Source organism: Equus caballus, chromosome 6, assembly GCF_041296265.1.
Source record: "Equus caballus isolate H_3958 breed thoroughbred chromosome 6, TB-T2T, whole genome shotgun sequence".
Classification (NCBI taxonomy): domain Eukaryota; kingdom Metazoa; phylum Chordata; class Mammalia; order Perissodactyla; family Equidae; genus Equus; species Equus caballus.
In genome coordinates, this window is record NC_091689.1 from 77470243 (window position 1) to 77757747 (window position 287505).

Below are 287505 nucleotides of genomic sequence, written 5' to 3' on the forward strand. Positions count from 1 at the left end.
TGATTTCCTTTCTGTCCCTAAAACACGCTAAGTTATTCCCTTTTCAGGACTCCGCACTTGCTGTTTCTTCCACCTAGACATCTCCTTGCCTATATCTTTGTGTGGCTGCCTTCATTTAGGTCTCAGCTCAAATATCACCTCCTCAAAAAAAAATTTTCCTTGACCATCTCAGCAAAAGTTGCCACTTGCATGTAATCTCCATTTCCTCATTGTCTTATTTAATGTTTTATTGCATTTTTTCATGGTATGAAAACATATTATTTAATCATTTGTTTATTCGCTTATGATCTCCCCACCCCTTACCACATCTTCCCTCCCAAACCCCTTTCTGGAATGTTAACTCCATGAGGGAAAATCTTTTGTTTTGCTCACCATTGAATCTTCAGTGCCTAGAACAGTGCCCAAGACATAGAAGGAGTTTGTTGGGGAGGGGAAAATTCTTCCCTTCTACGCTTCTTGTGTTCTTATGGCTGGACTACTAAAAAAATTGACACAAGACCAGATTAATAGGAGAAAACCCAATTTAATCTATATGTATTGGAGATCATAGAGAAATGGTGCTCAGAGAGTGAACAAAGCAGGCAGTATATATCTCTCTTACACCAAAAAACAATAAATTGGTGAGGAATGAAACTTAGGTTTGAGGTATGTAATAAGAGAGGAAGATAAACAGAGTTTAGGCTTGAGGCAGTAAATTAGGAAGGTTTGTTTATGCAGGATTCTTGGCCCTGAATCCTCCAGCTCTGGGGATAAGGATGCCAGGAGAGCACGTTTCACATGGTAGAGTTATTTCCTGCTTTCAGGGGGGACAGAGACAGGAGTGTCAAAATTTTGGTCTTTTTTGCATTGGCTTCTTCTCAAGTAACTTTAATTCAAAATAATCAATATGCCATTGTGGGATATTTTGGGGTGGCCTGCCCTGGGCCCCAACAAGTTCACTAAGTGTTAGTTGAATTAGTACATTTAACTTTATCCCTCCGTGCCTAGCACGTAATAAACTGACTAAGCGTCTGTTGCAATGGCTTGATGGTGGAAAAGGACAGGTTTTTCTTGAGCCCAGTCTTCCATAAGCCACAAGCATGAGAACTGATTTCAAGACTTGCTTTCTAATGGCTTCCTTTCACCTAATTAATATGCCCATTTGCTATATACACAGCCTGACATTCTTGTCCACACAGTGTTATTCAAAATTCAAGTATGGACATTGGCATTATGGAGAAAAAGTGAAATTCTTCCCACTGCCTCCCGCCCATCTCCCTTCAAACCACACCCTTCCCTTTATTCCAATGACTTCCATGTTTTCTTAGTATTAATCTTTTCCAGGTTCCTCAACAAATGCCTCTTTATAGTCTTTTTTTTTCCTTCTTATCATTTTGTACATTTTATTCTTGGGATTATGTTTAATATGTGTTCAACAAATGAAGGGTTGTATTTATATTTGTAAGACAGCTCCCAAAGCCCAAAGCCATAGTATTAACTTCGTCAGCACACTGGTGCCATTAGTATGTTTTTCTGGTGTTGAGGTATACTCTGTTAGGTAGCAATTGCTGTGTAACAAATTATTCCAAAATGTAGCGACTGAAACTCTCAAAGTTTCTATGAATCAATAATTCAAGAGCTGTTCAGTTGTGTGTTTTGGCTTGGAGTCTCTTAAGAGGTTGTCGTCAGCAGACAGCTAGGTCTGTAGTTATCTGATGGCCTGACTGCAGCTGGAAGATCTGTTTCCAAGGTCACTCACTCACATGCTGGCAAGTTGGTGCTGGCTAGTTGGTTCCTCTCCAAGAAAGCTTCTTCACAAGCCTGATTGAGTGTCCTCATGACATGGCAGCTGGTTTAGCCCAGAGCAAGTGATCCAAGAAAGATCAAGGCAGAAGCTGTAATGCCTTTATAAACTAGCCTTGGAAATCACACTTTATATTTCCACCATATTCTTAGTCACAAAGGCAAGCCCTGAGTCAGCGTAGGAGTGGACTATACAAAGATGTAAATACCAGGAAGTGGGGGTCATTAGGGGCCATTCTGGAGGCTGGCTATCATAGCAAAGTTGTCAGCAGAAGAAAACTTTTTATTGCAAGAAACACAATATGCAATTAATAATAAGCACATTTTCTAGCTCATATAATGGGAAATCTACAGATAGGGCAGTCCTAGGGTTAATTCTTGGCCTTGAAAATCTCCTCAAAGATTGAGAGCTCACCATCTTTTCACTCTGACATCTTTGGCATGCTGGAGATGTCTCCTGTCACAGTCACACATTGGCTGCTGTGGTTTCAGGACTCACGTGCAGACAGGAACACATCCACTGAAAACGAAAGGGGTGTCAATTCTGTGAGTCCATTTTATTATGAGAGAGAATATTTCCTGGAAATACTGCTGTAGAGGTCTCAGATCCTATTGTCCTGAAGTAGGTAACACAGTCATGCATAAAAAACACATTGTATTAGAATCCATACGTTGGCAAGCATTCATGTTTTGTAAGTGCACACCTCATTTCTCAGCTAGAAAAAGAAAATTATGGTGCCCACAGAAACTCAACTTTAAAAAAAACTTTAGAAATATTTAGATAGTTTTACAGACATTTTAATATAAATTTATTCAAATCTATCAGGATTGTAGAACTTCCGAGAGTGTCAGTAGTTTGTTTTTCTCATCTCCTCCCCCAAAAAAGGGGGAAGGAATGGCTTAACTAGTGAACTTTTTGTAGTATTTATCCACTGGTCTTTTCATGTGACCTGGGAATGGTCCATTTTTCTAGGTGTGGTATAATACTAACGAATGTGAATGAAAACAGCGTCAGAAAGATGAAGGATTTATTGACCATGATTCTTTCACTGAGTAAATTGACACCTGCTAATTAGCAATAAGTGGCTTGGAAAGTGAAATGCGAAAGCAAAATCATAGATGTGAGCTCTCACACACATGCTTATGGTTTATTCGGAATGTGCCAAGGTTACACTAAGGATCAAGAATTAACCTAGAAAACAAGATGTATATATACTTAGAGAAAAGATTGATACGTTTTATCGAATAGTAAACTATGCTCCGTTCTTTTGAAAAATTAACATTTTCAGGCTTTTACAATTTTCGAAAATACGGTGATTTAAAAATACCTTTATTTTTACACTTCTTAATAGTTAGTGGTCTGTTTTTTTGTCCAAAGGGAAATGACAGGGACTGAATGATGTGTTTCATTCAAAACCCTCCTGGTCCACAGTGGACTTTCATTCCTGGCCTTCAGTCCGTTTCTGGATCGTTGTTTGCCCAGGGCTAAGATACTGAAATAGGGATTTATTAAAATATACCTGCCATTCTGGTTCTTAGATGGAAAGCATTTTAATATCTGGGCTTGGTTCTGGGATCTTTACTCAGGTAAAACTCCCACTGTTTTGCCTGGAATCTTTGGCACCTTGTGTCTGATGAAGACGCCAGCATCCAGTTCCAAGCAATCTCATTTTAGGGCACTTGGCGCTAATACCACTTCTCCACCCTCTCTGCTTTCAGTGACACCCGCCCAAAGGGACAGTCTAGAACCAGCCAGGCTCTGAAACTGTTAAATATGCTTGTTTTCTTGAGGTGAACCACGTGCATAACACACCCCTTTTGAATGAAATAATGTCATTGTGTAGCCATTTGTCACCCCTGGGTGGATGAGGTCAACAAACTCCCCAGAGTTGCTGTTTCAGGAATAAATTTTATTCGTGGTTGGAAAAACTAAGTGGGGAATGTTATGGGACAGGGTAAATAACTCGTTTATTTTCCTGGTGGTGAAGTGGGGTTAAGTAAAACACAATGGGGCCGTGTAAATGCTTTGTGTGAACGACGACACAGTGCGTTAAACGAGTAGAAGACAGGCGCCCATCAGAACTGTCCTGTCCCTTTGTCTTCCACTCCACCAGGGAGGCGGCGCGGCCCGGTGTCATGCGGAGCTGAGGTGGCGGGCCTGAGGGGGCTGCGGCGCCCCAGAGGAGAAGGCGGAGGCGCCAGGACGCCGCTCCTCGCCCCTCAGGATGCCAGCCAGGCACGCAAGGTCGGGGGCAAGGCCGCGCGGCGGCGCGGCGCTTCCAGACGCGGCGCGAAGGAAACGAGGGCAGCCAGCCTGCGGGCTCGCGGCGCGGGCGGCGCCAGCCTGGAGGGCTGCAGCGGGCGGGGCGCGCGCGGCTCGGCGCCGGGGGAGGAAGGCACCTCCGCAGGGGCGGGGCCGGGCCTCGGCCGGAAGGCGGGGCGGGGGCGCGGACGGGAGGGGGGCGACGGGGCGGGGAGGCGGGGCCTCGGGTGCGCAGCCGCAGTAGGTCTCAGGAAATTTTCCACTCAGTTTCGGAGCGCCGGGGCTGCCGAGGCGCCACCCGCCTCTGCGCGCCCGGGGCCCACGTGACCGTGAGTCACAGGCGCCGCCTCCGGAGCCCCGGGGCGGGGAAGCGGAGGGGAGAGGAGGGAGTCAGAAGCGAAGGAGGAGGGGGAGGAGGGGATTGGAGGGAAACCGGAGGAGAGGAAGAGGAAGGGGGAGGGGTGGAAGGAGAGGAGAGAAGTGATAAGTGATGGGGTGGGGGGATGGAGGTGATGGGGGGGCCCGAGAGGAGAGGTGGAGGAGAGAGGATCCTGGAGGTGCGGAGGCACTGGCCTTTCTCAGCCCCGCCAACGCCTCCTCCCGCCGAGGTGGGCCAGCTGGGAGGCTGCCAAGTGCGCGCCCGCCGGCGACGTGGAAAACCTCGAGAGTCTTAAGACGTCAGGGCGAATCGCGGGGTGCTTTGGGGAACGCCGCACGGGGGCCTCGGGGTCCCGCGGAGTTTTTGCGGACGCACCAGGCCGCGTCGGGATGCCCCGCTCGGGAGGCCGCAGCCTGGGGGACGCTCACACTCTGTTGGCATCTGTCCGCGCCTGTGTACGTGGCTCTTGACGTGGAGAGCTGTGCCTGTGGACAGCGTGCACCGGAGGGAGGGACGAAAGGATGAGGCCTTGGCCCAACCTCTGTGCCCTGGGAGTCCCAAAGCCACTGCTATTTGTCAGATTAACCCCCCAGACCCACGAGGAAATCCTTGAGGCTTCTGGGAACGTGGGATTTGTAGTGCCGCTGGTTCCAGATGGTTCCTCCTTCAGACTTTGGCAAATCGGCATCCCAAAGATTTCCTCTTATCCTTCTGCTGTGTTGAGCAGACATTACCCAGACACGGCGCCCGGATCTCTGCTCTTGTAAGGAAACATTTATTACAGAAGTCTTCCAACTATTTCATCTCTCGTGTCCTTTTGGGTTCTTTCTAGTAATTGTGACCTTTTCCTTTTCCTCGAGTCATTCCATCAAAGCCTGCGAAGTGAATTAAAAAAAAAAAAACTAGCCTGAATTAGAACGTTAAGGTCTTTGTTTACCAACTGCGTTGTGTGGGAAGAAGCGTTGTGGCTTTGCCCTTGAGGTTTCCTCAAACCTCTTCCGGGGGGCGCTCTCTCCCCCCAACCTGGAGGCCAAACTACAGACTAGAGGAAGCCGGCGAACCTGCTGATGTCCCTTATTTTCCACACTGGTTTAAACTTTTTCACTAGAACTGTGTGTATCGTTTTCTCCTAGGTTTCTGCAATTAGAATTATTGTAATTACTAAGAATAGCTAATATTCATGTAGTGCTTAGGGCAGGCACTATTTTAAGTTCTTTATAAACATGTGAATATTGAATTTTGTCATCCACTCTGTGAGGTAGGGGCTATTATTGTGTCTTTTTCCATCTTCGTTCATTCCGTTCATAAGGAAACTGAGGCAAGGATAAGTTAGATAACTTCCCCAGGGCCATCCAGCCTGCAAGTAGAGGAACTGGAATCCAACCCAGGCTGTGGGAGGTAAATCCCATGCTGTGGTCACTATGCTATAGAAATTCCCTATTAACAAACATAATTGTATTGAAATGTTAAATTTACATTTTGGTAGGTTTGTTCCCTTTTATTTATTTAGCCTTCCTGAAGTTTATTTTGGAGAGATGTCTAAATTTAGTTTGGATAGAAAAACCACACACAACTTAGAAAAGAAACTCTTATGAAGAAATCATGCATCCAAGGCAGCATTACATTTTTCTGACGTGGAAGATTATTGAAATATTTGACCTAGGAACTCATTTTAATCAGGAGAAAGGTCTGTCTTCATATACCTTTAGCCCTGGTATATGGTAAACTCTCTAGGAAAATGACGATGAGGCTTTTTTTTTTTAAAATTAAGATTATGATAGTTAACAACCTTGTGAAATTACAGTTGTACATCATTATTAGTCATGTTGTAGGTACACCACTTCACCCCTAGTGCCCTCCTCCCACCCCCCCTTTCCCCTGGTAACCACCGATCAGTTCTCTTTGTCCATATGTTAACTACCACCTATGAGTGGAGTCATACAGAGTTCGTCTTTCTCTGTCTGGCTTATTTCACTCAACATAATACCCTGACGATGAGGCTTTTAATCATCAGTGTTCGATAAATATAAATTGATTCAAATGTACTCAAGAAGTGATCAAGAAGTCTACCTTGAAGTGGTCGATGACATAATGTCAAATGAAAGGAAATTTCCAAAAGAAACATAAACATAGGATCAATTCAATAGGAAGATGCTACAAGGCTTTTTTTTCTGCCCTTCTGGAACGTTCTTTTCTGTTCTTGAAATCTTCCCCGACACACCAAGACTGGGTTAGAAGCCTTCTGTGTTCTTTTGTGGCTCTCAGAGTCTGCACCTGTGGTGACACTTACCACATTGTCTTCTCATTGGTGGTTCACGTGGCTCTGCCTCCCAGGAGATTCTTAAGTTTCCTGAAGGGTGGCCCTGCTGTCCTGCTCAACAGTGTGTCCCCAGAGCTCAGCACAGTTGTTTATGCTGAAATAGGAATTCAGCAATACTGGTTAAAAGGATGAGTTTACTTGTCAGCCTTATCTTGTTAGGATGTACTGAATTGGGATTTAACAGAAACAGTGAGACCAGTGTAACCTTGGAAACACAGTCTCTGTCCACTCTTGGTCCATACTGAGCTCCCTCCCCTTCCCTCCTTTCTTACATTTCCTTGCATTCTTTTTACATACCTGTCTGTCTCTACCACTAGATATAAACTGCCCAAGGCCAGGGATGTACATTTTCTTTGAGTGTGTATATATCCCATTGCCCCAATTGTTATTTTGCACAAAGTAGTTTTTTGATGTTTATTAAGTAAGAACAAAAACCACCTCTGAAAAATTCTGTGTCCTGTTAGCTAACTTGATTTCAGCACCCAATGAATGGTGAGAGGTTTAATAACCAAGGCCTTAATCCTGATCTTACAATTTGGGTTTTTTAGAATGAGAGTCAGGACTTGTTTTTTTATTGCTGAAGGAGACCTTCTAATTGCTCTGTCCAATACACAGCCACTAGCCACACAAGGCTATTTAAATTAAAATTAAAGGAAATTAACAATTAAGTTCCTCAGTAGCATTAGCTAAATTTCAAGTGCTCAATAGCCATGTGTGACTAGTCTATTGTACAGCACTGATATAGATATTTCCATTATTGCAGGAAGTTTTATTGGACAGAGCTGAGAAGTTACAAAAAATTAGATAAAAGAGCAGTTTTATTAGCTTAACTGTATCATTTTTTTTTAAGATTTTATTTTTTTCCTTTTTCTCCCCAAAGCCCCCTGGTACATAGTTGTATATTCTTTGCTGTGGGTCCTTCTAGTTGTGGCATGTGGGACGCTGCCTCAGCATGGTTTGATGAACAGTGCCATGTCCGCGCCCAGGATTTGAACCAATGAAACACTGGGCTGTGTGCAGTGGAACGCGTGAATTTAACCACTTGGCCACGGGGCCAGCCCCTGTATCATTATTATTAAAAAATATTTCATATTCCTTAGCATAAGATTGTTCTTTTATGTACAAAGAACATCATTTTCATATTTCACTTTGTTATTTCATATATGAGGAAATTTTCTTACTTAACAGTTGTGTTTAAGTTAATAGACATTTAAACATATTCAGAAGTACTGATGGTTCAAAAGGATTCCTCTTGTATTTCCCTAAAAGTGACTGTTTATCCCAGTTGATCCTTTGTGAATTTTAATTTTTTTCTGTTTAAAAACACTCTAATCTTTGAGTCACTTCTCAACTTTGACATTCATTAGATTCGGCTGTATGTTTTAAGCTCCCACGATTGGGAAACTAGAACACTCAGTAATGTTGGTAAAGGACAAATGCCAGATAGTTTTGGACTGACCAAATATATATTTAATGACATCACACATGTAATACAGACAGTTCTCCATTTATAAACACTCTATTCAGAAGTGGCCCAAATGTAAAACATCCTGGTGTACCTTCTTTAAACTCCTCCTTAGAACAATATCAAGGTAGCTGTTGTACAAACAAATAAATAAATAAATAAATAAATTGTGGAATTCTCGGAGGATGTATAGCTTGAGTTGTGGAGGCGATAAAGAAGCTGTGAAAACCCTGGGGAGTTAGTCGAGGTTATTTCCACAGTCGTGCAAATTTGCTTAAGCGGTAACCCCCTGACAAAAATAGTCCAGTTCCATCTCTCCCCACCAGGCCCCGCCCCTCCTTGCTGAACATCTCTCCCACTCTCCTCGTCTTTTAAAATTCTCCAGTTTCATTTGTACTCCAGGTCCAGTTCTGTCCATTCAAACTTTTGTGGCCTTGGGCAGGCTTGCTAGCTTCTCTGAGCCTCAGTTTCCTAAACTGTAAAATAGGAATAATAACATGCCGATTGTCAAGAATTAAAGGAAAATTTATGTGAAAATACTTTATAGGTTTGAAAACTAATATGAAAACAAAAGATTATGATTATTTATAGTAATAAAACTCAAAGACATCCTACAAATCAAATGGCCATCAGTCACATGCCCTTAATGGGAATCAGGTTCGTCAGAATAGTTAAGCCAGTTGATGGTTTGAAGGTTCCTTGCTGGGGTGGAGGGTGGGTGTTGTGGGAGGTGGAAGAAAAATTTGAAAAAGGAGATGGAAGGCTGTGAAAAAATAGTTCAAATTTGGAAGCAGGTTGGGTAAATACCACCTTTTCCTTTAAGGAATGAATGTAAGTCCTTGCGTTTTCTCTCTACTTCCTTTTTGTGATTCATTGATTATTCCTAAGGCTAAAGTTTCTACTTTACATTCTAATTCGTCTGACATGGCATGTTTTTAAAAACTTAGTGTTGCTTGCTCTGATTTTCCAGTTGTCTTTTGCTGATGGAGCTTCTGTGAAGGGCAAATTCGAAATACAGTTGGCTGCCCCAGCACAGGGGTAGGGAAGTGGTGGTTGTGGTCGTGGGAGGACCTAGGTTTTAGCTGTCAGAGAAGCAGTGCCAGTCCTAGCCATTAGCTGACCTAAGGCAGAGGCAGCAGTAGTTAGATCAGACCAAATCAAACCAAACCAAGCACAAACAAACAAACAAGAGGGAGCGGGGAGAGAAAGAGAGAGAGAGAAGAGGGGAGTGGAGGTGGGTGAAGAGGCAGGGAAGGCACCAGGGAAGGATGGATAACATCAGGAGTTCTAAGCACAGAACATGTATCAACCCCTTTAAGCCTCCTGGCAATCATGGCAATGTAGTAAGCACTATTATTATTATTATTATCTCTATCTGATAGATGAGGAAATTGAGACGTGGAGATGTTGAGCAACTATTCACAATGTCACAACTCCTAAGTGGTAGAAGTGGGACTTGAACTCAGCCAGTCTGACCCTGGAGTTTGTGATCTTAACCACTACACTAGCAGTTCTCAAACTTCTTGGTCTTAGGAGCCCCCCTGCCCCTGCTTGCGGGTTATATCTATTTATGTGGGTATAATTGAGGACCACAAAGAGTTTTGTTTGGGTGGGTTATATCTATTGATAGTTACCATATTAGAAATTGAGTCATATTTAATTCATTTAAAAATAATGAACTCATATTATGCTAACACAGATAACATTTTAAAGTGAGAATAGCTGTATTTCTCAAAATGAAAAAAATTTAGGCAGAAGAATGCCATCGTTTTTACAGTTTTGCAGATTTCTGCACTGTACCATGTGTCTTTTGGTGTGACAGTGGTTAAGAAGAGGGAAGAAATGAGAGAGACTGATGGGTGTAGATGATGGGAACTCCAAGCCTGTCGCAGTGAGCACCCTGTGAGGCCTGTGTGAGGAAGAAATGATAACTAAAGAACTGTCTCTGAATATCGTGGAGCAGCATCTGGATCTTCATGCCTGCTTCAATCCTCAATAGGTGGCTTGGATTATCTCTCTCTCACCCTTTCTCTCCATGTGCACATACACTTATACACACACACGCACACACACACCTATATATATTTGAGGTTCAGTGAGAGACTTTGAGTCTAGGATAGTTTCTGAATTGGCAGGGATTTTAGAGATTGTTTGACTAATCTTATTTTATGGAGGGAAGCAGCTGGGGCCAGGCAGGAACATGACTTTCCGCTGGTTGAACTATTGGTTAGTGGCAAGACTAGTGGTAGAACCCAGGTTTCTTGCCTCCTCATTCCATTTCAGAGTGTCACGTTATAGGAATTAATAAATCTAATTATTCAACCATTAGATAAATCTGTTTCTACTAGAACACTTGTGAGTTGACAACCATAAAATCTATAGTAAATCCGTGCTTCATCAATGCCATTGTGAAAAATCGCCCTTCTCCTTCCCAGATTGCCTCTCCCTAAAATGTCTTGGTCTGTTTGGTATTTTGTTCAGACTCGTTACAACCTCTTGCTTATTGCCTTTTGTTTCTCGAGTAGTGCTGAAGAGAAGATGGACTTGATATGGGGAAGAGGGGAAGAATATGAGAACCAGCGGTTCTGAGATATCTGAGAACAGATTGGCTGGTCCCTGTTATCTGCAGGATGTGCTTTTCTTGAGGATGAGCATATTTTGGTTTACAGGTTTCCAAAACAAGCACATTCCTGCCAACATGATCCCTGGCAAGCTGTTTTGGAATTTGACCTTGCTACCGAAAAGGGGTTAAGTCCAGGACACACACACTCATTTCGGTGGGGGGTGAGCCGTAGTTGGCTATGTTAGCACCTCATTATACAACAGTTCCAGGATAAAGTGATTCCAGATGTGCTCTCAGCAAGGACCTAGTACTTATGGTTTTAACCCATTAGGCTGAAATTCACTCTCTGAATTTTGGAGAAGCCAGAAGTTAGTTAATTAACTAGTCATTCCTGGTTACTTTATAAAGTTGTTTCTAAATTGGCTTTAATTTGCAGTATGCTTCAAGTTAGCTAATGATAACTATATAAAACATTTATATTTACACATACACACATGTATTCACACATGCATGTATCTTTCACAATGATTAGAAGTTCATTTTGAGTACTGGTTTAATGATCATTAAGTTCCTTTGTCCTGGAAATTTCATTTAGAAGAATTATGAGAATCTGTATCTAAGAAGTAGTATTCTAGGTTCCTTCTTCTGACCGATCAAGCTGCGTGTGATTCTGAAGAGTAAACTTCATGGGGAGTGCTGGTTAAAGACCCCCCTCCCTTGCCTTTTTAAACACGAAATTTCTTACTTCTAAGTTTTGTAACCTGAATTTACAAAGAAGAATTGAAGAGAAAAGGTGCTGAATGCCTTCTCTAATGACTCAGATTATTATTAAGAGTATGGGATTTTTGTATCACTGGGCCCTGGAAGGTGGTGAGCTGAGGGTGGGCATTTCATTTTGCTTTAAAATATTTCAGATTTGTCTGCAGAAATTATATTTTCTGTTGAATATAAAGGAAACTTTCTTAGCGGGTGTTTGCTTACTTTAGTTGAGAACATTCCATCCTAATACACTCTTTTGATATATTAAAAAATATTTTTAAAAATTTAAGTATTATATCTGGCTTCAAGGACCACAGCATTTATTCGCCAAAGACTTTAACCTAGGGCATTAATCACTGGGAAGAAATAGTGGAAAACATAATCTTCATAGGTTCCTGTTTTGTTGCAATGAGGGTGGCAACTTCAGTCAAGCAATCTAGGTAGCAGCAGGGACTCTGGGTCCAGACTGCCTAGCTTGATTCCTGGCTCTGCTTTTTACCAGCCACGTGATTCAGTTTTCATAAATGTTAGAGGATGAGTAATAACTGGTGAGGATTTGATGAGTCTGTACTTGTAAAGAAAGCACTTACAACCTTGCTCAGCACATAGTAAGCACTGTGCAAGTATAAGCTAAAACAAATTAAAAAATCTCAAAATGCGTCCTTGCTATGTCAGAAATGCTAATATCAAGTGGCAGCTTAAGCAACATATCACTAGTTAAAGTTAAAGGAAACATGATTCTTGGGATTAATCCTCTCTTGTGAAACATCTTCAGGGTGCTGAACTGGGGCTAATCCAAATGGGGTTAAAGTTGGAGGGCAAGAAGGTGAGGAAAGTGGAGCAGGGGGATGCCATTACTTAAAGCCTCAGGCTGGGGTCTCGCTAGATAATGATTTGTTTACATTATTTCCTGTTGGAGATAAAGACTCTTGGTGTTACCCATCAAGGGGAGATGGACTATAGTCAGCGTGTGGATTGTCAAGCGTTTGTAGTTTAATAATGTCAAGGGCTTCCTCTGGAGGAAATGCAGAAGTTGTGATTTTCCCTAAGTCAGTTAGGGCATCACTACTGAGTCAGCCAGGTAGGGCCCGCTGGTCCATTATTAATGACAATTAGCCTTGTGCTATTGCAGCTCTTCAGACTCCTGGGGCCTGCCGCTTGGAGAAGGCTCCTCTTTCTCCTGGCTGGCGCCGTCCCATCCCAGGGTGCAGGGCTTGACAAGTGGAGTACAGGTGGGATTTCAGCCACCCCCCCCCCCACCCCAGCTCCTCCACCCAGGATTTGGTGCAGTTCACAAACTGCACATTGAATGTGTTAGCCCTGAAGGCAGGGTTTTGAAATATTACTTCCTATGCTTCAGCTTGGGAGAAGTGTTCATTCTGTTCAGTCAGTCTACCGAAGTAGTTGAAGTTGGGGAAGAGATGGGTCAGTGTTTTTTGTCATTGAATCCAATGGGCAATTGCTAATTGCTATGTAAGATAATCCACAAGCATCTTGCTGACGGTCCAAGACTGTTTTCTATTAGAGGTTTTATTAAGGCACTTAATTTAGGATTAAGGTCCTGCTGAACCTTATATGAGTCTAAAAACGAGAAAGGCACCAGAATATTAGAACCTTTTAGCCATAAACCATATTTCTGCAATGCCACTGCTCCTTATTTTCTAATGTACTTATGATTTAAGATGATGCATTTTCCTTTATTTCCAATGGTTTGCAAGCTGTAACTGAAAGACCCAAGTGCTTGGAAAAGGCCCTGGCTAAAAACCAGTCAGTCTATTGACATGGAATCATGTCAGGAATGGCCTCATCAGATTTGTGGGTTTTGGCCTCTCTTGTTTCTCATCCAATATTTTCAGTATTATCCACAGTTAAAATTACTCATTGGACGTGCAATAGATTAAAATCACATTAAAGTTTGGACTTCAACCAAACACAGCAGAAAGTCTTGATTCTTTGACATTACCTCCCAGACTCTTCTATTACAGTTTCCGTGGTTCTGAACTTTGGAAGATGTGGCTCAGGTAAAAGCTCTCCTATCCCCCACAGAGTGCCACCTGTAGAAAGGCACTTTGAAGTTTTATTGTTTCAAATATATTTACTCTCATTCTCAGGGAAACTTGAAATAGCTTCTATTGTTCTATTCTTATCCCTCCTCATTTAGAAACCTTTCAATTCCATTCCCATCCCCTGTCCTTGGTTTTTTCCATTTTGAAATGAGTAGGAACTCTGCTTGTTAGCTCTCTTATAGTGTAAGCATAGCTCTAGAAATAGTTGTTTTGCTTATCAAACTTCTGTCTAATAATAACTAACATGCACTCAGCACATTACAATTTCTCAGGTACTCGCCAAATGCATTATCACATTTAATCCACCTGAGCTTTTGAGATGGCTATTATGATTTTCTCCATTTTTACACACTGGAAAACTGAAGTTCAGAGATCCACATACTGTTCTACCTAAAAGATATAGAAAGAGAACCAGGCTGTTCACCTTTTATTGATTAAAAAGAGAGGTTTGGCCCCATATTTTCTATGAGATTAGCCAGCACTACAATTTTGAAACATCTTTTTGCTTGCTTAATTATGTGTAGCATGGCTCATGTGGTAGGAAATATCTACACTGGTAGCTAGCCTGTGAATTTGTCCCAACTTATTTACAGAATCTTTTGGAATGATTTAAAGTGCTTAGGGTTTTCAACTTAGACTAGACAAAAGGACAGTAAATAACTCTTGGGCAAAATTTACAGTAGTTAGCATATCTGCAGCCTTTCAAAGGAATCAGTCAGAGAACCTTGAATATCTGTTTTGTTTTGTTTATCATGTGCCCCAGCTAATCTGACATTTTCACTTTTTCTAACTTTTTTCCACGGTATGTTGACACTTAGGTTAATTTTGAGCTGCTTGAAGAATATCCCATGCCTAGCATTTAATACATTTCAAATAAATGGTTGAGTTGTTCACCATGTGGGCAAATGGCAATTTGTAAATAAGTATCCGTAAGTGCAAATAGTCACATTATGTTTATTGTTTTAAACCAGAAGGTTTCGACATAGACTGAAGTGGTATAGGAAGGAGCAAGGACTTCGGAACCTGAAAACATCTGGGTTCGAATCTTCACCCTAGCACTTCCTGCTCGTTACTCCGCCTTCCTTAGGCAGTCACTTCTCTGATCTTCAGTCTCCTCACCTACGAGTTCGAGGTTATGTTATCTACCTTGCATGATTGCTGTAAGGATCATCTGAAATAATGTATACAAAGCATCCAACACTATGCTTGATGCATAAAATATGCTCAAAGTTCATGCCCAGCATTTGTTGAAGACAGAGATAGCGATTGTGGCTCTGAGTTACTGTAATTTTAAAAAGATACTTCTGAGTGCCGTTATGTAGAAACATACGAGAGGAATGTGAACATACGTATAGCATTATCCTAGCTCTGCAAGATTCCTGCATTTGGTATTGAGGCAGTGACAAGTCCAGAGTTTCTGAAGATGTGCAAAGACTAATTTAAATCCCATCTGAGAAGTGCAATTAATGTTGAGGACTCTGAGGGGCAGGCAGCATGCAGGTGCTAGGGAGCAGTGTAGATGAGGTGGGACAGTTTTCAAACTCACCTTGCACATGGGCCAGTGAGCCAGTGGTGGCACTTCCTCCTGTGTCTTCAGGAAATGTGGAAGCTACTACCAGCTCCTGACACTGACCAGGAGAGGAAAGAATTATTAGCCACTGATTGCTGATGATAGCCTTATACAAAGAAGTGTGAGATGGCCAAGTCTCCTACTCAAAGTCTGTCAATATTCATAATCAACCAAAGTCATACAGCAATCATTTTTCATATGATTTGGGATTATGGCATTTTCAGAATTTGTGTATATAACTTAGTCAGCAGTCCAGTTCCCAGTGATTAGATTGTATATTATCTGACTAACCTTTGTATGTAAAAATCAGCTGCATAATCCATCACATAAAATACTTATGATGATGATAGCAACTCAACAAACTATCCTAAATTTTACATAGAATAGCAAAGGGCCAAGCATAGGTAAGATAATTTTGAAAAAGAACAAGGTGCAGAATTTTTCTTTGATAGATATCAAGACTTATGAAGCTGTGGTAATCAAGGCAGGATAGTAATGGCTAAGGCTTAGATATACATGCTGATGAGACAGAATGGAAAGTTTAGAAACAGATCTACACATACGTGAACATTTGCTATATATAAGAGGTCTTACTAGGGAAAAGTTTGATGGCTCATGATGGATTTTTTTATAACAGGAAAAAAAGTAAAATTAGATTCCTATATCATACCATACACAAAAATCAGTTATAGATAAAGACAGAAATGTGAAAAGCACAATTTTTAAACATCTAAAAGAAAATATTTTATGAACTTGGGTTAGGTAGTGATTTCTTACAAAATGTAATAAAAAATTTAAAAACATGGATAAATAAACTTGACTATATTAGAATTAGAAACTTCTGTAGTTAAAAAACATATAAGTGAAAGAGAAGTGAGCAAGAGATTTAAACATAAAAGAAATTCATGCACAGACTATATAAAGAATCCCCATAAATCAGTAAAGAAAAGACAACCTAATAGAAAAATGGGTGAAGGATATGAACAGGCAGTGCACAGAAAAGAAACCCAAATGGCCAGTAATCGTGAGAACATCAGGGCGATGCAAAATTAAAACCATGAGAAGATGGGATTTTACATTCACCAGAGACCAAGTGTTGGTGAGGATATAGAACAAAGAGCAATCTTATGCACTGCTCATGGGAGAATTTCACTGACCCTAGCACTTTGGAAAACAATTTGACAAAATCTAGTAGAGCTGAAAATGAGGCTGTCATACTACCTGCACCTCCACTGCTGGTTAATTCCCTAGGGAAACTCGCATAGCACCTGCCACAGTCCTGGTACAGAGTAGGAGATCAGTACGTTGCTCTTAAAAGAAGGGAAGGAGGGAGAATATTTGTGCCATTGGCTTCTTTTTGCTTTGCTCTGGGTGTTGTGGGACTGCTTCTTCCTTGCCACGGTGGTCCCAAACCACCCTACAGGTCTGACAATTCCAGTACACCTTTGGGGATCTCAGAAGACTAGCTTCTGATTGCTGAGATTCTCCTGTGAATGGAAATAATGATTTTCATAACTGATGACTTGAATACATTCTATAAATGTATTTCCTTATACAGAATTCACAGTGGTATAAATACTAAGCTCTCGCTGTGTATTTTAAATGAATCTATCTAATATATAAAATGAGATGTGCCAGTACATTATGGGTAGCATAAAATATTACTTATTACTGGATCCTTACAATTCTATTGCCAAAGAAAGATAAGACCTGATGGCCTGAAAAGATAAAATGCTTTTTTTCAGGCATATGAATAATCAAAAAATATTCCACTGGTTTAGGAAGAAATGGGTATTCTTTTTAAATAGCAAGTAATCATACGCACTAAGCCATTCCTTTTATAACATGTATTCCTAAGAGCATAGAAAACATGGCAGCTCTTCCCATAGCTAGAAGAATGTGTGGTTACCCTGGCAACAGCATCTTGGTTCCTGATTCCAAGTACCACCTGGTGATTTCACATCTAACAGCTGTGCAGCATCTACATTTCCATTGAGGAAATAAAATGCATTCATGCATCATCTCATGGAGCATTTCAGAAGAAACGAGCTTGCAAATTTGGGGAAGGAGGGAAGGTAATAGCACTACATGCTCACAGAGCCAATTGAAGTTTAAAAGCCCTAACTGCAGTCTTGGAAACATGCCCGCAGCAGCCAAGGCCACCACATTAGGGGTGTAGAATTGTGAGGCAGATTTTCCATTAGAACTCTAATATTCACATAGGCCCGGTAGCCTAGGAACATTTTCTTATCCCTTACTCGAAATGTGTACTTTTAGGTGGAATTGGCACTCTCCATCCTAACAGGCATTTAAACAAAATGGCTGTGCACACATCACCATGAGAGGTAGAGGAATATGAAGAAAGAGTGTCCTAAGTTTCCTGCTTGTTTCTCAGCGCTCCTAATTTCACCCAGAGTATTGGGACCTTCCTGGGATCCAGTTGTATGAAAAAAGCCAAATCCTTTGGTAATTTCCAATAGAATGAATTTTATGGGAACTGCAGAATTAGGTAGTTGAGTGCTAGAGGGAAAGACTAGCACTGCTGGACTGCAGGGGCACAGCAGGTTAGGGAGTAATTTCCTGTCCTCTCAAAAAAAGGAGTATGAACAAACAATTTAAGATGTATATTCAAAATTTTTCCTTTCCCTTTTTTCCATAATTGTTATGATTCTACACATATGGAAAGTTTACAAACAGCAAAAAGTTTATAGGAGCAAGAAAAAAATCACTGAAGATACTAATGTTAATATTATTGGAAAATTTCTTTTAATCTTATTTATGCATTTTTTCACCTTTGTGCTGCATTTTAGAAGAGCTACTCACGTTATCCATCCACACTGCAAACGATTTTCTGCAGTACCAATTATGATCATATTGCTTCAAAGGAATACTTTAATTTTGATATGGCATTTTGAGTTTCTGTGCAATTTTTTTTCTTCCAGTGGCTTCATACTCTTTTCTCCTTTCATCTTAGTCTATTCATTCTTGAATTTCCTCTTATTTCCTAGAGATCGTGTTTTCATACATCTCTGTTTAGGACACCAAACAAGACATCAAAATTTTCTTTGGTGTTGTGGAATCTTTTCAAAGGCGCCATGTTGCTTTTGCCCTGCCTCATCCTCAGATGGGGAGAGATCTATGCAGCTCATTATAAATAGTGTGTACAGAACGTCCCTCGCACTGTCCACTTGTAGTCTGACAACTTCTCTCTGAACTAAACACTGAAGGCTGGTTATGTGCACAGCTTCTGTCCAGTTTCCAGGGCTTAGGATTCCATCACTCAATCACCCCATAAACACTTGAATCCCTACTAGGTGCAGACACTGTTGTAGGTGCTGGGATAGGGCAGTGAACAAAACAAGCTTATATAAAATAAGTTACCCTGTGGTTGTATAATGTAGAGGATAATATTCATCTTCTGGTAAGGGAGTTAGGAGGTCAGAGAGCCAGTTCTTTTACCCAGGGATCTAGGGAAAGACCTCCAGACTGGTCAGGTAATATTTGAGCTGATGGAATTGAGGGCAGGAGTTCTATGGTTATCTGGAAGAAGAGCATTTCCAGAAGAGGAATCAAAGCAGGCCTTTTAAACCGTTATAAGGCTTTTGGCTTTTATTCCAAGTGGGATAGGATGCCATTCTAGGGTTCTGAGCAGAATGAAGTCCCTGAAGCTGAGTGAATCAAGTGTTTGAAGACAGAGGGAGTGGCCAAGCATGTCAAGTGTGGCTGACGGGGTGAGTGAGAGGAGGACTGAGAGCTGACTGTTAGGTGCGGCACCATGGAGGTCACTCGTGACTTCGACAGGAACTGTTGTGGTGAAGTCATGACGGTGAAAGCTGTTTGGGATGGATTCCAGAAAGAATGGGAGGAGCTGGACAGGAGGCAGACTATAGGCAACTCTTCAGAGGAGTTTTACTCTTAAAAGGAAGAAAATGGGGCGGGAGCTGGAGGAGGATGTGGGACCAGGAAAGTTTTTTTATTGTTAAATGGGAAGAATTATTACAGCACATTTGTATGCTGGGAATGATCTGGGAGAGAATAACAACTCAAAGATTCAAGAGCGAGTGGACAATTCCTGGGGGAGCAATGTCTAGGAGTAGGTGAGAGCGGATGGGCTCCAGTGCACAATGGCAAGAACACGAACCCTTACGTTGTGGCTACAGGAGGGAGGCTGGGGTGTGGGCACAGAGGGACCTATGTGGGTGGGAGCACAGACATCCACTCAGTGTGGCTCAGCTGGCCTCTCGCCAGCAGTTGGTATATTTGACAGACTTAGGTTCCATCTGCTGTGCTTTGTACCATGTGCGCTACAGCACTCCATGAAAGGCCAGCCGTCTGCCTCTCCCCTCATAGGCGCACGCATATAGGTGTGTTCTTGTCCTCACCCCTTCGTTTTGGTAAAGTAAATACTACATTTTTGTCCATTTTGCAGTTTAAAAAAACTTGGGCTTAGACTGGTTTAGCCACTAACAGAAGGTCACGCACAGATAAATGATAGAACAGAGAATTGAATCAGCATTTTGACTGGTTCTGGCTTCTTCCCCACCGTTTTCAGGTTGGATGGAAGAAACAGGGAAGGGATGTATTACTTCCCCAAACTCCAGTTTGGTGTCTTTCTCCTGCTCTTGTGTGTGAAGATTCTGTGAATGCACAGCCCCTTTAGGCGCACAGGGTCCTCCCCAGGTGGAGGGGATCTCCAGTAGCGTGCTGCGCACAGATGGCCTTGTTACACTATTCATTCAGTGGAGGGATAGGGTACCCGGGAGCCTGCTCCTCCCACCACAGCCTAGGAGGGGCTGCACGTGAACAGCACCTTCGTGCCTGTTCAGCCTCTAACCCCCTTTTGGTGAACACTCCACTTGTTCCTTTCTCTCTTTAGATCTGGGAGAAGCAGGTTTTTGTACTCATTGAGTTGCCCCTAACCAGAGGATAGTAGAATTTTGAAGTTGGAAGGAACCATTCCAGGACCTCTAGTTTAACCCTCTCTATATGTACGCTGCTTTCTTCACCTGCTGTGCTAGCATCTCAGGCACCGCCTAACATTTACTTCGAGAATTTCTACCCTCAATGCAGGAAACCCGCACACACATGTACACATCTACTTTGCTCCCTTTTGGAAGAAGCTCTAAGAGAAAAGATGTGAGGTTTAGGCTGAAAACAACTCTGCCTGCTGTTCCAAGGGCTGTCGTTGCAATCATTGTGAGTGGCCACTGGAGGTAGGCATTCGCATCCATCTGGCAGTTACCCAATTATGATGCATTCTCCTGAAAATGTGCTACTTTGTATTAGATGAGCTATACATTCCGAGTGTCAGGTGTTTTCTATTACACACACATGATGTGTGTTAGGTCTTTATAAACTATTGTGTCACACCATGGCTAATCAGTTCAAATTCTGAATTATAATGAAGTGTTATTAAAATGGTTCAGAGATATAGATGAATGAACAGGGTGTTTCAAGGACTAAAGTAGGACACCTGTAACCAAGGAGTATATTTAGATGATACTTAAACATGCCTTAAAAGTTAATGTTTAGGTTAAAAAGTATTTAGGAAAAAATCAAGTTTGGAGGGTATATATATGTATGTACATGTGGATATGTATATGCATATATATACATATACACATGTAATATACCATATATGCATACATATATATACATAAAATTATATATATGTAAGTAAAATGTTTTCAGAGCCAAACCACTGATGCTCCTATGGCTCAGAAGCACTCCCACTAGAAAACATTATGGAATGAAAGATGTTGAATTCTATCCCCTCACAAAAAGTTTTGCGGGGGTTCTCACTTTGACTGGCTGCCCTTTGCACCCTCCTGCCCTGAAGGTCTCCTTCCTTTGTGGAAAAGTTCCGGCATGGGGATGAGGTGAATCAGTCATTTTGAAGAGAATGAGGTGACGGCTTTACTAACATTTCCATATATGTTGGTCGTGTGTGAGGAGGGTGGGGGTGGAGGATTAGGCAAAAGCTAGAATTCGTCATATGAATTATGTGCTTGTTTGGCCACTCGGCCGGTCCTGCCCCAGTCAGTGCCAGTACATCCCGCAGACAGCTTCCACACCACACTCTATTTCTCTCCCACTCACATAAAATTCCATGCCAAGGTACAAACCACAATCCTCCGTTTCTTGGTTTTTCATGCAAAAACTATTTTAGAATAAATTTAAATGTCAAACCTTCCAGAACTTTGAACAGAGGAGACTTCAGCTCACTCAGTGGACAACATGGCTAAAAAATTTAAAAAAAAATTCTGATGATGACAGTACTAAAATTTTACAGGTCTATATTTTCCACTGAATTTAAGTTCCAGAGAGAAACAAATTTGCTTTGTTGGAGGAATAGGATAAAAGAAGAAACACTGAGAAAAACATAAATCAGCAGCAGCTCTTGCGTGCCCAGGAGAGGCCCCAGGCCCCATGTGTGAACAACATTGCAATGGCTGCTTTATGCAGCATGTAAATAAACACAGTCCCCACACCGTTTAAAATAGTCAACATTGACCTAAACGGGGATAGACATCAAATGCCAGTCCAGGCAGACATTTATGAATATACACACAGAACACATGGCAAGAAGGACTTGGTGCTTTTTCTTCCAAATATTTTATCATGCACACATTTGAAATTAAATACACGTTCAGTGTTCATAGTCTGAGCAATAGAAAGTACGTTTTTAATCAGTCCTAGACAGCAGGAAAAACTTCCTGCCAGAGTTCAAGGAGGTTTATTCTTCCTTTAACAGATGTTTATTGATAATGGAAGGCAGGAAGTTATATGACATGTCTCTAGCTTCAAAGAGTTTAAAATGTGGTAGAGCTCTTTAGGGAGTCTGGTCATCAGGGAATTTAAGAGAACCTTTGTATAGCTATGTGAGAAAGGTGTAAAAGCATAGAGGAAAGAGAAGCTCAGAGTTTTGATTTCAAAATTATAAACTAAAAAAGAATGTCTAGGCAATCTGGAAAAGTCCTGAGGTAGAAACAATTGAACCAAGCACAATACTATGCATTATTTAACACAATGTTTCCTAAATTATGGAATGTTTTCCACTGGACTGCTCTGAGAATCTGATGAAAGTTGTGGGCTCAGAAATAGCCATCTACCCTCAAACTTTTACACAAAATGTTACGGATTTGGACTCTGAGTCCATGGGCTTTATAGTTTAAATCTAATACAGTTACATTTACCATGGTTAATGTGTTATAACTATTTGCTTACATACTGTCTTTTCTACTAGAATATAAGCATTTCTAGGACAGGATTGCGTTATCGTTCATCTTTTATTCAGACCCTCTCTGTTTAGCAGTGTGGTGTTGTATAGAAGGCACTAAAAATGTTGACTGCCTGCTGCCTGTCTCAATATTTAGGTGTTAGGTTAATGCAGCATCTTCCAAATGTCAGTCATTTGAGTAGCTTCCCCACAATTTTTGCCATAGCTGTTTACCACTTATATTACTAATTACTATCTAGGGCTGCAAGATAATGATTTTTGGTGACAGAGCACTAAATAATATCTTGTTTCAGAATGAGCATGTTATTTTCATTCCATTTTCTTTCAGTCCAGCTTACACCAAGGAGAGTGTTCCAGTTTACTTCTGACGTATCTTTAATGCCCCTGACATTTGGAGGAACTAATATAGAGGCTTCTCTAGGCATCTGGATAGAAGTGAATACCATTGCTTTGTTTTTCTTTCATTGTGTTTAGTTTTGTAAAAAGTGACACTAATTTTCTATTTATGGAAGTGAGAAAAAAATTTCTTTTAACATATATTTAAGTGAAAACAAAGAGTTTATTTTTTAAAAAAGCAGTGCATCAGTTATCTATTGCTGTGTAACAAACTACCCCAAAACATAGTGGCTTAGAAAACAATGACTTATGAAGATTCTGTGGGTTGGCTGGGCTTGGGTGGGCGACTCTTCTCCATGTGATGTCTCCTGGGGTTATTCATGTGACTTGAGAACGTGGCTGGGGCTGGAAGGTCCAAGATGGCTTCACTCCTATGTCTGGCAGCCCAGCTGGAGTGGCTAGAACAGCTGCAGCTGGCTGAGCCTCTCTCTCCGTGTGATCTGTCATCATTTAGTAGTCTGGGCTTTTTCATATTGGATGGATCCCAAGAGAGTGAAGAAGAAAGCTGCAAAGTCTCTTAAGGCTTAGACCTGGCAGTCACAAAACATCACTCCTGCCCCATTCTGTTGGTCAAAGCAAGTGAGAGGACAAGTCTAGATTCAAGGTGAGGAGAAATACACTTCACATCTTTTGGGGAGGTTAATGGCACATGTGTTTTGAGGTGGAAGGAAACTTTGGCAATAATTTTGCAAACAATCTACCACAAATGGTAAGTAATAATAAGATAAATTGTAGCAGATATATCAAAAATTGTGAAGATGTTACTCAAGGTTGATAGTTGGAAGATGTTGTATTAGTCTATTGCACTAGACAGTCTGTTGGTATTTCTCAGTACCTTGTACATACTAAGCACAGTGCTACGCACAAAGGAATTAAAGGAAAAAAGATAAAACATGATGCAAACTTGTCCTAGAACTGCTTACAATCTAGTGAGGGAGACAGGTGTATAAATAAACAGTTATAACAAAATAACCATGACGCATGTTACAGTAAAGGGTTTAAATGTTTTATGTAAAGGTTTGAATGCGTATAGATTTTCTTGGACCCATGCCTTTTATCAGGTTCTTGAGAAAGTGTGAGACCCTGAAAGGACCTAAAAAGCACTGAATGAATCAAGACACACAATGGTGCGATGCGCAGAGATGACAGCTGCTAACTTTGGTGGTAAGGAAAAGACTTCAGAGAAGTAGTAATACTTACACATGGGAAGGGGGAATGACTGAGGAGGAGGAATTGGCTTGAGTTGGAAGCCAATTAGATGTGGTGAGGGGGTTCTGGGGGTGAGATGGGCACAGGGGAATGAGGAGGAATTGGTGAAAGAAGATAGAAATGTGGGGAATTGGAGAAAGGAGAAGAAAGAGAAGATACTTCCAGGATGACTGAATTTTCTAGCTGGCGAGAATGGTAGAAAGGAGGAAGAGTAGGTTTTCTGGAAACATCTTTCTAGTATTGAGTTTTTTTCCAAGTTGTCATTGAGGTGCCCATGTGATAAAACCAATAAAGAATTAGAAATGAAGATCTGGAACTTATTACCTTGTGCCAGGCACCTTCATAGGAATTGGGTATAAAGCAGTGAATATCCTAAGAGAGGTGATGCCTGTGTACCCATGGAACTTACATTCTAGTGGGGTTGGGGACGGGGGAAGACCGAGAGAGAGACAATTACAATGTAAAAAAGTTTGTGTAAGTTTTAGCTAATATTAAATGCCAAGAATAAAATAAATCTAATTAGTGAGATAGGGAGGGTTTGGGCAGCTACTTTATCTAGGGTAGTATGGTAACTGAAGGCAGCTTTCTGAAATAGAACTCAAAGCTTGTAAGGAGATTACCCTCTTTTAGCTTAATAAGGTAGGAAAATTATACTAGCAGGAAATTAACCTTTGCAGTGTAAGGTGGTCTCATCCAGAGACGAGATCATTGTGAGGGACTCTCCCCCTGCCCCCGACCTGCCTTCCACTCACAGACATCTGAATCTTCCCCATCTAGCGGCAGAACCATGTGGAATAGATGATGAGTATAATCGAAAACCCACCTTGATGGCCAGGACACCAGCGGAGAAGAAGCTTCAGGGAGATAATGTATGGAAGAATGGCAAGGGGGAGTCACTCACTGACCACTGATGGGGTGGCCATATGGGGCTCCCAAAAGTAAGGGATTGAGCCTCTCTCCCATAGTTTGTACTAGGAATGAGTTAACTAGTCTAGGGATGCCACTCTCAATTCCCCACCTCACTTTGAGTGTTGTGCAGATGGATTACATCACGGTATGAGATGGATTACCTCACTTGGACTTGAGTGAAGAACCAATTGCACAGTCTTCTGGGTTTTGGGTGGGTCTGTTTGAGGTAATAGTAGGACATGATCCTCCCTCACCATCCACAGGGAGTTTCCTGGATCCCTCCAGTGGGGATGATGGATTGAGAACAGAGTTGCCTCGGGGTCAGTCTCCCACCAGCGAGACTTTCTCTTCTGACCGTTCTACTCCATCCACGCCAAGGTAAGGATATACTTAATTTTTGAGAAAATTGTATATTGTAATATTATTCTCATTTTTCAGTCACTCATTTCTGAACACATCTCCTCCCCTCCCGTGAAGAATGTGTACAATGTTAAGTAAATCAGTTTGTGTTAGTGATTCTAACCACATCTACTTTGGCTGGTGCTGGGATGTTCCTCTAGATTTCTGGTAAACAAGGATAAATTAGTTTATGACGTGTTGAAATTACAGGATCCCATAAAGTAAAACCATCAGTGATTGGAACATACCATCATTTTAGAGCTTATGAAGATTTCAACTATTGGATGGGCAAAAAAGAATTTAGATGATTGCCTCTATTATCTTTTTTTTAAAACCTTAGGTAAAATATCATTTCAAAACTACAGCCTTTGAGTGTTACTAGATACTGTGGGCAGAAGAAGCGAGCAGTGTGCCAGTCTACTTGCCACAGCTCTGGACCTCATTCTGAGAGAAGAGGTTTAGGTTTGGGAATTTTTTTAGGCCATCATTTTTCAGCCATTTGCTCTTATCGCCCTGATTCAATCCATTAACTGGGATGTTATTCAAAATACAACATGTTGCCGGGGAGGAATTAATCCGTCAAACCCAGGCGCTACATATAGGACTCTAAAATCCTGAAAAGTACACTTACAGAAAAGTTGGAGAAAATCTGGCTTGGCATCATGGAGCTGCCGACTTCCTTTATCCCATTGTTTGTGACCTTGACTATTTCAATCATGACGTAAACCCATGGAATCAAATCACTGACATGTTTATGATTCTCTAGTCACATTTGGTAGTTATTAATACTATAGAGGTGACAAGGACACTTTCAATACAGTGCCTCCTGTCAAGAGAAGATGAAAACCTTCCGGTAAAGTCCCCGGGGCAGAGGCAGTAGAGTTTGTCCTAAGCCTTTCCGTCCCCTAGCACAGACTCCTAACATGGGGATCTGAACTATTCACCCCAGACTTAATATAAGGGAGGGAAAGATAACAGTGTTGGGATCCCTTGTGTTGGTGACAGGGAATACTACTCGCCCTACTACTACCAGTAATAATAATACAAACAATAGCAATGACCTGGTACTTACTATGTTCTAGGGACTGTTTTAAGCACCTTCCATTCATTAACCAATTTAATCTGCACAACAGCAATCGATATCATTACTACCCTCCTTTTACAGATGAGGAAACTGAGGCTCAGAGAGCTCGCACACTGAGAAGTTCAGGAGCTGGGATAGAGTTAGTGCTGATAGGTGAATGATAGTAGTAGTAACAGTGAGGAAAAAAAGAAGTGAGGAAGATAAGATTTTTCTGTAAAGTGAAAAAAGGCACTTAGGAAAAAGCTGCTCCGTCTTTGAAGCCACCGCTAACCCTGAGGAGAGAGAGTGATGTCGCCTGCCCAGCTCCAGGGCTTTGCAGCTGCTCAGGCTCTGCCCCACCACGACAAGGGCCAAGGACCTGGTCAGGGGCTGTATGGGGCCACCACTGAGATTCTCCTCGTCTGTGGCCGTACATCCCAGAATCATAAAATGTTTGATCTGGAGGGATGGCTGGAGGACAGTAGACTCCCCCAGTCTACTGAGAGGGCCCTGAAGTGCCACATAGACCTACTGTTGGGTTACGGGGTCATCTTTTCTTTGGTCCTAGGAAAGCGGACTTTTCCAGGGAGGCAGTTAACTGAGCGGGCATCTGGAGCCCAGTTTATTTGTATCTTTCTTCACCTCCTGTTCCTGACAGACAGATATGACAAGGACAAAAGTTAGTACAAAAGGGAGGCGATCCGACCAGATTTTATGGAGAAACGTGAACAGGAAGGAGACCTTCAGGCGGGACTTATTTATAGCTGTGTGGAGTGTATGGATTTGTGTTTACGGGTGTGAGCACTCAGGAACTGGAAAGTTTAAATTCCTTTAATGTTCTCGTCGGTGCCTGGGAGGATTCATTATTTTAGTTTTCATACTGACGCTATTAGGAAAAGTCAGAAAATTCAGCTATCTCAAGTCCTCACAGAAATTCCTGCTGGCATCTCTTCATGAGTGCCACTAACCTGGCATTCTTCGGTGCTCCACGTTTAGACGTGGGGTCGTCACTATAACCTGGACCCTTTTGTGTGGACCGAGGTTCCCCTCAGGCATATTGGAGAGAAGGCAGCTTCCATTGCTGCCGTGTTTTACCCCAGCCCTCGCATCACCGTGCCCAGGAAATCATTCCCTTTTCCACCTCCTAAGTACGCCTCTGGGTACTTTATGGTAAGGGTGACATTTTTCTCTTGACAAGCAGTATTATAGTGTAGAACTGTCCTTGTCACTCTTTATTGCTTTTAATAACTATGAAATCTCTTACAAGATGTCTAGAGCTTCATAAACATATGTTGATGGCACTATTTTATCAGTCCAGAAACAGTCAAGGTCACAGACAATGTGCCAGAGGAAGGAAGACAGTGAACACACCATTATAAATAGATGTGTAGCTTGAAAATGACCCGTTCAGACATGGGGACATTAGTTGGCAATGGGAAGGAAGTGATGAAATGCAATAATAATTTTATTTTACTCAGGAAAATCTCCAGGTGTATGTCAAATGCTTACTGTGTTTAATCTGGTTGGCATCTTAGCATGTCAGAGATTTAAACACTGACCATAGTTATTTCATGACAATGAAAAGTGAATTAGAAAATAAGAGTGGAGCAAAAGTGCAGTTTGAATAGTCAAAAGTTAGCACGTGATACCTAATTTTAACTTAGGGAATCTAAGTGAAACATGTAAGAACAACGTACCTTATAGTTTGTTATTCTGAACTTTTAAAACATAAGCTTTGGGGATCATTTTAGGTAGCAAGTTGAAATACTGCTACTGAATCCCATTTCCTTATCTCTTGATCTCTCATTGATCCTCAGCAGCTATATTTTAACAATGAAACATCTAAGAGGTCTACTAGTTTTGGTATTTGGTGCTCAAACATGTCCCCAAAGCATGGGTTCTGACTTGCCAGTGTACAGGCTGATGATTTGTGCTTAATAGACCTCAGAACTCCCAGCATCTGGGAAGAGAGAAAAGCAACAAAAACAACAGCACCAAAAATAATGACAATAGCATTAATTAGTGTCCAGATCTATTAATGTTAACCCTTTCAATACCCCATTCAGACAGATATTATTACAATAGTATAAGGGGTCAAGAGTTCAGACAGTGAGGTTAGACCATGGGTAACTCTTCTAGGAATTACAATTTCTTCATCTGTAAAAGAGGAAGTATTATTACTTATAATAATAATTATTATTAATACTGCCTTGAAGTTTTCTTCTGAAGATTAAATGAAGAATGCATGTAAAGGGGCAGCCCCAGTGGCCTAGTGGTTAAGTTTGGCACGCTCCACTTTGGTGCCCTGGGTTCAGATCCTGGGAATGAACCTACACCACTCTTAGCAGCCATGCTACGCTGGCGGCCCACACAGTAAAAAAGAAAAAAAGGAAAAAAAATAGAGGAAGATTGGCATGGATGTAACGCAGGGAAAATCTTCCTTAGCAAAAAAAATGGAATACATGTAAGGCCCTTAGCACAGGGCCTATTTTATGACTGGTAGTTATTAGCATCATCGTCATTGTCCCTATTTTTCAGATGAAGAAGTGAGGGCTCAAAGATCCAAAAAGCTGGGAAATAGAAGATAGAAGGCAGGAATCAAACAAAGAGGCCCCTGACTTTAAACCCCTCTGGGCATGGACAGCCCGCTCCTCTGCTGCATTCAGGGTTGCTTTGTGGGAAAGGAGGGTGTGGATTCAGGTTTAGCCTTTGGCCAGGAATCTAACTCTAACTTTGAGAGGAGGTGACAGGGACGTGGGGATAAGCAGTTATTTATAGTCGGGGCCTCAGATGCTGCCTCTAATTGGCTCTCTTCTCCCTACTGCATTCCTGCCTTCTCCCAATGGGGTTGCCCTTTCCATGGGTCATGGCTGCCCAACTCTAGAAAAATGTTCAGTTAGGTCACTCGCCGATATCCAGTTTCTGTGAACTCAATTCCCTGGATAACTAAAAGAGGGGAAGGGGGATAACCTGCCAGTCAGATATCCCTGCCTCTTGCTCCTTTCATGTTGTATAGACCTGGATGCTTAGCTTGTCTGCACAACCCTAGTCAGTTGACGCAGCTTCATTTGTAGCATCTTGTGGGAGAGGCAAAATAAGTGCTATTCTTGAGTGTGAGTCACCAACGGCAGAAACTTAACACTTACAAGCCGTTTCTCTGGTCTTCCATCTATTCAGCTCCTTTTCTGCTAAAGAATAAGCAATTGTGCTGTGCAACTCCCCACCCCTTGCAAAAATTTGGGAGCAGAGATGCTGTTTGAAGTTGAATGTTTCTTTGCGTGACATCCAATAAATCTTGATGTTGCATTCTTGACTTTTTAAGTGTTTTTAGAAAAAAGTTTCTCTGCAGTATGACCTGGTAGGGATTAGTGAAATCACCATTCATGGTATTTAATCTCTTTTGCTTCCGTGTTTCCATCTCTGTGATTCCCCCTTACATTAGATTTAGTTGTTTGCATGTTTGTTTTCCTCTGTTGGAGCAGAGGCTTCTTGCAGGCAAGGACAAGGCTTCCTTTTCCTCCCTTCTGCACCCAGGACAGAGCACTGCTCAGTAAACATGTAGAGCTGGTGGAGCACTGTGTATTAATTTGGGCTAAACCTCTTGCTGGCCACTAATGTGACAAATGAATGAAAAGGAGAAGAAAGCTCATAGTCTTGACTCCAGGAGACAGAAATAATGTTGGCAAGTTGAGCACCTTTGGCAGTCACTAGTTGACACCAATATAGGGTGCAGAAGGGATCAAAAGAGAGAGAACAAGAGGCAGAGGGCAGAAAGATGCAGAAGAAAGGACCTGAAGATAAAAAAGAGGGGGCTAAGATAGGAAATGTCCTTTGCATCATCAGTTATTTCTCCCAGTGCCCAACCCTGTCTCGGGCCCGTGTGCTCTGTCATTACCCCAGCTACAGACATTTTCATTTAATTTTTTTTTAACACTTAATCAAGAGAATGGATTTTACGGGGCTCTCAAATCAGAAAGAGGTGGAGACTGAAACTATTAGGCAGTGAAAAGTGTGTCACTATTTTTCTTCCTTTAGTCAGGTCAAGAGTTTCGGTACTAGAGGAAGCTGGAGATGGTACATCTGTATATCTGATCTCTCAGACACAGAACAGCTGATAGTGGTGGTTGGGAGAGGCTTGCAGGAGAGAGGGGAATGAGGGGTCATTATGCAACAGGTCCTACTTCAGTTTGGAGGGATTTCCATATTTTATCCAGAGCAGGCTGGGGTAGACCTACTGCACAGCTAAATATAATCTCCCAGTGATTTCAACAAGATGGGCTCTCGCCTGGGCTCCACTTTGTAAGAAATGGCTTTGCATTTTCTGTTTTCATAAACCTTTCTTCTTTCATTTTACTCTGATGTCTTCCTGAACTAGTAGAAAGAAAGAAGGAGAACAAGAAATAAAGGAATACTTGGTTGTGAAAAGAATAACCATTTCCTAAAGGCAGGCAACATAGTGTTAATTCTAAGTTCTTTCATTCTAGAAAGAAAAAGTCGAGACCAACTTTTGCCATTCATGATACTTTTAACAATGCTTTTATTTAAATTTAATTTGTTTTTACTAATCACTGTAACTTTAGTAAAGGGACCACATTGGTTCTCCTAAACCTTACTGTAAATAGGATAACTTTATTTCAGAGAGTTCTTCAGAATTGAAGTGTCAGCTGGTTGAGGGCCACCTGTTTCCTTTCTAGAGACATCTCTAAAGAGAAAAGAAGGTACAGGAAAAGAGAGAAGGAAAAATAATTGGCAATGAGTAGAGTTAAGAGGAAACACTTTTTAGAAAGTGAAACACTGATTGCAATGGATAGATTTGATTTTTGTTGTAAAGGAGAGTACAAGAGCTGCTCCTTAGTCCCAAAGATAAGTACAATTCAGTTGGCTTGTTCTGCGTACACATGGTAATAGTCAGCCTGGGTCTACTGCCAGCGTTTCAGAGTCACCTCCTTTCCTGGACTGTGGGGCCGATGAGCAATGAAGCATCCCCTCCGCTTCCCAGTGTGTTCCATCTGTAGCACTTTCTCTCATTTAGTTCCCAATTTACTTGAAATAGTTTTATTTACTCTAAAGGAAGATGGTGCTATGTTGCCAGTGACAGGCTCTGCATCATCACCGAAAATGCTGTCAGCATAGTATTAGAGAATAAAAAGCAAACAGGTGGAAGTCGGATGAAGCCAGCATAATGCACAGATGGCAGTGCAAAAACCTTAACTTTTTTCTTCTTGGGGCATGCTTTGTATTTCCATACTCTTGCTAATGTGGCACAAAGCTACTATAAGCAAGGCTCTTTTTATCCATCTTGTGGGAGAGGCAACCCTGGAATTTCATTTTAGTGATTTGGTTTCAGCGTTTTTTCCATCCTCTTGTGTAATCTGTTACCTGCTTTGCTAAAGAGTAACACAATAGGTAGTAAAGATCAGTGAACTGGTCCAAAGGCTCAGTTCAGTTCATTTTTATGGCCTGCCTTTATTGTCTTTCAACTCTGGGGTTATAAAGATGATAAAAGCACAATTGCTGACCTCTCCAAGCTCACATGTTGGCCAAGAGAGAGAGAGGCAAAGGAAACATGGGCTCAGGCTGAGACACTGTCTATGCTGCATAATATTTTTGGAAGAAACGAATCAAGTGCTAGATTTCTTGAACAATACTAACAATCCATTTCTGCAAGAAAGATGGCGAGGGAAAGCCAAATGGGTAAGTAGGAGGGAGGGGGAAATTTGGTGGGGGTGCTATGTTAGAATTATAGGAGAGTGAAGAAAATTTTTCCCCTTCAATTTTTTATACTGAAAAATTTGAGACTTAGAGAAAAGTTGGAAAATTGTACAATGAGTACCCATATCCCCTTTACATAGACTTACCAATTGTTAACATTTTGTCACATTCGTTTGCACTGTGTGTGTATTTTTTTGAACTATAAAAGTTGCAGACCTCATGACATTTTACCCTCAGTCATTTCACTGGCATGATCACACCCTTAAAATAAACAATAATTCCATAATATCATCTCATATAGAATCTATATTCAAATTCCTTAGATGTCCTACATATGCCTTTTATAGATTTTTTCTCCCCAATTCATAATTTGATCAAGATTCCAGTGTTGCATTTAGTTGTTGTGTCTCTTAGTCTCTTTGGATTTATGTTTTTGTTTTGCTTTGTTTCATGACATTGAATTTTTGAAGAGTTTAGGTTGTTTATATTGAAGAATTACCCGTATGTTGGATTTATTTGATTATATCTTCGTGAATAGAGTCAGGTTAAACATCTTGGCAAGAATCCCACAACCAGATGTTGTAGTATAACAGCTTAAAATCTAGGGTTCATGATCTTCATGGGTTTATGTGTGTGTGTGTGTGTCTGTATTCTACTGGGGGGGGAGGCTTTTTAGTTTTTATCAAATTGCCAAAGATTCTGTGAGCCCCAAACATTAAGAATTGAGGTAGAGAAGGGGGAAGTCATTAGAGCAGGTTAATAGGTATTTGGTCTACTCTTAAGGTCTTCTTAAACCATTAAATATTTTGTGCATTTTTAAATATAGTACTTTCACTTGTAGGTTTTTTTTTTTTAAGTAGCACATATACATGGTAAAACATTCAAATAATACAAAAATATTACAGGACAAAAAGCGTCCTTCTGACTCTACTTCTCCAGGTCCCCTGTCCTTGGCAAAAGTAACCTGCATTCCCAGTTTCTTGAGTATGTCTCCAGATAGTCTAGGTACTGGTAAGTATATATGTGCGTATGTGTAGTTTTATTGAATTGGTTTACACAAGTAGGAGAGTTTTGCAGAGGAAGTCTGCCATAAGTGAATTAGACTTAAATCAACTGCAAGTACCCGAAATGATAAAAAAGAAAATCAACTACATATACCGGCAAAACAAAAATAGCAAAAAGACAAAACAAAAGAAACCAAAAGCAAAAGAGAATCAGTGCTGGTGGTCACTGCGCGAGCAAGGAGATGGGCACACCAACCCCCTGTTCCTTCACTGGGACCTGCTCTCAGCGTGTGGGTCGAGGGTAAGCCTGGCTTTTTCTTTTTATTTTATTGTGGTAAGAACAATTAACATGAGGTCTACTGTCTCCACAGACTTCAGAGTGTACAGTTCAATATTGTTAACCATAGCCACAGTGTTGAACAGCAGATCTCCAGAACTTACTCATCCTGTATAACTGAAATTTTAACCTATTGATTAGCAACTCCCCCTTGCCCTGTCCTGCCGGCCGCTCTGGCAACCACCTTTCTATTCTTTGCTTCTAGGAATTTGGCTATTTTAGATACCTCATATAAGTGGAATCATGCAGTATTTGTTCCTCTGTGACTGGCTTCTTTCACTTAGTATAATGTCCTCAAGGTTCATCCATGTTGTCACATGTGGCAGGATTTCCTTTTCTTTTATGGCTGAAGAGAGGCTAGCTTTTAAAGACTATGTATCATACAACATGGCCTCCAAATGGAAGCCAGCTTCATCTGATGTGCAACTCAAGAACTAGAAATGCCTTCAGTGGCAGAGGAAACGCTGGCACTGTGCAGGATTTGCCGAGAGAGGGTTTGTGAGCCTCCATGCCGGCATTGCTCCAAGGCATCTACGAGGGCCATTGGGCTGGGTGCAGCTCCAGCCTCACACACTGACTTGAGAACCTCATGGAAGGTGGGCTCCACTGCTCCTCGTTCTGTTCCATGCTTTTAAAAAAGTTAACAAGATATCTTGGTTGTTCTACACCAACATAGAGACATCAGCTTTATTCTTTTAAATAGCTACATAGTATTTCATTACATAAGTGGACTAGAGTTCGTTCAAAACCAGTCCTCTATGAGAAAGAGTTAGATTGTTTTCAGATTGCTACCACTGTTATAATGCTGCAAGGAATGATGTGTCTTTTTATAATAATACATTTTGGGGACCTTGCATGACCAAGTGGCCGTAAGGAGAACAATGAGAATACTTTCGCTGTATTTATGAAAAATATGGTTTTGTTTTCTTTTCTGGTTACTTTTGTAATGAAACCATTTCAGTCCCAATTCCTATAATTTTAACCTTTCAAAATTGAGTTTAAAAAATAATTTCAATTACCCTTTAAAAAAATCCCAATTAGCATAGTTTTAAAATCCATTTAATGGCATTAGGATCTGAAAAGATAACTTGCCAAATATCTCTAGTAGTTAGTGTTTACTCAACAAATATTTCTGGAGTTCCTCTATGTGCCAGGGATAATATTAGGAGTTTTAGTAGATTTTATGCCTCCTCGTATCATTGAAATTCTGCTGAAATTTAATACTAGGAACTATTCATTAGATAATTGCTCATTTATTACATTAAAGTTATAACAAGGCATTTGTATAAAGTGAGATGGAGAGCAGGGGAAAGATAATAAATATGTTTGTATTAAAACTGTATTTAGGGGCCGGCCTGGTGGCGCACTGGTTAAGTTCACATGTTCCGCTTCTCAGCGGCCTGGGGTTCACCGGTTTGGATCCCAGGTATGGACATGGCACCTCTTGGCAAAAGCCATGCTGTGGTAGGCGTCCCACATATAAAGTAGAGGAAGATGGGCAGGGATGTTAGCTCAGGGCCAGTCTTCCTCAGCAAAAAGAGGATTGGCAGTAGTTAGCTCAGGGCTAATCTTCCACAAAACAAAACAAAAAACTGTATTTAAATATATTTCCTAGGTAGCAGTTATAGAAACTGGTTCCTTTCCTTTTCTTTCTTCTTCTTCTTCTTCTTCTTTTTAATGACTGGACTGAATGTTATGGCTTAATGTTAAATGGTTTTGGAAGCCTTGACTGTCCTACATTCTAGGATGAGGTTTTCAAAATATACCACAGTAGAAGCTATTTGCTATCACAGGGGTATCACGAACCCCTGGTTGAGACTGTAAGCCGGCGCACAGAAATGGGTACTCACATTCAGATGCAGTTGGTATGCTTCCCTGAGTTTCATAGAGCAGAAAATAATTACACTCTTCATTTATCCAATTAATGTCTATATGTTAAAATTATTTTATTTATTTTTGAATAGATTATACACACATGTGATATCAAATTTTTAAATGGTACAAAAGGCGTCTAATTCTGTTCCACAGAGCTGACCAATACAGCCAGTTTCTTCTGAGATGTTCAGCGCAGACACAAGCAATTAGATAGGTTTACATTTCCTCTCTCCCTCCTTCCCTCCCTTCTCTCCCTCCAGTTTTAGTAGTTGGTATAGTCAGTCCTTCTTCATTCTTCTTTTTGTTTTTCCCGAAATGCTTTTTCCTGGATCTTATTGCTTCTTTAATTTTATATGAAAACTTTAAAATTAACTTGTCTAGTTTGAAAAAAAAAATCCTATAATAAGTTTGTGAGTGGGATACCCAATATTTATAAATTAACTTTGAAAGAATTGATATCTCAAGATGCTGAGTCTTTTAAACCAAAAACATAATACACCTTTCCATTTGTTTTTGTCTTTTTTTTTTTTTTTTTTTGAGGAAGATTAGCCCTGAGCTAACTACTGCTAATCCTCCTCTTTTTGCTGAGGAAGACTGGCCCTGAGCTAACATCCATGCCCATCTTCCTCTACTTTATACGCGGGACGCCTACCACAGCATGGCATGCCAAGCAGCACCATGTCCGCACCTGGGATCCAAACTGGTGAACCCCGGGCCGCTGAGAAGCAGAACATGCACACTTAACCGCTGCGCCACCAGGCTGGCCCCCATTTTGGTCTTTTTAAAAATAACTGTTATGTGTATCTCAAGGAATTTTTATCTTTTTGTTTTTGGTAAATAGAGTGATTCCTTCTGTTATATCTTCTGGTTATTTTGTTTATGCATGAAGACTATTGATTTTTCCATATTATGTTTTGTTCCATACGGGATTCTTTCACTCTTCATAGTACTTTTTCAACAGATTCTCTTGAGTTCTCCAACTAAGGAATCATTTTATCTGCATAAAACTCCAGAACGATATTAAATTATGGTGATGCCGAGTTGTATGGCTAGGTTAACATTTATGTACACATTTTCAAACAAAGCCTCTCTGGCTAACTGCTTAATTGAAAGCAATATAAGCTGTTAAATATAAACCCAAAAAACAATCCAAACCCACAGACACCATAAAAACAAAACAAAGCAAGCAACCAACAAAAACCGTTCTCATACGCAATTGCTTGTGAATCAGGCTTATCTCAATTTAGTGGAAACAAAACAATAAAATGAAATGTGTGGATACTGAGGTTAAGATGTTTATCACAATCATGAATAACCTTCAATTTCAAATTTTTTGTGTTCCTTAAAATTCATTGTTCTCATTTATTAATCTTATAATAAATACATGTAACAAATTTGAACCAATAAAATATTCTAATAAAATATTGCTTTTATTATCCGTTTTTCATGTTGTAGATCCACATAAGATTTCATTTGAAAACTGAGTTTAGGTGACAAAAAAAATTGAAAACACTGGATTTCCTCCTCTTGCCTCTCACTTTGCTGGCACGGAACTTGTCTTTGTAGACCCAGTGTCAGTAGGTCAATGGCCCAACAGTCCCCATGTTTTGTGCTGGAAATATCTACAGAGAGGGAATCTTAGACTCTTTAAGTGAAATTCTTAACAATACCGTGTACTGTTTGCTTACCCGCAATGTATGGATTGTTGAGATAAGGCCGGGTGGGAACCTGAACTGCCCAGGCATATCTTTTATCTGAATATGAAGGAAATGATTCATGGACACCCAACCCGAAAGACCTTGCCTGGAAACACAGCTCAGTATTACATAATCAAGCATTTGAAAACAAAGTGTCCCCAGAAAGCAGGTTGGAAATCAACTCCCATCACTTTCCATTATTAGTTTAACTGTTTCTGTTGATAGTAGTAACTGCCAATGTGTTTTGTTCTGCAGTTTATGAAGTGGATTCGAGGTAACCTTGCGAGGTGGTGAGGCAGGTTTCATTACTCTCATTTCACAAGAAAGGAAAGTGAGGCTCATATAGGTTCAGTGACTCACCCAGGGTTGTGTAGGCAGAAAGTGGTAGAGCCAGGAGTTACTAAAGCTAGGTCTGCCGAGGAAGTGGGAGGGCATGGATTATATAACTTCATCTTTAGAAACTCAGTTTTCTGATCTGTAAAATGAGCATAATATTCATTTTGCAGTATTGTTATAAAAATGAAATGAGATAATGTAAGTAAAATGTCTAGGTCACTATTTAACATATGCCTGGAGTTCAATACATATTTATTTCATTGACTTTTTAGCTGTTTCCTCTAAGGCCATGTTTATATTTCTATAGCTGTAGCCTTAATCAGTATTTTAAAACTCCCACTGCCTAATTCCTTATGTGTAATCCTAGGAAATTAGGGTATTACTATATCGAATCCTCAATATACCAAAAGTTTCTTTTGGTATTTTAGTTACTAATCCTTTCTCTCACTTTTGGGCAAAGGGCCACGAGTATTTTGAGGTGATTAAGATGAACCTACTATTTATGGAATCATACTATTAAATAGAGTTAGAGTGAAGTTATAATACATTTACATGGTGACATATCTAAGGGGGAAATAAGCAGCGGGTGTAAGCAAAATCATAAAAATCCACTTATCTGCCAACACATTTATGTAAGAGATTACACTACTGGTCAGGAATTTCCTGCCATATGTCATTTTTTTCTATGGAACTTTTCAGTAGCTTGTAATGGGCTGTGGCGCTTCCTCTTCAGGCTTGGCTGTTATCAGTTCCATCCAGATATTCCTTCCTATTCAGTTTGGAGTGTTTTGTGACACTTATGAATGAGTGCATCTATTTTTTCATGATTAGAATGTTTACATCATAGGAGACTCATCATTTCTGCTTCCCCCACACAGGCCTGTTGGAAGAATTTTCTCTTTTCAAACATACATCAATTATTTGAACCTCCAGGAAAAGGGTGCCATAAAATCAAAAGCCATATGTGAATTTCATAAGAAATAATTTCCTACTAAAATAATATGCAAAGGTAACAATTGAGGAAATTTTCTGGGTGGGTAAGAAAACATATTTGAGTGTTTCTAATTACATAGATAATGCCAAGTGAAAGGGGTACCACTGTGGAAAGAATATTTGATGTGTAGTGGAAAACCAGAGTTTGAGCCTGGACTCCGAGACCTACTATGTGAACCTGGGCTAGACACTTAGGGCTGCCAAGTCTCATTTTCTTCAGCTGTAGAAGTAGGCACTGTAACATTGCTCTGAATCTCTGTCTTATTTTATTAGGACAAATGTAACTCCCCAGAAAATCTTAGTTTATAGGTGTGGTGTAAAACTTTGCTCACGCAGCCTTATTTCAATGTGGCTGGATATGCAGATTAAATCTTTAGTGATTTCAATGTTTGTGCAAGTAATTGGTAAATAGAAAGTAATATAAAAGAAACCAGTAGATTTCATGTTTTCTAACTTTTAGTGGAGAAACTTGGTTTTATGTTTTATTTAAAAGAAATAATTAGATTCAGCAGTAGCTGATTCAATGAATTACTTAGCCTCCTAAACACAAACCAGCTTTTTTTCTTTGTATCAATTTTACATCAACAATCGGCCAGCAAAGAGAAAAAAAATTATTTTCTCAAAATAGCTTTTGCATACATTGCATACAACTGATGTCAATTGTATCATATCAGATATTTTGATTCACCTAAATTAAAATTTCTGGTATATTATACAGGGCTAAAGATGAAAAATTTTTTTTCATGACTTTTCCCCTTGACTATAGAAATGGAATTAATTTCCAGAAATTCAAAAGTGGGTAAATACAGCGAGTCTGTTGGAAAAGTTCATTGTGCTGATGGATCAAAGGAGAAAATGAACTAGGGATGTATACCTTTGGAAAGGAGATGGCAAAATTACCACTCTTTGCAGGTGATATGGTTGTCTATTCGGTAAAACCAAAAAATCAATTGCAATACTTTTGGAAACAATAAGAGAATTTAGTAAGAAGACAGGTTAAAAGTAAATACACAAAACTCAATAGCTTTCTTATCTACCAAAACTTACCAGTTAAAAAATGTGAGGGGAAAAAAGAATTCCGTTCTCACTAGAACATATAATCCACGAGGGCAGAGACCGTTTTTGTTCATTGCTGCATCCCCAGCTTTTAGAACAGTGCCTGGCACATAGTAGACAACTATAGGTATTTATTGAATAACTGACTGAATAGTAATAAAAGCATCACAAATTGACTAGGAACAATCATAATATGAAATCCATAGGGCCTTTAGGAAGAAAACCATTAAATTATACTGAGGGGTGTAAAAGAAGACTTGAAAAAATTGAAAAATAACTGGTATTTAGAAGTATTTGATGCTGTAAAGTTTTCAATTCTTCCTAAAATAATCTGTTTATTCAACATTAGTCCTGTCAAAATCCCATGGATTGCTTTTGAATCAGTCAAATTAATTCTGTATGTCATGGGAGAATGGTTGTGTAAGAGAGCTGCTGAATTCTTGAAATAGGGTAGTGATTATATGTAGGAAATTTTTCTCTCCCAGATAGTCATTCCTTCTACAAATATTTTAGAGGATCTGTTCTTTACTTGGCTGTGTTCTCGGCACTGGGGATACAAAGGAGAATAAAATAGACCAAAATCCCTGTTCTCATGGAACTTAGTTTAGAGATATAGACAATATGCATATAAATAAGTAAAACACATAGGATATCAGATGCTGACATGTGTTAAGGAGAAGAACAAAGCAAAGAAGGGCCTAGATAGTGGCAGGGGCAAGGGTGGGGGGTGATCAAAATGGCAGTTGTAAATAGCGTGCTCAGGAAAATCTCACAGAGAAGGTGATATCTGAGTAAAGATCAGCAGGAGGTGAGTCATGAGGTTATCTGGGATAGTAAAAGCGGCAGTAATTAAAACTGTGTCATCTTAGCTTCAAAGAGCCACAGAAAAATGGAACAAAACATTAAGTTCAGAGATTGGCCCAAATATACATGATTTAGCGTGTGATAAAGTGGCCCAAAAGATGGACTGTTTATAAATGATGCTGGAACAACTTGCTAGCCATTTTGGAAAAAAAATAAGTTGGGATTCTACCTTATATAGACAAAAATTACAAATGGATAAAAGATTTTAATGTGATAAAACACATTAAACTGCTAGATGAATATTTAAGTAAATATTTTTTTACTCATACTCTGTCTAGAGCAGGCCTGCATGATAACAGAGCCAGAAAACACAAATGAAATGGTCCACAAATTTGACCATATAAAAGTTTACTGTGGCAAAGACAAAACAAAATAAACAAAATGTCAAAATCGCCAGCCACAAAAATTTGTTTTTGAAAAACAGCACACATCACAGAAACACTGTATTTGCTTATTCTAACTTTTTCACCCTTTCTGAAGTTAGTGTACACATTTTATGTGGTACTGTCTCTTTCCCCTTTGCTCTTAAGAACATTTAAATTGACAGTACATATTCTAATAAGCCGACTGATAGATAAGATATATAGACAGATAGGTAAGGTATATAAAGAGTTTTAGAAAGCAAAAAATTTCTCTTGTATACTCTAATAGCAAAAGTAAAAAGAATAGAAACATAGTTCACAAAGAAAGAAATACAAATAGCCAACAAAAGTGAAAAGATGTTTAAACTCTTGAATAACCAAAGAAAGGTAAACTGAAACAACCTTGAGAGGCACTTTTTTATCTATTGCATCCGTGAGGTTGAGGAGGACTGATTTGGGGAGGCCAAAGGAATTCAGCATCCTCATTCACTACTAATGGAGTGTCAATTTGTCTAGCCTTTCGTCACAAATAAATATGTTCACGCCTTTTAAACTTTTTCAGATTTTTTCCGTATATAATTGCACAAGAGATCAAAGATGTATGTATGAAAATGTTTATCTCAGCATTGTTTTCAATAGCAAAAAACTGGAAATGACCTTGATGCCCATGAATAGAGGAATGGTTAAGCTACAGCAAATACAGACTATGGAATGCTATGTTTATTTATATGGAAAGATGTCGACAATCAATTGATAATTAAAAAGCAGGCTACAACAGTCATTTTGGAAGACAGTCTTCCAAACTTTGGAAGGCAGTTTCTTTCAAAGCCAGACATAATCTTACCGTGTGATCGGGCAGTCACACTTCCAGGAATTTATTCAAAGGAGATGAAAACTTATGTCCACACAGAAACCTGCACATGAACATTTATAGTAGGTGTATTCATAATTGCCAAAAATTGGAAGCAAACAATTCTTCAGTAGGTGAATGGATAAGTAAACTGTGGTACATCCAGGCAATGGAATATTAGTCAGTGATAAAAAGAAATGAGCTTTCACACTGCGATATGACAGAAAAGATGTGGAGGAAGCTTAAATGTATATTAAGTGAAAGAAGCTAGTCTGAAAGGCTACATACTGTATGAGTCCAACTATATGACATTCTGGAAAAGGTAAAACTATGGAGACTGTAAAAAGATGAGTGGTGGCGGGGGGTAGGGGATGGATGGGGAAGGGATGGATGCACAGGTGTAGCACAGGGGACTTTTAGGACAGTGGAGCTATTCTGTATGATACTCTGATGGTGGATACGTGATATTATGCATTTGGCAAAACCCATAGAAGAGTGAATCCGAATGTAAACTTTAGTTAATAATAATATATCAATATTGGTTCATCGGTTATAACAAATGTACCACACTAATGCAAGATGTTAATTATAGGGGGAATGGGTGGCAGAGGAATGAGTGTATGTGAACTCTCTGTTCAATGTTTCTGTAAAACTACTCTAAGAAATAAAGTCTATTAATTAAAAAAAACAGACTATGAAGAACATGTATGTATGATTCTCTTTTTGTAGTGTATGTGTGGGTGTGGACGCACACGGGGGTGTGTGTGTGTGTAGGGTGACATGTGTAGAAATAAACTCAGAAGGATTGCATCAAAATGTTAACAGTGGTATCTTCCAGTGTTGGGACTGTGAGTGATTTTTGCTTTTTAATTGGTTTCTTTCTGTACTATCCAAATATTTTGCAGTCATATTTATAATCAGAAATAAAAAACTATTTTCATTTCAAAAAAATAAGACAATGACAACTAAAAAAGAGAAAACCAACAACAAAAAGAGAATAAAACTAAACAAAAGTAAGATAAAAAATAATCCATAATCTCACCATCTAGAGATAGCAACTAATAATGTTTTGGCATGCATCCTTTTAGGCTCATTATAATAAAATATGTAATATGTGAAATACATATATACAGATACACACATTACATGTAATTTTGCAACATAGTTATACTTTATATATAATTTTTTCCCTTTGTATTAAGCTTACTTTACTACCATTAACATTTACCATGTTGTTAAAATCCTTTGAAAGCATCATTTTAAAATATGTTGCATGGTGTTCCATCCTTGGATATACTATCACTTACTGAATATTTAGGTCCTTTTTTTCCCCAGATATTTTGATGTTATAAACAGCACTGTGGTGAACATCACTATATAAAGAGTTTGTATTATGTCCTTATTAATTCAGGACCAAGGACATTTCAAGGTGATTCACAGGGTCGTGTCAAATAAGCGACAAACAAGGGAACGAAGTCCTCAAGATGGGAAGGGATATTAAGGAACCATTTAATACCAACAGTTTACAGTCAAGTTTTCCTTTTAACCTTAAAATTTTCCAAATGTACATGATGCCTTTATGAAAAAAGTCCCCAAATAGAAATCTGAACTTATATACATTAGAAGTGGATATTCAATTTACAGAAGTGTATGATACACGGTTCAATCAAGATACCAAAATTTTCAGAATGATTGCACTTAACTTTTTTGGGAGAGGGTGAGGAGGAAGAGAGGAACCAAAGATCCTTTGGAGAATCTCATGAAAACTATGGCCCCTCCACTCAGAAAATGTCCATGTGCGGATGCGCTCATATTTCTGCATCCTGTGTTGGGCATGATGGTGGTCCATCAGTGACTCTCCGGTTGAGGCCCCTACTGCAGCATCTGAAAATGACTCAGGACTTTGGTTCACTCAAGAATTTCAAACAAAATCACCTCCTTTTTGTGTAAGATTTTACAAAATCCTTTCGTATACAAGGTTTCATTTAACCAACCTCCTGAAATAAAGGATGTAATGTTAATTTCAGTTTTAATAGCTGAGAAAATAAAGGGCTCAGAGAGAAGTTTAAGGGTTTGTTCAAGTACTGTCTGTCACAGAGGGTTTGCACCAGGCCTCCCGTCCCACTCTTTTGACTTTAAATCTGATTTTCTTTCTCGTCCATTCTGATGGATTACTCTGCTCTATGGGCTTTGAATTGTCTAGAGTTTAGTAAAATAGTATTTAGCTGGGCCTTTGTGGTCTCAGATTTTGGTATCACTGTAACACAATATTTTAGTCTGTACAGAGTAGGTACTCAATCAATGTCTGTTGATAATATTTAAACTTCATTTAGCATAGAATTCTGGTGGTGTTAAACACTATCATTACTTTACTTACACAACTCCACACAAAGCCAAGATTTTGGTAATTATCTGGTTACTTTGATTAAGGCAGGTATCTGGTAATTGATGCTTTAAGGCATCAGTTTCTCTCCCTGAATTATCAGATAGTGAAATCATGGAAAATTAAACAGCAAACGTAAATGTGCATGTTTGAGGCTAGTTTTTTTTTAATAGCTTTCCAACTGAGGTATTTTTTCCTTGTCAAATATTATTTGTGAAGAATGTTGAGGGCAACTGGAGAGGAAAGACATCACAGAGAACAATCCCCTTGGGTTGAGTCTAGGAAGTTCATGTTGTTTATAAGGTGCCTCTTATCAGCAAGTTATCAGTGATGCCATTTCTCCTTCAGTAAAGCAAAGCAAGGATTCTTTTTATACATTTGACCTCTTTGAGTTCCTTACTGATATCAGAGAGGGTATCGCTGAGGTATCTTTATTTATGTCTTTTCAAAGTACATCAAGTTCTCTGTTCCTGAAGGAATTGTTGCATAGAAACCCAAGGATTGAGGGTATTTCTTTTAATGATTATTTTATTGACCACTGTGTATTGAGGATTAACCGGGTCTAAACTGAGAGATTAATTTGGAGGAGGGGATGCAGGGAATAGAATATGGATCGGGTGGAGGTAAGAGGAGGGACTGTTGGGCTGTTGGGAATTGGAGCATTAGAGCCACTGGAAGGTGGGAATGCTGCTCCTGAGGCTTCTGGTGCTTTCCAGGCTCTGTGCTAAGTGCTCCACATCTATCTTCTCATTATTCTCCTTACCAAGACCACAAGGTAGCAAATACTATTATCCATAATTAAAAAATGAGGAGGGGGAAAGGGGTGGGTGAAAGGGGTGACTGGGGACATATGTACCGTGATGGATGCTAATTAGTCTTTGGGTGGTGAACATAATGGAATCTACACAGAAATTGAAATATAACGATGGACACCTGAAATTTATAAAATGTTATAAACCAATCTTATCCCAATAAAAAAATGAGGAAATTGGCTCAGAGAGGTTTAAATGAATAACCCAAGTCCTCACAGATTGTTAATAGCAGAGTCGGGATTCGAACTCAGGAATGCTTGTACCCCAAGCCTATGCGCTCTAACAGTGATGCATACGCCTATCTAAGCAATGCTGACGTTACAGTAATTTCTCCCAATTTGTTTTTTGGTTAGCTGCCCAGAATTTGTTTTAACACAAGTGGCACATGCTCCAGTTTATTTTTATTCTAAGATAAGAGTATATGTAGAGAGATGTAGGTCCTTTTATGGCTTGTTGAAGTTTATTCCGTATTTAGTTCTTGTTGTGCATCAGAACGACCTTATTAGTTGAAGATAGACTCCTTAATTCCTGTGCAAGATCAGAAAAATGTACTCTAAATTTCTGATGTTTCCTGTTCCCGGAGTCTGGTAATTTGCCTTTGTCTCTATTCCTGTTCTTTTGGCAGTAGCTAGAGCCTTCAGGTAGAAACGTCAGTGAACTGCTGCATGTGATTTTCTGTATTATATGGGAGAAGAAAAGTGAATCTGGGGGACAGATGTCCTTGCTGTGAGGTCCCAGCTGGAGTCTCATGTCCCTCTGGGGAAAACGCAACAGTATGTGTACAGGATGGCCCTCTGCTGCTGTTAGTTTACTTGGCAATATCTGGCAAAGAGCACAGGAGGAACATTATAGCAGGACTGAATGTTTCTTTTTTTTCTGCAAGAGAAAAACTTCGCAAAATTGGAAATTTTATGAAAATACCCCCATGTCTGATCATTATTTATTCATCAAATATTTGTTGGGTAGTAAATGCTGGAAATACAATGATGAATTACCCATTGTTCCTGCTTTCAAGGAACCCACAGACCAGAAGGGAAGACAATATATAAATAAATTCCAGTACAGGGTATCAAGGACCATAATTATAGGGCCTTAGGAGAGCACCTAGGATTGATGCCAGCTTTACCAAAAGGGGTCAGAGATACTGTTCTGGCGGAGGGAACATCTATTCTGAGTAGCACTGGCTACATAATTTGCAGAGTCCAGTGCAAAACGAAAATGCGATCTCTTGTTCAAAACTATTACGAATTTGAACATGGCGACAGCAGAGGATTAAATCCAGCACCGGCACCTCGAACTGAATTCCATCCACTTAGACTGTAACAGCCAGAATGGGAGAATTCCAAACCATTGTTTAACAAAATGAACCCAGTCTGGGCACTTGTGCCATTTGTTTCTTTTGAAGTATTATTATTATTACACAACTAACATGTGTGGATCTAAGATAATATATTTAAATCAGTTTGGTATGGCCATAAGAAATTTTGGAAGAACCATAGGATGTTAGAATGGGACATGAATATTTATTATTTACTGAATTTCCCCCCAAAAAGGACAGGGAACTTTCTGGGAATTTCAGGGAATATTTAAATACTTTCTCCAGCAGCCTGTGTGTCTGACAGAAATAATTTACGGAAATGATAAAAAAACAAGTGTTAGTATGTTTGTTGGAGCTAAAAGAGAAATCCTACCTGTTGATTACAAAAAGCAGAAAACGTGGTACCTGTGGAATATTGCATTATTGTCAACAATCACTGCACCTTTTAACAGCTTCACACGTGCCTGTCGTTAGCCATAGGATTTATGCGCCCTCTCTGTGGGAGGAGTCCACCTCCCGGTCGGTCCCAAGGTGTCAGGGTTGGCCACGTGGTTTGCTTCCGCCAATGGAGTGAGAAGAAGCCACGTGTGCCGCGTCTGAGCGGAAGTTCACGGCGAACCCTAACAGCCTCCGCAGTTTGGCATTCTCTCTCTTTGGTGCTGCCACGGTCCAGGGTGAACGCTACAAGGGCTCCTCGCTCAGCGTGGATCCTGAATGAAGAAGCCACATGGAGCAGAGCCACAGCCAACATAGGAAACGTGCATGAGAAGCCTTTGTTATTGAAAAACCGCTGAGATTGGGGGTTGTTAATGACATAACCTAGTGAAAGCTGGCTAATACAGTATCTTATTTAAAGTAGGGCAAGGATTCACAAATACGTTATTGCCATTCAGCAATCCCACTCCTCTGGGGAGTGGCACTGCTCCGATAATGATGATTGCATAGGTTCTTCCAGAGGCCAATACACTGGGGATTCTGCGTATGGTAATGCGATCTGCTGGGACATCGGTCTGAATCCTAGAGGCGGGAGCACGAGCTGATGTCCAACAACCCCGCCCCCACTTCCCCACTTCCCCACTTGGCCCAGCTGCTTGCTACTTCCTACTTGACTTGAACACGTTGTTTAGCATCCGTTTCCCGATCTGTAAACTCAGACTAGAACTATTTCCTTCATGAAGTTGTTAGGGCAGGGTCACTTTCTGCCTATTTCTGTCATATCAGTGCCTCTTTTTTTTTTTTAATTATTATTTATTTATTTTTTTAAAGATTTTATTTTTTCCTTTTTCTCCCCAAAGCCCCCCGGTACATAGTTGTGTATTCTTCGTTGTGGGTTCTTCTAGTTGTGGCATGTGGGACGCTGCCTCAGCGTGGTCTGATGAGCAGTGCCATGTCCGCGCCCAGGATTCGAACTAATGAAACACTGGGCCGCCTGCAGCGGAGCGCGCGAACTTAACCACTCGGCCACGGCCACGGGGCCAGCCCCTCAGTGCCTCTTTTGTCCCCTTCAGTTTTCCCGCCTCTGATTCAATTAGATTTTTATTTTTTTGACTTTGTCTATCTTTGTTAATATAAAAGAAACAGAACATTTGCAGATTAACGTGGGGCTTCTCTTTGTTCCTCTCGAAGCACCTATTGTTTTCCTCTCTCTCCAATGGCAAACACTATCTCATGTTTGGTGTATCTTTATTTTGATATCTAATATGGCTTATCACACATATAATATGTTACATATATTTTGTATGTATATATACATATATACTTAGTCTACATTATTATATTATATATAATATAGGATATATTATAGTATTATAATGTATGTAACTTAGTATACACATAACTATATTAGCATACATTGTAATGGATATATATATATATATACACTAATATACATATAACCATATTCTTTGCATAGGACAAATTTAAGATAAAAGAATTAGTAAAATATTACCTTTACTTAAGAAAATGGTGAGGTAAAGCAGTTTCACTTCTCCCTATGAAGTCTTTAATTCTTTTATGTCATTTGCCAATTTTTTCTAATTGTCACTGTGGGTCAGTCCCTGTACTAGGATCTGGGGGCAAAGAAAGGAACAGGACAGAAATGGACTTGTCTTCTTTGAGCTTACCTCTTAGTGAGAGGAGGCAGAAAATAAAGAATTAAGCAAATAAATAAACACAATAATAGGCCAAAAATATTAAGTAAGGGTCCTTGGGAGGACTCTTGAATAAGCGGATGAGAATGATGGTCAACTTCTAGCTGTTTCAAGGAAGGGAAGTAACATTTTATGAGCATGTAAGTTTCAGCTAGTTTATCTGTATTATTTCATTTAAATTTTATAGTAACCCTGTGAGTAGGTCCATTTTATAGATTAAAAAAATTGAAGTTCACAGCAGTTAACTAACTTTCCTAAGATTATCCAGCTGATAAATTGAAGCATGAACTTTTAATTCATACCTCCTACTTCTTCCTTATGCCTAATGATCTCTTTTTAAGTAGGAAAACCATGTAACTTTCTGTCTACCCTCCTCCCTATACATCCTCTGCTATACCATTTTTTAGATGATAAATTATTTTATCTTAGAATAAAGCTACATTTCAGCTTTCCCTTCCCCTTAAGGGCGGTACTCTTATTTATTTATTGCTGAGGAAGATTCGCCCTGAGCTAACAATCTTTCTCTTTTGATATGTGAGCCACCACCACAGCACGGCCTCTGACAGACAAGCAGTGTAGGTCCGCACTTGGGAACCAAATACAGGCCACCGAAGCAGAGCAGGCTGAACTTAACCACTAGCGCACTGGGGCTGGCCTGAGAGGAGTACTCTTTAATAAACAGAATACTAGATTTAAATTCTGGAGAACTATCTTCAAGCCAAAGTTTTGCTACTTGATAGCTGTGTGATTTCTGGTGAGTCACTTAACCTCTCTGAGCCTCTGTTTCCTCTCCATAAAAGGAGAGAGTGACAGTTTTAAGGTTTTATGATATCAAATTATGAATGAGTGGAGGCTGGCTTAGTGAATTTTACTATACTTTGCACACTGATATGGATTCTCTCTGATGATGTGCGCGTTTGTACAGCTCGGGTCATTTCCTCAGGGCGGTGCCTCAGAGACCTGGGAGAGCTACAGACCTGAATCCCTGAGTCTGTGGCAGGTTTTCCCTTTCCTCTTCATCTGACCCTCAATATTTTTTCTGGCTGGAGAAAAGCTTGCCTCGCTCTTTACCCTCTGCCCTTGAGGGTAAAGGGGACTCAGGGTGACTTTAAAGGGTCCTCAATGAAAATGGAAGCCCCAGGGAATTATCATTTTCTTCAGCCGCCTGGATAAGTGTAGCTGTAACTGAGTACAGGTCAGGAGGGCAAAAACCACTTTGGAAGAAGCCTTGAAAGTGACTCATTTTCAAGTCACAAGATCAATTATGCAAGGTTCTAGAACTACCGACACTAAATATTATAGCAGGTCCGTGGCACAGGTTCAGAAGGTGACTCAGGATGTCTCTTTCCTTGGACATGAAAGCTCATTACCTGAAAATTACTCAGCCCTGGCCCTTAGGGAGATCTTAAGTGCCCATCCCAAATGGCATAATCCTATTTGAAATAGCGAGATCTCACGATAATGAAAAATGTAGAAAGAGAAAGGGCACTTGTCTGGGTTAGACCTCATCAATTTGATGATTTCCAACCAAGAGGACACATCTCTAGAGAGCTATGTCTGTCATACGAGAGGTCTATGGACTTTTGGCTGTGTGCTTGGAGTAAATGATCTCAAGAAAACTAGGCAGCAGGTAGAAAAAGGGGAATCAATTGTCACTTTTTAATGGCCCTGCCTGTAAACAATCTCAGACAGAATGAACTTCATTTGATGATAACTTCTATTCTTGCCTGCAAATTGGGAATATTAAATCCTGCCTCATAGGCATGTGATGCAGCAACGTGAGCTAATGGAACTAAAGGCCTCACATGGTGTTGGGCACAGCTGCAGGTGTGGACTGGCTGTCAATTCTCTCACACTTTACTCATCATACGCCTATCTGATGTCCGAGGCGCCAGGCTCTGTGCCTCACGAACTGCAGAGGGAGATGTGCAAACTTGCCCTCAACAAGCATGTGGTCTAGGAAAGAAGATGAGAGACATAAATAGACAACTACTAGTAGGGTTTGAGGGAGCCCAAGAAATAGCACCCCTTTTCCTGCCCGAGTAGGGAACTAGGAGATTGAGAGAGCAACCCAGGTGTCGGGTGGATTCTGAAGAATGTGGAATGGATCTGTTAGCCCAGGGCACCTGCTGGTCCTTCAGTCAGGCTCTGGGTGGATGTCCCCAGCTGCAGCCCCCAGCTGCAGCCACTGGCAACCTAAAGAACCACAGGCCTCCTGTGAGAGAGCAGAATGGTGCAGGAGGCCAAGCCACAGAGCGTGGCTGGGGGACTGCATGAGGCCAGCTCAGAGGGAGAGTATTGGTGCCCTGGCACCTCCTCCACATGGAACCATGAGACAGGAGAAAGGTATGCCTAAAAAACCCTGATAAAGCTTGTTTTTAATTTAAATTGAAGGATGAAGAAGAACTGACATTAATACGGATACCTCATTACTGGTTGATTTATTTGGTTCCCAAATCCTGGCTCTGTGTCAGACTCACCTGTGGAGATTTAAAAAGGTAAAAATCCCTGGCTGTACCTGAGGGATATTAGATTGGAGGATTTGGGATGGGGCCCATACATCTGCATTTTAAAAACCCTCCCCTGGTCGTTCCAACAGGCATCCAGGGTTTTGATCCACACTGTTGAGCAATGGTGGGCTTGGTTAATCTTTAAAAAGAATCCTAATAGAAGAGGACCAACAATAATTGCATTATGCTTCCGTGTGAATAACTTCTTCAGATTTGTTTGACAGAACAGATTAGAGGAGCTCAAGGGAGCAGACAGAGAAAAAGGTCAGTCCTTCCTCTTCTGTATAGTTTTTTTGTAGAAATGACGCTGCAGATATGTTTTTGTTTATCTTTGTTCTACCCTTTGTATGCTCAAGGCCAACATTTCAAAAGGTGGTCTTGCCTAGAAACAGGAATAGGAACATATGAGATTCAGTTTCAGATTTACCTAGCTTTTGCGAGTGCCCACTGTGTGCTGGGAACTGTGCTAGGCAACCTCGGGTATGTTTTCTGAGGTGAGAGAGTCAGGCGATCAATGTAGGAGGATTAATGTTGGACTGTGAGAGCGTTTAGGGACCATGACTTAATGGAAGTTTACCTGCACATAATCCCCAATGCTGCCGAAGACGTGATGATGCTGTGGCATGTATAGATTGCTGGAGACACCGAGAACTGGTACAAGTTCTTGCACACACATTTGGTTATGTATCTTAAGAACTAGATCTATGTAAATCTTCTTACCATCTCACTCATTAACCTAATTTCTGGGAATTATCTTAAGGAAATGCTTTTTTTTTTTAAGTAAGAAGAGAATAATTACTATATTTTTTAATTATAGCGACATCTGGAAATTGCCTCAATATTAATCATTACAGAAATAAGTAAATTATGGCCTAGTGACTAATGTCTTAATTAAATGTTATACAGACCCTTAAAACTGATCATTATAAAGTCTATGTAGCAACAGGTAAAACACTTATAACAAATTGTCAAATGAAACAATATGTGCCAGGATACTATATAAAAGTTATTGACTAGCACTGGAAGGGAATGTGAAGATGGAAAGTGGTTTGTGTGTTGGAGTATCAGGATTTGGAGCATTCTTTTTTTTGGGTAGATATAGTGGACAGATACTGTTCAAGTTTCCCAGCATCCTTTCCCATCCTACATGGACCCAGGAGGGAAAAGAAACTTTCCACCTTTGGCCAATGAACTGAGATGATATGTGCCTGGAGTTGTTGGTGGCTGTGTCCTTTCTTTCTCTGTCAAATGGAGAAAACTTGCCTGCGGTAAGAGACGATCAAAAACTAGAGAGAGAGAGATCAGGGGTCAGAGAGATGGATGTATGATATATAGATAAAAAGGTGAATAGATTGATGACAAGTTATAAGTCCCTGAGACAAACCCCTACATTTGTCATTTATGTGATTACACAAAATTCCTTTCTGATACTAGTTAACCTGGTGTTAGTCATTTGCAATTGAAAGAATTCTGACAATAGAACTGATTTAATTTTTAAAAGTTTTTATTCTGTGTTAGATATTTGCCAAGCTTGTTCTTTGTTTGTTTTTGAATAAACCTCTTTGACTTTCCGAATCCACTGGAACATTTTGTACTTGTGTGTAAATACTACATTTCTGAATCATTTCCCATTAAATTACTGATAGACTTTTGGTCCCTATTGAACTGTAATTTCCTCCCATGTCTCCCTCTCAGCTTTTCCTGCAACATCAGCCACATTAACCGTTTCCCCACATCCTGCTTCTGACAATAGCCGCCCTGAGAATGCTTTCAAGAGGGTGGTCTGAACCACGATGTAAATCCAAATATGTACAAGTCAGGAATGTATGGGGAAGTTTGAAATAAATCAACAAACATTAATTGAATACCTACTATGGTCCAGGCACTGGGCTACAACAATGGAAATAAAAGTAGACAGAGCCCCTGTCCTTATGGGGCTTCCCCTGTGGTGCCTGTGTGTATTCGCCAGAGGTCCAGGGGAGGTCCAGTCTGGGAGTTCTTGTAGTTCTTGTGACTGATCTGCTTAATATCTCGGCACAAGGGCAGCAGAATAATAACCCACATTTGTTAAACTTTTACTTTGTGCCACACCTAGATGCATTAGTTATTTTCCCCATTTACCAGGTGAGGAAACTGAGGTTCAATGAGGATATTTAATGTGCCTGGGTGCCCAGTGGATTTAACCTGAGGCAGTCTGGTTCTTTATCACTGGACAATGCTGCTTACACAATATTGTCAGAAGTCCCCTCAGAACAGCTGAATCTGTTCCTTAAATCAATTTTAAAAAGTGAAAAAAAAAATTATTGGTTAAATCTTAGTGGTGAGGTAGCCAGATGTCTGTCCAGGATGAGATGAGGGAGAGTCCATAGAGAACAAGGATCTGCAAAATGAATCCATCTGTACGTTCATCTGTTCAGAAGGTGTTTATTGACTATCTGCTACCGAGCAAATTTTGGAGAAAGCCCTCAGTTTGGTAAGGGTAGATGATAAATAAGCAAATCCTTAAAATACACCATAGCGTGGGAAGTCCTATAAAAAAGGGAACACAAAGGTGCAGTGAGAGCATTGTGGGGCGGGAGGAAATGTCAGGAAATGGTTGACAAGTAAATTGAGCACTGAAAAATGAGCAGGCATTCTTCAGTGGACATGGCGGTGTGGTGCTGGAAGAAAGGCCTTCTGTGGGGGGATCTGCTCTAAGCTCACTCAAGAGTGTCTCGGACTTGCAAATGCCTCTAATTGCAGGACTAGAAAGATAGGTGCAAGCTGTGCAAACTAAGGAAGAGCATTTCCTTATCTTTGACGTCGTGGGGGGGGGGGGGATACATAAACTTTTTCAGCTGCGTACACTTAACAGTAAAAGTAACGAGCATGCATTCTTCAAATATGTAGTTATTTAATAACTTATATGGATATTTATTTATTTATATCCATGTACTATCATACTCGAATATTCTATATTTTCAAAATACAGAGATAAGATTATACAGACAATATTTGAAGATCTTTATTTTTGCTCCCACAAAAATATTATTAAATATTAGAATGAGCAGTGTGTTCAAAAATGTTATATATTTCTGAAAAGTTTGGTTTAATACTTTGTGATAGGATAATTTAAAGGACTGGTTCTAAGTTCAGCTTATTTTGATTTCTAGTTTAATCAAAACAAGATACTTTACGAAGAGACAGAATGTCAGTTGGAGATGTATTTCTTGGCAGGATTAACCAAATTGTGATGCGATCTTTTTCAATCTCAATCACTATGGCTCAGGTTTTTCTTGGCATTTAACTAATAACTTTCCATCTTCCCTGTTAATCAGTCGTTCTAGCAAACTCTTTGGGAGGTGTTGCGTTTTTGTATTTTTAGCAATTAGTTCAAACCCACGGATAATCTTTATCGGGGATATTTTAAAATAGGCTAAGAAATTCTGTTTCTAATATTTTTGTAATGTGCAGACGGGAGGGTTTTTTTTTCTTTAATGAAACACATTCACATTATTTTCAGTCATCAACTCATTAATGTTGAGGGAAGATTTCCCCAATAATATGAGTTATCTCTTGCTATGTAACAAAATGTCTCCAAAATTCATGGCTTAAAACAACAGACATTTATTATCTCATAGTTTCTGTGGGTCAGGAATCCAGGAGTGGCTTAGCTGTGTTCTTTTGTCTCAGGGCTGCGATCGAGGTGTTGGCCAGTCCTCCAGGCAGCTCAAGGCTGGACTGGGGGAGAACTGTTTCCAAGTTTACTCCCACGTCTGTTGGCAAGCCTCAGGTCCTCCCTGGCTATCAGCCAGAAACAGTAGCTCCTTGCCAGTGGGCTTCGCCACAGAGAGCGTGAAGGAGGGCGAATAAGGTGGAAATCACAGTCTTTTTGTAACATACTGTCAGAGGTAACGTTTGCTATATTCTCTTTGTTAGAAGTGAGTCCGTAGGTCCAGCCACACTTAAGAGGAGGGAATTACACAAGAGCATGATATCAGGAAGAGGGGATGGGATGGAGGGGTGGGAGGGGTGGCAATCCCAGAGGTTGCCTACCACACCCATTTTCAAAATAGCAAATTAATGTAGAAAAGCAGGTATTTTCTCATTCACCATTAAAATGTCATGTTTACCTTGAAGAGACGTATTAAGCATATTTATTTTTTTGAAAATATCTGCATAATCCTGGCAGCCATTGGTCGTTACAGGAAAGGTCAGACAATCTGGGAGCCTTGTCTTTTGCAAATGAAAAATGTGCAAGTCATCTCATAGTTGGACAACTCTTTTAAGTATTCTGACACAAAATAACTAGCAACCTGGTATGGATATAAATTCTTTTGTCTAACTTAGAAGAATTGCAAAGAATCTGCTTTTTGAAGGACTTAGTTCTATAAAATTAACCATTGATAGCATCCTATAGCATGTAGAATGCGATTCATTCCAGTGTCCTGAAGGTGAAGAACTGAATGAAGATGCCCTCATCGCCCTCATCTGTGGGACTCCCTTTCTTCCTTTAGAGAAACTTAGGTGTGTTAGGGCAAAGACAGACAGGGCGAGGACGCCAGTGTAATTCCATACATTCTATTTTAGTACATTTAAATTACTTTCTAATTAAATTATTTTTAGTTTTGCTAAAGATTAAGAATACATAAAAACAGAAGTGCTAACATTGTCTTTTGGTCCCAGCATGGATGACCCCTGTGGTGCCTGCACACCCCTTTGGGGTCTTCTGCTCTAGACCAAAGATTCTTAACTCAGGATTTCACTTTCAAGGAGTGAAAAAAAAGTGCCCAAAGGGGGCCGGCCCTGTGGCCCAGTGGTTAAGTTTGGTACGCTCTGCTTCAGGGGCCTGGGTTTGGTTCCCAGGCCAGGTGCAGACCTACACCATTTGGCAGCAGCCATGCTGTGGTGGTGACCCACACACAAAATAGAGGAAGATTGGCATGGATATTAGCTCAGGGCAAATCTTCCTCAGCCAAAAAAAAAAAAAAAAAAAAAAAGAGCAAAGCTCTAATCAGCTGTCCAAAAAACATTAAGAACCTCTGCTCTAGGTAATGGGTAAGAAGGATGACATGAAGAAATGTAAAATTTAGAATGCTACCTAGGTAGCAGACTGGAGGGTGGCTTGGAGAGAGTGAGCCTGGAGGCAGCGAGAATGGAAGCTGCTAGCTCCCTCAGCGAGGCAAAAAGTAACAAGGGACTGAACCAAAGCAATGGGAGTGGAGCAGAAAGGGGAGGCCTGTGGGTCATGAAAATCAGCATGTTCCATCATGAAGGCTGTCATCTGGCCACTACTGAGCATGTGTTCATAAAGACAGTTTAGATAGAAATCACATCCTCAAAAGGGAATTCTGCTCACAATTCAGATCTAAAGACGTGTCGGGTCCTCTGCCTTTTTTTTTTTTTTTTAATTGTCCTCTCCTTTATATTTTATTTTATTATTATCATTATTTTTCCTGGAAACTCAAGCTGGGAGAGAAGGAGAGATTCAGAAAGATGAGTTATCAATATTTAAAAAAATCTAGTAATACAGTAATAGAAGAAGGGTATTTGGAAAGAGGGGCTGTAGAATGATGCTGGAGCCCCACGTAAATTTGCAGTCTGATAAACATTTTTCTGGGTTGAAAAATATAATTGGTTTGAATTTCACAGCTGTGCCTTCATTCAGAAGGGCGAGGTGGTTTTTTTCTTTTTTTTTTCCTTTCTCTTAGATTTTTAATTTCTTTCTGTTGTGATCAGCATTACTTTGGTTTTGTCTAGGTCGAGCTGTATCTCCTGGCCAGTCTCTCATCTGTCTCAAGTAAGAAAGTCCCATTTCTGTAATGCTTCATACCTTCCCCGGCCCCTTCACGTACAGTTTCTTATTTAACTAGTTCTTTGGGCTTTGCTTGGAGTGTCCAGTTCAGCTGAAAATGTCATCTCCAGGGCGTTGTTGTCACAGTGGATTCTCAAGGTGGTGGTTGTCCTTTTCCCGAGTTCAGATGGCATGTGTGGGGGCAGCAGCCATGAGCGTCACAGTGCAAACCGTGCAGGGAAAGAAGAGAGGCAGCTCGCTTTCAACAAGGGCCTCTTTCAGTCCTGGCACCGCCTCGTGTTTCCCGAGGCCCAGACTTGCTAACTGATCCAGAAACAACAGTTTGAACACCCCTGCCTCTCCCCGCTGCCTCTGTAGAGGCTGATGTTATTCCTGCGCCCGGGCCAGCGCAGCCTCCCGGGGAGCGCGGAGCCAGTGGGCTGCGGGAGTCCAGGCCGCTGTTGAAGTTGGCGGTTCCTCCCCACCCACAGGCACTTCCCACTGCAGGCAGACCGGCCCGAGGGAGGGCAGGGAGGTGGCTGCGCAGGATCCATCTTTCTGAGCGGCAACTATTTGCGGGACGTTGTGGATTGTTCCCTATGAGATGAACTTGTCTAGTAACATTTATTTTGGCTGTCAGTGGCAATAAAGCGAGACCTCAGACTGCGATTATTTCCAACCTGGCTGGCGGTAGACCTCGACAGCAGAGCTCCTGGCACGTGGGGGGAGGCGTTTGGGGAGCCCGGAGAAATGTGACCTCTTTTCCATGGCTGCTGCTTGGGAAAAGGGCTCTTAGTTGGCTTGAGTCTGGTTTCAGTCTTGTGTGGCGACTGTTGGGGCTTATTTACTGGGCATTTAATTTAATTTTCTATTTGAAAAACTATTTAAAGGTCTACAAAGATAGGTTTTCTTTTTTTTTTAATTTAAGGTATAGGGTTATGAGATTGTTCATGTAATGTCTTTTTTTTTTTTTTTTTTTTTTTTGAGGAAGATTAGCCCTGAGCTAACTGCTGCCAGTCCTTCTCTTTGTGCTGAGGGAGACTGGCCCTGAGCTAACATCCATGCCTATCTTCCTCTACTTTATACATGGGACGTCTACCACAAGCGGTGCCATGTTGGCACCCGGGATCCTAACCGGTGAACCCCAGGTCGCCAAAGCAGAATGTGCACGTTTAACCGAGGCGCCACTGGGCTGGCCCCGTCTGATTCTTGAGTAAGACCCCCACAGCCGCAGTGTGCGGCAAGACAGAGTTGGACTGTAGTCTCCTTCAGGGACTTATTAATTCTGTAACTTGGGGACATTGCTTCTCCTGCACGCCTCCGTTTTCTCACCTGTAAAGACATCTGCTATATCACAGGGTGGGACTCTTCATCACCAAGGACTGGAAATGATGAGTGAACCACCAGCATGGTGCTTGTCACATCGAATGTGCTCGTTAAAGGAGAATTCTTATTTTACTGTATAAATTGTCCCCCACGTGGCCCACAGGGCCTTTGGGGAGGATTGAATCAACATTTCTCCAAAGGAATGTGTGTGTGGGTCCTATGACCTGAGTAAGGAGCATGAGCAGCTTAGTCAACAAGTATTTATGTCTCCACTGACAGCACCGTGCTGCTGTGTTAGATAGTGCTGTTCAAAAAGCAAAAAGATAAATTTTCTAGTCATTAAAAATGAATGTGGTGAGACATGTTAACAAAATCACTTACAAAATTTAATCTTTTAAACTATAGGTAGTTCTGTAGTAAAAAAAACTTCTACCCTTACCACCAGATGTGTCTACCTTTCAGCAGTCCCTATGAAGCTAATTATTCACTTCTGGGGTTTTGAAGTTGTTTGTTTGACTTTGGATTTGGGGCATTCACGTTCCCACCCGTGATAAATGCGAGTAGAAAGCTGAGTCATCACCTGACTAACACAGGTGAACATATGGGGGGGGAGAGTGTGCAACTTAAGGTACGTCTGCCTTCTAATCGGATTTACTCAGCTCTCTGGTTCTCTTTGACTACGTGGGTATCAAGGTGTACTAAAGAAGTCTGTGAACTCCCTTACTTTGCTCTCTGCTCCCAAGGGGTCACTTTTTCTGTTATCTCCTGTCATCTCTGCTTTCTCTCGTGTCCACTCTGAAGTCTCCTATCACCCCACTGCCCTTCAGAACTCTTTTCCTTGAAGCCTTTCCAAACAGATGCTATCTTGCCTCACTCTTGAGGCTCGTTCTGCTAATCCTCTCTTATAGATGTTCTCTCTCCTGAGCACTGACGTGCCTGTCTTTATATAGCCCGAACTGCCTTTGTGTTTCCGTGTCTGTCCGTCCGTGTTTATCAGCGTTTATCCTGTCTCCTCCAGGAGAGTTCATGAGGATAGAGATCCCACATTGCTTTTCATGTCATGGCCCACAGTATTATGGATTAAGTGAATTATAGAGACAATGGACAAAAGGTGTATTGGGGGAAGCTCACAATATACTTTTTGGTTTTTGGTTTAGCACTTCTCATCTTAGTCTGATATCTCACTAGTAACTGAAAACTTATTAGGCAAAGTTCTGAATTTTTTCTGGCAGGAATGTGTACAAGTTTGGACTGGTGGATGACTCATAGACTCGAAGGAATTTAAGGCCATGGTTACTGAGAATGTCAGCGTCAGAGACAGAGAAAAAAAAGTTAGGAATTTTTGCAGATAGAACCCACTAAGTGAGGGCTTGCAAGGCCCCTTTTGTAACTTAGCAATAACTCTCCCCGTTGATGTGGTACAGATGGAAGGAGGTGAGGGCTCTCAGGCCCATTGGTGCAAGAATGAAGAAAAATGAGCTATAAGTACTTCTCCCGCTCCCACCCAGTTTGGTCAGCCCTAGGGTCACTGCTGCCACTTATTGAGCCCCTTACTATGTCCAGACACTATGTGATTTTTAAAAAGAACACTATGTCATTTAATCTTCACAGACCGCCTCTGAGGAATTTTCATAATTTTACAGAAGAGGACACAGAAGTCAAGGGCACACAGCTAGTAAAGGGTAGAGTCAGCTATGCACCCAGGTCTGTCTAATCTGAAAGCCTGTGCTGAGGTTTGTCCTTACTGATCTACCTGTTCATTTTGACTTTTGATCTTTTCTTTTCCTCTGGAAGGGAGGAGGGAGCCTAATTTTTTTTAACGGATGAGAATTTCCCTTATACCTGGGCCTTAGCATGTGAGTAGTTTCTCAGTACGTTTTTGCTGAATGAATATGTCCATTGCAGTTGCTCTGGGATGAAACGTGGAACTGAGCAGTGCAGTAACTGGGCAAGGGCCATGTGGATGAGGCAGGAAGAGGCCTCTCTTACTAGCTATGTGATCTTGGGCAAGTCACTTCAACTCTGTGGTCTCCGAGTGTTACCTGTAAAACATAAGAGGGCTGAGGGACAAACAGTGGGACCTCTCCCATGCTAGCCTGGTGAGGCATGGGGAAAAGGCTGCTAGATCCTTTGAGGGTGTGTCACAGAAAAAGAGGGGAGATGGAGTCATCCATCCATGCCTGGGGTTCAGGAATTCTGCTCTCTCTCTCTTTTTCTTTTTTTTTTAAATCTCTGAAGCCTATGTTTGTGATTTATGGTAAACTCATCCATTTTCCTGTGCCATTGATGCCGTTTGACAAGGAGATATAGCAAGAAATGCATCCTTCCTTGCTTAACGTATTTGTTATGATCCTCAAAGTTTCATAGAAGATGAAAATTTAGTAATGATATGATGAGGCATAATGATTGTAAAAAAATCCATAAATATCATCTAATGAAAACCCAGCCATAACATCTTCCTCAACCAGGGAAATGCTGAGTTGTGATGGCATTTAATGCTCTGGTTTAACTACAGATGTTTTAATATTGTGACAATATCAGTGCTTGTAACAGTTGAAGAAAGGCATCAAGAAATATCACAGTTTATTCAGACATGATACACAGTTACCCCAAGTCTATATTATCATTGAATTCACTGATAATTCCTAAATTGAAATAATCTTTAATCACAAAATTATTCTTGTTCTATATAGTAAATTCTTTAATGAGAGACTAGATTTCAGAGAGAGAGATGAATATTATTTATATCACGTAAGCACTTGTAAGGGCTGACTTTGCCCATCTCATGGTCTTTTTCTGGGATTCTGATGATCAGAATATACACAGTACAGAAAGAAAGCATCCTTAGGGAGCGACATGAGACCTTTAGTGTGAATGACCAGGTACAGGAGGAAGAAAGACTGAATGTCGAGAGCCGGATTCCTCGTTATTTAGAACACATCAAGAGGAAGACATTAGCAGGTTTTACAGGAAGAAAGCAGGCAGAGAGCAGTTGAGTTACTAACACAAGGCCACACAGATAGCAAGTGTCTAAAGTGAAATAAAACCCCAGATCTTTTCAGCTTCTATTTAAGTACTTGTTTACCACACTCTGACATTGTTCCCTGTTTCTGTGCGCGCTGACAACCATTTCTTGGATTTGCAAGATTAAGAGAGAGAAGAACTTATAGAACTCTCTCCATTACGTAAATGGTTATTAAATAATCACTTCATCTGCTCATGAGATGGCTGGAAAGAGGCAATGCTTCAGAGAAGTTGAGTAGGGTGAAAACCTGTGCTGGGAGAAACCTGTTCCCAGCATTAAATTCAGGAATATCGCCACTAACTTACAAAGCCGGCGACGATGGGTTTGCATGGAGGGCAAGGATGAGGGGTTTAGGGGAAGAGTATTTCAAGATGGCAAAGAAGGATTTTATCTCTTCTCTTCTCTCAAAGGTGCCTCATTTCCTTCTAGAGAATTCTGGCGTTAGGAAGACTTGCGATAGATCTTGTCTCCAGGCGTCTACTTTAGAGATCTATGTCGTTTGTTCTTTCTCTTTCCTAGCTTTAATGTGTTCAGAAGGTCTTGAATGTATCTTTCCTGCATTCTTTCTGCTGTAACTTAAGCTTACTCCCTCTCTTGCTACTGTTGAAACTGGTTCCTCACCCAACCCTGGTTAACCCCAAGAAAGAGCTTTAGACAAGGTACCTATTGGAACACTCTCATTTGGCCTAATTGTCTTCATAATCCCTTTTGTAGGGGACAGATTATCTCGGTTTCTCCCAACATTGGTTTAGAAGCCTGCTCAGCTGCCCCTGTCGCTCAGCTCTCAAGGGTCACTTCTGTCATCCACCAAATATTGAAACAGGTGGAACCTGCCACCAGTAATGTGACCCATAGTGGAAAGAAAGTGACTCAGTCCTGGCAGCTTAAGTCAGGTTTGAAAGAGGTGAAGGGCCTTTGAATGGCTTCATTCCTAAAGAATGTGCCATTCCAATGTCATAAATGTGACCAGTCCAGTACAATTGGGCATACCCCTCTGCAGTCTCCTCACACAAAGCCACTTGCCCCGAGTCAGCTGCTGGAGAACCCGGTCTCCCAGCTCCTGCAAGAACAACACCAACAACACCCGGGAGAGCTGATTGGGGATCGACACTAAGGTGCAGACACAAAACTCAGGGCCAGGGTGGGAGTTTCACGTGAAACCAATGAAGAAAGAAGTTTGTTATAAAGCCCTCCTGTTTCTCGCCTTTTCTTTTGCAACTTCATTTTGCTGATCTGTTGACAGTAATTTACATGTTGCTCTCTGAATGTCACAAAAATACGTATAGTTCTCTCGGCCTTGCTCCTCTTTCTCCCCACTGTTAACCCAACCTCAAAAGAGCTTGCAATTTGCTCAGGTGGTCAGTCTTTCCTGCCCAGCTGCCCACTGTGACTGGTTAAATTTATGTACAGGAAGAATAATCTAGTGGGATAACACCCTACTGTATTAAAAGAAGACTTGAATTCTAATCCAAGTTTCATAAGTTAATAGGTATGTGACTCTGTCTCCTTTGGGCAAGTCGCTTCATCTCCTGGTACCTTCAGTTTTAGTTTTGTATCATAAAGATAAGATGCTAGTCACATGCCTACGTACAGGGATGCAGTGAAAATGAATAAACCAATGCGTACCAATCTGAGAATTCCTTTGAAGTAAATCCTACGTAAAGTCAGTAAATTAAGGTTATTGTTCTCATGATGTAAGTGGATGTAAATGCTCACCAAGTCTTAACTACATAAACATAGGGAAGTGGAAGAGATGTGTTTTTGTGCTAAAAAGAACAAATGGCCAACACCTACCCCACTTTTTTTCTTATTTTCAGGGTGTGTGTGCATTAACATTTTTTAATTGCCCAATTCCTTCTTGTGAACCTTTTGCTAAAACTAGTAAGTTTAGACTATCTGGTGAAAGACCATATCCTCTTGTTATTGATGTTTTAAGACATTTAAGTATTTTGACCTAAATGCTAAAGAACAAAGTCAATTGTTTAACTAAAAAGGCAGAATGTAAACATTTAGCTGAGGTATTCAGAGTTCTGTTTTCACACTACTTCCTTGCAAATGTTTAAGAAGGAGTTATAATATGGCTCTTTGAAAAGCGTGGGAAATTAAGGATGAAATGAAAACCTAACCGTAGACTTCCTCCCTCAATTTTGAGTGAGATCTCAGTAAGGTTCTTTTATAATTGGATGTGGACTTTATTAGCTTTTTATGTGACTTCGTATTACTTATTTTTGGAAAATATTAATTGCATTTTAATAGAGATGTGGCTTACAGTGAACTAAGTGAAATACAATTCTTGGAAAATAAACAAAAATATGCTTTCCATTTTCTTTCTCTTTGGATTCATTTACTCCCAGGTTCTTCAGATCAATTTAAACTTCACAATTTTGTTTGCTAGTCATTCCCTTTCTTGTCTGAGCTTTTGATCATTTATTCCTTTATTAGGCTGCCTATTCATTTATTTATACATTTATCATCAAATATTCAATGAGCTAATAATATGTGCCAGTCACTGTTCTAGGTGCATTTATGTGTTATAAGGGCATGGATTTTCATTTAGGCGTATTTCTTTTATGTGTGGCAAACCAATTTGTTTTAAAGCACATCTTGAACACTGGAGAGACTATGAATATGCCTTAGTTTGTTAATCAGTGAATGTCTACAACTCAGGTTCTTGTCCACGCTGGGGAAGGCAGGTCACGGGTAATACCAACAGTGATAATAGCTGACACCAGTAGAACCTTACTATGGGCACTTGTCTCTAATTATAAGTGTTTTCCATGAATAAACTAGTTTTTTTCTTTTTTTTGGTGAGGAAGGTTGGCCCAGAGCTAACATCTGTTGCTAATCTTCCTCTTTTTTTTTCCCTCCCCAAAGCTCCAGTACATAGTTGTATATCCTAGTTGTAGATCCTTCTAGTTCTTCTATGTGGGATACTGCCACAGCATGGCTTGATGAACGGTGCCATGTCTATGCCAGGATTTGAATCGGTGAACCCTTGGCCCCTGAAGCAGAACATGTGAACTTAACCACTATGCCACTGGGCCGGCCCCTGAATAAACTAGTTTAATCCTAACAATATCTATTTATGTTCTCATTTCAGAGAGGAGGAAACTGAGGCAGAAAGCCACACTTTAAGAAATGTCCTAAAAGTTACAAAGCCCATTAAATGCTGGATCCAGAGGAACAATATAACAAATCTCTAAGTGTTTTTTGTGTAATTAAAGTAGAAAAGTCATATAAGGTGATTACATCTCAATAACTGTTAAAAAAAAAGACTACAGAGTATTTGTGTAATTGCACCAAATTAATTTAAAATATGCTCTCTAGGGTTCATTTGAATCTGCCACCTACTAGCTGTGTGACCTTGGGTGAGTTATCCACTTCTTTGTGCCTCATTTCCTCATCTGAGGAAATTGAGGAGTGTGACTATGAGGACTAAATGAAATAATAAATATCATGTGACTGGCACATGATAAGCACTTAGTAAATATTAGCTTTTATTATTATCATTATTTTATTATCACTGTATTTCCAATCTTCCCCATGAGTGAGCAGAAGGCTGGTAAAACAGCAAACTAAATGAAGATAAAAATCTTTGATTAATGCAAAGTCAGCAACTTGAACCTCATGCAACTGAAACATCACATTTTATGAAATTGGCAAATTTCATAAATTTATGAAATTGACAAAGTTGTAATCATACAAATTATTGTAGGGCCCAAATTATAGAATGCCAAGAAGCAATTTATCATGGAAGAATAGACCCAGTCAGAGACTACCTAATTCTTTGCAATTCGATTTGTATTTAGCGAACATCTTCTGAGTGTTGAGCATAGTGCCTGGCATTGCCAAGGGTAAGGCAGGTGGCTCACAAAAGGGAACCCATGTGTGGTTCTTCCACCCAAAAGCATACATCTTATGGGTAAGACAAGTCAAATAGAGAAGAAGGATTAAACAGCAAAACCTGAAAGAACATGGAAGGTGATGTAATCATTATTCTAGACTGAAAAGGAGAGGCAGTGTGTGCGGAGTCTTCAGGAAAGCTCCATGTTGATGTTGGGACCACTTTCAGCTGCGAAGAAGTGAGCAGTGTCTCAGAAGAGGCAAATGAAACCATGGTAACTAAGAGTCAAGGAAGTTTAGGAGAGAAGTTTGATGGAGCGAGTCAAGAAAGTTGAAATCATTTCAATTCTTGAAGATCTTTGAGCTCAGAATTTACTTTTTGAGATACATGTGGCCTAGAAAAAACCACAGGCTCTGGTTTCCAGTCTCAGTCCTACTCTTATTAGTTGCGTGACCATATTAGTATAATTAACCTTCCTGAGCCTCAGTTTCGTCATGTGTGAAGTGAGCATAATTCTTGCTCGACCTAAATAGGTAATGATGAGGCTCCAGAGAGATAAGGAACTCAACAGTCCTCAAGGTCACACAGAATTCTGTGGGTCTAGGGATTTTGTGGCAGTGTCTGTTTTTAAAGATCCTACCCTACCTGCTAGGACCCCTCACTTGAAAAACACGTGTAGCCTAAATGGTATACAGAAAAAGCTTTTCCTGTGTAGGGATTTTTTCCATTAAATACTTCTCGGTTCTTGGTAGTTCTGTTGTAAACCACTTCCTTTTGTTGAAATCTTGAACTACTCTTGATGTAGAAATTAGCCGTTGGGGTGATGGTGAATGAGCCAGTTTGTTAAAATTGTCACCTGATCTTTGGACAATGGTGGTCTCTGCTGATTCTTTGTCATAGAATGCACCTCCCTCCCAATCATAGAAATGCGTCCTTAAGTACTTTTAATTGACTGCATCTTGCTGTTCTGTAATTCTAGCTTGCAAAACAAGCTCTCCTAAATATATCATCTTATGACTACTCCAGCTTGTTATGCTTTCAATTTCTCACATCTTGGGTTATTTGAAGACGTTTATATTTACCTAATCCCCAAGCAGCCCCGGGGCGGGGAGAGCAGGCGGTTATCATGCTCCAGGCACGCATGCTGTCTGCACTCATTGGCTGGGAGGGACAAGATTCACTTCCCTTTGTTTTTTACACAAGTCACTACATTTTTGACTCAGCCACACATCCCTTCCTTTGTTATGTTCTTATTTGAATCATTGCTATTACTGGTACCCAAGTACTGGATTAGTTTCATTTGCCTCTTCGTTCTCTTCTTTTTTCCCCTCATTGGAGAGTCTAATGCCTGCCCCCTTTCTGTCCCCAACAATCAGTAAAAATGAGTATAAACTGATCTCAGGTTCTGTGACTGTGGATGTTTAGCACAGTTGTTATCATTCCACATGGCTGAGAGATTGGAGGAGGAAGCAAAGAAGCTGTTATTATAAAATTGTAGCATATGTTTAAAAACAAAGTTATAATTGTCATCTTTTCCCTATTCTTTGAAGCAATGTATTTGCACTGCAGGGAGAAGTTCTACTTTCCTCTCCTGAAATCTTGCATATAAACTCTTGCTCCATAGTTCTCTTTTTCAGGACACTTTGCAGCCAAGGCAGAGGTTGGACTGACCAGCGTAGGTTAGGCAACCTTTGCTGTTGGAGGAAGATCTTGATGGAAGGATTAAAGGTTTAATTGTGCTAGGATACTTGATCCATCCCTCTTCTTTCCCTCGCCTCCCTTCCCCTCTCTTTCTTCTTCTTTTTCCTCCTTCTGATTTGCAATGCTCTTCAAACACCTTCTCTGGCCAAGTGGGATCTAGAAATCCAACATGGCACTCTTCTACCTCACGGTCCTGTCAGCCTCAGATGGAGTAGTCTGAAGCTAGAGGTCTCTCTAAGCAGTCAGGCTACTGTGAACATGATGTTTTGGTGTTTCTGTACCAGCTTCCTGTTGCAGAATTGGGAAGCGATTCTCATCGCTGCCTGAACAAAAACACTCCCCTTGCTCTCCACCTCAAAGAGAAGTTACCTGAAGTGGATTCCAACTTTTAGGAGGAAGGACACTGCACTGTGTTTGAAGGAGGCCACAGTGAATAGGGAAAGAACTCTGTCTTCACCAGCTAGACCTGGTTACCCAACTTATGTTAGCCTCCCTTTCCTCTTACATCAGATGAGGAGATGCTGTCTCCCTTGTATGGCTCTTAGTGGGGGCACTCAATAAGTGGTAGCCATTTCTCTTACGGAGAATATATTCTGTTCTGTGTACATGTTGTGGACTATGGCTCCTGGAGCTTGTTTTTTGAGTTGTGGTCATGTGATTCCTATTTCTAGTATAGCCCCTGTTCTCTGGGTGGGTGTCCACGTCCACCTTCCCCAGTACAATGAAAACTCTGGGAGGAAAGAGAGGCTTGGTGTACTCATTGTCGTTCTAGGGTAGTGAGGCATAGAGGGAGGGGCCTCAGAGCTCAGGCTGGAGCTGTGCTGTCTGAGTTCAAATGCTGCTCCTCAGTTACTGGCTGTGTGACCTTGGGCAAGTTACTCACCCTCCCTGGGCTTCAGTTTCCTCATCTGTAGAATAGGGATAATAGTATATAGTACCTCAAGAAAGGTTGCAAGAGTTAAAAGAAAAAAATTCATGAATATATGTAAAAGGCTTACGACAGCACTGGCTCAGGGTTTGCTATTACTGTTTAACACACATACCAGACTGCCCACTGCCTGGTGAGAACTCCCCAAATGCAAGCCTGGAGATGAGCGGACAGTAGAGACTCCCTCTGTCCGCCTCCTCTCCCCACAGGGACCCCAAATAAAAATGCCAACCACATATGCTGATGAGCGATAAAGAGTGTTGAGTAGAATTCGGTTCCTGTGGATGGGAGAGCAGTCCTGGGGATGGGACAGTGACTGGGGAATCTGCAGGCAGAGGCTAGCTCAGCTCAGTGTGCCTCAGAACATTTACTATCAACATAATTAAATTTTAGCAAAGACTGTCACCAGCAAATGGGCATTCGGGTCATGCTGAAAGCTTGTGTCAGCTCCTTGGGGCTCGGCTGGGCCTCCGCGGTCTCCTCTGCCAGAGATGTTCTGTTTCTCCTCTTCTCCCCCTCCCCACCCATTGCTCCCCTCCCCCCTACACTTGGAGAATTCCTCCTTGCCCTTCAAGTCTCAGCCTGGATGAAACTTCTTCTAGAAAGCCTTCACTGGCCCCCTGAAGAGCTTCCACAGGACCCTTTCTTTCTCTCCCATTTGGGACCCCAGGGTTCCTGGCCATATTCATTTTTGGCAGTCAGTTCTGTGGGGACAGGACGATGTCCAACATGTTTAATGCTGTATCTGTAACTCTTGGCCTCTGGCATAAGAGAATCTAAAAATATGTTTCACAAATGATACATGGAACACTAGAAAGTGCTATGGGACATGAGCGGTTTCCAAGAGATGTTATCCTTGGCCCTCAGTAAGGTCACCATGGTGCAGGGGGGCGGTGCGTGGGGAGAGGCTAGATGAGAACACAGCTTTAATGGGAACATCCTTGTACATTTACAGCTGCAGAAAAAAAACAAATAGGCAGGCTAGCTTAGAATGCCTGATTTAGACAATTGTCCTATTATATATCGTGTTAACCCAAAACCTCAGGGTTCAGTTTAGGGTAGAATTTGGGGCTGAATGTTGAATGGGAGATTCAGCACAGAAAAACCACACAATAAGGACTGATTAAATATTGTACATTTTTCTCAAAGTTATCTTCTAATAGCTGTTTCTCGTCTGTTGATTGATGGTCTAGCATCTAAAGGAAACAAGCTCGGAAAGGCCATCCCATCGTATTTTTAGAAGTACTCACATGAACTCTAAACAACACCTTGAGAGTCATGGCAATGCCCCGGACGTTTTGTATCTTCGCTGGGTGTGTGATATCTTCCTGCCTGCTGGCCCAGTGTCTGTTAAGGAATTCTGCAGATCCAGTGCCAGGCCGTGACAGGAGACTTGCTCTAAAACAATCATCAGCCAGGTGGAAACAACATCAAAAATAATTCTGTTTGCTAAGAGCGTTGTTCACAGCACCTCACTCCAGAGCTCTTTTCCTCTGCATCTTGGAGTTGTTTTCACAGAGCCCACTTGCTCACCTTATACCCGACACCTCACAGGGCATCATGTCAGGTTGAGTGGTCTACCTGTAAGCCTTTCTATGTTAGCAAGAACATTTTAAAAAAAAACAAAAAAATCCCTTTATTGGTCTTTGATTCTGTGCTCACCAAGTCTTTTATCCCTCGAAGAATTTACGTCTTGTAGATCAAATGTGAAGTGCAGGACAAAGGAAGACGTGTATATCAAGTAAGGAAACATGCTGGACTCAGGTGCCACAGTGAGACCTTATACAGCTGTATATACTTTTACCATTTTCACAAATCACAGGAAATTTTATCCTTATAAATGGAACTCCCAAGTCTTGTTTTTCTTTCACAACTGGAGGAAACTAGAAAAAGAAGGACTATTTTTGCTTTGAGATTGGATTTATTTTTGGCTTATTTGTTGATTTTGGGGCATGTTACAAGCCCCTGTGGGGAGAGGAAAGTCCTGGAGTCAGCAGGACCAGGCTTTCCATCCTGCCTCCGGCACCAACCAGGCGTGCACGGGGCGCCGCTTGACTTTCTGATGGGCAGTTTCCTCATCTGAAAAGCAGGGAGGATATCTACCTCCCATGCTTGATGTCTGCGTCCAGCACATCCTGGGCAACAAGAAGCTTTAAATCTGAATTTAGGTTGCCTTTTTACATACGTACCTGTAGGAAGAAAACGGACCCTGAGCCACTACACCAGATTTTGTTTCTGCTGCTTCTTAGTTTTGAACAAGTTAACTCAGAAACAAAACCTTAGACCCAAAAGGATTTTGAGGGATTGTCCAGTCCAGCCCCCTTGACCTACAGATGACAAACTGTGGTCCACAAAAACGAAGGGTTTTGTCTAAGACCATGCAGCAAACATTGACCATAAACCAGGAGTCATGGGGTGGCTGGGCCCAGGGTTTTCCAGCTTTACAGTCCTGCCTTTGGGAAAGGAACACAGCTTCAATGGGAAGATGTGTATGGATGTAGATGTGTTAGGATATAATCATTTTTTGAGTGTTTACCTAATTTGATATTCTGAGTGTCAGAAAAAGCTGGTTTAGATCAAAAGAGGAAAACAGCAACTGTGACTATTTCACCAGGAGAGAATTACAAAGCAGAGAGCTTAGAGTTCAGATAGAGCTCGGAAAACGGGGGCTTGGAGAAGAATCTCAGCCTGTACTTACCCTGGACACACAGTGCTGGAGCTCCTGACTCCCCATTTCTTCTCTCCGCATCTTAGCTGCCTCACCTTGATGGGAAACGGAAAGGCGCACATACTATATGTTGTTGGAAAACTTCACAGTGGCCGGTACAGTGCTTAGTACCCCATAAGGCTCTCTAGATGCCTTCTAAATTATACGCCCAGTGAAAAACTGCTGCCCGAATGTTCAGTACAGAGTGGGATTTCCACACTGAACACACCTGTGTGATCAGCACCCTGATGCAGAAACAGAACATTGGCAGCATTCCAGGGCATCCTGCCTGCCCTGCAGGGAGGATTACCTCTAGCCTCACTCCCACAGCATAGATTAGCTTTCTTCTGGTTTTCTACTTTAGGTCCACATGGAATGAAACAGTACATACTCATTTGTGTCTGGCTTCTTTCGGGGGAATATTTTGATGTCAGCTTAGAGTCACAAGAAAAAGGATCCCAAATTGAGGGGCCCTCGGTGGAGGAAAAAAAAAGTCTTTTGTGTATGGCAGTTTCATTTTCATGATGGGAAGCTGGTATCAATTTAGCCATTGATTAGTAAGAGTGTGTGGGTGTAATTGAGTTGAAACTGGTCCTTATGGCCAAGAATTTTGTACCTTAAATGATTAATTTTACACTAAATTATAATTTTTAGTTAGGTTAATTGAAGTAAGTAATAGACAATTGAGGAAAGTGAAAAATAAAACTCTTTGTCTTCTGTGTTTCCCTTGAGTTGATTATTTTTAAGAAAATTTTTTGTTGTCTGGTATATTCAGAAGAGAATCATGAATTTTCTAAATAAATAATCTAAATAAATAGAAATTCTCGAATAAAAATTCCAGATGACTCTGTCTTTGTGTTTCTACTGCTAACTAAATGTCTGGCACACGGTAGATATTCTATAAATGACGGCTGCTAGAATAAATGAATAAATGCATGATTAAGTAAGTTAAAACAAGATGAGAGAAAAAGCATCGCGACTTTCTTTTTCTGGAGAATATGTACCATCAGAGTCGAGAGTAGCAATAAGAGCCTTAAGATTCTTTATAGATACCGGGAGACAGTTTTGGAAGTAGTTGTGCCGTTGGGATCCGGACTGAGGCAGCTGTAATCCTGCAGTCCTCCAGCTGATGATCTCCTAGGGTCCCTTTTCCTCTGCTGCTTCTGGTAACAGGATTCCTGAGTATGAGCAAAGCACACAGCTACTCAGCCAGAGACAATATTTCACAGCATCCTTTGTAGCTACAAAACTAAGTTCTTGCCAATGGGAAGTCACCAGAAGTGGTGTAGCACCTTCTGGATATTTCTTTTAAAAAGCAATTTCTGCTGGCTGGGAAATGATAACACTAGAAAAGCTAAGGGGCTGGAGTCCAGAGATGGAAGTCATATATGGATAGCAGAGTCTCTCTCCTTGCCTCAGCACTGTTAGGGGGAAAGAGAAACAAACTTCTTTGTTATGAAGACATTGTATTTTGGGGGATCTTTTTTTTTTTTGAGGAAGATTAGCCCTGAGTTAACATCTGCTGCCAATCCTCCTCTTTTTGCTGAGGAAGACTGGCCATGAGCTAACATCTGTGCCCATCTTCCTCTACTTTGTATGTGGGACGCCTACCACAGCATGGCTTGCCAAGAGGAGCTGTGTCCGCACCTGGGATCTGAACCGGTGAGCCCCGGGCTGCCAAAGTGGAACCTGAGAACTTAACCACTGCGCCACCAGGCCGACCCCCAAGGGATCTTTTTTTTTTTTAAAGACCTTAGCATGTACCCTAATTAGTGCAAAAATCGGTACCAGAAGTGGGGTTTTACCATAACAGAAAGCTAAATTTTGTGGCATTGGATAGCAACGGGCAGAGGGTGACATGGGCACAGTATTCGAGCTAGAAACATTGGTAACACGTGCTATTCTGTGGCATATCATTTGCTAAAACAGTTACCTACCGTAAGTTGGAAGACAGGCCATGTGCCTACTGACATTAACTCAAGGAGAGCAACTCAGAATGTAGGTATGTGTTGGCTAGTCCTCATACTGTTAATACTGCATTATAAGAGGAAAGGGAAGTTTAAATTATTAGCCAGAAAGCAGAGATAGGAAGGAAAATAGCTTCAATAAGGGGGCTTTTCTCACTTATGGTTTGTAATCTAACACGACTCAGAGCTTAAAAGTTTGGGCCATGCAGGGTTGGAAAGTCTGTTTGTATCCCCAAACAGCAGTAGATAAATTTGATGGTGGAGGTTTTTCTCCTGAGCCTGCCGTTAAGTGTTCTCCTTGGCCAGACAATGGAAGTCAACAGAGATTGGATTAGAGACGTTGTCTTCTCAACTGTCTCAGATGGCTACCACTAAAGGTACTCAATATTAAATTGAAGGAGAGGGAAGGGCTGAGCATAGAGGCCAGTAAGTGAAAAAGGAGATTTGGTTCAAGAGCTGTGACCAGAGAGATCTTTGGCTATTGTTTCTTTCACATGGAAACCAATAGATTAGAATCCTACTTAAGGATAGGGGTGAGCGTGGTCTATTTGCGGGAAGAAGGGTGTGCATGGATATGGGGCAGAGGGAGAGACATGGCAGAGACCAATAATTTCCCCTCTACCTTTCTTTCTTTTTATAATAAAATATCCAGCACCTCCCCGCCCCCCCCCCACCCCCAATATTAGCAGGGCACATGGTTGCCTACTTAGTGACTATATTCCCTCAGCCTCCTTTGTGAGTAGGTGTTGCTATGTGACTTATTTCTAGCCAGTGGTATGTGAAAGGGAGTTTTGTATGTGTTTGAAAATCATTGGGCATTTACTCTCTCTCCACCTACCACTCTTCCCACTGGCTGAGAAATAGCCCAAAACTGGAGCTTCCTTCAGCCAAAGAGAAAAGCTGCATAGTGATGACAATAGACCCACTCCATCTGTGTGCTATCACTCTCTTCTGGACTGCCACATGGAAGAAAAATAAACTTCAGTCTAATTTAAGCCACTCTATTTTTTTGGGTGTCTTTGTTTCAGCAGCTTCAGCTGTAGTCTAATGAATACATGCTTTTGCACACTGTCAGATTCAATACAAGGAAAAGGAAACAAATTTAAGTATTTTAAACAGGAAGGGATTTAACACGGGGGATTAGGCACTTACAAAAAGTATTAGAAGAGTTGAAGAAGCAGGTTCTAGGTTGTCCCAAAGTCATCCAGGAAACCACAAAACTTTACAAAATTGGCTCACTGAGCTCCTACCTTTGAGGTCAGCAGCAGAACTCTGCCAGGACCAAGAACTTGCTGCTGCTGCTATTGCTGCCACAGTCTCTGGACACTGAGGTGTGTATAGAATGGACCGTGGAACATGGTACCAAGGAGCCTTAACTTGCTTGCTAGCAGAAATAGTCAAGAAGGGATGGGAAAATGGTCTCTGCCTCACTTCTGCCTTATATATCTCCATGTCTCACTTGTATGTATTCACCTTTTGGGAGCCAATTTGCTTCCAGAAGCTAGCTGCAAAGCAATCTGGGAAATGTAGTTTTTGTCTTTGCGACCTCTCCAATGACAATGAATGGAAATCGAGTGAGCAAATCCAATCCCAGCACTCAGTTATCTCATTTCTGGAACGGTGATGGTCTGTTACCTACCTCAAAGGGCTAGTGGGAGAGTTAGATGAGATTTAACATATAGGAAGCACATGGATATGTCTGGCACATATTAAAGACTCAAAAATTTTACTGTTATATTTTAAAATCATCTAGTTGCTTAAAATATCATGTCTGTTTGCCACATTCATATCCCTTTCACCAAAATGATTGATTGGTTAGAGATTGATAAGCTTGATAAAGATGGCTTTTTCCTTATAAAAATATAAAAGTAGCCATCTCTCTATAATTACAAATGCTAGCTGCTACCCGAATGTAAATTTTCATTTGTGAATGCTCCAGAAAGTGAGAACCCACCATGGTTTGATCATAGGGTGAGACATAAGGCGGGAGAAGGCAGGAGGGGACCAATTATTTTTAGACCATCTTCAAGAGTCAGCAGTCTATTTTAGAGCAAAGGGAATCTATTGAAGGATTTTAAGTTGGGGAGAGGCAGTATCAGACAAGTGTTTCAGGAAGTGCTCTCTGGTGGAACGCAGAAGGCATTATAGGAGGGTGAGATGAGGGTCAGTTACTGGGCAGTGGCAATAATTTGGTGAGCAATGATAACAGTTTGGACCGCGAGTGTAGTGGCACTGGGGAGGCAGACAAGCAGTTGGGAAGTGTCCTCAGCAGGACTTAGCGAATGTTACCCCAGAATACTGTCAGGGGAATTTTAAGATAATAGAATAAATGTATGTTTTTTTTTAGTTAATATATGCAAAATGTCTGTAAGTGTCTTTGGATGCTTATTATCTGGTATGAATTAAAAGCCTGATTCTGATTCATATAATTAAATAAGAGGAAAGGAAAATGATGTCATCTACTGTTGGTTTACAATTATGAAGGAAGCAAGTATTATATAAGATTTTCTCTGAACTGGGTCCAAAGTTATCCAACAGTTATTTAATGGCTGAGTGTGAAAGACTTTCAACGCATAATTATGCTGCACTGTTACCCATTAATGACCAAAATGTTCGTAAATTGCTTTATGTTACGTGACCAGACATTTGAATGATTTAGACGTTTTACTCAGGCTACCCTAATAAGAAACCACGCCCAGGGACGCCTTGCGTCGATGCTCAGAGAATGGTCTAGCCATATACCCTAGGGATCATCTTGCTAGACTGCCATTTCATCAGTCTGTTGGGATCTTCACTCAAGGATAACAAAACTATGATAGCATTCTTAAGATTTCTATTAGAAGGAGTATATTATAAATATGAAGTGTGCTGTGTCCTGTTTTAGAATCAGCGATGTCTGTAGTAGTGATAGGATGTCGTAAAACAGCAGGGAGAGACATGAAAAGAAGCCATTCAGTTGTCTAGCAAAGAGTTCCCGTCAGCTCCTTTCCCATGTCACTGGTGGCAAATGTCAGCGTTGCCGATATCATTACAGGTAAAAGGTCAGCCACATTCCAACTTCCTTAGTCTTGAGTGTTTCCTGTGTAGTCTAAAAATACACTGGGAGAAAGTAGGCTGAGTTCCTGGGATAGGAGCAATCTATTTCACTCTGAGGAGAGGCTGGATTTTGTTCATTCAGCATCTAACTGCGGAATATTAAAAGAAATTAAGTCATACAAACAACTCCCAAACTGGTTGATTCAATTAAAAAGGTAGTTACTGGATTTGGTGCCTTTCGAGATGTTCCTGGTTCTTTTTCTTCCACTATGAAAGTCTAAGAGTTAGTTTCCATCTTCCCGATCTTTAAATCCAGTGAAAAAAGAACAATTCAGAATAAGTGTGGCTTTCTGAATTAGTATCTTTGAACTGCTATGATTTTTAGAAGTTTGATTCCTAAAGGCGTCACATGCCTGTGATTTTGGTTGATAATTTTACCAGTTTAATTTACTTACTGAATATTTATTGAATGCCTATTCTGTGTAGGGCTCTTTTGAGCAGAGGAAACTTTTCAAGTACATACATACTACTGAGGACAAATTTTCCTGAATCTTCACAGTCCCCATGTTACAGATATGGAAACTGATAGCTGCCCAGCCAGGAAAAATGAGTTACCCCATGGAAAAATGAGTTATCCCATGGTGACAGAGAGGGTCACCTGATGGGAGTTCCATGGATGAACCAGATGAATTGTTACCAACCTACCCCTCCGCATTAGTCATTTTCATGTCATGCTTACATGACTTGGAATAATGTGAACTAGCAACAAGACCTAAAATATCATGTTAAACAGGTCTTCTAAAAAACATGGCAATAGTCATGTTTTACAGATTCTCTAAAAAGATACAAGTTTAGATTAGATTTAGTTTAGTTTAGATTTGAAGGGATATACAAAGGAACAATGAAAATAATAAGGCAAGCTAATTTATAAGAATTTCCAACTTTTGTTTATTAATAATTAAAAGCTTAGTAAAATTCTTGAGGAATCTCTTTCCAGCTTTAAAATCACACAAAGAAGATAAAAGGGAAAAACAAGTAGGAAAATTTAGGAGTCACAATGAGAGTTACTTAAACAGTATGCTGAGAAGCTGGCAACATTTTTTTCCCCCTTAGCCTTGATATCTACAACAAATATCCTTAAATTTCAGCTTTCTGGTTCAGTTTATTTTTCCATATTTATACTTTATTTTTCTTCCAGTTGCAAAGGAATATGTGTCCACTCTCGTAAAATAAAAAACTCATAATATAAAGTATACAGAATAAGGAACACTGGAATTATCGTCCCTCCTCTCATACACACCTCTTCCCATCAATTCCACCTGGGAAGTAATCACTATTCATAGTTTGGTGGGTAGCTTTCTCTGAATTTGAAAGTAATTCTATTTCTAAAATACTACTGCATTTTGAAAAGAGAGTATTGCATATCCCCATCCCGTTTTAGTGAGAAAGACCCTACAGATGCAAGAAAGAGTAAAGTAAATTCATACTGATGAAAGTAAAAGTAATTCATATTGGATTAAATCAAATCTCAGAACACTTGTTTCTGAGACCAGCTTTAGAGTTTTCTCGTAGTCTGCGTCGGACTGAGTTGTGTGCCCCTCCCTTCTGCCCTACCCCCAATTCATATATTGAAGCCCTAACTCTCAGTGACACTGTATTTGGAGATAGGGCCTATAAGAGGTACTTCAGGCTAAAAGACTTCATAAGAGTGGGGCCCTGATATGATAGGATTAGTGTCCTTAAGAAGAGACACCAGAGCTCGCTCTCTCTCTCTTTTTTGCTCTCTCTCTTCCTGCACAAGCATAAAGAATAGATCCTGTGTGCACACAGCAAGATGGCAGCTGCTGACGAGCCCCGAAGAGAAGTCTCACCAGAAACTGACCGTGCTGGTACCCTGATCCTGGACTTCCAGCCTCCAGAACTGTGAGAAATAAGTGTCTGTTGTTTCAGCCCCCCAGTCTATGGTATTTTGTTACGACAGCCTGAACTGACTAAGACATAGTCCAATATTGTTTCTCCCTGATGGCAATGTGTTAGGCCAGAGCCTCCACGATCCCTGATTTTCCTTCATGAGCAGGTAGGGTAGGAAAGCGATACACAGGAGCTGAGTGTAGTTCTGAGAGAAGTTCAGACCAGCGTGTGAAAGGAGGAAGGTGAGCACTGGTCCAAAATGGAGTACACCAAGATTGAGAGGCAAGTACAGGAGAAATAGACACTGTTAGGAAAAAGGGAGTCTGAATGTTTCCACCAAGGAGACCTCCGACTTTCTGAAGGACTGTTTCCAAGATGACCAGAATCTTCTTTCTTCTCCACTTGTTATGGCAAAGACAGTGCATAATGCCAGAATGAAATGACCCCAGTCATCTCTAACAATATCTTAACATGTTACGAACAAAAAATATCTGTACCAAGTCCTCTGCTCGCTCAATACTGAGAGTCCTATTCTCCACTGGAAAAGAGGCTGGACATCCCCCAGACCAGCCAGGAAGAGCTTTCTATGGAGCCCCCACCCCAGCAAGGATGCAGTGGGTGGAGCAGGACCAGGCACATCCAGACAGCTTAATTGAAACAGGGTATCAGAAAAATAGGACCCTCTTATATTTTGCTATACTTTTGACATTTTTCCCATTAAAAAATGTTTTTAAAAAGGTATTTCTGTAGACAATTACAATTTCATTCCCCAGTTTAAAAAGTAGTGGTATGGAACAAAAATGACAACACATCATGATATCTTGTTTAGGTATGCAGGAACTCCAATAATTTCCAGGAGAAACAAGTTTGTTTCTATGTTCTTTTTAAGAAAAAAATGATCATTTTAATAAAGTTTATAAGTAAATTAATATACTTACTTTTGATATTGACTTTTATTCAAAAATCTTTTATATTTTATTGAATTCTCATTTTATATGTAAAGCATGTTTTGTTTGTCATTAATTTACAGGTATTTTCATATTTTTAGCTTATTAAAAAGTTGAGTTCTATCTGTTCTAGAATTTTAGTGTTTTCCAATGTGTTTATTTCGGTTTTTGTTAATGTTATTTCGCTTTTGTTTTCTTTTGGATGATTCTTTTGTTATTTCCTGCAAGTGAAATTCGGTGGAGGTTTAATTTAATTCTTGTTTCATTTTCATTTCTAATAGAAATGAAACTATATTTCCAAAAAAAAATCTAATAGAAATAAAATGTCTCATTAGGATAATGTTTGAACTCTTCTAAGTGCTTTCCGATCTTCTCATTTGATCCTCAAATTAACCCTGAAGTTGGAGTTTATAATTATTATTATTATCATTATTATTATTGTTGTTGTTTTAAAGATTGGCATCAGAACTAACATCTGTTGCCAATCTTCTTCTTTTTCCTTTGTTTTTGTTTTTCTTCTTTTCCCCAAATCCCCCCAGTACATCGTTGTATATTTTAGTTGTGGGTCCTTGTAGTTGTGGCCTAGGGGACACCACCTCAGCATGGCCTGATGAGCAGTGCCGTGTCCGCGCCCAGGATCCGAACTGGCAAAACCCGGGCTGCAGAAGCAGAGTGCATGAACCTAACCACTCCGCCATGGGGCCGGCCCCTATAATTATTATTAATCTCCACATGTTGGATGAAGAAACCAAGAGCACAATAAGTTAGTTAAATGACTTGTTTAAGGTAGAATAGCTAATTTTGTTGTTGAGTGGATTCTGACTGCCAGCGCCCCTGCGTACAGCAGAATGGATCCCTGCCCGGTCTTTTTGCGCCATCCTCTCACCTTCCGGCGCCCTATCGGACAGTGCTCTGCAGCTATTCATGGAGTTTCCACAGCCAATTTTTTCAGAAGTGGGTGGCCAAGTCCTTCTTCCTAGTCTGTCTGGTTTGGAAGCTCTGCTGAAGATTGTCAACCATGGGTGACTCTACTGGTAAATGAAGTACTGGTGGCAGAGCTTTCAGCATCACAGCAACATGCAACCACCACAGCATGACAACTGACAGAGGGATGGTGTGGTTCCCTGTCTGGGAAACGGCCCCAAGCTGTGGTGGTGAGAGTGCCAAATCTTAACCAATAGGCCACCGGAGCTGGCTGGAATAGCTAATTAGTGACAAAGTGAGTCTCATGACAAATTTCAAATTTAAAATGCTGTAGAAATAATGGCGAAAGTCTACTTTGGGAAGGCTGGCCAAAATTATAATGGATATACTTTTTGATCTAAAGGTGTTCTCACGCAGTTGTAAGCCTTCACCATCCGGATGCTAACAACTCCCAGGTTTCTATTTCTTCCCTGACCTCTCCCTTGAGCCTTAGGCTCATATCCAAGTGCTTACTTGAAGCTCCTCTTAGATGCCTCACGGGCATCGTAAATGGAACAGAACCAAACTGTGAGTCCCATCCCCACCCCAACATGTTGGGTAACTCCTGCAGAGTTACCCACGACAGTAAATGGCAACTTGGTTCTTCCAGTTGCTTAAGATAAAAAAATCTTGCTGTTTTCTTTGCCCTTCCTCTTTCTCACACACCTACATCAAATCCGTCAGCAATTCTTGTTGGCTCTGCCTTCAACACATATCTAGATGAATTCTATTGTAGGTTGGGATCCTGGGAAGCCAACCCAGAAAATCATTAGGGTATAGGAAGTTATTAGGGAGTGCTCTTGAGATTGCCCATCTGTGCATGGGAAGGGGCAGAAGCAGGACTGGGCAGAGGGGGAAGTTGGGCTGCAACTTAGGGAAGATCTCAGCCAGTTCCACAGCGAGATCTGAGACTGGGATGACTTTTCAGAGACATCCTCAACGCGGAGGGTGGGCTCTCCTTTGTACTGTTGCATGGAACCAACAGTGCATACAGACTGATCCCAGGAAGGAGGCATAACTTTGAGTGAGGCAGCTCTCTCCAGCCAAGCACTGTCAAAGGAATGATTACTGCTGTGGAAGAAATAATCCAGGTGCTATGATAGCTGGGATGGGGAAGCTACTTTAGAAAGCATGGTCAAGAAACGCTTCTTTGGGGGTGCTGACAGCGAGTTGAAACCTGGAAAAATGAATGATGGGCAGGATCCAGTCCCTCTGAGAGCCTGTGAACGAGTAGGGTGGGAATGAGCTTGGTGTATTGAAGGCTCAGGATGAAAGCTGAAGCGGCTGGAGGGTACCGAGGGAGGAGGACGGTGATGAGGGATGGAGTTGGAGACACAGACCTGGGCTTGATTGTGAGAGCCAGGCTAAGGAATCTGGATTTCTCCTAAGTACGCAGGAAAGCCATGGAAAGTTCAAATTATGTAACGATCCTCCTGGCTACTGCTGGAGGAAGGGAAGAGGAAAAGTGAATTTTGGCAGCCATTGCAGTTGTCCATGAGAGAGAAGATTTTGGCTTAGACTAGGGTAGTGGCCAGGGAACTGGGTAGAAGTAGAAAACTATAGGATACATTTTGTTAGAGCCAATGGTGGATTGGATGTGGGATTGAGGGAAAGCAAGGAACCCAGGAGAATATTAATTTTTGGGTTTCAGCAACAGGGTGAAGTGTGATTTGATGGAAGGATTAGAGACCATGTAAGTAAATGTATGTTAATAGAGGATATTATAGCTAATACTTAATAACAATAATAATTAGTGTATATTTTTGCAGTTCCAGATATTGATGTCTCTTACTGAACTTTAAAAAATTGGTGGACATTAGTTTACATTAGATATAGTTCTCCAGAGGCAGAGGCCAGTGAGAATAGAATCTGTCTAACTGTTTACGTTTAGATGTTGCATGTAGTAACTGCTTGACTTCCTTGCTTTGTCTCGGATCAAGTTCACACTTCTATGTTAACTGAACAACTCCATGGAAAATTTGTCTAAACAACCAGGATTAGCACTATTAAACATTTCACACGTATTTACATTCCAAGCTTTGCACTTCTTACTAAGTGCCCCATAAGGGAGTGAATACACACCCGTTTATGTTTCCATTAGGTTCTGAGAATAGTGTGGTTCATCGTGCACCTGGAAAGAAGGAGTTAGCTCTGTTGGCTATTTTATATGAGGGATCTCAGGAACAGGGGCTGAAATTGACACATGTTGCTGAAAGAACCTCAGAAAGGGCTGTGGAAGAGTCCCCTTCCAATGGGGGTTTCACTGACTCTTCTCGCCCCAACCCTGGACACGGTCACCACGGCTCACAGACGTGGGAAGGTTGTAATATGGAAGTGTGGTTCTGAGGGACTCTGGATTACGTCCGAAGCTTGTCCAAAGATCTGACTTAATAATGCCATGGTGATTAATGTTTATTGCAATATTTGTGTCAGGAGATTTGCCTGACAACCACGAAGACCAAAGTCTTCTCTGTGGAGAGCTTGCATGACAGCATTGGAAGTGTTCTCAAGAACAGTTGAATGTGTGTGCTCTGTATTGATTTTCCAGGGATTTGAGGGCCCATCATTAGCCATGCTCTTTTGATCTATGGCTCTTTTTTGCTGTATTCTTAATTATATTTGTAATATATATTAACAGCACCGGAAGAGTGACCTGAATGGGAGGGCTATTGTACATGGATTCGTGTTGCCAAGGTAGGCAGCACAATTCATTTTCCTGATGGTTTTGGCACAACCTTTCCTGGCACCTCAGAGATGGGCAATACAGTGTGATGTCTGCTCTTGTGCCTGGTTATAAATCATGGTGACTTGAGTGGACACAAAGTAAAACATGGAGAGGGACCACTAACACACTGTGGGGGAGATGGGGTGGCAAATCGTATCGCCACTTCCCACCCATAGAGAGTCACCAAAGGAAATATTTTGGTCCTATAAGCAAACTAATCAAATTTCAGTCTCATGAAGATTTCCATCCATTGTAAAATGTTTATTAATTTCTTGCCAGATGTTCCAAATGACAAAGCACCTTTATTATTCTTGTGTCATTATTCAAATAGAACACCATATAATACATTTGGTTTCATCACTTGATCCAATTTCTGTGAAAATTTGACAAAATATAATCAAATAAAACTGAATGTAGAAAACTTCTATGAGCTGGCACATGGTATTTATTTAGGTTTGGGTATGATCTTTGTAGAACTCTATTTACCTATTTTGAAGGGAGCCATTATTTCCTCTTCATATTTTTCTATACACAATGTCCAGTTTCAGAGTCTCTTCGGTCTTTGAATTGAGACAGACTCTGGTTCTGGCTGTCTGGCTCCTCTGCAGCCCACATTCATCTCTGACATTCTTATTCCCATCTATTCAGTAAAGACAATGTCTTACTAAGAGTCACAAAACAGTCAGGGGCAAAGATAGAAATTTCTCCCTTTCCAAAACCAGTTAGTCAGTCAACAAACAATACCAAGTGCTTGCCAAGCATTTAGCTAGACCCTGGAGAATCAGAGGCAAAAACACTCATGACTGTAAATAGCATTTGCTGTTTACATGAGATTATTTGGATGGTGGCAAGGGAGACAGAATGAAAGGAAACAGAATTTGCACATAATTGATATTTTCAGTTAGATTTTTGGAAAAGTACATTTGAGGTTTGGGATTCAGCATCTCAAATCTAGACTAAAGGACCAGGCAGGACTCTGCCAGCTTTATTAAGATTATAAAGAGACAGTTCACATGGGGTCCTGTGGGAGAAGGGTGACTGTTGTGGGTAGGAAAGGATGAACAGCAGGAGGGGAAGCCACACAGAAAAGGAAAAGAGAAAAAATATGTCCCCAAAGCATCTATATGATTGCATTTTTGCATTTTTATGAAATTGTCTATATACACAGAGCAAGTATGTTTACAAAAAGATTAATGATTGTTGGAGCTGGAAAGAACTTTCGAGATCATTGGATTTAGAGGTTCTCTTAAGTTCGGTGTGCTTCAGAATCTCTTGGGGGGTTTGTAAAAAATATACGGATGCGGAGACCCTACGCCAGCAGCCAAGACACCTGCTCCCCACGTGGTTCCGAAACACACCACGGTTTGAGAAGCCCTTATTTGTCCAGTTTTCTTTTATGGAGGAGGAAACTGGCATCCTGAGGGGTTAACTGCTTGCCCAAGGTCGTATCACTTCCCTCCCCAGTTTAATCTTTATTGGCTGCACGCCCAGGCTAGAAAAAATGCGTCCACTTTGGGAAGTATCCAGAGATAATTTTTTTTTTCTGTTTTCTGTTAGAAAAGAATAGAAATGCTCCAGCCAATTAAGGAAAAATATTAATACATATGTATTTGGGAGTATAGTTGCATAGATGTCTTTTATAGCTATAGAACTTTGTGATAGATGAAACTATAGATTTTCTACTTTCTCATTTTTGCCTACAATTTTTAAAAGATGTTTCTTTTATGAGCTCCTCCCACCAGAGCTTATCTGGTGTTAGGTAAACTGAATTTCACCACAAGCCTGCTATAGGTAGGTCAGGCTTATCTTTTTAGATGAGGAAACAGAGAGCTCTGTCCTATCTAGCACAGTAAAGTAAATTATTAGGATTATAATGGAAATGGAAAGCTCCTGACGCTCACATGTGTGCTGGGTGCTGGCCCATAGCCTCATTGTTCACACAAAGCCTAGAGTTCAAGGTACCAAATTTTATCAAAGTGAGTCTGGATTGAAGTTCATCAACCTGCCTGTATTGTACTCAGGCCTTTCTGGCAATGATTACTCCACTGTTTAATGCATGGGCTAAAGTGTGGTTCTTTAAACTCTCTTATCAAATAGAAGTTTCGTTTTTGTATTGAGCCAGCTTTCCAGGTGTTTGTAGCATAAGGAATTGCTTCAGTGGTGGAGACACGGAGCCCAGCGGCCGGGGTGAACAGCCTCTGTGTAATGTAACCGCTCCGAAACGCTGGAGGAGAAAATGTAAGAAAAGAAATTGTTCCCCCGTCTTATAAGCAGTCAGTAGTGGACCAGTGCTCCAAAGCACTCATCAACTTGAGGGACTGTGGTTGAATTTTGCCGTGAGGTTTACTTGGGAATCACATTAATCCTTCTCTTCTCCGTAATGTGCCAGATTTCTTTGATGACAAGCAGTCCACAGAGAGGCCTAAGTCTAGTCATGGGAGCAAGTTTTAATCAGACTCAAATTTAACTTGGAGGCCATTTTGGCTTCTTCTTGAGTGAGGCCAGAGGAATGCTCCCCTAGATTGACTCAGGACAATTTCGGCACATTTTCTTTGATTATTTTAACTTTTGTGATTATATCAATACAATTTATTTAAAAATAACCTTTCAGTTGAGATTGGAACTAAGCCAGAGTCACATAGTGGTGGCTAGCGAGGAAGCTTCCTTGGCTCACACATCAGCTGCTTGAGTTGTTCTGTTCTGCTCACCAGGAGCAGTGGGGCTCCTGGCAGCTACATGTGTGTTTTCTGTGCCCAAAGTATGTCAAGCTGTAATGTTCGGTCAGGATTCACGTTTAGAGAAGAACTTCAGTATTCCATATTTTGGGCTCTAATCTTTCAACTGATCACTGATCACACTTTCTGTAGTTTTACACAGTGTAAACTGAGCTTTATGTTTATATGAGTTAGTGGTACCCTTGTTTGGCTCATCGGACACTGATATTTTTAACTGGTTAGTGTCCGTTAAAAATTTTAATGTCCACATAGAGCAGGTTGAATAGCAAATCTTCCTTTTCTTATCTTCTAGCCATCTAATTCCTCTCCCAATCACTGTTATTGGTTTGGTTTTTTAAAAATTGAGGTATAATTGACATATAACCTTGTATTAGTTTCAGGTATACAGCATAATGATTCGATATTTTGTATTGTGAAATGATCACCACGATGTTACCAATTTCTTTTATATATATATAAACATATACGTATTATACGCTGTTCTAAACCATACTATTTTCCCCTTATTTGTATCTTGGAGATCTACCAATCTCAATACATAATAACATAGTCTCAATCTTCCACGGAAGGCCATTTAGGTTATTTCCAATCTTTTGCCATTACAAAGATGCATTTTTCACCTGTGGGAGTATATTTGTAGGATAAATAGCCGTGAGTCAACTGCTGGTTCAAACAACATGTATGCTTTCAATTTTAGTGATTATTGTCAAATTGCCTTCCAAGAGATTATGCTAATTTATACTCCCACCGGCAATGCAGGAATGTGCCTGTTTCTATAAATACTTGCCAACATCGTATTCTGAAATATTTTGATCTTTGCCAACCTGATCGTTGAATCTGGTCTCTTATTATAACCTAAATTTACATCTCTTTTACTATGAATGATACAGTACATCTTTTCATAATCTAAACCATTTGTCTTTCCTTTTCCATGAGCTGTCTGTTCTTATACTTTGCCCTTTAAAATTTTTCTTCTAATTGATTTGTAATAGCTCTTTATTCATAGAAGAAATTAGTTCACAGTTTGTGATGTAAACTAAAATTTCTTTTGATTTTGCCCATGGTATTTTGAGATATACAGAAATTTTCAAATTTTATGTGGTTGAATTCATCAATTATTACTTTTGTGGCTTCTGGGTTTTACGGCAAAGTTTAGAAAAGTCTTCTTCACTTTGAGGTTATTAAAATATTCTCCCATTTTTTCCCTCCTAGTTCTTTTATGGCTTCATTTTTCTCATTTAAATCTTGACGTCTCTGGAATTTTTTGTGGGTATGTGGCGTGAAGTAGGGATCCAACTTCCCCCAGGTAGTTGTGAGGGCCTTTTGCATACTTACTGAGCTCTATGTTTTGGGCAGCCCTGGGCTAGGCAGGATGTGGCTGTAGCACCGAAGAAGATGAGACCCTGCCTTGTGCAGCTACACTGGGTTCTGAGGGCACAAGGCGATGTGCCCTTCAGTTGTTGGTGTGTTTGTAATAAAGACACGGGAGGGCTCTGCGGAGAGAATGTTAGGAGTCTTATGAGAACAGGAGACTACGGACTTACTAGGAGAGAGAGAGTTGGGGTGGGAGGCTGTGAGGGTGGTGGTCTAAGTGGAGCAGACAAACATCTGAGATTGAGGGAAACAGCAAGGGCTGCTTTTATCCTTGGGAATGGAATTCATTTCAATATTTTGTATTCCTAGCACATCACTACGCAGTGATGGAGGAAGTTTTTAAAATTTGTTTTAGGACAACTCTGAGCAGATTTTTGGGGGTGTGAGATAATAGAAATATATATATATATATAGATATACATATATATATCTATATATATATAAGTCTCTGCCCCTAGTTCCTGGCACAAATCGAAATCCCCTGATTTCCTAAGTGATAAGAGCACTAGGAGAATCTCTCCTTCTCATATTTGTCTTTGACTCTGTCTCTGACACAGGGATCCTAAAACCCTTGTAAATTCCTAAGTGATAAGAGCACTAGGAGCATCTTTTGTTCTAATGAGGTGACTCTGGGTGGACTCCTGGATGGGTGGCTCCTGGATGGTGTCTGGTCGCTAGAAAGACCTCAGGATGATTAGAAACTTGGAATTTTCAACCTTCCCCCAATCCTCCTCCAGAGAGGGGAGTGGAGCTGGAAATGGAGTTAATGATTGATCATGGCTTTGTGACGAAGCCTCCATAAAACCCCAAGAGGAGACGGTTCAGAGAGCTTCTGGGCTGCTGAACAGGTGGAGCTGTGGGGAGGGTGGCACGCCCGGAGGCAGCGTGGAAGCTTCACGCCCCTTTCCGCATACCCTGCCTTATGTATCTCTTCCATCTGGATATTCATTGTATCCTTTATCATATCCTTTTATAGTAAGCTAGTAAACATAAGCAAACTGTTTTCCTGAGTTCTGTGAGTCACTCCAGCAAATTAATCAAACATGAGGAGAGGGTTGTGGGAACCTCGGATTTAGAGCCAATTGGTCAGAAGCACAGGTGACAACCTGGACTTGTGATTGGCATATAAAGTGGAGGACAGTCTCTTAAGACTGAGCCATTAGCTTGCGGAACCTGCTGCTATCTCCAGGTAGATAGTGTCAGAATTGAGTTAAGCTGTAGGACACCTAGCTGGTGTCCCAGAGAACTGCTTGATGTCTGGTCACCCACACATTTGGTGACCAGAAGTGTGCTGTGTGAGTAGTAAAAACGACAGACAGGAGAGAAACACATACTAGGAGAGAACTGGGTTTTTCCCCACTCAGGAGATAGACTGAACTGAGTTTTTATAATACAGAGGGCTTATGTTTATCTAACTTCAAATAAACTTTGCAAAACTAACAGCATCTTGTGCACCTATAAGTGCGAGATTGGTGACGTTCAGTGAATGCATGAGGCACAAAGGAGGGTGCAAAATGGGTACAGCTTCAGTTTAGATGTTTATGTGCTTGAGGATCTGATAAGTCCCACAAAAATAGCTACCTTTATTATATTCTTCTTCTACTCCTGGCTGGGTGTTGTTTCTTTTAGCTTTTAGTATTCACGGGAGGGATGAGGTCAGATTCTTATTGCTAAAGGCCTGGTGTGTTAAACAGTTCAAAGAGAGTCAGAGATTGTCCAGGCGTTTGTTGGAAGTTAGCTGAGTGGTGTCACTAAAAGTTCACGGGCTCCAGCTTCCACTGGGCCCTCTATGCCGCCCCCCAATCCTGTTGTGTGGGTCAGCTCCACCTTCTGTTTTCACCTGACTGGAGTTCTACGATGTTTCTGCTATCAATATTTTGTATGTCCACTCCTTCAGTGCACCATGGTGGAAGGAGTTTTTGGCTCTCTCGTTGAGAACTGTGAACAGGTCTTTGAGGGTTGACGCACATCTGAATGTAAATAAAACCTTGTTGTTTATTTTTGAAAAATACTTATTCCACACCTTTTCTCTCTCCATTCGCAGCACAAGATCTCTCCTTCTGCTCCCCAGAGGAAAAAGAAACCTTTGGAGACGAGCTCCTGCAACGCCCTGCTTCTCGTTTGTCTCTCTCTGCATTTCTCTTTCCTCGTTGTTAAACCAGAGGGGCGTTCCTCCTTTTATCCCAGGCCAATCTCTCTATCTCTTATCTGGATCTCATCACCTCCCATCTGCCCAGGAACTGTGTTCCTTTGATTATCCTCTCTCTTTATTTCAGCCTCTCCCTTCACATCAATATATAATTGTGCTCAGAATGTCCTTTTTTTGGGGGCGGGGGGGTGGTGGTGAGGAAGATTTGGCCTGAGCTAACATCTGTTGCCAAACTCCCTCTTTTTGCTTGAGGAAGATTGTCCCTGAGCTAACATCTGTGCCAATCTTCCTATTTTGTATGTGGGATGCTGCCACAGCATGGCTTGATGAGTGGTAGGTCTGCGCTGGGGATCCAAATCTAAGAATCCTGGGCTGCTGAAGCAGAGCGCACGAACTTAACCACAACACCACCAGGCCAGCCCCAGAATGCCCTGTTTTGAAAACAAATAAGCAAGCAGAAACTCTGCCTTGACTGCACCTTATTTCCTCCTATTCACAGCTGAAGTTTTTGGAGGTTGTCTATGGTCGCCTCCCATGTCCCTTCAGCCTTCGGCGGTAGGTTCTGAACCTACTGCTTCAGTGAAATTACTCTTGCCAAAGTCTTTAAGAACCTCCTCATGCTAAGTTTTCAGCCTTTGTTTTCCTTGAAGTTTGGACCACTTTATAGCATCGTTCACTCCCTTCTGACATGCTCTCCTTCCTTCTCGAGGCTCCTCTCTGGCTGTTTCTCTGTCTTCCAAACTCTTCCTCCTTTGCCTGTCTCCCGGGCCAAATTTCCTCAATTCTCTCCAAGCTCTTCACCTCTTCTCACATTGTGTGAACAGCTGTGTCCAGGGCTTTAAGAACAACCCGTCCAAGGTTAAAATCCTAGTAATTCAAGTCAGCCAGACCTGGATTTGGATCTTAATTCCAACTCTTTTAAGTTCTGTCATCTGGACAAGTTGCTTAGCTCTCATAACCTTAGATTTCTCGTCTTTAAAATGAACATAATAATTCTCACCCCTCAGGGGTTTAGTTGGGAGTAAATTAAATCAGATAAACTCTATAAAACATTTCATTTATTTATTGATTCTACAAAAATTTTGAGCCCATACTCTACAACAGGTACTATGCACAAGCTTTTTTTGACTGTGACATACAGTGAGAAATACAATTTGTAATGCTGCTTAGGACACACATACATATAAACAAATTTTCCTTAAGAAATTCTTACTCTCCCAAATATTTCCAAGTCATATATCCGATAAGGGGTAAATATCCATAGTATATAAAGAACTTATACAACTTAATAACAAGAAAACCAATAATCTGATTAAAAAATGGGCAGAGGATCTAGATAAACATTTTTCCAGAGAAGACATACAGATGGCCAACAAGCACATGAAAAGATCTCAGCATCACTAATCATCAGGGAAATGCAAATCAAAACCATAATGAGATATGACCTCATACTTGTTAGAATGGCTATCATCAAAAAGACAAGAAATAATAAGTGTTGGCAAGGATGTGGAGAAAAGGGAAGACTTGTACACTGTTGGTGGGAATGTAAACTGATACTGCTACTACAGAAAACAGTACGGAGATTCATCAAAAAATTAAAAATAGAACTGCCATATGACCCAGCTATTCCACTTCTGGATATTTATCCAAAGAAAAGAAAACACTAATTTGAAAAGAGATCTGCACCCCGATGTTCATTGAAGCGTTACTTACAATAGCTAAGATATGAAAACAGCCTAAGTGTCCATCAATGGATGAGTGGATAAAGATAATGTGGCGCGCGCACACACACACACACACACACACACACACACACAATGGAATATTACTCAGCCATAAAGAATGAAATCTTGCCATTTGCAACAACGTGGATGGAGCTTCAGGGCATTATGTTAAGTGAAATAAGTCAGCTAGAGAAAGCAAAATACCATATGACTTCACTTATATGTGGGATCCAAAAAGCAAAATAAAACAAAACAAAACAAAATTCATATATACAGACAACAGATTGGTGGTTGCTAGAAGGGAGGGGGTTTAGGGGGTGGAAAAAATAGGTGAATGGAGTCAAGAGGTACGAACGTTCAGTTATAAAATAAATAAATCATGGGGCTGTAATGTACAGCATGGTGACTATAGTCAATAATATGATATTGCATAACTGAAAGTTGCTAAGAGAGTTAATCTTAAAAGTTCTCATCACAAGAAAAAAATTTCGTAACTTTGTATGGTGATGGGTGGTAACTAGACTTGGTGATCCTTTCGCAGTATATACAAATATTGAATCATTGTGTTGTACAACTGAAACTAATACAATGTTATATATCAATTATACCTCAATAAAAAAAATTCTTATACCCCCTGTGTTTAACGTGATATGCTTTGTTATAATCTCTTCCATTTCGCTAATACTTATACTTGTCACAATCTACTAAATTTCCCAATCCACTAATGAAACACAGCCTACAGTTTGGAAAACATTCTCAAGGCTCTGGGGATATAGAAGAGGCCGCTGCTTGGAACTTTCTTTCTAGAGCAGAGTTGTCCATTAGAATTTTCTGCAATAATGGAAATGCTCTATATCTCTGTCGCTTGATATGGTAACACTAGCCCCACATGGCTCTTAAGCCTTTGAAATGTGGCCAGTGCAACTGAGAAACTGAATTTTAAAATCCTATTTAATTTTAATTTATTTAAATTTACAAAGCCACATGTGGCTAATGGCTATAGTATTGGATAATACAGTTCTAGAGTGTGGGTGACAAACAAGGAAAAAGTAAATGAATTAAAAAATAAGTTAATTTTTTACACTGCTAAGTGAAGATGCTATATAGGGTGATGGACAGTGACTTTGGGAAGAGGTTAGGTGGGATGGTCAGGGAAGAACCCCTGTGGAGGTAATGTCTGAGTTGGCATCTGAACTACAAGGAGCCAGGCATTTGGCCATTTGAGGGAAGAGGATCCTGGGTAGAGAACAGCAGGTGCAAATGGCAAGATGCAGAGGTGAGCTTGGTGTATTTGAGGAAAAGAAGTCCTGTGTGGCTGGATCACAGCGGCAGTCAGTAAGTACTAGAGGAAGACAGCTGAGAAGATGATGATTCAGGCCTGATTAATCAACTTATTGCTGAATATTTCCACCGAAGAGCTCTGCAGGCATTTCGAACTTGGCTCATCCTATACAGAACATCTAAAAGTTGTTCCTCCTCTGTGCTTCCTGTCTCAGTGAGCGGCACCACCATTTAACCCAGCATTCATCTTCCTCCCCTCCCTCTCCCTCGCTCTACTTTTCTGTTAATTGCCAAGTCCTGTCATTGTTCCTTCTAAATAGCTCTAGGATATGTCCACTTCTCCACGTCCTTGTGGGATAGTACCTTGCTTCATAGACTCATAGTGATTTCTTTGCCTAATTTATTCTTCCCATGGCAGCCAGAGTGATCATTCTAAAATGCAAATACAACCGTGCCACTCTTTGGCTTAAAATCTTACCGTGTTTCCGACGGCTCTTAGATTAAAGCACAAACTCTTTAACAAGGACTTACAAGGATTCCTCTTACCAGCCTAATGTATCTTGCTCAAACCTGTTTTCTTGAAAATGCCTTGCTCACTAATTCTTTGAGCATCTGTGAATAGTGTTCCTTCTGCATAGGATTTTCTTTGCTCCATCCTCCCCAACGTTTAGATGACATTCTTGGGATATAGCTTAAGCATCACTTCCTCCAAGAAGCCTTCCATAACTCCAAGAAGCCTTCCATAACATGTTTGATGTCCCTTCCAGATGTTCTCAGCGCAACTCTAAATTCTCCCCATTGTAGCACTGATTTCGCCACGCTGTAGTTGACTATTTACAAACCTGTTGATTGCATGAGGACAGGGAGCAGTCCACCACGATTGTTCTTGCATCCCCAGCACCTAGCACAATGCTGGGCATCAAGTAGATGCTCAATAAATGTTTTCTGGATGAATAAAACAGAAATAACTTGGATTCAGTTGTTATTGATAATTAATTATTACCTATTGATTAATATTAATAGCTAGCATTCATTGAGCATGCTTAGCATTTTCCTCTATCTCCTTTATCTCCTTTACCACAACCCACCAAGGTATGCATTTTTATCCTTATTTTACAAATTAAAAACTGAAGCATCTGAGAGTTTAGAATAACTTGCCAGAGTTACACAACGGGTTAAGTGACAAACTCAAGAAAAGACCTGGGGCTGCCTAGGTGAAAAACCTATTTTCTTAATCCCTACACCAAATATAATGAGCCTTCTGGATTTCCTTGTTCTAATAGAGACTTCACAGAAGGCACTGGGTACGCAACTGGGGAGGTGGGCTGCTTAAGTCAGAGCGGTCCTGCGCCAAGTCATTATCCTATACTTACAAAGTCAGCTTCCATTTGCTGGGCCTGAAGTGAAGCTCAAGACTAAGCTATTTTCCTCCATTTGGTTGGATACATGTCAGAAAGGTTTTCTGAGAGTGAGCCTCTCAGGGGGTGCTGACTGAAGGCTCCAGCAGTGGGCTCCTGTGTGTGGACGGGCATTGCTTGGTGGTGTCTGCAGAGAGAGGGGAGCCTGGAGCCTGGGAACTGAGGTGTTGACCCGGCTCTGGCAGAAGGCATTTTGCATTCTCTTTGTGATCACTCATCCATTTGGGGAGTGGCTTTGTTTTTCATAATATTTCAGGACCTGCCAAGCTGAATTATGATCCTGGGGTTTACATTATCACTATAGCGTGGCTAGAAATAGTGCTTGAATAGAAATCCTGATAGACTATCGTTTCAGGGCCATTTGGGGATTTGCAGTCCAGTGATTTGATGTGACTTTGGGCATTTCGATGATGCTGTTTTGACCTGTGCCTATCATCTTTATGGTGGGTCGGACAGTTAAGCAGAGTGTCTTCCTCTGGTAAAACTCCAGGCACTTGCCAGATTTCATCTTGCTTATTCTTCACGAAATCCATCTTGGGCAGGAGAGTGGCAATTGTTGGCACTTTTATAATGAGAAGGACAGTGGGGGCCAGAGAGGTTAATTGGCTCACCTCAGTGAAACATCCAGGTTAGGGCAACTCAGCATCATAATGTTATGCTCCTGAGTCAGACTGTTCCATCTCACCAGGGAAGAAATGCACACTTTATGTTCAAGGATCCATATATGTCCATGTATATTCATTCATTCAATAATTCTTTGTGGGGATCCTACTGTGTGCCAGGCACTGGGGATATAGTGGGGAATAAGACAGACATGCTGTCAAGAAACTGACGTTCTAATTCAAGAGGTACAACAGGCAAAAAAATGTAATCATGTACATGAAGTCTTCATTTCAAATGCTAATTTCCTATGGACAAAATAAAAGCAGAGTAACAACATGTAGAGTGCCCGGGGTGGATGAAGAAAGGATCATCAAAAGGCTTCCACGAGGTCGTATAATGTAAGCTAATAGGAGAAGGATGAAAAGAAGCCAACCTTGAGAAATCTGGGGAAGAACACTCCAAGCAGAGAGAGCAGCAAGTGCAAAGGCCCTGAGGCGAGAACAAGAGTGGCATGTTTGAGGAATAGGAATGCTGAGTCTTCAGAGGTTTTTAAGCAGAGGAGTGATGGGAATCTTATCTTTTTATAACAAGATCTCTCTGATTGCCATGCAGTGGTGAACTGAGGGAGGCAAAGGATGAAATGGGGGAGAACAGAAAGAGATGATTGCAGCGGTCCAGAAATAGATAATATTTTTGAGTTCTTACTATGTTCCAGACACTGTGAGTTCTTTCCATACACATTTCTTATTTAATACTCACAACAATCCTATAATGCAATTGCTACCCTCATTTTTCAGATAAATAAGCTAGAGGCTCAGGAGTTTAAATATCTTATCCAAGGCTACTGAACCTAAGTGGCAGAAGCAGGGTTTAATTTGAAACTCTGTACTGTTAAATGCTTTTTTTCTAGCTCTGGCATATCTTAATGGCCTGCTAGAGTGTTCCCCATGGATGTCCCCCAGACACTTTCAAACTGTCATTATCTAAAACCAAACTCCCTCTGTCCTCCCCCAAACCTTTCCCTTTGCTTCCTCAGTTATATTAATGGCATCAACACCAACTCAATAGTCTAGGCTAGAAACTTTAGTGTCTTCTTTACTCTGTCTGTACACTGTGCTTTTCTTCATTAATCTACGTCACATCTTTTGCATCATTTCATCCATTTAAACTCTGCTATCTATCCGATTTCCATGCCTATTGTCATTGCTTTGGTTCAGGCCAATTAACCTACTCCAATAGCCTCCTATTCGTTCTCTGATTCTAGTCAATCTCTACCCTCTCCAGTCTATGTTCATCCAGCCTCTAGGTTTAGTTCTCATCCAAAATCCAGGTTATGTTATCCCTGTTCTCCTCAAAAATCGTCCTGTGGTCCCCTATGTCCCTTGAATGAACTTCATTATCTTTAGTGTGGCAATCAATTTACCGGTATTGGGTGGTTGATCCCTTGCTCAGCAGACTGCTTGTTATTGTAGCATTAGACTTATTTATTTTTGCAGCTGATAACTCTTACCACATATAACCAGTTACGTGAAGAGGAAGGTTAGGAACACATAGTCCAGCCCATTTCTGATTGAACTGTTTCGAAGTCCAGCACGAACTGTGCTAATGAACCAATGGGTGAGACACAGCATTCAGGGGCCAAGAAGGTGTTTTCCTAGCCTCCTGGTAGAGCTTGTTGACCCAACAGCTCTGGGAAGCCACTCAGCTGGATACGTTTTCGTTGGATTGAATTGCATGGAAGAGACACAGGGAAGGACCTGAGCTCTAAGGCAAAGTTCAAACTAGCAAGAGACTCTCTTACCATCTTCACGGCGCTTCCGGAGAAAAAGGCAGCCAGTTCCTAAGGATGGGAATCCTTTACTTTAAGAAGTTAATGGAAATTTCTGGACAGAAGGAAATGCCCATTCAGTGTGAGATTTTCCTAGCCCTATGTTGTGTTGGCAATAGGTCCTTGAAGGTGAAGCACTGAACAAACAGAGGGCGAAGGAAAAGGGGAACCGTGTGGCTATTTGTGAGTTGAATTTGTAGACCTGTAATTCAGCGATTCCACTCGGGCTGTCAGCACCCAGCCAGCGCTCTGTCTTTAAGCATCTATATCACGAGGCCAATATAGGCTGAAGCATTTTCTGACCTAGCCCTACTGAGGATTCCTCAAATGTATGGTAGTTTTTCCAGAGAGGTTTTCTGGTGTATTCGATCATCAGAAAGAAAATTTAATACGAATTATTTTGTTCTATCATTTCTCATTGAAGAAAATAAAATTTTTGAGGCTGTTGTCAGTGATGCCAAAGGAGATAAATGAAATTCATTTCTGCCAAGTTGAGGAACTATGCTAGAAGTTGTTCCCTGTTTTATTTTGTAAAATAAGTAATAGATTTTAGAGATAAGGTAGAATAGCTCTGTTTTTCCATATTCAATTTTAAGGTGGAGTGTAATTTTTTTATTATTATTATTTTATTGAGTTAATGATAGGTTACAATCTTGTGAAATTTCAGTAGTACATTATTGTTTGTCAGTCGTGTTGTAGGTGCACCACTTCTCCCTTTGTGCCCACCCCCCACCCCCCCTTTCCCCTGGTAGCCACTAATCTGTTCTCTTGTCTACATTTTAAAATTCCTCATATGAGTGGAGTCATACAGAGATTGTCCTTCTCTAATTGGCTTATTTCACTTCACATAATTCCCTCAAGGTCCATCCATGTTGTTGCAAATGGGACGATTTTGTTCTGTTTTACGGCTGAGTAGTATTCCATTGTATATATATGCCATGTCTTCTTTATCCAATCATCTGTTGATGGGCACTTAGGTTGCTTCCATGTCTTGGCTATTGTAAATAATGCTGCAATAAACATTGGGCTGCATAGGACTTTTGGAATTGCTGACTTCAAGCTCTTTGGGTAGATACCCAGTAGTGAGATAGCTGGGTCGTATGGTAGTTCTATTTTTAATTTTTTGAGGAATCTCCATACTGTTTTCCATAGTGGCTGCACCAGTTTGCATTTCTAAGGTGGAGTGTAATTTTTAATGTCTGTACTACAATTTTAAGCAAAATACATATGTTTAGTGGACAACCTTGTATTGTACAAACAATGCTATTACAATAACAGAAATCAAGCAAAAAAAAAAAAAAAGAGAGAGAGAGAAAAGTATCTCTAACCTTGCCCTTCTAGAAACAAGCTATTTTAATGTTTCCTTCTAGTTACCGTCAATATATCTAATTTTCATATAGTTACAATCTTAGCATAGACATGACTTTGCAGTTTTTTTTGCTTCTAATGTTACATAAGGCTTTTTTCCCAGCCACTTTGCATTTTGAAACCCTAATATGCTTTTATAATAGAATTGCTACACCATAATGAACTTCTTCCAAAAGGTTCACTAAGTTCTGGAAGTGAAAGGTTTTCATTGCCATTCTCAATATTACCTTACTGAGGTCAATCATATTTTTACTGTTTCAACCAAGACAACAGTCTGCCAGGGGCCATACAGGGCTCTTAAGATAAACAGTCCTAGGAGACCAAGGGGCACGTCACAAACCGAGTGCTAAGACTTGAAGTCTCCTTTCCTGTTCTATAAAGAGTCCAAAGCTCTTAGATTTTACCCTCAAGGCATTGAAACTACTGCTCAATTTAAGGGCCAGAAAAGGGAATGCACCCAGGCCCTTGTGGTTTGCTACCTTTACTAGGCACTCAATAAAAGGAAGCCCATAGATAATAGTATAAATTCTAGCGACAATACAGAACCTATGGTTCACTCATTCACTCTGGAGCTCCCAAGTTGTTCCACCAAGGGAAAGAACATTTTGTTATGAGAAGCAAAGGGAGGCATTAATCAAAGGGGTTACATGTGTAGGAAAGGCGATCTATAGGGAGTTACAAGGATCTTTCATCTCCTTTACCTCATATTTGTCCAGGATTGTGTAGGAGTTTCCTATGGATTTAGTGTCTGTCCATTAGCAGACACCAAGAGAATTATTCAGAAAACATCCCCTAGAATAAAATGTGAGTCAACTCAGTGGTCCTCCTCGAAAAAACCTGGAGGGAAGGTGATATGGTAGGAAGAAAGGACACAGAACCATCTGGCCTGACTCATGAGCTCATATGTCACAGTTGGTCATGGTCATGAACTGTGACATATCGTCATGAGATGCAGAAGGTCCCATCTCGGTGATGGGTCCAGTTAAACATCTGTGTATGTATCTATACAATAGAAAATTAAGATGGGCTACAGGGAGCAAGGGAGATGGCTCTCTCTCAATGTTTCTCATTTGGCACATGAGATGACCTTCAAGAGCTTCTGTTCCGTACTTTCCACTTACTAGCCCAATGTGTTCTGGGACTTAATGTGCTAATATTCATAATCCTTGTTAATTACAAGATTATCATCATTGTCGTCATCCCCTTCACGAACCGCAACCACGGATTGCCAAATGTCCCTGGTCAATGAGGCCTGCATGAGTTTGTATTTTACCCCAGACTCATCTGGTTTCTAAAAAATAAATATTGCTAATAACAATTTACTGGTATTCATAGATGAGATGACACACTGCTAATCCGGCCCTCACTAACGCAAGGATGGCATGACTAAACGACAAAATACTGCATTGTTGCACAGAGGACAAGCTAGATGTGCTAACCCTTACGTACTCCAACCACAGCTGGACTGCCCTGTCTGCTCATTCATTCATTCATTCACTCGTTGGGCGAATGTTGGTTGACTGTCTACTCTGTGCAGACGTTGTGCTGGGGACTGGGCTACGTGCATGAGCACAGCGAGCAAGTCCTGCCCTCAAGGAGCCTCCAGTCTGGTAGGGAAGACAGACATACTCTAAAATTCCTGTAATAAATGCAAAATGAAATCTGTGATGGGAAGGAGAGCACAAGGGCTCTAAGAAAGGAGACAGAGGGGCGGTGACCCAGTCAGGGAGGGCTTCTCCAGGAAGTGACGATGGACCCAACATTGGGAAGAAGAAGAAGAAAAACTAGCTGACATTTACCAAGTGGTTATTATGTGCCAGACCTAGATTTTAGTGCTTTATATGAATCATCTGTGAGATATGGACTCATGTTAACATACGGGTGAGAAAACTTAGGCTTAAGGACAGTAAATAATGTGTTTAGGATGACCCAACTGGTGAGTGGAGGAGTGGGGCTAAGAACTCAGTTTGACTGTGAAGACTGGAGTCCTGATCCCTCTGCTATCCTGTCTCCCATCCTGCCTAAAATAGAAGTCAACCAGGTGAAGAGAGTGGCAGGGAGGAGTACTGGGCAGGTGGAAGAGCATGTGCAGAGCACAGAGGAGGAAGAGAACTGGAAGGATGTGAGGAAGTGAAGGGAGAGCAGGGCGGCTGGGGTATGCAGGTGAGGGGAGAGTATGAAGTGAAGCTGAAAGACGGTCAGGGCCAGGCCATGCAGGGCCTGGATAGTCATGTCATTCTGGCCCTGGGGACTGGCTCCTGGGGCTCAGTGGTTAAGTTCACGCATCTGCTTTTGTGGCCTGGGTCTCACCGGTTGAGATTGTGGGTGTGGACCTACACACCACTCATCAAGCCATGCTGTGGCAGCGTCCCACACAGAAGAACTAGAACGACCTACAACTAGGATATACAACCAGAAGAACTAGGATATACAACTATGTACTGGGGCTTTGGAGAGAAAGAAAAAAAAAGAGGAAGATTGGCAACAGACGTTAGCTCAGGGCCAATCTTCCTCACCAAAAAGCATAAAAAAAGAAAAAAGATTCTGGCCCTGTCCAAGAGGAAGCCACTGGAGGGCTCTAAGCAGAGCTGGACCTGATCAGACTTGAGTTTGAAAAGTTCACTCTAGCTGTAGCATAGGGCTTAGAAGGGGGTAAAGGCAGATTTTGGGAGGCAAATTAAAACCTGTTGTTGATGGTGGGGGTTTGAGAGCAATAGGGATGCTGAGGTATGTCCTAAATTTCTGACTTTGGCAATTACCATTTATTGAGAAGGGAACAGTGGGAGATGACATTGTTTGGAGGAAAGGTCATGAATTTGATTTGGGCAGGTTGAGTCTTGGGGCGCCAACCCAGGTGGAGTTGTCTAGTAGATCGTTTTGTATAGACATCAGGAGCCCAGGAAGAGGTTAGGGCAGGAGATAGAAATTTTGAGTCATTCCAAGGAGAGGTGGCAATTGTGCCCATGGGCTTGGGTGGGACAGTCTACGGAGAGCCTTTGTATTTTCACCACCCCCTCCCACAGTTTCTTCTTTCAAGCTTGCCTCTGAGGAGCACGCACCCTTCTCCTTGCGATGTTAGCCCCTCTCTCTGCAACCCCAATTCTTTTGTGCCCCTCCCCATCAGTCCTTCCCTCTTCACTGACATCTTCCTTCGAGATCCGCCCATCAGACTTCCTAACGTCTACTTCTGTGCTGTCTGCCCGCCCGCCTTTTACTAGCTTCAGTGATGACTTTCTGTCCTTGGCATCACTGAAGTTTCTGTTTCAAACGCAGCCAGTGACCTCCTGAGCCCTAGATCCAAGGGCTCATCTCATGTCAGTCCACACCTCCTGACTTCTCCTCAGCATCTGACTGTTGACACCCCTTCCTTTAAACATTCTCCTTCTCCGCGTTCCCTGGCACTGCATCGTCTCGACCCTCAACTCTTTTCTCATTTCTCCTGTCTTCTTCCCATGCTGCTCTTTCTACTTCTCCTGAAGAAATGTAAATATTCCCCAGGAACGTTTTCTATTTCTATACCTCCATTTACTACCTCAGCTCGCTGGCTCAATCCCACGGCCTCAGCAGCCACTCCTTTGTGGATAGTACCGAAATGTATCTTTCTTGCCAGCGCCTAAGTACCCTTGACTTGACTGACCAGCTGTGGGCTAAACACCTCCTCTCCACATCCTGCTAGCATCCCAAACTCAGCACGGCCCATAGCAAACATTTGCTTTTACTTTCAAACAAGTCAATGCCCTGCACTGTCTGTTTCAGTTGATTCCTTTTTCTTTTCATTCTCTTTAATCCTTTTCAGTGCTACTGTGTTTCAGAGCCCTATTCCCTCTTGCCTAGAGCCTTTGCATGTGTCTCCTAACCAGTTTCTTCCTCATTTCTTCTTGTTTTGAATGAATCCTATGCATTTGCTCTAAATGAATCATATGTTCAACCCGGATCATGTCTCCTTAGCCCAAATTCTTTAATATTCCTCTGTTGTCACTGAATTAAGTGCTGCCCCGTCAGCCTAGTTTTAGAGACCCTGCTAACATGGTCCTGGTGTCGTCTCCCATTTTTATCTTCAACTGCCACCCGACATGTAACTTCTGAACCGACTACGTCAGCCTCTCCTCCAGGCTGCATGACACTTGAAGGCAGACATCTGTGCCTCAAGATCCTTGTATCACCTATACTTCACACCTAGAACATAGTAGGTGCTTACTGAAGTCTTGCTGTGTGCATGGGAAAGTATTTGCTAATTCCTACAGATGTCTGGTGCATCCTAGGCCTTGCTTTTGCTCCCGATGCACTTCCTACCTGGAGAGACTTTCTCTTTTTTTATCGTAAGAAGTAAGATGATATATGTAGCAGTGCCATTTAAAATTGCGCATTATATATATATATATTTTTTTTTGTTGTTTGTTTGTTTGTTTGTTTTTGCTGAGGAAGTTTCACCCTGAGCTAACATCCATTGCCAATCTTCCTCTTTTTGTCTGTGAACTGCTACAACAGCATGGCCACTGACCGACGAGTGGTGTAGGTCTGCACCCAGGAACTGAACCTGGACTGCTGAAGTGGAGCATGCCAAAGTTAACCACTAGGCCACTGGAGCCGGCCTGCATTATATATATATTTGTTATTATTCTACTCATTTATTAAAAATCTACTCAATCTTCAGGACTCATTTCCAGTGCCATTTCCTTCATGAAACCATTTCTTATCCCCTTGATTTAAGAACCATCCCTTTTCAGAACCTTCAAAATACCTTTTACCTTTCCTTTTTTTCCCCCCAAAATTGTTTTAAGTACCACAGTAGGATGGAGGAAAATTTCAAGGGAGACATGGTCCCTGGTCTTACAGCTATGTTGTGTTTGCTCATTTGGGGCACTTTCATTATAAAACCTGTAATTCTAAACAGTGATTCAAAGACTTGTCATCTCCCTCACCCCATCCCCAGCCCCTCACGATCCCTGTCCAGCAATTACTCCCTCAATTTAACTTTTTGGGAAACGGGGCTGTGTCTTACTCAGATTTAGGTTCCCTGAAGTACCAAACATGATGCCTTGCTCACAAGAGGTTCTCAATATTTGTGGACCTGAATTAGGTGAAAGGATGCATATGGCTGCCAATATTTTCCATCATAGGTGAAAAAGATTTGGAGCTGTATTTATTTTGCTTCAATAGCCAAAGGCAAAGCAACAATGTTCCTCTTATAGAACCAGCAAAAGCAGCAATGTAACCGTTTGTACCACTATGAGTAGCTTTCTCTGACGCTCAGTTTGGGGAATAAATGAAATTAGCCCTTATGAAGGTGGAAACATGAGTATTATGCAAACACAGGCATGTTTCTTGTGGAGCTAATCTCTGTGTGATCTTTCGTTCCCAACCCGCTGGCTCTGCTGGATTCCAGTTGCCAACTCAGCCCGCGGCAGGCACTTCAAACATATCACAGCCTTGTTTCTACCACAGAGGCTGGGAAGTGAGTTATATAGAATTACACTTTGTTTTCAGAATCTTGTATTTGTGTTTGGAAGTTGGTCCACTTCTCAGTCAGTTAAGGGAGAAGGGTATAATTCTCAAATCCTCCTAATTCTCCCCATGGATATAAAATAGTAAGGACCTTGTAGGATCTTTCTTTTGAGGACATAATCTACCCCTTCCCCCTTTTAAAAATAATCTGAGAGATGGCCGAAATCTTAGGATGAAAAATTAGCTCTGATGAAAGAGTTCTGGCCAGCTCTCCTGAAGCAGCCACTGAAGTCCGGGAAAAGCATTTATGGGGAGAAACCACAGGGCATGGAAGCAGGGTCTAATTTGGTCATCAATAAGTCCATTGTTTCTATCTGGGAATTTTATTTTTCCATGGAGGTCCTTTAAAAAGGCTAAAGCATTCAGAGAACCACTTCAGTTCTGTGCCAGCTCCCAGATAGTGACTTGGGCAGTGAGTGGGAGGAGAGCCTTTTGTTCTTTTTCGTCTGTTTGTTTTTATTTTTGGTGAGGAAGATTGGCCCTGAGCTAACATCTGTTGCCAATCTTCCTCATTTTGCTTGAGGAAGATTGTCACTGAGCTAACATCTGTGCCAATCTTTCTCTATTTTGTATGTGGGACATCACCACAGCATGGCTTGATGAGCGGTGTGTAGGTCTGCGCCTCGGACCCGAACCCACGAACCCTGGGCCGCGGAAAGAGAGCATGTCAACTTAACCACTGTGCCACCAGGCTGGCCCTGAGCCTTTTGTTCTTAAAGGGAGCTGAGCCACGCATTTCAAGGGACTGATCTACAGGCAGGTGGACTACAGAGAGGAGGTCACTCCTACACGGGGTTGGGTTTTGTTTGCAAGTCAGGAGAACCCAGAGTGAGGACCACCATCTCTAAGAGGTAACCAAGTTATTTTATTTCTTTGCCCCCAGCATATTGCTTTGTAAATGGGCACAATAATTCCTGGGCCTCGCCTGCTTTACAAAGTCATTACATGGATCAAATCAGAAATGAGAAAAAAAAAAAAAAGCTGAAGCTATTCTCAAAGCATTTTGAGATGCTGAAAATGTTATAGAACTGAAAGGTGCTCTTAGATTTCATTTCATCGTGAAAGAGGCAATACCATATTCTGTATATTAAGCACCCCCCCCCTGCCCCCCCAATTAATGAGAGATGTTCCAATGCTCTGAGCCCTCGGGGCAGAGTGAGTGTGAGCTCGGAACTGACAGCCTGTCTTCTGCGTGGTATGAATGGTGGTGAAAAGACGCTCAACAATCCCGAGATCTTCTCTTTGGGTTTGAAGACTTTGCCTAAACATGATTATCCGATGTTTTGGGAGTCAGTTCCAAGATCTCTTGAGCTGCTGATGAGAAATTTTGTTTATTAAATAATTTTCTGAAATCTGCTAGGTTTTAGTGACTTGTGGATTCATGCAAACATACGTATGACATTTAGAATTATAGAATTGGCGGGGAGAGGTCATCCAATTCACTCGATGATTAACAGAAAAAGAAACTGGGTGCTACAAAGTCTGAATGACTTTCTGGGACATATATGACATGTCCATGGGAAAGCTGCGGCTAGAGCCCAAACCTCCAAGCTTCCTGGCTCACTGTTCTTTCTTCTGAACACGTTTCCCATGAAGATTCTGACTTCATATTCTGTTTTCATGGTCAATGCTAAATCCCTGGAAGAAAGCAAGAACGATTTTTTTCTGGGATTTCAGAACAAGAGAAACGTTTTATAATTGTAATACATTGTGCTTTTAAGAATGTAGGATTCTCTGTAAGATTTATAGGTCATAAAGTGCTTTCAGACCTGCTTAATCTTTAGAACAATTCAAGGGGAGATTGTTACTAACACTAGATATGGAAACCACTAAAGAGGAGGAAGTGGCTTGGTCAAGGTTTCTAAAAATCATAACTGACTCAAGAAAGGTTGGATTTTCAGTTCCACTCTTGGAGTTTTTTATGCTCCATGAAAGTTGCTACCTGAGTGTTTTTAAATATGAGTGACTATTAGTCATGGAGATGCGACTCTTCCCACCCCCACCTTTGTCTCCAAGCTAACCTAGTCTTTGCCCCAGTGTAGCCTTAAATGTTGACATCCATGCCACTGGGAGACGCAAATCCACAGTAGACTGAGTTTTCCAGCTCATCAACAAAACCTCACTTACTTGAGAAAGGCCTGATTGAATCATCAGTAGTAGTGGCCATAATAATAATAAAAACATTTGACATTTATCAAATACTTATTGTTTCTAGGTTCTGTTCCAGGTACTTTAAAAGTATTAACTGATTTGATTTTTCCATCCAGCCTGTCAAGTAGGCACCATTATGATCTCAATTTTACACGTGATGAAACTGAGCCACAGAGAGGTTAAGTAATTTGCTCCAGGTAACATAGCTAGCAAATGGCCAGTGAGTAAAATTTACTTTTTTATTTTTCTTATTAAAAATGTTTATAATTATTATTTTCATGTGATAACCCTACCTGTTCAATTCTTTGTCTTTGGGCAAAGATCTTCCTCTCTTTGCACCTCAGTTTCTCAGCAATACAACTACTGGGTTGAACCAGTTGATCCTGAGAGTTTGTTCTAGCTTGACTTGTCTGGCTGTCTGCCATGTCCTCTCACATCCTACCTAGGTTCTAGGCTGCCCCATTATGCCCTATTCTCCCCGTCCTGTCCCATCTCACCCTATTTCCGGGGTAAACAATAGTCACATGTTATTATCATTTTTATTTATATATAAACATTAGGTGTGCTAGCACTTCAGCACATTTTAAGTTGGGAAAAAAAGGGAAATGAAGTATCCACTCATCTCCTTCCTCTCACTTTAATTCTTAAAGTATTCATTTTACCAAATCCTTTCCTCAAAGGTAATACAAAACCCACCACGGAGGAATACAAAGTCCCAAATCGCACAGTCCTTTCCTTTGCCTCAACATGGTGATACAGGCAAAACTAGATTAAAACGAACATCAGGGCAACCTGAAACAGAGAAATAGGAAGGTGACGTCACCAAATAAACATCAAGGCTTGTGTACAGCCTTTGCGGAAGAGATAAGGCTCACCACTTGCCTGAAGCTGTTGAAGGGTGTTCTGGGTGCACCATATTACTTGAATTTAAGGTCTTTTTCAGCATCAGCTGCCACCCTCCTTGCCACTCCTGAAATGTGAGATCCCAGAAATTCTCTCCATCTGTCGTTTGAGCTGCCCAGCTGTGAGTTCAGTGGTACGCTCTGGTGCGGTTCGGAAATGAATCATAACTTCCTTAACTCAGAATCAATGAATTTTTAAAAACAATTAAAGATGTTGAAATTTGCAACTTCTCATATGCGAAAAAATTTTACGAGGTGCCTTTACGAAGCCTTGAAATAAAACCAAGTTTGGGGGCAAAAGTTCAAACCATGCAGAGGGGATTGATGCTGAAAGAAACAGAAGTAATTGTTTACCTGGGAATTGGGCATCCCACCCAGAAGGGGTTACATCTCTGCTCGAGTCGATGCCTTTTCGTCCTTATGAATCAGGCACTAAAGTATGTCCACTTCAGCATTTTCCTCACACACCTAGCTCTTCCTTTCTTATGCCTTGTCTCCACTTGCCTGCAGACAGATCTCCCATATTTTGCTTCTGACGCTAAATAACCACGATCACTCGTGATGAGAGAGCATTGGCTAATGAGATGGCTGTGAGATGTTGAGAAAGTCCTGTTTTGCTTGTAAAACCACGACTGTCTCTTTTATAAGGTAACTTTTATCTTCTGAGAGAGAGCTTGGATCTCACATCTTCTGTTTTAGCTCTTTTCATTAGTGGTTGATGGTTGCTGTCAAGGACTTAATTCTCCCATCATGGAGAGCTGGGTTGAACATGGGGACCTGGGGGTTGGGGGACAGGTGACATTTCTCCTGCTACTCTATAAGTGTCTCCCACAACCCTTTTACAGAGGTGGGTGGTGGATTGTCTCCTGGAGGAAAGTGTTACCCTTATACCACGTAATTAGCCTGTTGTCGTGGCAAATACACAAAGCTTATATACACCTCCGTACGAATACTAATATTATTTTATTCATTCTTTTATGGGATTTTTGTGACTCAGAACTGGCTTCTGTCAAATAGGAAGGTGTGTGCGTGTTGAGTTTGGCACAGGTCATTTCCTCTAGCAACAGAAGGGCCTGCTAAATGAGGGTCATGATGACCTTAACCTGGGTTCTGATTTAATCAGTAACCCAGAGGCAAAGGTAATTACTTGATGTAAAATCACCATTTGAATTTTCTGCTCCATTGTATTTACAGTTAGAGGAAAACAAATCCCGCAAAATGTACATGTTTTCTATCAAGGATGTAGCACAGATGTAAACAAAGTGTCCTTTTAAGTCAATATTTGGTAGGAAAAGCACAGGGTGTTCTTGGTATTATTATACGTAAGGCTTCACACAAACTAATAGAAACATTGAATTTGCTACGTATTTATACACAAGTGCTATGAAGCATAAAAGGCCTATCTTTTAATAAAATCAAATTCATATATGCTCTGATAGGCAAAAGTTTTGTACTCACGTAGATCATGGATGAAGTTTTCTGCCTACTTTCTCGCAGGGAAAAAGCAGCTTTAAATATTTCTTTGGAAGGTAAAGTTGTGTCTTTTTTGGATTTCCTTCAGATGAAACTGAATAGATGAATAATGCATATGTCTTATGCCAATAAAAAAAAAAAATCCTGTGATTTGTACAGCTGTGACTGAGAGGAGCCAATTGACACTTGAAGGCAAAGAAGACAGAAAATAAAAGAATATATGGGTGGAAAATTCCACAACTCAAAGTCCTAATGCTCTCTCAAGGACGGGATTGTTACTTGAGAAGGCTCTGTTGAATTTTTGGCATTCTTGCGTTATCTCACTTTGAAGATGGAATGTAAACCATGGTTTTCAGCCAGTATCACTGAAGTAGACTCAGTTAGATTTGCTGGGACTTTTTGCTAATAGCAATCTCCCTAAATTTAAGTGAATAGTTAATGTTTCAAAAGCTTTGGGTACTAATGGTCTCTCTCAGTGGAAAGAGCAGCCCCATCGTTGGGAAGTCTATGGCAAATTCCCTTTCCATGGGACTTCTACAATTAACCCCGAAAGAGATCCACTCTTATCTACAAAGCCTGGATGAGAATTTTGGCTATTTTTATATTCTGCTGTTAATCCTAAGGAGTATTGTTAAAAGTTCATTTGCTTCAGAAGTCATGAGGACTGCCAACAGCTGGGCTAGGTGGAGGCTGGACAAGCATTGGGTACTGGTGACAAGATATGTTCCTCTGGTCCTTCGCTGTGTGCAGAACAGTTTCATGGCTAAGCTGGTCATGACTGATAACAAGCAAAACCAATGAGTTTAAAATTACTTTTATTATTTTCTGCTGCCCAGTACAATCTGATAATTTTCTAAGTGTCAAGCATTTTTGAACCCAAATCTAAATTATCAAAGAAAACATCTAATAAAACTTCTCCCCTGCATATTTATTAAAAAGAAATAGAGGGATGATTTTTGGGAGGTGTTTGTTTTTAAAATAAAATATTCCCTCAAACATCTAGAATTTGAATTTCTGCTGTTGTCTTTGTATCAATAGATAACATATATTGAAAGTTATGCTTAAACGTTGGTTGTTGGTCACCTTATTTCCAACGAGAGATTTTGTGTATGATGCAAAAAGGACACTTAAAAAATCCTTTAGCATAAATAGCATAACAGTATAAATAGCAGCATATTTATATGGACACTAAAGTTTTAAGAACACTTGAAAGATCCTTTAACATAAACAGAGTAAGAAAATAAATAGCAGCATATATGGTGGAACTGTAAATTGAGGGACTTATCACTCCTTTAGAATTTAGGAATATTTCTTACCTGTTTATCACTGCAATTTTCAATGTCTGCCTTAAATTATAAAAGTGAATTTTCTTTGTTGTTTTCCACTATGGAAGGGATTCTGAGAAGAAGGTCATTATTCAAAACACACGTGCTCATCATGGGGAGAACCTGGTGAACTGCACCGTGGTCTTTTCACTCAGGGCTAGATTATACGTTAGGGATGCTATATAAAGGATTGCTCCACTGGCATGAGAGATCCTGTAGGTGTTTCAGGCCACGTTCTTCCTTTAGGGTTGTGTTAGATCCCACAGCATGGGCCTGGGTAGAGCATTAAAGTGAGCCTTCAGGGTATAAGGTATTTTCCTTTAAAAATGGTTGTGAAAGATTGTCTTATAAAGTTGTCTCTTCTTGGGGCCGGCTGGTGGCACAGCGGTTAAGTTCGCACTTTCTGCTTTGGTGGCCTGGGGTTCGCCAGTTCGGATCCCGGGTGCGGACATGGCACTACTTGGCAAGCCATGTTGTGGTAGGCGTCCCACATATAAAGTAGAGGAAGATGGGCACAGATGTTAGCTCAGGGCCAGTCTTCCTCAGCAAAAAGAGGAGGATTGGCAGCAGATGTCAGCTCAGGGCTAATCTTCCTCAAAAAAAAAAAGTTGTCTTTTCTTGAAACTTAGACTTCTAATGAGATGTAACCAGATGATTTCCCTTTTATATAGGAAGGCCTTCTATAACGCATAGAATGAAATCCCCTTAATAATACAGAATGTAGCTCTTGAGAAACTTGACCCAATAAGGAATATACACTATTGGTAGTTTTTAGCAGCACTGACGCTGCATTAGTTAGGAAGGTTCTTTGGTGAGAAGTCACAGAAAGTGACTTAGAAAATAGAGAATTTATCAAAATGAATCTGAAGACTCTCATAGGCTCTAAGGAGGAGTCGAATGGGTGGGTGTTGGGAAGGTGAGGCACCGTGAAAATTTAGAGATCACGTCAAATGGCCCAACTCTAGGGACACTCGATTAGCACCGGATTCCTAATTCTTGGGAGAAAGAGTCCACATTGGACCAGTGTGGGTCAGTGTCCACCTTGGATCAAAGAGCGAGTGAGAGGGGCAGGATCGCACAGCACAGACCTGGCTTCTGGGGGCCTCCACGACACTGGGCAGGGCCCCGAGAGGGGGAACACATGTGACTTACTGTAGCTGGGCAGCCACTATGAGAGATGCTGAACTTAGAAACTATAGGTTCTAGTTCTAAGTGAAATGCTTTGAATATATATATATATATATGAGTGTGTGTATAATCAAGAATCAGGTGGCTTCTTATAGACTCTGTAGCTATAGTTAGCACAGTTGTAGGGAGAAATTATTGTAATACCAGGTAATTAGTTTCAAGGAACATCATCTTCACTAGCATAGACCAACCTTCTTGTCAGATGCTTACCACAAGGTCATTGGAATAGAAATGGGATGAATGGGAAATAGCATATAGCACATATTTAGTGAGTAAACATACAAGCTAAAATGCCTTGTGCCATCAAAATCCCAGTTTGCATATGTCCTTCACTGCACCTGTGGGTGATCGAGAGCCCTTGTTAGTCATTCACTGATTTGATTCATCTTTCTTGGTGTCCTGTTCTGTGCCAGCCTCTGTGTTAATCAGCAGGAACTCAACAATAAACAATAAATAAACTCAAAGAGTTTACTGTCTAGAAGGCCATTCAGTTCAATGGGTTTGAGCTGCAGTTAGGATAAGCCGAGCGTCCTATGGGAGTGCATTTCAGAGACACCAACACAGATGTAGGAGTCTGGATGCCAGCAAAGACTTCCTGGAAGAGTAAGCAGGAAAAAAGTAGGAAACTGAGGAACATGTTGTTGAGAGAGAGGCTGGATAGAAGGCAATGAAAGGACATTTCAGCCACCATGTGCGCAATCCCAGAGGCAATGGAGAGTGTTTTTCATTTGGAGAATTGCAATGAGAATGGTACAGATTGTGAAGAATACGGGGGGAGCTGTCATCGTGTGAAGCTAGAGAAGCAGAGGTCAGATAATGAAAGGTGGAGGGGGTTATGTTAAGGACTTTATTTTGAGGATAATGAGGTCTTATGAAAGTGTTTTAAACGGGAGACACATGATCATATTTTTGAACTATAAAAATTACTCTGGAGACTGGACTAGAGCAGGTGAGATTGTAGGTGGGGAGACTAGTTAGCAGAATAACGGGAATCCAAGAGAGAGAGTGGTGGCCTGAAACAAGTGGTGCTGGTGGCAGTGGAAAGAAGCGAATAGAGACAAGACATCAATAGTGAAGGGAAATGGGGAATTGTGTCTAAAGAGTGGAGGCGAGGATGCAAACAGGCTTCTGCCTTAGGCAACCCAGTGGACAACAGGGTTGGCCATGGAGATGGAGAAGTGCAGGGGGTGGTAGAAATAGTAAGCTCTTTTTATGGCATTTGTAGTTAGTGCCATGGAGTGGATTCCAACTCCTAGTAACTCTGTGTGGAGCAGAACGGAACCCTGCCCGGTGTTTTTGTGCCATCCTCTCACCTTCCAGCGCTGTATCAGACAATTCTCCACTGCTATTCACAGGGTTTTCATGGCCAATTTGTTTCAGAGACCTCCTAGTCTATCTTAGTCTGGAAGCTCCACTGAAACGTATCCACCATGGGTAACCCTGATGGCATTTGCAATCCTGGTGGCATAGCTTTCGGCATCACAGCAACTCACAGCTGCCACAGTATGACAACCAGCAGACAGGTGGTATGGTTCCTTGACTGGGAAACAAACCTGGGCTGCAATGCTGAGAGCACCAAATCTTAACCACCAGACCACCAGGTTTATGGCATAGTGTACTTTAAATGCTCATGTTACAGCCCAGTGAATTTGTCCGGTAGTTGTTATAGGTCTGATGATCAGGAAGAAGATCTGGGATGGAGATGTGTATTTGGGAGTCAATGAGAGCAGAGAGGAGTGCACTGAGAGAGGTGTTCAAGAGAGCTGTTATTTCTCTTAGTCTTGATGGGGACACAAAGATACAGCGTCTATCATAGTCTCTTCAGGGGAAGGGTGTTTGAGCTTTTGATATTGGCATTTTTGAAAACAATCACTGGTGAGACCAAAGCAAACCTAATCTACCCAGGAAGCCCTCCCTTTTGCAAGGCAAATTTCTGGTGATGCAAAGACAGGGAAGAGATTTCTCGTTGCGTACAGAGTACTGTGTGTGCTCAAATGAGTTGTTAAGAGTAAAAATATATCTCTATCACATGCTTTCCATCCACATGTGTGGAACCTTGATTGATTATCTGGAAGTGCTTCCTCTTCTCACAAGGGCTGGAGCAGGCATAGCTGGAATGCTGATCAAGTGGCTAATATAGGTTAGCGTCCTGTGCTATCTCATGGGCTCCCTGACATCAGAGATTATATTTTAGCTTCATCTTTGTAGGCTCAGTTCTTCAACCAGGGCCTAGCAAGTGGCAGATACTCGCTAAGTATTCACCGATTATATTGAAGTTCTTTGACAGAAGAACATTGTCTTATTTTAGGGACTTCTTCTTGTGCTGTCCAGTCACTTCTTATTTCTCAGAGTGGAGTGAGGATGTCCAATATGGTGGATCGGAGAGAAGTTCCAGATTTTCTTGAAGTTTGTATTTTTCTGGTATGGAGTGTTTGGAAGTTCTCTGGAACTTGGGACCCCAGAATTGTGGAAAAGGCCCCTAAAATTCTATTAATAAATCTTTACCCTTAATTTTTGTTTTATGTCTTCCTTATGGTAAACTAATTTTAGAACTTATTAGTTAAAGGTTACAGCCAGGGGAGGGAATGGCATTAATGGCTTTATTAGTTACGATTCTTCTGGTTGCAGGTAACGGAATATCTAATCCAAAGTAGCTTAAGGAAAGCAAAAATATGGCTTCAGACCAGGATTTAAATAGGGCTCAAGAATGTGGCCATGGAGAGCTACTCTTGTCAATTTTGATTGCGCTTCCTCTGGGCTGATTCCATTCTCGGGCAGGAGCTTCTTTGATGGCAGCAAGATACTTACTAGAAACTATAACATCCTTCCAAGCTGAAATCCTGCAGAAAAAAGTGACAGTCATTGTGACATCCCTTGCTGAAGTGTCATTGGCTCTGATTGGGTCATTAGACCCCCATAAACCTATCATTATGATTTAGAGAATGGGAAATACTGATTAGATTAGACCTGGTCTTATGCTCTGCTCAAAGTACATGGGCTGGCTTGAAAGGACAAATTGTTTCCCAGGGGGAAAGCTGGGTTCAATTCCCAGGAGAAGACTGAATGAATGCCCATTGGCAAAGACAATTGATGACATGTGACCCTCCATTCTCTCCTTCTGCGCTATGGTAGACATTGATAATAATCATGGTACTTTTTCTCACCTGGACATGGTTTTGGCAATCTTGTCACTGCCGTGCTGTAGTCAGCCACTAACAATCCATTAGAGTTGGCAAGCAAGATGAACACTAGCCTTTCTGCAGGAAATATCTGGAAATTCTTAGAGAAAGCTCTGCTTTTCCTCACCAGTAAATCAAGGCAGAAGGATAGTAAAAGAATTCCATAGTAAGGTTAAAATTGATCATTGATGAGCATTTTTAGTTGACTCTTTTTTGTTTCTCCGTGTGTGTGTTAGTTTATTAAAAAGAAATACTTTGTTTATAGGTTCTGAGAAACTCTCTGGAGTTGTAGAGTAGTAATAAATTTGTTCTTTTCAGAATGGATGTTAAAAGCGTTGGAAAACATTCTGTGATTTCAGTGGGCACAATGTGGCCAAAATAACTATGTATTTTCCTACAAGAAAAATGCAAAATATAAACAAATGAAATCAGATTCAAACAGATGGGTTTCCATCTGGGGCCCAGTGGTCAGAATTTCAGGAATTCTGAGTCTGAACCTTTACTCTGCACCACTCTCACCCAGAAGTAGCATATGGGTGACCACTGTGCGACCACAGGAGTCTCACCAGGCCCCTGCCTTCCTGTGTTTTCATCCCAAATGCTTCTAGCGTTGGCTCACTTAGCCCAGAATTAAACATTTATTTTTGCAGTTTTCAAGCATTGTTTCTTTTATTTCCTTTTGAAATGCCCTTCGAAGGGCCCTGTGAAGAACAGACCATTAAGTCCTACTGGCCCTTTACAACTCTATAGCAGGGGTGTAGGGTTGTCCTTTGAAAGCAGGTTTTATTATGTGGGAAGTGAGAAAAGCATTGGGGGGCAGGGTAGGTGCCAAAAAACGATAAAAGTGTCCATAAAGAGAAGGCTGAGAAAGCCACAGACCAATGTGACATCTCACTTTCTTATGGGGTCTTAGCTGTAGCCTTGAGGATGCAATTTGAGAGCCTCCAAGTTTCAAAGCGTGTATTCTGTCCCTCCACTGCTTGTTAACTTACCATTTATTGAGTATCTGCTATGTCCAAGGCCCTGAAGGGAATACAAAGATGTAATTTCTGACTGAGGAATCTTAATTACGTAGTTATATAAGGTGGAAAAATAGTAATGTTGCCCTGTTTTGCGTAGTGTTTCAAATAGTTTCAAGGTCATGATCCTAAAATTACTCTATGATTATTTCTACCCTCTAGTCTAGAAAAGTATGTTATTTTCCCAATCACAAAATGTTGTACTTTCTCAAAATTCTTTGGGGGTTTTGCAAGGAAGCCAACATGATAATGGTGAGACATTTCATCTTGTCTCTAGTGTATTTACACAGTTATCCTCAGTAATCTCTACCTCTCTTTCCCCTTCTCTGGCCTCTATCCTCTCCTCTCTCTCTCCAAGCCCCTTTGCTCTTCTCTTCCTCTCCCTCCTCTCTGTTGCCTCCTTTCTCTTCTTTCTTCTCTATAACCCTCCCTCTGCCTCTCTCTTTCTTTGTACAGCCTCTTCTCTTTCCTTCTCATTCTCTCCCTCTTTAATCTTACTTCCTTCTCTTTCTCCTCCTCCTCCTCCTTCTTCTCTCCCTCCCCCCTCCCTCTTTCTTCCCTCCTTCTCCCTTCTCTCCCTCTCCTTGTCTCTCTTTGCCTCTCTTCTCCTTTCTCATTCCCTTAGCTTTGCTTCTTTGGGAATTTAATCTAATTTCTCCCACCACACACAGACCTCCATGTGGTGAGGAAAAGGAGGAGTCTGACCTTAGATAGCTCTAAGTGTACACCAGCCCAGCCTTGATCCACTTGATCCACAGCGGAAGAAGAGAATCCCACTCTTCTGGTATCCATCTATAAATCACTTCAGTCAGCCCAGCGTGGGTTGTGTGTACATTCCCAGTTTAGTCACCCTGGCCAGGGGTATGAGCACTATGATGCAGTCCACCTGGGTTGTGGTGGGGTCACCCTGAGGCCAGGTCCAGGGTTATTGTGATTGGCAGTTCCACCAAAGCTAAGTGCAGGTAGGAGGAGTGGTTCCCCCACAAAGTGGGAGTGTTATTATCAGAGGAAATTTGGTGAGGGGATACTGGGCAGGAAAAAGCAAAACAAAAACCAGAATAAATGGCAATATCTATGCTCCTCCCATGTCTAGAAGACAATTATTTTAAAGACTATACATCATAAGAAATACCTTAGGATCTTAAGTAACTTTTCAGGATAAAATTCACTAAAGATAAGCTAAAATTCATGAATATTTATTTTCATGCAGCGCTGATAAATTAACATTGAATTCAAGTCATTATCTCCTAGTGAAAGGAGTAGCTAACGTGTTATTTAACAACTAGTGGCTAAATCATTCATTCAGACATAAAGAACAGGATGTTACAGTATCAAAGAATCAGTTTGTAAAAGCAATCGCAAAGCATTTAGAGACCAATAGAATAAATAATTAAAGGATCAATTCAATTCAATTCCACAAATATTTATTGAGTGTATATTTTGTGCCAGGATCACCAAATTAAATTATAAATATACTAGGAAGAAAATAAAATGATTAATTGATATACATTTGAAAAGGTAGGCATGTGCTAAATATATCTTCAGCATAAGTACTCAGACTTGGGGTGATGATGCTGGGGAGTGGGCTTTTGGGGGTGGTTTGTGTGCGGACCCCACCGGGGTGGATGAGCTCTGCACACCTTGTGTCTGGAGGAGGTGGTGATGGTGCCCCATGGCCACCACTATACCTGCCTCCTCCTGGCCTCTCAGATGTGGCGTGGTAATGCCTTATGTTCTCCTAGAGCCATTCAGCCAATAAAATGCTTTTGTGTGCACTATCTCACTTGAATTCGCACGACTGCTCTGTGAGGTGGCCTGGGAGAATCAGCATCATCCCTAGTGAACAAGGGAGGTCCAAGGAGGTGAAGTGACCTGTTTAGTGTCACACAGGTCATCAAAGAGAGAGCCAGGACTCAAGTTGAGCTTTGTTTTTCTTTTTTTTTTGAGGAAGATGAGCCCTGAGCTAACATCTGCCGCCAATCTCCCTCTTTTTTCTGAGGAAGACTGGCCCTGAGCTAACATCCGTGCCTATCTTCCTCTACCTTACATGTGGGACGCCTGCCACAGCATGGCTTGCCAAGCAGTGCCATGTCCGCACCTGGAATCCCAACTGGCAAACCCTGGGCCACTGAAGTGGAACGTGCGAACTTAACCGCTATGCCACCAGGCCGGCCCCAAGTTGAGCTTTTCTGAGTACAAGATAGGCACTTCCCCCCCTGCATCACTGCAACATTCTCCTCAGTAGGACAATGGAGGGCCAGCCCTCTTCCTCCTGGGTGCCCTTCTGCTTTGGCCCACACTGGGTTGGTCTGCCTGGGTCTCTCCGTCACTGGTTCCTTATCTTCTCTGGCTTCCCAAGTGCAGGCATCATTCAAGGCAGTGGAACCCAAAGTTTATTAATCATCACAATGCTCTGGGGGAGCTTTAATACTTCTTCTAACACTCCCTCACCTCCCCTAACACACACAGTGTCCTAGTCTTGATTTCTGTTAACATTTGACATTGTTGCAGGTCAGGTTATATCACTGAGACATAGTTAGGAGTGCAAAAGTTGATTGAGGCTGACCATTGTGAAAGAAAAACAAGAGGAAGTGAGATTGGGGATGGGGAGACGCCAAACTGCGTGCAGACCTGACAAAGTCTCTGCCAGCCCAATGGAGAGTTCGGCAGCAAAGATAGCCTGTTAGAGGAATAGTCATTGGGCAGAAATGGCCAGGCTCTGAACTACTGCCTTGCTCCATTACCGTCTTCCTAAGAAGAGCATGAGCTTGGCTGAAAGCTGAAGGAGCTAACAGCTGGAGGCTGTCAGCTCACCACAGTCCTTGCAGCTGGGTGGTGAATCCTTTCTTGAAGGGGGATCCGAGCTGCGCATCTCCATCTGTGACAACAACATCTTTCAGTACCTTGATTTGTGTTGGTCATTTAATTGTTTTATGTCTTTAGGTCTTATCTCCCCAACTGGAGTACAACCTTATTAAGAGTCAGGGCTTCAGGACAACAACAAAAATCCTACAGTAATAGATGGTAAAAACAAAGGAAGAAAAAAACAAGTCAGGGCCTTTTTATGGATTTTTTAAACCCCTTCTGCAAAGCAGCACATTAGATTTCCTATTAGATCATTGATTGAATTGGGGAAAAAAAATAACTGGGTGCCTCTGAATAAGAAGGATGATAGTCTTCAAAACATTCTTGGAAGAGAGAGAAATATGGCTTCTCTTAGAGAAACTTGACAAATTGGAATTAAGAACAAATGATAAACATGGGCTTTAAAATTTAATTAAGCTTCAAGTTTTTTGGTGTGTTAGACTACAAATATTTAATGCGCTAGTAGAAACAAATTATTGAGGTTTATCCTTTGGAAGATGAATATGTCCAGCCAGTCACAACTCCTGGATTTAGATTTGATTCATGAAGAGGCACAGCCTGACAAAGGAAGCTGGCTTTCTGTTCTTGGTGATGGGCTGGTCATGATGTGGGTAACCAGCCCCCGCAGAACTGCCTCTGAAGTCTTCTGCAGTTCTCTCTAGCTCAGGGAATGGGTTCAGGGACCGATCAACGCCATCAGGAATAGCTCTTGCTAGGAGGAGAAGGGAATCGGAATATTTGTGCCCAGGCATTCCGCCTCACTTCTGTGTGGTTGTTCCACACAGGGATGTGAAAGCTTCCTGTTCTTCTCGAGGAGAAACAGCTGAAGCAATCATGCCTCCTCACTTCATTTTGACAGTACAAGAGCTTGAAACCACGTTTCCCCGATGGCAAAATACACTTGATAAACAGAGAGTACTATCCCGTAAAAAGCAGATCTTAGAGCACAAACAGCTGTCTTCCATTTTTGGCATGGAACGGGAACAACTAAATGACTGACCTCACTAAGTACTACAATAGAGGCGCTGACGAAACCTCAACTATACACTTCACATCCTTAGTAGCCCTGTAATTACAGTTCTACTTAAAAAACACAGCAAAACCTAGGGTGCATTTAATTTCTATCTGCCTTTATCATTGTCTTCCTCCGTCTAGGAGTGGTCCACTTATGTAGTGACCCCCAATATAAGTCATTTATCTACCCTGAAAAGATAAATGTGTTTTTGAATAAAACATCCTTATTTAACGCCATTTCTATTATCCTGAGAGATACCCTGGAGGAACAATCAATAGTAGTTGATCAGAACTGGGGCTTGAACATCCTAGTACCTACTCTCCCGTCATCTACACTTCATTAAAGCATCAACCTGTATTTATTTTTATCTTTTTCAACACACATAAACAAGTTTCTTGGGTTGATTATCAATGAAACAGAAGCCTAACAATGAAAACCATCCCCAGGAAATTACTTTAGAAGATGTTAATTTTAAACCATATTTAGGGTTAACAAGGGGTAAATTGGGGGGAGGATTAAAAAAATCAAATTGATCTATTGCTCAATATATTTGAGAATCGTTCCTCAGGAGGTCATCTGTGCTGTAGGCATAGCTGCCCTTCTTAATGTGCCTTTAGTTCCACATTTCCTTGCAAAAGCCTGCAGTGAAGGAGTGGGGGAGGCTGCTACATGTCAAATGTTCTTTGGGACCCACTTGTGGGACGTCAGGAGTTGTGGGCAGTATCTGTGGTTGTTTCTATACTTCTCAGTCCCACCTTGGGCATCCCTGTTGGTTTGTAGCACTGGGGTGCTGGCCATTCCCAGGAGAGCATCTGGTGGCCCATAACCACATGCCTGCAGGTGGCAGTGACATGGCTTCATCTCGCCTCGTCAGATGTTGTAGGCGGCCACATTCTGCAGAGGGATAAGAGTGCAGACTTGGAGTCGTCCTGACTAGGCTTTGGTGCTGGGTCTGCCAGCTGGAAAGCGCATGACCTTGGGCAATTTTACTTCACCTCTCTAAGTCTCAGTTTTCTTATATGTAAAACAGGATCAATAATAGAACATCGTAGGGCTGCGATGAGAAGAAGTGAGATAACGTGTGTGCAGCTCTTAGCCCACTGCCTGGGGCAGAAGAGATTGTGCAGTAAGTGATAGCTATGTTTATTATTAGAGACAAACGGGACTCAACCTACAATGCCGCTTGTCTGGAAGAATTTCTTTAGACAGAGGCATCTATTTTGGGGAAAGTATATTTTGGCCATGATTTTTTTGGTTGCAAAGAAACAAAATCTTGTTCGAGCTAGCTCCAGTCAGAAGGAGCTTGAATGAAAGTTTATAGAAGAATCTCGAAGGACCAAGATGAAAGGTTGAGTCAGGCTCACAGGTGTTGCTGGGAGCTGGGAACAGGGACCAATGAGCTGGGAGGTTCTCTGCCCCTCAGTCTCCACATGGCTTCCTGTCTCTGCTTCTGTCCGTTCTTCTGTTCCTTCCTCCTTTGTCTTGGCCAGATTCCTCTGCTGACTCCTCTTGCGTGACGCTCCAGTGACCTCTCAGACTCCACTGAGAGCAACAGGCCTGTGTGTCTCTTGATTCACAGTTAGTGAGAGAAATCTGATTGGTTCAGACATTCTGTTTGAGCCAGGCCACATGAGTCATAGGCCATTGCCCAGCCAATGGATCAGCTCCTCCTTGGTCACTTGGACCCCTGAGGCCTATGTAGTTAGGGTCACATGGTAAGTTAGAGCTGCCTCTTTCAGGCCAGTGGCAGAGCAGGTTTTCTAGAAGAGAGTAGGAGTATCTAGATCTGGTAGAGTCTGCCGGAGAGTTGACAACTGTACTGCTAGCAGCTTTGCTAATTGAGTCGGAAGGATGGAGGCCTGAAAATTGCTGGTCTCTTATCCTCTCTCCTCAAACGCATCTGGTCTCAGGGTAGTTGCTCAGGGAAGAAATCTCTCTCCATCTTTGCCTTTCAGGACAGTAGGTCAGAACAGGAAGGACTATGCTGGATTTTTCCATGCCGAGGGAAGAAGTAAAATGGGAGGAGGCTCTGGTGGGCGGGGAGGCTGAATCAGAGTGATAGAGCTTGTGGCTTCTCAGAGAGGACAGAGAAGAGCAGGCAGGAGGTCCTTTGGGTTCAGGGAAATGGCTGACCCAACAGAGAGAAGGCTTTCTAAATTCCTCTGGCCCAGCGCCCCAGAGGCTTGGTTTTCCTCTCTGTTCTGGCAAGGGAGGTGGCCATTTGTCTGAGGAGCACTCACCGCAGGCTGCAGCTGGGCCAGATCATCCCCCGGGGCACTAGGTTCTCTAGAGAATTGGACCAGGGCAGCAGGTTAGGAAGGACGGGCTCCCTCAGCTTAGCAAATCCTGGGCCAAATGAGTTCTCTACATTCTCCTCATGGGGGATGGTCTGGAGCCAGTGACTACAGCTAAGATATGAGAGAAGGAAGTCTGTTGCGGTGGATGTATCTGGAATGGGGCCTAGCCCTTGAAATAACTGAAAAGGCACCTGAAGTCCTCACTCCCAATTGTGCCAAAAGTCTCCACATTTTCAGTTTGGCCAGGAGAGGTAGCAGCTTGATTATGTGAAAGTCTTCCAGTCTCATTTATGGTTGCCTTTTAGCAAATAATGTGACCCCTGGGTCAGGTGCACAGGAAGAAGAGAAGCTCTCTTCAGTAACCAAATGGCCTTGGCCAAGAGGAACAGCAATTCAGGTTGTGGATCCGTGCCCTGAGGCCCCTGACAGAAGAGGGAGAGGGTGACGTTTGGGAACATGGTGGGAGGAAGTCCGGGGAAAGGGACACCAGCAGACTGAAACGATAGTAATTAAAGTAACAACAATAATGATAGGTTCCATTTATTTAGCACCAATTAAGTATCAGGCACTTTGTATACATTTATTTTTCCTCAAACCCTGCAAAGTAGCTATTGAAATATCCATTGCACAGATGAGGGAACCAAAGCTCAGAGAGGTTAAATAACTTGCCCAGGTCCATACAGTGGCCCAGTTGGAGTCTGAGCCCAGTTCTGTGTGATGCCAAAGCCCACAGAAGTTCTATTACTATTTACTGCTTCTCCATATTGAAACAAGTGGAGGGGAGGTTAAGAAAGACTGGTGGGAATTTCATCCTAAAAATGATAAAAAGGGTGAAAACCATAAGAAAGTAAAGGGGTTTTACTTTGAGATCTAGTGGGAGAGAGGGAAGGAAGATAAGAAACCAAGTCAGCTAGAACAGGAGAGGAAGCTGAAGGATGGGTGGCCATAGTCCAAGATTTGGTTATAATAGGTTTGCTAAATGAAAAGTCAGGTCATCTGGGTTGGCTGGGTGTGGGAGGAGTCAAAGATAGAGAGAGTTTAGGATTCCTCTGCTGGGAAAAAAATAAAACTTGGTTGGAGGGTGCCGAGAAGGGGTGGGGGGATCCTTCTACTCTTTCCAGGAAGGCCTGAATTCCAGAAGAGTTGAAATTAGCATTCTGTAGTCTGAAAGAAAAATGAGCTGGTATCCCCTGGGCATTTCTGTCAAAGCTAAGGAGCGATGTACTTCTCTTCACCAACATTCAAGTGACTAGACGTATTCTGGATGGGACTACATTTCTTCAAAGAGCTCTGGGTGGCCACACAGGTGTCATGCCACATGTAACAGCTGACAGGCACCCTCCCCACCCCTTGCCCCGCCCCTGCTCTGTCCCTCTCTGGAGCAGTAATGCTGACAGCTGACCTACTGTGACAGACCAGGAACTAATCCGTGTGTGCACTTCTGAAAAGTGAACTCTTCCCTTTTAACATTTTCATGGAAAAATTATACTGTATTAAGAAAAATTTCTAGAGACGTCTCTGTGTTGTGCTGATAAAGTGGGAAAAGCCCCAACTTTTTCTGTTTGTCTATGTTCTCTGTGAGGGCTTTCACAGCAGAGAAGTCTCCCCATTAGGAATACAGTAAGTGAGGAGCGCTTGGGGACTGAAGTTTTCATCGTGGAGAGTGATGTCTTATTTTGAAGAATAGCAAAATCCTAAGCACTTTTGATTATTTATTTATTTATTATTTTATCGAGGTCATAATAGTTTATAACATTGTGAAATTTCAGTTGTATGTTATTATTTGTCAGTCACCATACATATGTGCCCCTTTACCCTTTATGCCCGCACCCTAACCCCCTTCGCCTCTGGTAACCATTAATCTGTTCTCTTTGTCCATGCGTTTGTTTATCTTCCACATGAGTGAAACCATGCTGTGTTTGTCTTTCTCTGTCTGGCTTATTTCGCTTAAAATAATACCCTCAAGGTGCATCCATGTGTTGCAAATGGGACAATTTGGTCTTTTTTATGGTTAAGTAGTATTCCATTGTATACATATATCACATCTTCTTTATTCATTCATCAGTCAATGGGCACTTGGGTTGCTTCCACGGCTTGGCTATTGTGAATAATGCTGCAATGAACATAGGGGTACATAGATCTCTGTGAATTGTTGATTTCAAGTTCTTTGGATAAATACCCAATAGTGGCATAGCCACATTGTATGGTATTTCTATTTTTAATTTTTGAGCAATCTCCATACTGTTTTCCATAGTGGCTGCACCAGTTTGCATTCCCACCAGCAGTGTATGAGGGTTCCCTTTTCTCTACATTTTCTCCAACATTTGTTATATTTCGTCTTAGTAATTATAGCCATTCTAACAGGTGAAAGGTGATATCTCCTTGTAGTAGTTTTGATTTGCATTTCCCTAATAATTAGTGATGTTGAACATCTTTTCAGGTGCCTGTTGGCCGTCTGTATATCTTCTTTGGAAAAAAGTCTGTTCATATCCTCTGTCCATTTTTTGATGGGGTTGTTAGTTTTTTTGTTGTTGAGTTTTGTGAGTTCTTTATATATTTTGGAGATTAACCCCTTGTCCAATATATGGTTTGCAAATATTTTCTCCAAGTTGGTGGGTTGTCTTTTCATTTTGTTTCTGGTTTCCTATGCCTTGCAGAAGCTCTTTAGTCTGACGTCATCCCATTTACTTATTTTTTCTTTTGTTTCCCTTGCTCAGGTAGACAGTATTTGAAAAGATGCTTCTAAGACTGATGTCAAAGAGTGTACTACCTATATTTTCTTCTAGGAGTTTTATGGTTTCATGTCCTAACTTCAAGCCTTTAATCCATTTTGAGTTAATTTTTGTGTATGGTGAAAGATAATGGTCTTTTGCATGTGACTGTCCAGTTTTTACACCACCATTTATTGAAGAGACTTTCCTTTGGCCATTGTATATTCTTGGCTCCTTTGTTGAACATTAGCTGTGCATAGATGTGTGGTTTTATTTCTGGACTTTCAATTCTGTTCCATTGATCTGTGTGTCTGTTTTTGTACCAGTACCATGCTGTTTTGATGACTGTAGCTTTGTAGTATATTTTGAAGTCAGGGATTCTGATGCCTCTAGCTTTGTTTGTTTTTCTCAGGATTGCTTTAGCTATCCAGGGTATCTTGTTGCCCCATGTGAGTTTTAGGATTCTTTGTTCTATTTCTGTGAAGAATGTCATTGGGATTCTGATTGGGCTTACATTGAATCTGTAGATTGCTTTAGGTAGTACGGACATTTTAACTAGGTTTATTCTTCCAATCCATGTGCATGGAATATCATTCTATTTCTTTATGTCATCATTGAATTTTTTCAATAATGTCTTCTAATCTTCATTGTATAGGTCTTTCACCTCCTTGGTTAAATTTATTCCTAGATATTTTATTCTTTTTGTTGTGATTGTAAGTGGGATTGTATTCCTGATTTTTCTTTCTGTTAGTTCGTCATTAGAACATGGAAATGAAACTGACTTTTGTAAGTTGATTTTGTACCCTGCAAATTTTCTGCAATTGTTGATTATTTCTAATAGTTTTCCGATGGATTCTTTAGGGTTTTTTATATATAGAATCATGTTGTCAGCAAATAGCGACAGTTTCACTTCTTCATTGCCAATTTGGATTCCGTTTATTTCTTTTTCTTGCCTAATTGCTCTGACCAAAACCTCCAGTATTATGTTGAATAAGAGTGGTGAGAGTGGGCACCCTTGTCTTGTTCCTGATCTCAGAGGGATGGCTTTCAGTTTCTCCCCATTAGGTATGATGTTGGCTGTGGGTTTGTCATACATAGCCTTTGTTATGTTGAGTTACTTTCCTTCTATTTTATTGAGACTTTTTATCATAAATAAAATGGATCTTGTCAAATGAATTCTATGCATCTATTGAGATGATTGTGTGGTTTTTATTCTTCATTTTTTTAACATGGTGTGTCACACTGATTGATTTGCAGATGTTGAACCATCCCTGAGTCCCTGATATAAAACCCACTTGGTCATAGTGTATGATCCTTTTAATATATTTCTGTATTTGGCTTGCCAATATTTTGTTGAGGATATTTGCATTTATTTATGTTTATCAGTGATATTGGCCTGTCATTTTCCTTCTTTGTGTTGGCCCTGTCTGGCTTTGGGATCAAGATGATGTTGGCCTCCCAGAATGAGTTAGGGAGTGTTCTGTCTTTTTCAGTTTTTTAAAGTAGTTTGAGAAGGATAGGTATTAAATCTTCTTTGAATGTTTGGTAGAATTCTCCAGAGAAGCCATCTGGTCTTGGACTTTTATTTTTGGGGAAGTTTTTTGAGATTACTGTTTCTATCTCTTTATTTGTGATTGGTCTGTTCAGATTCTCTATTTCTTCTTGATTCAGTTTTGGGAGGTTGTATGAGTCTAAGAATTTATGCATTTCTTTTAGATTGTCCAATTTGTTGTCATATAGTTTTTCATAATATTCTCTTAAAATACTTTGTTTTTCTGTGGTCTTTGTCATAATTTCTTCTCTTTCATTTCTAATTTTATTTATTTGAGCCTTCGCTCTTTTTTCTTAGTGAGTCTGGCTAAGGGTTTGTCAATTTTGTTTATCTTCTCAAAGAACCAGCTCTTAGTTTCATTGATCCTTTCTACTGCTTTTTTTTTTTGGTTTCTATTTTATTTATTTCTGCTCTAATTTTTATTATTTCCCTCCTTCTGCTGACTTTGGGCTTTGTTTGTTCTTTTTTTCCTAGTTCTGTTAGGTATAGTTTAAGTTACTTATTTGAGATTTTTCTTGTTTGTTAACGTGGGCCAGTATTGTTCTGAATTTCCCTCTTAGGACCATTTTGCTGCATCCCATATGAGTTGGTATGGTGTATTTTCATTTTCATTTGTCTCCAGATATCTTTTGATTTCTTATTTAACTTATTCTTTGATCCATTGGTTGTTTAGTAGCATGTTGTTTAGTCTCCACATATGTGTGACTTTCCCAGCTTTTTTCTTGTAGTCGATTTCTAGTTTCATAGCATTACGGTTGGAAAAGATGCTTGATATGATTTCAATCTTCTAAAATTTATTGAGGCTTGCCTTTTTTCCCAAAATAAGGTCTATCTTTGAGAATGTTCCATGTGTACCTGAGAGGAATGTGTATTCTGCTGATTTTGGTTGGAATGTTCTCTCCATGTATCTAAGTTCCTCTGGTCTAGCTTTCCATTTAATTATATTATTTCCTTGTTGACTTTCTGTCTGGATGATCTATCCATTGATATAAGTGGGGTGTTGAGGTCCCCTACTGTTACTGTGTTGATGTAAATTTCTCCTTTTAGGTCTGTTAATTGTTGCTTTATGTACTTTGGTACTTCTGTGTTAGGTGCATATATATTCAAAAGTCTTACATCCTCTTGGTGGAGTGTCCCTTTTATCATTGTATACTGTTCCTCTTTGTGTCTCATTGTCTTTTTTTATCTTGAAGTCTACTTCATCTGATATAAGTACAGCAACATCTGCTTTCTTTTGTTTCCCATTAGCTTGGAGTATCATCTTCCATCCCTTCACTCTTAGTCTGTGTTTTTCTTTAGACCCAAGATGCGGTTCCTGGAGGTAGCATATTGTTCAATCTTATTTTTTAATCCATCCAGCTGTTCCATGTCTTTTGATTGGAGAGTTCAATATGTTTACATTTAGAGTGATTATTGATATATGAGGGCTTAATACTGTCATTTTATCCCTTGTTTTCTGGTTGTTCTATATTTCCCTTGTTTCTCATCCCATGTATTTCCAACCGCCAGTTCAGTTTGGTGTTTCTCTATGATGATTTTCTCAGTTTTCTCTTTATTTATCTTTGCATCTCTGTTCTGATTTTTTGTTTAGTGGTTACTGTGAGGTTTGTTTAAAAGATCTCATAGATGAGATAGTCCATTTTCTGATAGCCTCTTATTTCCTTAGTCTAAGCAGTTTCCATCCTTTTCCTTTTCCCCATCCAAGTGATTGTTGTCATAACTTATTCTGTTTTGTGTTGTGAGCTTGTGATTAAAATGAAATGATTATAGTTATTTTTGATACTTTCCTTCCCTTTATCTTTAATGTTATAATTAAGTGTTTGCTAACCTGTTCTGATAGAGAGCTGCAATTTTCCGATTTTGTCTGTCTATTTGTCTCCCTGCTCAAGGCTTTGTAAACCCTTCCTTATTTTTTTCAGGTGCGAGGGCCTTTTTGATTATTTCTTGTAGGGGGGCCTTGTGGCAATGAACTCCCCTAGCTTTTGTTTATCTGGGAAAGCTTTTATTTCTCCATCATATCTGAAGGATGGTTTCACAAGATAGAGTATTCTTGGCTGAAAGCTTTTGTCTTTCAGGATTTTGAATATATCATTTCGCTCTCTCCTATCCTGCAGGATTCTGCTGAGAAATTGGCTGAACGCCTAATAGGGGTTCCTTTGTAGGTTATTTTCTTCTGCCTTGCTGCTCTTAATAGTTTTGCTTTGTCATTGACTTTTGCCAGTTTTACTAATATATGCCTTGGAGAAGGTCTGTTTACATTGACATAATTATAAGTTCTATTATCTTCATCTACATGTAATTCCAGCTCCTTCTGCAGGTTTGGGAAGTTCTCAGCTATTATTTCTTTGAAGAAGCTCTCTGCTCATTTCCCCCTCTCTTCTCCCTCTTGAATACCTATAATCTTTATGTTGCATCTCCTAATTGAGTCAGATATTTCTTGGAGAATTTCTTCATTTCTTTTTAGTCTTAGTTCTCTTGCCTCCTCCATCTTCAGCATTTCTACATTTCTGTCCTCTAAATTATTGATTCTGTCCTCCATAATATCAGCTCTATTTACTCTTTCTTTGTTTTTGATGTGGAAGATTCACCCTGAACTAACATCGATTGCCAATCTTCCTCTTTTTTCTTCTTTGCTTGAGAAAGATTAGCTCTGAGCTAACATCTGTGCCAATCTTCCTCTACTTTGTATGTGGAATGCCTCCACAGCATGGCTGATGAGCAGGGTAGCTCCACACCCTGAATCCAAAACCACAGCTAAGCAATCATGGGGGCATCCACACCAAGCTGAGCAGACCAGGTGGGCAGACAGCAAGTGCAGAGCAGGGGCGTGTGGGATTGTGCACAGAAAAGAAAGCACCCCATGCCCCTCCCGCCTGGTGCACCACAGGCTGGGAGGCAACTCTGAGGTGCAAGTCCTCCTGTGGAGGGCTGCCTTTTTCCCCTTCTCCTCTCAATGTCTTGCACTGGCAGCTGAATGAGGTCCTAGATTGCTGCTGCTAGGGAGTGAGAGGAGATCTGCTTACCTCCTTCCACTGCCTCCCAGGAGGGTCCAGCACACCTGCATTCAGATGTATGGCTGTGAGGACCTCTCAGACATCTATTGTGTTGTGTGAATGTCCTCTGTTGGCTTATGAATGTCCTTTTCATTGTATCTTAGGGAGGAGAGTCTAACGGGAGAGCTTACTCTGCCATGATGCTGATGTCACTCTCTACAAAAGATTTTTGAGAGGACAGATGAAGTTGTCTTTTCTTGGATGAGTGAATCCACTTCATATTGATCAGCATCCAGGAAAGGATGAGCTGGTTGAGCGACCAACTTCTCTAACCCCTGGGATACTGCTCAAGTGTCCCACTTTGGTGATTGGCAAAGCTGAGTTGTATCGAGTCCACTGGTGCTGGGGTGGGCAAAAAGCCTGGCCCACTGTGGTATGCTTGGCTCTGATTATTTTTTATTTTTTTGGTGAGAAAGATTGTCCCTGAGCTAACATCTTTTGCCAATATTCCTCTTTTTGCTTGAGGAAGATTGTCCGTGAGCTAACATTTGTGGAAATCTTCCTTTATTTTGTATGTGGGATGCTGCCACAGCATCACTTGATAAGCAGTGTGTAGGTCTGTGCCCAGGATCTGAACCCACAAACCCCGGGCTGTTGAAACAGAGGGCATAAACTTAACCACTATGCCATGGTGCCAGCACTGGCTCTGATTATTTTTAATAGCAGGACAGCATCTATATATAACCACAACCCCACCCATCTTATGAATTGTTACACAACTTACCATTTCTCTTGTGATTCCAGGGATGAGAGTATTGAGACATGGAATAGTGTAGGATGGTGAGATGCATCATTTCCTAGACTGTGTTCTAGAGAAATTATTCTCAAGAAATTATTGAAAAGAAGGTACTAGAGTTAAATTTGAGAACTGCTGCATATAAAAAGATCATCTATTGGAGATTCATCATACACATTAGCTTATCAAAGGAAATCTGCTTAAGTTTGTTTAACCCAGTATTTCTCCATCTCGTTAGACTAGGAAAATATCTTGTCACCAAACACTTATGAACACTCAGCAGCACTAGTGCTCCCCCCTGCACCACACCTGGGTGCCTACCTGTGGCTTTGCAAAGAGACTTTCTAGGAAACACCCATTTCATCTCTTAGAGCACAGGATCTCCAGTCCAACAGGGTTTAAATCTGATGTCTGCCATCGTTAACTTTCTAAGCCTTTGTAAAGCCTGGGTTTCTCCCGGAGTATTAAGTAATAGTTCATTCTGTGAAAATGCTATAGTTTATCCAATTATTCCTTATTTTGGGGTCTTCATGTTGTTTCTTATTTTTCACTATTATAATGGTGCGATGAACAAGTCTGTATGTAAATATATTTTGATTGTAACTGATAATTTCCTTTGGCTAGACTCCTGGAAATGAAATAACTGGCTGAAAAGTTAGAAACATTTTCAATATACGTATGTAAGTACATTGTGTGTAAATATATATATAATATATTTTGTATATATACACAATACAATTTTTATATGATGTATATATAGTATACATGTATATATTGTATATGTTATACATAATGTATAAATTAAGTTTATATTTCTTTTTCTTTTCAGAAATATATTAATTTACCCTATATGTGTCATCTCATTCTTGCTTCATGGAATGTTATCTGTAAGAAAAGCTTTGATAATTTGATAGACAAAACAATAGGATCTCATGATTTTAGTCTGTATTTCTGTGTTTAGCAGAGTATATAGATCCTATATTTTATATATGATATATATGTACATATATTGTGTATATTTGTATATATATTACATATATAGTCATACATACATATACGTGCAATGTATATCTATATATACACAATATCTATATGACTATCTTTGCTCATTTCTCTACTGCTGCTTCTGATGTTTGAGAGACTTCGGTTTGGGGAAAAATGTCACATCTCTATCCAATTTCGACAATTACTGGTTTTGGGGATTAAATCTACATCCCCCATTCTGGATGTGGCTCTTTTGTCTATACTGGTGTAACACGTGCCTATAATTATACCACAGAGACAGAGAGGGGCAAGTTATCCCACCTTATCAGAACGAAAAAGTTTTCATTTTCTGAAATGTCAAAAATACACAAAATCAATGCTGTCAATTGTGAAAAATCAGTCACAGGTCTGTGGGTTCTGGGACAATGAAAAAACAATTAGTTTCATGGAAACTTACTACAACTTAAAAGTTTTAGTCACATTGTTTATGATTGCTGCTGACTTCCAGGGGATCACCTGACTTGAAAGTCCTTCACCGTTTTTAAAATCAGTAGAGCACTCTATTCTGTTGTGAAGATTAAATAAGAAAAAAATAGAACGTCCATGCAGTGATGGGATGCAGGCAGTCACACAAACGCTGGTTCCCGTTTCCTTCTGCTGCTGCTCCTGTAGTTCTTCGGTTTTCATAGGCGGCAGAGTTTAAAGCTAAATAAAGTTATTATAACCCAAGTAAATTGGCGGGGCGGGGGGCGGGGGTGCAGATTCCTCCAGGTATCCATGTGGCTAGCTGCCTTACTTTCTCAGCTATTCATTAAAAATGCCTATTCCCAGGCATGCATTCCTTGGTAACCTCAAGTAAAATTCCAACCTTTCCTAATACTTTCCTAATACTTTCTTGCTTTTTCCTAATGCATCACTAATTTTTTAATGTTTTTTGGTGAGGAAGATTGGCCCTGAGCTAACCTCTGTTGCCAATGTTCCTCTTTTTTTCTCTCCCCAAAGCCCCAGTACATAGTGGTATATCCTAGTTGTAAGTCCTTCCAGTTCTTCTATGTGGGATACCACTGCAGCATGGCTTGATGAGCAGTGCGTAGGTCCATGCCCAGGATCCAAACCCATGAACCCTGGGCCACCAAAATGGAGCATGCGAACTTCAGCATTACGCCACCAGCCCAGCCCCAACACGTCACTATTTAACTTTCAAAATGTTTACAACTTTATTTTCTCCCACATTACAACAAAATTTTTATGAAATCAGAGATTTTTATCTGTTTTTGCCTCTAGTGTCACAGCCTAACTCTCTCCTAGAGCGGTACCTGACAGATGGTAGATGTCCTACACTTGTTTGATGAATGAATGGATAAAGAGAAACTTCTCAACCTTCCGCATTGTGTGCGTCTGTTCCTGGGCTCTCTATTTGTTCCATCAGTCTAATTGTTTATCCTGCACGAATATGACACTGTCGTGATTATTACAGATTTGACATAAAAAAGTCTCCACATGTGGTTGGGAAAGTTCCCGCTCCTTTTGCCTCAACCTGTGTCTTGACTTTCTTCAAAACTTTTTGTCTATTATTGGTCTTCTGTTGCTCCAGGTACATTTTAGAGTTATTTGTCAAAACCTCCTTGGGATTTTGATTTGGGATTTATAGATTAATTTGAGGAGAATTCACGTCTTCACAATATCAGGTCTTCTCATCTATGAACATGTAACAAGTGGTTCAATAAGTGAAAGAACCTGGATAGGAATCCGGGTCTGCCAGCCTTTCACACCAGTTCTGTTTCCTCCTGCTGAGCCTTGTGGAGCTGAGTACACAGGTGGCAGCACTCTGGAGCTCACTCTGCTTAGTGTCATAATCACATCGTAAAATGATGGCTGATCACCCTCCTTCACTTGTAACATGCTCCGTAGTTGACTCAGGGGATGTTGTCATCCTGCGGTCAAGTACAGTCTGTCCCGTGTCTTCTTTGAGTGTGGCAATGACCTTCATCTGTGGAAAAGTCTTTTTAAGTCATCCTGGGAGGAGGGTTTTTGATTCAATTTTAAATTAATTACTTTGGGAATAAAAATGAAAGTTTAAAAGAAGTTGATGACATATAGCAGCCAGGCTCTTTTCATTTCATTGCTAACAAGCTTCTTACGAGCGTGAGAGTTCATGAGGCAATAACTGAAGAGCTTGAGCCATCCTTGAGGGACTGCAAGTTCCTGTTATGCATTCTGCTTCTCCTTTGTCCCAGGCCAGTGACAGACACTGCTGGCCAAGCATCATCCTCTTTTCCAGTGAGCCTAGATGGAGTCTGAGAATCCTTTCAACATGGTGCTCCAGTAAGGTCTACTAATTGATTAGCTTTGGTGAAAAGAGGAAACCTATTTACCACCCACTTTCTATTTTGGCCTAGTAAGTTTAGAAACACTTAAAACTGGGATGAGGACAAGATCAGAGGCTTAGGACACTGGGGGAGCTCTAAAAGAGGGTGTCAGTCCCTTTGTCTAAAGGCAGGAAGTCTTGAGAGGCGGAGCCATCTGAATGTGTAATAGAAGAGTTTTTGATGATAGGCTAGATAGCAAAGTACTTGTGGGTGCCCAGAGGGTGCAGAAAGATCTGGGATTCCTAGCAAAAGCAGTTGACCAGGAGACAGGTGGTATTGTTTGAATATAGCTTTTCTCCAAGAATAGTGAGGGACACTGCAGCCCTTGTGGGTTGGGATGTAGGACACATGTCATGTTAATTTCAGATAATATAGCCACAAGTCAGTGAGGTCATATTTAACACCAAAAGTATAGGGAGTCCACTCTTAATTTGCTATTATTGATTCAGATCGCCTGTCCTTGCATTCCTGTGGATCCAGCATTGCTGCTGGGCAAGGCTTTGCTTGAACACAGCTGAGCTTTGCTGGAATCAGATGTGAGTTCACATTTTTGCTCTGCCACTTTCAAGGCATGTGACCTGGGACACTGTATATAACCTCTCTAAACTTCAATTTCCCTCTCTGTAAACTAGGGATAATAATAGAATTTATGAACAAGGGTTGTTTGAGGATTGAGCTAATGCATTTAGAGTGCTTAACTTGGCATAGGAAACACTTGACCCTGTAATAGCATTAAAACTTTCTCCTTCTGTCTGTCTTGCTCTCTCATAGTCAGTGGGCTTAAAAGTGAGAGAGTTGGGGCTGATCAGGAGAATGAATTGTCTTGGTGTCTGTTGCTGGAGTCAATATACGTGTGATCTGATCTTTGGTGCTAGGGGCCATATGTGATGCACATTTTGAAGAATAAAATTTGGCTTTGAGTTACAACTTCCCATTGCGTCTATCAAAAATCCTCTTTACTTCCAATGTCATCATTTTAGAATCGTGGATTCTTGAAATCATTTCAGATAGCGAATATTTACAGGTTTAAAAAGCCCTCTTGCTTGAAACATTAAAATTAAATATTGCTGAAGGTACAGATGTCTACATTTTAGTTTTGGTCTCTTGGGCTAATTATAAAACAAGCAGCTGGATATTTGATAAAGTTTAGAAAAAAATTAAGAAAAATGCAGAGATTAAGGTGAGGCAGCCATGATGGCCTAGTGGTTAAAGTTTGGTGCCGACTGCTTCAGGAGCCCAGGTTCATTTCAGGGTCACAGAACCACACCATGCGTCTGTCAGTTGGCATGCTGTGGCAACAACTCACCATAGAAGAACCAGAAGGACTTACAACTGGAATATACAACCATGCACTGGGGCTTTGAGAAGGGAAAAAAAAAAAGAGAAAGATTGGCAACAGGTATTAGCTCAGGGCGAATCTTTCCCTGAAAAAAAAATGCCTCCCTTGATTCAAACAAATAAAAATATGTGGGCAAAAACTGATAGAATTGCAAGGAAAAATAGATGAGTCCACTATCATAGTTGGAGACTTCAATGCTTCTCCATCAGAAATGGACAGATCCAGCAGGCAGAAAATCAGAAAGGACATAGTTGAACTCAACAGCACTATTAATCAATTGGATATAATTGACATTTATAGACTGTTTCATCCAACAACAGCAAAATACACATTCTTCTCAAGCTCACATGGAACATTTACCAAGATAGAGCAGATTCTGGGCCATAACACATACCTGAACAAATTTAAAAGAATAGAGATCATTCAGTGTCTGCTCTCAGAACTCAATGGAATTAAACTAGAAACCAACAACAGGAAGATATCTGGAAAATCTCAAAATACTTGGACATTAAACAACACATTTATAAATAACATGTGAGTCAGAGGAGAAATTTCAAGAGAAAGTAAAAAATATTTTGAACCAAATGAAAATGAAAAGACAACTTATCAAAATTTGCGGGATGCAGTGAAGGCAATGCATAGAGGGAAATTTATAGTATTGGATATATGTATTAGAAAATGAGAAAGTTATAAAATCAATAATCTAAGTTTCTACCATAGAAAACTAGAAAAAAGAAGGGCAAATTAAGTTCAAAGTAAGCAGAAGAAAAGAAATAATAAAAATTAGAGCAGAAATCATGAAACTGAAAATAGGAAATCAAAATAAAGTCAATGAAACAAAAAGCTGGTTCTTTGAAATGATCGATAAAGTCAATAAGCCTCCAGACAGCCTCACTAAGAAATAAAAGAAGACACAAATTACTTATATTAAAAATTAAAGATGGGGCATCATTATAGATCCCATGAACGTTAAAGGGATAACAGAAGAATGTTGTGGACAACTCTATGCCCACAAATTTGATACCCTAGATGAAATGAACCAATTCTTTGAAAGACTCAATTTTTCAGAAACTCATAGAAGAAGAAACAATTTGAATAGGTCTCTATTTACTAAAGAAATTGAATCAGTAATTAATAGCTTTCCAAAACAGAAAGCATCAGGCCCAGATGGTTTCACTGGTGAGTTCTATGAAACATTTAAGGAAGAAATTATACAAATTCTCCATAATCTCTTCTAAAAGAGAGAAACAGAAGGACTACTTCTTAACCTATCCTATGAGACCAGCATTACCCTAATAACAAAACCAAAGACATCACAAGAAAAGTAATCTACAGATTAATATCACTCAATTACATAGATGCAAAAATTCTTAACGAAACATTAGAAATCAAATTCAACAATGTATGAAAGGAATTATACACCAAGACCAAGTGGGATTTATCCCAAGTATGCAAGGTTGGTTCAACATTTTAAAACTAATTTAATGTAATCCATCACATCAACAGGCCAAAGAAGAAAAATCATATGATCATATAAATAGGTGCAGAAAATGCATTTGACAAAATCTAAGGCCTATTCATAGTAAAAAAAACTCTCAGCAAACCTTGAATAGAGGGGAGTTTACCCCACTTGATAAAGAACATCTACAAAAAAACCTATAACTAACATCTTACTTAATGGTGAGCCACTAGAAGCTTTTCCTCTAAGTTCAGGAATAAGGCAAGTATGTCTTCTCTCACCACTGCTTCTCAACATCATACTGAAAGTCCTCACTAATGCAACAAGACAAGAAAAGGAAATAAAAGTTATACCAATTGGGATTCAAAAAGTAAAACTGTCTTTATTTGCAGTTGACATGATCATCTATGTAGAAAATCTGAAAAAAATCAACGAAAAAACTCCTGGAACTCATAAGTGACTATAGCAAGTTACAAGGACACAAGATTAATATATAAAAGCTGCAGCTTACAACATTAATATACAAAAGTCAATCTCTTTCTTATATACCAGGAATGAACACGAGGAATTTGAAATTAGAAACAGAATACCATTTACATTAGCACCCAAAAGAATGAAATACTTAGGTATAAAGCTAATAAAATATGTGGAAGATCTATACGATGAAAGCTACAAAATTCTGATGAAAGAAATCAAAGAACTAAACAAATGGAGAGATATTTCATGTTTGTGGATAGGAAGACTCAATATTATCAAGATGCCAGTTGTTCCCAACTTGATCTACAGATTCAACACAATATCAATCAAACTCCAGGCAAGTTATTTCATGGATGTCAACAAACTGATTCTAAAATTTATGTGGAGAGGCAAAAGGCACAGAATAGCCAAAATAATATTGGAGAAACACACAGCTGGAAGACTGACACTACCTAAGTTCAAGACTTACTACAAAACTACAGTAATCAAGGCAGTGATTCTATTCTATTCTATTGACAAAAGAATAGACAAATAGATCAATGAAATAGAATAGAGAGCTCAGAAATACACCCACATATAGTCAATTGATCTTTAACAAAGGAGCAAAGGCAATAAAATGGAGAAAGATAGTCTTTTCAACAAATGGTACTGGGACAACTGGACAGCCACACACAGAAAAATGAATCTAGACTTAGATCTTATCCACTTCGTGAAAATTAACTGAAAGTGGATCACAGATCTAAATGCAAAACACAAAACTATAAACCTTCTAGAAGATAGCATAGGAAAAATCTAGATGGTCTTGGGCAAGGTGATGACTTTTTAGATACAACACCAAAGGCACAATCCATGAAAGAAATCATTGATAGCACAGACTCCATTAAATTAAGAACTTCTGCTCTGGGAAAGACACTGTCAAGAGAATGAGAAGACAAGCCACAGATTGGAAGAAAGTATTTGCAAAAGACATAACTGACAAAAGACTATTATCCAAAATATACAAAGACCTCTCAAAACTCAACAATAAGAAAGCAAACGACCCCATTGAAATGTGGGAAGAAGACCTGAACAGACACTTCACCAAAGAAGATATATAGATGACAATTAAGCATATGAGAAGATGTTCAACATCATATGCTGTTATGAAATTGCAAATTAAAACAATGAGACACCACTACACATCTATTAGAATGGCCAGAATTCAAAATAATGACAACACTAAATGTTGGCAAGGATGTGGAGCAACAGGAACTCTCACTCATTGCTGGTGGGAATGCAAAATGGTACATTCACTTTGGGAGACAATTTGCTAGTTTCTTACAAAACTGAACATACTTTTACCATACGATCCAGCATTCTTGTCCCTTGGTATTCACCCCAAGGTGCTGAAAACTTATGTCTACACAAAAACCTGCCCATGGATGTTTATAGTAGCTTTACTCATAATTGCTAAAACTTGGAAACAAGACTTCCTTCAGTAGGTGAATGGATAAATAAACAATGGTACATCCATACAATGGAGTTTTCAGTGCTAAAAAGAAATGAAATATCAAATCATAACATGACATGGAGGAAACTTAGATGCATATTACTAAGTGAAAGAAGTCATAACAAAACTATGGAGACAGTAAGAGGATCAATGGTTGCCAGCTAGAGAGGACAGAAGGATGAATAGGTGGAACATAGAGGATTTTTTAAGGCAGTGACACCACTCTAATACTATAATGGTGGGTACATGTTATTATACATTTGTCAAAACTCATCGAATGAACAACACTGAGAGTGAACCCTAATGTAAACTATGGACTTTGGGTGATAATGATCTGTCAATATAGGTTCATTGATTGTAACAAACGTTCCACTGTGATGAGGGATGTTGATAGTGGGAGAGGCTGTGCGTGTGTGAGGGCAGGAGCTGTATGGGAACTCTATATTTTCTACTCAATTTTGCTGTAACCTAAAACTGCTCTAAAAAATAGTCTGTTAAAAAAAACTATACAGTATACCTAAAAATATAATTGGTCTTCTTTCACACGTTATTTGTCTTGTTTTCTCTCGCTTTTTTTTCCCTGGCATTCCTACTAATTAGGTATTGGACTTCTTAGCCTCTCCTTCTAATTTTTTTCCCTTTTCTTTCAATTTCCTATGTTTTTTGTCTTTTTGTTCTACTTCCTGGGAAATTTCTTCATTATATTCCAAACTTCCTATTGATTTTTTCTGCTATTGTATTTTAAAATTTCCTGATGTTTTTCTTGTTCTCTGAGTTTCCCTTCCTCCTCTCCTCTACCTCCCCCTCCCAGATTCTCTCTCTTATTTCATGGTTGTAGTATCTTCTCTTATGTATATTCCCTCTGTACACAGTTTTATTTTTGTATTTTACTCACAGACTTTCTCTCACACCCCCACTTTTACTCTCATGTATCCCTCTCGCTTCTCTCCTGACCTCTGCCAGCCTGTGTAATCACATGTCTAGCAGGTTCTCTGGTTCATTTTCTCTGGAGAATGAGTCCTCTGTATTTTGGGGTGGGAAAGGATAGAGTCCCTTGGCTACACACAGTGGGGCCTGAGTGTCTACTCCTTATACAGATTTGAAGCCAGTTCTCCTGTGCTCAGCTCCATGTCTCATCCCCACTTTCTGTGAATCTCTTTGCAGAGGCTTCCAGTGTGACTTTACTTGTAGCTTGGTAAAATCCCCAGCTGTAGGCACTTAGTTTCAGCTTTTGCTGTTCTACTAAGGCACTTGCTTCCATGTCTAATTCACCTAATTTCCATCTTGAAAAGAATGATGTGGTTTATTTTTCAATTCTGTTTGTAATTTTCCCCTTTTTTAATGGAAGGCAAAGAAGAGGAACACATGATTTCAATCCATCATGTGTAACCATGGGTAATATGCTTTTGAATATATATTCTTTAATGTCAAGGGAAAATGCTAAGCATGTGAAAATATTAGAAGACAATGTGAAAGGAAACATCAAAGTTTACCCCAAGGTTGTGGTATTATTGGTAATAATTTATTATCTTCTTTAAATAATCTTTTCTGAATCTGCCAAATTTTCTATAATAAGCATACAACACTTCATAATAAAATAATTTTTAAAATATGTTTAAAAGTTCATACTGATGCTTACATTAACTCAGTAAGGGCAAGTTGGATTGCAATGAATGTTAGTGAATTGGAGAAGGGAAAAGCATTCATTTGCTCCATGTCAAATGTTAAACCTTCAATAATAACATAAATGTAGGTAGGGGAGAAACAAGCTATAATCTTCTTGGTAAGAAGTTGAATTTTCTTTTCACTACCAGTGTAAATTCAATTCCTATAGATAATGATTAGCAATATATAAAATATTTTATTGAGGTCATATTGGTTTATAACTGTGTAAATTTCAGGTGTTCATTATTATATTTCAGTTTCTGTATAGTTTGCATTGTGTTCACCACCAATAGCCTAGTTTTTATCTGGCACCATACACATGTGCCCCTTTACCCCTTTCACCACCATGCTTCCTTTTTGGTAACAACTAATCTGTTCTCCTTATCTGTATGTGTGTTTATCCTCCATATATGAGAAAAATAATACTGTATTTGTCTTTGTCTGGCTTATTTTGCTTAGCATAATACTTTCAAAGTCCATCCATCTTGCTGCAAATGGCACTATTTTGGTTTTTTTTATGTCTGGGTAGTATTCCATTGCATGTATATATACCACGTCTTCTTTATCCAATAAGCCATTGATGGGCACTTGAGTTGCTTCCATGTATTGGATAAGCAATATATATTTTAGGGCTCTATAACTGTTAGGTATTAAGAATTTGTTATAAGTATATATTGCATACAATATGATCACCTTAATATTATAAAGTGCTTTTAAATACCTACCTATAATCTAGATCAGATTTTTCCAAAATGGATTCTATGGAATACCAGCGCCAGTTGATTCTCTGCAAAGAAATGTTTGCAAATTGCTACATATTATTTTACTTTCTGGGAGAAATAATTCATATTAGGGAAATGAAGTCTTTGAGTATACTGCAGTAAAGAAACTTGGTTAATCTTATTGGTTTAACTTTGTTTGAACAAGAGTTTTTGAAATTTATTTTTACCATGGAACTCTTTTTTTCACAAAATCCCTCCATGTAATCCTAATCATTATCATTGTTATTGTTAACTTAAATTTAAATTTCTAAGGTTTGATTTCTTTCAAGTCGTAATCATCTTCTTTAGGCAGAGAGGTTATGGGGCCATACTTACTTTTGTGGTCTGATAGAGTCAAATCATTCAATTTATTTGATCACAGAGTCAAGTAAAATTAACTATGCTGGATATGCCCTGCATTGCTTTAGGAAGGAAATATTTTACTGTTTTTTGGGGAGGTGGAATAATTTTCTTGTTTGTTTTTGGATAAAGCTTAGGAGGTCATGGTTCCCAGCTGTTTTCTAGCAGCCATGGCATTTTGTAAAGCCTGGAGCATCTTGTGGGAGTATATTTATGAAAATATATCTGTAGATGCTGCTTATTATCAAATGGTTCAGCTGGAGCCCTGAGATATGAAGGTTTATTGTCTAATTTTCAAGCAAACACAATTTTAATGAAAGTAATCATTCAGGGATTTTCTTTATCACATTTGCTTTTTATGTCTGGACTCCTTTTATGAAAGGAAATGGGAAACATAATTTGGGAATTTAAAATAAATCAAACTTTGTTGATATTCTTAAACTGGACTATCTGAGCATAGAAATAGTGGAATTTACAATAAAATAAACTGCTTGGAAATAATCAGCTCTTTTAAAACAATTTTTCAAAGCATCCCACTCTAAATAGTCTTTTCAGAGTGGGAGGCCTCCGGTCCTATTGGAAAGATTGAGAGCGAAGATGTGGGTTCTAGTCCTAGCCCTGGCACTAAGCAGCTCCACTGTATTACTATTACTATTAATAGCAACTTTTATTGAGGACTTAGTATATGCTAGTCGTGCTACAGGATCTATATGCATGAGATTTATTAATCTTCACTACATCCCATCATAGGGTTGGACTAAATAACTCCTCAACTCTTTTCCAGGCTTAAATGATGCCAGGAGTTATGTCTCTGCTGCCAGAACTTTGTTCCACTCTGGGAGAAGGGGGAGTCAGGAAGTGAAGGAATCCTATCCTCACTAAAAGGGGTGGCTAGGCAAGCTCTTGGGAGCCTGAGATGGAACTCAGAACCATTTTCTATTCTAAACTAATATATAGTCTAGTATAACATATATATTGTAATCAGATGTCATAATGGGTTTTCCTGGCGGCCCAAGCATCTGATACCCAAATATAGCATTGTTTTCTTGGATCACAGCCTGTTTGGTTGGGCAGGGGAGAGGTGGCTTGTACTCAATGTGGGGTCCTGTGTTTGACAGCTTAGCCATCAACTCTACTAGTCAAGCAGCAGCCTGTGTCCTCGTCAGAGTAACTCCACTACCTGATATTTATAAGGTGTCTGGGGTTTTAACTGCATCTCCTCACCCATGATCTCATTTGATTTTGAATCTTCAATACTGTATCATATTGTTATACGTCTGGAAGATAAGAGCTTCTAGAATATTACTTTTGCTGTCTGAGTGCAGGGCTGTGACACTGTCCCCTGGACTCGGGGAGGGAAGGTAAAATGCAGACTTATTCTCAGTTCTGACTCAGCAGACTGAAAGCTTTCACTGCCTGATGGCCAGACGATTTGGAATCAGCTGCTTTGGCAGTGTGGTCTTGGTCCCAGGGGCCATTCTGGCGTGAGGATGGGTTGGCAGGCGGAATCCTATTTATCTGTTTTTAACACAAGTATCCCACTGTACAGAAGATGGGGAGTGTATGTCACTTCCACATGGACTTTATCCTCTTCTGACGCACAGGCGTACTGCAACTCACCATCCATCCTTTATCTTCCAAAAAACGTCTTTCACAAAACTCTCAGAGGGAGCTTTCAGAATTCCTAGGAACGTGAGCTGGATGTTTATTGAACTCTGTTACTCTTCCGAGCTCATCTTTCTTTCTGTTAACCCTTTGACTTGTTATCTGCTGAGAGGCAATTGGGAAGAAGTTTTTCTCTGCTCAGTTTTTATTAGGGTTTTAACGAATCTATTCCCCCTTCCCCCATTAGGAAATAACTACATGTTAAATAGCGCACCAAATAAGAAAGATAAAATTAATTAGCGTTTAAATCAGATAGGCTGTTTAAATCTTTTAGTAGGTAAAGACTTCCTTATCTTTTAAATGGGGAACCTTATTAAAAAAACCGAAAGATTTATTTTTTCAAGCAGCCTCCATAATCTGATAGTTCTAGGAGAATGGCTGGATTATTCAGTTTGAGGCCGACTGATTATAAAATTATAAAAATCCCGCATGAGGGTTGATGTGGTCAGCCTTATGGATTTATCAGAATCCTTAGTGAAAGCAGGTTTTGATGGCTGGCATAAAATGGACAGCTAGGGTTGGAGAGAGGGAATTGACACGGGCAGGGAGGGGGGAGGGGGAAGGGAAGGCTGAGACAGTGCAGCTGGTGATGGGGAAGGGTGGGAGAAGGCAGAAGATAAAGTTCATGCACTTCATTCATTTATTTATTCAACAAATGTTTATTGAGAATCTGCTTTGTTGATTGAGAAGCACTGTGTCGAGGATTTTTTTTTCCTTTTCTTTCCTTTTTTTTCTTTTTTGAGGAAGATTAGCCCTGAGTTAACATCTGCTGCCGATCCTCCTCTTTTTGCTGAGGAAGACTGGCCCTGAGCTAACATCTGTGCCCATCTTCCTCTATTCTATGTGGGACATCTTCCACAGCATGGCTTGCCAAGTGGTGCTAGGTCTTCACCTGGGATCCGAACCAGCGAACTCTGGGCCACTGAAGTGGAACGTGCAAACTTAACCACTATGCCACTGGGCCAGCCCCGAGAAGCACTGTGTTAAAGGCTGGGGAAGAAATAATCATATCTTCTGGGAGTTCAAGTGTGCGGGGAGAGGAAGCTACATCAATGGGTACAGCACAGTGTACAAACTGTCATAACACGGGGCAGGCAGGGAGGATTGTGGGGAGAGGAGTGACAGAGCCATCTCAGAGAGACTGATCTTTGAATGTGGGCTTAAGAGACAACAGAAATATTTGCCTGGAGGACTTATGAGGAGGAGCGGCTCCTGTAGGCTGAGGGTTAGCCTAGACAAAGGGCAGAGAGGTGAGGAAGAACTTGTGGAGGGGGTTAAGGAGAGATGTTCCAGGAGGCTGGAAATCACCAGGTGCTTGGGGGTGGCTGGAGGAGCTGGTGAAACTCAGGCTGAAACACTGTGGCAGAGCTTCATCCTCCTTACGGAGCTTGAACTTGATTCTGTAAGTGATGGGGAGGTTCTGACTGAGTGAGGGCCCAGCCAGATTTGCGTTATTGAGAAATAGCTCTGGCCACCTTGAAGCGGACGGATTGGTGGCTGCAGATGCATAGAGAATGAGGATAAGGAGAGCAGTGCTCAGCTTTGAACATATCATGTGCCTCTGGCGTGTCCTGCAGCCCCAGGGCACCCTGCAGAGGGGAGGAGGACTGCAGAAAGACTGTCTCCGTAGCTTGCAAATTATGTGCAAACCTCAAGCCAGGTGTATGCTTGTGTCTGAGTCTTGAAGTGTTTGTTTTTTAAGCTATTTAACTCAAAGCCTCCCAAAGCCAGGAAGACCCATTAGCACACGGGAATGCAATGATTTAAACCTTGGATGACTTATATAGGCTTATGTACAAGTGTTATTATTTCTACATTCACATCAAACATTTTCACATTGTTATTAAACTATTTGAATCATCCATCCACACAAGGACTAACAATAAGGTGAAACTTTGTTAAACCCAACTCAAAAGAAAACGTAATCCTAAGCCTAAGACTTAATGTTGGTGTTTTTAAAGCATGCTTTAAAATGTACCAAATGAAAGGCTCTGACTTTTAGTAAAAATTTGGTCTTGATATAAAACATGGTTTTTGGATGCAGTTTCACAAAATGATATGATGTCCCAACCCAAAAGACACACTCTGATTTAAGGTCCCATTGTCCTCAGAAGGAAGACAAATCCTGCTGAAGTCAGGGGCTCTTTCTACCGTTTCCTGTCCTCATTTGGAAAGTTTCTGTGGCTCAGAATCAGTGAGCTTTGAACCCACGGACCAGCGCCCCTGTGGCAGTCACACGATGTCAAGGGGAAGAGGCAGATCCTGGGAAAACAAATGTTTGAAAGAGAACAACTTTGCAAAAAGGAAGAGACGGAGGCAAGCCAGAGCCTCTTACTTTCATTGGGGAATAAAGTCACAACAGGTGCTGGGACTTAGGTCAAAATTATAAATAGAATGGAAATTCTAATGAGAATAGCAGAGTGACGCTGGAGCTAAGAGCTAAGACGAAGCTCGAGAAGCCTGCGCAATCTCAGATGGCATCTTTTCACAGGGCCTTTCTTGATTCCCAGCTCTGCTTTCCTCTCCTACTTGGTTCATACCTCATTTCAAGCAATGATTTATTCTCCTTTGCACCATAGTTTGCATTAGATTTAGCCTGACTACTCCACTGAGTGTGCCCATGTATATACTTATCCCTCTCTGGTCTGAGATGGGATTTAAGTTGGGGCTACATGGTAAGCCCCTTGAGGACAGCAGAAGTGTGTTACTCATTGGTTTCCTGATAATCCAGGGCCTTCTGTGTAGTAGGTTTTCTGTATAGAATGGCTGAAGAGAACTTGGCTTCTGATGGTTGTGATTTCCTGTGATTTTTCCAAGTCAACAGTAAATGTAATCCTGAGACTAAGACATAATGTTGGTGTTTTTAAAAGACACTTTCAAATGTTCCAAATGAAAGGCTTTAACTTCTAGTAAAAGTTTGGTTTCGATATAAAACATGCTTTTTAGATGCGGTTTCACAAAATGATATGATGTCCCAACCCAAAAGACATACTCTGACTTGAGGTCCCATTGTCCTCAGAAGGAAGACCATTCCTGCTGAAGTCAGGAGGTCTTTTCATCATTTCCTGTCCTCATTCCTGTCCTTGCCACTCACAGCACATGACTTGAGGCAAGGAATTTAACCCCACGAAATCCCTGATTTCCCAATGGGTTCTTCTGCTAAACGAAATAATGTACTTTCTTAAACCCTGTGCCGAGCACATAGTATGAGCTTAATAATCACTTATTATTATAACTGTCCATAGCCTTGTTTTACAATAAACTGTGAAAACAATTTTATTCTATTATACCACATCCACAAATGGATTATCTTATGGGACCAAAATACTCTGCCTGACAGAAGTAAAACGTACTAGTTCTGGTGGGTGTTCAAGAGAATAAAAAGTCATGGTTATACTACCCAAAGAAGTGATGGAAGAAGGAAATGATTTTTAGATAGTCTGACAAGTTCACTGGAGTCACAAAGGGTCCCAATTGAGACTGTTAGTAATGAAAATAATAATACCTATTTGTATTTTTCAAAGGAGTTTCACATTTCATGAAGCCTCTTTATTTGATGGCTGACAAGATCTGAATTCTCTAGGGAATATCTATAATGTAGTTGGCACATAGGTAATTTTCTTGGGGTCCTTGATTGCTAGAAACAAGGACATTCTGTTTAGGCTTTGGTTCCCCATGCAACTTCAGATAGAATCTACTTTTCCCCTATCCGACCCAACCCTTCCTCAGAAAGTAAGAATGACAGAATGATTAAGAATGTGGGTTCTGAGATGATTTGAGTCCCCTGGCGATCTTATGAGACTCTGAGAAACTGAAAGCTTATACTCAGTTTTTAATTTGGATTTCACACAACCTTGTGAGGTAGATAGATAAGTATTTTCCCCCTCTTTCCAAGAGGGGAAACTGAGTCTCAAAGAGGTAAAGTAATTTTGTAAGACCACACAGGTCCTCTGTGACAAAGGCTGGAATTTGGACCCAGGTTGGTTTCACGCCAAAAGCTAGCTCACAGCTGCTATCTGACACCACCTCCCTTAATACCTGGGTGTGCCAGGAAGGAGCCAAGCAGGTGCCCCCTACAAGCATCCTGCTGCCATCAGGCTGCTCTCTCCTGCTTCCTCCAGAGTACCTGTTGATAAAGGAGAGATTGGGGAGCAGGATTCTTCAGGTCAGTGTTCCCAGCTTTAGTGGGAATGCCAATAGAAAAGGAGGCACAGTGTCTGAAGCTACAGGCAAGGAAGCCCAGGGCTCCAGGAAGGTAGGCACAGCTCCCATCTCATGGTTTAAGGCCGTCACCCCATAGGCTCCTTTAAATACTTAACTCACAGCAAGTAAACATGCTCCCACAACGACCAATCAATAAGTCCCGGTGGAACTGATGCAAATGAAATACAATGCTAGTGAGTTCTCCTGGCAATTGGCTTCTGAGACAACTCAAGAAGGTGTGTGAATCCTTGGAAAGGCAGGCATGATTTCTGAGGCTCCAAGGGGACCTTCCCCTGTCCCTGCCCTTTCAAATTGCAACTCTTTATTCTAAAGAAGGGCCCCATTAGTCATTTCTCCCTGAAGAAGAATGAGTCTCTTGGGTCCTGTCTTGTGAACACTTTTGGAGGGCAGGGCAGGAGAGAATGCAGTGCCTGTCAGCAGGCAGAGGAAGGAATGACTTGGAAACATGGGAAAAAGCAAACTAACTAATTAGGGTTAAGCGTTATGCTATTTTTATGCAATTCAGTACAGGTGGCTCAGCAAATTACGGGCTAATAGTAATTTGTCTCATGAATTTGTTCATCATTCTTTGCCATAACTTAGGCAACCAGAGAAAGTTGGAGTCATGCCATATCTGGAGTTGTAACTTCTCAGTGTCCTTCTGTGCTTGACATTCAATGCAGTTGCTCCTTTGGGAGGATAATTATTAATCAACCATTGAGACTCCAAGGTCTTTGAAGGTATACTATCGTTAAGTGAACATATTAGTACTTTTGTTCTCTCCCCTTTTGGCATGTGTTTGCGTGTGGAAGGGTGTTGGGCAGGATGGGGAATGGAGAGTATCAAGAATTAATGGGCACTGCAACAAGATGAATCAATAAACGGTTTAATCTCGATCTACTGATTTCCCTAGTCCTTGTCCCCAGGCATTCCAGGAGAAGGCTCATTCTCTTCCCTTGCAAAGTGCCAAGGGTTTCTGCTTCGAGAGTGATTGGCAGGCTGTCCCACCTTGTTGCTTTACTGACCACCTTCCCTCATTCACAGACCCACAGCAAGTCCCCCCTCTCCCTCCAATCGGAGGAGATAGTCAAAGAGCCTGAGTCTTTCACTGGTGTTTCTGGGAGCTGGGACACAGGGAATGAGGCAATCAGATGATCAACATCAAGCCAGATTTGTCCCTCTCCTCTGTCCTGTTTAATTGGGGAAGGTGTTTATTTTATTTTATTTTATTTTATTTTTTTAACAGGCAGGTTTTTTTTGAAGATTGGCCCTGAGTTAACATCTGCTGCCAAACTTCTTCTTTTGTTTTTCTCCCCAAAGCCCCAGTTCATAGTTGTATATCCTAGTTGTGACTCATTCTAGTTCTTCTATGTGGGACGCCAGCACAGCATGGCTTGATGAGCAGCGTTAGGTCCGTGCCCAGGATCTGAACGGGCAAACCCCCACTGCTGAAGAGGAGCACGTGAACTTAACCACTCGGCCATGGGGCCAGCCCCTAAAGTGTCTATTTTAAAATCTAGCAAATAGGATACAGATTAGACATCCAACAGCAATATCTATAAGAAGAATCATCCAAAAAAATCAGTATTTCTGTTCAAAGTTTACAAAGAATTAATATAATTCCTTTTCTGAAGAGTAATTTTTCTTTAAACTAGGGAGCAGTAATTAAGGATAAAGCCACTGGGACCACAGCAGCCGTATGAAAGGTGAAGCCACCTTCCACTGCCCTTGGTTATGTTTTTATCATCCGTTGAGCTTTCCATTTCTTCAAAGGCCTGTAGAAATGGCTGGCAATTTTCAATCATCAAATCAAAGCCCTTTGTTGGAATGGTTTCTTTGGTGTAATGCGAGATATGCCACCAGTAATTTGATCAGTTCAGTCATTTCCATAATTAGAACAAGAGCACATCTCCCTGAAGAATGTGCTCATACCACGGTCTGAAGTCACACAAAAGCGAATGCACAAAGACCTTCTGTCGTGTGTCCCTAAAATAGCAGCTATTTTAAAAATTTTACTTATTTATTTATTTATCTATCTATCTATCTATCTATCTATTATTTAGTTACCTCTAGAAGTTTGTTCACCACCTCAGCTAGACATATTTACAGCTCTGCTCTACGTTTGGCTTATCTGTTGATGACTAATGAAAAGCAAGTCAGAGCATTTCCCTTTAAATACCTCATTTCTCTGTTGAATGGGTGTGTTGTGGATACCCACTCCCAGGAGACTTATTCAAAACCTTCCTGGGTTTCTCAAGGGCAGGGGAAAAGCAACACTTAAATGCATGGAATATTCCTTATTCATATGGTTTACAAATCTGTAGAGCTTTATGCATATGCTCATCTTGGCATAACGTGGGAAAGCCTCACGGGATCGCTGAGATTGCAGGTACCCTAACCCTCATTCTAAAGAAGAGGAAACATGCAGTGTGTTCATTTATCTGAGGTTCTTTGGTGGGTGCCGTAGACAATGGGTGCTAAGCTCCAGCTCTCAGAGAAGACTGGGAGCTCACACCACATCGAATGTCTTTCTCATTCCACTGTCTTTTGGTGGTCTCGCTGCCCTGGTCTCTTTCCTCTCAACCATCCTCCACACAGCGGTTAGAATAAAGTTCCTCATATCCTTCCATCATGTTACTTATTTTCTAGCTTACAAAATTCCGACATCTCAACTTACTTTTCCTGACAACTGTCCCTGTATCACAGCAGGCCTGTTCTCCCTCTGGTCCATCCCTTTGAATTTGCTGAATGAAGAGTTTTGTCACTGCTCTGGCAACTTCCTTCTCCTCTTGGCCAATATGAGCCTCTCTTGTCTCCTGAAATAGTAATAAAAACTCCCCTTCTCCAGGCAGTCTCTTCTCGTGATTGATTTCACCTGGTTCTAAACACCTTTCCCCGCGCACAATTATTTAAACGTTTGAGAAGGATTTATCTAATTTTGCAACTATATAATGAGAAAAATTTAAAGACTTCTCCATAATCCTACCACTCTAACACAGCTTTTCAAACTTCTTCATGTTTCCTTCCAATTGTTTCTTACCTGCACTAAACTTTTATGTGATTGTAATATATACAACTTGTGTTTTTTTTAATTCAACATTATTTCATAACTATGTTCCATCCTCATTCTTAATGACGGGAGGTGAGTGATGGTAGAGAGAGAGTAGGATTTTTAGCCAATTTATGTGTAACCTTGGGCGAGACACATAAACCCGAGTCCCTGTGAAATGAGGATAAAATGTATGTAAAGCACATTGTACACAGCCTGACATTTGACAAACACCAGCTGTGATTTATTACCCAGTTTGAGCCAGATGAGCTTGCTTTCATGGTTTGTTGTTTTTAAAATTTTTTGGCCATTTCATGGGCAATTCCCAGACAATTGTTAAGTTCCTCTAGAGCAAAGATGGAACTTTTATTTACTTTCTATCTCTTCCTAGGTCTTCTGTGGAAAGAGAGAGGTCTGCCTGAACGGACTCTCAGTCATAGGGCACAGTGGCTGGACTGCATTTCACTCTAAATAATCTTGCTCTTCAAGTTGAAACCTGGTCACTAGGTTCCCATGCTCCAAGAACCCTAAGCTTAGTTATAAGTCGCCAAAACAGAAAAAGAAGCTTTGGCGAGATCCCTTTACTTCCTACATCATTCCTATCCCCTTCCAGGTGAGAAAGCGGAGTTCATCCAGGCCTTCGTGTTCTTCCCACCTCCATAACTTGACTTTAAAATCTAGGCCATCTTGGGCAAGCACCTTAGGCTTTGTCAGGAAGGGGTATGCCCACTGCTGGGTGCATCTTGCTCAGAATATTCTAATTTATTTATGGGACGAAAGACAGGTGAAGGGAGTGGAAGGTGGTCTGTGACTCGGCCCTGTGTGAAGGCACTTATTGCTAACGTGGTAATGAGGTGGAGAAGTACAGAGCTGGTCCCCAACTTTTATCCTCATTTACATATGGCTTTCTGACAGCCAATCACCAAGCATTTAGCTTGACCCCTCCCCTTCCTGAGAAAAGCGCAGCTGCTTACGGCTAGCATTTTCACGGCAAGTTTAGGAGATACAAGTTGGAGTTTTACATTGCAAAAAACTGCGTACACACGTCTTCTGGCATATTCTTTTTTCTGAAGACTTAACTTGTCATTTTTAGAGCTAAGCTCTTTCCCCCCATTTACAAAATGGGGGATAGTCACTGCGCACCATGTATTTCATGAACCCAGCAGATAATATGTGCTGAGAAGAAAAGAGCTTTGAAAAATTCTAGTGTTACTTTTGTTTCAGCTGTTTAAGCGTCTTAACAACTGTATGCAATTCTCCATGCTCTCAGTTTTCTGTCTGGTAGTAAAACTCTTGTTCTTCAACACGGCTTGATGGCAGTTGTTCAAAAGATTCTTGTTTCATCTTGCCAGCAGTAGCAAGCTTAGCAATGGTTTGCCGTGTTTTTAGTAATTCTTTATTTCGGTAGGGCTTCTGATATTTTGAGTTCAAAAAATAGTCTCCGTGCTAATTCTCCAGTCAAATGAGGAGGCTCATTTCTGATGATTGCTTAATCTTTGTCTCCCAAAGAATCTTCCCACCATAAAAAAAGTCAAAAGGCGTTCTTCACACTAACTTGCCTGAACACATCTCCTTGGCTTTGTTCTTTTTTCCTTCTCCTCTTGAAATCTTCTGGCATGGCTGAAGCCTGGGAAGCAGCATGACTTGAGATGAAAAGGTAGTAGTCATCAACACACCTTCTGTGGATGCTTTTCTGGCCTCAAATTTATGTGGCGATAGAACAGGGTCAGTGCAGGGCTGGCTTTTTCCACCTTACTTTAGAGTCCAAAGTTTAGACTAATGGCCCCATTTCGCATTGTACTCTGTTGAATTTTAGGAGCAACATTTCCTTCAGGGTAGAGCTTCTACCAAACCTTTGTACAGCTGACTCTGCAATAATGATAACGAGAGAAGACATTTTGCTAAAGCATGAGCAACTGAGCCGCTTGTGTTTGAAAAGTACTTAGGAAATCCTCTCTTTTTTTATCCCAATAGATCACATTTCTGATTGAAAGGAATTGAAAGCTTTGTTTTGCTTTGTTTTGAATGTGACTCGCTCCAGGAGTTACCGAGGGGAGTTTGTTCTTTGGAGAAGGATAAGGGCAAGAGAAGAACACGTGAGGGGGCAGAGGGAGTTTTTGAACATGCCGTCTAAATTTTTGAACCAAAAGCCCCCTAGGTTTTGACACAGTTCAGCAGACCAACTGTATGAACAAGAGGCCGATAAGAGCACAGACTAGGTTTGAATCCTGGCTCTACTTACTGGCTGTGTGACAGTAGGTGAGTTATTGAATCCCTCTGTGCCTCAGTTTCCCCTTTGGTAGAATGAAGGTAAAACTGCTGCCGCTGCTAACACCTACCTCAGAGGGTGATTGCATGACTAAATGAGTTAATATTTATAAAGTGCTTGGGACAGAGCCTTAGCACACGGTAAACGTGATGTGTCAGCTAATACTATCACCACGGATGGAGGATTTTTATATTACAAACACCAAAAGATGGCTTTTCTGTAAACATGCCCCAAGTCCTTCCAGGAAAGGTCCTTGAGGTCTTGACTTCGTATTTTATAGTTTTAAATTTATACCAACATTTCTTCTGTTTCACTAAGTGGAGTCTCAGTTCCACCTGGAAACCTCAGTTCTAATCGTTATCTAAAAGCCTGAACAAATAAAATGTTATGTTGGGAAAGTTTTTTTGAAGAATTGTTTGATGATAAAGTTAACTGATAAATTAGAGAACAAACGGGAACATTCAATAGTTAAAATACAGTATTTTCTGAATCATGGTGTGTGTTGTAATTGCATACATCCCCGTGTGTAATTCTGTGTGTGTGTGGTTATTTGATCAGTCCTTGTCTTCCTAATTAGATGTTACACTCCATGAGGTTGGCAACTGTGTTTTGCTCACCATTCAATTCCAGCACCCAGTGTCTGATACATAGCAGGCCTTCAAAAATAGTTGTCGAATGAATGAATGAATGCATGGCTTGGTAATAAAGAGAGGATACTTTGAAAGTCATCGTGTTTGTAGAATAGGCTTTTAAGAAATTTGTGTGCAGTTAATAGGGTTATTCATACTCTTCATATTTCTATTCAGCAGAAGGCTGACAGAGAAACTGAGGTACAGAGAGATTCATTAACTTATCAAAAAGGCAGGTGTGGGGACGAGACTCCAGTCTCCTGAGTCTCAGTCTGGGTCTGTTTCCAGCAAGATGAGAAAGGATTTGGAGAATCAAGAAATGACACCTTATTTATCTCCTTAATATTTTCCTTTCTTTTCCCCTGCAAGAGTTCCATGACTAAGAGCCCTGTCCCCTAAGGGCCAGGTCCTGGTGACTGTTCCTGACATTCTGATAAAATCAGAGTGTGGGGCTGGCCCCCAGGCAGGTGTCTTGAACGTCAGAGGGTTAGTATCAGCAATGACAATTGAAAGTGAATGTGGCATCTTGCTAAAAAATTGCCACATTGGCAAATGGATGACTTTTTATTTAGCTCCTGAAAGTACCGTACATAGAAAGACATTCTTAACCATCTGGAAACTGTTTTGAGGAAATTAAAGTTTTGGAGCTCAACCCTGCCAGTGGTTCCCTTTTGCCTTTATTCTTATTATTACTTCCCTGTTGTCTCGCCCTCAAATCAGATCCTAAAGCTTGTTTCCTATAAACGGCTCCCAACAAATTTGGAAGTCAGACTCTTTGCCCTCTCTCCTCTGTAACTTTCAGACATTCCTCTGCTTTTGATCCAAGTTACGTGTGGGTATCACAGACATAAATGTCCTTATTCTTTTTGCTACTCTTAGCACACGTGGAGATGATTTAGTTTCTGAAAGAGGGTTCTTTGGGCACCTACTTTATACAGAATCCAAATCCTATGGAATCAGAGAGAGGTTTTTCTGTCTCCTCAAGGTGTAAACCAGAAGCATAATCAAACCAAATTAAAACAAATCAAAGTAGGCCATTAGAATAATGTTCTGTATCGTGGGGATGAGAATTTAATGTTGGACAATTTATAGTCATTACTATTACATGATGCACGACTCTGGTTGTGGCCAGTGGATTTGTAGTTATGTGCTGGGCTTGTTGGCTCTCTGGTTTCATTTCAGCCTCCATGCTGGATTAAGGTTCCATGAAACCACGATTAACTAAAATGCTCGAGGAATGAGCACTTGTGTTTCATTTAATTTTTTGGTTAGCTGAAGTTTAACCAGAAAACTCTTGGCTTTAATCCTTGTTGAAAAACCTTCTAAAATCATTTCATTTTCTTGCATGAAAAGGATAGCACAGTGGAAGAGTCTGTCATTGGTAGTTAAGAACATTACAAGACCCTCAGGATCATTTTCTGGCTATTATAAAATGTTACAGATGGAGGGTCGAGACGTTGAAATGAGTAGGGAAACCAGTTAAAAAACAGACCCCTGGGGTCAAACAGCCAGTTACCTCTATCTTTTAAAAGTAGATGATAAACTGGGGCTGGCCCCGTGGCCGAGTGGTTAAGTTCGCGCACTCCGCAGCAGGCGGCCCAGTGTTTCGTTAGTTCGAATCCTGGGCGCGGACATGGCACTGCTCATCAGACCATGCTGAGGCAGCGTCCCACATGCCACAACTAGAAGGACCCACAACGAAGAATATACAACTATATACCAGGGGGCTTTGGGGAGAAAAAGGAAAAAATAAAATATTAAAAAAAAAAAAAGTAGATGATAAACTATTATTTATTGAGTACCTGCTACTTGCCTGGCCTTAGACTCTCCCTTTCAGGAGCTCAATTCTGATGGAGGAGAGAGTGATGTCTTTAAAGATAATGGCTGTATAATGTAACAAGTGCTTAAGCAGGTGGGCAGCAAGTGCTATTGGAGCTTAGAGCAGAGATCTACCAATGGCCTGAGGAAGTCGAAGACTTCACCTGGGGTGATGATGGGCTGGGTCTTGACACATGCGCAGGAGGTGAGTGGAGAAGAGGAGGCAAGACATCCTTGGCCAAGAGAGCAGACTTTGAAATACACAGAGATGTAAATGAGGGCAATCTGTCCAAGGACCTGGTGTGTCTGTCTGTGTGTCAGGGCAGGGAGAGACTGTTGCCAGATGAGTCTGGACGGCAGGCACGGGGCAGGTTGTAAAGGGTCATTTATACAGAGTTCAAGTGCTATTTTGTAAGTAATGTTTAACAGTGGAGTTAAACGATCTGATTTGTGTTCCAGAAAGATTACTCTGGCAATGGTGGGAAGGAAACATGGGAAGGAGGAACAGACCATTTTGATTAACTAGTTGATATTTCAAAAAATCTTTTACCGTTTTACTGTTTTATTGACCTGAATTGTAGTTTGTAATATTATTTTACCTTTAAGTAGAAAACATTTCCATTTTCTTCTTTCATTTAGGGGCCATATTATTATCGTCATTTTGAATATTGGGAAACTGAGTCTCAGTGGGCATGTGACTTCCCCAAGTTTCTGAATGGAATCCACTGAGAAACTGACTCAAAGCCAGGTCTCAAAGATTCTTCCAGCAATTGCTAGACCACACTCCCCACTATTACAGCATATTTATGATATAATTAACTTTCAGAAAGCCATATGGCTTTTGTTACAAAGACTAAAGGAATGTGCTTTTCATAACGAATGGCATATGGCCTCTAATAGCTCTTTGCTTGCATGTTTTAACAAAGTGAACATGTCCATAAATTAGATGCCTCGGGTCAGTTAGCAAACTGAAGCTGATCTTCCTCTGCTCTCCCTAATTACAACTGCCTTTCTGACAAGTATCAAGGAGGTTTTTGGCAGCCCGTGGGTGTAAACATACATAGTGTGGCTCAGATGATCCTTTGCTCCCATGGCATTGCCTCTTTAAAGAGTTGGCGTTTGTCTCTTATTCACAGTGGAGTGTGTGGCTGGAAAACAGGGACAGTTCTGATGAAACTGCATACTCTGGGAAGAGTGGGGAAGTTAAATGACTTAAATGATGCACTAGGCAAAAGGAACGACTGAATGAGAACCGCTGAGCTGAAAGTTGACGTTTATCTTTGGTTACTTAAACAATGCAGGGCTGATGGATACATGATAGATGCTCTCATGCTGGACTAATTTAATAGCAGTTAAGCGTGAGGGCTCGCACTTAATCTCTCAGAGTTATTTAGAAACCTTTCTATTTTAGGTAACGTGCTTTAAAGTTCTGCTCTCTCAGTTTACGCTGTGTCTCATCCTACTGTTGATTTAGCAGGTTTGCTGATAGAGTCTGAGAATGAGCTCCTTGTAACTTTCACATCATCATTTTACATTATTCACCACTGATTATTTGTACTCAAGGTCAATGACGTTATCTCATTGGAATTCCCTGGACTCTGAATTCATAAGATAGTCCAAAATGCTCTTGTCTGTGATGGAAAAATACAGCACAATTACTGTAAGTCAGTTGGTTCATAAAGGATTTGAGTTTCAAATTTAGCTACTCATTGTATTGGCAAATCACTTGCTACTTTTTAATGCTTGTGTTTATATGATAATAGTAACATTTTTTGTTAATTAAATAGAAGTATATCAACCATAAAAGGAAACTTAAAATGTCTTAAGTAACTAAATAAGTAAAAATACATTTTAATTAATATTAAAATACTTACGTCCTATTCAAAAGCTTAATTTCCTAAGAACAAAAAACATGTAATTTAGGACAATTTATTCCTGAAGAATAAAGCAAATGTTTTAAAGAATAAATTAAACTTCTTGTCTGTCTTTTTTCCATCTAAAATGACTCATTCAAATCCTGTTCACACAAAAGGAAAGTGTTTGTTAACTTGTATTCCAATTCATCTTATATTTACTATACTCTATATTCCTTTTTCGGACAAGTCATAGCTCCTCTTTTCATAAAATAATATCTTCCATTATGTTATAATTACAAACCGTGGACTCACAGGATCAATGAATCATGGGGCTGGATGGAATAAGCCTTCAGCAATCATCGTGGCCTCCAGGGCATCTCTGAATGATGAATTGAAAAACAAGGTGAGTAAGAGACACCTTTAGCCAGAAATATGTTTTGGCTGGATAAAGAAAAAGGTAAACCTGGGAACTAATTTTCTTTTTCCCAAAAATACTTCTGCTTTTTTTTTTTTCAAAGTGAAACTCACTCCAAACTGATATTATTAGAATAATAACCCCACCAGAAAACCTGTTGTGTGTGCAAGTGTGAGACCATTTAGACTCACTTCATATTTGAGAATTGGATACTAGGATTTGTAAGACTCCAGATAAGAATGTTTGAGAATGGAAAGATTCAGCCCTCATCTCTCAAGCATTGTTTATTACATGACTGCAAAATATGAAACAGTATGTAAGTACAAGATTTGTAAACAAATTAATGCTACATAATCTCAGACCAGCCCCAGTGGCCTAGTGGTTAAGTTCTGCATGCTCCACTTCAGTGGCCTCGATTTGGTTCCTGGACGTGGACCTACACCACTCGCCTATCAGTGGCTGTGCTGTGGTGGTGGCTCACATACAAAAAGAAGAAGATTGACAATAGATGTTAGCTCAGGAAAGAAAAAAAGTCATTTTCTTAACTGTCTCAATTTACTCATGTTAAGACCACTTCCATCTGGCTTATAGACTCTCTGGCACTTGGAGACAGTTGTATTAGAGGATATGCTTCAAGACACTGAGCCAGTATGGCGAACTGCGTGGAGAAGGAAGGTCAAAATTTCAAGTATGCTTAACCCCTTGGCTGTTTGTAAGATGGTTCTTTCAGGACTGAACAAACATGAACTCAAAAAGAGAGACATGGCTCACTAAAATGACTTTGGGTATTTGGGTTAACTTGAATTTTATATTCTAAAAAAGTTATGATATGTAAAAACATAAACAACTTGTTTCTCCAGACTTCCAAATCCTGCACAGAATTATTTTAACAAACAAATCTGGTTATAGTGTAAATTAGGGAAGTGGCCAAGACCAAACACAACTGGCTTCAAAGGAAGGTAGATCATGTTACTTGAAGATATGCTTTGTTCTGCTGAGCACCAATTGAGCCTGAAGATTCTAAGGTGATCTTAGTACTAGTTTTAGAGATTGGCCATGTAGAGAGCTGAACTGGAGCTGGGGAGATATAGAAAAGGAAGGGGAGAGGTGGAGAAATGGGAGGGGAGAGCGGGAGAGGAGCCAGGGAGATGGCGTGATGCTGGGAAACCACAGAGGGTAAATGCGGCGACTGACGGATTCTTAAGGACAAGAATGTTTAATATTTAATGAAATTGTTTCTGTTTCTGTAAACTATTCCAAGTCTTCAACTTTTCATAAAGTCTGTCATAATCATTCATGCTTTGAGGGCTTCCTTTTGTTTTGGATTGAAAATTATGAGAAAGGCCTCATTCCACGTAGGGTGGGATAGGGTCAACATGGACAGAAAGAGCCTGAAGCAGGCATTCTGCGCCAAGGAAGCCCTGCACACATACCAGCTCCCCCCCCCCCCCAAAACATCTGGAATGTTTGGAATGGACTTTGTTCTTCTAGAACCCAGGGGATGGATGTTTGAATCAAGGACAGAGTAGATTCCAGCTGATATTTGAATTATATTGATATAGTCTGAAAATCTAATAATTTATTAAGGGTACAAGTAGGGATGGAAAATTTTGATCTCTAGGGCTCCACTTTCTTTCACACTGTTAATTATCTGCAGCACATGATACTGTTGGCATTTTCTTCTACAAACATACCAGGCATTTAGCATTTATTTTGATTTTTTAAGTCAAGTCCAAGCTAGTCAATTATGTGTCTGGTAAACCAAAAGATATTGCAAAAATCCGTGGCAATGGTTTTGAAACTATTTTGTGCATTTGCGTTTATTGGAAGTGTAATTATAGGCTGCCTCTCTCCATAGCATTCCCCACGGCATGCAGGGGAATTTGTTTGTATGTGGAAATCTTTACAGGAAGTAGCATTGTTGTCTGAGGCTTGCAGACTGGTACCTACATGTTTAAAGATGCCCACCTCTTTTTGGCTTAACGTCACTTATGAATAATGGCCATGGGCTATAGTGAAAAAAGTATCAATGATCCATTGCTTGAACTTCTCTTTTAAAAGGGCAAATTTCACATGTGTCTAAAATGAAGACGAATCTGAGGTTTAATTTGTCTACATTGCTAGAGTTTTTCTCTATATACCTACGTTGTATTCTGCTGCATTATTAGTGGCAAAATATGCACATTTATAAATGGATGAGAGAGAGAGAAAGAGAGAAGAAAAGACAAAGAAAAGCAGAGATGCAGGGCAAATCTTTCCCAGAAAAAGTAAGTCATTAAAGTTTTTTTTTTTAAAAAAAGGAAAGCAGATATGTTTTAAGATATAGTATAGGAAGCATGCCTAATTCCTTTATTTGCGAAGTTTCTCATACTCTGTTTTTTAACAGATATGCCACATCTTCATGTTATGATAGGGTCTTCAGGGAAAATTCATTTGATGGAGCAACTCCTATATGTATATCTTGACATTTGAGAACCTTCTAGAAAGCACTGAAGTGTAAAAGAGAACAAGTACCTTGACTACTTATCTATGTTTAGCCATAACTACATTATTCTCATAGTTATGGGAAAGGCTGAGGGCCAAGTTCTTGTCTGGCTTCGAATCTAGTCGAGTCCTTACAAGCTATGAGGCTTCAGGGCAATTTTTAATTTTCCCAAGACTCAATAGAGCCTCCTGTTTAGTGATACAAAATTATATTTCTACTTAAAAAAAGATGACACAGTCTAACTGATTTTATGGAAATCTAAAACGGAATCCAAACATTAGGTAATTTTAATCCAAACAAAATATAACCCATAAAAACAAAGATTATTAAATTTGGAAACACTATATCTTCCGTTGCTTTTCAAAGTGAGTCGAGGACCATTTAGACCACATAAAGCCACCTTGTTTTAGAGTTTGGAGACCACTCCACTGTGTGGCTTTCAAAATCCCAAGTATGTTCTCAAAAATCTGTTCCTGTCTCATGTTCCCCAACTTTTATCCATAGAGGGCTGTGTGTGTGTACTCTTTTACAGTTGCCTGTACTGAACTTCATCTTCCTAAATTGGGCCCATTTTTCCAGCCTATCAGGCTTTGGGAGCATTCTCATTTCTGCCAGCTTATTATTTATTTCTCCCAGACACTTGCCCTTCACAAACCAGCAAGTGTACCATGTACGAATTCATTTAATCATTGACAAGTATGGTGATGACGGCAGGGCAAAGAAAATCCTATAGCGTGGCACGGGGGCCCGCCCTGCAGGGTAACACATGTCTGTTAATCATCGCTCTGTGGGTGCGGTTGTTTAACCAGTTGAAAAATTATTTATTCAACAAATATTTATGGAGTGCTCCCTCTGAGCCAGGCTTCGCACTGGGTGGTGGAAATGAGAAATAATACTGTCTCTGACGTCAAACACTTTATCAAGAGAAAGACCTGGAAATGAAGAGCTGTTATGAAGTGTGATAATGCCAAAAGGATGCAATAGGCAAAGGACTTAAAATCCTGCCTGGGGTTTTCTGAAAGAATAAACTGAGCAGAGTAAGATTTTTTTTTAATTTGTTCAAAATATGTTCAATTTATTCTATACATTTTAGAAATACTTTATCAAATCACCAAGAAAATCCTATCAGAATTTTGATTATAATTGCATTAAATGTTTAACTTTATAAATTCAATATCCTTATCTAGAACCAAGATATATCTCTCATTTAATTTCCGCACATTTTAAAAAGATGATTTTCAGATATTTTTTTTGTTGGTCTTAAGAATAGGGCTCTTTTCATATCTTACATATGGTGTTTGTGGGTTTCCAAGAAAGCTGTGGGTCTTGACTCATTATTTCTCGTAGTTTTTCAGTTGAATCAATTGAGTTGTCTAAATCGTAAGTCATTATGTGTGGATAATGATAATTTAAACCCTTCTTTTTAAACATCCTATTTGGTTGTGTATCTTGTCACACTCGATCTTTCCAAATACTGTAAAATAAAACACTTGATTTCAGGCACATCCACCACATCCACTTGCATTTCAAACACTTATCGTCCAGCTTCCCAGGACACCAGTAGACTTCAATTTCAGTAGGAAGTAGATACAGGAAGTATTGCAACTACTCATATCCCATGGAAATGCAGGATTCTCTTTTTCCAACTTGGGTTCACTGCTTTGTGATATCATGGATGCTGTTGCCGTCCTACTTTTTTTGGTTAGTATGTAAGAAACATAATTGGAAAACTGAAAAACTGTTGAAATTAAGAATGGAAATAAGAGTGAGAAAGTGCAAAAATATGGAGGGACTCTTCCGTGAGACCAGTTTATGACCGACGTGATTCAATTTATAAATGCGTCATCAGGGATACACATGGATGTTAGCGGAGTTGTGTAATCTTGATCAACAGGTATTGCATGTGGTTCACTTCCCGTTGTACCTTCTTTCCATCTATGCCCCTATGTCCTGAAATATGAATTGCTGTGATGGCAGCATCAGGCATCCTTAGTTGAGTTTTTCGAACATAGAAGGTGGAAAGCATATGTACATATTTGCATTTTAGAAAGGTCACTCTGATGACATGGTGAAGGATGGATAGAGGAAGACAAAACTGACAATGGTGACTAGTTAGGAACTGAAGTAGAATTAGAAAATATAAAGAAGTGGGGCTGATGTGTGAGGTGGGAGGAGGTAGAATCAATTCTTTATGATGAATTAGATGCAGGGCCGAGTAGAGGAGAAATTGACAGCTCCCAGGTTTTTGGGTTGGGTGAGTGAGAGGACTGCAGTGCTGATATTGGCAATAGAAGAGGAAAAGCGGGTGTGGAGAGAAGACGGTGAGTTCAGTTGTGCATGCTTTGGGTTTGAGATGCCTGTGTGACCTCAAATAGAGATGATAGGTGACACATGGATTTGGCACACAGGAAAGAAGGTAAATCCACCAGGCTTTCTATCCAGTCTCTGTTTCTTTCTCTGGGGCACAAGGAAATGATAAAACACATTGGGTCAGGATTACAGCAAAAGCATAAACAGAATACAATAGATGACTTGCATGTGAGCTCATGTGAAATTCTTCTAAAGAAGTTTTTTCTTTTTTTTACCACGGTAAAATATATATAACATAAACTATACCATTTTAATTTTTTTCATTGAAGTATCATTGATGTACAACATTATATTAGTTTCAGGTGTGCAGCATATTGATTTTACATTTATATACATTATAAAATGATCACCACGTTAGGATGAGTAACCATCTGTCACCATGCTAAGTTGTTACATTACTGACTGTGTTCTCTATGCTGTACATTACATCCCCATGACCCATTTATTTTATAATTGGAAGCTTGTATCTCTTAATCTCCTTCAGCCATTTCACCAGTCCCCCTACCTTCCTCCCCTCTGGCGACCACTGGTTTGTTCTTTGTATCTATGAATCTGGTTCTGTTTTGTTTTGTTTGTTTGTTTTGTCTTTTAGACTCCATATAAAAGTGAAATCATGTGCTATTTGTCTTTATCTGTCTGACTTATTTCACTTGGCATAATACCCTCTAGGTCCATTCATGTTGTTGGAAATGGCAAGATTTCATTCTTTTTTATGGCTGAATAATATTCCATTATATATATATATACCACATCTTCTTTATCTGGTTATCTACCGATGGACACGTAGGTTGCTTCTATATCTTGGCTATTGTAAATAATGCTCCAATGAACATAGGGATGCAGGTATCTTTTCAAATTAATGTTTTTGTTTTCTTCAAGTAAATACCCAGAAGTAGAATTGCTGGATCATATGGTAGTTCTATTTTTAATTTTTTGAGGAACTTCCATACTGTTTTCCATAGTGGCTGCACAAATTTACATTCCCACCAGCAGTGAACTAGGGGCCATTTTTTTTTTTTTTAAGATTTTATTTTTCCTTTTTCTCCCAAAGCCCCCTGGTACATAGTTGTGCATTTTTAGTTGTGGGTCCTTCCAGTTGTGGCATGTGGGACACTACCTCAGTGTGGCCCGATGAGCAGTGCCATGTCCGCACCCAGGATTCGACCCAGTGAAACCCTGGGCCATTGCAGCAGAGTGCGTGAACTTAACCACTTGGCCACCAGGCCAGCCCCTTGACTAGGGGCCATTTTAATCATTTTTAAGTGTACAGTTCAGTGGCATTAAGCACATTCGTGTTGTTGCACAGCCATCTCCAGAACTTTTTTAATCTTTCCAAGCTGAAACTCTGTACCCATTAAACAATCATTCTCCATTTCTCCCTCCCCCAACCCCTGGATATCGCCATTTTACTTTCTGTCTCTATGAATTTGACTACTCTAGGTACCCCATATAACTGGAATTGTGTACTATTTGGCTTTTTGTGCCTGGGTTATTTCACTAAGCATAATGTATTCAAATTTCATCCATGTTGTAGCCTGTGTCAGGATTTCCTTCCTTTTTAAGGCTGAATAATATTCCATTATATGCATTTACTACATTTTGTTTATCCATTCATCTGTTGATGGACACTTGGATTGCTTCCATCTTTTGGCTGTTGTGAATAATGCTGCTGTAAACATGGGTGTACAAATGTCTGTTTGAGTCTTTGCTTTCAACTCTTTTGGGTATGTTCCCAGAGGTTGAACTGCTGGATTATATGGCAATTCTTTGTTTAATTTCTTGAGGAACCACCATATTGTTTTCCACAGCAATGATACCATTTTACATTCTCACCAGCAATGCCCAAGGGTTCCAATTTTTCTATGTTCTCACCAACATTCGTTATTTTCTGTTTAAAAATTTTTTTTATACTAGCCATCCTAAGGCATGTGAAGTATTATCTCATTGTGATTTTGATTTGCATTTCCTTAATGATTAGTGAGGTTGAGCATCTTTTCATGTACGTATTGGCAATTTATGTATCTTCTTTGGAAAAATATCTATTCAAGTCCTTTGCCCATTTTTTAACTGCATTTTTTGTCTTTTCATTGTTGAGTTGTTAAGAAGATTTTTAAACTCTGAAAAGAAGCGTCAAATTCTGGTCATTTACAGAATTCTAACTTCCATTATTTGCAACTAATAACATTCCTTTAGAAAACAGCATATGAAGCACTGAATTAAAATGCGAGTAAGTAGAACTCATTTCAGGTACATTTGGCACAGATCTAATATTTCTAGCTATCTTTGTCTAGCCAGATGCTTGAGATAATTTTTCCACGTAATGAATCAATGGATTTCTGTTTGTCCACATTCACAACTATTTCTGAACTCAGTCAAAAATTCTAAGAACTTCTCTCAGACTCTTGTCTTGCCTACAAAAATACCAGATAAATATATACAAATGACAGTGTTTTTCCATTTTCAGGATGTATTTGGCATTCAACTCAGGACAAAAGAAGACACAAACTTGAGCCTGTGGTTTGGGTCCCCCAACCCTCATGAAGGTGTTTGCTTCCACCCACTGCTCTGTGCACATCTGAATCCATTTATAATTTGAGAATAGAGGTGAGAAAAAATGTTGATTTTCTATTTTGTAACATTTTTGAGGTGGCACCGATATTTTTATGAAATCCAACCGTGAAATTTCCCTTTTCTGAAAAGATAACACATAAGGAATTATTTTAAAAGAGTAAACTATTTAACTAACTACCCTTATGTGCTCCAAAAAAAGCTGCACTCAATTGTTTGTAATTGGTTTAGCTGGCTGATTTGGGGGCAGTAAAGTTTTATAGATTTCTATGATATTCAGCAAATTCTACATCAACAAAGGGAACTATATTATTTTAAAATGCCCCAGAGTATAAAGTAGTGTTTATAGAGGCACTCATCAAAATGTTGCTTTAAATGTCCTAAAATCGTTTTCATATGTTATCATTTATTTATTCCCAAACAGATTGTAAGTAACGCAGAGGAGCTGTTTTTAATTCTCTTTTATTGCATAATATAATAGTCTTTGTACAGTGCTTGCTAAATAAATGCTGCCGACTGATTGATCTGGCACTTGATGGAAGTTTTTTATGGGCTATTCAAAAGTTGTCTTAAATTTTTGGTAGAAAGAAAAGAAGCTTTAAAATTTATAATATTTCTGTTAGATAGCCAGTTTTAATACATTCTGAGGGTTTCAAATACAATGGGTGAGAAACCCCACGCGTTGTATGTTCTAAACGTTCACATTTGCTCTTCAGCCACGTCCTACTCAGTTTCGTTACCATTCTGTTAACGAAATCAACTTTCATCAGCCCCTGGCAGACGACGCTATTTAAAAAATCCATTTGCTCCTCACATGCTGTACTTCAAGTTTTTCTTAGGAGTGTCCTCAATTTTGTCTCTGCTGTGGCACTTGTTTAGAACTAGGAAAATCTTTAGTATAAGATCACTTGTAAATTGGAGAGAACTAGCTCTTTCCATACCAACAAAGTGTGTATATATTTTTAATCCTCTAGACTTACACTTTCCAATATGGTAGCCACTAGCCACGTGTGCCTGCCTAGTACTTGAAATGTGGCTAATCCAAATTGAGATGTGCTGTAAGTGTAAAACACACAATGGATTTGGAAGACTTAGTACAAAGAAAGGGGATGTATCTCAATTTTTAAAATATTGATTCCATGTTGAAATTACATTATTTTGGTTCTGTTGGGTTAATTAAAATATGTTCTTAAATTGATTTCCCATTTCTTTTCCCTTTGTTTTAATGCGGCCGTTAGAAAGTTTAAAATTACATACGTGGCTCACATCACATTTCTATTGAACAATACTGCTCTAGAGCAGCGTTTGTCAACTCCAGCAGTGGTGACATTTTGGGGCAGATAATTTTTTGTTGTAAGGGGCTGTCCTGTGCATTGTAGGATGTTTAGCAGCATCTCAGGTCTCTACTCACTGGATGCCAGTAAATGCCACTCTCCTTAGCTGTGACAACCAAAAATGTCTCCAGATGTTACCAAACCTCCTCGTGGGGTAAAATCGACCCCAGTTGGGAACCATCCTTGAGAGTATATAATCATGCTTCTAGAGGCATCTGCTAGGAGGTAGCCCTGTACATATTCTAAGGTCTTTTTCATAGGTTTAAAGATTACTTTACACAAACAGATCAACACAATTTATGGGACCTATTTTTAACCTCACTGTGACGCATAATATATAATATTCTGTAGACAGTGGGAAGTAAATAATTGCTTTTCAGTTTTTCAACTTTTTCAGTCCCGATTTTTCACCGCTCCTGACTTTTCCAGGCAGTTAGTTCACAGGTAGATGGGGCTGTTAGTCCCACATTGGTCTTCTCCAATTTTGGCATTTGGTGATCACTGTCCACAGTGGGTTTTTTTTTTTTTTTTGTGAGGAATATCGGCCCTGAGCTAACATCTGTGGCCAATCGTCCTCTTTTTGCTTGAGGAAGATTGTCGCTGAGCTAACATCTGTGCCAATCTTCCTCTATTTTGTATGTGGGCTGCAGCCACAGCGTGGCTTGATGAGTGATGTGTAGGTCCACGCCTGGAATCCGAACCCACAAACCCATGGGCTGCCAAAGTGGAGCACTCGAATTTAACCACGATGTCACCAGGCTGGCCCACAGTGTTGTTTTTATATACACGAGAAGTGCCATGAGTCAATTAATCAGACTTACTTCAGGGACAAAATCTGCTTAAAAGTCAGTATATTAACTGTCTGGGGAAGTGCTGGAAACAGCCGGGACCCCTGGCCTGCAAAAGCCCAAAGACACGATAATAGAAGCTCACTAATTTTAGAAGAAATGATTTCCATTTTGGTCACAGCTGTCAGCATTCCAAGGGTGCTCATTCTGTCTATTGAAAGGAGGAGACTGTGTTAGAGGTTTGGTTCTGCCCGAGGATTTGGTAACTTCATTTAGAGAATTACTAGGCTGTCTGTAAATTTGTTTTATGTATACTGAATAACTATTTAAAACTGCTTTATAACGATAGGGAGGAGATTCTAAAAACTGACCGGAGAGTTGATTCTCGGAGAAAAATGCCCCATTTATGAGAGCATTTTCCTAAATTAAAGTGGGAAGATTGCTTTTCTGGAGAACATCCAAGGTCATCGGCCACTCATATACGTAAAGGAACCTGCCAAGGGCCACAGCAAGATTTACTGACCCCATGGCTGTCTCTCTGGCCCTTTCCTTTCCTCCTCAAATTTCAAGCATTTGAGTAACTTGCTGACACTTTATATCATTAAAGTGGTGGCATTGTCTTTGGAATACTGTGGTTGCGATATAGTTGTAGCTTACAAAACCTCCTCCATCCAGTGCCACAAACTTTGTAGCTCTCAGTGTCTTTTTGCAGGGACTCGGCAGTTCTGTCTCCTACTGGACAGTGGGTCAGTTTCTAGCTCGCACTCCAGCTTACCTCCAGATATGTTCAGAAGCCACTCTGAATACAGACAGTGATCATTGCTTATCTGTTTATCATCATTCAGTCTATGGGTAACTCGTTGAACTCAGTTAAATTTAACCCATGTTTGACAAAAGAGCAATTTTCTACTCGCTGAAAGGCTAGATTCCTTGGCTTACTACACCTTTCTTTTAAAATGTATGCTAGTTTCCTTTTTGTTAATTTGAAACCTGGATTTCTTAGGCCAATATTCATCCCCAGGGCTTTGAGTCTGGCTGTTTCACTATTGACCCCTGACACACACTTCTGTTACCTTGCAGAGAAAAGCGCTTAGGAGAAACTCTACTCAGAAGGCAATCCTTCTGACTTAGAACTCAGAGGTTGGAGAGTTTCAGATCAGGTCACACCTAGAAGTTGTTTTTTTGATTATGATCTTAAATTATTAGTATACCTGTTTCTGCCAATAGACCATGAGTGCGGTAAGTGAAGGAATCCTGGCTTCAAAGAATATCACATGCTCAAATATTTTTAAAATAAACATTTTACTGCATCAGAAGACAATAAGTTTTTCACAGTATGGGAAAAGGAGGGAAACCAGACACATTATGGATTCAAAATCTTCTACCTCCTGTACTTGTTTATAATAAACCATATTGCCATCGCTCAGACCTGGCTTTTAACGAATATAGAAAGTGAAAGAGCAAGCCCTGTCAACTTGCCTCAGTCATTAGAGGTTCTTGAGTTTACCTCCTGCCTTTGTATGTCTTTTTTCTTTTTTAAATAAATCTTGTAAACGATGTTCAACCTTTAGCCAAAGAAACTGCCCCCCCAAAACAACAAGGATCCCCTCATACTCAGTCCTCTCCCCAGAACACACTGTCATCATTGCTTTGTTGAGCTACATGAATAAAGTAGTTTAGAAACCATCATTGGCAAACAGTGAGACCGGGAAATCTCATCAAGTAGGTTTAGTGGCTGGCATTCTACAAATTGGCTATGGTCTAAACTTGGACATCAATCCATCGCATTTGGAAGTCACTTATACTTGGCTACATAAAATACAATTTTGTGTAATTTGAATGCTTTGGCCAATATTAATCTGTAACTGCCAATACGACTTTAAATAATAGGGTTATACCAAAGTTTCAGGGGCCACAAAGTGCTGTTTTGCTCTAAATTTTAGTAAATTATAGAGTATCCTTCCGCAAGCAAGCCAATAAGATAAGCAATGATAGAAACAACCCTCCCTCTTTTGACCACCCTGCTTTGAGTCTACCATTTTTCTCAGTACTTCTCAACTTCCACAGAATTGTTTATTTATCACAACCCTTGCTTGCTCAAAGAAAGATTTGCCGTTAAGTACAAAGCACATTCAGGATTTTTGACCTCTGATTGCCTGAGCCACTTGTTATGCCTGAAACTCTGTTTTGTATTGCTTTGCTCTGTATTGCAATGAGCACTTTGTAGGTGTAAGCTTTATTTTCACTCTGCGTTCATGGCTAACTAAGATTATAAAGCACCAGGAGATCAATACCCAGTAGCTTTTATATAGTTTGTAATCCCAATGGTGCTGAAAAGATCATTCAAGTACATGGCAGACCCAATGGTATTGAATTGCCAATATTAATTCCATAAAGACAGGGATTTTCTCTGGTTTTATTCCTTGGTCTGTCTTTGATGCCTGTAACAGTATCCAGTATATTATAAGTGCTCAGTAGATATTTTTTGAATGAATGAGTGAAGGAACAGTCATAATTAATACTAGTTAGCCCTTTCTTAAAAATGCAGAGAGTAGTTCATTCTGGCATTATTGGAAAGCATTTCTAGACTTTTGAGGATTATTCACTTCTTTTTACCACATTGATTTGGTGAGCTTTTAGATCAATACTACATAAATTACTTGAGAGACTGCCCTCCATGTTTATTTTTGCATTAGTGTGGACCTGACCTTACAATCTTCTCTCCAGAGCACCATTGCAATCAAAGAAAGAACAAGGAAACAGTCATACAGTGAGCATTATCCCAGGCAGGGACTTGGGAAACGGAAGATAGTTACCAGCTCTAAGTAAAAGGAATTCCACTTTTCTTGATGTCAGAATGAGAGAGAATTCCCTCCTTAAGCTCTATTGGGTGAAATAAAACTGGTTTAGATATTTTCTTTCATATCTATCATATCATATCACATCTATCTATCTATCCATCTGTCTATGTATCTGTCTATCTTCTATCTATCTATCTATCCATCTATCTATCCATCTATCTATCCATCTATCTATCGTCCATCTATCTATCAAGAGAGGACCAAGGATTGAACTGGTTCACTGATTGCAGGGGCTGCCATTTAAACTACCTGAAATGTATACAACTGTGTCCATGCCACTCATTATATAATTATAGCTACTTTCATTGAATTCTGACTGTGTACTAGCCATTTTAACTTACATAGAAAAAAAGTCTCATTTAACTCTTAAAACAGTTCATGAAGTTGGTGCTATTTTTTATCACCTCTATTGCATAGGTAAGGAAGCTGAGGCTCAGAGCAGTCAATATATTTGCCTATGTGACCAAGGTGGGATTTGAAACTGGAAGGTATGACTGCACAGTGTGGATTTTTAATGTTAGGATAAAGTGCCTTAATGGCATTTACCTCCTACTGTTCTTTGTGTTGTTTTTTTGTCTCTCTTACTTGACAGAGAGATTTTGAGGGCATGACCTCGGTCTTGTGTATCTTTATATTTTTCACAGTATCTGTCACAGATCAGCATCTTATAACATCGTCGGTGCCCAGTAAACGTACCAGATGGAAGACAATGCTTTTATAGTTGAAACTTGGAAAACTATGTGCCATGGCAATTAAAAAACGACCCTAATGTCACTCTGAATCTCACTGGTTTAGATGCATTTATGCATATATTTTTCATTTTTGCAAATTTAAAAAAATACAGAAGTAAGAAGGAAACAACTAGCATGCTCAAAAAGCCCATGATTTGGTTTCAGTCTCTCCTCTTACCTCCCACTTGCTTCTGATCTTTTCTTCACAGCATGGACTGTGAAATCAGCTTGCGGGGAGTGGTTTTCCAGGAAAGTTTAGGAAAGACTGTGGGATTTGTTGGCTTTTGATTTGGAGAATAGAATCTGCTGCAAGTGATTAACTTGAATGTTCTCTTGAAAGATGAACTTGACCTGGGATGCTCAAAGGGAGAGTATATTGTAGCTGTTGTTCCAGAGGTGGTGAAAATATCCTACCAAAACGTTACGTGAGCTGGACTTGGGAACATTTTCTTCTTCACACTGGAGTCACATAGGTAGGATTGGTCAAGAAGGTTTGTGCTCAATGGTCTTCTCCAATCTGGGCCTCTGCCAGTGAGGTCCTGAGGCAGTCTTAAGTTCTTACACTGACTCCAGATTCCCCATATATTGTACCATAGTTATATTCTAGGCTATGAGCATTGGTAGTAGCCTCTGTACAAGATGATGATGATCATCATCATCAGAGGAGCTGCTAAGGTGATTGGTTATAGTCCAAGATGTTGACTAAGCCATGTTCACTGGTGGGTCACTGCATTAAAAGGCAATGCACATTCGTACATATGCTCTTCTGTTCTGCCTCTTCTCTTATGTCTCTGGGTGAGTGAGTTAAGCCAAGGTCTTTTGTAAAGATTCATCCTCTTCCCCTAAAGGCGTGTCTGAATATGTTGGTTCTCAGATTTTCATTTGTAATGGGAAGTAGGATACTCTATTTAGGCCTGCTAAGATAGATCCCCCAAAGCTAAGACTGAAAGCTCTTTCTTGGCATGTAAGGTCCTTCATCAACTTTAGTAGCATGGGGTTCATTGAATGTATGCTTCCTCAGGAGCATGCAGGCAAGAGGGATGTTTGGTAGAACAGAATTTGGGTGTTTTTGGATTCCTGGTTACACTATCTAAACTGCATCAACCTTATCTTAACCTCTACCAGTGTTGTCAAGTTTAAAACATTATTCTGGATGCTTCAGAGTTAGTAAGATACAGATAGTTTCTATCTTAACACACGCTGCATGCTGATAAGCCATGGTGGGAGTTATGTAATCACATGATGGTAGTTTGGCAAGTACAGACCATAAATAAATAGGTTTTTGGTGGATGGGTTTATATCGACACAATTCATTTGTTGGATAGCCCAAGGGTCTTTCTCCTCTATTCCAGAAGTTCTGGTTAACGGAAATAGATAAAGTTTCCTAGTATAAGATGCATTTTAGGATCAGAAATCTGCATTGATTATGGAATGTGGTGAGGTGAAAACAGAACAGGTCTGAGAGCCAAGAAACTTGGGTTTCTCTCATCAACCCATTTTGTGAATTGGAACAACGGACAACATTTTTGAGCTTCAGTGTCTCCACCTGTGAAGTGGAGAAATCTCTGTGGTTTCTATAATGCTTTCCCCTTCCAGTGCGCTATGCCGCATGTGTCCCTGTTTGAAGGGGAGCACTTCTTTAACTGAAATACACTTGCTGGAGAAAAGATTGGGTTTTGGAAATGGAATTTTTTTTTATTGTTCCTAACATTTCCTCATCTCTCCTTCTTTCTCCCTTTTGGTGAAATGTGGATGGCATAACAAGGAAACTCTGACTCAAGAGATTAATGTCCTTAGCTTTGTGCAAATCATTTCTCTTTTTCTTCCTCTGGTCAGCTAAAGGTCAGTGCCATTAGCTTTTTTATCACGTTTGCCTCTTCTATACCTCAGCCTTTCCCTTAATTAAGGTCTCAGCGATAAGGTAGTTTATTGTCAAAAATTCCCAGACATGGCTCAATGTTGGCTGTAACACCCTGCGTGGGTGACAATGACAGCTCCAAGGGTCTGTCCCCAGGGTCAAGCAGCCATAATGGACAGAATGCACTCATGGCATGAGGCCCAATGCAACATGGACAGAAAAATGTTAAGCGTGTGTTCCATTTGAGGCGTAGGAGTCTCTCCAGAAATAAGTGCATGTGGCCAGCATTGACTAGGTGTGGGCTTCTGAGGTTTGTGGGAGCCCCTAGGTGGAAATGCTGGCCACTTAAAGAGCCTAAGCCCATATATCCTGACTCCTTCCTCTCTCATTCTGTGAGTAAAAATAGCCTTGAGACCTGGCAGTGAGCTCAGTCAGTCCTCGTGTGTCCTTTCTCTCCTTCTGTGAGCTATTGTTTATTCTGAAGAGTTTTAAAAAAGTCTCTTGTAAATAGGGTACCTAATGAAGTTTTATTTTAAAACTACCACACGGACAAACTTTATAGGAATTTGTGTCCACATTTAAATCTGGCCCAGCATATACCCCTCAGCAAAGATTCCACCGCCCTCCACCTTCTGCTATGTTAGTAGGAGAAGAAAACTCAGCGTATTTTCTGGCAGGGTAGCGTGCAAGTCCAGTTGACATCTCCAATTTTGGTAAAGTTGGACCTTCTGATTTACTTCTCAATTAGAAGCAAGCTAACAAATCAAAACACAGATTTCTTTTCTTCATTAGGAGAAGATGTTGAAATGACAGGTCTTTTCCAGATCCTTACAAAATAGACTGTTCCACCTGCATTAGATTTTGAGTTCTGTAGAGGAGGCAATCGTGTTTTCCTGTTTGCTGAGCACACTGTCCACGGCCACATGATGGCTCCACTTCACGGATGATGTTCCGCGTGGTGACACAACTTCAGTAGACACTCAAAGTGCATCTGGTTCCAGCCTAGGGCACACAAGTCTCCTGGAGGTTTGAGGGAATAGCAAGGCCACAGCTGAAAGCTCATAAAAGTGAGAAAGCTCTTGAGATTCTCTAGGCAGTCAAATATTGACCATGTGTCTCTCTGGATATGGTGTTGGACTCGTTGCGAAGTAAGTACCTCAAGGCCAGGCTTGCACTAATTGAAAGTTTCCTGGTGGTTGAGTTCAGTTCAACAAGGATTTGTTGTGCTACCCAACATTATTTGCTATGGAAAATACAAAAGAAGACCAACAGCTGAAGGCATGATCACAATCCATGAGCAAATTTTGATCTACTTGGGAGGATAAAATTTAACAATGAACAGTACAATACTGTAATTAATTAATTTTGAAGGGCAGATATTTTCTGACCTCTTCACAGTTTTCACATCATGGTACACGTAGAAAAATAATATTTAAATAGCATATGGATAAATTTGGAAGCAATTGAGAGTTTCTTATATGAGATTTGGTAAAAAAAAGTTTAAACATAGAATCTACACTGTATAATTATAATAAGAAAAATGTAACACAAAGTATTAGAGAGGATATATCAAATATTGAATTTGTGCAAAACTTCCAGAAAATCTTTTCAAGTATTTTAAGGAGAAACTTGGAATTGCTTTTATGAACATGTTTTCTACACTTACATTTGATAGTTTTTTGGTGGATTCTTTAGGGTTTTCTCCCTGTAAAATCATGTCATGTGCAAATAGTGACAGTTTTACTTCTTCCTTTTCAATTTCGATAACTTTTATCTCATTTTTGTCCAGTTGCTCTTGTTAGGGCTTCCAGAACTATATTGAATAGAAGTGGAAAGAGTGGGCCTCCTTGCCTTGTTCCTGATCATAGAAGAAAAGCTTTCAGCTTTTCACTGTTGAGTATTATTTTAACTGTGGGCTTTTCATATGTTGCCTTTATTATCTTGAGGTAATTTCCTAGGTTTTTTTTTTTGGAGGGGAAGAGTGGCCCTATGCTAACGTCTATTCCCAATCTTCCTCCTCTTTTTTCTTCTCCCCGCCCCCAACCAAAGCCCCTGTACATAGTTGTGTATAGTTGTAAGTCCTTCTGGTTCTTCTATGTGAGATGTCACCACAGCATGGCTACTGATAGACCAGTGGTGCAGTTCTGCACCGGGAACTGGACCTGGGGTGCTGAAGTGTCACGTGCCAAACTTTAACTGCTAGGCCATCAGGGCTAGCTTGATGTCCTAGTTTTTTGAGATTTTTAAAAAAATCATGGAAGAGTGTTGAATTTGGTCAAATGCTTTTTCTTCATTTACTGAGATGATCATGTGATTTTTATCTCTCATTCTGTGAATGTGGTCTATCATATTGATTAATTTTAATGTATTGAACCATCCTTGCATCCCAATGACTAAACCCACTTTGTCACGGTGTTTGATCCTTTTAATGTGCTGTTAAATTCAGTTTGTTAGTATTTTACTGAGGAGTTTTGCATCTATGTTCATCAGGAATTTTGGCCTGTGATTTTCCTTTTTTATAGTATCTTTGGCTTTTGTATCAGGGTAATGTTGGCTTCATAAATGAGTTTGAAAGGATTCACTCCTCTCCAAGTTTTTGGAAGAGTTTGAGAAGGATTGGCATTAATTCTTCCTTAAATATTTGGTAGAATTCATCAGTGAAGCCATCTGCCCTGGCTTTTCTTTGTTGGGAGGTTTTTGATTACTGATTCAATCTCCATACTAGTTATAGGTCTGTTCAGATTTTCTATTTCTTCATGATTCAGTATTGGTAGGTTGTATGCTTCTAGGAGTTTATCCATTTCTTCTAGATTATCCAATTTGTTGGTGTATAATTGTTCATAATAGTCTCTTATGATTCTATTTGTTTCTAGGAATAAATAGAAATAAATATTCTATTTATTTCTTTGTGATTCATTTTATTTATGAGTTGTAATGTCTTCTATTTCATTTCTGATCTCATTGATTTGATTCTTCTCTCCTTTCTTCTTAGATAGTCTAGCTAAAGGTTTATCAATTTTGTTGATCTTATCAAAAAACCAACTCTTCATTTTCTTGATTTTTAAAATTGTTTTTCTGTTCTCAATTTCATTTATTTCTGCTCAAATATTAATTATTTCTTTCCTTTTTCTAACTTTGGGTTAAGTTGTTCTTTTTCTAGTTCTGTGATGTGTAAAATTATGTCATTTATTTGGAACCTGTCTTCATTTTCTTTTTGGTGAGGAAATTTTGCCCTAAGCTAACATCTGTTGCCAACCTTCCCCGCTTTTTTGTTTTTGAGAGAGATGAGCCCTGAGCTAACAGCTGTGCCAGTCTTCCTCTGTTTTGTACGTGGGATGCCTCCACAGCATGGCTGATGAGTGGAGTAGGTCTGTGCTCAGGATCTGAGCCCAGGAACCTGGGCTGCCAAAGCAGAGTGCACGGAACTCTAACCACTCGGCCACGGGGCTGGCCCCCCATCTTCATTTTTAAATGTAGTTGTTTATCTCTATAAACTTCCCTCTTAATACTGCTTTTGCTGTACCTCATAAGTTTCAGTATGTTGTGTTTTTGTGTGTCTCAAGATATTTTTCTAATTTCCCTTTTGATTTCTTCTTTGACCCACTGGTTGTTCAAGAGTGTTATTTAATTTCCAGGTTTGTGAATTTTCAAGTTTTCTCCTGATATTGATTTCTAGTTTCATTCCATTATGATTAGAAAAGACATTTGGTACCATTTCTATCTTCTTAAATTTGTTATGACTCATTTTGTGACCTAACATGTGATCTATTCTAGAGAATGTCCTGTATGTGCTTGTGAAAAATGTGTATTCTGCTGCTGTTGGGTGGAATATTCTGTATATGTCTGTTAGGTCCATTTGGTCTGTAGTGCTGTTTAAGTCCTCTGTTTCCTTATTGATCTATCTGGATGTTCTATTCATATTAAAAGGGGGATATTGAAATATACTATTATTGTGTTGCTGTCTATTTCTCCCTTCAGTTCTGCCAATATTTGCTTTATATATTTATAGACTTTGATGTTGGGTGCATATATATTTACAATTGTTATATCTTCTTAGACAACTGACCATTTTTTCATATAATGTCCTTTATCTCTTGCAACTGTTTGTGAGTTAAAGTCTATTCTGTCTGATATAAGTAGAGTCACCCTGATCTCTTTTCATTATCTTTTGCATAGAATATATTTTTCTATCCTTTCTCCTTCAGTCTATGTGTGTCCTCAAGTCTAAATGAGTCTCTTGTAGACAGCATACAGTTGGATCTTGTTTTTTTTTTTTTTAAATCCATTTATCCATTCTTTGTCTTTTGATTGGAGAATTTAATCTAGTAATATATATATGTATTTTAAAGATTGACCCTGAGCTAACATCTGTTGCCAATTTTCCTCTTTTTCTTCTTCTTTTCCCAAAGCTCCCCAGTACCTAGTTGTATATTCTAGTTGTAAGTCCTTCTAGTTGTGCTTTGTGGGATGCTGCCTCAGCATGGCTTGATGAGTGATGGTAGGTCCACACCCAGCATCTGAACTGGCAAAATCCTGGGCTGCCGAAGTGGAGTGCATGAACTTAACCACTTGGCCGTGGGGCCAGCCCCTAATCTATTAATATTTAAAGTTATTTTTGATAGGGAAGGACTTACTATTGCCATTTGTTAATCACTTACTGTATGTCTTGTGGTGCTTTTGTCTCTCTGTTTCTTATTGTCTTTTTGTGTTTCATTGATTTTTTTTGTTGTGATATGCTTTGATTCCTTTTCATTTTTGTTGTGTGTTTTCTATAGGTGTTTTATTTGTGGTTACTATGTGGCTTACATAAAACATCTTATGGTTATAATGATCTATTTTAAGCTGATAACTTCAATAGCATAGAATAACTACTTTTACTTCTCGCTCTTCCCATTTTATGTTTTTGATATCACAAATTATACCTTTTAATATTGTTTATGCATTAACACATTTTTATAGTTATGGTAATTTTTTAACTTTTGCTTTTTAACATCTATACCAAGATTAGAACTGATGTATTCTCCACTCTTACAGTATTATAACATTCTGTATTTGTCCATATATTTACCTTTAGCGGCAAGCTTCCTACTTTCATGTGCTGTTGCTATTTAATGTCTTTTCATTTCAACTTGAAGGACTCCCTTTAGTATTTCTTGGAATGCAGATCTACTGGTAATGAATGCCCTAAGCTTTTGTTTTCTGGGAAAGTCTTTCTCTCTTTTTCATTTTTGAAGGACAATTTTGCTTGACATAGTATTATTGGTTGGTAGTTTTTTCTCCAGCACTTTGACTACATCATTCCATTGCTTCTGGCCTGCAAGGTTTCTGCTGAGAAATCTACTGATAGTCTTAAGGTCTGTAGTCATTGTTAAATTGGCGTTTCTGTGGGGTAATACATCCTAGGAATTCATATTCTGCCATCTTGCTGATCTCTCCCTTCATTGTGGTTTTGATTTGTGTTTCCTTAATGATCAGTGATGTTGAACATCTTTTTGTGTGCTTATTAGCCATTTGTACATCTTTTTTGGAGAAATGTCTATTCAAACCCTTTGCCTATTTTTAAATTTGGTTGTTTGTTTTTCTGTTGTTGAGATGTAACAGTTCTTTATAAATTCTAGACACTAAAATTTCATCAGATATGTGATTTGTAAATATTTTCTTCCATTCTGTATATTATATTTTCTTTTTCTTCATAGTATCTTTTGATGTGCAAAAGTTTTAATTTTCCTGTAGTCCAATTTTTCTATTTTTTCTTTTGTTGCTGTGCTTTTGATTCAAATCTAAGAATCTATTACCAAATCTGAAGTAATAAAGATTTAACTATATTTTATTTTAATAGTTTTATAGTTTTATCCTTTATATTTAGGTCATTGATCCATTTCGGGTTAATTTTTGTTTGTGGAGTAAGCTGGGGGTCCAACTTTATTCTTTTGCATGTGAGTAGCCAGTTGTCCCATCACTACTTGTTGAAGAGACTATTCTTTCCCCATTGAATGGTCTTGGCACCCTTGTCAAAAATCAATAAATAAATGTTTGAGCTTATTTCTGGACTCTCAATTCCATTCTATTGGTCTGTATATCTATCCATATGCCAGTATCACACTGTCTTGATTATTATGGCTTTGTAGTAAGTTTTGAAATCAACAAATGTACATGCTCCAAATTTGTTTTTTTCAGTGTTGTCTTGGTTATACAGGGCCTCTTGCAATTCCACATGAATTTGAGGATCAAATATCTGTTTCTGCAAAAATGACCTTTGGAATTTTGATAAGGATTGAATTGAATCTGTAGATCGTTTTGGAAATTATTGCCATCTTAACAATATGAAGTCTTCCAATCCGTGAATATAGGCTATCTTTCCATTTATTTAGGTTTTCTTCAATTTCTTTCAGCAATGTTTTGTAGTTTTTCAGTGTACAAGTCTTTCACCTCCTTGATTAAATGTATTCCTAGGTAGTTTATTCTTTTGGATGCTATTGCAAATGGAATTGTTTTCTTAATTTCATTTTGGGTTATTCATTGCTGTTGTATAGAAACAAACTGATTTTATGTGTTGATCTTCTGCCCTGCACCTTTGCTGAATTCGTTTCTTAACTCTAGTAGTTTTTGTCTGTGTGTAGATCTTTGAGATATTCTACATATAGAATCACGCCATCTATAAATATAGTTTTACTTCTTCCTTTCCAATTTGGATTCTTTTATTTCTTTTTCCTTGCTTAATTGTCCTGGATAGAGCTTCCAGTACAATGTTGAAGAGCAGTGCTGAAAGCAGGCTTCCTTGTCTTGTTCCTGATCTTTGGAGGAAAGCTTTCAGTCTTTCACCTTTAAGTATGATGTTAGTTGTTGGTTTTTCATGAATGTTGAGGAAATTTCCTTCTCTTCTTAGTTTGCTGAGTGTTATGGAAGGGTGTCAAATTTTGTCAAATGCTTTTTCTGCATCTAATGAGATGATCATGTGTTTTTTTATCTTTGCTCTATTAATGAGGTATATTATTTTTTTTTAATGTTTAGCTACCCTCTGCAATACTGTATTGTCTCACTTGATGATGGTATATAATTCTTTTGATGTGCTGTTGGATTTGGTTTGCTAGTATTTTCTTGAGGATTTTTGCATCTATATTCATAAGGGATATTGTTCTGCAGGTTTTTTCCCCTTGATATCCTTATCTGGCTTTGGTGTCAGGGTAATGTTGGTCTCAGAACATGTTAGTAAGTGTTCTTTTTCTATTTTTGTGGAAGAGTTGAGTAGAGTTGGTATTGACTCTTTTTTAAATGTTTGGTAGAATTCATCACTGAAGCTATTTGGTCCTGGAACTACTTTGTTGGGAGGTTTTTGATTGCTGGTTCAATATCTTTACTTGTTATAGGCCTGTTGAGATTTCTCATCTTTTTCTCGAGTCAGCTTTGGTAATTTCTGTTTCCAGGAATTTGTTAATTTCATCTAGGTTGTTAAATTTGTTGGCATACAATTGTTCATAGTATTCTCTTATAATCCTTTCCATTTCTGTAAGGTTGGTAAGTAGTGCCCCCATTTTCATTTCTGATTTTAATTATTTACATCTTATTTTTTTCCTTGGTCTAGCAAAGTTTGTCAATTTGTTGCTCTTATTAAAGAACTAACTTTTGTTTTTGTTGATTATCTCTGTTGTTTTTTTAATTCTCTATTTTGTTTATCTCTGCTCTAATTTTTATTATTTACTTCCTTCTGCTAGTTTTGGGTCGACTTTGCTCTTCTTTTTCTAGTTCCTTAAGATGTAAAGTTAGATTGTTGATTAGTGATCTTTTTTCTTTAATAATATGGGTATTTACAGCCATACATTTTCTTCTAGTCACTGTTTTAGCTACATTGATAAGTTTTAGTATTTTTAAAAGATCCATCTCAAAGTAATTTGTAATTTCCCTAATGATTTATTCTTTGGTCCATTGAATATTTAAGTGTGTGTTGTTTAATTTCCACATATTTGTGAATTTTCCAGTTTCCTTTAGTTGTTGACTTCTAGCTTCATTCCATTGTGGTCAGAGAACATACTTTGTATGATTTCAGTTTTTAAAAATTTATTGAGAATTGTTTTATGGCTTAACATATGGTTTATCCTGGAGACTGTTCCACGTGCACTTGAGGAGACTGTATATTCTACTGTTGTGAGTTGGAGTGCTCTGTTCATGTCTGTTAGGTCTAGTTGGTGAATAGTGTTGTTCAAGGTTATTTCCTTGTTAATCTTCTGTCAAGACGTTCTACTCATTATTGAAAATGGGGCATTGGAGTTTCCAACTATTATTGTACAACTGTTTTTCCCTTCAATTCTGTCAGTGTTTCCTTCGTATATTTTGAGGTTCTTTTGTTCAGTGCATATATATTTATAATTGTTGTATCTTCTTGATAAGTTGACCCTTTTGTCAAAATATAATGTCCTCTTTGTCTCTTGTAGCAATTTTTAACTTAAAATCAATTTTGTTTGGTATATATAGCCACCTCAGCTCTCTATTGGTTACTATTTGCATGGAATATATTTTTCCATTTTTCACTGCCTTCTGGTCTCTATTGTTTCTGATAAGAAATCAGTTGTTAATCATATTGAAGATGGCTTGTACATGACAAGGCACTTCTTTCTTGCTGCTTTCAAGAGTCTCTTTTTGTCTTTTGACAGTTTGATTATAACATTTTTCAGTGTGGATCTCTTTGAGTTCAACCTGCTTGGGGTTTGTTGAGCTTGGAAACATAGAGTCATGATTTCCATCAAGTATGGGAAGTTTTCAGCTATTGTTTCTTTGAATAATCTATTTACTGCTTTCTTTTTCTCTCTCCTCCCTTTGAACTTCTCATAATGTGTACATTAGTCTACTTTATGGTGTGCCCCAGGTCCGTTATGCTTGGTTCAAATGACTTCATTCTTTTTTACTTTTTGCGCCTAAGACTGGATAATTCGATTGCCCTGTCTTTAGGTTCTCCAGTTCTTTCTTCTGCCTGCTCAAACCTGCTGTTGAACCCCTCTAGTGAAGTTTTCATTTCAGCTATTGTAGTTTTCAGCTCTGGAATATCTATTTGTAGATATAGATATTCCTTTTTATAATTTCTATCTGTTTATTCACAGTCTCTTCTTGTTTGTGTATCATTCTCCTGATTTCATGTAGTTCTTTATTCCTGGTTTACTTCAGCTCTTTGATCATATTTAAGACAGTTAATTTACAATTATGTCTATTAAGTTCAATGTTTGGGCTTTCTCAGAGATGGTTTCTCTCAATTTCTTTCTTTCTTTTTTTATGAATGGACCATACTTTCTTCTTCCTTTTCATGTTTTGTAATATTTTATTGCAAACTAGACATCTTGCATATTGTAATGTGGTAACTCTGAATATCAGATTATCTCCCACCTACCAAGGGATTGCTGTTTTGGGTTGTTAAGGGCTGCAGTTATCATTTGTTTAGTGACTTTTATAAACTATTGTTTCAGAAGCAATATTCTTTATCATGTGTGGTCACTGAATTCTCTGTTCTATTATCTCTGTGGCCAGCCAGTGACCTGAGAGAGATTTACTTAAATGCCTGGATATGGGCAGAAAAGAACGAAAAGGTTTCTCTTTCTTTAAATCCTTTTGACAAGTTCCACTAGGGAAGCTGGCTTCAGACCAAGAGGATGAAAACAATGGCCATCCTCTTTGCTAGTCCCTCAGTGATCCACCAGGCAGATCAAAATACACAACCCACTGATATTTGGAGGATAAAATCATTATATCCTACCTTGTCACCAGAAAGCCATACTGGGAAAGTAAGCCATTGTCCTCATGGCTGCCTGCTGCCAGGGTGGGGTGGGAGATAGTAGTTGCAATGCAAAATGCCAAAACTCACCAAAATTTGCTAGGCTCTTTCTTGATCAAGCCCTCCCATGGACTCTGCAAGTGTTTAACTAAACCCCAGAGATCCAAAATAGTTGATTCTGACAGTTTTTGCCAGCTCAATAGTTGCTTTGGGGAGATACTGATTCCTGGAGCTTCCTGCTGTGCCATTTTCTGTGGTGTCACTCTTCACATAATGTTTTTAAAATAAACCCCTGCAGCTGGTTGGATACTATTCAAAAGGTAAGCTCAGACTCAAATGGACAAGATATCCAAAGTAGGTGAAGACAGAAATTTAGGTCTGCTGCTTGAAGCTGAGCCTTCCAGGAGCCCCTGTCTTGACTGTCTGATTTCCTATCCTCACCTTGACCACTGGCCCCATCTTGGACTACACTTTGCACCTTTGGGCTCCAGGTCTCTCATTCGCGATGGATGGCAGCCACTCCTTGGCTGGCTGCTGACACGGATGACTTGGCACTAGAGGACCTCTTCACTGTGCTTAGCATGTTGGGTGGAGCAGCAAGGGCTAGAATCAACTCATCATGCTGTCCCTTATGGGAACCAAGGAGCCTGAGTGTAGCTGCTCATGGCCAGAGGTGGTAAGCCTGGCAGACTCTGGCCACTCCAGTTGCCCCAGTTTCTCCCTGGCTGCCCCAAATGCTGATGAGATTAATTTTTTTTTTTTAAAGATTGGCACCTGAGCTAATAACTGTTGCCAATCTTCTTCTTTTTTTCTGCTTTTTCTCCCCAAATCCCCCCAGTACCTAGTTGTATATTTTAGTTATGGGTCCTTCTAGTTGTGGTATGTGGGATGCTGCCTCAACATGGCCTAATGAGCAGTGCCATGGCCACGCCCAGGATCCAAATCTGTGAAACCCTGGGCTGCCGAAGCGGAGAGCGCGAACCCACCCACTCAGGCATGGAGCCAGCCCCTGAGATTAATTTTGACCAATGTAATCCATTCTTAGGCTACAACTGTGCTTGGCATACTGCTTGGGAAGCTCTGGGTTAGACAATCAATGCTAAAAAGGCTTTGTTTCATTTTAAAACTAAGCATGATATGAAAAAACATACAATTTTACCTCATGGATAAATAACTCGCACAAACCTGTATACCTGGCAAAAAGCAGATTTTGGATCCAGACCTAGATTTGTTTGACTAAAACCTTCATTTGTCACCTTTTTGCTGCGCTGCCTGCCTTTTGGTAAATGGAGAGGTATCGAGGACCAGGATGATCAAAGAGGGCTTTTTGGAGGAGTAGTGTAGGGCTCACGTTGATCTTTAAAGGCCAAGTAGAATTTGGAGAAGCATAGAGTGGGGCAGGGGCCAGGTACATTTCATGTAAAGACAGCTGCAGACATTTCAAAGAGTCCAGAATGGCATTTAAAAATAAATTTGGGCAGCCGACCTAGTGGCATAGTGGTCAAATTTGCGTGCTCCACTTTGGCAGCCCAGGGTTTGTGGGTTCGGACCCCAGGTGCAGACCTACACAGCGCTCATCAAGCCATGCTGTGGCGGCATCCCACATACAAAATAGAGGAAGATTGGCAATGGATGTTAGCTCAGGGCCAAGATTCCTCACCAAGAAAAAAAACAAATAAAAATCAAACAAAATAAACCTAATAAATAAATATATTTGGGAAAGAGCAGTGAAGATCGTGCCTCATTGTGTGTAATCCTTCTCAATCTGAGTGGGTTGTTTTCAGCTAATGATGATATAAGATTTTTTTCCTCACCAAGTTTGTGTCTGTTCTTTAAAGCAGAAAGTCCAAACAATGGAAGGAAAAGTGCCCTGCAGAGTCAGAAGATCAAGTTCTTGACCTGGCTGTGCAGAATTCATGGCTTGGGGAGTTCATATTTCTCTATAGTGACACACCATCGACCCTCTCAAATTTGATTCATCTGCTTCTCAGAGCAGTGGACCCAAAGCAGTCCTCAAAATTCTTTTGTCGAGTCACTGTTGGGTTGATTCATTGTATTGAACCTAGTACTTTAGCCCTTGGGTGTGTAAAATAAATTAAGCCAATCAAGGCGAAGAATGAGAACAATAGACCTTTCTGAAATTTATTCCACTGTTTCAAAAATCCCTACAAATAATCCTCCTTTTAAAAATAATCCACTGATTATTTAAAGTACTGTTGATGTTGTTGGCAATTGAAGTGTCTACAAGTAAAACCAGTATTGTTTGTTTTAAAAGATACCATTCTTACTCAGTTATTCAGGATATGGAATTTTCTCTCAAAATTTTCTTGGTGTTTGACCTTTAGGTTGTCTCTCCGTGGGCTCGCCTCACCAAGAGCGGAGGGTTTTCGGTCTGAGGCAGTTTGAAAAATGACTGCTCTGAGAATCCATCCTTTTTGTCTATTGTTTTTTTCCCTCTGTCTCCAAGGTCTTCAGCTCCAATGGGTCACGAGGCTTTATGAGCAAGGGTAGAGGCACCGGGGTGAAAGGTATGTAATTGCTGGCAAGCCTAAGCTTTGGGAAAGTTCTGGCCACAGGAGGAAGACCCGGTCCTTTTATTGCTTGTTTTAGGTGAATTATTATGATCAGTGCAATGAATAGTTATGGTTGGAGTAGGAAGCTGGCAAGCGTGTGTTTAATTAGAATCAGATGACTGAGGACGTGTGCACATATTTCACACATTTTCTATAATGAGATGGAGCAGATTATACATATGGGTTTAGGGAAATCAAAATAATTTCTTGAAATTGATCAAAGCTCAATATTTGAATAGCATCACATGAAGGTTGCTGCTTAGGGAACAAGAATGTATCAGTTCTTGGTTCTTTGGTGAGTGAGTAGCTGCCTTTCTAGTTTCTGTGGATTGCCCCTGCCGGTGGATTCTCCCTGCCATCCCCTGTGTGCTGGCTTTAGGGCCCTTTACCTGCTTCTTACTGACTCTGCCGAAGAGGACTGGCAATCAGGGCTGGAGGGAAGGGCTGGGAGAGCAATCCCTGGTTAGAGATTTTGTGTTCAGTTCTGGCAGAAAGTTCACAGTAAAGGAGACAGAGGCTCGCAACCATAAAATGTGGTTTGGGGGCTATCCATAGGTTTAATTTATCCATGCTGCCCTTCTTTCCCTCTCCCCTTTCCACATACCACCAGGAATTGGCTGCCAAGCAATTTTCTTTTGCTCTGGGAAGATGCTGTTTGAGGGTGTGTGTGGAGCAGGAAGAAGACTGACTCTTTTTGTCAGTCTTTCTTCATGTGAATCCCACTCTAAAGTGTACAGCATTCTCTTGACTGGGCTGGGTGATCATCAGGGGACCAGCAGCTTTCCTCTCTCATAATTGCAATGGAAACAGCTGCAGAGAGAAGAGGTTGCAATTCGGAGAGTTGTTGTTATTGAGTTTAGTTGCAAAATGGTAGCTGTTTTTAGGAGATGAAAACACTGTTTCTAACATTGGCCTAGTGCTGAACTTTGGCTCCCACGTTATGAGTTACAACTTTGCCATGGAGTTGTATATCTATTCTCATTCTAAGGGAACTACTTCTTTTTTTTTTTTTTTTTTTTTTTGGTGAAAAAGACTGGCCCTGAGCTAACATCTATTGCCAATCTTCCTCTTTTTTGCTTGAGAAAGATTGCCACTGAGCTACGATCTGTGGCCATCTTCCTCTATTCTTTGTATGTGGGATACTGCCGCAGCATGGCTTGATGAACGATGCATAGGTCCATGCCTGGGATCTGAACCTGCAAACCTTGGGCCGCCAAAGCTGAGTGCATGAACTTAACCACTATTCCCCTGGAAACTACTTTTTAAAACATTTTCATTGAAATATGTCTTCCTCTCTATTGATATCAACAGGTACATCCTGGTGACTTAGTGGTTTGCGGGTAGATTGGTCATTGAGTCACAACTTTGTAGATTTTTGCCTTTAAATATCATGATAATGAATAATGGTGATGACAATGATGAAGATAATGAAGATACATGATATCTACAGCCCAGACTAACCTGTCCTTGAAGTCTCCTCTTCAGTGGAAGCTATTGCACCTGAGAAGAGCAGAGTATTATTGGGGTCAGACAGACTGATGGCCACTTGCTATCTCTATGACTTTGGGCAAGTTACTTAACCTTGCTAAGCCTCAGGTTCCTGACCTGAAAAATAGGGATTATAATAGTGGGATGTTCAGAGTGGACATTAGTCATTCTTTTTGTTTGTCCAGCATGTGCACTCTCCTTCCTGTGTTTAAAGAATGCTTTCACAATAGAATGCCAGCTGCTTGCTCTCCTTGCCTCTCTTGCAACCAGGGTGCAAGCACCTGCCCCAGAGTTGCAGGTCAAAAGGGACTTCTCACTGGCAATGGCAGCAGAAGAACCAAGTTCCTGGGCAGTGGTGGTGGCAGGGATGGCAGTACTAGTGGTGGCATTCGGTGTCCACGATCAGGAGTGTCAGCAGTACAGGCTCACTAGCTGTTTCCAGTGCAGCAATGGCTGCCTCACCAAACCAGTTCAGTGGCCTGATTTTAGGTGGTGTTCCTGCCTGTAGAACCTCAAAAGTGGTTCTCGAGCCCTTCTGGCAATCTTGCGAGCTGCCCAATATCCTTCTTAAATGAGCCCAAATTGGTCTGTATAGCTTGCACTGTAAGTCCTGATTGGCATACTACCTCAGAGAGGTGAATGTGAAATAAAATAATACAAATGCCTTGGCACAGGGCATGACGCATAGCAGGGGCTCAATGTTAATAATAGTAGTAGTATGTCAGTAGGAATAGTAGTGGTAGTAAGAGTGATCAGAGATTAGACTCTGACAACAGACCTCAGGATTTGGGGACTATTTAGGGAGAGACTTTGAAGGTAATTGCTGGAAGGAATCTATAAATGCAAGCTTGACTTTCATAGAATTTACTGGAAGGGCCCAGACTTAGTCCCACTTTCTCATTTATGGGTAAGGAAGTCTCAGGGATGTGAGTGACTTATGCAGTGCCGCCAGCTCGTGAGGGGCGGAGCTGGTCTGGAACTTGAGTTTGCTAACTCCTGAGCCTTTTGTTCTTTGCCTCATGCGATCTCAATTTAAGAATTTAACAAACACGTGTGTCTGGTGTGGGTTCGGCTCCATGAGGAACTGTCAAAGAACGATGGGGGCTACTTTGGATTGTTCCGTGCTGCTTCTCATTATCAAAGCAGAACTGGTGAAGCAGATCATACATAAACCAGAGCAAATAGAGACCAGAGTAGAAGAGCACAGTCCGTGCTGGTCCCTGTGGCTTTGGAACCACAAGACAGGGCAGTCACAATGGGCTAATGTCAAGGAAATTCTCAAGGAGAGGGTGAGAATTGAAGTGGGTAGTAGGGATGACTTTTACCAACTGGATAAGGTGTGGGTCATTAAAAACATTGTTAAGATAAAGCCAAAGTAAGACATTTACTTGTGGGTTTGTTTGTTTCTATGCTTCAGGGTAGAATTTTTTTTTTGGTGAGGAAGATTGTCCCTGAGCTAACATCTAGTTGCCAATCTCCCTCCTTCTGCTTGAGGGAGACTGCCACTGATCTAACATCTGTGCCAGTCTTCCCCTACTTTGTATGTGGGACGCTGCCAGAACATGGCTTGATGAGCAGTGTGTAGGTCTGTGCCCGGGATGCAAACCCGCAAACCCTGGGCCACTGAAGTGGAGCGTACGAACTTAACCATTACACCACTGGGCTAGCCCCAGGGTAGAACTTTTCAAAATACCATAGAAATTACAGGATATGAATTATGATGCCCAAATAAAACAAAGTTTTAAAATTTCTCCTGTAAGCTCTTAGAGGGCTGTTCTGTTGATTGTTTTATCTTTGGAAATTTGTCATATTCGTAATAAGTTGAAAACATCTTTATGGCATTTTAATATCATTTGGTGGGTTTTAAAGAACATTTATGTGACAGACTTGGATCACTATGACAATAATGCAGCATAGGTAGGGTAGACATTTTTTAAACTTAAAGATGGGGAAACTGAAGCTCAGAATGGTTAAATGGCTTGTCCGCATCATAAAGCAAGTTGCTTTATTTAACAAAAGTAAGTTCAGGCGTCCTGACTTCTAGTCTAAAATTCTATCTGCTAAGAAAATCCCCAAAAATTCATGTGTCTAAAAGTAATTTTGGAAAAACTGTATATTATGGTAACACCTCTATTTTTGTTTGATTAGATGTGCTTCTCTTTCTATCTCAAAGCTGCTGTACCCCTGAGCGTAAAGGAATTTGTACACACGTCACCAATTCTGGGTTGTCTAAATGATGGTTATCAAATGAATTCATTGGGTTACTGACTGCTAACTGGTTTGGGAGCTCCAGGCTGTGGAGAAGTCATGAACTGCATCTTATGGGGGTCAAGATGCTCACTGAGCCTGACATTTCCTTCTGGAGTATTTTGATGCAGGTGGTCAAAGGTTTTTTTTTTTTTAAGCTAGACAATGCCACAGCTAGAATTCTTCTCAAGGGAGAACACTGACAATTCTAATCTGTCAAAAGGTGAAGAAAGTTACTTTCTGCTTGCTAGCCAAAAAAAGATAATTTGAAGAGGACTCTGAAACTTGGACTCTCCAATCCATAGGCAGAGAGTGCCAACAACACCACCTTTAGTTTTTTCCTTGTCTTATGAAATGTTCTCCTTTTCTTCCTCCCTGACTCCACCCCCGATTCCTTCCTTCCTCCTCTACTTTCTTTCCTTTGCTAATAAAGATTCTCCTTAGCTGGAAACTATATCCCGTTACTAAAAAGTTTGCCAATCCGGTTCTTATTTTGCTTGACTTTTCAGCAGTATTTAACATGGTAGACCACCCCCCGCCCCTGCCTTCTTGAAACACTCTTCTTCTGGCTTCCTCTCTCTACTGGTTTTCCAACTCACTTTCTCTCTGTTCTTCCTTAATTCCTTTTCAGGCTCTTTCTCATCTCCATGGTCATTAAATGCTAGGATTCCTAAGGGCTCAGTCCTAGGCCCTGGTTTGTTCTCTCCTTGCTCTACACTCATTCCTTAGGCAAGCTCTCTGACCAAGCTTGAATTCCCATCTATGTAGCTGTGACAGGAAAATTTATATCTCTAGCCCAGGTCTCTCCTTGGAATGCCAGGGCAAGTATACCCTTCTATAACCACTGGATGGTCTCAAAAACATCTTAAATTCAACATGAACAAGACAATCATGTTTCCTCCACCAATCCTGACTGTCACTTGCTGCTCCCGAATCTCAGCAAATGCAGCAGCATCCTGCAGGTGCAGCATCCTGGGTATCATTCTCTCTCTCAAACCCCATATCCAATCCAGCAGCAATTTTGATATTCCCCACATCCATCCACTTCTCCCCATTTCTGCTGCTACCACTGGTCCTGACATAAGTTGTCTTTCACCTGGACGATTACAGGAACCTCTTAATAGCTCTGTCTGCATCTTTTCAGCCTTCTTAAATTATTACAGGTAAACAGTGAAGTTCAAGTTGTGACGATATTGACATAAAGAGCCTCCAATATATTCAAGTCCAGGCACCTATTAGGTACGTAGTAAATACTTGTTGGCTGTTGTATTCCCTGTAATGTGGGATCCTGTAGCCCCAGCTCAGTCATCAGGCAAGATCATCACACTATCATTACCTCTAATCTCAGTCTCTGTCTTCTCCTTCTTCAAACTTCAGAGCAAAGCCCAGAGAAATTATGTTTTTGCAACAATATCAGAGACAAAACAAGATGAGAACATGTTGAAATAATCAATGATACATAGCTTTGATCTTAGCTCAAAGGATGATGGGAGAAGGAAGAGCAATTACAGTAGGTTTCATCTAAACTTACATTCAAATGCAGATAAACATGTACACAATTGTAGATATACTTACGCACACCGAGAATATACACACACCCACGCACCCTGTGCCTGGTGCCTAATTCAAGTCTGCTACATAGTAAATATTTGTTGAATGAGTGAATGAAACAAAGCCAGATCCTTATCAGGTTTGGACAAAATATTAGCTCTTCGTGTAACTCATTTGTAGGTCACTAAAAAATGAAATCAAACAAAACAAATTTGTTAGTTAAGATGCATTCTTAAAGAATTCTTTTTCAAAATTATTCTAGGAAACATTTGTCCCTCAAATTCTTATAGAATAGGACTCCACTTCTTTAATTCTACTCCCTTCCTCCGAAAGTGAGGCGCATCCACGTTGTGGAGTTGAGACTTGAACCCAAACACTGTAAAAACTAAATTCATAAAAAAGCAAGTAATTGCACAACAGGAAATTTCCTCTGTCTGATGTTCCATACCAGTACTATCCCCACCCCCAACTCAATGATATTGTAAAAAAATATACAGCTAAGACTCGATACATTTAAGAATTCACTTCTTCCTAAATTAATCTATAGATTTAATGCCTTCCCAATAAAAATCTGAGCAGCCTATTTTGGTAGAAATTGAGAAGCTGATTCTAGAATGCATGTGAAAATGCAAAAGACCTAGCATGACCAAAGAAATTGTTTTTTTTTTAAAAAAGAGCAAAGTTGGAGGTCTTATACTACTTACTGTTGTGACTTAAAATAAAGCTACAGTAATCAAGACAGTGTAGTATTGGGGAAAAGGTAGACATATAGATCAATGAAACAGAAAAGTTCAGAACAATATATTTATGATGAGTCGATTTTTAACAAAGATGGTAATTCAATGGAGAAAAGAAATTATTTTCAACAAATGGTGGTGGAGGAATCGTGTGGTTGTAAGGAAAAAAAAGGAACTCTGATTCTTACCTAATACTATATACAAAATAAATCATAAGCCTAAATTTAAGAACAAAAATGATAAAAATTCTACAAGGAAACATAGGAAAAAAAATCTTTGTGTCTTTGGGGTAGACAAAGAGTTCTTAGATAGACACAAAAATCATGAACTGTTAAAGAAAAAAACGATAAATTGGACTATCGAAATTAAAGCTTTTGCTCTTCAAAAGACATCCTTAGAAAAATGAAAAGGCAAGCCATAGACTGGGAGAAAAGTTTTGCAATGCATATATGTTAGTTATCTATTGATGCATAACGAAGTAGCCTATAACTTAGAAACTGAAAACAACGCACATTTATCTTCTCACAATTTCCTGGGGCCAAGAGTCTGGGAGGTTGCAATTAAGCTGTTGGCTGGGGTTGTAGTCATCTCAAGGCTTGACTGTGGGGGAGAGTCACTTCCAAGCCCACTTGTGTGGCTGTTGGCAAAAGATCCACCAGCACATCTCAGTTCCTAGTCACACAGGAGCCTCTCCACAGGCTGCCCGTCTGTCCTCATGACATGGCAGCTGGCTTTTCCTAGAGTGAGTAGCTCAAAAGAGAGCAAGACAGTGCACTGAAATCAGCAGCTGTGGTCTTTTTATGACTTACTTTCAGAAGTTATATCCCATTCTATTCACTAAAGTGAGTCCACGAGAAGTGAGTTCACCAGAAGCGAGTCCCTAAATCCAGACCACACTCAGGAGGGAATTGAACTAATCTCCACCTCTTGAGAGGAGGAGGATCCAAGGACTTGTGGACATAGCTTGAAAACTACCTCAACATATCTTACAAAGAGATTGTGTACAGAATATGCAGAGAACAATTAAACTTTATAATAAGAAACAACTCTATAAAACGTGAGTAAAAGAATTGAACAGATGCTTTACGAAAGAAGATATGATAATGTGTAATAAGCTTGTGGAAGGATATCTGTCAGCTGGTAATGGGGAAACAAGATGTGGCATACTCATACTGTGGCTGTAGAGTACTACCCAGAAATATAAAGGAACAAACTGTGAATACAAAAACAATATAGATGAATCTCAAAATTGTTATGCTAAGGGAAAGAATTCAGACACAAAAGGGTGCATACTGTATGAATCCAAGGATATAAAATTCTAGGAAATGGAAGAGAATCAAAAGTGACCACAGCAGACCAGTTTTTGCCTTGGACCATGAGTACAGGGAAGAATAGAGTACAAAGGAACATGAGGAATCTTTTGGGATGGGTGGCAATGTTTTATATCTTGATTGTCACGGTGATTTCAAGAGTGTATATATCTGTCAAAGCTCATTGATTTGTAACCTTACCTGAACGAAGTTTTCTGAATAGGAACTATATCTCAATAAAGTCGATCTTAAAAAGATGGGGTGGGGGAATGTAGAAATCCATAATTCTGCACTGTTAAAACTGTTAAATATCACTTTGTATGAGTACATTCACCATTTGCATAACTTGTGGCTTGGCAAAGCATTGAAATGATCTGACTTTCAGTGTTCTTGCCTATGAAATGTGTGTATTTGGCACAGCTGTAAGCGAATGGAGAAGGTGGGAGAGTTTTCTGTGTTGAATTGGGCGATCTTTGAGGCTCATTCCAGTTGTTACAGAATCTTGTCTCCTGTCCCTACGTGGACAAGAGCCCAGGCTTCAGAATTAGACAGAGCTGGACTCAATTCTGGCTCTGCTATTTCTAGCAGTGTCACCATGGGCCAGTTAATAAGTGTCAGTTTCCTCAGAGGTAAAATAAGGACAATATACCTACACTGACATGAGTTGGCAAACAAAACACACTGCGCACAAAGAAGAAGGCACAGAGAGCTATTTGGTAAATATTCATTTTTCTCTCCTCCCCTTCCAGAAAAGTCTGAACACTATGAAGTTTGAACTTGTGAGTCCTAAGAAAATTAGGATGATTTTCAAGAGCCTTAAAATGTCAGCCATAGTTGTATCTTTTGACTGTGTAGACAAAGCATCATGGCAGACTGGTTAATAAAAATACACTTGAAGAAGAAAGTAAAATAAACGCTAAATCTTTCCTTTATTTGTTTTAAATCAGTACTTCAAATTCCAAAGAGACAGACTCACTTCTTCAAAACAGGAAAATGCACTGTAGGTGGTACGTATATCACCACATTATTAACAAGGATAATTTGAAAAATTGAAGCTGTGGGACAGTTGATGGTAGTTGAAACTTAAAGCATGTGCCTATTGCCAGCCTCAAACAAAGCAGAAGCACAATGGCAGGGTTACATCCATTTTACGTCTATTGATGTCTTCAGGTTTTTCTTTTTTGCCAGATTGGTGAATATTATCTATGCCTTTCCTGGTCTAAAATCAATCTGAGCTGTGTAACGTTTGTATTGGAAAAGCAAGTATTGGATATTGGATATAGAGTAAAAAATGCAGGAAAAAATAATTTTAAAAACAGAAAGTTATTATCTCCCTGCCTGATTTAAAAGAGGGGGTCAGAAAGGAGGTAATTAGCTTGTAGGTGGTTGAATTCTTTTAATTATTTTTTATTATAGTTTGTTGAGTATTTCACTCAAGAACTTCAGCTGTTCATTAGGAGCATTGTTTTCTCATCTCATCAATTAGAGCACGCAGCCAGGAGTTTGTTTTTGCTGGTTGTGAAATAGCTTATTGTTGGTTATATTAAGACTCTTTAAACCAAGTAAAGGGAGGTAAATGTTCCCTAAAAACAAATTAAGCTTTCGGCAAATAATTCAATTCGGCAAGTAGATATTGAATGCCCACTTTGTGGCTGACTTGATGTCTCCCTGTTTCTCCTCCATCCACTACTTCTTTCTCATGTCATGTTCTTTTGTTCCACCTTTGCTAGAGTACGTGCTCCCTACTGGGGAGCAGGTTGGGACACGTATTGCCAGTGGACACCTGCACCTGCTATTGCCCTGCACACAGGCGACATTCAGTGTGGAGTGGCGGCGAGCCAGGAGTCCAATTCTCCTCCATATAGAATATTCAATGTATGCCATGTCTCCTGTCTTCTTATACCTCTTCTTCTTACCTAGACAGGTGACAGATGTTGGAAATGATGTGGGTGGAGTTCAGGACCCTGCCTAGGGAACACAAAGAGGTATTGAAGACACGTCACCTAAGTCTCAGCTGCTTAGCGTTTTCTCTGCTGGTATGCACAACCGCTGTGGTGAGTGCCAATGAGCCAGAGGCCCCTTGTAGGTTTCACACAACTGCTTCTCTGACTTCAGAACAAAAAAATTCATATGCATGTGAAACCAGCCTTTCCTTTCCAGTTTTCCCATTAGAGTGAATGGAAGTTATATTCAGGCCCAATCATCTGAAACATTGAGAGGGGATTCAGTGGTTCAGCTGGGCAAAGACATGCATTTCCTGCTCCGGATTGAAAATGGAGGGACCAGGCTGTAAATCTGAGCTCTGCGAGGTTGGCCTCAGACTCTAAAACACATTCAGTAAACCATGTATAAATAGAAAGCTGAATGGCTTGTCTTGTCTGGGACGCCTTAGGTTTGGGGCTGCCTAGAAATGAGAGTAGACCAGATGATCCCTCAGATTCTTCCAGGAGCCTTTTATTTATAAGTCCTTGGCAGGACACTCTAGGATCTCCCCAGTTATCTCCAAACTGTCTGCCCAAATTCCTGAACCTGATTCCCTCATGTAAAATTTCTATTTCTGTCAGTTTGATCATTTGATAATAGTCTGTTCATCAACCTCTTTCTCCTTCAGACAACTTATTTATTCAACAAATACTTACCGAGTACTTACTCTGTGCCAGGCACTGTTCTATGTGCTGGGAAACGAGTAGTAAACAATCAGACAAAACTTCTTGTCTGATGGAGTTTACGTTCTGATGGAAGAAACAAACAGTAAAAAAGAAAAATAATTAAAATATAAAGTAGATTAGATAGTGATAAATACTGAAGATAAAATCTAAAGCAGGAAAAAGGAGGATGACATTTTAGGGGGTGACAAGGGTTGAAATTTTAGGTAAGGTAGCCAGAGAAGTCCCCAGAGGGAAGGTGGTTTTTGAGTAGAGACCTGAAGGAAGTGAGTGGGTGACCACACACCCATCTAGAGAGGAGATGCCAGGCAGAGGGGGCAGCAGGTGCCGCACCCCTGAGGTGGGAACACCCAGGTTTGTCTCTGTGCCTTTGCCCTTTGCATCTTTTCCTGGCATGCCCCTCTCTCTTCCAAATTGTATTTCCTTCGAGCCCTCTCTCTCTCTCTTTACTTTTTCCATAGAGTCTTCTGCATTCAGTGTTTGATCTCTTCCTAACTCCACATTCTTGAACTGTCTTTTTGGTTTGGACCAGTTCTGTCCCACTTACAACACGCTGCCTTCTTCATTTAATTGTGTGTTTGTATGTGTGCATGGATATGTATGGCTAGTCCAAGTGTGAGCCCAGGAAGAGCTGGGGCCGTGCGTCCTGAAAAGGACTACAGAAAGTGCTTTTTGATACCACTGCTGCTTTTAAATTGTAAGGATATGGGATTTCATCTTACATTTGGAGTTATGGTTGTGCTGCATTTTAATACTTAGCCTCTTTTAGAGTTTCCAGCAATGTGTCCAAAGGTCTTAGATCGTTCCCTTGGGAGTACTTTTCTCCATTATCATCTGGCAAACTTTAAACAATGATTGGAAGCTAAAATCTGGATAATTTCAAGCCAGAAACGGTTTTGAGCTGGCTGTTACTTTTCAAAGAGATCTTCTCAAAGATTGGGGAAACTTATTAATATGGAACATTTTTATTAAAGGAGTATGCCATTAAGGTTTTAATTTTGAAGTTTTTTTGTATCATTAGGGTTTGTTTTTCCAATATAAGTGTGATTTTACACACACACATATGTATATATAGATTTATATATATTTTATATGTGTATATATTATATACGTTATGACATGATATATATTATGACAAATTATTTTGGAATATATAAATATTAGTGGCATATTGGTATAGAAAAATTGGTGACAAACAGACTGAACTCAAGAGACCATTGAGGAAGCACTGTGTGATCCCTGTTAAACTATGCAAGCTACTATGATGAAACCTTAGATATATTTTTGGTAGTTTCATTTTAGGTTTAAGAAAAAGTCTTCTTTTAGTTTTTTTAAGACACAGGTGTTTAATGGTTGAAGTCTAAAGTCTGGGCTTTTCATGTCTTCAGTTTCAGATCTTTTCTTTCACTCCAGGTATTGCCCTTGCCTCTTCCGCCATGTGGCCTCTGTGAGTGGTCATCCTCAGGGTGGGTCCTCTCATTCATGCAGCTGTGAGCTAAATATCCACCAGGAGAACCCCTTTTAAGAGCCATGAGGAGAGAATCCTATAATGACTTTCAAAAATTTGTGTTGTAGAGAGTACCAAGAAATCTTTGGATATGTAAATACATTTTCCACTAAATGATTCGTAGGACTGGGTGCCCAGTTGAAGACATCTCAATGATGTCATGTCAGGAAATGACGCATGTCAAGTTCAGCCCTGTCCTTAGGATTTCTGTGTTGTTTATACATTGGATTCTTGGAGCATTATCTCACACTATTATGTCTTCACTGTGACTCCAGTTCCCTCTCCAGTTATTCTTGAATTTTGTCTCTTGCCTTCCCTGGAATGAAGGGCTCACCTGTCCCTTATTCTCTCCATCCATTCATTTAACTGATATTTATTTGTATCTGTGATGTTCATTGGGATTACGGTAAAGGTGGAATGACAGTTTCTGTTCTTAAAAATTCACAGGCTACAGGAGAGACAGGCAAGCAATTCCAACACGATACAGTAACTGCTATAATAGAGATTTAGCCAGTGGAAGCAGAAAGAAAAGGATGTCAAACTCGTGTAGGGGGCACCAAGGGAAGGGTTCCCCAAAGGGAGCAGTGGTTGAGCCAGAACTAAAAGTAAGTCGGAATTTTCCAAGTGAGAGGAGGGTTGGAATTCCCTAGGGAATTTCAGTCAAGGAAGTATAGGCTGGCTTAATCAAGGAGTAGTTTGGGATGACTGTGGCTCAGTGCACTGGGGGAGAATGGTAGAAGATGAAGCAGGATGAGTAAGCGGAAACTTCTTTGTGAATGGCATGGTGTGCTTAGATTTTATCTTATAGGGAGGCGAAAACAATGGAAGAATTTTAAGAATAATGACAAAAACATATTTGCATTAAAAAATTATTATTTTAGGATAGGTTTCCAGGAAATAGTGAAACTAGAGGCCAAGAGCCCACTTAATAGATGACTGCTACTAGTAAGTGGTGGAGCCAGGTTCAAATCCAGGTGAACTGGCTCCAGAGTAAATGCTCCGAGTAAATACTACCTAGGCTGCCTCTCTTGCACAGAGTTCAGGAGGGGAGATTCAGGAGGCCATCTGCTTGGGTTCAAAACCCTGCTCTCACCCTTAGGAATGATGGATCGTTGGCAGTTCACTTAATCCCCCTTTGCCTCAGTTTTCTTATCTGTAAAATGGGAAAACAGGGATCTACTACCAACTTTATGGTTTGTGTGTGTGAAGATTACGTGAATAAATCTTTATAAAGTTCTAATAACAGTGCCCAGTATATAGTAAGCATTATGTAAACATTGGCAATGATGCTGACTGCGATGGTGACGGTGATGATGGCAACTATGTCTCACAGCTGTTCCCACTGGAGGCAGCTCAGCTGGAGTTGACACTTTGCATCGTCAATTTCCTGTACTTAATGGATTTCTGGAAATTGTTGGTATTGAGAAGTTACTCTGGATAGGAAAGTGGAGTCATTTCTCAAATTCTCCTGAGTATGAGCTTGACAATGTATTGGCAATGAGGTTTCCAATGACTTTACAGAACATAGGTACACCCATATCCAGAAGCAAGTTGAACTTTTCCAAAAGGCAATACAAAAGGTTATCTGATTAGCTCCTGTTGCAAAGTTCTCAAACATTGGCGTGCACCAGAATCACCTGGAGGAATTTTAAAAACAGATTGCCAGGTACCACTTCCAGAATTTGTGGTTCAGTCCATCTGGGGTGGGGTCCAAGAATTTGCTTCTCTAACAAGTTCTAGGGTGATGCTGGTGCTGCTGGTCCGGGGTCCAGACTTGGAGAGCCACTGCCCTGTTACATGCTCTGCTGCTTTGCATTGGAGAGAGTGAATGAGGCGCAGCATTCCTGGCTTCCTGCTGCCTCCCAGACCCTCCTGCTGAGCAACTCTGGATTCCCTCACTGTGTCGGATGCTTGGCTCTGCCAGCCCCTAGCGTGTGTGCGCTGCTTGGACCTTTCCTTCATCCGTATAACCAAGAGATTGGACCAAATTCCCAGGCCTATGGGATCAGAATTCAGAATTTCTGTGGATGGGGCCCAGAAACTTGCATTTTAACAAGTGTCCAGGGGATTTTGATCCTTATTAGAGTCTGAGAGTCACAAGACTAGAAATTCTCAATACGCTTCCATCTCTAATGCTTCAGGATTCCAGACTCCCTCCATGGGCAGCTCACATGCTGCCTCTGAAGCCGGATGCTGCCTTTTTAAAAATTGAGATATAATTGACATGTAACATTATATTAGTTTCAGGTATACCACAGAATGATTCAATATTTGTGTATATTGCAAACTGATCACCACAAGTCTAGTTAACATGTCACTATATGTAGTTATGAAAATCTTTTTTCTTGTGATAACTTTTAATGTCAAGTCTCTTAGCAACATTCAAATATGCAATACAGTTTATTAACTATAGTCACCACACTGTACATTACATCCCCAAGACTTATTCATTTTGTAACTGGAAGTTTGTGCCTTTTGACCCCCTCATCCAGGTGCTACCTTCCGATGATGAGAGGTGGAGCTCCCTGGCAGAGTGATGCCCCTTCAGATCCTGCTCTCACCTGTGGCCCAGGGCCCTGCCACCCACGAGGCAGAAAACAATCAGCCGACTCTGCTGGAGTCTCACTTTTAGGCATCCCTCTTGATAACACACTCTTTCACCCCCATGCTCTGATACCACCTTCCTGCTCATCCCCCATTTCTTTATCTTCCACAGGATGTTTCCCTGACCTGTTCCACCTGCCTCCACCTTTGGCCATGTGCTCTTTTCTAACAGGTATCAACTTAAAAGCAAATTCACCTGTTATTTTGTCCTCAAAATGAGTTTATTAGGGAATAGCCAAAAGAATTGCAATTCGGGACATGCATGCTATGGCAAACCATAGGCAAAAACAGAAAACAAAGGAGAGGAGCTGCTTTTATCAAGAAAAAGGAGGAGTAGGGAGAGGCTGTTCTAAACGACAGTCTATTGGTGGAAAGGAAAGTAACAGTTCAGCTTGGTAATGGCTTCTCATTGGCTGAGCTGCAGCATTTCTCATTGGCTGGGCTGTTGCCAGGTGGAGAGGGAAATCTTCCTTCAGTAGTAAAGTAGTTTTACTTCCTGTCCAAGATGCAAGCATAAGTCACTTCCTGTTTGGTGTAATTGATGATGTACCATAGGGCATGAGAGCTCCCTCTACAGGACTTCCCGACTCCAATTTAGTTAAGGTGTTTTTAGTTAATTTCCACGCAGGCAATGCAGGCCAGACCACCTCCACACCTCAAGTAGGCTAGCAAACCTCCTCCTCTGGTGACTCCTGCTCAGCGGCTCAGCTGGCAGTTTGGGACAGGATCAGTACAGATGAGAATGGCTAAGAGACCAGCTAGGCAGCCAATTAGCCGGCATTTATGGTGTTCATACTATGTGCCAGCTCTGTTCTGGGCACTGGGGACACAGCGCTAAAAAGACACAGATCTCGCCTTCAAGGAATTTACATTCTAGTGGAGAAGAAGACAGAAAAGAAATATGTAAACAGCAAATAAAGATGAGGATTTCAGATAGTGTTCACCAGGAGGGAATTCACGAGTCCCTGCCCTACAAGTGGCTTCTCACTTCACACGCCACAATCCTGTAAAAGTGTTGTCATTATTCTCATTTTACAGAGAAAGGACCTGAACTGAAGCTCAGAGGTTACATAACTTACGGTGGGAATACAAACATACTGGCAAAATATGCAGTTCCACAAACAAGGAAGTCTAAAGCACATTGTTAGGTAAATACGGTAAAACAATGAAGAGTATTCACAAAATGGTTTGGTAGATTTTATTTATATCTTATGGTTTTATATGTATATATAACAGTTATATATGTGTGTGTGTGTGTGTATATAGACACACAGGAAAAACATCTGGATGGACAAGCACCAAAAGTTCCACTGAGAATATCTCTGGAGGGGAGAGTGGAATTGGTGGAATAAAAGAGGACTAACCCTTTTTCTTATATTGTTCTGTATTGTCTGAGTTGCTTAAAATGAGCATGCTTTCATGTATTACTTAGGAATATACATTAAAAATTTAAGATACATTCTTCTTGTCAACATGCGTATGCAGTCAGTGTTGTTGGAAAGGGATTTGAATGCGGGTCTAGTGTGCTTTGAGCTACACCACATGCTGTCTCCAGCAGACATGGAGGCACCATCATGCTCAATCTTGGGCAGAGCAAGTGTGCAAGTGTGGGTGCAATGCCCAGCGGGAGGGGTGAGGACATTCGAAGCCGATCGGCATGATTCTGCACTCATTTCTCTATCACACTTGCTGGAATCACTTGCTGGTGAAGCACCTACAGCTCTTTGTTTTTGAAGAAAACAGGTAACTCTCTCTGACATTTTTCACTTGTGAGTTTGACTTTCCATCCCGTTGTTAACGAAAGGATCACAAACTAAAGTTTGACAACATCACTAGTTAGTTGGATAATGAATGCAAAATGAACTATTTTGGCAACTCAAAGATGCTGATCGCTATGGTCAACCCTAGAATGGTGGGTTTGTGTGTCATTCTCTGACTCCAGTTTTCAGGATCTGGCTCCTGTCCCTTGGTCTGCTTGCTGGCTGCACCTGTCTGTAATCCTGGCCTCCGGAATAAGTTCCTGGAATGAAACCTTGTTGGAAATGGCTGGGAAATTCTTAGGATGAAATAGGAGAAATTTAAGACACTTCAGGTTGGCGAGCAGCCTCCGTACCTTTAAACACATCATTTCTGAGGTGGGGCAGGTAGGATTTCACTAGCACATTATACAACCATCCTCCAAAGGAACGGCATGTACATTTCAGTGGCAGGAAAAGAAAATCACTCCGTTCTACCATGGTTAATTGTTATTAATAATGTAAATATTGCCTTATCATATTACATGTTTCTGCTTACATCCAGTGACCTATATCAGGAAATCCTTAAGTGATAGATTTGGGGACTAAATAAGCTTTTCTTAAAAAAAAAAATGCATAAAAGTTCAAATTGAATCCCAACTCATTTTTTTCAGTAAGATCTATTAGAGTATCTCTTTTTCAGGCTTTCAAATATTTTAGCATAAGAGACAAAAACATTAATCTTAGCAACGTACCGGTGATGGTGGCAGACCAAGCGAATAGTCTTTATTCAGTGTAACAAATATTAAGTTCCTACTAGATAAGGGCACAGCGCTCCAAGCCGTGGAGGTGAGAGAAGTGCTCTTGCCTTTTTACCCTTTAATAGGGGTGCACCTATTATTACACATTTTTATAATACAAATTGAACATTTAAAATATCAGGAGCAGTAGAAAATGCAGTGGAGGCTGAGCAGAGGGAGCATTTTCATGGGGTTGTGGGTTATGGAGGGGTGTTAAGGGAAAGAGGGGGAGGACAGAGTTTTGACAGGTGTGGCTGAGGGAAGGGCCATCTGTTCTGGTGTCAGAGAAGGTGATGCTTTGGCTTTCTGCGAAGTCAGGGCAGAAAAGCCACAATGAGGCTGGTCTTGAAACGCTTCTCATTCCCACTCGGAGGCTGTCTACTGACTCCCACAGAAGTCTTGTCTTGGAGGGAACCGTCACATCTCAGAACTCACTGTATGTGAAATGACGAAGAGGCCATCACAATGGCCAAGCTTCAAGATGGTTTCATTTCCTTCATTTTCTTGTGCCCTCCTCAAACTATTCCAAAGTTGGAGTTTGGGGAGGATAGACGTGTCAATTGGTAGCTTATAGAAGCCAGCTTTGGCTCTTTCAGCCCACCAGTGCTGCCCAGCTGCTGGGGTTAAAATAAACCTAGAAAAGCTGGCCTTCTGCCCTCTCTTGAAATGAGAGTCAGGTGAGGCAGTAGGTGTAGCTGTGCCTGGGCAAGTCGTACTGATGACGGGAAAGGCAGTGGTCATGCAGTGCAAGGGTAATATGAGGGAAGGGAGGTGCGGTACAGGGCCAGCAGGGCTGAGGCTGAAATGTCATTGGTGTTGCTATCTAGAAGTGAGGTGGGTCTGTGGTAAGCATGCTCAGGTGACAAACATCTTTGCCTCGCAAATTAAAGCTTAGGAGAAACCTTGCCTCCCTGGTGTGTGAATGAGGACACTTCAGAAGTAACTCGGAAAATTCTGTTTCCCATAAAAGTGGGCACCAAGATTGTTTCTGTCCTTTCCCCAGAGAGGTGTGAGGCAGTTTACATGAGAAATGGTCCACAGGATAAGTGTCAGTCCCCTAAAAGCTGGTTCTTTTCTTTTTTTTTTTTTTGAGGAAGATTAGCCCTGAGCTAACTGCTGCTAATCCTCCTCTTTTTGCTGAGGAAGACTGGCCCTGAGCTAACATCTGTGCCCATCTTCCTCTACTTTATATGTGGGACGCCTACCACAGCAAGGCTTTTGCCAAGCAGTGCCTTGTCCGCACCTGGGATCCGAACCGGCGAACCCCATGCTGCTGAGAATGGGAACGTGCGAACTTAGCCTCTGCGCCACCGGTCTGGTCCCCTGGCTCTTTTAATCTATATCACCAAGACGACATTGAGTGGCACGTTTCTTCTGCCTTTGAGACAATTCCCAGTGGAGCTAGGGGGTCGAAAAGCACCTGATTGTTGGACACCATGTCAAGAAAGGTGGTTCAACTTTTACTCTGGGGTTGCGATGGGAGCAGGAGATAAGTATGTATTCTGCAGAAAAGAATCCAGGATTACCTGGAAGAAGAGAAACTATGGGTGATGCTTTGCCGCATCAAAGTCATGGACGTTTCTCACAGATACGTGATGGTCTTTATATCTATATTAGCCTCTTTGTCTTTTTTAAAGCAAACAAGTATAAAAAATGTGTAATATTCCTCTAATCTTGGCTATTAGGAAGTGCCTTTAGGGTGTCCTCCATGGACTGGAGAGACTAAGAAACAAGAGACCTATCTTCCCATTAGCTCTTCCTACACTTCACCTTAAAGCGTAAACGTATTCTCTAAGGTTTATTTAACTTTCTGCCCAAACCTCTAGTGTCAGTGCTTCTTTTTTTATTGCCTTTATGGATTTATTTTTCCTAATATTGATATTCAATTTAGAAATTATTTTGTATCACTCTAAGATGCTGAGTTTTTAAAATAAATTAAAAGATTTTTATTTAAAAAAGGTTTTTTATTTCAAAAGATAGGTAATTTTGCGCAAATATTCTTGATGAAAATACGTAACTCTCTCTGACATTTTTCAGATGTGATTTTGATTTCCACTCCATAATTAACTAATTTAAAGGATCATAAACCAGTTTATCAACATCACTCGTCAATCCAGATAATGGATGTAAGAGTGTTTTGACAGTTGAGTGGTTCTGATCATTGTGTAACTCCAAAATGTGCTTTAGTCAGTCGGCAGGAAAAAGCCAATATGGAGAGTTCGACAAAGTGAAAATGTTGAATTATTTTCTAGCACTAAAGTTGTTCTTTCATTAACTAGCATATCAATTCTTTCTTTGTATCTTAAAAATCATAATATCTGGGTTCTGTGGTTTGTTCCAGGGAAAATAATTTAATCTCTCTCTTTTTAAGCCAAATCAGAATGTCACCAATTACCTTTATTTACCTGACTTTAACAGACATGTGAAATTTCACCCCATGAGCTGAACACACAACCTTCTGACATTTATTATCTTGCTCAAAGGTGAGCAGAGAAAGAGCTTTGCTGTTGCCCCTGTGATTTTAGGGATTATCTCTGGTCGACAACTGGCCTGGGCCCTAATGCTCTTTTAGGTGGTTGTGTTTGTCTAGACAGGACTGGGCGGAGATAGCATCATTCCCATCACGCCTGATTTAACTTGGCCTTGGATGATATCACAGATGGGGCTGGAACCTTTCACAGTAGATTACATCAATTTAACCATTGTTTCAAGATTTTATCTTTTTGTTTGAATAGCTTAGCTCCAGAGATAACATTTTATAGACCCATGCTCCTTCTAAACAAATGTTGCTGTCATATGGACCTATTCTGATGTCTCTCCCATGACAATGGATTTTCCTGAGTCATCCTTGGTCTGGCGTTTCCTGATCCTCACCGGGTTATTTGTAGTTGGAGCTGGGGCCACCAGTGAAATCTCTGATTCTTGACCACTGATTTTATCTGTGCAAAGCAAACCAGAATGGACAGGGATGAAGCCATTTATAGAACCTTCTCGTCACCATGCTGGGGAGCGCAGGCTTACACTGCATTAGGATGGTTAACGTAGAGAGCGAGGGGTTTTGTTGGCATTTGGTTTGATCCTGATTACACGATTAGCTTCAGGATTATATGGGTAGGATAAAATCTCTAAAGTAATGTCCATGGAAGTAAATAGCTGATTGATAAAACAATTTTGGCTGGTCCTTTCAACCAGATCTCTGAACAAAATCCAGAGGTAGGGGCTAGGTTAGGACATGACACTTGGGTTCCTGGTAAAAGAGTGCCAACTTTTCGTTCTTGAGATTGTGTCCATTCCCCAGTTGTTATTCGGCAGCAGAGAGCAACTCCCCTGGTTCAATAGAGCCAGAGCAATTTGGAAGGTCAAAATTTAGTATATTTAGAGCTAGAAGAGCCAATGTAGTCAATTTAAGCAAAAGATTACTTTCTTTGAGTGTAGACTGTCTGTCCATGAAGACTCAAGTTCTGTGCACGGCCAAGCTATTTTGTTTTGGCTGGCTGACTTATGGGTTCTGTTTTCTCCCCCTCTCCAAAGTAAAAATATTGACACATGTGAATTCAGTGAGATGATTAGGGAAAGGGATGGATGGGATGACAGTGAGCAGATTCTGAGAGTCTATCAACATCTGCTGCTTTGGGAGGGCTTGGGCACAATTTGATGTCTTCTGATGGCAAAGTGAAGCATCCTGGGCAGCCACTGGAACTCTTCATTCTTGTTCTGCTCTGTTGCTCTGCTCCTGCTCTGAGGGTTGAAGGCTATGCCACTGTCACTTCATAGTGAAGTGTCACATGTGTCCTCATGTCTTGGCCAGCAGTGCATTCTGGTTCTCATGGGGGCTCCTCTTCTCAGTGATGTCCCCCCAAAGCTAGCTGGGACTTATGTATGTCCCCCCCCCCCACCCTGCCCAGGACCCAGACGACATGCCACGATGCCCTGGTCCCCATCCAGCTCAATTCAGCCCTCAAGAAAAACCCGAGCTTAAAAGAGGGACAGCCTTCTGAGAACCATCAGACTATACACTTGATACAGGAGTTAAGAAACCTGTGTTCTCTACCCAAATCTGCCTTGGATTTGGGCTCTCCACTTTCAGAGTACTGATTAATATTGTGTTACATTGCACAGCTTATTCTAAAGGTATCCTTCATCCTTATGACAACCCTCCTGCCTATCCAATTCAAGAACACTGAGTGCCAGTACCGTGGTTAGAGGGGGCAGTTGGAACCTCCTTGGCCTGGGCTTCCTATTTCCCCACGAAAAGACTCTCTCCAGGAGCTCTCACCTGATAATAATCAGCCCTTGCTCTCTCTCTCCATGTATTTCAGTCTTGTCCTCCAAGTCCTATATTTTCGAGGGGAAGCCTGTGGTTTTCCTGGCACCGGCCATGACTTGGAGGGTCAATATGGCTAAATCTGGGGTTCGGCATTGGGAAGCCCATGGTTCCTATACACTGAGTCGCCTCCTCCAGCCTGGTCTTTCTCAGGATGAAGCTGATATTTTTATCTATATCTGCCTTACTCTTTTATCTTATCCCTCATTTGGTTTAGAGCTCAGGTGTGGAAAACAGAGGTATAGTTTATTGGGCCCCTAACACCATGCTTGATAGCCAACGATGGTTGAAATAGAGTCCCCACTCTCAGAAAGCTCTCAGAGCAGTGGGGGGAAGTGGGGGAGATGGAATTGTTGTGAATGAGTGTAACTGGGGGGCGGTGTAGAGTGGAATTCAAGAGCTCCACTTCTGGACTCATTCAACCTTGGCTGCATCCCCAGATGTTCCACTTATGAGATGAGTGACCCTGGGGAAGTTACTTTACTTCAATGCGTCAGTTTTCTCATCCATAAAATGGAGATAATAATAATAACCATCTCACAGAATTGTCAAGTTTCAATGAGATGACATATATAGATTGATTAGCACAGTGCCAAACACACAGAAAACATTATACTTTTTGGCCACTGTTATTATTAAAAGTGTGATGCATCTGGTGTGGAATCACAGGAGGAGAACTGACTCTTCATGTGAGTGCTATTATCCACAAAGAGGTAGAAAATAGATCTGTCCATATTGTGGAGTGATGGTTAGAAAAGCGACCCCAGACTGGACCTAATACATTTTTGTTGAGCATCACTCTGTAGATTCCAGTTTGCTTTTCATTAATAATAGTTCGTATTAATTGAGTGTAGCTATTGTCCAGACTGGCATCAGGCCACAGACAGAGGGAAAGGCAATCACTAAGTACATATGGTACTAATTTATATTCAATTGCTAAAGCAGCTATTTCCCTAGTGCCAGAGAAGAGTAGAAGAGACAACAAGAAGAAGAAAGAGAGGGAAAGGAAGAGAATGAAGGGAGAAGGGGAGAGGAAAAAAGTGTGATTCCGTTCCTTCTCATAAATATGGCTGTGAAACCCTTGACGTTAATATCACCAAAGTGATGAAATTAATTTATGGACTCAGAGTATAATAATTCACAACTGATATGTGGAAGTCACACCCCAGATTAGGATGGATAGAGTGCAGATGGAAAGAGGGATGTGAGCAAAAGAAGGGGGAAAAGACCTTCATAAAAAAAAAGAAAGGGGATAGAGAACTCTACCACCATTCTCCTTTATCTGTCCACTTCTACTAAGATATATGTAATTTTGCACTCTCGTAATTATAAAGTTCACATGTACACTTTTTCATCCATATCATCTCTATGAGACACTCAGTTTTATGAGATGACTTTTTTCATATTCAGGTCTTGCTCTTATTTCAATGTTCTGGTATTTCCATGACTTCACAGTGGGAAGAAGGGGACCTTGTTACAATCCTCTTTATTACTTCTGACATCCAACTACCCACTTTTGAACTCACCTCAACCATCCTCCCCGCTGGCTGCTCTATTCCAGCCTCCTTCTTGCTCTTCAACCATCACAAGCACACTTGCTTCCCAGTGTGTGAGGGTCCATCTGCCTGGACCGTTCATCTCCAGCCTTCCACACTTCTCACGCCTCCACTACCTTTAGATCTCTACCAGTGTCATCTTAGAAGCTTTCCCTAACCATTTTATCTAAGATGGGACTCTCATCTCTGCCAGTATACCCTGCCCTTTCCTTTGTGTTATTCTCCAAAACAGTAATCACCATCTGACGTGGTATACATTTATAGGTTTACTTACTGTTGTCTTTCCTTCTGTGTTAGGTTGAGTTCCCTAGAAGGTGAAGCTGAGAGAAGGATTCAAATGTGTATTGAGGGAACGCTTTTCAGGAAAATCCTTTAAAGGGAGGGAGCGAAGCAGGATAGCAGTGGGGGAAGCAGCCAGGCAAGGATGTGGTTTCAGAGAAAGGCTAGTTTTGAGAAAGAACTTTTTGGTCCATAAATTGCACCTGAAGACAAGAGGTTGGTCCTTTGTACCCTACCAGTCAGTCATTGGCTATAGACTGGGGAGAGGGCATTAGGACTTCCTGGCTGAGGGAGTGCTCCTCAGCTGAGGTCAATTCTCTTGGGGATGGGGACAGCTGGGAGCTGGGAGCCAGCACACGTAGAAACTGGGAAAGGACATGCTGGCCAGGAAAGGAGAATTGGAGACAGGCAACTGAATGACATCTTTCATGCCTCCACTACAATATAATCTCCATGATATCTGAGGCTTGATCTTTTTTGTTCTGTGCCGTATCTCTAGCACATAGAGCAGAGACACTATGTAACAAATAAATGAGCTTATTGAACTTGCACAGTGCTAGGTCCGGGGACACAAGGGTGATGAGACAGATTCCCACCATCATGAGCTTATGGTCTAATGTGAATTCAGATACAGACGATTAAAACACAGCCAGACAAGTACTGTGTTAGGAAATGCAGAGGGGGCTAAGAGAGCCCAGTAGGGGCACTTAAAGTCCAGAGTTTGGGAGGAGCTGGTACTACAAGCCTTGTGATATGGTCAAGGGCTGTTTTTTCCAGGGTAATTCTTCACAGTCAATGGAGTGCACATGGACAAAGTTGGGAAAATACCTGTAAGACTGTAGCATTGCAACAAAGATTCTAGTCCAGTTGTGTCTCACCTTATTTCATGTCTCAAATAGAATGGCTGAGAGGAGAACAACCTGAGTCAGGACCTGTCCCATTTGTCCCTGAGTCTGTTTCCCCACTTGTAGAATGAGAGGGTGGAATGGTGAGTTTCCTTTGAGAACTGACCTTTGAGTATGTTGAGGGGCATGAGCACTGGGCTCTGCCCATTCTGTGGCAGGAAGCCAGAGAATGCCAGCCAGTGCTTTAATGCCACCAGACAGCCAGTATGTCCTGGGATTGAGGGGTTCCCTTGGACATTTGGTACTTGGCATCATTTTTTCTCCAAAGGCACCAGGGTGTTATTTAGGTTTAATGTTCAGTAGGGAGGTCTGTTTTAAAAGAGAGGACTCAAGTGCCCTGACGAAGACAGCTACCACAGCGACACTGCGGCCCCCGCTGGTGCTCTGTAAACTCTGGTGATCTGTGAACTCACTTGTACAGTCTGATCTACCTGAGGGATTCTATGCTGGATGGATACAAACGACCTTCCCCAGTTTTTTCCAACTTATTTGTTGTGTGTAAGGTTCCACATATTTTGGGGAATGGTGTGTGTGTGCGTGTGTCTGTCCATGCATGGGTGCATAAGCTTGTGCATAATTGAGGAAAATGTGGTAGGAGTTGCTTTGGGTCATGTCTTCACTTACAACATGACTTTCAAGTTTGACTCATGCGCCTTAAGATACTTTCATAATTCACCTTGGAACATGGAAAAAAATAGGTTGTGGTGAAATATAAAAAGGCTGTTGAAATGTCACAAAGTGGGTTATGTAACTGTGGATTACATAATGCCTGAGGGTAGGGGCTAGAGAAGGGATATTGTTCAGAAATTTCTAGTAATTTGAAGTTGTTCAAAAACAGCAATGATCTCGGGCATTATTGTGTTTGTTGCTAGCTTTTGGCAGACGTATTCTGAGGGCTGTTAGCCCTCCCAGGTTGGGCAGTCAACCTGAGCACAGAGGTGGATCTCCGGCTCTGAATACCTCACCTCTGCCCCATTCCTGTGAGCTTTTCCACCTCTCACTGGGTGCTCTTGATTGGCTGTTCTCTTACCCACCCCTTGAACAATTGCCTTAAGGCCTGCCATGTTTAATGCGGCCTACCCTGCTGATTTATTTTTCCGGCTTTGCGCTTGAATTTCCTCTAGATTTAGAGCTTTGATTAAAGAGATATAATATGTCAGAAAACTAGGTGGTTTGATTTAGCAAATACTAATTTTTTGTAAGATGATAGTTTCCTGAATGCCAGTTAGTTATTAAGTATGTTTTATGTAACTTTGTTGAATGTTGGAATATTTGTGAAAATAAAAGGTGGGTTCATATCGCCATGGTTCATTAACTGAATGCTGACCTAAGTAATGGTAATACAGTGTCATGGGAGGAACCCTGGAGGAGGGGGCTGGAGAAGGTGGTTCTTGTGACCTTTGGCAAGTTGCTTGGCCTCTCTTGGCCTCAGTTTCTCCACAGAACTAGATAAACTTTAAGGATCCTTTTACCTCTGTGAGAATAGTCCTGGGTCTGTGTGGTTGGAAAGCGCCTCAAATCAGCGAGAATGTGTTTTTATTCAGGTATCTTAAATTAATCTCTTAGAACTCAGGGTCAGTTCTTGTGTCAGGACTTGTGAAGAATGAAATCAAGCAGTGAAGGCTCCAGCCTATCGGACATCCTAACTTAATTTTGATCAAATGTTGTTTTCTTTAATGAAATAGATTACTACAATAATAATACGCTTGGGTGAAGGGTATTGGCTCCGGACCAAGGGCCTGTTTTTTAGCTCTCCTAGTCCTTGTAAGAGAAAGCTGATATTTTCATCAGATCTGGGGTATGATCCCCCGTGGGAAAGCGCATGTCGTAGAAGCCAATACGTATATTGCCCTGGGGCTTCCAGGGAAATTCTATCCTGGAGACAATCAGAAATGTTCATGTATTTCTTTTTCTCATGAGCAAAAATGGAGCTTCACCAACAAATTTGGAAAGTTGTCATATTTCAGCTGCTTTCCTTTTCAAGGGAGGGCTGTACAATGCTGGATAAGGGGAGAAAGACTTTTGCAGGAAGTGTTTTTTTTTTTTCTGGAAGGGAAGAATCCACTTTTGAAGAATCCATTTCACCGTCATGAAATGTCATTTATATTATGAGCCACATTTAGGAACTCTGGTCCTTTGCAGATAGGCATGGCCATTAAGTGATGGCCAGTCACGCTTACGTAATATCTCATTACAGCCAGAGACACCATTAAGGCCATTAGCTGTTACTCACACTGAGGAGGACAGAACAAAAGAAAACTGGCAAAATGTGATCAGATAGGATTGTCATTTTTTGTCTTAAGGAGTCATCAAAGGGGCATTCTATAGGGGCTGAGTGGTTACAGTGGGTTAGTTCTTTGCGTTATTCCATCAGCCCTAGGTCAAAATACCTTAATACCCTCTTTGCCCTTTCAACATGCTCAGACACTCCAGGTGGAGTGGGCAGGACTTGGCTGGTCTACCGGGTAGGGAGGCAGCCCCCGGCCATATGGATGTTTCCATTTGAGGACTTAAACTAGACATCAAGACATTTCGTACAATTTCAGTTGTTTTCTTTTCCAACATGATAAATATGATCAAAAGAATCCCATTAAGTTTAAATATTGTAGTTTATTTAATGGTATAAAGCGAACCCGACTGAAACTTTAGCCGTTCTTTTGGACACGACTACTGCAAGATGAGATGGTATTGGCAAACCCAGCGTTAATGTACTGTGAGAGCGGGAGCAATTTTCCTCTCTCCTCGTAAGGAGGGAAAGACTCAGTCCTGGATTTTCACCTCCCTCCTTGATTTATTAGGTTTTACAGGATACTTAACGTGGTATGTCCTTTATCACTAAAGGAGGGTATTTCACTTTGAGGAAATCCTACACACTAAAAAAAGGAATTTAGCAATTAATAGGGTAAAATTCACACTACTAGCAAAAGTTTCAGTACTTTCCAAAAGGCTCCTGTAGTGAAGCACCCCCAGTGCTTGAAAAAGAACGTGCTAAGCGAGGAACATAAGCCTGTTTCCTGAGTAATGACTTCAGGTAAATTGACGCAAGCATAGCCAAATGCTCTTTGAGCTGGGCAGGACCCAGGAGAAATCAGCTAATTTATAATTGTACTGCCCGTGTGCACTGGCATCGAACCTTCCACCCTACTTGGATGCAAAATTGTACTTTATTGCTCAGAAAGTTTTTTTTTTGGACCACCTCAGTGCCTCTAAACAAGAGGCTCTTATGGGTGACAACCTTTTATTTATGAGAAAGACATTTTCAAATCTTTAATTTTTTATTTAACTTTGTTTTTACCAGAAAATAAGGGACTGTGTATGGTGTATTCATGGAGACCAAATTAACTAATAGCATTTAACTGTGGGTTGAGTGTTCTGGGGAAGTGTTTGGGAAGTGAACTTACAAACAGGAGTCCAGTGTTCAGGGTCCCTAGAGAAATAATGACGGGTCCTACTCACTGAAGATTTTATGCCTCAGGGCAAGCAGAATGCAGTAGAAGAGGGAAGGAGAGAGACCAAGCGTGTGTACCAGTTAGAGTGATGTTTTGACCAACCTGATTGTTAGATACTTTTTGAAAAACAATGATTTATACAAGTTGTTATTTAGAACAACTTATGAAACCCTATAATAAATATACTTGTGGATAACTGGGTTTGGCTGTTAAGAGAAATCCGGAGCTATTTTTCAAAATGGCTTGCAGACTGCTGGACTCCTTCTGAAATGCTGGTTGCAAGCTTCTCACAGCATAGCTACCACCAAATTGAAGCTCTTTTTGTCTCTGAGCCAGAGACCCTGGAGGATTATCTTTTTAAGTTGTTGTTGTGTTAGAATCTTCTATTTTGAACAAATGGGCTAGTGAGAACAAAAGTAGAAGTGGCACTTGCTCAAAGAAGAGAAGATTTAACTTAGAAAACCTTAAAACACTTTTATTATCATTTTTTAAATGCAGGAAGCTCTTCTTTTTATTTTCTACTTTTCTGTTACACATCTATACCACCTCCCACGTGAAGGGATCAGGGAGGAGTTTAAAGAATCAAAATGATTTTTTATAACAAATCTTCTAATTTTTTTTATCGTGTGCCCAGGAAGCAGAGAGGATCTCAAAATGCCGTTCTTGTCCTTGGCCTTCACCCTCTCTCTGCCCCACTGGTTCCTTCCTTCTTCCTCATTTAGTCTGAATTTTAATATGTAATATTCAAATGCACTCATGACGCTCATTTCCTTTTAGTGGAATTTTCCAGTAAATATACTGACTATATTGTTCATAGGAAATTAACCGATGGTGGTATGCCAGTGGGTATGATAGTCAAAACATTTCTTTGGAAGTGACAATGACCTAGAAGGATTTGAAAAGAGTCACAGAGAGAAGAGAAGCATAGTTGTAGAGTTTGCCTGGGAGCAGGGTCAGAGGAGAAAGTCTTTAGAAGAAATGCAGCCACCGGAGAGAGCCTACGGGGAGGGATGTGAAGGAAGGTGACACTTCACCCATCTCCAAGGAGGCAGACAGCAGCTCACCCTGGGAACCAAGGCAGTCTTATTTGTGCAGAATAAGCACAAATAATTTTTATTTAAAGAAATTTTCTAAGGAGAGCTTTTTCTTCCTTAGAGTAAAATGTTAAGAGAGTAAATATTTTAGTTGGATAGTTTCTGAACGCAAGTGAGCACAAAGTGATCACAAATTCATCAGATTATGCCTGTTGTCTGTTGTAATTATTATAATTATTAATTATAATTATTATTAACACCCCCTTTCACTTTCAAAAATGTCTCAGTTTGTGTAATAAATTATATGGTCATGTTGATGCTAATCAGGGTCAGCCTTTGGAAATGGAACGTTTATTGAATTGAGTGGTAGATCACAGAATCCCATCTTCGCTGGTAAAGATTTTGCAGTCTACAACAGAAAATTCTAGAAATAGTATTCAGTGTGGAGGGAGGGTGAATATTTCTGTCTTAAGAACATACACAGGGGGTGACCTCAAGTTCTCATTTCTGACTTCCTTTCGTGGTAATGCTTGCCAGAGTATCTCTAAGAGATTTCATTTTCTTTTGTACAAGAATCAGGAAGGGAACAGGAGACAAGCGTTAATATGACATATGTACATAAACATCTTTTACATCAGTGAGGCAAATGAAACTCACTTTTTTTTCCCTGCTAGACTTATACAATGATGCTGCCAGGAATTTCCATCTCAGGACATTAGTAAAAACACAGACAGAGATCTCCAATCATTGTGATTAAACCCTGGAATCCAACATCATTAGAAAATTCAGGGGAAGATCGTTATCTTTCTGTGATGTTGCAATGATGATGAGACACACTTGTACATGCTGATGCTTCCGTCTAAGCACAGCATCGAAATGGAATTCTTTCCTCAGCCTTGAACTAACTGCTTAGTCATCCTCAGAGGACGTGAGTTCTCTCAAAGGCTCACCCACAGAACTGTGTGAAGACGGTTGCAGTTCAACAATTCATCCAGTAGGGAGAAGCCACCAGCTCAAATATTGTGTTCTTCAGCCGAGTTCTTTCTAAGTTTCCTGCCAGTTCCAGGTCCTCTAGTGATAACTTGTCTTATTAATGAACAAGCTGGCACAGTAAATTGACTCTCTGAGATGCATAGAGATCATGGTCTTTTCATTAGTGATTTATAATGAATACAAATCTGAGGGCCTACTCAGTGCCAGGTGGTATGTCCTCTCAGTAACTCTCTGAGTAAGAGACTAATGAGATCATTATTTACATAAGAAAACTGAGGTTCAGGGAGCCCAAGTGGGGTGTTGTAAGTCAGAGGCAGGATTTGAAACTAGAATTCCTGAGCATTTGTCCTGATGGTTTTGTTTTGCTTTAGTTTGTAACTGTACTCTACCATTTCATGCTTCTAAGAAGATAGACATTTTCTAGCTACAAGTGAGGCACAGAGGCAAGAAGCCTCCAGAAGATTGGGTGTACTCTGCCTCACTTCGGTTGCCTCTGAATTTGCTGACTATGTGAGTACTGGGACGAGGCCACTGTGTAGAGCGAAAAAGTAACTGGCTTTGAACCTGGATACACGTGGGTTTAAACCCTAGCCCCACCACTCCACCGCCCACTCAGTCAATATTGATTCTTTCAGGCCCAGAGATAACAGTTTTGTACAAGAGAGAAAATATTCCGGGTAAAGTTTTTTATTCTTGCTGCTCGTCAGTTTTGTCATCTCCAAAATAGGGGTCAGTGTACCCCTAAACACTGTGGACGGTAAATGTTTAAAGTCATTCAACATATCATGGAAAGAAGGTGATATGGTCATTGAGGGCAAAATGGTGGCAATGGTGACCCAGGGCAAAGCAGGTTTTGCAGGCTGAGGACAATCTGATTGGTCCAACATTTTTAGAACCCTCCAAATGTAAAGGCATGTATCATCATCTATTTCAATTAGCCAAGTCCTGAATTCTTTTTGTGACATTAAAGAAATGAGTTATCTCTTCCCTCACTTTGTATAGATTGAACATGCTTTCCCCCCAAAAAGTTCAGATGTTGAAATCAAATCCCCCAGTGTTATGGTATTAGGAGGTGGGGCCTTTGGGCGGTGAATAGGTCCCAAAGGTAAATAAGATTAATTCCCTTATAAAAGAGACCCCAGAGGGCTCCCTTGTCCCTTCTGCTGTGTGAGGACACGGTGAGAAGACGGCAGTCTATGAACCAGGAAGTGGACACTCACCAGACACCAAATCTGCTAGTGCCTTAATCTTGGACTTCCAGCCTCCAGAACTGCGAGAAATAAATTTGTGTTGTTTATAAGCCACTCAGTCTGTGGTATTTTTGTTATGGAAGCCCACACAGACTAAGATACACTCCAAGCTCTGAAATTTCACCAGAGTCTCCAAAATAAAGATGATTTGTGATTGGAGAAATGGGTGTCAAAGAGTTGTCACCACGGCAATGGAAAAATTCTGTCTCTTTCTCAGAAAAAGTTGGTATCTAGATATCTGATATAACATCTTTTGAGAGATATATTTAAAAGACTGAATGGGAGCAGGTGTCTTTTTCTATGAGCAACGTTTGAAATTGTAGTGATGATCGTTTAATGTTTACTGAGAACTTTTGGTCTCTCAGAAGCACATTGTTCCTTAAGGAACTTTTTCTTTCCTTTTTTTAGTAGAATGGTTGAGAACACGTGCTCAGGAAACTGAAGAATCAGAATGTTGGAGCATGAGGAGAAGTTAAAGATTTTCTAATCCAACCTCCTCATTTTACAGATCGGAACACAAGTGGGGTAATGTGTCTTGTCCAAGGTCATTCTTTAATTCATTCATTTAACAAATATTTATGGCATGCCTATCATATGCTAGGTACTGTTCTACTTGTTGGGGTTGCAGAAATGAGCAGAAGAGATGTGGTCAGTGTTGTCATGGATTTATGTTCTAGTGAGAAGGGAGATATTCAATAAAAATTAAACAAATAAATACATAGTAGGTCAGGTAATGGTGAGTGTTAAGAAAACAAAATTAAGCAAGGGAAGGAATAGAGGGCAATGAAGGAGAGTGTCTTTCAGACAATGCTCAGTGAAGGTGGCATTTGAGTACAGTCCTGAGTGAGGTGAGGGAGTGAAGCATATAGATATCTGGGAAAAGAGCATTCCAGGCAAAGAGATCAGCAAGTGCAAAGGCCCTGAGAAGGACTTGCACTCAAAAGTCAATGTGGCTGGAAGGCATAGACGAAGGGAAGAACTGTCAGGGAGTGTGATCTGAGAGTAGTGAGGGGAGCGGGGAAACCATATGGGCCTGGTGGGCATGGTAAGAGCTCTGGGCTTTTAGGCTCTGGAGGGTTTTAAGTAGAGGAGTGACATGATTTATTTATGTTTTAAAAGGATGACTCCTGAGCTAAGCTCAGACCAGAATCCAGATCCCTTTCAGGTATAGCTCATAGGTCTTCCCACTATGTCATGCAGCTCTCTACACTTGCAGTTGAACCTAGATAACAGATCTTGGAAAATTCTAGGAAATCTCTGTCTTTATAGTATTACCAAGATTGCTGCTTTCAAGCAGAGTTTGCTAAACACAAAGCAATAATAATTATGCTCACACCTTTTCTTTTCTTTCTCTCTCTAAAGGAGAAATAACATTTAGATCTTTTAATGTTTCTTCACTAGGAACTTCATAATTAAAAAAATATATACTTAGGGAAAATAAAGCAGTGTGCCTCCTGCTGAAAAATCATGCACCCCTTACTTGGGATTTAAATGAGTGGAAAAAGAAGCTGCCTTCTGAGGTTATTTTGTCAGTTCTCAGCCCACCCATGCCTTTTAGTTCTGCGTATCACTGGTCGAGCTGTGGTTGTAACGGGAGTATTGCTTTTTAGACATTCTTTATGGTAATAATAACAGCTGCTGTGGACGGAGAGTCTCTTTGGAGCTAGACCCCTTTCATATACTGCCTGCTGAGGGACAGGCCTTTATCCTCAGTTTCCAGGAAACTGAGGCTCAGAGAGGTTGAGAGTTGGTCTACATCGACTCATTCAGCAAGCAGCAGAGCCAATATTTGAATCCTGTCTGGCTTCGCTGCTGGGTAGTGACCATGCCACGTCACGGCCATGATTAATGGAGAAGTTCCACTCATTAGGATGCTTGAACGGAGTTAAGATGTCAAATGTGCCCTCACGTTCTGCTGCTTTTAAATACTTGTTTTAGAGTAAAGGAATAACAGAATTCAGGCTGGAAAAGACTTGGAAGCTCATTTAGTCCACAAACTCCCAGTTGATTCCTGCAAAAGCTTCGTCAAGTGACCTCCCCAGGCCACCACTATGCTGTGCTCCACTAGAGATATGAAACTCCCAAGGCGATGTTTGCATCACTGGGCTGTTTTGAAAATTTTAGAGTTCTTCCTTAGAGTGAGTCTCTCCCTTTCAACCTTTGAAAGGTTGAAGCCACATGGAATAGAACCCTCCACGTAGTAGAAGACAGTATTCATGTTCCCATTCAGACTTCTATGCTAGAAGAATTCCTTTTTTACCTATTTTTTTCTCATATGGTGTAGTTTGAGGTCAGGTTTCCATCCTGCTTAATTTCTTCTGCACACATTTGAGTTGGTGTCTATCCCTTTTAACGAGGGACATCCAGTGCCTAAGACAGTTTCCTTGGTAGGGTCATATCATGTGTCTGCCACTGAGCGTAAGGTCATGTTGCTGTTGACTCATGGTGAGGTTACCACTGACTCAAGCCCCACTGTCTATTTTACCCACATTACTGCTAATAAAGCACATCTTTCTCATCCTGTACTAGTACAGTTTTTAGTCCTACTTGCCAGCATTTATCTTTATTCAGTTTATTTCATTAGATCAGTCCATTGCTCAAAATTATCGGGATATTTTGAATTCTAATTTCAAGACAAACAAACCCTACTTATAAGAAAATCACTTTGCCTCACACACAAATTTTTATTTCTTTTGCATGCCACTTATTTTCATTATGCAAACGATGTTTTGTAGCACAGATGGAAATTTGTGTGTGCATTGTTTTTGAAGTTGTGGGAAATGTGGGACCATCTTCACAGCGAGTAGACTGCACATCCGGGTCTTGTAGCTGCCCTCTTCTTCCCGGCAGGTCAGTCTGCAGCAATTTGTTACCTAGCTTGCAGGAAGGTGTTGAGTGTGGAAGAACTTAGCATCTCAAAAAAGATGTGAAAGTTTTAAAGTCTCTGTCAGTGTCCCATCCCACTTTGAATTTTTCTAATTTTTCAACTAGTGTTTGGAGCAAGGACGGAAATGCGGCTTTGCCGATCTGCAACACAAAATGATGAAGTTCTTCTAGTAGCTGAATTGTGACTTTATACCAAGAAAGGAATCCTTAAAAGGTAGAATGAGAATAGGTATATTCTCAGTCATAAACATTACGTATAACTGAGGTTTAACCTTTGACAATTGTAGCAATTACTGACGCCTCAGGGTAGGCAAATGATAATGAACTTAGGTCTATTCATTTTTTCCAAAATCTGGAATAGACAGTCATAATCCCTTGATTTCTTAGTCTAGAAGGGAATGTATCACACAATAAATCTTGCAAAGGGAGATATTTCCTTTTCTGTATGCTTTATTATTATCAGCAACATTTTAGATGTACATGTCCAGAATGAATGTGAAGCAAATTACACAAGTCTAACATCTGTTATCTAGATATTGGCTCAAATATTTTCTGAAAATATTATAAAATTGAAAATCTCTCCAGTTAGAGAAGAAAAAGGAAATGTGGTGACTGGTGACAGAAGCTGAGTTAAGTTAAAGAAAGATAAAAACTATAGGGTGAAGGAACTAACAACTTGTAGTCAGTAACTTAAGTTCACAAAGCGAAATATTGTTGGCAGAAGTCACAAAATAAAAGCTTTCCTCAAGTTTATCCTTTCCATTTGTAATGGATTTTTCAGCATCCCCAGAGTGACTCTAGTAAGAGCTACAAAGAGACATATTTCTATTGTTTTATTGCTACACCATTACCATTGTTTTTATTATTATAGCTTTGTAGTATATAGTCTAGTGAGCTAATATTGTATGATAGTGGAAGTCCCTTCATTATTCTTTTCTTTTTAAGATCTAGTTATTTATTCTTGTTTATTTTTCAGATGAAATTTGTAATTATTTTTACCAAATTCCAAAAAAATCCTTATCAGGAAATTGAGTAGAAATCAGTAGACATATATATTTTAATAATTTTAATTTAGAACTGACAACTCCAGAATATAATATCTTCCCATCAAGTTAAATTGGATTTATTTACAATTATTTTTAGTTTATTTCGTGTTCTTTGGTAAAGTTTTGAAGTTTGCTTCAAAAAGTTAACTACACACTTCTGTTAAGCTAATTGCTATGTAAGGTTTTGATTCTATTATGAAAACCATCTTTTCCATTATGTTTTCTGAGTTTTGCTGGCATATACAAAGGTACTTTATTTCTTTAATAAATGATCGCTTTTATAAATTCCTATTATAAATTTCTAGTAAATCTCTGGTGTTTTCTAGCAGACAATCTATTGGTAATCATAATTTGGTCTCTCCTTTAATCATAGTTCACAATGTTTTCTGCAATTTGGTTTGAAAATGGAAAGTTTGTAAGTTTGGTGCTAAAACCTGAGTTGAATGGAGGCTGTTTACGTCTTTATGTTTCCACTTTGTATTAATATTCATATACTCTGATGTAGAAATATTTTTGATTACATAAATCTGCATCAGTTTCTGTTATTATATGATATATAGTATATTAACTTTTCTAAAATATGAAAACTTCTAAATTCTGGAACACTTTCAACCCCAGAGTCTAAAAAGGAATGTGAACTATATTTATATCTCCTTTTGTTTTACTTTTCTTGTTGAGTTGGCTAGAATTTTCAGTATTGAGTAAATGATAACGTATTCTTTATTGTTTTTGATTTTAATAAGAATGTAATGATCTAGTGTCAGAACTAGTATGATAATGGCAAAAATCAAGACAGACATTCTTTATTATGATGGAAAAAAAGCATCTTTCTTAAATTAGTTTGCTAAAAGACATGGATTTTTTCCTTCAAATATATATTTTGTACTTATTGAGATGGTTATATTGTTTTTCTTCTTTGCCTTTGTGATAGTTTGCATCAATTCTTCACCCCTCTCATATGACTTTACAGTTCCTCCCACCAAAAGAGTACTATATCTCCATTCCTTGACTTTTGATTCAGTCATATAACTTGTCTGGCTAGTAGAAGAGGCAGAAATGACAATGTGACAGTTCTGAATCTGTGCCTTAAGAGGCTTTCGATGCTGTTGTTTGCTTTCTTGTATCCTCGTCATCTCCATGAGAAGAATATGCCTTTGCTAGTCCACTGGTCCAAAGAAGATGAGAGACACGTGGAGCAGAACCTCCCCAGCCAAGGCTAGCCTAGAGAAGTCAACCTCCAGCCAACCCAGTGACACCTGAACTAATGCTTATTATTGCATGCTGCTGAGATTTTGTAATTGTCTGTTATATGGCATTATGGTAGCAATGGTTAGCTGGTGCAAACATATTATTGGCTGATTATGTTTATTGAATTTCTGGTATGAAATTATTTTACATTCCTGAAATAATAAATGTTAGTACTATTTTAACATAGATCTGGATTCTATCTGCTTAATTGTTTATTTAGAACTTTGTGCCTGCCTTTATTGGTTATATTGGTCTGTTTTATCTTTCTCAGATGAAGATATTAAGGTCACACTATCATCATAAAATGTATGGGGATATTTCCCCGCCCCCAACTCCAGCAGACAATAGTGTATCCCCAAACGCTGAGCCATAGAAAAGTTCTATGAGTCCCTGGTATACTGAGAAAAATAGGGAAAACATAATGGGTTCGAAAACCTATCTTGATTTAATTTAAGGTGTAGTCATTAGTTCTGAGTTTATGTACTTCCTATGTTCTCATGTTAGAATTTTTATTCTTTTGCAAAATGATTGTGATGATACGTGGTAATAAAAAAGAATATTTCTACTAGAAAAAAATTAAAAGCTGGTGATTCCATGATGGTCTCCCCAACTTTTTCCCTCAGTTTTCATGGTTTCTGAAATCCGAAAGTTTGGAAACCATTATTCTAGAAGAATTTACAGAGCATGTGAGAGATAAAAACTTGTTTGTGTCTTGGGGATTGGAGTTCTTCTGAAGCAGCGTGCGATAGTGTTTGAGAACATGGGCTTTGAGCTGTGTGACCTCTAGCAGGTGATTAACTATTCCAAGAGTCATTTTCCCCACTTGTAGAACAGGGCTAATGGGTAGGTACCTCACAGGTCTGTTGTGAGGTAATATGTTACAAGATGCTTAGCATGATATTGTGCATATAATAAGTACTCAATAAATATTAGCTATTTACATTACTAGCATTTTGACATTTTTCTCTTCATTCAATATATTTTATCTTTGAAAGGTTTTCTGTTCTTAATGACATTCTTAAAACTTTTAATTGAAATATATCATATATATTGAGAAGTACATAAATCAAAGTGTGTCATTTGATGAATTAAAGTAAATTGAACACATCCATGTAACCACCCAGCTCAAGACATAGACTATTACCAGCATCTCAAGAACCTCCCTGTAGGATACCCACACCACTTTACCAGTGAAAGGTAACCATTCTCCCCAAAGGTAATCACTATCCTGGTTATTAACACCACAGATCATTTTGCCTGTTTCTGAAGATCTTATAAATGGAAGCATACATGTATATTCTTTTTTGTCTGGAGTTCTTTGCCTGACATTATATTTGTGAGATTCAAGTGTGTTGGTGCATGTAACTGTAGATTTTTCAGGTTTATTACCACATAGTATTCAATTGTACACAGAAACATGATTTATTTATTCATTCTGATGTTCATGGACATTTAGTTTGTTTCTAATTTCATGATTAGGATCATCAAAAGTGTAATTATTTTATTGAGCTTTTTGGGAACCACCTCTTGGATTTGTAAATATACAGTTTATTTAGTCTACTGGTTTATGCTTGTTAAGATCTGCTCTTAAATTTATTAATTTATTTCTCCTTCCTCCTTGCAATTCTTTGCCATAAACTTAAGTTCAATATTTAGTTCATTTACTTTCACTTGGTGAAGATGTGTTTGCTTGTCTCAAGTGGGCTCTTTTTCATGAGATGAAGTCTAATTCCATTAGGAGGCAAAACTTGGCTATATTTTTCTGAACACAATTAGATTGCTTTTAAATGATAGCTCATGACATTCATCTTTTTCTTTCTTCATACTCACTTTAGCAGGGAGTTGAGAGAGGCTCCACAATTGCTACAATCAAATCCCCTAAGAAGTTGGAAGTCTGCTGTACTGAGAATCTTCTAGTTGCATCCACCCTCCCATTCATTTATCCATCCAACCTCCCATCCATCCCTCTGTGTATGCATGCATACATCTGTGTATTTTGCCACTAATCCATCCATCCATCCATCCATCCATCCATCCATCCATCCATCATTATTATGTGTGAGAAACACCACAAGGTGCTGGAAAAACTTAGGTGAACAAGCTAGGTTTTCTTAAGGACAAAAGGTAGCCATTGAACAAATTAAACAGGGACTGACAAGATCAATTTGCATTTTAGAGAGGCAATTCTGACTGTAACATGGAGAATGAACTTCAGTGAAGTGAATTAGAGTTTAGGAGTGGTTCTTCAGAGGAGTGGGTGACCTTCAGGTGCTGACTGCACATTAGGAGCTCTGGGATACGCCAGTGGTGCCCAGAAGGGAACCCCTTTTATTACGTAAAGGCTTCACCATGCGCCTGACCTGGATTTTGGGCATGAGAATAAGAAACTATGTCCTCAAAGAAGATAAGGTCCCCAACTGTTTTTTTTTTTTTTAAAGGTTCTTATTCTAGCTTATAATAAGAATCATTATAAATTAATATCTTTCTAAGTAGAGGAAAGTAATAGTTATATAGTCTTGAAATTTCCAGAGTTGCTTTAAACTGAATCTCAGCATTAAACTATGTATTGCCTTTTTCTGTGACATTTTAAATGCTAATATAGCATTCATAGTTCTTTTCCAAAATCCAAGTTCTATTTTATAGGGAATTCTTTAAAATCTGAGCCAGCCTGCTCATCCAAAGCATTAAGAGTTTAAAGTAGATAATTTGAGACCAGTAAAAAAATACGTGACCAGGAAGTAATATAGCCAATTCCAATAGGCCACTGAAGAAGATCAATCTTACTAATTTAAGGATATTCTGTATAACCTAATTTATTTTGGAAATAAAAACACCATACCCAACGATGACTAGCCAAAGTTAAAACATTTGGCATTGATTTGAGAAGGGTTTAGGAGAGGCGCAGTTTTGAATAGGCATCCTGTTGGAGCGATATGGAAGTTTAGGTGTCTGGGTCTGTGCTTCCTATCGCGTTGTGCTTATACCCGGACTCATCTGAGATGAAGGAGGCAGGCTGTGTGCAGCACAAGGCTAAGAAAATGCTGGAAGTGAAAAGAGGAGTTGGTGATTCAGCGAAGCTCTGAGCCTGTCCTTCCCCACAGGTCTGGTAGGGCCGTCGCAGGCTACGGACTATTAAAAGGGGCTTGTTTGAAAGGAAATTGTAAAAATGGAGTTAAAATGTAAAAAAATGATGCTAATCCTGGATCTCCTTTTCTGTGTATAACATGTGCGTAGAATTAACTGAAATGGTCTAAGAAGGTAACATTTGGTAAACCCAAGTTTATGGTTTGGAGCTGAGTTTTTTTCTCTACTCTCTCTCTGTGCCGCCTTCTTGAAGATATTAAATTGTTGTCTTGCCTGGATTTAGAAGAAAATGGTGGCCACTAGACACTGCTCTTGGGGGTGGCAGGGGTGGGATAGGGGAGGAGGGCAGCATGGGGAAGTGAGAGGCAGAGGGAAAGAGGGCAGAAAGGAAACCGAGTGCTTAGTTATATACATCTGAAAAGCTGTTAGAGTTCCTTAGGTGAGATCTGTCAAGACAAATGAATAAATCCTTATGCGGTGTCTTGTTGAGCAAGTACAGTAACCAAAAAAAGTGAGTGAATTACTAATCTTCTCTTACATGATCAGTGTTAAAAATTCTTGCCTTTTTCTTCAATATGTAGTCTTAATAAGAATTATAAGTCAGAGATGAATTATTCAATGATTTTCCACAGTTTACGAAGAAATTATGAAATCAAAATAACAAGCACTGGCAGGTTATAGCTTAAAGCAAAAGAGGAATATTGGAATTTTCAAAATAGTTGATAACACCTCAGCAAAGGGGTTTTTATTTTCTATTTTTTAGACCATTGAGTACCAATAGCTTCCAGTAGAGGGGGGTAGAGGGTCAACTCATGTGACTTTGGGGCTTAGAAAAATCCCCCTTAAAAACAATTTAAAACAAAAAATTCCAATATCTTAGGGCAAAATTTCAGAACAGCCCTCCTTTGTATACTTACCATACTTAATCCTTGCTTAATTTATTGACTTACGGTGTTGGTAGGTATATTTGTATCATTTGCTGTAATACTGTAACCCAGGGAAGGACACGGTGATCAGCTGTCGTTCTAGAACACTAAACAGTGCTCAGTGTAAGGACCGTGCATGTCGCTTCATGTCCACAACTCTGTGAACACTGCTTCCATCATCCTTCTCCAGCCATTTGTTATTTCAACACCGAGTCTACATTCATCTGTCACTACATGCCTCGATTCAAAGCTGTGTTTAACTCACAGTATAAATATCTGTACACGTATGAGCAATTTCAAAACCACATAGATAATGCTGTTATCTATTATAGGTGTCTATTATGCAATATTGCCCACAGCAGACATTAATGACTTTATCTAAAATATCATTGCCAAAAACGAGGCAGAAACCTATGTTATCATAGAAGAATTCTTAGATGATCAGATTAACTGTCCTACTTATAATACTTATTTCTCTGACATTTGTGATACCTTTGACTTTTGAATGCATTTCTAACACAAAATGATGTCTCAGAAGGGCGTTTTTGAGATTTAGATGGGAAATCAACTAGTTGAAATAACTAGCGCATGGCCCTTTCTCAGGTCATAACTCACTGAGGAGAGGATCATCGCTTTGGTATAACCTCTCCCCATCTTGAACTCTAGTCATGTCTGGGCGTGCCTGCCGTGCTACATGATGACCTGTTTCTGTGGGGGCTGAGGAGACTCCTGGGAGAGGTCAGGCAAAGAAGACAGATTCAGTAACAAATGGTCTATTGCTCTGAAGAAGGACTAACTTTTTGGTCTAAGAAGAGAAGCTAGATGCAGGTCCAAATGAGTGAGCTTTTACACAGAAAGCGTAGACTTACAAGGTATAAGCAAAACCCAAGCAAATTGGATGATGTTGCCTCCCAAGTGACTCAGCAAGTGCAACAGGAGCAGCTGAGTCCTGATGCTTCAGCTGTTCAGGAAAATGGCCATCGGGTCCTCTAATCAGGGACCAGTTCTGACTCAGCTCGAGTAGGCAGGCATTCATAGCCTGGGCCATCCTGGCACAAGTGACCCACCAGTCCTTGAAATATATAGAAACAAAAGCCAATCATTTTTATATTTCAAGCGAAACACCCAAATTGAAATCGCTAATTTAATATCAAGTTGCCCTATGCAACTGCGTACTTAAGGGCTATTGGTTCAGCTAATTTAGGTGACAGTTTGGTGACGCCAAAGAAAGTCTTTGTTAAAAAGTTCCAAAGAAATTTTTGTGTGTGTGTGTGTGAGGAAGATTGGTCTTGAGCTAACATCTGTTGCCAATCTTCCTCTTTTTGCTTGAGGAAGATTGTCCCTGAGCTAACATCTGTGCCAATCTTCCTCTATTTTTTGTATGTGGGTTGCTGCCACAGCATGGTTTGATGAGTGGTGTGTAGGTCTGTGCCCAGGATCTGAACCCGCCAACCCAGGCCACCAACATGGAGCATGCAAACCCCAGGCTGCCAAAGCAGAACACATGAACTTAACCACTGCAGCACCAGGCCGGCCCCCCAAAGAGACTTTTTTCCAGGGATGCGATCAAGTCCAATAGGAGAGGCAATTTTTCATGACGTCGTCACTGAGTGACTTTTGGGATTTGTCTCTAAGCCCAGCCCCTGGAGGATGAATACCCAGAGACTATTGTGAGAAGGGGACAGAGCAAGGTTGAAAGGGCTATTTCTCTAAATTCTAAGACATTAGCACACTGGTGGCTTGCCTGAATAGTTCTTTAACAGAATATGAACCCAAAGGAGACAGAGAGATGACCTGCCTCCTTTCCAAGAGGACAGTCTGAAACATGGGTATCCTCTCTCTGAGAGGAGAGGGCAGTCCTCACTGAACATGGTGTTGGCTGAAAGATGCACTGGCGGAAGAGAAGGGCCATAGCAGTCAGCAGGACTGGGTTTGTTCCTAAGCATAGGTGAGCCACCTACTGGAGGTATTTTGTAAGAGACTGGAAGTCCTACATGAGCGGTTAAGACTAAGTCTATGAAATATGAATTAAAACTACACTTCACCCCAGCCATGTCTGTAGACTGGGAAGATAGATTTTAGCTGAGTGTTATAGGAAAGTAATTCTTTGGCTTAAGATCAATGGAGGTGAATTAAAATCAGGAGCTCTTGAGGCTCTTCTTGACGTCTTTGGCAAAAGCTGCTTGGATCATACTAATTTGAACTTAGAGGATGCAATGCAGAAGTGGTATTGACTCAGGGATATTTGACTGCCTATTATGCTTTCAGCACTTGCTGGGTGCTGTAGAAGATGAAAGAGAAATAGGACTAGCCCTGCCCTCAGGGGCTTGTGGTCCAGGAGGGGAGATACCACGGGTACACAAATCACTTAGAAACAAAGTGAAGGTGGGAGTTAGGAATATACAGATATTTGGTTGATTCTCATAACTAGTACTTTCAATGAACTCAAACTCATAGACTTCAGGGGATCAACTCCCCTTGGCTATCTTGAAATGAAAAAACACAGCAGACCTCTTTGCTTGGATTTTATGCATAACTGTCACTTTGCTCAATCAGGATACAAGTGAAGACTTGCTGGGCTTATACAATCTATGGTTAACACTGACTCAACCTCACATGAACATGGCCACTGCTTAGACGTTTCTTCATACTTGTGTCAACTCCCTAATTTCACTGCATTCAAATCCTTCTGATTGGGTAAATTAAATTTATAAACAATCACTTTAATCATATATTTCATCTCATCTAAGGAACCATTGATTATAAAATGCACCATTATTTTATGCACCACTAAGGAAAAAAACTGCCAATTAAACCATGCCACTATGCTTTCTTACTACTGAGAATTTTAAACTGATGCTTACTAAAAGAGCTTTTTAAAAATATTTTTTAATGAAAAGGTACCTTTGCATTTAGTGCTTTCTAGATTTGTTGTTGTTGTTGAGGAAGATTGGCCCTGAGCTAACAACTGTTGCCAATCTTCTTCTTTTTACTTGAGGAAGATTGTCCCTGAGCTAACAATTGTGCCAATCCTCTTCTATTTTGCATGTGAGACACCACCATAGCTCGGCTTGATGAACGGTGTGTAGGTGCATACCCGAGATCCAAACCCACAAACCCCAGGCCGCCAAAGTGGAGTGCATGCACTTAACCACTACACTACCAGGCTGGTCCCTAAAAGACCTTTTTAAAGCATTATTTATATAGAGAATTTTATCATATATCCTTCTTGTGCTTATCTAAAAAGGAACATATAAGCAAAATAAATTGCTCAAGATATTCCTAAACCTTCACATTCAGAGTCCAACTCTTCTTAATGGTCTTTTAACTCAGAGTTGTTAGTGTTTTTCACACAATGCCTACTCTGCACATCAGAAGTACTGGTGATGTATCATTACTTCTTTTACAACTTTTCATGAAGAAGCAATGCATATCACATCAATGTACAGCCGCCTGAATTATCCTAGGGCACACATCCATTAAACCACTAGCCAGTCAAGAAAGAGAATGCCATCAAGCACCCAAGAGGCCCCAGGTGTTTCCTCCTGGGCACCATCCCTGTTTTTCCCCTACTACAACCATTAGTTTATCATAATACATTTGTTTTGCCTGTTTGTGGAATTTATATAAAGGGAATCATTCAGTACGTATTCCTTAAGGTCTAACTTCCTTTGCTCAATATTGTGTTATGACATACAGTATATCCTTGTTATGTGTAGTATGGTTTGTTCATTCTTATTGATATGATTTGATTTATTCCATCTGCAGTGATGGACAATTGAGTTGTTTCTATTTTATTCCATTACGAATAGTCCTTTGATAAACAGTCTTGTGCACATCTCTTGGTACACGTATGCATGTGTATATAGGTATATATCCAGAAGTGGAAATGCTGTGCATTTTAACCTTTAGTACATAATGCCAATGGTTTTACAAAGTGATTGTATCAATTTATCCAGTATCAATTGTATCAATTTATAGCAGCTTATGAGAATTCAGCATTTCTTAATATAATAGTCTTTTATAGGCTTCCGGATTTTCTTTCTAGCTATTGACATCCATTCTGCAAGTTTTGATGTTGGCACTGTCTTGATCTCACCAGAAAGTGTCAATTTAATATAATAATCAGAATTCCTTCATTGAATGCCTTTCATCAAATGTCAAGGTACTGTGGACACAATCTTGCTGTTATTATTGATGTTTGACTCTCGGTTTTTTAATAGACTTCTAAACACCTGTTAAAAGAATCATAAGCTGTGAAATATGAGACTACTGGTCAATATCTATTTTTAATTGATGACATATCCAGTTTAGTTTGATGAGTACTGATATATTAATGTTCTTATAATAATACAATATAAAAATAGTGAGTAGGAATGAACCAGGTACACACACACACACACACACACACACACTGGGGATGGTATAAAAGAAATAGCTTGAAATCAAAGAGGATAAAAAAGGGGTTAAAAGAAGTACAATATCTGGCTTTTACCCATAGGAAGTAAAATCCAAATAAAGTAAAAGCAGTGATGTTTTTCATTTTTCTGAATATGTTAATTTTCCTCTTTAGATATACTTTTTTGTACACATACTATTTTGCCTACTGAATCAAAATCCTAGGTCATTTCATTTTTGTTTTAACTAAAATTATAGCACAATCTGGAGAAACTTCTGTAGCAATAGCAGCTACTCTTGAAGCAATGTGTTCATGTATGTGTGCTGAAGAGTGGGGGCTGCAGGAGTGTCAGAAAATGGAAGGGGATTGAATTAACCGAAGTGGTGTCTAGAGCTTTCATTCTCTAAGCTCACCCTTCTGCATAATGGAAAGCAATTTGGATAAAGACAGCTCAACAGATGGCAACAGTCTTTATAGAAATGTCTTTATTTGGCACTGAAGGAATGAAGTTGCTTTGGCCAACTGATCAGTCGTGGCCAATGTTTTTATTTCAGACATATTGTGTCTGCAGGCAACTCTCTCTCCCTCTCTTTCTTTCTCATAATTTTCAAGTGCTTTTGGTCCTATGGGGGTGATGGTTGAAGAAACATTCACAAAAGATCTGGGACCTTGAAGGAGGAAGATGGCTGAGCCTGCAGGATGATCCCTTAATAGCTGGCAAAACAGCCAACATCCAGGACAGCCATCCAGAGAGAATGTTATGGGAAGGATGGGTATCAGAAGTTCAGAGTCGTCTGTGGCTAAAGGTATCCAAGTGAGAAAAAAGGAATCCTGGGGGTTTGAAGGATCTTCCCCAAAGGGGTCAATGCTTTTCCTTGTAAATTATAAGTAGAATGGGGAAAGCAGTTTGTTTAAGGTATGGGTCTACTTGCCCTTTCGATTTCTCTGTGCCTTATTTTCCTGAAGTGGTCAGTCTGTATGAGTGGGAAGAGCATGTCTTTAGTTAATAATATCTTCATTAGTGAAGCATATCTTTAGTTATCTTTAGAGAATGTAAGGTGGTATACTGTCACACAGGATCCTGGAAGTTAAGGACCATATCCAAAATTTCTTTCTTCTCCTCTGTCTTCTACAAATCCTGGCACACAGGAGGCATTCGGTAAATGGGTTCTGAATACACTGTTTTCAACTGACATTTGTAGACCACTTGACAGGTATGGCAGAAGCCCTCTTGCTTGAAATTTTTGATGTAGTTGGTTAGCTAATTGAAAATTTTGATTAAAGCAAAGAATTATAACATTTTATGCATATATACCTTGAATCTTTATTTTCATTGAGAACATACACATGATCAACCTTTTGATGCAGTGCCAGGGCCCTTTTCTAGGTATGGCCCAGTTGGTCTATTTGTCACCCTGTGTTAATTCCAAGCCCTCTTGATTACCACAGTTTTATATAAAGTTTAACATCTGGTATGAAAAGCCCCTCTCACTTTGATCTTCAAAATTGACTTGGCCATTTTTGGCTCTTCGAGCTTCACATAAATTTCAGAATCAGCTTTTTAGGTCCTCCACCTGTCCCCAACAAATTTGAGATTTTGATTAGAATTATGCGGTAACTATATGCTACATCGGAAAAAAGCAACACTTAGTCTTATTCATGAAACTATTTTTTCTCTCCATTTTTCATGTCATTTTTGAGGTCTCTCAGTAAAAATTTATGATTTCTCCCTAAAGGTCTTGACATATTGGATAGATACATTCCTAGGAAACTTACACTTATAAATGGTATCTTTTAAAAAATTACATTTTCTAACTTTTTGTTGCTGTGTTTATTAAGGCAATTTTTAAAGTATATTTTTATTGAAGTATAACATACTTTCAGAAAAGTGCACAATTTATAAGTATACACCACAGTGAATTTTCACCAGCTGTTTAACTAGCATCCAGGTAGATGATCTGAACACGTAATCAAAGCCCAAGGAGCCCTCCTTGTGCTTCCTTCCAGCTCCTGCCATCCTCTTCTCCAAAGTATAACAATGAATATGACTTCTAAAAGTATAGAATACTTTTGCCTACTTTTGAACTTTTGGTAAATGGACTTATCCATTTTTGGTCTTTTGTGCCTGACCCTTTTCACTCAACGTTGTATCTGTGAGCTTTATCTACTTTGTTCTGATAGTTGTATAGCATTCCACTGTAGGAATATACCACACTTTATTTATGCATTCTATTGTTTACGGACTCTCAGACTGTTTCCAGTATGGTATGATTATGATGAGTAGCCCTATGAACCTTCTTGTGCATATCTTTTGGTGACACATGTACACATTTCTGTTGACTATATACCTAGAAGTGGAATTGCTGGATCATGGGATTTGAGTATGTACAGCTGTAGTAGATACTGCCAAATGGCTTCCCAAAGTGGCTTGGAATTTGGTGGTTCTAATTTATGCTTCCACCAGCAGCGTATGAAAGCTCTGGGTGTTCCACATCCTCACCAATGCTTGATATTCACTTAGCTTTCTGGTGGTATTGTTACCAAAAGTTTGGTCTCTCATACAGATGCCAATACAAATAATGAGAACAGTCTCGAGTGAAAAAGGAAAGGCTTTACTTTGCCAGGCAGAGGGAGCAAAGAAAGGGCTAGTGCCTCAAGAATTGCTAGCTCCCCGGTAAGAAACGGATAGGGGTTTGTATTGGTGGTTTTAGGTAGCGGAGGTGGGGCTGTGGCCTTCTTGGTCAGCGTTTTCCCATCGGCCTGTGTCTGGGGCTGATTCCAGCAGAGGAAACAAAGGATTTCTCAGATGAGTATCCTTGGCTGTGTATCTCCATGGTGGAAGGTAGACTCTGATGTCAGGAAGCCGAAGAATTGGGTCTGGGAAGCTTTGGTTTCTTGATACTCTCTGGACATCAGTTTCTCTGTAAGAGAACGTCAAGGTCCTGTGATTAGCCACAACTTTAGTGGGAGCCCAGCTTGAGGCCATCTGGGCTTTAACAATTTGTAACGTCTGTTTTCTTGTAAAGCTCAGGGAGTCAGAAGTTAAAGAAACAAATATTTACATACGAGTGTAACTAAACAAGCAGGGAACTGGGAATGTGTGCTTTTGGTTTTAATCCCATATATGCTGGTTCCCCTGTAGGAGAACCAGTATCAGGGCTGATACTAATTAACAGCCAATAACAGTATTATATTGTGGCTTTAATTTACATTTCACTAGTGAATAATAAAGTGCAATACCTTTTCATAAATTTAGCGGCCATTTGGATCACTTCTTTGAAGTGTCTGCTCAAGTCTTTTCTATTCGACCCATTTTCCTATGGATTGTAGCATTTTTCTTATTGAGTAAGTAGAGATCCTTTACATATTCTGAATACGGCATGGATCTTAGAACAGTTTAATTCTTATTACTTACATCTAGTTACCCTTGTTTTGGTCAGCTAGTGGTTTAGTTGCATCTTGTTTATATCCGTAAATTAGTGATCAGCATATTATAATCATGGTTTGTATGGCGAGGATTTTTATATTTTTCTACATGTTCAACAGTTTCTTTGCTCATTCTTTCTTGTATTTCATTCCTACCTTCTGTGTTTAATCCCTCTTTTCCTGAAGTACCTCCTTTAGAAATGAGGGTCTGTTGATGGTAGCTCAGTTTTGTTTGTCCAAAACTGTCGTCTTCTTGGTTAATAATTTAGTGGAATATAAAGACTTACGTTGACAACTTCTTCCAGTGTTTGGATGAAATTCTTCACTCTATTCTCGTTTTAGTATTGCTTTGAGAAGTCTGTTGTCAGTCTAGTTATTGTTTTATAATCTACTTTTTTCCCTCAGATTGGTTTTTTGATACTTTGGCTTTCAATTTTATGCAGTTTGCCTGGGTTTGGCTTTGTTTTATTTGATATCCATTATGCCTTCTGAATCTGATAACTTTTGTCTTTGGCAATTCTGGAAATATTTCATGATATTTCCTCTTCTCTAATTTTCCTGCCCTCTCTTCCTGGAACTTCTCTTGGACTTATCTTGTATATTCTCTCTGTCACTTTTATCTTTCTTAGTTTTTCTTTTGTATTTCTCAAGTTTTTATCTCTTTCTGGTGACTCCTTTTTTAGTGTCTTTAGAGTTATGTTCTAGTCCATTAATCCTCTCTTCAGCTATATCTAATCCATTGTTTAATCCATCTTCCAAATATTTTATCTGTTACTACATTTTTTATTTATAGAAGTTCTATTTTAAATGTCTAATATTGTTATGGTATCTTGTACCATGCTTTGATTTTTTCTCATCTATTTCTTTTAGATGTAGATATTTTATAGTCTTTTACAATTATATTATCTGAATTTTCTTGAGGTATGCCTCTTTCCTTATGATGGCTTTTTATCCTTGAGGTTTTAAATGTTGACTTGTAAGTTCATCTTTGACAAGGCTTTATCTGTCGGGGTTGTATGGCCAGGGTTGACAACGACTCCTTCAGAGAAGTTTTCTGTTTGTTTCTGCTATTTGTCTCTTGGGTTTTAGCAACCCAGGACCCATTTTGCCTCCATTTTATTCAGGTTTTCAGATTTCATTTTGTTTTTGGTTCCTGTATATTTCTCTAATTTGCTTGTGAACTTATTTATACATTTAAAACAATGTTAATATTTTATCTGACATTTCAAGGATTTTGGTGTGGGAAGATTTTTGTTTCTTTGTTTTTTTAATTTATAGTCTGTCATATATATTCTCCCAAACAGAAGCTTCAAGATAGTTCTTTCTTCTAATTTTATATTTTATAAATAAATACTTTTAATACCTGGGGGTAGTTTCAATAAAATTTTAAACTAAAGTATACTAGTTAGTCCTGATCCTAATTGCCAATTTGACAAATTCTGTTTTTTCATTTTATTCAGGTACTATCTTAGTTTATGTTCTACCAAAAGTAGACCCCAAGGCAAGCATTTGGGTACAAGTAGTTTATTTGAGAGGTAATGCCAGGAAGCACAGTGAGGGATTGAGATAGGGAAGAAAGGAAAGCCTAAAAGGTGTATTAATGAGTGCGTTCCCACCTTGGGCAGCCAGGGCTCAAGCTCAGTGTATAGAAGATACCTTATAATTGTTCCACCAAAGGCCAAGGAAGCTGGGGTATTTATCAGCAACTCCCACTCCGAATGAGCTGACAATTGCTCCTGGGAACATTAACTCCCTGTCACTTTCCCCCTGCCCTGTGCGTGGGCATAGTACACTCCTGGAGCCACGGAGAGACGTTCCTGCAGCAGAGAGATGCAGATGTTTGAGAAAGGAAGTCACTGTCCTAGACAGGGATTATTCAGTGAAGCTGCATCTGACTTTGAAGTGGGCTGAGGGGATGTGGATGGAGTACCCACAGCATCTTCTAGATTTGCTTGTGTTCCGCATTCAATTCACTTGATTCTGTAAGCTGCAGCTCACCCCAAGGATGTAATTGATCGTCATTATCACCCTCCTCTAACACCACTTTAGATTTGCTCACCTTTGGCCAGAAGTTTTGCTGGCCTAGGGAACCTGCCCAATGGATTGATCCAGATCTTCATCCCTGAGGGATCTGAGTCCTTGATTTCTGTGTTCTTGTCAGGCCGTGGTTGCTACAGATATCACTGTGCATGGAAACACTAAGACGTGCTCCAGTGAATACTCCGTCCTGCCCCCTTTTTTTGTAGCAGCAATCCTCATCTCATAATTGGAGACAATTACTCTTACTAGAATATTAACTCATTTTTTCTCCCTACTGATCTACCAGTATGAGGAACTCAAATTAACCAGATGGTAAATGTAGTTTAGTGGAAACTTTACTATGTGTTTTGGTTGAGGCATCTCATCCCTACATTCTCTAGGAACCAGGACCTCTAATCCATCAGAGCGTAGTGTTTCAGAGACCAGAAGCGTAAACTTCCCAAGTTGGTTCCTGCAGTTGATGGTTAAGGAAAAAAAAAAGGATTTTCCTTTGGTTTCCAGACCTATGTCCTGTAGCTATGGGGAACATAGCACCATATGATGGCCTTAGTTCAACATAGAAATTACATCATCAGACAAACCAGAAGGGTATTATCCCCAGGCTAGAGGCCATGTTAATGTTCTATTAGGCCAGCAGCTTCCAGATGAAGTGCTGTATTATAGAACCAGTGACACATGCCAATTGTTGTGCCTTCTTCACTGTAAAATGAGCATTTTGATGTGACAAGATATTATATTGGATCCTTTGTTGGTGCCTTAGACATTCTGTGAGCCTTCAGATAATGGTGCTGGCAGAGGTGCTGTGGCCAGGGAAGGCAAACCCATTCCTAGAATAAATGATCAATCTCTAAAAGGAAGACTTGCTGCCCCCCAGGGTGGAAGAGTTTGATGTAACCAACTTGTCACCACGTGGCTTGTTGGTCTCCTTAATGGGGCTCCCTCATTGGTCTCCGCTGCTGACAGAATAGAAATCAAGCTACAGAAGTAGCTAAATGAGTTTTGGTGAAAGGAAGTCTACAACGGGACCTATATATAGTCACCATTCCTGTCACCATGGCTACTCTGTTCAAGGACCCGTTGTGCAAGCGCTGGAGTGGCCAATGACAGAAGCTGCCTGATATCCACTGTGTGAGTCATCCTGTCCAGCAGATTATTCTGTGCCTCCTCTGAGGTTAATGGGCACTTAGTAGACACTGACATGAGAAAGAAAAATCTACACATTTTATGACTACTCCCAGTGGTCTATCCATCTGCTTCTTCCCCAGACCTTCTTGTCTCCAATGTTCTAATCTTTCTCCTTCCAGATTCCTGACCAACCAGCCAAGCCATTTGCAACTGCCCATGAGTTTATCTTTCCCTCAGGTCATTTCTCCCTCTATGCAAGGTCGATGACCAAATGTACCATTACTTGCTCTGCATGCTAGGAAGATTTTCCCTCACTCCCATCTTTCAAGGCTACCCCCGTGTGAGACTTTAATGAACCATCAGTCTGTTTTCTGCTCATACCATCATACATATTGATCTGACCCACCTGTGAACCAGCCCTGAGTATTTTCCTCTTCTTCTTATCTGGTTATAAGAAACCTCCAACAAGGCCAAAAGTGTGAGCTGAGGGAGAAGCACTGGTGCAACTGGGTAGGTGACAAACAGGTCAAGGCCATCTGTTTATATTTCATACTTGTGCTCTCTGGACCTGCTGAGGCCTGATCCCATATGTACTTCTATCATCAAACAATTGCTTTCTTCCATGCCTATCCAAATTTGTGATTTTATGAATCTGGTAATACACAGGTCAGGATTGGAAAGCTCTGGCTTAAAGTCATTTGATGTCCCATGGCCAGGAAGTCAGTCTACACAGCAGCATGCCTGAAGCTGCTTTTAGAATGGAGAGCCATTGTCTGCTGCAGACAGCGTGGACTGGCTCCAGAACTCTGAGTGAGTCTGTGCTGAGACTTTCCCATGGGGTTGGTGGAGACTCCACATGACATCCTTTTCTTACTTCTCTCCCACGGGATCTGCTGGGTCATGTAGCCTGAGTGGCAAGAGAGCTTGTACTCCAGACCGAGGGTTTTGCAGAGCCCTTTATTGCCCTGGGCGCGACTCAAAGCTGGCAGCCTCTCTAATCACCTGATAAAAGAGTTGGAGCTGTATTCCCAGGTATGATTTATGCTGTCTCAGAAATCCAAAGGCACTTGCTAAGAGCTGTGCCTCTTTCATAGTGGTAAGAGGTACAAGCACAATAATTTATGGTTTACTTTGGAGGCAGTTTCCCAAACATGCCTCCAGATTATGGGACCTCGCACAATTTCATGGATTTCATAACCCTCCCCCACCCTTTGACATGAGTTATCTTTCCAGGGCATAAACAAGAGTATTTGCTGTTTCCTGTTCACCAGGTCTTTTCACATAATGTCATCAGTATAGGGGAACTGCATGGTATCTATATTGATTTTGCATCCAGGAAACCAGGTGTTCTGGGACCAGGAACGAGATGAGTGCCTCGTTCACTGGACCCACTGTCAGGTAGACTTGGGCCAGGACTCCATTTATCACCTGGCCTCCATATACCTCATTCTAACAGGAAGCATGATGGGATTTTGCCCGTTATGATAAGTGTCAGCTCATTCCCTATATACAGTAGCCCTTGAAAGATCTGGGTATTACCCTCCATAGGTCTCTTTGGGGAAGTATTGGAATTATTGTACATACTTAAATGGTGACATTGCAGAGTCATTCCTCAAAGGGACCTGTCCTCCTTTTCAATTAGTGGACTCTGGACCTGAGAACTGACTCAGGTCTGCAAACTGGATGAGGGTTCGTGATTTTCCATTACTTCAGGTTGCATCAGCTTTCTGCTCACCTACTTTTGATCTCTTTTGGTTACATAAGTCAAGCAATACCCTCAGTGGCTGGCCATCTGTCTCACTTCATGCTTTTTTTAGCCATCACCATAGACCTCTGCACCTCAAGTCATTCTAGCCTTGCTTCCCATTATGGAAATTACGTCCACTTTACCTTTGATGGTTATATTCCTCCACAAAACCTCTGATATTCCAGAATCTTCTCATCCCATTGCCACTAGGGAGCCCAGTACAATAGCAACAGCCCGGGCCACCATCAGCCCTGACCTACAGAAGTCCTGAGTCTCCCAATGATGGTGATGCTCTCTTCACCCGGTGAGGTCTGCATTGTTTTGATGAAGGACGTGTCCCTTTGGCTCTCTCAGGAAATATAGTAAGCTGGTGAGTTCTCTGGTCCTCTAATGTAATCCACTCTAACATGTCCACCACTCTGATTCTTCTGGCAGCTTTCTCAAACTCTGCCAAGGAAGTTCTGGCATCTCCACCTCATTTTACTGGTAAGCTATTCAAGCAGTATAATTAGGCATGGCACCAGGTGTCCTTGCCAAGATGCTAGATCCTGAGTCATGAGAGAGTGCCCCTCAATCAATCAGTTCTCACATTATTCTCACCTTATCCTCTAACCCCTTCTCCAGCACCCTCCTCATGTCTGTTATCTTGGTTTCTTTGATGCATGTTAGCCAGGTTCATTTCCTCCCACAGCAGGGCCTGCACTTTCTCATTCAGGGCATGATGAGGCTTGACTTTACTGGTCTAGAATAATTGAGGAATGGTGAGGGGCAGATTTTGAAGAGGATAAGAATTATCCTGCGAGGAATCTGCCTCAGATGAGGGCCTGGCATGGTCTCCAGGGAATGGGAGGCTGCTGTTCTCTGGGAAGGGGAAGGGTGTCACTTCTGCTGAGACTCAGGGGAATCTCAAGTTTATCCACCCGAATGTCCCCATCCCAAGTCTCATGTTCCACTCTTTTTCTATTAGGGTCCTCACTTTTCAAAGAAACCTTACTGGGGTTATGCATTCAATGTCTTTTGTAGCTCTGCCAACCTCATGATCAAATCTTGCACCGATTTCCAGCAAGTCTGCCTTCTGGCTGCAGGATGTTAGGGTCTTTTGAAATATTGATATGGAGGGCTTCTGGTCTTTGACCCATCCCCTGGGTTGACAGTGGCTGACATCAGCCTGTCATTTAAGACTTCTATGTTAGTTAACAAGAGCTAAATGAATTCACAATCCTTACAGTTTTCTTTGCTTCCATATAACTGAGGTGCTAGAGTTATCATATAAGCCAGCACGTGTTGGTTAGGTCCTCTAGAAATTAGATATCGAAGCATAGTTAGAAGTACAAGAAATATTGGGAGTGGTGATAACTTTAGTGAAAGGAAAAAGAGAGAGAGAGAGAGAGAGAGCGCGTAGGAATCAGCAAGGAAAACTTTCAAACCTCATTGCAGGTCTGACAAGTGAAAGGAGAAGGGGAAAGAGGAGGTTTCAATAGCAGAGCCTCAGACTGAGTATGGCTCTGCCTGCCAAAACAGGTTGATGTGGGGCAAAGGTTGCTTGAGGGGTCCCCCACATTAACCAGGAATGGTAAGCCTTTGTACCACCATCACATTCAGTCATTGGCTGGGGGCTTCCCAGGTAGTGCATGACCTCAGCACAAGGGCTAAGGCAGATCTTAAAGGCAGGCTTTGTTTTGAAGGAGATCTGTGTGGTATACCTCCGTGGCTGACTCCTGCTCGTCCATTCTTTCCTTCTTGTGATTGTATCTATTAAGAAGCACCCTCATTGAGATGCTATGTTCCATTCACTACCCCCATCAATCACTCCAGCCCTCTGCCTTGGGCTGCTTCTCTGACCTTGGCCCTGTCTCCTAGTGGTTAAGCACTGCCCCCTGCCCTCTATTGCTTTAGGGCCCCATCATCCTCACTGCAACTAATGATCCAGGCTCTGTAACTGCCTCTTCTGCCATCATCCCTGGTTTGCAGAAGAGAACAACCACTGAACTCCTTAGTGAGGCTGGTGCCTCTCTCACCAATGCATTTCTGATGGTCTTGGTTCACAGTGTACCCTCTGGGCCCTCGTGTGGACCATAATCCTCTGATGGGTCTGCTGGCTTCATATAAGGGATCTATTCCAGCACGTCAGTTTCCTTGAAACTTTTAGTCCCTCCCTCCACCATCTGCCATGACAACTCAGTCATTTCAACTTTTCTTAGCATGGGCCATTGCTTTCTCTTGAATTCTAAGAGTCATCCTGATAGTGAATTCTCTCTCTCTCCTAGGGTCCCTGACGGGGGTCAAATCTCATATTCCGAGACAATGCCCTCAAGTCAAGTCAGTTTATGGTCTGATCTCCTAGATCAAGACCATTAAAACCTAATCCAATGGGTACGCCCCTGGCACCTGCTGGTGCATGCTGGTTAATTCTTGCAGCTTTTTGGGGTGTAATCTAGTTCTTCCCTTATCAAGCCCATCACAAACCTAGATGGGTTATGCTGGAATTTCACCATAGTTATTGTCCTGGGAGGCAGAAAAAGAGGTAAAGGCAACTTCTGTTGGGGGCATTTGTTGCCTTGTCAGGGAGAGAACCCTACGGTATCTTCCTGTGTGGAAGAAATGCCAGCTTTTACTAGGGAAGGGTAGCTCACCTCTGCAGACTCTGAGGGTTAAGGGGAATTTAAAGAGCCAATGTAGCTCTTTTCTTTGTCTTCAGGGATATCCAGCCAGATGTTCCCATCCTATGTTTCAGGGTCCCAGGTTTTCCCAACCACGACCCTAACGTTAGTACAACAGAGTAGCATTGGCTGAGCATCCAGCCTTCTTTGAAGCTGTGCAATGTTAACTATCAGAGCCTGAGTTTGATCCTAGGCTGGGTTTGCTCTCCCACTGCAGGAGATAGGGCCTGTTTGATAGCTTCCAAAGAGGCCCTCTGGCATACATATATATGCTGTTTGTTGACCTCCCTGAGATTCTCATTATTCTTCTGTCAGGGATCAATGTACCCTGGTGTAACCAGCCAGTCCCATTGTCTTGTATGAATTATTTCATATGTACTTTTCAAATGATTCAAATGTGTGATTCATTGCACTAGCGAAGGCTTTCTTCTCAAGTCACCATCAGTAAAACTTTTAGCAAGCAAGCCAACACCTTCTGCCAGGGTCTATATGAGCCTCACATACCATGTTGTGATGGTTAATTTTTTTTGCTTGAGGAAGCTTGGCCCTGAGCTAACATCTGTGCCAATCTTCCCCTATTTTGTATGTGGGATGCCTCCACAGCATGGCTGATGAGTGGAGTAGGTCCATGCCTGGGATCTGAACCTGTGAACCTGGGCTGTCAAAGTGGAGCATGTGGAACTTTAACCACTCAGCCATGGGGCCGGCCCTCTGTGACAGTTAATTTTATGGGTCAATTTGACTGGGCTAAGGGATGCACAGACAGCTGGTAAAACATTACTTTGGGAGTGTATCTGTGAGGGTGTTTCTGGAAGAGATTAGTGTTTGAATAAGTAGACTGAGTAAAGAAGATCTGCCTTCCCCAATGTGGGCAGGCATCAGCCAATCCATCGAGAACTGGAATCGAACAAAAAGGTAGAGGAGGGGTAAATTCTCTCTCTCTCTTCTTGAGCTCAGATATCCATCTTCTCCCACACTTGGACATCAAATTTCCTGGTTCTCTGGCCTGAGGACTCCGGGACTTTCACCAGCATGCTCCCCTTTCTCAGGCTTTTAGCCTCAAACAGAGAGTTAACGCCATCAACATCCATGGTTCTCAGGCCTTCGGACTCGGACTGACTTATAACACTGGCTTTCCTGGGTCTCCAGCTTGCAAAGGGCAGATGATGGGACTTCTCAGCCTCCGTAATCACGCAAGCCAATTCCCGTGATAAATCTCCTCGTATGTATCCTATTGCTTCTGTTTCCCTGGAGAAGCCTACTACACCTGTGAATGGGACACTCTTTACGAGGAGGGTAGTCAATGGGTGCAGTTCCCAAAGCCCATCTTATCATCTGCAGCTTCAGACCATTTTTGGCACCAACTGATTTAATTTGGATTCTCAAACAGGCTCTGAGATAAGAATTGGGTTGCAGTGCTTAATATAAGGGATGATTCCAAGTTTGACAAGGGAGTGAGGGAGTGAGAAGAGGACAGGAGGAAAGCCCGCAAAAGGTGCAATAATGAGCAAGTCATCACTGTGGGTAACTGAGGCTGATCCCACTGATGACTCTGAGAGACTCTGTAGAAGTTACCTTATAACCGTCCCATGAAAGGCGAGGAGGCTGGCGTATTTATCCACCAACTCCCATCCCAGTTCGGTGGGCACTTGCTCCTGGGCATGTTAGCTTCCCCTCTTTTCTAGACTGCCCCGCATGCATGCACAGAAGACAGGCAGTGAGATACAGGGCCTTGAAGAAGAAGTCACCATGTGTATGGAAATTGTCCCCCAAAGCTGCTCATGACCTCCAGGATAGGGGCTCAGGGTGGGACACTGACAGTGTCTGCCACAGGTACAAGATTTCAGTCTTGTTTAAAGCACTTAGCCTTGTCTCATGCTCTGAGGAGTTTTCATTATTCTTTCATTTGCCCCATAAACATTTATACTGAGCATCTACAGATTAGACCAAGAAGCTAGCTCAATATTTTGTCCTTTTTTTACTTCTTTAAAATATTTCAATAAGGCAAGATGGCTTTTTTCTTGTTGCTCTTAGTCCTATGAGTTTTCTTTCCAACTGGTATCTAGTTAAAAAATGACCTTGAAATCTGGATACTTTGAGTTCATGTAATATTTTTACTTCTACTTGCTTGGTCTCATGACCCTCTGCACTAATCATAAAACAATGAAAACTAGATCAATAAGTTCAGTCTATAGGCAACAAAGAAAACACCAAACAGTTAAGCCTCAGGCAGAGCTGTTTGTAAACCTGATTCTTTAAAACCACTGGACTTTTCTAAAAAATTGATAAATGTAACCAGTTTTTAAACATTTGTTTTGTTTGATGTTGTTTTATAGTGTAGATATGAGATCTTAGGAATATAAAGCACTTGATACACAAGTTGAATCAATCAATGTTACACATTTATTGAGGAGAACTAAACATTTTCATCTTCCTTGTCACTTCAAATAAGAGACTAAAAATGTGAACGCCGTGAAAGACAAAGGCAGGTTAAAGATTCATTCCACGGGTGGGAGTGCAAACTGGTGCAGCCACTATGGAAAGCAGTATGGGGTATCCTCAGAAAATTAAGAATAGATCTACCATTTGATCCAGCTATCCCACTGCTGGGTATTTATTCAAAGAACTTGAAAATGCAAAGGCGTAAAGATACTTGCACCCCTATGTTCATTGCAGCATTATTCACAGTAGCCAAGACTTGGAAGCAACCTAGCTGCCCATCAAGGGATGAATGGATAAAGAAGATGTGGTATTTATACACAATGGAATACTACTCAGTCATAAGGAATGACGAAATCCGGCCATTTGTGACAACATGGATGGACGTTGAGGGTATTATGCTGAGTGAAATAAGTCAGAGGGAGAAAGTCAAATACCGTATGATCTCACTCATAAGTAGAAGATAAAAACAATGACAAACAAACACATAGCAACGGAGATTGGATTGGTGGTTACCATGGGGGAAGGTAGGGGAGGGCAAAAGGGGTGATTAGGCTCACATGTGAGGGGATGGACTACAATTAGTGCTTGGGTGGTGAACATGATGCAATCTACACAGAATTCAAAATATATTATGATGTACATCCAAAAGGATTCATTCCACGATAAAGAACACTAAGGAGAGGACGAGAACTAAATGCAGAACGGATCCTGGAGAAGATGGTGGACAAAGAGGAAAATGCTATAAAATACGGACAATTGGAGAAATTTGAATAAGGACTAAAGATTTGAAGATAGTATTGAATTATGTTACATTTCCTGATGTTCTTGGAAAATATATTCTGAAGTGTTTAGGGGCAGAGAGAGAGAATGATAAAACAAGTGTGACAAATTTTAAGCATGGCAAAATTGGGTGATGGGTGTCAAAGAGTTCTTTGTAATAGTTCTGAGAAATTTTCTTTAAATTTTAAATTATTTCAAAATAAAAAAGTAAAAGCAATAACAAAGTTGCAAAGATGGCACCAGAGAGGAATCCCTTTGTGGAACTCAGAACTCAGCTGTTAAGTGAAACTTGTATTTCATTTATTTATGCTTCTTATTGTGGATATATATGTTACATTATCCTGGGCTAATTGTAGCATAAAAAACTAAGTTACCTTTTTTATGATTAATGGAGATCGTAAGCTACGGAAGTTTGAATTTAATTACGATCATATATGAAAGAGCCTGACACATATCAGACATGCAGTAAATTCTAGTAATCTTTCTTTCCTTCCTTTGGTAGCAGTTCTTGACTGGACATTGCACACATACATCTGGTACTATTTGTTGTGATGTCTGGCAAGTGATGGAGGAGAATTTTGCGTAATGCTCAGACCCAACTCAGAAATATTTACATCAATTTCTATGCTCATGAAAGTGTCTCATATGAATCTGGGTTGAGGTGAAAAAACCCTTGAGAACAGCTTTCTCACAATATTGATAAGCTCTCAGTCATATTTCTTTTTCTGGAATAATTTCTTATAAATTCTACATCTTAGAGTTAGGTGTGAAGAAAATGGAAGTGTTTCTAGCGATTCTAAATGGTTTTCTTTTATATTCTAATTGCCTTTATTTTATTTATGTATTTCAAGCCTTTTCTGTAATATACGTTAAAAATGAATAAAAGCAGAATTAATGTTTTCTCTCATGGTGGAAAATAGGTTATCAGAATAAAGTGGTGACTGTTTTCTAAAGAGAGGAACAGGAGATACGACCTGACAACACATTCTTTAAGTCACAGCATAGGAGACATAGACAGACTTTAAAATGTTGGGAGCTTGAGGACATTTCAAAGGTATAGAGAGACAATGGGAAGAATATTTGAAATTAGGATTTGCCTAGAGAATTTGGACTCTATTTTACTTCATTCAACAAGTATGTCTCAAACAGAATTCAGTTTCCTTCAGTGTACTCCTCTCCTTATTTTTCTGTTTACTAATATAGTATAGGCAATGATGACATATTTACTTTTCAGTTGTGAAGAAACAATTTTATCTATTTGTTTAAAACTTTCTTAAGGTCTACATAAACATTTCTCTAAATGTTATGATGTTATATTTTAGCTCAAAATACTGTACCTCTAATCTGTGTCAATGACAAGTTTGAATCACATTCTATATGCTTTATGCATTTAACAAGTCATTTGGTGCAAGTTAGCAATAACTCCAGATCCTTTAAGGACAATATTTAAGAGAGGGAAAACACAGTGCTCTAATTGGATGTGGCCAGTTGCTGGATTCTTGGTGGCGTAGGTGGAGGTGAGCTCCTATTCAGCAGGTCTGAGGGTGGGGCCCCTCAGAGAAGACCCCACTGGTGTTGTCTAATTAGCATGGTCACCAGCTTAAAATACTCCTCAAAAGATTCTGATTATCAGTTAAGTTTGGGTAACATGAGTGTATAGTATAGATCTTCATATCTTTCAAAGTACTTTTTGATTGCCATATTTATATCGTATCTATGTCAGACCTGATATCTGGTGAAAATTTTATGAATTTAGTTCAACAAACATTACATATCTACTCTACTAGAAAGTTTGATGTAAGATGTCATGATATTCAATATAATGGTGTCCACTGAAGGGAAACAAGTCTAAATAAACTTAAACAGGTTAAAATCATGTGAAGTATGTTCTCCAACCACAGTGCAGTGAAATTAGAAATTAATAAAAGAAAGAAATTTAGGAAATTCACAAATTATGTGTAAATTAAACAACACATTACTAAACAACTAATAAGTCAATAAGATATCACAAGAAAAATTAGAACATACTTTGAGATGAGTGAAAAATGAACACACAACATTCCAAAACTTATGGGATGTAACTAAAGCAGCAAGAAGGGAAATGTATAACTGTAGATGCCTATATTATAAAGGAAGAAAGGTAAATCAATACTTTAACCTATGACTCTAAGAAACTAGAAAGAGAAGAATAACCTAGACACAAAACAAGCATGAAGAGGGAAATAATAAAGATTAGAGATAAATGAAATAGAAAAACAATAGAAAAAATCAACAAAACCAAAAGTTGGCTCTTTGAAAAGATGAATAAAATTGACAAACCCTTGGCTAGACTTACCAAGATAAAAAGAGACAAGACTCAAATTAATAAAATAAGGAGCAAAACAGGGGACATACTGACCTTATGGAAATAAAAACAATTTTGAGGGAATAACTTTATGCCTATAAATTAGTTAATAGATAAAACTGGCACATTTCTAGAACACAAACAACTGACTCAAGAGAAATAAAAAATCCAAATAGACCTCTGTTAATTAAAGAGATTGAATTAGTAATCAAAAACTTTCCCACAAAGAAACACTCGAGCCCAGATGACTTCACCAGTGAATTCTGCCAAATATTTAAAGAAAATTAAGAGCAAACTTCCACAAACTCTTCCAAAAACTAGACAAGAAAACTTCCCAATTCATTCTATGAGGCCAGTGTTATTCTCCTACCAAAACCTGACAAAGAGATCCCAAGAAAAGAAAGCAACAGACCAATGTCTCTTTTGAATATAGACACAAAAATCCTCAACTAAATATTAGCAAACCAAACTTAACAATGTATAAAGAATATCATACACCGTGCCCAAATGAAACTGATCCCAGGAATGGAGGGCTGGTTCAATATGAAAATCAATCAATGTACTATACCATGTTAATAGAGAAAAGGACAGAAGCACATGACCATCTTAATAAATGCAGAAAAAGCATTCAACAACATCTAATATCCATTCATGATAAAAATAGTTAACAAACCAGGAACAGAAAGAAACTTTGTTCACATGATAAAGAGCATATACAAAAACTCCCACAACTAACATCACACTTAAAGGTGAAAGGTCAAAAGCCTTTTCCTTAAGATCAGGAACAAGACAAGGATGTCTGCTCTCACCACCTCTATTCAACATTGTACTGAATGTTCTATCCAGGGCAATTATTCAAGAAGAAGAAATAAAGGCCTCCATATTGGAAAGGAAGAAATAGAACTATTACTATTCATAGGTGGCATTATTGTGAATATAGAAAATGCTAATAAATCTACAAGAAAACTTTAATAGTGTTCTAATAAGCAAGTTCAGTAAGGTTGCAGAATACAAGATCAATATACAAAAAGAAATTTTATTTCTATACAGTAACAAAATGAAATTAAGTAAACAATTCCATTTACAACAGCACAAAAAAGAATAGAATATTTAAAATAAATTTAAGAGAAGAAATGTAAGACTTTTATACTGAAAACTACAAAACAGTGTTGCAAACAATTAAAAAAGACCTAAATAAAGAGGAAAGCATCGCATATTCATGGACTGGAATACTTAATATTGTTTGGATGGCAATAGTCCCCAAAGTGACCTACAAATTCAGCATAATCCCTACCAAATCCCCGCTATCTTTTGTTTTGTTTTGTTTTGTGGAAATTGACAGGCTGTTTGTAAAATTCATATGTAAATACAAGGGACAAAGAATAGCCAATCTCGGAAAAGAAGAAAAAAATTTTGAAAGCTCCTAATTTCAAAACTTACTACAAAGCTACAATAATCAAGACAGTGTGGTATTTGCATAAGGATAGATATAGCAATGAATGGAATCAAATTGAGAATCCATAAGTAAACTCTAACATTTGTGGTCAATTGATTTTTGACAGGGATAGCAAGACTATTCAGTGGGGAAATGGAGGTATTTTCAACAAATTGTGCTGGGACAATTGAATACCCATATGCAAAAGAATGAAGTTGGACCCTTACCTCACATCATGTAAAAAAATTAACTCAAAATGGATCATATATTTAAACTTAAGACATAAAATTACAAAACTTTTAAAAGAAAACATGAGTAAATTTTCATGCTATTGAGTAGGTGATAGTTTCTTACATATGACACCCAAAGCAGGAACAATGAGGGAAAAAATTGATAAATTGGACTCCATCAAAATGGAAAACCTTTGTGTTTTAAAGAATATCATCAAGAAAGTAAAAAGACAAGTCACAAAATGGGATAAATATTTGCAAATTATATATCTGATAGGGGACTTGTATCCAGAACATATAAAGAACTCTTACACTTTAACAACAAAAAGACAACCCAATTTTAAAAAATAGGCAAAGGATCTGAACAGACATTTTCCCTAAAAGAGATATATAAATGGCCATTAAACACATGAAAAGATGTTCAACATTATTAGTTATCAGGGAAATGCATATCAAAATCTTATGAGATACCACTTCACACCCACTAGGATGGCTACAACTTAAAAAAAAGAAGAAGAAAATGGAAAGCAAGTGCTGATGAGGATGGGGAGAAATTGGACCCCTCATCCATTGCTGGTGGGATTATAAAATGATGCAGCTGCTTTGTTAAATAGTTGGACATTTCCTCAGAATGTTAAACACTGAGTTACCATATATCCTTGCAATTCCAATCCTAGTTATAGTCCCAAGAGAACTGAAAACATGTTTCCATAAAAAACTTGTACATGAATGTTTATATTGGCATTATTTATAATAGTCAAAAAGTTGAGATAACCCAAATGCCCGTCAGCTGATAAATGGACAAAGAAAATGCAGTATATTCATATCATGGATTATTTATCCATATGTGGAATGAAGTATTGACGCATGCTACACAATGGATGAGCCTTGAAAACATTATTCTAGGTAAAGAAGCCAGACATAAAAGACCACACATATCATATGATTCCTTTTATATAGAATATCCAAAATAGGCAAAATAATAGAGCAGAAAGTGGTTGCCAGGGCTTAGGGGAAAGGGGGAATATGGGGGAATAAGGAATAACTGGCAATGAGTATGAGGATTTTTTGGCAGGGGGAGGTGAGGAATATGTTCTGGAATTAGATAATAGTGCTGGTTTCACAACTTTGTGAAAATACTCAAAATTACTGACCTGTACACTTCAGAAGGGTGAATTTTATGATATTTGAATTGTAAATCAATTCTTTAAAAAGCTGCCCAGATTTTGTTTTGTTTCCTAAGTGCCTTGCCCAGTTATATACCTTCTGGGAAAATCGTTTAACTTCTGCCAAGAGAACAGAGTTAGAATAACAGGATAAGCATTACAAGAAGGAATATTTCATGTAAGTACCAATCAATCACTCAAAAAAAACCCAAAAACTTGGTGATAGATTCTCTCTTGCTAGACAGTAGGGATGTAGTTTGAGCAAGACAGCAATGCACCCTGCTTTTAAGAGGCATACAGTCTCCTCAGAGAACTTCCTGCAGTTGGAGTTGTCCAATAAGAAAATGGCCTCCCTCCAGAGACGTTAAGACGCCCTCCCGTCACCGAGGTGTTCAAGCAGAGGCTGGATGACCATCTGTTGGGATATTGTAGAGAGAATTCAAGTCTTGGTTAAGTGTCCAAGGCTTTTAAGGCTCCATTAGACTGAAATTTTCATGCTCTGACAAGCCTCATTAATGTGCCAATGGTTGCGAGCTTGGTTTATAGTATAGAGAAAGTTAAAAACTGCTTCTGGATTTTGGCCTTATATTTGAAAATACTTATTGCAGACTTCAAGGCATTAAAAAGAGAATGCACATGGTCTCTACTGTGATTATAATTATCTACTTTTCCTTTTCTCACACAGTTTGTTCCCAGCCTGCTTAATCTATGTCCAGATTTTACTGTTTTGTTTCTGCCTGTATGATTTCCCTGCTCTTTAAAATTCATTGCAGCAGTCATCAGATGAGAGAATGAGTGGTCAGGCTTCACGGATCTCTTCAGAAAGAAATGGGACCCTCAGGATGTTATTTTGAAAAGGTTTAGAGTCAAATAGACTTGACTTTAAATCATGGTTCCTCCTTTTAATAAGTGGATGATCTTCCTCAAGTTATTTTGTTTCTCTGAGCCCTAGTGTCTTCTTCTGTAAAAACACTTAACTTGCAAGTCTGTTAAAAGCATTAAAAATTATTTATAATCTAAGACACACAAGAATGGTGGTGATTATCATCATCAAGATTATTTTATAGTACAAAGGTGAATTAAGACCTAAAGGCAGTCTTTTTTCTTTTCTATAAGACTTTTATTCCAAATATGTCTCTAATTTTGAATATAAATAACAGCCAAATTATTTTTCCTGGAATAGAGAAGTAAGCATTTAAGTATAGAGAAGTCATGCATGATACTAGGAAGAACGTTGAATCTGGATTTGGAGATTTGAGTTCCATCTGTAACTCTGATGTAAGTAATGGTGTGATCTTAAATAAGTATTTTATATTTTTAAATGTCAGCTCTCTTATCTGCATAATGTAGGGGTTACCCTAGGTCAACATTTTCCAACAGGGTTCCTTGATTAAGCCAATTTGGGAAACTCTGAGTTGAACAAAACTAACCTTAAAAAAAAAACTGCAATACTTCTCAGAGCCTTTATTATGCCAATATGTATTGGGACTCTCAAGTAGGGAAAATAACATGCAGTGTTTCTTAAATTTATTGGAGCACTGATCCACTTTATGGAGCATCTCACAAGACTGGAGTAGCACAGAACACATGCGGGGGAATGCTGCCCTACATAACATCCAAGGAAGGCCCTTCCAGCTGCAGGACTCTGAGGTGAGCTGCCTCCTGCCCCTGAGAGTTGTCTACACTCCAGGGAACCTTAACCTCTTTGAGCTTTCGTTTTATGTCTATCAAATGGGGACAATGGCTATCTGGTTACCTCACAACTTGGTGGGAGGATTAAACAAATAATGTGTCTGAAGCTGCTTAATAAGCTGTAAGACACTACACAAATGCAAAGATCTTTTCATACCGTTATAAGATTTTTTAAAACATGAAGCTTTCCTAGGAATATTTAAGAGAATATAAACAACAGATGTACGCACATGTTTATACTGAATTCAAGACAGAGAAATGTGCAAAATTTCTTTCTCTCACACCGAGGGAATTTCCTGCTTATGATTTGGGCTTGGGTTTAATTAATATGATTATTTTGGAAGTATCTGTGATTTTCCATACCTCAGAATGCCTACTGACATAATTAATTAACAAGTAACTAAACTGTGAATGCCCACTGGCCTCTGTAATTGCTGAGAGACAGAGAGCACTCACAGAGATTGTGTTTCTCATGTGCTGTTCTCAGAGAATGGATTCGGTGTCTTTGTATATGGCAATAGAATGGTTATGGGAAGTTGGGGAGGAAAGATATGATAAAGATATGTGATGAAATGGAAAGGATGTGTTTGGAGCCAGAAGACCTGAGTGTGGTTCTGATTATTCCATTCATTGGTTGAGGGATTCTGTGTAAGCCATAACCCTCTGAGAATCAGATCTTTCTTCTATAAAATGTTTTATTTCTTTTTTTTAGGAAGTTAGCCCTGAGCTAACATCTGCTGCCAATCCTCTTCTTTTTTGCTGAGGAAGACTGGCCCTGAGTTAACATCTATGCCCATCTTCTTCTACTTTCTATGTGGGACGCCTGCCACAGCATGGCTTGACAAGCAGTATATAGGTCCACACCTAGGATCCAAACGGGCAAACCCGGGGCTGCCAAAGCAGAACGGATGAACTTAACTGCTGCACCATGGGGCTGGTCCCTATAAAATGGTTTTTGATAAAACATTGTATGGCTGTTGTGAAGAAAAAAATGAGAAAGTCCCTTGTAATTTTAATCTGTATAGAAATATTAACTTTACAGCTTGGTAAGGTATTTGAAGTACATGCTGAATTGATGAATAAGAAACCATCAGAAAATTCTGATCACATAGCCTCTACCAGCTTCCTTATCCCATTTTTAGCATTAAGAAGCACTTGGTGTATTTCTCAATAAAACTGGGGGAAAAAGCACATAAAAACGTAATACCCCAAAAGCATGCAAAATATATAATATATTATGTATAAAAAGATAACTAATATCATGTGGAATTCAATCCCACTTAGTCTATGGTGGATCTTATTTAAATCTGTTTTTATATTCTTGATCTTATAGTATGGGACATGTTTTAAGAATGATTCCACTATAATACAGATATAAAAAGAACATTTAAAAAAACCCAAACTTTCTAAACAATACTCAGTAAACCTCTTCCTTCTCTACTTTTAAGGCTCTTTCTATATCCATAGACAATATAAATACTAACTTACAAGATATAAAGTACCCTCATTCATGCTTAGAATATTTAAATCACATACTTCTTTTTTTTAACCTATAAATAATATTTTTATGCTATACAATAATCAGTGGACATTTCTCTAGAAAGTGTTATGAAGGAGACATTACAATAATCAGTTATATAAAACTACATTTAATGATTCAACTTTGCAGTAAACCATATAAGATTCTTGATTTTGAACAACGTTTTAGTGTAACTAATGTGAGGGTAAAGAATTGCCTTTATAAGTTTGGAGAAGTGGATCCAATATTATATATTTTGCTCTTTTTCTTATAGGGAATTTCAAGATTAGTTTGTGGACTTCTGTATCAAAGGAGTTGGAATCAATTTTCTTGCAATGATGAATGCAATACATATGGAAAAGCCATTGTGCTAGAGTGGAAACTGGCATGGTCAGATGGGTATGGTTTGTTAGGAGCTACTATGAGTGGTTGACTGGACAGGAACCCAGAAAAACAGAAAAACAAGGCCCTAAAACAAGTGAGAGCCTCAAGGGCAACTTGAGAAAATAAATATGACTCGGATTATAATTTACAATGGTGCTTATGCATCTGGATCCTTGGGCAGAGTTCCTTGTGCAATTATAGCATCGCTAAACTTACATCATCAGCTACAGGGGACGCCTAAAGATATCAATAGGTTACATGAATATTCTAAATGGTGATGTACTAGAATCTTTCCATAGTCTTAGGCTCTAAGTGTGGAGGTGACACACATCCTTAGACTTGAATCCAGAAAACTTGCCACGTATTCCTGAAATGAGGGTGATTGCAATGCAATTTCCGAAATTTATTAATGGGAGAGAGCTGTTCTGTAATAACCAGAACAAATCCCTTTGGAAGATGGATTTCTTGATGTTCAGGCCAAATTTACCTTTGTGATTTCAGGATCATGTTTGTATGTTCTTTCTTATTTTTGCAAACGCTATATGTATAGACTCTTATAGGAACTACACTTATTTTTTCTTATCCAAATGACATATTTTTGCCGTACAATCTTTCTCTTTAAAGCAGCCCTCTAATTCCTTAACTTTCTCTTTTATAACTCTTTCTAGTTTATTTACAAATGCTTAGTAATGCCTGGGCTGTTCACCTCTTTTCTTCCTTGGGAAACTGAAGACAAAAAGGAAGTGCCATTTATTATTGTTTATTTTTGTCATGTTTTTTATTAAAATGACCACAAATTCTTCCCATCTCTGTAGTCACACCCTCATAATGTGACACTGAAGATCCTCTCTTCAAGGGGGCTATTCTATATGCTTTGAATATGGGTTAGCTATATTACTTGCTTTGGCCAATGGGATATTAGCAAACCTAATGCAAACAGAGGCTTAAAAAGCATTAGCATACTGGGGCTTGCCTTCTTGTTAGGTTTGGAACCTTGAAAGAGACCACCAGGTGAACAATCAGAGCTACCCTACTAGAAGAGGGAAAAGAACTGAGGAGTCCTGGCCAATGGCTTGTGAACCATCAGACGTGGGTGAGGGCATCCAAGTTCATCCAGTCACAATCAAATGCACCAGCTTATCACAGATACACAAGAAAAACCAGAAAAGATCTGATGAACCTGCCCAGTCCAAAGGAACTATCCAGCTGCCTTACAGATCTTAAGCTAAGTAATGAGGAATTTAGAAGTTCCCACACTGTATGACTTATCTACTGTTGTGTAATAAAGCATCCCCGAATTTAGCAGCTTAAAACAACAAACATATATTACCTCACAGTTTCTGGAGGTTAGGAGTCCAGGCCCAGATTATCTGGGTGCCTCTGACTTGAGTTTTCTGACAAGGCTGAGGTCAAGGTGTGGGCTGAGGATGCAGTCATCTCAAAACCTGACCAGGGAAGGAGCTACTTCCGAGCTCACTCTCATGACTGTTGTCAAACCTCAGGTCCTCACTGGCTGTTGGCCGGAGATATAAGTTTCTTGTCACTTGAGCCTCTCAACAGAGCTGCTCACAACACAGCAGCTTACTTCCCCTAGAATGAGAAGTCCAAGTGAAAGCAAGTGAGAGACCTCCAAGGCAGAAGCCACAGTCTTTTTATAACCTAATCTTGGAAATGACATCTCATTACTTCTACCAAAGTCTGTTTGTTATAATTGAGTCGCTAAATCGAGCTCACGTTCAAGGGGAGGGAGGTATGCAAGGGCCTGAGAGCAGGAGGCAGAGATCATTGGCAGTCATCTTTGAGGTTGCTTACTTCACATACTCTTATAGAAAGGTCGATTTGTCTGCAGCCAAGGAAACAAACAACTACCATACCAATTTTAAACTCATGTAATAGATCAACTACAACTTGCCCCATGAAGTATGCTTTTGGAAGCCCAGCCAGTGAGTATTAGCCTCTCACTTCTATAAATCAATCAATCAGGAATGAATTCACTCAAATAAGCACACCTCTGAGTGTGTCAACAAATTAACAAGTCTCGTTTAAGTAACCATGATTCAACAGATGATTGCCCTGAAACCCCACCAATCTTTGAACTCCATATATCCCCCAAACACTCTATAAGAGCAGCAGTCTGCTCTGCTTTGAGAGACTGTGCCTGATCAGCATTGCTCTCCCCTACCACACTGGCAACAAATTCAGCTTTGTGTTTTTGTTTGTTTGAGATATTGAGCAATGATCTATCACCCTCTGACAATCCAGTAGATGCCATTTTAGCCTTGAAGTTTGAGTAGTAAGCTGGTAGGCAGCAAAAGCAAATTCATAACCCCTGATAAATAACAGATCCATCACAAGTCATTCTGTTTTTTATCCTCAAAAGAGTAGAACTCTGGCTCTTTTGACATGAAAGTTAGAGAGCATAGATTATCAATCATTAATGGAAATGATGACATGCAAAAGTGGTTAAGAGTCAAAGTTACCATCGTCATGAATTCAGATTAATTTGTGATTTAATACGTTTTATTTTATTACCCTATTAAAGTCCAGAATTACAGATGTCTGAAATGTTTCTGGAGGAATCTTTTCTACTTGGCTTTTGAATGCATTGAGCAAGCTTGATCTTTTCTCTTAAAATACTAAAGACGCCAGTGTTGATCTTGTGAAGGCACATACTCTCACATAATTGCAGAATGATTTCTGAGAAGCTGGCATTTGGAAGGCACATTTTGAAAGCTCTGATTTATATTTATGATGAAAGAACGAGGAATTATTAAGAAATTCTTGGAAATGAGCTATGACTAGTTTTTTTTCCCTTCTGCATTTATTGGCTTTCATATGAAGCTCTCTTAGTGCAACATTGGTCAAAACATGCTCCATGGTATCTTGTGCTAATTTTCCCGAAGAACAGCACATTTTTTAAAATTCTGAGCTTTGTCACATGCTGGTCAACAACCAGATGATCAGCAAACCCTACAAAAGAGGAATATGGCAAGAAATAGTCCAAGAAATAAAATTGTTATTCCAAAAGCTAATTGTATTCAATACACACATAATAATATCTTAGTATGTAAGGAGAACTTGGTCGAGGGGTCGGAATTGGAGACAAAAACAAGAAGGCTGAATCTTAAATTCCATAATAAAAAAGTCTAAGTATATTTTTAAAGAGCACAGGGAGCTTTTGAAATGGTTTAAATGACAATGACATAGTCAGAGCTGTGTTTTAAAAATATCAATCTGATATATGTGTCAGATAAATAGTATTGGGAAGATAATGGATGGAAGGAGACCCGTTAGGGAACCATCATGGTACTCCAGGTCACGGGTTCATATCCCTATTCTACCACTTACCTACCACATAACCTTAGAAGCCCCCCAACAGTTGCACTGTAGTCTCTCTATCGGTAAAATGAGGTAAGATCAAGCTGTATGAACCCTAGGATCCTTTGTAGAATCTGAAAAACCACAGCAAAACTCTTTAACTTAGGTCATTGAAAGAGCAAAGACAGCCTTGGTAAATGTTGGTCAAAGACAAGCCTCATTTGTTTACTTCAACCATCTCCCAACGCAGAAATCCCGCCTACATAATAGTCAACAGATGGCCCCCAGTCTCTGCTTCAATAACTCCAGTGATAGGGAGCTCACTCTTTTGAAGAATATCACTTCATCCATTGCTGGGCAGCTCTAATTGTCTTTTCGCTTGCATTTATGTTGAGGTAAGATTTGCTCATCCTTTAGGTCTGCTGTGTGGAATTATGCTGAAGAAGTTCACTTTTTCTTCTGTGTGACCACTAAACTTGAGCCTAGTCCCTCTCAGCTAAAAATTCTGAAGTATTTTTAACTGTTTTCTGAAGACGTGGTTTTTGGAGCCTTCACCATCTTGACTATCTGGAGCAAAATGGGTGCAGCGTGCGTGAATGTCTGAAGCTGCTGTGACAGCCCCTGGCTTGTCCTTCTCAATCTACCCTTTCGTTGCTGTTGGAGTGAGGGCACAGTTCAGACTCTCCCTCCCCAACAAAACCTGCAGTTCTCCAGTGTGCAGGCTCCCGGATGAGGCTCGTGGAACGACCCAGGAGCACTCTGTGGATTGTTAATAACCAGCTGGCTGGGACTGAAGGTCCCTCAAGTGGGAGGGGCTGCACTTGAACCCAGCTGCGCATGAACCCAGCCGCGCGTGAACCCAGCTTGCCAAGGAAATAGTGGCTGTGGTCTCGTATCTTCCCCACCGAGGAGCGGCTGCAAATTCCCGTGTGCCCTCAAGGTCTCCAGGTCCCGGGCAGCTGGCATTTCTCAGTACTCTCCTGACCAGCAAGGACTTAAGTTCAGACGGCTCAGCACCTGAGTCCTAAAGTGTTGATTTCCTCTACTGCTAAGTCCACTTTCCAGCAAGTACCATAAGGAGAACAGAGGTCTCCAAACCTCCCCGGGTGACAAGTTTTCCCGATAAATCTTCTACCTCATGCTGATTCTGAAGTTGTGGAATTCACCTTCAGCCAACTCACCTCAGAGCCAGAGTACACACACACACACACACACACACACCTGCCCTCCCTCCCGACCCCACACACATATGATTCCCCCCCTAATTTCTTTTCTTTGCTGAGGGATAGGTCTCGGTTTTAGCATTGGCTATAAAATCTCTTCTCCAAACCATATGGATTGAATTTTTCACTTCATAGGTTTTCTGAAAGCAAAAGTATTAATTCCAACTACCTGTGTTTTACTCCAGAGGTGATACATGCTCTTAACCCAAAGGACACAGTGTTACCCCACAAATATGCCTGCCAGCTGAAGATAAGGCCTGGAAGGCGGAGGCTCAGGGGCCCCCCAGGGCCTCTAGAACGTGGCTCTTTGGGCGGGTCTCCATCCCTCCAGCCTCTGGAGCTCAGTCAAGCAGGAATTGGGAGCTACCCTTCTCTAGGCAGATCCGGAATCTCTGAGCCCAGGGGCTCTGGGAATTCTTTGTAAAGGTGAGGATTTTAGTTCCTGAAAACCTGGACTGTTGGTACTCAACATGATCTCTGACCATGCAGTCATCTTTCTGTGCAGCATGATATGACTGATCCTCCAGTCACCTGCAAGCAAGAAGGGGGATGTCTGCTGTGGGGCGGAGGTCCAGGGTGGCAGCTGGCAGTCTCCCTACTGCCTCACAAAACTGGCGAACCTCATGGAGTTGAGGGGGCCTACCTGTATCATCCAAAAAACAGGAAGTCGAAGGGACAAATCCATGTCTGTTTATCATTTGCTAAGAAACATCCACTTTGTCTCCATTGGGTAAAGAGGCAGAGCCATTTCTCAGGTCAGAAAGGCTCACTAACCTTAGTAAGGGCGGATGGAATTTCCTCTGGATGGTAAGCATTTGTGACGTGCCTTCTGGCCACGACACTTCATGATGAGTATTCCAGCCTGCTAATAAAAGCTAGTTAGTATTTATTGGGTATTTACTACGTGCCAGGCACAGTTCTAACTGCTTTACAAATTTTAACCCTTTTAATCCACAGAACAGGAATATGGCAAAGGCACTTGTATTAACTCCATTTTATAGATGAAGGAACTGAGGCACAGAGCATCAGTAGCCTGCACTGGGTCACACAGTGAATAAGTATGGCACAGCCAGGAGTGAGACCGAAAGAATCTGGCTCCAAAGCCCAGGCCTAACCCCTGCACCACCCTGCCTCTCCAGATATTACTGCCTCTTCAGGACGGCCCCCAATTTCCTTTACAAATCCATCTCTTTACTTTCCAGGAGTAAAACTGGAGCATTCGCTCTTCCGAACAAAATCCATTTTGCCCACTTCTGTGTCCTCTCATGATCTTTTCTCTGCCTAAAATGTCTGTCTCTGTGCCCCATCTCTGCCGTAAATCTCATACCCATTTTGGGGAGAGTCCATCTCAGAGACACCAGCAAAGCAAAAGAAACATTTGCTAAGTTCCTACTACTTTTTGGATTCTGTACTAAAGAAATTCACATAACCTATTTTATTTAGGAGCTAACTCTTTGACATAGGGTGGATAAGAAAAGGCTTTGAGATGACTTCCCTGCTCAGCTAGTAGAGGGCAGAGCTTGTGTGTAGCCGTACTGTGGGCACTGGGTGTGTCCTCTCTTTGTCTTGTCTCTCCCACTCTCGTGCTTCTCTCAGGACACTTAACTGCACCTTAGATTGTGGGTGTTGGGTGATGCTCCTGTCCTAAGACTTCTGATGGCAGAAATTGTATCATGCTCCTTTTCCTCCCTGGTGTGTCCAGCCTAGTCCTTTGTACCTAAGTCAATTAATTAATATTTGTGTAATTGACTGACCCAGAATCGAGGATCAGGGAGACAGCCTTTGCAAAGACAGGCTCACTCTTTCCAACCCCAACACTTTTTCCAAATTCTGAAATAATGAGCTGTCAGTTTCCTTGAGTCGCTGAGCCTTTTGGGAAGAAAGAAGGGAATTGAAACGAGCAAGTATGTGCCTCAATTCACCAGAAGAGGAAGCTCCCGCTTTCAGACATGACAAGGTCCAAAAATATGTGGTCTAACTCCAACAGCATGCATCCAGCACAACTTGTGACTGCACAGGCATGTGCAAACCAGCTCGGGAACAAAGAGACACCCTAACACAAAGTTGCCAGAGTCCATTAAAAACCACAAAAGCAACTTCACTTGAATATTACATGGCTCCTGCAAAAGAAAATAATTTGTTTGGTAACTTTCTTTTATCGTATGCCATGTTTTTACTTAACTGTGTCTAATTAGCATGTTTGCTCTGTGCCAGCTCTGCAAGTCATTATAAGGAGCCCAAGGCACCGTGTCTATTTCACCAGTGCCGGATCCTGAGTTCCAGAAAATGAAAAGATATCTTTCTCTTCAACTCCTGCTGCCTTTTCCTCTCTCATTCTGAAGCAGAGGGCTGAGAGCCATAAAGAGAATCCAGCCATTTAGGGGCTACAAGAGGCTTTCAAGATGCCAGGCCCCTTTATCTTGTCCTGATTCCAAATGGCTGAAAAACGGGCGTGGCTTTAAAATACATAAACCTGACAAGACAATCGCCAATAAAATACTAGAGGAAGAAAAGAAGGAGCTTAGTTTCTATTTTATTGTTTACAGAACACAGGGAAGTCAAGGCTGCGTGAAGTGGTAGAAATTGGATTTGATTGATCAAAAAGGCTGCATGTGTGAGTGATAAATTTCGAGGGGGAAAAAATCGGATGCAAGGAGACCAAGAGAAATCTGTTGCCATTGTTTTCTGAAAGATGGTGAGGACATGCTAGGTTAGTGACAGAAGGTCTGATGAGGCAAGAACAAATCTGAGAAGTATTTGGGAAGTACTGGGAAAGCGTGGGTAACTGATTCGGTGAGGTTTGGTGAGGCATCAAAGATGATTCCCCCACCTCAGTCTTGGCTGACTGGGTGGATAGTGTTGTCACGACCTGAAACATAGAATACAGGAGCAGCAGGAGGTGTGAGGAGAAGACGATGCAGCAGTTGTAGCAGCTGAAAGCAGCTTGCTCCAGTTTTCTGGGTAAGCGGGAAGCAGTGCCATCTGCTAGTAATGAGAGGAGTGGGAGTGCGTTAGGACCTTGAGGGTAGTGAGGGTTTACAAAGGTAACCGAGTGTAGAGAAGATGCCGATCCAAGGTAACAACAACAACAAAAAGAGTGGAGGGCAGAAGTGAGGACTCGGCAGAGCCTGGAGAATATAGATGGGCGAGCAGCGTGATTGTCTCTAGCAGCATCAACTGCCCAGCTGTTGGAGGAGCGAAAGCAGAGTGTGGTGCCGAGAGAGGCAGAAATAAGCTTCAGAAAGGAGACATTCTGTAAGGCATGATGATCACTTGGTCTAACATACTCTGTTACCAAAATCTTGACTGAGACAGTCAGTTGTCTCTACCCAGGCCAGAAGCTGACCCGCACCATTTGTGTTTTAAACTAATCCCTTTGTAAACCAACACACTTAGAGTCATCAGTGTGAGAAAGACTTGAGGGAGCCAGCACCGGAGGAGAGGAGACTAGCCAGGATGGGGTCTGTGCAAAAGATAAAGTTCTGGTCTAAGGCAATATTAGTTGAGCTACAACTCAGGACCTTATGAAGCCAACAGAAAGGTGGATTCTTTTGTTTTTAGGTTTTTTTGTTATTGTTTCTTTCTTTGTCTGTCTGCCTTAATGTATGATTGAATCCTTAAAAGAAAAGAGTGCCGATGTATGATTTTTAAGCATGATTTGGCAGATGAGACAGGCTCTGGTAAATCAACCCCTTTGTTCAAATACCAGCTCCACGACGTCCATGTAAAGGCTGTGTGGTCTTTGACAAGTTACCTAACCCTCACCTGTAAAGTGGAAATCATGCTTTCACTTAGTTATATGGTTGTTGTAAGAATTAAACAGGTTGTTTAATTATGTATAATTGTTTAATTATATGTAAAGGACTTGGAAATACTGCCTGGTACATATTAAGAACTCAATAAATATTGGTATTATTCTCATCTATATTTAACCCAAATGTCACCATCTCAAAGAGTTACCTTGCTTTTGATATTAAAATTAAAATGGCCAAAGGTCCTCCTTATAGTGCCCTCCCTCAGATTTGGGGACATTCCTGTAGATGAAGGCAGCTCTTCTTCCCTGAACACTGCCACTCACTTCTCACCTCCTTCCTGTGTCTGTTCTCTTTTTTCTACCTGCTGGTCCAAAAGTAGAACACATTCTCTTGTCGTATGTTTCTCCAAAGTGTCTTCAGCATAGGGCGAGTTAGCAGAATTTTATCCCAGGTTCGGTGGGTAATAGAGGGGCATCTCACCCCACAGCATTGCAAGACATCTCAGTTGCTGAACGTCCATTGGACATTCCCATTGTCGGGAGTGTGTTCCTGGCCACTGCTTTGTCCCACAGGACCCAGTTACTGAACCTCTTGCCCTCTCTTTCAGCTTCGACTTCTTCATTTCTCTTCCTTTTGAGTCTAGTCTCCTCATGTTCTCTTTTCTGGGCTGCCAAAGGAGCTCCATCTATTTTTTTCTTTCTTATTCACAGTAGTTGGATTTCTTAGGTTCACACCTCCACCTTCCAGAACCATAGCCTGTCAGGGTGTTCTGTCAGACAAAAAATTATACTCTCACTAGGAAAATGCTGCTGTTGACTTTTAAAATAAATTTTTCCTCATTAACTGCACTTATGTTAACAATAAACGTGACATAGTGCTGTCCTAGTATGACTGTTTAATTCTTCTATGTATCAGTGATTCACAAATTCTAGTGAAAAGGCTCCTTTTATTCCGTTTGTTAATATTTTGTGGAGAATTTTTACATCTTTGTTCACGAGAGAGATTGCTTTGCAATTTTATTTTCTTGTAATTTTCTCAACAGTCTTTCGTGTCAAGGTTATACTGGCCTCAGAAAATGCGTTGGGAGTGCCTATTTTATTTCTCTTCTCTGGAAGACCTTGTACAAAAGTATTATTTCTTCTTCCTTTTTTTTTTTTTGAAGAAGATTAGCCCTGAGCTAACATCTGCTGCCAATCCTCCTCTTTTTGCTGAGGAAGATTGGCCCTGAGCTAACATCCGTACCCATCTTCCTCTACTTCGTATGTAGGACAACCACCACAGCATGGCTTAACAAGCGGTGCATAAGTCCACACCCAGGAGCCACATTAGTGAACCCCAGGCTGCCGAAGTGGAACGTGCCAACTTAACCGCTGTGCCACCAGGCCAGCGCCTATTATTTCTTCTTTAATGTTTGGAAGGCTTCACAGGTGGGAACATTAGACCTAGATTGTGTGTGTGTGTGTGTGTGTGTGTGTGTGTGTGAAGGTTCATTGATGGAAACTCAAAGAGTTTTTATTTTTATGTTTCTTATATATGAAAAAAAATTAAAACTGGTTATAAACTCTGTATGGCCCATAATTCCTATATAAATGTAAGAACAAAATCAATTTATAGGCCAAAAATCAACAAAGCTATAAAAACCCTAATATTCAAAATGAATGATATTATTTCAGAGTGATGGGTAATTGTTTTCCTTGGCTAAGTTGCAATTTGAAATGCGAATGCCGTGTAGTTTGGGTATTCTGAGTGTGCCATACCTAAGCTCTCTTGTGCCAAGGGATGTCTCCCATCCCTATTCTTCATTCAAAATATGAGAAACTTTTCTCATAAGGCACAGAGTGACGTCATTTGGCCTTCATTTAGCACAACTGCTTCATCTCTGCATTAAATCCTCAGCTGCTCTTTTTTACGTTAGAATAGTCCACGATGTTACTTGGTGGCAGGAGGTTGTTTCATGTTGTCAAATCAATCTCATTTATTAACTAATATAAGACTTTACAATTACATGCTATGGGGAAATCTTTTAATTGAAAACTATCATTCAAAAGAGAACTTGCCCGTTCATAACTGGCAAAATAATTCAACTTGAGTGTCACTGAGAATAAGGGACAGTCATTTCTGTTTTGCTATTAGGACACCTAAGGTCTGGCTGCTGACCTAAAATCAAGCAAACATTCTTCCAATGCATTCAAACTTAAATGTGGTCCCTTAAAAGGCTTCTGTAAACCCAAATGTAGAAGCAGGAGCTACAGTTGCATGATAGTATTACCTGTGGGTAAAGAGGTTGGCTAGATGATTACCAATATGTTTATAGTATTTTTTAAAGATTAGCATCAAAAAGAAAACACAGACTTAAAGAATTTCTGCAGGGAACATGTGGACCATTGAAAATACACCTATAGACCCCCCCAAGAGTCTAAGAACCCTAGTTGAGAAACACTGTTCCACATTAAGGAATCAATTTTTTAAAATTCTGCTACTCTCTGGTGGCCTGTTCACTCATCATCCAATTCTGTTGTCCTTTTGCGTGCTCTGCTATTCTTGTCCCAAAGTTGCCATCTACTTTCAACAGGGCTTTACTGTTGGGCAGAAAGATTTCAGGCTTTGCGTCTGCACAGGCAAAGTTGACTCCAAGTATTGAGCTGAGAACGCTTAACTGTCCCGTCGTAACAAGCGCTGTAAAAGGATGGCTGCCTCTTAGGGCAGGAGCGTATTCGTCCATGTGGTTTTTGTCGTTTGTGTTATTTGTTCACCCCATGACCTTCTCCTCTTGGGGATAGACCAGAGGCTCTTATTGTCCTGAGAAGAGATCAGCACAGCAGAGCCAGAGGATGATGCATTAAATCCTTGGTTTTTAAGCATAAAGAAACCTGTCGTATTGAAACTGCTGAGCCTGTTCACTCACCCTGCAGCAGGGAGGGCTTGGACAGAGTTAGGGGGAAATTTAGACTAGAAGCAGAGAGCAGGAGGATGGTGAGGGTCTCTGAACAGGTGTGCTGTGTCCTGCTTCCCTGCCTTGTGGTTCCCACCAACACGGAAGATCGGGGGGGGGGCGGGGGGGGGGTGCGGAGTGGATAAGAGAGAGAACAATTCTCTGAAATGTGAGAAGCCCCAGTAGAGGCGCTAGGTGCTCTGCTTCCTCTCTAGAACCATGGGAAACATCCACTCAGCAGCAGCAGCCCGTGAACAACAGAGTTAGAGATGGCTGGATGGGGAGCAGGGCTGGCAGGTCTGGGGCAGCCCCATAGGCTTCCCACAACCCATTTAACAATAGAAAGGAGTTAGAAGGAGAGCAGAAGTTTTCCATATCCCAAGAAAAGCACAAAAACAAGCTAACAGCAAACTGGCAGACCTGAAATGGTCACATCAATTGCAAGGGGATATCATCAAAGGATAGTATGTCTAAAAATCACTGAGAATGTGACCTTTTAGAAGATGCCAGCATGGAGGGACAATGCCAACAACCAGGTGGACCATGGTCATGGCTATGAATGCCAGTGTGGACAGATGACAAAGGACTAGATGTCTCCTCTGATGCCATGATGGTCCATGAGCCACAACATAGATGTCATCTCAGGGAGAAAGAAGGGCTGGGGACAGTCTCCAATGACAGAACCTAGGAGAACTACATTTATCTGAAATTTAATCATATTGTAAAATTATTTTTCAGGCTCTAAATTTGGTAAAACATGCAAAAGAATCATAAACTTAATTGACAAGTTCTGTCCTATAAAATTATTTATCAAAGAAATATATGCTGAATGCAGGCAAAAAGATACTATCTGAAAAAATATCAGGGCTTCAATATTTGCACACTTCAATAAAAATATTGAATTAAAAATAGGCTCAATTTGGCAGCATTTGCTCTGAGCTTACCAGGTACCTCAATGCCTGTGGAGCTCTCTCAGGAGCTTTCTTAGATAGACAAAGTCCACAGGACAGGATCATTTAAAAGCATCAATAATTTCAAACCTATTAACCATAAAATGCAAATTTGAAGAAAATTGTAAGCACTAAAAAATTTTCAAAACACCGCATTTAAAAAGATGAATTCTTCCAAAGATTGCAAGACATGATACTGAAGACAGGTAATGTTAAGAAACTGATTAAAGTTCATGAAGATATAGAAAATTAATAATTCTTATACATTTTTACAAGGAAATATTTAATTTTAAATTTTATTTATGAATAACATAAATATAGAAAAGAGCAAAATCAGAAGTGTAGAGTATATTGAATTTTCGTAAACTGAAACCAGCAACCAGATTGAAAAACAGAACGCTCCCAGGATCCCAGGGGGCCGCCTCCAGTGCCCGCCTACCGCGCTCAAGGCAACTGCTCTCCTGGCTTCTACCACAATCGATTAGTTTTGTCTGTTCTTGAATTCAGTTCATGCATTGTTTTGCGTGTGCTTCTTGTGCTCAGGATTATATTTGTGAGATTCATCCAGGATGTTGTGTGTAGTTGTAGTTTGTTTATTCTCATTGTTATGTTCCTCCATTGTGTAAATACACTACCAGTTTTTATCCATTCTACTGTTGATGGATATTTGTGATGCTTTCAGTTTGGGGCTTTTATGAATAGTGCTGTCAATGAGTGTATTCTTGAGTAAGTGTTTTGATAAATACGTGTAGACTTTTCTGTTAAGTATATTCCTATGAGTGGAATTATAGGTTCATATGGTATATGTACATTGAGCTTAAGAAGATGCTGCCCAATAGTTTGCCAAAGCTTGGTACCAATTACATGCCCGTCTGTTGTACCAACAGAGTTCCAGTTGCTGAGTTCATCCTTAAGAACAACTGCATTTCCTTCCTCCTCCTCTTCGTTCTTCCTTTTCCCCTTCCCCTCTCTTTCCCCTCCTTCTTCTATTTCTCCTCCCTCCTGTCTCTTCTCCCTCCTCCTTTCCCTTCCCCTCCACTTCTTCCACTTCCTGTTTCCTCAGCTCTTCTTTCTGGTGGATGTCTACTGGTAACATATTATGGATTTAATTTGCAGTTCCTTGATGTCTAATGAACTTGAGCATCTTTTCACAGGTAATGGCCATTTGGATATTCCCTTTTGTGAAATGCCTGTTCCAATCTTTTGCCCATGTAAAAGTAAAATCGGGTTACTTGTCTTTTTCTTATAGTTGTGTAGCTCTTTATATATTCTAGATATGAATCCTTTTTCAAATATATCCTCCCACTTGAAAATTATTACTGTTAAGTATGATATGTGCTATATATTTTTTATAATACTCTTTATCAGAAAATGAGTTTCCTTTTAAGTCCTAATTTGCTGAAGTTTGTCTCAAAAGAGTGTTGCATTTTATTAAGTGCCTTTCTGCATCTTTTAAGTTGATCACATGCTTTTGCTTCATTATTCTATTAATGTAATGGGTTACATTGATTGCATTTAGAATGGTAAGCCAACTTCAAGTTCTTGGAACAAACTCAACTTGGTCATTATACATTTTCTTTGTCTTTACATTTCTGAATTTCATTTTCTAATATTTTGTTTAAGGTTTTTATATCTATGTTGTTGAGAAAGACTGGTCCATAATTTTCCTCTCTTTTTGTGTCCATGCCCAGCTTTAATTTCTAGGTTATGATGGCCCCATAAAACAAGCTGGTAAATATTCTCTTCTTTTCTATTCTCTGGAAAACATTATGTAAGATTAATTGTTGTTGCTTCCTAAAATATTTGGAAGAATTCCTAAGTGAATCCATCTGGGTCTGGAATTTTCTTTGTGGCATGATTTTAAGTTACGGATTCAACATTTTCAATAAATATAAAATTATTTAAGTTTTCAGAGTTGTTTTGGGGAAGCCCTAGTTTTCACAGAATTGGTCTAGTTTATTTAAATTTTCAAAGGTATTGACATAAAGTTATATATAATTTCTCATTATCATTGTAATATCAGTAGGATCCCTAGTTACGGTCCCTTTTCCATTTCTGATATTGTAATTTGTAGTTTTTTCTCTTTTTTCTTGATCAATCTTTTTAGGAGTTTATTCTTTCCATTAGTCTTTTCAAAGAACCACCTTTCGATCTGTTGAAGATTTCGATAATACACCAGTTTTCTACTTCAATAATTTTTGCTCTTTATTATTTCCTCTTTTCTACTTCCTTTATGTATAATTTGTGGTTCCTTTTCTAACTTCTTGATATGGACACTTACTAATTTAAACCTTTTGCCTATTGAATATCTGCATTTAACACAAGAAATTTTCTTATAAGCACAGTTTTAGCAGCATCCCACACATTTTGATATGCCGTATTTTTATTAACCTTTAGTTAAAAAGATTTCCCAGTTTCTCCTGTGATGGCTTCTTTGATCCATATTTAATTTCTAAGCATTTGGAGATTTTTAATTTATCTTTTTATGATTAATTTTGAGCTTAATTCCACTGTGTTGAGAACATACTTTGTATGACTTTAATATTTGAAAATTGGTTGCTGCCTGTGAATAATTTGGGTAACTATTCCATAGACAATTGCAAGGAAGGTATATTCTGCAATTGTTGTGGCAGAGTTCTATGTATGCAGGAAAATTTTTTTAATCATGTTGTTGAAGTTGTCCATGTCCTTACTGAATTTTAATATGATTATTATGTCAGTTACTTAGAGGTACATGCTAAAATCTTCCATTATGTTTGTGGATTATCTATTTCTCCTTTTAGTTCTGTAAGTTTTTGCTGTATGTATATGCATATATATATATATATATATATATATATATATATATATATACATTTTTATTTTTGGTGAGGAAGACTGGCCCTGAGCTAATACCTGTTTCCAATCCTCTTTTTTTGCTTGAGGAAGAGTGGCCTTGAACTAACATATGTCCCCATCTTCCTCTATTTTGTATGTGGGATACCTCCACAGCATGGCTGGTTGAGTGGTTAGGTCTGTGCCTGGGATCTGAACCCAGGAACCCAGGCCACTGAAGTGGAGTGCTGAACCTAACCATTACACCACCGGGCTTGCCCCTGCTGTATATATTTTGAAGCTAAGTTATTCGATTGGTGATCTAGAGGCTAAGATTCCACACTCGCACTGCTGTGGCCCAGATTCATTTCCCAGTCAGGGAATCACACCAGCCGTCTGTCAGTTGTCATACTGTGGTGGCTTCATGTTGCTGTGATACTGAAAACTCTGCCACCGGTATTTCAAATACCAGCAGAGTCATTCATGGCAGACAGGTTTCAGCAGAGCTTCCAGATTAAGACAGACTAGGAAAAAGGAACTGGCCACCCACTTCTGAAAAAATGGACCATGAAAACCCTGTGAATAGCAGTGGAGCATTGCCTGATACAGCACAGGAAGTGAGAGGGTGGCTCGAAAAGACCAGGCGGGGTTCCACTCGGCTGTACACGGGGTCGCCAGGAGTTAGAATGGACTCCACAAAACCACAACAACAAAGTCACTAGGTGACTACAGATTTAGTATTTTATGTGTTACAGCCAATTGACCCCTTTATCGTTAATAAATGTCCCTTTTTATGTTTAGTAATCTTTCTCGCCTTAAATACTATCCTTGTGATACTAGTTTAGCCTTACTAGTTCTGTTTTGGTGAGTGTTTGTAGGGTATGTTAGTTTCCATTCTTTTTATTCTTCCCCTTTCTTTGTTCTTACATTTAAGCAGCATCTCTTATAACCAACATGTATTTCTGGGCTTTTAAAATTCTTTGACAGTTTTTGTCTTTTACGTAACGTATTTGTTCTATTTATATTTACTTTCTTAAATAGTTAAGTTTATAATAACCATCTTACTCTGTATTCTATTTGACTCACCTGTTGTTTTTCTCTACTTCTCCTTTGGATTAATAAAATGTTTCCTTATTGCTCAACTTTTCTGCTTAATTATTTTGTTATTTACTCTTTTTTTATTTTTTCTCTTCCTTTCTTTATTGAAGTAAACTTTGTTTATAACTTTATATAAATTTCAGGTCTCCATCATTATCTTTTTATTTCTGTGTAGATTACATCATGTTCACCACCCAAAGACTACTTACCATCTGTCACCACACGCATGTGCCTAATCACCCTTTCCCTCACCTCTCTCCTCCTTTTCTCTCTGGGAACCACCAATCCAATCCCTGTCTCTATGTGTGTTTGTTGTTGTTGTTGTCTTCTATTTACAAGTGAGATCATACAGTATTTGATCTGCTCCCTCTGACTTATTTCGCTGAGCATAATACCCTCAAGTTCAATCCACGTTGTTGCAAATGGCAAGATTTTATCTTTTTTACAGCTGAGTAGTATTTCATTGTGTATGTATACCATATCTTCTTCATCTGTTTGTCGCTTGATGGGCACGTAGGTTGCTTTCAAGTCTTGGCTATTGTGAATAATGCTGCAATGAACATGGGGTGAACATATCTTTACGCATCTTGTTTTCATGTTCTTTGGATAAACACTCAGTAGTGGAATAGCTGGATTGTTTAGTAGTTGTATTCTTAATTTTTTGAGGAATCTCCATGCTGTTTTCCATAGCGGCTGCACTAATTTGCATACCCACCAGCAGTGTATGAGAATTCCCTTTTCTCCACATCCTCTCCAACGCTTATTTCTTGTCTTGTTAATTATAGCCATTCTGATGAGTGTGAGGTGATATATCATTGTAGATTTGATTTGCATTTCCCTGATAATTAGTGATGTTGAATATCTTTTCATGTGCTTGTTGGCCATCTGTATTTTTTTTTTGGAAAAAGGTCTGTTCAGATCTTTTGCCCATTTCTTAATTGGGTTGTTAGTTTTTCTGTTGTTGAGACATATGAGTTCTTTACATATTTTGGATATTAACCCCTTATCAGATATATGATTTTCAAATATCTTCTCCTAGTTGTTAGCTTGTCTTTTAGTTTTGTTGATGGTTTCCTTTGTTGTGCAGAAGTTTTTAGTTTGATAAAGTCCCATTTATTTATTTTTTCTATTGTTTCCCTTGCCCAGTCAGACATGGTACTTGACAATATGCTGCTAAAACCAATGTTGAAAAGCGTACTGCCTATGTTTTCTTCTAGAAGTTTTATGGTTTCAAGTCTTACACTCAAATCTTTGATTAATTTTGAGTTAATTTTAGTGTATAGTATAAGATAATGGTCTCCTTGCATTCTTTTGCATGTGACTGTCCAGTTTTCCCAACACCATTTATTGAAGAGATTCTCCATTCTCCATTGTATGCTCTTGGCTCCCTTGTTGAATATTAGCTGTCCGTAGATGTGTGGGTTTATTTCTGAGCTTTCAATTCTGTTCCATTGATCTGAGTGTCTGTTTTTGTGCCAGTACCATGCTGTTTTTATTACTATAGCTTTGTAATATATTTTGAAATCAGGGAGTGTGATAGCTCCAGGTTTATTATTTTTTCTCAGGATTGCTTTGGCTATTCAGGGTCTTTTGTTGTTCCATATAAATTTTAGGATTCTTTATTCTATTTCTGTGAAAAATGTCATTGGAACTTTGTTAGGCGTAGCATTGAATCTGTAGATTGCTTTAGGAAGTTTGGACATTTTAACTGTGTTAATTCTTCCAACCAAGAACATGGAATATCTTTCCATTTCTTTGTGTCATCTTCAATTTCATTCAACAATGTTTTACAGTATTTGGTGTACAGATCTTTCACCTCTTTGGTTAATTTATTCCTAGGTATTTTATTCTTTTTGTTGCAATTGTAAATGAGATTGTATTTTTAATTTCTCTTTCTGCTACTTTGTCGTTAGTGTATAGAAATGCAACTAATTGTTGTATGTTGATTTTGTATCCTGCAACTTGACCATATTCATTTATTATTTCTAAAAGTCTTTTGGTGGATTCTTTAGGGTTTTCTATATATAAAATCATGTCATCTTCAAATAGTGACAGTTTCACTTCTTTCTTTCCAAGTTGAATCCCTTTTATTTCTTTTTCTTGCCTGATTGCTCTGGCTAGGACTTCCAATACTATGTTAAATAAGAGTGGTGACAGTGGGCATCCTTGTCTGGTTCCTGATTCGTAGAGGGATAGCTTTCAGTTTTTCACCATTGAGCATGATGCTAACTATGGATTTGTCTTATACGGGCTTTATTATGTTGAAGTACTTCCTTCTAAACCCATTTTATTCAGAGTTTTTATCATAAATGGATGCTGCATCTTGTCAAATGCTTTCTCTGCATCTATTGAGATGATCATGTGATTTTTCATTCTTCATTTTGTTAATGTGGTGTATCATGTTGATTGATTTGCAGATGTTGAACCATCCCTGCACCCATGGAATACATCCCACTTAATCATGGTGTGTGATATTTTTAATGTATTGTTGTGTTCAATTTACTAGTATTTTGTTGAGGATTTTTGTATCTATGTTCATCAGTAATATTGGTCTGTAATTCTCTTTTTTATGCTGTCGTGTCTGGTTTTGGTATCAGGGTAATGTTGGCTTCATAGAAGGAGTTAGGAAACTTCCCCTCCTCTTCAATTTTTTGGAAGAGTTTGAGAAGGATAAGTCTTAAGTCTTCTTTGAATGTTTGGTAGAATTCACCAGGAAAGGTATCTGGTCCTGGACTTTCATTTCTTGGGAGGTTTTTGATTACTGTTTCAATCTCGTTACTGGTGATTGATCTATTCAGATTCTCTATTTCTTCTTGATTCAGTTTTGGGAGGTTGTATGAGTCTAAGAATTTATTCATTTCTTCTAGATTATCCCATTTGTTGGCATATAGCTTTTCATAGTATTCTCTTATAATCTTTTGTATTTCTGAGGTGTCTGTTGTAATTTCTTCTCTTTCATTTCTGATTTTATTTATTTGAGCCTTCTCTATTTTTTTTCTTGGTGAGTCTAGCTAAACATTTGCCAATTTTGTTTATCTTTTCAGAGAACTAGCTATTCATTTCATTGATTTTTTTTAAATTGTTTTTTGGTCTCTATTTCATTTATTTCTGCTATGATTTTTATTAGTTCCTTCCTTTTACTGATTTTGTGCTTTGTTTGTTCTTCTTTTTCTGTTCTTTTAGGTACACTATTAGATTGTTTATTTTAGATTTTTCTTGTTTGTTGAGGTAGGCCTGCATTGCTATAAACTTCCCTCTTAGAACTGCTTTTACTGTATCCCATAAATTTTGGCATATCGTATTTTGATTTTCATTTGTCTCCAGGTATTTTTTTATTTCTCCTTTGATTTCTTCATTGTCCCAATTGTTGTTCAGTAGTATTTTGTTTAGTCTCCATATACTTGTGGCTTTTTCAATTTTCTTCCAGTAGTTGATTTCTAGTTTCATACCAATGCGCTCAGAAAAGATGCTTGGTATTATTTCAATCTTCTTAAATTTATTGAGGCTTGTTTTGTGGCCTAATATGTGATGTATCCTGGAGAATGTTCCATGTGCATTTGAAAAGAATGCGTATTCTGTGGGTTTTGGATAGAATGTTCTCTATATATCCACTAAGTCCGTCTGCTCTATTGTATCATTTAAGGCCAATGTTTCCTTATTGATCTTCTGTTTGGATGATCTATCCAATGGTGTATATGGAGTGCTAAAGTCTCCTATTATTGTGTTGCTGTCTATTTCTCCTTTTATGTCTATTAATAATTGCTTTATATATTTAGGTGCTCTGATGTTGGGTGCATATTTACAAGTGTTATATCCTCTTGTTGGATTGTTGCCTTTATTATTATTTGGTGCCCTTCTTTGTCTCTTGCTACAGTTTTTGTTTTAAAGTCTATTTTGTCTGATATAAGTATTGCTACTCTTGCTTTCTTTCATTGCCATTTGCATGGAGTATCGTTCTCCATCCCTTCACTTTCAGTTTGTGATGGTATTTAGGTCTGAAGTGTGTCTCTTGCATGCGGCATACACATGTGTCTTGTTTTTTTAATCCAATCAGCTACCCTATGCCTTTTGATTGGAGCATTCAGTCCATTGATATTTAAAGCAGCTATTGATAAGAGTATATTTATTGACATTTTGTTATTTTTTTTCTAGGTGTTTTAGTAGTTCTTCTCTGTTCCTTTCTTCTCTCTTGCTGTCTTCCTTTGTGGTTTGATGGCTTTCTTTTGTATTACATTTGGGTTCCTTTCTCTTAATTTTTTGTGTATTTATTATAGGTTTCTGGTTTGTGATTACCATGAGCTTCATGTATAATAACATACGTATATAGCAATCTATATTAATTTGGTGGTCTCTTAAGTTTGACCTCTTGCTAAAAGCTCTACTCTTTTACTCCCCTCCTCCCACATTTTATGTTTTTGGTATCATATCTAACCTCTTTTTTGTGCATGTGTATCTGTTACCCTCTTATCATGGAAATAGATAATGTTAGTACTTTTGTCTTTTAACTTTCATATTAGCTTCATAAGTGATTGATATGCTACCTTTACCATATATTTGCCTTTACCAGTGATTTTATTGGTTTTTTAAAAAAATAATTTTCTTATTCCTATTTGTGGTCTTTTCTTTTCCATTTAAATAAGTCCTTTTAGCATTTCTTGTAAGGCTGGTTTCTTGGTGATAAACTCTGTTAGTTTTTGCTTTCCTGGAAAACTCTTCATCTCTCCTTCCATTCTCAGTGATAACCTTGCTGGGTAGCATATTCTTGGCTATAGGTTTTTTCCTTTCAGCACTTTAAATATATTATACCACTCCCTTCTAGCTTGTAATGTTTCTGCTGAGAAGTCAGCTGATCACCCTATGGGGTTTCCCTTGTCAGTAACTTGTTACCTTTCTCTTGTAGCTTTTAGGATTCTCTCTTTATCTTTAATTCTTAACATTCTAATTATAATGTGTCTTGATGTGGGCCTCTTTGGGTTTATCTTGTTTGGTGCTCTCTGTGCTTCCTGTGCCTGGATGTCTGTTTCCTTCTTTAGGTTAGGAGAGTATTCAGCTATTATTTCTTCAAATAAATTCTCTGCCCCTTGGTCTCTCTCTTCTCCTTCTGGGACACCTTTAATATGGATGTTAGTGCACTTGATGTTGTCCCAGAGGTCCCTTAGACTGTCCTCATTCTTTTTAATTGTTTTTTCATTTATCTGTTTGGCTTGGGTGATTTCCTCTAGTCTTTCGTCCAGCTCACTGATCCATTCTTCTGTATTATCTATTGTGTTATTGAGTCCCTCTAGTGAATTTTTCATTTCTAGTATTATATTCTTCATTTCCGATTGGTTCTTTTTTATATTTTCCAATTCTTTGTTGAAGTTCTCACTGAATTCATCCATTCTTCTCCCAAGACCAGTAAGCATCCTTATGAGTATCAGTTTGTACACTTTATCAGGTAGATTACCTCTGTTTTATTTAGCTGTTTTTCTAAGGATTTGTCCTGTTCTCTTATTTGGAACATATTCCTTTGTCTCCTCATATTGCCTCTTTCTCTGTGCTCATATCTACGTTTTAGGTAGATCGGCTATGTCTCCCAATCTTGGGGAAGTGGCCTTATGTAACAGATGCCTTATGAGGCCCGCAGAGTGCTTTCCTCTCATCACCAGTTCCAAATGTTCCAGGAGTTTCCCCTGTGTATGCTACATGTGTCCTTCTGTTATGGCAGGGTTGCTTTTGCTGCAGGTGCATGGAGAGGCTAGGTTGTCCCCCTGGTCAGCTGCTTGTAATGCTCAGCTGTCTGTGGCTGTTACAGCCCCTTCACTCACTTTATTGGGCATGGGAAGCCCCAGCACAGTTTGCTGCAAGGTCTAATAGCACATTCTTGCTGCAGTTTTCCTATTAAGTGAGTAGGCTCCCAGCATGGCTAGTTGCTAGGCTCAGGAGCTTACAATTGCTCTAGGCCTCTGGCCTACAAAGCTCTTGTCAGTTCTCTCAGGAATGCAGCTGGGAAAGGCTGGCCCCAGGCATGGCAATACTCAATTGTTTTGGGAATTGGAAGGTGGGGCTTATCCCCATGTGGCTGTTTGAGAAGCACAAGTCTGTTGCAGTTGACAAACTCCACAGCCTGTAGGCCCACATACCCTGTCAACACACTTCGGCACTGTGTGCACGCCCCAATGTGCTGAAGTGGGCACACTTACCCCACTGGGGAGGGCCCACACACTCCACCAATGCAGGCCTACATGTTGTGCATGCCCTACCCCTCATGCATGCACTGCCCTGCAGAGGTTGACTCATTCACCCTGCTGCAGAGGTCCCACACACCCCACCTACGTGGGCCCACAAGTTGGCCCAAGGGCTTGTTACTGTGTGGGGCCACTCCCTGGGGGGGGGGGGCTGCCTGCCTGCCTTGGCAGAGCTATATTAAATCAGTGTTCTAGTGGGTGGGGCAGATCCCTGCACTAATAGGCCAGGGATAGAACTTCAATAGTGTCTGCCAGAGTCTGTGTCAGCACACCTGTACTAGGTCACAATAACAGCTGCTGCCAATATCTCGGTCCCTGAGGAGGTGGTCCCAGCCTAGGGAGGTCTCACCTCTCGCCAAGATGTGCCCAGAGCCTATCAGGTGAGTCTCTTTTCACCAAAGGACTGTGCACCTTTCTTTATGGTGATTTTAGGTAGCTTTCCAAAATGGGTGAATTTGTTCATGGGTGCTTTAAGAGCAGGCTTTCCTTTCCCTTATGTCCAATAGCTTTTCCGGGGTTAGTCCCCATTGTTGTTAATAGCCAGCAAAGCCAGATATTATGACACTCATCTCACTTGTGCTGAGTCCAAAAGCTGCTTATTGTGACAAAGCTCTCTGCTCAGATCCCCTACTCCTCCAGGAAAAATTTCATACCTTAAGATTGCTCCTGGCCATGAAGTGCCACAGCTAAAATTTGGCTTTTTCCTCTCCAGAAAGGAATTTCTTCCTCTTCCACCTCAGTCAGCACTGTCCCTTGTTTTGGGGGTTCTTTTTATCCAGTTTTCAGTTCTCTCTCAGGGGTAATTGTTCCAAGAATAGTTGTAAATTTATTGTCTCTGTGGGAGGAGGTGAGTTCAGAGTCCTCTTATGCTGCCATCTTGACACTGGAAGACCCTATTTACTCTTTTACTATTTTTCTACAGATTATATTAGGGATTAAAACATGCATTCTTGACTTATTGCTGAGTAATAAAAATTGTCACTTTTACTAGTTTCTGGATAATGCAAGGATCAGACCACACTTTTATTTTATTTACCCTTCCTATCCTTTATGTTTGTGTTTTAATTCTACACATATGCTAACCACCACAAGACATTATTATCATTGTTTTGTAGATATAACATTCCCTTACATTTACTTCTTCCAATACTCTTCATTCTTTTCCTCATTTCTATGCTTCTTTTTGGATCATTTTTCTTCTGCTTAAAAAAAGTCTCCTAGTGTTCCTTTTAATAAAGGTTCTCTCAGTTTTTCTCTGAAAAAGTTCTTTGTTTTATTTTCACTTTTAAAGAATTATTTTCTCCAGGTTGTGTGGCAGTTACTTATTGTCAACACTTTGAAAATGTTTTCTTTGTCTTCTGGACTCCATCATTTCTCTCGATAATTCAGCTCTCAGTATTATTATTGTTTCTTTGAAGATAATGTGCTTTTCTTTCCTGGCTGCTTTAAAAACTTTTTCATTTTCAGCAATTTGATTGTGATGTGCCTTGGTGTGGTTTTCTTTGTATTTATCCTGGAATCATAGGATTTTAAAATATGTGGTTTGATATCTTTGGCCAATTTTGGAAAATTCTCAAATATTGCTTCTGCCCCATTGTTTTTCTGGGTTCCAGTTGTACGTATGTTAGACTCTTTCATTGTATCCCATCTCTCTCATATATACTTTTTTTTTCTTTATTGTTTAAACCTTTTACTCTCTCCTTATGTTGTGGATCCTGTGCTGCACCACACACATCCCCCAGTCAGGACTGGGAAGCTTATTTCCCCAGCTGCTGGGAATGCTGGGGCTGACAACTCTCAGGTGTCAGTCTTTTCCAGGAATTGAACTCAGCTGAAGAGAGCCACCTTCCCAATGTTCATGCCCTCTTCATGGGAATAGCCTGCGTCAAATCACTGATCAATGCAGAGGTATGAAACGTGGGCCCCGTTTCCTCCTTAGTAAAATTCTAAAGGGCTATCCCCACTTGAGAGTTTCCTGTGGCTTTGGCTGATTCTCTTGAGACCTACTTTTTCCCTCTGCCCAATTCTACTTCCTTCACTTTCTTTGCTTCCCTCTAGATGTTTATCCCAAGTGCTCCCCCCCAAAATTCCCTGCGGGCTAATCTCCATCTTAGATTCTGCTTCCTAAGGAATCTGACCTGCAACACTATGCTTCACTTTGCAATTTTTCTGTTTATTTTGCAATTCACTAATCCTGTATATTGCTGTGAATAACTGTAGTTAATTACTTATTGAGTTTTTAAGTTTAGTTATTTTATTTACAGTTCTATCATTTCCTTTAGGTGCTTTTTTAAAAAATAGACTTCAATTCTCTGAGGACTCTTCATCTTGTTGAAGTCCAACCTGATAGCTATAGTGTTTAGATCATCTGTGGATTTGATTCTATTGTTTTCTTTTCCCTTTGTCCTTTCTGCTAATGTGCTTGATAACTTTATTTATTTATTTTTTAAAATTTTTTCTTTTCTTCTAGATTTTTTAAAATTGCAGTAATATTTGATTATAATGTTATATAACTTTCAGGTGTACATCATAATATATTTCAAATTCTGTGTAGATTACATCGTGTTCACCACCCAAAGACTAATTATAATCCATCACCACACAGATGTGTCTAATCATCCCTTTTGCCCTTCTCCCTCCCCTCTTACCCTCTGGTAACCACTAATCTAATCTCTGTTGCTACGTGTTTATTTGTCATTGTTTTTATCTTCTACTTATGAGGGAGATCATGTGGTATTTGACTTTCTCCCTCTGACATTTCATTTAGCATAATACCCTCAAGGTCCATCCCTGTTGTCACAAACGGCTGGATTTCATCATTTCTCATGGCTGAGTAGTATTCCATTATGTATAGATACCACATCTTCTTTATCCATTCATCCCTTGATGGGGACCCAGGTTGCTTCCATGTCTTGGCTATTGTGAATAATGCTGCAATGAACATAGGGATACAAGTATCTTTATGCATTTGTGTTTTCAAGTTCTTTGGATAAATACCCAGCAGTAGAATAGCAGGATCACGTGGTAGATCTATTCTTAGTTTTCTGAGGAAACTCCATACTGTTTTCCATAGTGGCTGTGCCAGTTTGCATTCCCACCAGCTTGATAACTTTTTAAATTGAGTGTTGAACAATGTATATGAAAAACTATAGGGATTTGGGATGATATTTTCTTCCTCCCAAGAGAATTTAATTTTCTTCAGCAGACAGTAGGGTAGATTACCTCAATACAACTGAGCATAGATCTGATTTGAAGGTGGGTCTCAGCATTCGTAGAAGCTTGTTTATTTCCAGTTTATCCTTACTTATAGGTTTTAGCCCTTCAGGAGTCCTACCTAAAAACAATAGGTAGGCTCTTCCTACTTTGTGGGTTCCGAACTGTGTTTTTTGTCTTTCCAGTAGGTAAGGCTTCTGAAAGTTCTATTTACCTTCCCAGATTATCTGACGCTTTCTGCTCAGCTCATGCTATTTATGCAGAACAGATACTCCAAAGGAAACAGCATAGACTCTTGGGCTCACATCAGTGATGTTGTCTTCTCTTTGAGATCTTGGTCTTCAAGTGTTGACTGCCTAGATAGTTCTGCAATGTTTTCAAAAGAGATCTAAAAAAAATTTTTTAATCCTCCTTTGCATGTTTTTCTTGGTGAGATGATTGGTCTCCAATGACCTGCTAACATTAATTTTTAATGTTTAGATAATGAAGATAAATAAGTTATTTTTTAAATGTTTTATTTACATTTTATTTGTCTCAAGAGGTTTTTTATTTTTGTGAGGAAGTTTGGCCCTGAGCTAACACCTGTTGCCAATCTTCCTCTTTTTACTTGAGGAAGATTGTCCCTGAGCTAACATCTGTGCCAATCTTCCTCTATTTTGTATGTGGGATCCCACCACAGCATGGCTTCAAGAATGGTGTACAGGTTTGCACCCGGTATCTAAACCTGGGAACCCTGGGCCACCAAAGCAGAGTGTGTGAACCTAACCACTACACCACTGGTCCAGCCCCCAGAATTTTCTTTTTAAAGGTAGTTTTTAAATGGAAGTTTTGTGCATGTTTACCAATATAATAAGCCAATTTATTGATAAAGTGTGTATATATGTATTTTTAAAATTATTTCCAGTGCTCTCTTTCTCTCTCAACACTGTTCTCACTTGGAATTACACCATTTTGAACAAAGAGAATCCTAAATCTTGAAAGCAGAGGCCTAATTTAAATCACTTCAATAGAAAGTCACAGCCTCTCATGCAATTTCCAGACTGGAGTCAGTCAACTGACTTATAGCCCCTGGAGGATGATCCCTGCAGAAATGTCACAAGTACTATAAATATGCTTCTTAGCTTTATGGTAGGGAGGATCAAGTAGATTCTCCTGGAGCTCTTCCTCCAAAACAAATAGGAAAAATGAAGCAATATTATATACCAGTTAATTCACCTGTATGACTGTGAAGACCTAGCGCTTGGAGAGTGACAGCGGAGTATCATAAGCTTAATCAAGTGGTAGCTTTTCCTTCTTTCGTGCTATACCAGTTCATTTTTGCAACTCAATTAAAGTATAGCCACTAATTCAGATTTTAAGACAATCAACCAAGCAAAAAATTAGAATCATTCCTAGCTGCTCTAGCTAGTATATTAAACCTCAAATCTCTAAGTGCATCTATATCATTAAATTCGGTTGATGTATATTATATCCCCTCCCCCCCCCACCTTTGCCTAGTCTAGCACCATCAGGTCCATTTCCTTATGTTTTTATCAGCTTAGTTTTGTTGTTGTTGTTTGTCATTATACATACATGGTAGGTTGAAAAATTAGCCACAAATTCTTTGCTCCGTCTCCATCAGAAAGTAGAGTCTCTTTCTTTACTTCTTGAAAATGAGCAGGCTTCTGACTAGCTTTAACCAATAGAATATGGAGAAAATGATATTATTCAAATTCTGAATCTAGGCTTCAAGAAGTATTGTAGCTTCTGTTTTAACACTGGGAATCATTCCACTACCATGTGAAAAACCGAAGCTAGTCTATTAGAGAATTAGAGACCACTTGAATAGTCCACTGCCGTTCCAGCTGAGGTCCCAGACATGTGAGTAAACTCAGGCATGAATAGCTGATCCTGGCCCAGACTAGAAGGACCACCCAGCTGTTCTCAGCCAAAATTGATAAGCACAGACTCATGAGCTAGATAACATTATTATTGCTTTAAGCTGCTAAGTTTTGGGTAGGTATGTTATGTAGCAATAGATAAAATTAATTAGCAAAGTTTTGTAATTTTAGGGTATGTAAGCATTCTCCTCCAGGGTTTGATTTTCTTTTCTTTTCTTTTTTTTTTTTTTAAAGATTAGCACCTGAGCTAACAACTGTTGCCAATCTTCTTTTTTTTCCCCCCGCGTTTTCTCCCCCAACCCCCCCCCCAAGTACATAGTTGTATATTTTTAGTTGTGGGTCCTCCTAGTTGTGGCATGTGGGACGCCGCCTTAACGTGGCCTGATAAGCGGTGCCATGTCCGTGCCCAGGATCTAAACCAGCAAAACTCTGCGCTGCCAAAGACGGAGCACATGAACTTAACCACTCGGCCAGGGGGCCGACCCCTGGGTTTGATTTTCTAATTGGTCTCCTGGGGCATGCCGGGATATAGTTAAAAGTCTAAAGGCAATAAGAGATGGTATAGGTGGAACACGAGGAAACTTCAAGCAAGAACAATTTCAGGGAATAAGAGGGTGATTCTGTTGTCAAAGGACGATCAGTAGAGTTTAGGGAATTCAGAATCATCTTATTCCTCCCAAATGTCACCATTCTAATTCTCATGGTTCCACTCTTTCTCAGTCAATGCTCTGGTTTCACAGAAAATACATTGTGAGACTTAATTCCCCACCCCACGTGATGACACTCTGCATCTAATTTTTAGCTACATCATTCTTGACATAAGAGATAAAAAATTCTTTTAGAGTAACCTGAGAAGCTCCCTGGCTCTCTGACCATACATTTAAAGATTTATGACACTGAGCCTTAAATTTTCTTTCTCTAAGCTCTGAAGTGCAGTTAGAAGCATCCAACTCTCAGGTCTCATCTTTCCTGTGTCTCTCACAGTGTGCTCTGAAAGTAGCCCCCATCGGCCAAAATCATTTCTTCAACAGGCACTTCCTCTGTATGGCTATAAATGATGGTTTAAATAGCTGTTTCGCCACTGCATGTTGTGAATTCTAAGTATTCCATTCTTTAATAGCAACTGGATCTTTACTGCCTTCCAACCCAACCAAGTCAGATAACCAGTCCCAGTCCGTCAGGGTACCCCAGTGAGAGTTCAGTAACAGATAATGAACCCATTCAAGCCAGTTTAAGCAAAAAGAGATTTAGTGTAGGGAATTAGGTGCTAATGAAACTTTGAAGGCTGAAGAAGCAGGCTCTAGTCTGAGCTTCCTGGAATGACTCCCTAAAGGGTACTGCAGACCTGGCCCACAAACTGAGCCTGTGACTCTGTCACAATTGAGAAGCTGGGAAAATAGGAAGCTGCCACCACCACTGCCGGTTCTAGAACTCCTCCCACTCCTGAGCGCTGCCATGATGTGGCCTGGGTAAATGGGTCCTCTGCTCCTTACCTCCCAATACTCATAAAGCTAGAGGTGATCCTAAAGGGCCAGCTTCTCTATCTGACACAGAAATACCCACTGTTTTCCAGAAGAAGTAACAGAGCACAACTTCTGCCTTTTTAAAAGCCCCGGAATCTGAATCTTCTATGTCTCATTTCGGTATGTCCACTTGGCCTCAGCTATGTGACCAGCTGAACTATAAGGAATCAGGGAAATGTAGTATTTCACTTTTCATCCTCCATTTCCTGACTACACAGAGTATATCTGTTGCCTAGTGGCATCAGCATCATCTGTCAGGCCATAGAGATAAGCAAGCTTATCTATAGAACCCAACACAAGGACTAATATGAATGGAACATGCTTTGTGCAAGTGCCAGTAACAAAGGTGACACTCAATTCATGATAACTGTTTTATTTTTGTTGTCGTCAACCTGGCATTGCTCATTGATGGGACAGAGCAGACTCCAGGGTTGGGGAGCCTGAAGCTCCTTCTACTAGAGTAGAAACATGCCTTTACATGGTTTTCTTTTTGCTATTTGCATTGTGCTCTTATAGAAGGCTTTCCCCCAATACCGATGCTGGAAGGGGGTTAGTTTTTGATGAGTAACTTTTCATACTGTCTCTTTCTCATCATTAACTCTCTTCATCAATTATCTCAATCTCCCGTTGAAGAAAATTCCACTCTCTGTCTCTCCTTTCCTCACTTTTCTGCTTTCCGCTTCCCTGGTCTCCTTCCCTCTTCCTCCTCTACTGCTCCCGCCTGGTCTCCCTTTCCTGCCTTAGGAATAAAGTTTGTACATTATTAGAAACATTTTATGTTATCCTTTTTGGAGAGTCAGTTTCTTTTGACTTCACTATAATGAATTAATATTTGTAAAGGACTTAAAATGATTCCAGGCACATAGTAAGTGTTGTTTGAATATTCACTTTTCTTTATCTACTAATTTAAAAAAATGGACACACTTTAGGCATACTCTGGGGCTCATCTAGTCTTAGAGTGATTTTCTTTTAAAACTTCAGGAATTAGGGGCTGGCCCCGTGGCCGAGTGGTTAAGTTCGCGCGCTCCGCTGCAGGCGGCCCAGTGTTTCGTTAGTTCAAATCCTGCCCGCGGACATGGCACTGCTCATCAAACCACGCTGAGGCAGCGTCCCACATGGCACAACTAGAAGGACCCACAACGAAGAATACACAACTATGTACCGGGGGGCTTTGGGGAGAAAAAGGAAAAAATCAAAAAGAAAAATCAAAAAAAAAAAAAAAAAAAACAACTTCAGGAATTAAACCACTTTGAATGGGATCCAAGATAGACCTATTTTGTACTGAATCTGGCTCTTGTGGGAAAGACATCGGAGGATGATTTCAGTGCTACTAAGACAAAGATCCTAAACCTCATCAAAGCTGCAGCTGGTATATTACAGACAGAATAAGTCGATGCTGAACATTAGGTCTAATTTCATTAGATTAAACCTAAATATTATAAATAAAAATAACCCAGTTGTTTTAGATGCTCAGGTTTGCATTTCTTTTAACACCTGGTTTCATACTTACTTAAACTTCTGCTTAGACAAGATTGGATACTGGTTTTGCAGAAAAACCAGAGAATAATTAAAAGGGAACTACCCACCTATTTATCACATGGCTATTTGTATTGGGGACCTTTTTTTGTTTTCTGGTGAGGGAGATTGGCCCTGAGCTAACATCTGCTGCCAATCCTCCCATTTTTGCTTGAGGAAGATTGTCCCTACACTAACATCCATGCCAATCTTCCTCTATTTTGTATGTGGGACGCCTCCAAAGCGTGGCTTGATGAATGGTGTGTAGGTCCACGCCCAGGATCCAAACCCATGAACCCCTGGCCACTGAAGCAGAGCATGTGAACTTAACCACTATGCCACAGGGCCAGCCCCTGTATCGGGGACAATTTTAATTATAACCTAAGTGTGGATTTTTAAAAAAGACTTTGAAGACAGTAAGAAAGAAAAGGCACATGGACAGAGAATAAACACTTTCAAGTCTGAGAGGGTGTACTGGAACCTGCATTCAAGGCCACATCTTGGGCAGGCCATATGTGGGAAAGCCTTGCCTGCAAAGATGTCATTTAAGACTTGCAGGATGTGGAGACAGGGACTGTGAGTCTGGCCAGCCTGGGTCCTTACAGCTATTAGCTGCTTTGTTTTCCTGCACTTCCAGCACAGGTGGGTTTAATCAGGCAGTTTGATGGTGTTTTTGGCTCCACATGCTTCCCTATCTTTTCTTCAACTGTGACCAGCCCCTGTGGACAGTGTGCAGAGCTCTCAGCCTCTGAGACAGCAATTTCAGCTCTTGAGTCCCTTCAAAGGAGCATTTTACAACCTCTGCCTCTCGGCTCCTAAATGTGAGGAAATGATCCTTTTAAACGAGGGTTGCCATACTCAAATGTGGCCCCTTCTTTGTTTGGTTTAACCACTTCAGGAGTAAGCAGGCTGGCGGAGTGGGAGGCTGGCAATAAGAAGGATGGCCTTGCGGAGCTTGACTCAAGAACAGATGGATCTTGATGTTTGCAAACCGTTGCTTACATGGAAGCGCATACATTGTAATGCAAGGTCTTCAGCAATGCTGATGAAAACCCATAAATGATTTGTGGCCAAGCAAAGACCCAACTGTTTTCTCCAACCTGATGCAGCTGTATCCAGCATAGTCAGTGTGACCGACAGATGACTACCTTACAAGTAGGATGACCGTGTATCCCCATTTTCAGGAAAGTCCTGGTTTATGTATATTGTCCCTGCATCCATGGAATTAATAGCCCCACTCACTCTCAAGCATGTCCAGATTTGGATGATAAAGTTTATGCACAACTTATTTCTAAACAAATAAAAGGTCAGGAAAAATTCAGACCGAGATATGCGGCATCTGCTCTTGCCCTATAGGGTTCCTTGAGTTCTGGGAAATTGGTGTGATTTCTGCTAGATGAATTGGGAACTTAACGGAATCTTCAGTGACAATGGTTGGGGTTGTCCTTCCCACTGATCAGCACCCTCCTGAGCACTGACCCCCCCCCAACCCTCCCTTACAACTATACGAGACAAGACCCTTGGCATCATGACGCCCCTTTCCCACCTGGTCACTCTCCTTTATCTAGCGGCTGCTGCTGCTGCTGCTTCTGAAACTATTGTTCTAGACTGTTTTTAAATTACATTTTCTTTTTTGCGAATCCTTGCTCAACAATTGGAATACATGTTACAGCTGCAGTATAAGAAATTATTTGTCAATTATATGCTTTTCTGGTTCCTTGTTCTATTTCTTTTATTCTTGTTCTATTTCTTGTATCACATGTCCTGCCCTTTCTTGGATTACATTTTTATTTTGAGTAATATTTTCAGAAGGTGATGTGGGTGGCAAAATTTCTAAATTGCTTGCATGTTCAAAATTATCTTCATTTTGCCTTTATACTCGAATGGTAATTTGCCTGGGAAAAGTTTCCAAATTCTTTTCCCTCAGAATATTTTGGCTATTTCTCCATGGTTTTCTAGCTTCTCCACTTGCCAATCAGAAGTCTGGTGCCAGATTCATTCTAACGTCTTTTTCTTTCCTTCCATCCTCTCTCTCTTTTTGAAAGTTCATAGCATTTTCTTTTTATCCTCGGAATTCATAAAAATCAACCGAAATGTGCTGTTGCTTAATATTTGCATAAAGCACGTGGTGGATCCGTTTGATCTGAACGCACATGTCTCTCTTCAGAATATGGAAATTTCTTCCATTATTTCCTTGATTTTATTTTTACCTCCATACTCTCTGTTCTCTCATTTTATTGGGTAGACATTAGATCTCTGGATATAGCTCCATGTTTATTGTTTTCCCTCAGAGTTTTCATTTTTCTTCCTTTTTAAACTGTGTTCTTGGAAAAGTCTTACCTTCAGCTTCCAGGATGCTAAGTCTGCCTCGAGTTCTCTCCATTCTTCTATTCCTCCTTCTACTGAGGTTTCATCCTAGCGACCAGAAATCTTAGCGATCAGTGTTCTCACGCTTAAATTTCATACTACTCCCTTCTCATTTAATGAATATGATTTTCTTGAATTCGCAGAAGACATTTCTGTAAGTCATTTTTTTGATTTATTTAGTGTCTTGCGTTGGTTGTGCTTCCCTTGAGGATAATTCTTTCACTTATTCAGTTTATTGGCTTGCTTTCTTTTTTCCTCCAATGTTGAGGCCTGGCTCTATAAGTGGGTGGGCCTGCGTGACACGTGGGCTTCTTTTGAAGGCCGGAGAAGCTTCTCTTCTGAGTATGGAGATTCACGTCCAGAGTGAAGCCAGAAGTGACCTGGGACCTTACCCTACGTCTCTGTCTCTCTCCAGCCATGTCAGGAGGGCTCACGCTGGGCACTCCCTAGAAGTAAACTCTTATCTGGAGAGGTATTCTCAGGGCCGTAAGCTGGGGGCAAATGCTATAGGCAACTGCTTGGAAAGCAGATTCCTGCACTCTGTTAGGTTTTGCCAATATCCAAGTCCATCTGCTTTATATTATACAGGAATTCCTTAATGTTCTGGTCTGCTAATGACACAGCTTTTTGGTTTTCTAGTGCTTCTAAGGATTTGTTCTTTTTTTTTTCCTTCTATGACATTTTGGAGAGAGCAATAACTAGTCCATCCCTTTTGAGCTTTAAGGCACACCATTCACCGACTGTTCAAATCCAAAGGAAAGTTTGCGCAATCTGAACTCTATGGACTTTATGGACGATGTCATACCTCTTACTCTGTGCTTCCATTTATTGCTTTCTAATTGTGTCCCTAATTTTATAGTTTTTCTAACTCCTAATTCATTCATATTGAAGGAAATCTTGACGTATGCTACAACATGGATGAACCCGAAGACATTATGCTAAGTGAAATAAGGCAGACACAAAAAGACAAATGCTGCATGATTCCACGTAAATGAGGTATGCTAAAGCAGTCGAACTCTTAAAAACAAAAAACGGAATGGTAGTTGCCAGGGGTTGTGGGGAGGAGGAATGTTCAATGAGTAGAGAGTTTCAGTTTTGCAAGATGAAAAAGTTCTAGAGATCTGTCTCACAACAAGGTGCTTGTAGTTAACACTGTTCACTTAAAAATGGTTAAGATGGTAAATTTTATGGTATATGTTTTTTTAACTGCAAGAAAAAAAAAATCAGAACTTCAAATCTCAGTTTGAGAGAAGCTTTATCTGTAAATACTCCAGGAAGAGGAAACAATGAGCTTAAATTCAGCCATACCTATAAAGGACCATAGAAGTTCATGAAGTGATGATGAGCATCTTTCGAAGATTGAATTGTATATGTGAATGTGCTGTGAAAAGCTAGAAATATACAAGGTAGGTATTAATCATGATGAAATCAGCAAGAAGAAATTGTTCTGACCTGCTTTTCTTTTTTATATCCCCAGTCACCTAACTTGCTGAAAGCTAAATTTAGAAAGCCTCCATATTGCGGGACGGCTCTTCCTACTGTTCTAACTGTATGCTTCCAATTTCATGTTAATAACACACACTAAGCATTAAGGAGAAGTTACAAAGTAACAAAATGCCAAATGAACTAATGAAGCTGGCAGAGAGTTAGCCATTGATGATTAAGTAGCTGGGAACTAAAGGTTTTTTTCTTTTCTGCAATTACTGATTTAGCTTTTAGGTGTTTAACAACCCATTGTTAACTGTGCTGTTCAGGCAATATGCTACCTGACTCCCACTAGACTCCTGTAGATAACATCTCCCTTGGGCCTGGGTCACCATGGGAATGGATGTGTGAGCTGTCTTTTAGGAATGAGAACCCCTTTGTCTACTCCAGGCTGGTTGAGACCAACAGCTCATCAGCTGGGCCAGTGTAGATGTCCGACAAGTGACCTTTTGATGTCAAGAGGCTAAAAACTCCATCCTCAGATCATGCTAAGACCGCCATTTTGTGAACATGAGTCCTGTGAATGGGCACAGTGTCTGACTACGCTTGAGCCGATCATCAATGACCTCACCTCTCCTCACCTACAATCACCTCCCTCCACAATTCAGACCACCTTGCCCTCTATCCCATGAATATCCCTGGGTCCCTATTTTTGGGGAAGAGAATTTGAGGCCCATACTCTCACTTCTTTACATGGCTGTCTTGTAATTAAACCCTTTCTCTACTGCAATCTCGTCGTCTCGGTATTTGGCTTTCTGGGCGGTGGACAAAAACGAACCTGGTTTGGTAACACTAACTCATGTATAAAAATTAGGAAATACCAATGTTATCTTTTGATGTAAGATTATGAAAACAAAAACAGAACACTTAGATTTTTAAGCTGTAACTTTATTTGGAGCAGGAGAATTTTCCTTACAGGAAGTTAATAGTTTTAAATACTTCAGGACAAACTATCCAAAAGCAACATTTTATTTCAGAAGGATCTTGGGTAAGTGGTTTTATGTCCTTCTATCTTGTTATTATGAATATTTGCTTCATAAATATATTCTCCCTTGTAATCAAGTCAGGTGACAAAATTACTATCTGTACTGAGATATCTGAGATCAGAAGACATTGTGCAGGTCATTTTAAATTCATATCAGCAGAGTATCTATAAGAAACTGAAAATATAGATTAATGGGACAAAAAAGAAACATTCTAACAGAAAAAATAGGTAAAGAATATAAACAAGCAACTTTCCAGTGATGAAACCGTGGTTATAAACATATTGTTAAATATATAGTTAGATTTATGCTAATTAAGACAATGACTTACTGTATTTCCCCATCATAAAGCCAACCATTAAATAATGACAATATCAAGGACTTATCAAATTATAAAGAAACGAGTACTTTTATATACTACTGGTGAGAGAATAAATCAATGCTGTTACCTTGGAGAATAATTTGACAGTTTCTATTAAAGTTGTGTGTGCTGTGTGACCCAGGAGAGAAACAGTTGTACATGTATATGGGGAGTTGTGAAGTATGATCTGCGTAATTCACTGCAACATTTTTGTGATGATGACAAAAGTATGAACAAAAAAATGACTGTTACTTTAGGAGTAAATAAAATGTGATATACAATAGTTACTGTACTTAAAGCAATAAACTAAATCTGCATGAATCAACAAAAACAGGTCCCAAAAAATTATACTGAATAAAAAAAAGGAAGTTATAGAATAAATATAGTATATAACCTTATGTTTAGAAATGACACAAAATAATTTTATAATTTTATCTATGATATAAAAATATAGAAAAAGGTCTGGAAGGATACACAGCAAGCTCTTAGTAGTGACTGCCCCAGAGAAAGTGAAAGTGGAAGTTTCCAGGCCTCTGAAAGACCCAGAACTTGCATAGGGTCATTTCAACTACATACTCTTGGTCAAAGCAAGTCTCAAGAGCATCCGAGATTCAAGGGGACATCACCTCTTGATGGGAGGAGTGGCAAGCGTATGTGCAGCGCTGGTGGTGGTGGAATTGATGGCGACCATCTTTGGAAACTGTCTACCATATTTCCTTTCTCCTATTTCAGGCAACTAGCCCCTCCAGCTCTTGGCTCATTTGCTCTCTCTTATGTACCATCAAAGATTGCTTTGAAGAAGAGATTTTATAGGATTCTTTTACTTTGTGAATTTAAAACAAGATACGCCATTCTAACGGGACATTTACATTTTGTCTCTCTCTCTGATTATGGCAAGAAATGATTTCTGTCCTCTTTAGGCAAGTTCAGGCATTAACAGGTGGGGGAAGTGCTTTTCAGAACTTTGCTTTCGAGTCACATTTTATGGCTTTCTAAGGGCTTCACCTCCTCCACCTTCTTAAAAGTTGACTGGGGAGAAAAAGATAATGTCACCTTGGAGGGACTGAGCTCTCCAGTCACAGATGCTGCACAGAGCCTGGCTCTGAGCTTCCAAAGAGGTGTTCAGTGTTGTCTGGAACAGAGGTGTCTAACAACGTTCTCATGGCTTTCTGGGCCACAGTTAGTTAGTTATTGGCCATGTCAGATATCAGATAGGAGGAGAAGGACAACAAGAATTCATCCATTCAAAAATATTCCTGGAGGCCCGTGTAGCTGGGTACCATGTGAGGTATTGGGTGTACTAGCAGTGAACAAGGGAAATAGTGATTAGTCAGTGTCTGCCCTCACAGAGCTTATAGTCTAGTGGAGTACGTAGATAAGGAAACAGCAAGTGTAATATGTGTTAAGTATAAAGGGAAATTATAAGGTGCTATGGGAAGACCGTGGAGGGATTTAAACAGTGGTATGTTGGTAAGTGTTTAACAATTGGCTCTACAAAAAAGACAAAACAACACCCCCACCACCCCACCCATTTGTAGTGTTTGCTACTTTCCTTGGTGTCAAGACTCCAACGTGATGTCACTGAATGGAGTTATGAAGAGGGACGCAGCTCTTGAAAGTGAGTACAAGCCAACTCATTTCTCCACTGGACCTAAACCAGTTGAGGCAGGAGGACAGGGATGTCAGATGGCAGGCAGGCTTTCCGCAGGAAGAGCCATCTAAGGCGAGGACTGAAAGATGAGGGAAAATGATCCCAACAAGGAGGGTCACAGAGAAATGTTCCATGTAGAGGGGACAGCATGGGTCAAGGCCTGAAAGGTGAGAGAGGGCATGGCACACCTGGAGAATTACAGAGCAGTGTGGATCAAGGGCACGGTGCTGAGTGGTATGTATGTATGTATGGGTCATGAGGACAGGGAGCATGTGTACATGTGTTGTGTGTAGAGTGGTGTGTATATATGCATGTTATGGTATGTACGTATCCATATGCATATGTATCCATATGCATATGTATGTGTGCATGTGTATATGCGTGTGTAGTGTGGCATGTCTATCCATATGTGATACAGTGAAGTAGGGGAGTGTGTGTGTGTCTTATTCTGCTCGGGCTGCCATAACAAAATACCATAGGCTAGGGAGCTTACATGGAAGGCATTTATTTCTCACAGTTCTAGAAGCTGGGAAGCCCAAGATCAAGGTGGCTGCAGATTTGGAATCTGTTTGGGGCCCTCTTTCTGGCTTGCAGAAGGCTGCTTTCTTGCTGTGTCCTCACATGTAAGAAAGAGAGAAAGCTCTGGTCTCTTCCTCTTCTTCTATGGACATTAATCCCATTATGGGGGCCCCATCCTCATGATCTCATTCATCTAAACCTAATTACCTCCAAATACTATCAAATCGGGAGAGAGTATTTCAACATATGAATCTGGCACAGATACAAATATTCAGTCCTCAGCAGTGTGTGTTACTGACGAGAGAAACGTGGGGCTGGGATGTGAAGAGCTGTATAAACCAGGATGCTACGTCCTGACTCTCTACTTTAACACAAGATTCTGCCCACACTGTGGGGCAATCTGTCTTTCAGGGAGATTTTGAAAATTTCACAGGAATCCAGCAATTTTACAACTTTGACTTGGTAAATTTTCCTCTAGCTAAAGGCTCCTGCAGAGACTCAGAGGGTCCTTGGAGAGGAGCCAGTTCAGTTCATCTGTGTTTTCTGTGGGTAAGACTTTGCTGCAGGAAGGGGCTTTTCAAGGGTCATCTGGCAGGCGGTCATGACTAGACCTGAGGCCTTCAAAGCCTCAGTTCTTGATTTTTCAAATATCCCATCACTAGAATTGGGTTAGAAATAAAATAATTTAATTCAGTTAACTCTTATTCTAAACAAGTAGACAAACTGCTTACATAAAGCTCTGCTAAACAGTGCTTCATTTCAGAACTTAATTCAATAAAAAACGACCCACGCCATGAACATCCTTCATAGGTAAATAACTATTTGACGAAATAGTCTATCTTTTTTTCATTTTCCTGTACAGCAAGATGAGGACTGCTACCATCTTAGCAGCTATATGCTTCCAGCAGCCCGTCAGCGGCTGGCCGAGATTTGTACCTTTAGGAAAAGCGATACAAGCAAAATGACAACTATTTTTGGCCCTCTTTAAATTGCAGAGTTAGCACAGGCTGTAGGAAATGCTGATTATACATTTGGGAAGAGGTTTGGGCTGCAGACCAGGTTTAGACAACCTCTTCCTTCCCAAGTAAAACCTGGTGGTTTTCCAAAATTTTAAGTTAAAAAGCTGGCAGTAATAGAGGAAATATGCCCATTACTTTATGGAGAACAGTCAAGTTTTCCTTTGAGACGACAATACCAGGAACCTGACTGTAAAGTATCAGTCTCAAGGAGCATATTCCCAAAGGACCCCGAGAAAATGCTCCGTGACGCTGTGCCAAGGAGGCTGAGTCACGCTGAGCAGGGGAGAATTGGGTTTCTGTCTTTATCCCTGCACCCCCCAGAACCGGTGGAAAAACTCCAGCTTAGTGACACTCACACTTAATGTCAAACTCAGATTAAAGATTGCTGTCTGGGAGCCCTATTGCTAGAGTTACTCACTGCCTGAGCCAGGCTTGGAACATACAGAGACCAGGAGGCTGATTGCAGGGTGCTGATTATTCTGCTATTACTCCTTCATTCCTGGGGCCTAAATTTCCCTCTGGGAAATTGGATATAACATTTTCTTTCTATGAGTCTACTAAGCTAATCAATTAGACCCA

At 40.2% G+C, this 287505-nt stretch overlaps 3 long non-coding RNA genes across 6 annotated transcripts; 2 read left to right on the plus strand and 1 right to left on the minus strand.

Moving 5' to 3' along the window:
* Window positions 1-4559: 4559 nt before the first annotated feature.
* On the plus strand, window positions 4560-212935 carry LOC106783307 (uncharacterized). 2 transcript variants are annotated; one of them, XR_011440057.1, is made up of 5 exons: window positions 4936-5187; window positions 25185-25299; window positions 76751-76872; window positions 161073-161212; window positions 211923-212935. It is a non-coding gene; the product is annotated as an uncharacterized lncRNA (long non-coding RNA). The 2 variants fall into 2 exon arrangements; XR_001381003.3 differs by lacking the exons at window positions 161073-161212; window positions 211923-212935 and having other exon boundaries at window positions 4560-5187; window positions 76751-78160.
* Window positions 102796-106260, minus strand: LOC111773969 (uncharacterized). Of its 3 annotated transcripts, none has more exons than XR_011440054.1 (5): window positions 105992-106220; window positions 104888-105310; window positions 104514-104674; window positions 104328-104423; window positions 102796-103118 (listed from the first exon to the last, which is right to left on the minus strand). It is a non-coding gene; the product is annotated as an uncharacterized lncRNA (long non-coding RNA). The 3 variants fall into 3 exon arrangements; XR_011440055.1 differs by having other exon boundaries at window positions 103925-104423; XR_011440056.1 differs by lacking the exon at window positions 104888-105310 and having other exon boundaries at window positions 105992-106260.
* A 33087-nt stretch (window positions 212936-246022) lies between the features above and the next one.
* LOC138924796 (uncharacterized) lies at window positions 246023-248899 on the plus strand. The gene is made up of 2 exons (XR_011440058.1): window positions 246023-246148; window positions 246903-248899. It is a non-coding gene; the product is annotated as an uncharacterized lncRNA (long non-coding RNA).
* Window positions 248900-287505: the final 38606 nt, after the last annotated feature.